The sequence below is a fragment of the Pongo pygmaeus genome, chromosome 7 (assembly GCF_028885625.2).
Source record: "Pongo pygmaeus isolate AG05252 chromosome 7, NHGRI_mPonPyg2-v2.0_pri, whole genome shotgun sequence".
Classification (NCBI taxonomy): Eukaryota; Metazoa; Chordata; class Mammalia; order Primates; family Hominidae; genus Pongo; species Pongo pygmaeus.
The window spans coordinates 103,572,570-103,860,927 of NC_072380.2; the positions used below are offsets into that span (position 1 = coordinate 103,572,570).

The 288,358-nt window shown below is 36.2% G+C and overlaps 1 protein-coding gene and 1 non-coding gene across 3 annotated transcripts; one reads left to right on the forward strand and one right to left on the reverse strand.

Annotated features, from left to right (window-relative positions):
* Positions 1-29,178: 29,178 nt before the first annotated feature.
* SLC26A7 (solute carrier family 26 member 7) lies at positions 29,179-182,133 on the forward strand. 2 transcript variants are annotated; one of them, XM_054499127.2, is made up of 19 exons: positions 29,201-29,295; positions 29,417-29,722; positions 69,236-69,346; positions 75,632-75,804; positions 103,240-103,404; positions 119,622-119,774; positions 123,455-123,537; positions 125,726-125,873; positions 128,263-128,376; positions 136,733-136,810; positions 137,824-137,919; positions 146,245-146,351; positions 147,363-147,429; positions 150,484-150,621; positions 153,709-153,757; positions 173,319-173,419; positions 177,776-177,830; positions 177,915-178,018; positions 179,042-182,133. In XM_054499127.2, the coding sequence occupies exons 2-19, from the start codon at positions 29,530-29,532 to the stop codon at positions 179,075-179,077; spliced, it is 1,971 nt and encodes a 656-aa protein (XP_054355102.2). In that variant the 5' UTR covers positions 29,201-29,295; positions 29,417-29,529; the 3' UTR covers positions 179,078-182,133. The 2 variants fall into 2 exon arrangements, with proteins under 2 accessions (XP_054355103.2, XP_054355102.2); XM_054499128.2 differs by lacking the exons at positions 136,733-136,810; positions 137,824-137,919 and having other exon boundaries at positions 29,179-29,295; positions 179,042-182,104.
* Positions 182,134-248,326: 66,193 nt separating this feature from the next.
* On the reverse strand, positions 248,327-248,431 carry LOC129043334 (small nucleolar RNA U13). The gene has a single exon (XR_008504425.1). It is a non-coding gene; the product is annotated as a small nucleolar RNA U13 (small nucleolar RNA).
* Positions 248,432-288,358: the final 39,927 nt, after the last annotated feature.

Here is a 288,358-nt window from a genome sequence, read left to right on the forward strand (position 1 = left end):
GGTAGTTATTATCAGGTTACCTTCCTAGCAAGGCCTTTTATGAGTTTAATTCAGGTTCTTTATGCATCAGAGTTGCCTCTGGCATAACTGAGAAGTGAAATCAATGGAGCACAGCAAAGAGATCCTCAAACCAGAGAGCAAAGTTCAGGCCCCACTGAGACAGAGACGGGGCCTCAAGGTAACTTTCTAAAGGCTCCATTAACCAAGAATGCATTTTAAACAAAAATAAAAAACCAAGTACAAATGAGCTCATCAAAAATGCGTTACAAGGGTAAAGTATGTATGCCTATTTTGAGGGAAAATTGCTCAGTAAATTGATTTTGATTAGGGAAATAATGTCTTATAACCTAAGCTGTTGAAAAAGTGTTTTTGTTTTTTTCTTTATTTCTTCTAAAAAAAAAAAAACTGGGATACATGTGCAGACCATGCAGGTTTGTTACATAGGTGTACGGGTGCCATGGTGGTTTGCTGCCCCTATTGACCCATCCTCTAAGTTCCCTCCCCTCATCCCCTACCCCCCAACAGGTTCTGGTGTGTAATGTTCCCCTCTCTGTGTCCATGTGTTCTCAACATTCAACTCCCACTTATGAGTGAGAACAGTGGTTTTTGGTTTTCTGTTCCCGTGCTGGTTTGCTGAGGATGATGGCTTCTAGCTTCACACAAGTGCCTGCAAAGGACATGACCTCATTCATTTTTTATGGCTGCATACTATTCCATGGTGTATATGTACCATATTTTCTTTATCCATTCTATCATTGATGGGCATTTTGGTTGGTTCCATGTCTTTGCTATTGTAAATAGTGCTGCAATAAACATACGTGTGCATGTGTCTTTACAGTAGAATGATTTATAATCCTTTGGGTATATACCCAGTAATGGGATTGCTGGGTCAAATGGTATTTCTGGTTCTAGATCTTTGAGGAATCGCCACACTGTCTTCCAGAATGGTTGAACTAATTTACACTCCCACCAACAGTGGAACGCTCACCAACAGTGTAAAAGCATTCCTATTTCTCCACAGCCTCACCAGCATCTATTGTTTCCTGACTTTTTACTAATCACCATTCTAAGTGGAGTGAGATTATCTCATTATTGTTTTGATTTGCATTTCTCTGATAATCAGTGATGTTGAGCTTTTCTTCATATGTTTGTTGGCCACATAAATGTCTTCTTTTGAGAAGCATCTGTTCATATCCTTTGCCTACTTTTTGATGGGGTTGTTGGTCTTTTTCTTGTAAATTTGTTTAAGTTCCTTGTAAATTCTGGATATTAGACCTTTGTCAGATGGGTCGATTGCAAAATTTTGGTCCCATTCTGTTGGTTGCCTGTTCAGTCTGATAATAGTTTCTTTTGGTGTGCTTCTAGAAGCTCTTTAGTTTAATTAGATCCTGTTTGTCAATTTTGCCTTTTGTTTCAATAGCTTATGCCATTTTGTCATGAAGTCTTTGCCCATGCCTATGTCCTGAATAGTATTGCCTAGGTTTTCTTCTAGGGTTTTATGGTTTTAGGTCTTACACTAAGTCTTTAATCCATCTTGAGTTAATTTTTGTATAAGGTGTAAGGAAGGGATCCGGTTTCAGTGTTCTGCATATGGCTAGCCAGTTCTCCTAGCACCATTTACTGAATAGGAGATCTTGCCCCATTGCTTGTTTTTTTCAGGTGTATTGAAGATCAGATGGTTGTAGATGTGTGGTATTATTTCTGAGGCCTCTATTCTGCTCCATTGGTCTATCTGTCTGTTTTGGTACCAGTACAATGCTGTTTTGTTTACTGTGGCCTTGTAGTATAGTTTGAAGTCGGGTAGCATGATGCCTGCAGCTTTGTTCTTTTTGCTTAGGATTGTCATGGCTGTACAGGGTCTTCTGTGATTCCATATGAAATTTAAAATAGTTTTTTTTTTATTTCATTGAAGAATGTCAATGGTAGTTTGATGGGAATAGCATCAAATCTATAAATTACTTTGGGCAGTATGGCCATTTTCATGATATTTATTCTTCCTATTCCTGAGGATGGAATGTTTTTCCATTTGTTTGTGTCCTCTCTTATTTCCTTGAGCAATGGTTTGTAGTTCTCCTTGAAGAGGCCTTTCATGTCCCTTGTAAGTTGTATTCCAAGGCATTTTATTTTCTTTGTAGCAATTGTGAATGGGAGTTCACTCATGATTTGGTTCTCTGCTTGTCTATTATTGGTGTATAGGAATGCTTGTGATTTTTGCGCATTGATTTTGTATCCTGAGACTGCTGAAGTTGCTTATCAGTTCAAGAAGTTGGGCTGAGATGATGGGATTTTCTAAATATAAAATCATGTCTTCTGCAAACAGAAACAACTTGACTTCCTCTCTTCCTATTTGAATATGCTTATTTTTTTCTGTTGCTTGATTGCCCTGACCAGAACTTCCAATACTATGTTGAATAGGAGGGGTGAGAGAAGGCATCCTTGTCTTGTACCAGTTTTCAAAGGGAATGCTTCCAGCTCTTGCCCATTCAATATGATACTTGCTGTGGATTTGTCTTATTATTTTTTAGATATGTTCCATCAATACCTAGTTTATTGAGAATTTTTAACATGAAGAATGTTGAATTTTATCAAAGGCCTTTTCTGCATATATTGAGATAGTCATGTGTTTTTTGTCATTGGTTCTGTTTATGTCATGGATTACATTTATTGATTTGTTATGTTGAACCAGCCTTGCGTCCCAGGGATGAAGCTGACTTGATCGTGGTAGATAAATTTTTTGATGTCCTATTGGATTCAGTTTGCCAGTATTTTACTGAGGATTTTCGCTTCGATGTTCATCAGTTTTCTTTTTTTGTTGTGTCTCTTCCCGGTTTTGGTATCAGGATGATACTGGCTTCATAAAATGAACGAGGAGTCCCTTTTTTTGAATTATTTGGAATAGTTTCAGAAGGAATGGTACCAGCTCCTTTGTATTTATGGTAGAATTCAGCTGTGAATCCATCTGGTTCTGGACTTTTTTTTGCCAGTAGACTATTAATTACTGCTTCAATTTCAGAACTTGTTATTGGTCTATTCAGGGATTCGACTTCTTTCTGGTTTAGTCTTAGTAGGGTGTATATGTTCAGGAATTTATCCATTTCTTCTAGATTTTCTAGTTTATTTGCATAGAAGTATTTATAGTATTCTCTGATGGTAGTTTGTATTTCTGTGGGGTCAGTGGTGATACCCCTTTATCATTTTTATTGTGTCTATTTGATTCTTCTCTCTCTTCTTCATTAGTCTAGCTAGCAGTCTATTTGTTTTTTTAATTTTTTCAAAAAACCAGCTCCTGGATTCGTTTATTTTTTGGAGAGTTTTTCGTGTCTCTAACTCCTTCAATTCTGCTCTGATCTTAGTTTTTTCTTGTCTTATGTTAGCTTTTGGATTAGTTTGCTCTTGCTTCTCTAGCTCTTTTAATTGTGATGTTAGGATGCTGATTTGAGTTCTTTCTAGCTTTCTGGTGTGGGCATTTAGTGTTATAAATTTCCCTCTTAACACTGCTTTAGCTGTGTCCCAGAGATTCTGGTACATTGTCTCCTCATTCTCATTGGTTTCAAAGAACTGATGGGCTTCTCTTTGTAAGGTGCCCTGAACTTTCTCTATGGCTGCCCTTAACAGTTTTTCCTTTGACCTTGGAGAATCTGATGATTATGTGTCTTTGGGTTAATCTTCTTATGGTGCATCCAGTGGTTTTCTCTGTATTTCCAGAATTTGCAAGTTGGCCTGTCTTGCTAGTTTGGGGAAATTCTCCTGGATAATATTCTGAAGTGTGTTTCCCAGCTTGTTTCTATTCTCCCTGTCTCCTTCTGGTACTCCAATCAATCATAGGTTCAGTCTTTTAAAGAAATCTCATATTTCTTGGAGGCTTTGTTCATTCTTTTTTATTCTTTTTTTCTCTATTCTTGCCTGCATGTCTTATTTCAGTAAGGTGGTCTTCAGACTCTGATATCTTTTCTTCTGCTTGGTTGATTTGGCTGTTGATACTTGTGTATGCTTTAAGAAGTTCTCGTGCTGTGTTTTTTTAGCTCCATCATGTTCCTCTCTAAACTGGTTATTCTAGTTAGTAATTACTCTAACCTTTTATCAAGGTTCTTAGCTTCTTTGCATTGGGTTAGAACATGCTTCTTTAGCTCATTGTTGTTTTTTATTACCCATCTTTTGAAGTCTACTTCTGTCAGTTCGTCCATCTGATCCTCCGTCTAGTTCTGTGCCCTTGATGGAGAGACGTTGCAATCATTTGAAGGAGAAGAGACACTCTGGCCTTTTGGGTTTTCAGCATTTTTTCATCAATTCTCATCTTCATGAGTTTGTCTAGTTTCAATCTTTGAGGCTGCTGACCCTTGGATGGGATTTTTTGTGGGGACTTATTGTTGTTGATGCTGTTGTTATCACTTTCTGCTTGTTTGTTTTCCTTCAATAGTCAGGACCCTCTTCTGTAGGGCTGCTGCAGTTGGCTGGGGGTTCACTTCAGGCCTTATTCATCTGATTTGCTCCCATGCCTGGAGATGTCACTCACGGAGGCTGGAGAGCAGCAAAGATGGGTGTCTCCTCCTTCTTCTGGAACCTCTGACCTCGAAAGGCCCCAACCTCTGATGCCAGTAGGATTGCTCCTGTATAGGGTGTCTGACAAACCCTGTTGGAGGTTCTCACCCAGTTGGGCGGCACAGGGAGCAGGACTAATTTAACAAAGCACTTTGTCCCTTGGTGGGGAGGGTGTGTTTTGCTGGGGGGAAACCCACTTCTCTAGGTTGCCTGGATTCCTCAGAACGACCAGGAGGAGAGGCTAAGTCTGCTGGTCCTTAGAGACTGCAGCCACCCCTCCCAAGGAGCTCAGGCCCAGGGAGATCTGAATTCTGTCCCTGAGCCTCTGGCTGGAGTTATTGGAGATCCTGCAGGGAAGCCCTACCCACTGAGGAAGGATGGGTTGGGGTTAGACCTGAAGAGGCACTCTGGCCACAGACTGACACAGCCAGTGTGTTGGGCTGTGGGGACAAGACTTGGGACCAAGCCATCCAGCCTCCCTGGCTCCAGCAGGGGAAAAAGCACAGTCTGGAGCTATAGAAATGGGTGCCGCCTTTCCCTTGCCTAGGGAGCTTAGCGTGTTAGGCAGTTGTGAGTCCCAGTGCTGGCTGCTGCCTCTTCCCCAAGGAGCTCAAATGGCTTAGACAGCAGGCAGTGGCAGCAGGTGCTGGTTGCTCCTCCTCCTGGGAGTTCGTTAGGCTTGAACAGATTCCAGCTGAGAGGCTATAAGAATCTGCGAGTTCTGGGGTTGGGATGCTAGGTCCCAGTGGCATGGGTTTGCAAGTGGGATCTTCTGATCTGTGGGTTGCACTGCACAGTTCCGTGGAAAAAGCACAGTTTCCCCAGCTGAGTAGCACGCTCACTCACTGCCTCCCTTCTCTGGTGGGAGGCGATTGCCCTTCCCTGTGTGGCTATCAGGTGGGCTGCAGCAGCACACTACTCTTCCTTCTCTCCGTGGGTCATGCCAGCCTTCTAGTCAATTTTGATGAGAGAACCTGGATACCTTGGTTGCTGGTGAAGGATCCACATGCTTATTATGTTTTTTTTTTTTTTTTTTTTGATGGGAGCTTCTGAACAATGCTGCTTCTAGTAAGCCATCTTGGCCCTGCCCCCTGGAAAAGTGTTTTTTTTTTTTTTTTTTTTTAACATTTTAACCTCATGATCTCAGCTACAATGTATGTGCTGTCTTGGCCTTGGGGAGAAAATTTTATCCATCCATCTATCTCAGGTGACACAAAAGAAAATGTTGGCTCCCTAACTTCTCCTTTCTACTCCTGTCCTTGTCATATCCAAGGTACTGCAACCTGGTTTCTGCTCCTCCATGTCATGGCAACTGGCGTTTCAGAGGTCATCAGTGACTTACTCCCAGTCCAGCTGCTCCTCCTCTGGCTGGTACTCCATGGAAGGTTGGGCTTAATTGGCTGTCTCCTGCCTCTTGGAACTACATGCCTGAGGTCCATTCCTTTTCCCCATCCCTTTAACAGAATCCTCTTCTATATTTCTCTCAAAACCATGTGTTGCAGAGGATTCTCTACTCAGTCTCATTTTCTTCTCTTTGAGTGCTTTTTCTTTATCAAATGAATCTCTACTCTCACCAGTTTCATTTAGCTTCATTTACCACACCTCGGTGGGTAGTGTCTAAATCTGTTTCTCCATTTTAACCTACGTTTCCAAGCTTCTCAATTTCAAGACATCTAAAATAGAACCTCAAATGACTTCCAGACATTTATTTTCTAACAGTGGTAGTCCTGAAAATAACCTAGACAACAAGGAACATGCAAAGAGATATTTTCTGAAGAAAAACTAATGAGAGTTTCTAATGTTATTTTGCAGATTTTAGAAGCTTTATCGAATAAAAAAATGGAGTCCAGCTTCATTTAAAATTTTCTCAGTAATCTCCACTAATAAATACATTAAGAATGAAAACAATGCTTTTTAACATGAAAGTCTTAAAAAAGCTAATATACATAATGGCTTCTTATGATTACCTCTTCTTCACAAATTGTTCTTTCCCCATTTATTCACTTATTAGATGAATATTAATGAGGGGCTACTACCTACCAGGCACTGTTCTAATGATATGGCATGAACAAAAGTGGCAGGGCCCTTGCTTTCATAAAACTTACTTTCTAATGTAGGGAGACAAACAATAAACAATGGGCTAACAATATAATGATAAGTACTTTGGTGAAGTAAAACGGGATCCAGAAGATAGAGAATTACGGGAATACTTTTTATAGAGGGCCTGAATCAGACAAGGTAGTATTTGATCAGAGATCTGAAGCAAGTGAATGAGTGAGTCCTATGGATATAATGGATAGGAACCAGTTGAATATTTGAAAAGCTAAAAGCTCAGCCTAAATGTGTGCTAAAAAAATTCATGACTCTGATGTCAGGAAATTTACTGTTACTGGTTGCATGGTCATATATCAAGTGTTACCATAGTAACCAGACTCTGGAAGAATGCATCTGCTTCTGCCCTGTGGGGTCAACTCATGTTCTGAATCACTGATAAATTAAATTAGAAACTTAATCAATCTCACTCCACATATACATGTATGTGTATGTGTATGAGAGTGTAGTTATCTTGTCAATCTATAATCCATCTGAAACTCTCTTTTTGGGATCTGAAACTGCAAAATATTTTTTAACAATTACAACCAACTTTCTTTTATTCTAATGAAGTTAAAGCAACTGGAGAAATAACTTCTTGTGAATTATCTAGCTTCAATTTTTCTCCTTTTTTGCCTCTTCTGTGGCTGCTCTTTGGAATTTTTGTTTTTCACTCACATTTGCCTCAGAGAATAAAAAAGAGAAACTCAAGTTTCATTTACTGTTTGTTGTAAACTCTTAACATCTATTTTGTGGGGGAGTAGCTTCAAACAAAAGAATATATATTATTTTAGGATTATTAATGAATTCTATTTATGTCCTCAGTTATTAAGAGTAATTCAAGTGTGGTCTCTGATTCTTTATATTTGTGTATCTTATTTGTAAATGCAGTCCAAATCGATTTTCTCCATTTACTTACTCAATATTACTAACAACTTTTCACAATGGTATTGGTTGAATTCAGTGGATAAAGAGTTGCTAAATCTAGCTAAAGTATTGATATTATTTTTCTATAATCAAAGCAATAAACCATTATGTATATTAGCTATTCTAGGACTTTTATATTAAAAAGCATTGTTTTCTTTCTTAACATATTTATTAATGGAGATTACCAAGAAAGTTTTTAATGAAGCTGGACTTAATTTTTTTATTTGATGAAGCTTCTCACATCTCCAGAATAACATTTGAAACTCTCATTGGTATTTCTTCATAAAATATCTCTGCATGTTCCTCGTTGTCTAAGTTATTTTCTAGACTGCAGCTATTAGAAAATAAGTGGCTGGAAGTCACTTGCTCTTGCTAAAGAACTGTTTTGCCTCGTGGCCTTGAGAATGTCCCTAGGCAGCTTAAGATGCAAATTTACTGCTGGTACTTTGGGAGCCTTCTGTAGGCCACAAGGCTCCAAATTGCATGAAGGCTCCTGATCTGAAGTTCAAAAGGGATCTGGAGACACATAGAGCAGCCATGGCACACCAGAATTAAAGAAGGGACTTTTAAAAGGTCCTTGTCTCATTAGAGTCAGTGCCCTGAGGGGCCAGAGAAATCACCTGAGGTGATGGGAGACATGTGCCTTGTTTCTAGATGCATGGTTGGAGTGAGTGAAGATGGTTAATACGGCAGCACAGTAGTAAACATAGGTGTTGGCGAGTGAGAAAATGAGCTACAAAAACTAAAAGAGCAAGGCTGCTTTAGAAGGTGGGATGGGGAAGGCAAAGGATCTATAATCATAGATTCAGGCCATCCACGGGCAGCTGAGAGTTCTGACACATTCAAAGGTAAGTGTTTGGGCCTTAAGAAGTGAGGTGGGACTTATTAATATCACTGCAGACTAAAAGGTGAGCAAGCTGGTCAGCATTAAGCCTGGATCATGAGTTTCAGGCAGAAAGCCTGGGGCAGGGGCTGCATGCGCCAGGAGCTTCACAATGGCCACTTTATGGGAAGTTACTGGCTTTTATTCTTGTAAGTAATTTGATACATATTTGGAGAGAGAGGAAGAAAGTGAGTGTACTGGAAAGTAGGGAGGCTGGATCATGGCCATCACTCCCTTAGTAAAATTAGAAAAAGCCTCCAGTCACTTTAATTATAACCAAAGCCTGTGATTTCTTTCTGGTGTGACTGAAGAAACCAGGGGTTTCTTGTGGTTTATTATTTTATCTTTCCAAATAGAGGACAAAAAAGTGTGTTTAAAATGTTTTAAAACTGACCAATTAAAATGCCTCATTCAAGTAAGTAACATTGGTTTGAAAAAGAAAGTACTACTTCAAAGAATAAAATATCCATATCTCACTAAAAGATTTTCATTTTATGTTTCTAAGTGCTCATCCAACAAATATTTATTGCTACTTCTCATAAGGAAGACATTATCCAAACTTAGGAGTGGACGGACAAAGCCTTAGAGAGCTTTTATCTGTCCCTAGCACAATGACCAGAAAGGGATTCCTTTAAAATGTCAGACCAAGCTCTTCCCTGCTCGAATCCTGCCAGTCTCTCTCTCCATATGCTGTTTCCTCTGTCTGGATCACTGTTCCCTCGGATGTTCTGGCTCATTTCCCCACAAGCTTTAGGAAGTCCTTCCCTGGCCACCCTATTTAAAATTATGATGCCCACCCCAACATGCACAAAGGCCTTTCCCTTATCTTTCTCCCTCATCACCTTCTATTTCACTCTACTATTTACTTACTCATTTATTTATTGCCTGTCTTCCTCCACTATAGTGTAAATTCCATGAGGGCAGGGCATGAATTTTTCCCTCTAAAATTTTATTATGAAAATTCTCAAACATACAGAAAAGTTGGAAGAACTTTGTGATGAACACCCATATACTCATCACCTAGATTCTAAAATTAACATTTACTATATTTGCCTTATTAAATATCTATTTATTCCTCTATTCAGTCATCAGTCTATCTTATTTTTATGCATTTTGACGTAAGTTGTAAACATCAGTATATTTCCCTTCTAGTATTTCAGTGTGCATATCACTAACTGAAGTTAAATACTTATCTTTTTATCTTTTTTACATGAACATTCTTATGCACAAATTTACAAGACTTTGGCAAATACATTCCCAAACCTTTATAAAGATATGGAGCATTGCCACCACCCCAAAAAATGTTCTCATGTCCCTTCCCTGTAAGGTTGCTGGATTTTACAAATAAAAATGTAGAATGCCCTGGTAAATATGAATGTTAGCAAACAATGGATACCCTTTTATATAGTAATGTCATAAATATTGCACAGGGCACATTTGTACTAAAAAATTCGTTTACCTGAAATTCAAAATTAATCTGGCAATGCTGCTTTCTGGTAAATTCTATGCTGCCCCTTCACCCCCGGCAAACAACCATTTTTCTGATATTTTTTTCCACCATACATTTTGCCTGTTGTAGAACTTCCTATAAAAGGAATCATACAATATGTATTCTTTTCTGCAAGGCTTTGTTTTCACTTAGTATAATGGTTTCAAGATTCATCCATATTGTTGCATATATCACGAATGCGTTCCTTTTTGTTACTGAATAGTATTCCATAACATAACTGTGATACACTTTGCTCATCCATTCTCCAATTTGGGCTTGTCCAATTTTTGTTTAATATGAGTAAGCTGCTATGAACCAAAGCATACATAGAAACATTTGTTAGCTGCCAGTTATGTTCTAGACAAAGTCCAAACTCCTTGACATCTCTCATAGGCACTTTGTGGTTTAGCTTTTCTTACCTCTTCTCTGGTCTCACCTCTTGCCACTCTTTCCTTAGGCTCACTTTCCTCCCAACTGTCTTCCTTTCAGTGCTCTGAAGCTCCCATGCTATTCCCACCTGGGGACTTCTCTATGCAATTCCCTCTAATTGGAAAACAGTTTCTCCCAGATGGTTCCTGGCACGTTTTGCTCCTATTCCTGTATTTACCACAGTGGGACCAGAAGCAAGTTTCCTCACTTCTCAGGGCCTCTATCAGTGACCTCTCTACCTGTAACATAAAAAATAGTCCCTTTTCAGGGGGTTATTATAAAGATTAAATGAATCAATTTATGAAAAGCACACAGCCTAGCATCACAGTATGTGTTCAGTCAATGTTTGTAATAGATGTCATGGAGGACCTTGAATTTCTAGAAGCTTATGCTTTATGTATACTCAATACTACAGAACAGGGAACGGCTAAAGGTGATGGCAACAGCATGGAAGATGAATTAAGAGGGTATAATCAAGCAAGGAGGAAAAAGACCAAATTGAGTTTATAAGACTAGTTTGCATGAGTACACTAAATGACAGCTGAGTTTATGGCAGTGGGAACTGAACATGAGATAGATTTAGAAGACCTTTATTTTAGAGATAGAATCAACTTACTATGCATCAAAGAGCAAAGTGGGTGGAGACATGAATAGCTGGAAACTTTCTATCTTATCTGAGTTTTATCTGGGTATTTGTAAGAATGTGGGTGCCAAGTAGCAAGGTAAGAGATTTGGAAAGGGGGCCTGGATATGGTGGAAAAGGATGAGTTTGATTTTATGATAGACGTGGGAAATTAAGGATGCTAACTGGACATTAGTGGAAATGCTCAGCAAGCCAATGGAAAGAAAAATGTAAGCAAAGGCATGGATTCTGATGAGGAATGAATTATATCCTTATATCATCAGATGACTATGATTTCATTGCTGTTCTACAAATTTAAGTCCTCTTTTAGACTAGTCTTATATGGGGTTTTAACAAGTGAACAATTAACTTATTTCCTTAGATGTTGTAGTCTCAGATAGCAAAGATACAGGGACATGTACAGAAGGCTCTTGTAATGGGGACAAGGCCAAAATCACATACGGGGAGCCTGTTGCAGTCAGAAGGCACACTCTTGGAAAGGGACCACTTAATAAGGTCTGGCTGTGTCAGCGATGAAATGCTTTTCTTTTCTTTTTCTTTCCTTTCTTTTCTTTTTCTTTTTCTTCTGAAGGATTAAGAGTCTGACACTTTGAATCACTGTGTTTCAATTTGCAGCTTCTGGTGGATTATTTTAAATCCTAAAACTGTAAGATAAAAAATGGAGCCAGTAGTTTCGGTTTCTGATCTCCAGGCAGGAGGCAAATACTGTATGACATAGGGAACTCTGTGTGTATGTGTATGTGCGTGTGTGTGTGTGTATGTGCACATGTGAGCATTGTCTTTTTTCCCTGTTTTGTTTCTTTACCACGGCTAGGCAGGAAATGGAGGTCAGAGAATTATCTGACATTACTACAATGGGTTTCCTTTGATATAATAAGAACTTCATAGTCATAGTGATGGGTCTTTGTGTCATTTTTTAGAAAAGTAGGTATATGAAATCTTCATCTATTATTTTGTATAATTTTGTTAGTGTGTAATATAACAAAAACTACCTAAGATTTTCAAGCTCACAAGTTCTTTTAGGACCAGAATGACTAATTAAGAAAAACAAAATGAATCTGAAATTAAGTTTTTCTCTGAATGTATTTTTAAAGTACATATGCAATAAATAAACGACTACTTTCCTGATAGAAATTTTCATGGAACTCAAGTCTTTCAATGTAAGCATTTTCAGATTTATTTCTAATCAAATACGTTTATTTCTAACCAAAATATGCTATTTTTATTTCCCATAATATAGGGTCTGTATTATGAATGAGAGTTCTAATACACTATGATTTTATAGCAATATTTAGAGAAACTCAGAGAATCTGTGATGAAAAGATATCAAGTATTTTACTGCTGATTCCACACTTCGCTTTCCATGAAAGGGATAGTTTATTGTTAAAAACAAAAAAAGTCCTTTTTCACTACAACATACTACGTTCCTTACAATATTAAGTATATTCCCTTTTATATTTTACCAGTAGATTTTCCAGGGCATGTGCCCCATAACCAGTTTTTTGGGTTAAACATGTCTTGCTGAATTTCAGAGGCATCTAAAAAAATCACATTGGTTTGATTTGGGGAAATCAGAGTGCCAGAATGCTTGAATAGGTGACAAGGAGTGGAGAGACCTAGTGATGATGTTTTCAGACATCCTAAATTGGCCTACTTCATGGAGTTAGTGTTTGTTGACAGAACATCCACAAGGCTCAAAGCATTGTGTAAAAGAATCAGGCACTGCCTATGCCTAACAGGCTTGTAATACACCTCTATGAAGCTTCAATCTAAACAAAATGTTGCTTTTACTGGGGGAAAAGCATTTACAGAATACAGATGACTGAATGAGTTGATCTCTTGGGGCTCCTGTGATTCCAATAAAGGCTATGCATTTTTGAAAGCTGGTGATTACTGACAAATTAAGACTTGACAATTCTAGCTAAGAATGTGCTTAATATTCCTCAAGAGAATTGAATTATATTGGGAATATTTCCAAGTTGGAGAAGAATGCCTTGGGTTTTAAAGATGCTTCCACAGTCCTGCTTGATTGTATTTAAATTGTGCTTTTAGATATCCTGTTGAGACCCTAATGAAAAAGAAACCATCAAACAGAGGATAATTTATTTCAGCCTAGTTAAGATTCATTGGATTGAGGCTTGCAATAATGCAAAACAGGACAAGTGCAGAAGAGGAGAAGAGGAAACATAAGGAGAAAAAGGAGAGAAGTAGGCCACTGAAGAGACAGCATGGAAGAACAGTAGACAGCTTTTCCCTTAGAAAATGTGGGAGAGGGGTGGGGCGCAGCGGCTCATGCCTGTAATCCCAGCATTTTGGGAGACTGAGGCAGGTGGATCACCTAAGGTCAGGAGTTTGAGACCAGCCTGACCAACATGGCGAAACGCAGTCTCTACTAAAAACTCAAAAATTAGCTGGGCATGGCGGCACACACCTGTAATCCTAGCTACTTGGGAGGCTGAGACAGGAGAATCACTTGAACCTGGGAGGCAGAGGTTGTAGTGAGTGGAGATTGTGCCACTGCACTCCAGCCTGGGCAACAGAGCGGGATTCTGTCTCAAAAAAAAAAAAAAAAAAAAAAAAGAAAGAAAATGTAGGAGAGGGGCGTGGAACCTGAAATCTCACCTTTTAGACAAATATGTTCTTGAAAGCTGAAAAAGTAAAGCAACTTGTCCCAAACTACACCTAAAACTCTCAGCTACCTCTGTTTTATTTCAATGTGTTTTATTTTCAGTCCACCTATGCTTTGGTCATAGAGTCCTCCAGAAAGCCAGAATTGCTACAACAATCTTTTGAATTTCCTTGTTGCTACAGACATGCTATTTTTAGACATGTGAATGAGTTACTGTCTTCCAGCCCCCAGAACAACCTTCCATTCTCTTTTACTGCCTTCACTCTGTCCTTGGGCTCTTCTATTCTCCAAAAATCTTAAGGCTGATATTCTAATCTGGGTTTCCAGAAACATCTGCTGATTCCAAATTGATCAGGGGCAGAGGTAGAAAACTGAAACAAGAATAGATTTAACACTGGTTTATGTGAATCTTGAAATCACTTTCCTAATCAACTTAGTTTAATTTCTTTTTCACTAGTATAATCCTCAATTCTCTGAAAGTTCTGTTATCTGTTTTTTTCATGCCCTTCAACGGATGACTACCATCTTTCTAGTGTGAAATGTTGGTTAGGAATACATTTTGGAGCTCACGAGTTCTATAACTTAATTGGCTTTAAGCAAGTCTATTGGACATATCACAAACTTTTCTATTTAATTCTGCTCAAAATGTTAAAGCTGTTATTTTTCAGGGTGGCCCACCAAACCCTTCATTAATTAGTGTGTGCATTAGGAAGCTCTTCTAGGTCTCTTAAGAAGTAGAGTAATTGCCTACCAGTTAGCCATTACTAAAGCAATGACACATAGTCATTGTTATTGCATTCATTAAAATTGGGTGGCCCTTCTGTTTTTTTTTTTAATAAAAGTGGGGCACAGAGACTTGGTAGTGAAAGACACCTGTCTTTGCCTTCTTTTCAGCTTCATAAAATACTTGCTCCATTCTCAAGTCCCATGAGGGAATTCAGAAATTAAATGTTGAAGTATGTGATGCTGTTAAATAAAACAGCCAAACCCAAATGAAAACCTTATATTTTTTTCAAATGGGAAAATTGAAAATAATCTTCTCATTCAATGAATAGGCTTGTCATTGTTGCGAAACAGTCATTGTTTCTTTCTCTTTCTCTCTCTCCTTCCTTTCTTCCTTCCTTCCCTCCTTCCTTTCTCTCTCTCTCTGTTTCTTTCTTTCTTTTTCTTTTTTTGAGGCAGGGTTTTCCTCTGTCATCCAGGCTGGAGTGCAGTGGTGTGATTGTGGCTCACTGCAACCTCTACCTCCTGGGCTCAAGTTATCCTCCCATCTCAGCCTCCTGACTAGCTGAGATTACAGGCATGAGCGACCATGCGAGGCTAATTTTTTAAAAAATTTTTGTAGAAAGTGGGTTTTGCCATGTTGCCCAGGTTGGCCTTGAACTCCTGGGCTCAAGCAATCCTTTCACCTCAGCTTCCCAAAGTGCTGGGATTACTGGCATGAGCCACCATGCCCAGCCCAAGTGCCTGAATTTCTGCAGGGTAGAAGTGTGTCTCAAATCTGGTCATTGAGGGCTTAGTCCCTAAAGTCCTAAAAATAAACAGCAAGAGAAAAAGGAGAACTAGAGGAGATGGAAAGAAATATTACTGGAGGTACATTCTCACTCATATTTAGGACTGACTTTAAAGAATCTGGCATGCAGTTTCCAATAAATTATCCATGTTCGTACTCATTTAGATCAAGACGAAAAGAGAAAAATCAGAATTCCCACCAGTCTAGGAACATTGTGGAACAGTGTAAGCTATGAAATATTTATGAGAGATTTTGGGTGAAGGGGAGTCTGGGGGAAGAGAAAACTGCAAAAGGTCTGGGAGCCACAGAAATATTTGGTAATTGAAAATTATTGTCTGGGGATTTTAAAAGTATACCTAAAAAGATTAGTTCTTTAAAAGGACTGATTTCAAACTGATGTTTAAAATATATGTATTTCTCACAAACTCAGGAAATACTTCCAACAATCATTGATTAATAACTCTTGAGCCATATCTGAGTTGATATATTACCAGTTTTAATGCCAAGTTTACTTAATTTAACCATCTTTTGACCATTAGGCCATGGGACTCTAGTTTGTGACTTCTATAATATACTCATATAACAAATAGATTAAATGGGGTCAGAGTAAAATCTCTCCTAAAAGCTACTTGAGATTCTTAACCTAATTTCTCTTGACATTTCTGGAAGTGAACAAAAGCTGCCCTATTCATTACTTTCTGAAAATTTTACTTACATTCATAACTTTATGAACTATAAATCTCTCATCTCTTCGAAAAGCCCTCAAGACAGAAGCTACGTAATGTATCTGGAACAGACACTGGTCCCCAATTAATGCAGATATAAAATTTGTAACCAAATCTTTATATCTTAATTTGTGTTTTGGGAAAATTTCTTTTCCAAAAGAAAAGCATAGATATTCTTAACTGCATGAAAAAGAAAATAGATACCTCTAACCTAAATAGAATGAAAAGCAATTTGAGGCTGGTAATTGAGAAAGTCTCAAGCTTCATATTTCCAGCTTTGCTCACTTATCCCTCCCCTTCTGCCAAAGTTTTCAGGGAATAATAGAGTTAGGAGAAGGTCTGGGAAGTCCAAAGTCCATCTGAGTAATTTCATAATTAAACCCTTCTGATATGTTTCTTGAATAAAGGTAGGTAAGGACAGCAGATACCCAATGCCCTCATGTTGTTGAGTGTGCATCATTTTAATGAGACAAAATGAGATGAGCTGATGTAATAGGTTACAGAAAATACTACCATCAACATTCATCACTGATATAAATTCAATAACTTCTGTGCAGCTAAAAACCTCACAAATTTTATCCAGGTGTTCTTAATTGTTCATTATTGACTTCATGGCCACTAGATGACACTGTTGCCTTAAGAGTTAGTGCAAGAAGAGCCATTAATGTTGTAAAAGTTATACAGGAAGCACTATTGTAATAAACATATCATTTATAGTTTAAATGTGAGTGTCTGATTTCCCAGTTCTGAAACTCAACTAATACTGATTGTCAATATTGTTACAAATAGTTCTGACATTACTATTTACTACATAAAATTTATATATGTGCAGAATAAAACAACCAACTACAGCCTCTACTCCCAGGGCCATTCATCACCACACCAATGTCTAATATTTATCAATTGCTTACTCTGTAACAACATTTGTGCTTTGTACTTTAGGTAAATTATTTCATTTAATCCTTCTGTCAACCGAACTTGCAGAAGATTACAAAGCTAAGAAGTGACAGAACTGGAATTCAAACCCCATTTGACTGTTACTACTACCCGCTATCATTGACAGATGTGCTCCCTGGTAACACAGCAAGCTGGTGGCCAGGGGTAGAACATACCCTGAACTCTGTTATAGTATTTCCAATCCAATTCCCTACACCAAAATCCACAGGATGCCCATTTAAATTTGTGTGTCTGATAAATTACTTTTTTACTGTATGTCTCATGCAAAACAGTGAATTTCAGATAAACAACAACGTCATTTATTTTTTGTGTAAGTATATTCCAAATATTGTGTGGGACATAGCTACACTATAATTTTTTCTTGGGTATCTGAAATTCAAATTCAACTAGATTTCCTATATTTTTATTTGCTAAATCTGGCAATGCTTAGCTATTACTCCAGTTAAGTTGGGGCAGTTTAACAAAAAACTCAATTTCTTTCCTCTCTATTTCAGATTCTCTCCTTTCTCGATACTTCTCCCTGAGAAATATATATTTGTCTTTTTAAAGGATGCTCCTGTCATCAGTGCCCTTTATCCCTTTAATTCTTACCTCTTTCCAGACTTGCTCCATCTGGCATCAGCATGCCTGCCTCATTTTCACTCTTTTTCTCTCTACCATGTCCTTTCCTCCCTATAAACATGATTAGAGATTTCTACCTTTAAAAACCTCAAGCTTTAACTGCACTCTATTTCATTATACTTCTTAAATGCATATCCCCTATTTCCTTATCACTCATTCACTCTTCAACTGCAATCTGGTTTCTGCACCCAACATTGTAATAAAGCTCCTCTTCCAAAGGTCACTCAGCAACTTTCTAATTGCTAAATTTCAGACTTTTCTAAGCCCTCATCTTTTTTTGTTTTCTCTGTATTTGATATTGTTCCATCTCTAATCCCATACTTCACTCTATTGGTATTATTTCCTAGGGTTTAATCGTCACCTTATTGTGGTGGATTCCAAGATTCCCATTCTCATCTCTCCTGTAATAGTGTTCATAGTATCACCATATATGTAGTCACATGCAAACATTTCTCTTTGACATTTTTGGACCCCCAAATTTTTGCTATATTATGTTGCTTTTACCACTGCTGTATTCTTGAATCTTTCCTTTTGATTTTCAATCTAATAACATTATAAACAAAAGTAAAAGGAGCCTGTAAAGGAATTAAAAATTCATAGGAGAGACATCATATTCCTTTTTTTTTCTATTTCACTTTCCTTACCTGATGATCATCCTGGGGCTGGCAGGAATAAAAGGCATATTCTTGGGTGGGATTCTTTATTTTTCTTCATTATGAATAAGTTGATGAGCTCTCTGCCTTCCACTGGTTGTCATTTGACAGTGCTCATGAGAGTGGAGGTGGGATATGAAAATAACTTTTTATTCTATAGCTAAAGTGGCTCATCAGGTTGAGAAATTGCTTTATTGATGTATATGATATAGCCACTTCTGTTACGTTCACTTTTTTGTGCATTATCTACACAGGATTTGATTAGAACATGGGGAAGATTATATACATATATATACATACACACATATATACACATATATACATATATACATATATACACACATATATATGCGTATATATACATATATACACATATATACACACATATATACATATATACACATATATACATATACATACATATATACACATATATATATACACACACATATAATTTGCCTTGTTAGTAATATCAAGAATACATTCAAAAAGGGCACTTTAGACCTTGAGCTCTTAAGTCTTTGGTCCTTGGTTTTAAAGACTCCAACAATCCCAGTTATGTTAAGTATCTTGAAGTATATCTCTCCCTAATTCTTGAGTCTTCCTTGGGTATGGAAGCTATGTCAAAAAATTCTGATCATCCTGCATAATTTTTAAAGCAACCTATTAAGACAGTGACTCCAAATAATAAGAACGTTTATAGGGTAGAAGAGGGTGGACGTATATATTTAATTAGATGGATATTTTATTTTAAATACCAGTTAGTAGAGAGACCATAAAAACAATTCCTTCTCTATGGACATTTACAAGGATTGATAGGCGTAAGTACTATGTGCTACTAAGCATATTTATTACTTCTTATTTTGGCCCTGGTTTTAAGTGCAATAAAATCTTGTTTTTATAGATTATATATACCCAGAGTCAATCTCTTAAAAATGATATATAGATGAGGCCGGGTGTGGTGGCTTATGCCTGTAATCCCAGCACTTCGGGAGGCCAAGACGGGCGGATCACGAGGTCTGGAGATCGAGACTATCCTGGCTAACACCATGAAACCCCGTCTCTACTAAAAATACAAAAAATTAGCCAGGCGTGGTGGCGGATGCCTGTAGTCCCAGCTACTCTTGAGGCTGAGGCAGGAGAATGGCGTGAACCTGTGAGGCGGAGCTCACAGTGAGCCGAGATCGCGATCACCCCACTGCACTCCAGCCTGGTCGACAGAGCGAGACTCCGTCTCAAAAAAAAAAAAAAAAAAAAAAAAAATATATATATATATATGTATATATATGTGTGTGTGTGTGTGTGTGTGTGTGTGTGTGTGAAAATATTTCTGCTAGCTCTCATAAGAAATTGCCTTAGATTAAAAATTCCTAGATCAGTAATGATAGATTCACACTATGTTGTGGTTACATCCACTAATGCCTACGGCAGGTATGGGTCTATGCAAAGTTTCTTACTGAACATAATGCTTCAGAATTCCTCTCCACTCTGCATTTCAGTATTTCAATTCAAGAACTAATTCATCTTTGTTGACATAGGATTGACACAGATGGATTTGAGTTGTTTTTCAAGGGGCTAAGTAGACAGGTTTGAAAGGGACTACAAACTGGGTAAGATTGTCCATCCCAGGAGAAAAGGAAAACATTTCATTCAAATTGAATAATGGTAGGAAGTAAGACATATATAGTATTATTCCTTTATGTTTTTAATGTATTAAGGCATATTAAAAACAACTGAAAACTACTGAAAGACTTAAACAATATCCAAATTATCTTAGCAACTAATGAAATTTATGGAAGCTAACAACTAACATCTATCAGCACCTCTCCTGTGTGCCAAGCATTGTCCTTGGTACTCTACTTATCTAAATTCTTCCCTCAAAGACCTTGAAAAGTTGGCATTGAGTTTTGGCTTTGGTGGGATTGAATTTCAGCTTTGCTTGCCAATGTTCTGGTTGGTTGTCTGCTTCCATATTACAACACTTCAAATATTTATTTTTTGTTATGCTCCTTTTGACATGAATAAAAAGTAAAGTTCCAAAAGGATTGGTTTATCTATTCTAGTATATGTATTTTACTGCTAGTAATATAGTGAATATGGTACACAATATCATCCCAATCTGTGTGCAATGTAAACTTTGAAACAACTAGAGTAAATTTCAATAGTGTTACTAATTAATGGGGAGAATGAGAACTCTGGAACCATTCCCTATGTGCTATTTCTTGAAGTGAAAGAAATGTGTTGTGGAAGGTCTAAAAAGTTTCTTAAAATTTTGCATTTTCAACAAACTAAAATGGCTTATAAACTTATTCTGCATCTTCCAATAAATGAGAAACTTATAATTATTCACTGTCCCTTTTCCTATTACAGTACTTTGACCTCCACTGTCTGAGTTATACTTGGACATTCAATTTGACTTCCTGAGACAAATAGGCTTGAGCACAGCAAATTTCTGAATATTATTATGTGCTGTTTGTGAACAAGTCATTAGTGGTAGCCCATATTTAAATTAGGTATTCAGTTGTGGAATGAAAACTAGCAAGTGAAAACAAGCACAAAAGAAAAATATATTCCCTGGCTTTAAGATCCTGGGAAAGCATGAATGCTCTAAATTCTTACTGGAAATTCAATTGATCCAGAAAACTAGACATCAGTAAGTGTTGTGGAAGTCAACACACAACAGTGTTGAGTGAGACCCTCAAAAGGTGAGTTTATTATAGGTCCAGGGCCATGTAAAATGGTGACCCAGAAGAGCCTCATTGGCACATAGAAAAAAATACTGTCCAATAAAAATGACATCATTAGCAATGATTCTTTGACACTTGGACCCTAATAATTCTGCTTCTAAGGAAACAATCAGAAATCTGAATAAAGATTTATTCTCAGAGATGTCTACCCTAGTGTTATCTGTAATAATAATAAAAATTGTAAGTAACCAGTTTCTACTTCTTGGGTAAGTGAGCTATGGTACATGTTTGTGAAGAAATATTGTACAGTCATTAAAAATGATATTCTCTAAGAGTTTTTGACGATATGACAAAGGCTTATGATATAAATCTCAGTGAAATAAAAAATTACATGTATAGTAATGCCTCAACTACGTAAAGAAAGATATTTCACATTAAAAAGCTAGAACAAACTATACCAAAATTTAAATCAACAGTGTGATTATGGAACATATTTTCTTTATCTTTTAAAACACTTTTCTATACTTTCTCAAATCATCTACTTTATAACAGTAATTTGATTATTTAATAATCAGAAAAATGAAGAAAAATATTGAGAAATATAAATAGCTTCTGAATTCTTATCAAAGTGTGTTGTGCATTTTGCTCTATTGATTCTTAACACAAAGAATACAAAGCCATGAAGCTTGACAGTAAAAGCAAATTTTTAAAGTCAACTTTAAAAGTTGAGTTTTAATTTCTAAATAATATACATGAGAGTTGTTTGATTATTTTTGAACTTTGCACACTTACTCATATTTCTATGGACACAATAATTGTCTTGAAAAACATTCTTTGTTGCAAGGAAGAGGGAACCCTAAAAATAATTATAAGCCCTCCATCTTAGAATAATCCCCTACTTTGCACATAAAAAGCTGCGTGACCGTATCTTAGAAATGCTATAAAAAGGATTTTCACATTGCTTGTGTCCTTTTAATTAGGAATGACCTTTTGGTACTATTTCAACTTTAAGAGATTTAATGAGGCTAACATTACAAGATAGAGGCTAGTTTTGAATTTTCCCTAGTTTTGAAATTTTCCCCTACATGTCAAACACTATTTGGCAGTGTTCAGTAAATATTTTTTGGACTTATCCTTTTGGAACAACATAGGCTGTATGGAGCATTTTAACCATTTTTCTTCTGAGTAACACAATATTTTTGAATATTCCATTTTTTTGTCTGCAATTATTATCCCTTCCAGGTGGGAACTCTCTATCCAGGGACAGAGTCTAATGAAGTTTTTAGACAAACTTCAATATCTTTTAATAGAAGTACTATATTGAAAAGTTACATGACTGCTGAAAACATAACATATTTGATTTCAGTAATTAGTTTGATATGAGCTCTCCATATCTTTTTGGACAGCATGAAAAAATTCCATTTGATTGTTCTCAAATAATGCCTACTAAGGAATAAATTTTGATATGAAGTACAGGGACTTGTAACTATGTCTGGCTTTTATTTTTCATGAATGATTTTAATAAAGGCTTATCTACAGCATTCTTAATCAATTTTTTAGTAATGCCGTGGAGTAAATTGTATTCCTCCGAAATTCATATGTTAAAGCCCTAGCCTCCAGTGTGATGGAATCTAGAGACAGGGCCTCTGGGAGGCAGTTAGGTTTGGATAAGGTCATGAGAGTAGGGTCATCATGGTGGCAATGACACCCTTATAAAGGAAGCACCAGAGAGCTTTCTTCCTGTTTCTCTCTGCCATGGGAGAATGCAGAGAAACAGTGGCCATCTGCAAGCCAGTAAGAGAGCCTTCACCAGGGAGCTGAATCAGGTGACACTTTGATCTGGAACTTCTCAGCCTCCAAAACTATGAATGATAAATTCTTGTTTAAGCCACCCAGTCTATAGTATTTTGTTATAACCACCTCAGCTGATTAGTACAGACAACAAAGTTTGGAGGAATAGCTAACATTATAAGTGAAAAGCATAATTATCAATATTGATAATAACAGAATCAGATTAAAAAGATTTTGATACAATGAACTAATTGGCTAGATTCAAGATATCAGACAAGGTTTAATAAAAATGTTGTGCTTAAATTTTTATAAAAACCTCCTACATAAAAAAATATAGAGAATATATCACTTAAACAGTGGTGGATTTGCAAAAAGTTAGAATTTAATTGTGTGGTAATGCTTTTAAAGCAGAACACAGCTAAAAATTGTGTTAAATTTTGGTATCACATTCTGAAGTGAAAATTGGCAAGCTGTAGCAGGTCATAGAGAGGGTGATCATAATGTTGGACAGTTTAAAAGCCATATTATGTAATAGATAGCTTCCATCTCTAGCCAGTTTTGAGTAATTGGGACTAGATTTACCCTCCTGCTTGAAACAAATAAAAATAACCTGATACAATATATAAAACGATGGTGTCAAGATTTTGGACATCAATCAGTAGAGGACTGATCTTGGAAAGATGGAAAATAAACAAAACAAGCATTAAGATTGTCCCGTCCCATCTTCTTTCATAAAAGTTTGCAACCCTGGTGCCGAAGAGTGGAGGTGGAGGATAACTCAGGAGGAGGCTGGCAGTCTTCATAGGTTGAAGAGAAGGAGCTGAGTCTGGAGACTCCAAAGCAGCTAGATTTCACATGGCAGAGTACCAGAGAGAGGAGAGACACACTGACTCAGAAATCTGCACATGCAGAATGTTCAACTAAGTAATGATCAGCACATGAATGGCAGGAACCCACCGACACTGGGGAATGATTAAAATGAGTAATCTTAGGAACTCACATAGTTTCCATGTTTTCATCACAGTTCATGTTTTCATTAGCCAGAGTAAAAAAAAAGTCTCACAATCCACAGACAAAGAAGTAGCAAGATGGTAGATTTAAACCCAACCACATACATAATTACATTAAGTGTAAATGGTCTAAATAAAGCACAGGTCATCACATTGGACTAAAACAGCAAGAGCCAACTGTATACCACTTAAAAGAAACCTGTATTAAATATAAAGACATAAATAAAAGTAAAAAGATGAAAAATATATCATATTATGAATAACTGAAGGAACTTAGTATGTGTAGTTGCAAAATGAGATACAAAAGAGAGACAGAATCATAATCTTCCAATATATACATATTTCCTTTAGCATAGAGGTTAATGTTTCTAGAAATAGGATTGCTAAAGCAAGTTACAGACACACAATTATGTAGTCCTTAGGGAGGTGAATTTCCTGCATGTGTATTGGGTAAATCTCTTTTTAAGCATCTTCAATTCTTCTTAAGCCATGATATGGCCATTGTTTATTTTACTTATTTTTTTATCAGTTGTTAGTCAGAAATGAGAAAAGGCTTTTATTAATCCTCAAATAATTATTTTTTACTGCTTTCTCCTTTGCCTTGCCTTTTCTTCTCTTCCTTTCTCCTCTTCCTTTTCTTCTTCTTTTCCTTTTTCTTCTTTCTCCTTTTCTTCTTCCTGTTTCTCCTTCTCCCCCTTTCCCTCTTTTCATTCTTTTTTTATGATTTCTTTGAAAATGTCTTATATTATTGTAAAATGTGTTTGAATATATAAGTGATTCTTTCCCTAGGCATTTTTTTTTCTTGCTGCTTTTTTGTGTTTGTTTGTTTTTGAGAGAGGATCTTGCTCTGTTGCTCATGCTGGAATGCAGTGGCATGATCACAGCTCATTGCAGCCCCGACCTCCTGAGTTCAAGTGATCCTCCTGCCTCAACCTCTTGAGTAGCTGGGACCACAAGCATGAGCCACCATGCCCAGATAAATTTTTCAATTATTATTATTATTATTTTGTAGAGATGAGGTCTCACTATGTTTCCTAGACTGGTCTCAAACTCCTGTGCTCAAGTTATCCTCCCACCCTGCCTCCCAAAGTGCTAGGATTATAGGTATGAGCCACTGCACCTGGCCCCTAGGCATTTGGTGACTTCACTTGATTTATATTCTTTTGGCCCCTATTATGTATCTAAATAGATCACAGAAAGAAAAAAACACACTAAAGAAACTATTGGAAAGTTCTATTTAATCCAAAGAAAGCAAAGTAAGACATGTTGGCAATCATTGTTGAGAACATAGAACTTTGCTCACTCTACTGTACTGGTTGGCCTATCATGAGAAAAATATTAATGGCACTGTTCAGGACTGTAATTAACTTATATATGTGTGTCCATATTTGAATTTAAGAGTATTTTTGAAATGAACAGCACCATAGAATATCAGAACTCTTTAGAGGGTTACACTAAATTAATTAGGCCTGAAGCTGAGGAACTAATTATGTGTTATGTGTCATTGGGATTGGGCTCTTAAGTAGCAGATTTTGCCTCAATAATTGGGGAAAAAAAAGTTCTAACAATCACAATGTTAGAAAATTGGAATAGGTTATTTTTCTAAGCCTTTTAATTTTAGAAATTGGAAGAATTAAAACAGAGGTTGGATTCAGGGATGTGCCTATATGAAACTTTGGGTAAATTAAAAAAAAAGTACTCTGTTTGGTAGACTTGATACGAATTACGCACTTTGTGTGGACGTATCCCCATGCCAGCTATGTGGCTTGGTGGGTAGAGTATGGCCTTCCTTAGTATCAGCCTTCGTTTTCCCTCTCAGATGGGAGCCTTTTACAGTGTCTTCTTAGAAATGCTGTAGATCAACTTCCTGAGGTAGGTATGAGTTTGGAGTTGATAACTTCCAATGTCTGATCTATACTTTTCATTGTAACCTCGATATAAATCAGTGTCTTAGGTGTCCCAATCTCCACAGAGACCACATTCAAAGAAGCCTCATGTCAAAACCAAAAGTATTGTGAGAGAATTTCACTCTTTACTAATGTCTCTCAGAAACCATTAAACGTGATTCAGTTTATAACCTGCACAGCATTTCTCAAAAGTCTGTTTCTTCACTTGAGCATGGCCAAACTCCCTCACACTACATAATTGCCCCAGAGATCCTCACATGCCATCCCTCTGCAAGTTCTCTCTGAAGCCCCAACCCATGAGGGTGTCTATCTATCCTTTGTCTCCTTTGTTTCTTCTGCATTTTCCCATCGGTTTTTCTTCTCTTCGTGCTCCAGATTTTGTAATATTAGAAAAAATAACTGTTTTGGAAAAAGAACTTTCCTTAGATTGTGAGAGAACTGGGAGAAGTTGAGCAAACAAAGATAAAATCTCATCTTATTTTTCTCCTAGAACCTTTATTCTCATTTTCTCTCCACCTGGTTATCTGATTCTTTAACAGCACAACCTGGAAACCAGGATGAGATAGACTAAATGATTTTTGGGTACTTTTGGATGAATATTTGTATGTTAATACTTACTGAGTGAATCCAATGTCTGCAGCTCCTTCTGCTAAATTCTAAAAAAGAAACAAAGCAATTTATGTGAATAATCCCTACTCAAAAGGAATGTACAATCTCATGAGTCAGACTTGATAAAAATCACATGAAATAGATTTAAAGGAGGAAAACCAATAAACAGTGAAAATGACTACAGCTCTATACACACAAATACACTGAGAATTACCTGAATGTTCATTACACAGCATAAACAAAACTGTGGAGAAACCAGGGAAAGTTTTGTGGAAGAGGTAAACAATGAGTAAATGTTTAGAAGATGTAAAATACCATGTAACTAGGGACATTAATATAGAAATAGACTAGTGAACCTGTAATCCTAGCTACTCCGGAGGCTGAAGCAGGAGAATTGCTTGAACCTGGGAGGTGGAGGTTGTAGTGAGCCGAGATTGTGCCATTGCACTGCAGCCTGGGAGTTAAGAGCGAGACTCTGTCTAAAAAAAAAAAAAAAAAGAAAGAACAGAAAAGTAATGGCCAGGAGATCATGAGTATACTTACCTGCTGCAACAGAGAGTCTCAGCAGGCTGAAATACTTTTGTTTTTCCCCGCAAAGGGAATGCCACTCTCCATCCTCTGAGCTCCTGTATGACTTATTGGGTGATTTGACTGTTATTTATCACATTCTGCCTTGAGTTAGTTATACATGTTTTGATTTTCTTCATTAAATAGTAACTCCTAGAATACAGAGGTACTATCTACTCCTTTTCCTTCCCTTTTCTGTAGCACTTCACACAGAGTCTAGCAAATTATCATTGTTTAATAAAAACTTGCTGACTTAGAGTTAATGAGAAGCTAGTGAGTAGAAGGTGGGTAGGGGAGCAGAGAAGGACTGCATTGCTTCCACTAATGAGTTTAAGTTTGATATTGGAGATAACTGAAATTCAGACATATCAGTGATGTAATCAAAATGAGATTTTACAAAAAATCTTTCTGTTAATCCATGTATGAAGTAGAAGATAACAATTTCATCTTTTTATTTGTATAGGTATTGTCCCAGATGTTTAGGAAGAGATGTTCCATATGGATCGTACATAGTGTTGAACTGTAAGTTACTTTTAGTCATTGAAACTTTTGAATGAATACACTTAGCCTTCTTGAATTTTGCAAGCTGTTCAAGTTACTCTGAGAATCTTATGTGTGTGAATAAATCTCTTCATAATGTTTTTTCTTTCTTTCTGGCATTGCTGATTATAAATAGGAGTGATCTATGCTCTGGTTTGGCATGTTTTAAATAATGTGTATGCACATGGAAATTGAAAAAAACATCTGGAATTGGAATTCCAGATTTAAGCTTCAAAAAAGATTTTTAGGAAAGATTTATTCTAATTTAAAGAAATTTTTAAATTGAGAGAATTCAGAACTATTTTGTTAATGTCTACCCTCTCTTGGTCTTGAAATGTTTTAGAACAATTGCTGGTGCTATATGATTTAGGTACTTCTATTTACCTTCAATTCATAAAACCTTGTTCATGTGACTTTTTTGTTACTGGAATTTAACACAAATTTAAAAATGATGGAAATTACACAAATGATAGATGTTGATTGGTGATTTCAGTTAAGCTTTCAATTATTTTTCTCATATTGCTAACATACATTAGAATTTATGACCTAGATAGGATTTTAAAAAAAATCTTGTGTTTATTTTTATTATAAAGGTAATACATAATCAGTGTATGTATAGCTTCTGAATTTCTTTGGGTATATAATAAATGGAGTATATAGAACAGAAGTAAAGATTGCTTTTTGTGAAGGAAAACCAATATAATGTTTCAAGCATGAATTTACAATTATTTGGTGAGTTCATCTCATACCAAGAGGATAGGATTAAAATGCTACAACATGGTCTCTAAATGGGGCTCTCTCTACAGGCCCCAAACCTGAACTATTGAATGGTTTAGACATTTAATATAATGTAAAAACAGTTGGACAAACAAAGCAGTTTCTATTTTGTAAGTATAAATAAAGTCCCCCCCACCCCGCTGCGTCTCTTTGTTGGATTTAAAAAGAAAGGTATTTTTGCACAGACACAAAGCTAGAGATGTCATCTTTAGAAGATGGAGAGCGACTCTTCACTTTAATTTAAAAACAACGGGAAAAAGTGCAGCAGGAGACCTTAGAGGTAGCTAAGGGATCCAAGTACTTTGTTATTATAAAGGCTTCCAGAAATCAGATTTATATTCTCCAAACAAATGGGCATTAAAAAGGACTCAGCAAACTGTATACATGGTATTCTTTTCCTTGGCTACACAATTTTAGTTAGTATATTGCCTCTTTGGTTTAATTCCAATGGCACAGTTCATAGATTTAAGTTTTTTTTTTCTTTTGGAGGCTAAGCAAAATGATCATAAAATAAAAATCTTTGACAGTCTGTTCTATTATAAAATGTAACACCGCTTCTTAAAAAGAGAACACCTACCCCCAAAAGTTATACAAAAAGAAGGCAGCACCATAAAAAAAGCTAAGGATACTTCAAACAATAGTTTGAACCATATGACATTCCTCAGTAAATTTCAGTTACAGTAGAATGAATTATAGGACTTAGAGAAACCATCAGAGAAAACTGAATGAACAGTTTCAGAGACAGGGAAGATCTCCTGTCACAATTATGTGCTCATTGTGAGATGAAATTTCAGTTTGTTTATGAGAACTAGTTACTCCTTTCCCAGACTGGGCAGTAGCTATCTGAATGTTTCTGTATGAATGAAAACCTCATCGGCCAGGGAATAAAAATGGTAAGGACCTTTAGCAATGCCCTGTTATGTTTCTGAATTTTGTAGAACTGGCAGTCATCTGATAATGTTGAAAATATATAGCTCTCAAAGAAATAGGGCTGGATTCTCTGAATATGTTTTTCACAACAGATCCCTCTGGCAGTTTTATGATTTTGCACAGCTTGTAGAGAGAGACTGGACTAGCTGGATATTTCCTGGTTTCATTAGCATAGCCCAGCCCACTTCCAACACACGCCCAGAACTACCTCATTAACCATTGGGATTGCAGCCAAAAACATAAGACTACAGTGAATATAAGGGGAATTACTGGCGAGAGAGCTGTAGACCAACTTAACACTGAACCCATTACTTTTTCAAGACCAGAAAAAAATATTACATGAACAGGAACTACTTCTCCTTCAGATAAGAATTCAAGGTTTTAATCTACAGTTTTTAAATCTAGAATAATTAGCTGTATCATAAAAAGACAGCTGCATATATTGAAGTGCTTCTGTTAATCTCTCTCTCTCTTTTTCATTTACTTATTTTCTGGGCAGCTTTGACATTGTAAACCACAGACGAATTGGAGCTTGGCATTGAAAGGAGGTGTTCTGCAATGATTTTTTTTCTTGTTTAGAGAAGTTTACTTCTACAAGAAGAAATCTGAAAAATGACAGGAGCAAAGAGGAAAAAGAAAAGCATGCTTTGGAGCAAGATGCATACCCCCCAGTGTGAAGACATTATACAGTGGTGTAGAAGGCGACTGCCCATTTTGGATTGGGCACCACATTACAATCTGAAAGAAAACTTGCTTCCAGACACTGTGTCTGGGATAATGTTGGCAGTTCAACAGGTGACCCAAGGTAATGTATTGCATTTGAGTTTCCTGTATTATGCAGAATAGATGTCACTTTGCTTCCTTGGAATGATAGTATGACCTAGAATAAACAATTTAGCTAAATAAATGGATATTAGCTGTGGGGAAACAAGCATATTGGATATCTTTGGAGAAGAGTTTTCCTAATTGTCTTTTTTCCTCTGTATTTTGATAACTATTAAGCATTGAATAAACTTTTGAATGACATTACATTTTTTCACTGTTAAAATTCACACTGTTTTAGAGTGAAAGATTAGTAATTATGGGAGAATGAGTTTTTATAACATGATCTTATTGATATGGTTTCCTACTTTCACTGAATCAAGCTATAAAATACTCCTGGCTTGAACACAATCGTTTTGGAACCTAATTAGCAGCACACAATTACCTGTTGTAGCCTTGAGAGTTGCTATAAACAAGGAACAAAGCTTTCTGTACATAAAGGAGGCTCTTTGCCAAGACTGGTATTTGCAAAGAGAATCCTGTGTGTCCTGAGAGCTTATGTTTTACTGTGTATGCTGATTTACTTCTGTATTACATTACCTACTACATCTATTTCTCAGTAAGAAATTTAAACTGGTGAGAAGTCTGATTTTAACTTTCCCCAAAACAGACTAAATGATATTCTGGATTTAGATAGGTGTTTCTACTGGCGAAAGCTACCGACCTAGTGTGCATGCGTGTGTATTTGTTTGCCTTACAGATATATCCATTGCAGTTCTTGGCTAATTCAAATAATTTCTACCTGTAGCAAGGAAAGGAACTAATTTCTGAACCTTGAGAATTTAGAGCAGTTTCCTTGGCATAGACACTGCAGGCTTATATTTCCTTGCAGTTTCACTACCTCCTTGGCTTTAACTATTATTTACACTGTTAAATTATAAGCACTCTTTTAATTAAATTATTCTGTAGCTGGAACAAACTGGTTTGTGTATTTGTGTTTTTAGTATGATTAGGAACATCTGCACTAGTGACTTTAAGATCCATAATACTGTCATACTTTATGGGATTCCATTTTACTGAATAGTCTTATATTTTTAATGACCATTTTGCCAATAGAAATGCATAGTAATCTTTCAGAAAAATGCAAAGTAAATAACAGCTTTGGGCATTTTTGGACTTGCTTTTATTCAGTTTTAAATTCCAAATGAAACACTACCAATGTACTTTGAAAACTTAGGTGATGATTTTTTTTTAACCAGATAGTTTCAGCATGTTATAAATTTATTTTGCTTTAATTTAATGTAAAATGGAAGAGAATTATGTTTTTAATAATAATTTCACCTTTTTGCCTTTGGAAAATATCGAGTTAATAAGGCAATGTGAGGATAAGATAAAGTTATCTATGGTGTATCATTAGCGATATTATTTATGTATAAGTTTCAGTAGTTAATTATATGGCTTTTACTTGGGTATAGATTTTGAGGGATTTTGTTTTCTGAGTCATGTATTTCACTGGTTATGAAGGGACACATTGGCCAGCCCCAAGACTGATGAGAAGCACAACACATACTCAGCCCTTGTGTCTTGGGAAGTTATGAATCTGGCTGCTGATTCTCTTGGAAGGCTACCAGTGAATGGATAAGGCTACACTACAAAAACTTAAATGTTTTTGTTTGTGAAATTTAAGACTAATTATTTTTAAAATGCCTATTCTTTTAAAAACAATTTTCTCAAACTTTTTCATGCTCATCTACTATGTACAGAGAGTTAAAAAGTGAAATGCCATAAGCTACTATTTGTTGTAAGAGGCAATGCCCTAAACCCTTACATATATTATCTCCCCCTATCCTAACAGAATCCCAAGACACAGCAGTCTCCTCTCCATTTTCCACAGGAGAAAATGGAGGGTTAGAAGAGTTAGAAATTTTCCCTGGATGTCATACCTGATAAGTAGTGGAGTCAGGACTTGATTCCAAAGCCAACACTCTTAACATTTTCACTTTATAGTCTACACTGCCAAAATAACAAGACTAAATAATAAGACTTTTCATAACACCAATGTTATTAGTAATAGAAGACATTTCCTAGGAAAGGTGTGACTATCCTTCCCTTCAAGTTACTTTTGCATTCAGGTTTCATCCCTGCAGTTTTTAGGTTCAAAGGCAAAGTGACAAGAAAAATAACTAGAGTGGGATACAGAGTAAGGAAGGCATTTAGATATCATTACCTCTTGTTTGTCTGAATACAATATTGGCAATTATTATCAGCTCGATTTTCTAAGGAAAATTAGAAGAAATAGGAATAATTTTTGTTCTTGCATCATAACGCAAACAATAGGATCAAGCACCTTTTTTTAGCTTTACCCATTTTTGAAGCAGCTTTTCAGTTACTCAGCATAGCTGAATTATATAAAATTGTCCAATTTAATGTTTCTTGACCTACAAAGATAGAATGTTTATGTTTCAATCTAGTAGTTGTTTTTTGTTCTTCTTTCTCAAGGAGTACATTTAAATTAAGGATAACGGAAATTCATTTGAGTGTTTTCTATATGTCAAATACCAAGAAGCTGTTTTAAATTATTTTAATAAAGTAAATCTTTACTTTATTAAAGATTTCCTAATTGTTAAATATAGATGCTTTTCTATTATCAGTAGCATTTTCTGTGTTGACTACAGTCTTTCTGAAATCCCTTATTCTCTTGGTTTTTAGACACCACTCTTGTTTTTCTCCTGCTACCTGTCTGTCCTTCTCTTCTTATGATTCTCTGCAGATTTTTTGCCTCCCACCAAACATTGGTGTCCTGGAGATTCAAACCCTGGCCTTCTCTAAAAGCATAAAAGATGCTAATCACCCCCTCCATGCTAATGAAACTTTCTTCTCAACTTGAGATCTACATATTTATTTATTAATTTTTAAAAACCAGCCAGATTATCATTAAAATGTGATGTATACACTGCAAGACTACCTTTTCCAGCTTTCTTTGAGGTTAGGTGTTGTCCTGTGATTATATTTTGGCCAAGGGAAAATGAGCAGAAGTATACTTCTTCCAGTCCTAGCCCGTAAAAGTCACTTATGATCCTCACGTCCCCTATATGCTGGCAGGTATTAGTGCCCAAGGCAAACTTGGAAGCTATGTATTGGAGGTAACATTGACTCTATCAGCAGCCTTGGTTCCTGAGTGACCTTGGAGATCCACATATTTAAGTATGCTAACCTAGAATGTTCTAAATGTACTTCAAACGCTGTGTCTTCTAAAACAAACTGAATGAAACCTCCTTTTGAACCAGAACTATAATAATAACAACAGTAATTTTTAGGCACAGATGCAAGCAGTATTGTAAGAACACTTGACATATGTGCAAAACTGAAGCTGGGAGAGGACAAACAACTTGCCTAAAGTCACACAGCAAATGAGTGGAAGAGGTAGGATTTGAACTCAGGTAATCTGGCTCCTGAGACTATGCCCTCACCTTTATACTAGATTTCTTCTCTTAGAAAGTCCTGCACATCATTCTCAACTCTTTCCTCTCTTTTGCCACCCTGCCCACTAGCATACGATCAGCTGCCAGGTTCTTTTGTTTCTATCCCCTATCATTTTAACCAAGTAGTCTTGTTTCATGGGCCCTGCAGCCACTGTAATTCTGTCTGAACTATTGAAGTCATCATTTTGTGGGTCTTCATTCCTTACTCTGTCTCCGCCTGTAGGCCATATTCCATACTGCAGCCAGAATAATCACAAAAATCTGAATGCATCGATCCTGTTCAGAATTGTTTAATGAACCTATATTTTCTCTAGAGTAAAAGTCCATTTCTTCAGCATGTCCTATTAGATCCTTAATAATCTGGGCCTCTTGATATAAAGCTCTACTCAAAGAGATTTCTCCTCTAAGAATCCCTCCCAATCTCCTGGGAAGATGTTTTTTTCCCTCTTACTCCCTTTGTACTTTTTACATATCTCTTTGATAGGCCTTAACATATTGTATTATAATATCTTGCTACAACTCTTTCCACACTAGTCTGTAAGCTCTGGAAACAAGACAATGTCTTAATCTATATATTCTTACCAGCTTGTGTATTGCTTGGCACATAAATGTTTGTTGGAAGAATTAAAACATTCTAGAAGTCACCAATTGTTCCATTGCAGCATGCTATCACTCTAGAGAGGAAACTGAATTTAAACTAATTCTTATGTTTTATTATATAAATAAATGTAATAAAGATACTGATAGTAAAAAAAATACATTAAAATACAAGTAATTGATTTTTTCCAACTTCTCTTACTTTCTTGAAGTTACAAATTTGCAGGCCTCCTGACAAATCTGGTAAAAGATATATTTTCTTTGTCCCAATGTTAATTTTTTCTTCAGCCAACAGTAACAAATATGAATAGTTTATATAAAAGTCCAGATGCCCAGCTTCTCTTGAAAAATCTAGGGAGACATTGTCATGCAGGGCCCACATCTCCATGCGGCAAAATCTGCAGGCCCTTAAGAGAGGCTCCTCGCTTTTGCCACAATCCCCACAATTCACAGGTTCACTGCCACCCTTCCTGCTGGCATGCCCATTACCTACCTAGCTCTATGAATGGCTAAATTTGTTTCCCCTGCCAAGACACTTTCTAACATATTTTGTTGAAATGCCTCAAATTTGCCCTTGAATAAAACCTTTATAGGGAGATGACATAATATTAGCTTCTTCACCTAGAACCACAGAATCTTCAGGTCTGTGAACCTAGACTCATACGTTTCAATATACTTCACTTCTTTATAATCATATGCATTGTCTGTTACTGATTTTTACAATGTGTTCTGGGAAAGAGTCCAGCAGCTTTACTAGACTGCCAAAGGGGTGGTTACCCCTCTTCAGAGTAAATAGATATAATACAGACATGTATAAAATAACATGTAGATGTATTAATTTCAAAGAAAGAAAGATAAAAGAAACTTCAGATCCTTCTTTTACTAAGTTCAAATATTTCCTAGAAACCACTTGTATTTTTTAAAAATATTTTTAACATTTGGCAGTTCTCATTAGTAACATCAGGTAAGAGCCTTTATATTTAGTATCTGCCATGATGTTCTTTAACTGATATCTTGAAGACCTTCACTGTCAAATATGTTTTATAGATAAGCAAACATTTGTAGAGAATGTCATTGACTTAAAACATGTCACCAACATGGATGGCAAGCTAAGCAGTATAAGACTCTGGTTTCTAAAGCATTTAGTGCACATTACAGCCTGAATGACCCTTTGGGGGAAAGAGTTTCTCTGTTTCCAAAATGAAAACTCAAGCATTGAGACAGAGTGGAGACCTGAAATGCATGACTTGCCATATAAGAACCTAATCCACTGGGGTGGAATATGAGAATGTTTGGCCTTGCATTCAAAGGGCTCACCTAGACTTTTTCTTCCCAAACCAGGCAACTTTTAGCTGCCATAGGGTTGCCTGATGTTCAAACCACAAGGCTTTGGGCTGCAAACAAAAGATGGATGTTCCTTATAATTATGCAGAATGTGTGGCATTACTGGCACCAAAACTTGTGTGTGGAAGCTGAGCTTCATCGCACTCCTGAGGGCAGCTTAGTGACATGCAGAACAATAAGTGAAAATTCCTGAGGCATACTGCATTGCACAGATTAAAGACTTGTCTGGGAATGTTTCCCTGCATGGTCTCAGCTTTGGCGATACAGAATCCTAGCATTAGCCACATACCTCTAACTTAGCTCCCTTAACCACTGTTATCTTCCTGCTAGTAACTTTTCTCCAGGAGCAACGGCATCCAAATATTCCTAAATGAGTCTAAAGTATATTTTTCTTACCCCATGAAAATATAGAAGAGCTGTGACACATTCCTGTCTTTTTCTTCTTTATTTCCCCTCATCCAATGACCCAGTCCCTCACTATAGCTCCAAGCTTCATTCGGTACTTTTGACTCCCTTTTTATTTTTCTTTAATGCAAAACAATGATGGTTTAGATATTAAAGGACCCTGTATTTATTTATGCACTTAGTATAATGCTCCCTATAACATTTAGAGCTGTCCATATGGAAGAACCATGACCTTTAATTTTAGAGTGTTGAAAACATGGCAAGGTTTGCAACAAAATACATTGGCAGTGAGTGTCAGGATGAGATATGTGGTCTATCGTCTGTTTTTACCTGCTGTGAACCATCCCTGCTCTTTTCAGTAACTGTATCTCAGATTAGTTTGGGCGAACAACCCCTGTTCCATATATAGTACAAATGATTTAGGTGAGGTTCTATTCCTGGCACAGTGGATGGTGTGATCAGGCTGATCAGGGGACTGAATGCCTCTAGACCAGGATTCTCAAACTGGAGGCCTATTGGAACCACCTTGGGGATTAAAAGAATGCTAATACAAGGGTTCCATATCTAGCAATGAAACCAGATTTTCTGGAAATTGTGCGCAGGCATTGAGGCATTGTCTTTCTTCTATTCTTTTAAAAAAAAAGTTGCAGTTTCTAATGTGAAACAGGTGAGAGCAGGATCTAGCCATAGTTATTGGACCAGGTGAAGGTTTGTGGGCCAAGATGTGATAATTAGCACAGTTCCATACACCTGGCCAGTGACTGATTCAAGAATAAGGTCTGACCTCTAGGCATAAGGATATGAGTTTACTATACAAGGGGCCAGCTATTTATTATTAAAATGGTAATGGCAATCTAAATGACCTGAGTAGTCAGTCTGGGTCTCAGTACATGTATGAGACCTTTTAGGAAGCCAAAACTTCCTTCGTGCTGAAACTGATGACAGTATAGATAATGTGCCTCTACAGTTTCCCAGGACCTCCACAGCCTGAAAATGAAGCCAATCCAGCAAAATGCATAGCAGAGAGAAACCGAGTCCTGATGACAACTACTATAGCCCTGACTCTTCATTTGCATGTGCAAACACTTTTTTGCTTTGTTTATGTAGATTTAGGTTGGGTATCTTCTAGTCACCTTAATGACACATTTGAGTGCTATTATAGTGTAAATATGTTACATAAATTATTTTGAATATTATGAAACCCAGAAAGATTGATATTATTCTACTGAAGAGCATCTCATGAAAATATGAGCTCTGAACATTAGGTGAATTGGCCCACTTCTAGGACTGCTAAGATGGATTAAAACCTAAAACTGCCCTGCTCCATTCCTCCTTCTTCACTGGTATCTGTTGCCCAGCTTGCTTCTAGCATGACAGACATAGCCTGGGTGGGACCGGGGCTGACTCTGAGCCTCTCTTCACATCTACCCCTCAGGCTGCCCCTTCCCATGATGACATATCACCTGCCTTGATAAAATAAAACCCTGGATTTCCCACCAGAAGAGAGCTTTGCTGGTGAGAAGCAATACAATGAGCTATTGCTCTTTCCCCTGAGGTTCTCCCACTGCCCCCTGCTACATAGAGTGGCTTAGGAGAGAGGGAGGGGAGACATGCTTTAATACTGGCCTGAGCATCCATGAATAATAGATTTTACCATGTAGCAGAGGCAACATATAGATGAAACATTTGAATGAAATTTTACTAAAGGCTAGAGAGCAATGAAAAGGGAAAATAACCAGGCTTACTGCTGTCCACTTGGTTTGATCCCTCTTGTCTCAGCTCTGTTTCCTCTATCAGGACAGATGCCATCTCTAACACTTACCACCCCCCAGCTCAGAGCACTACTGTGGACATTTAACCTCTCCCATTCTGAGTCCAAGAGGAAGGACTGCTTTGGGCTCTCCTAACCATTTTAACATTGGAGATATCTGCACAAAGGCAAGACTTGACTCCTATTCATAGCCATGAGCCTCAGACAGCATAGTTTCTTCTCATTTAACACCATTTCTCAAAATAAAAAAATTTAAAAAATACATTTTTTCCCCTTCATTCTTTGTGCTTGACTGTCTTTTCCTTCTGTAGTTTGTTTTTCATGAGCTAATCCATTTTATTTTTTATTTTAGGTTTGGAGGTACATGTGAAGTTTTGTTCCATAGATAAACACGTGTCATGGGGGTTTGTTGTACATATTACATCACCCAGTGTATTAGTCCATTCTCATGCTGCTATGAAGAAATACCTGAGACTGGGTAATTTATTTAGAAAAGAGGTTTGACTCAACAGTTCCACATGGCTGGGAGGCCTCAGGAAACTTACAATCATGGCGGAAGGTGCCTCTTCACAGGGTGGCAAGAGAGAGAACGAGTGCAAGCAGGGGAAATTCCAGACACCTATAAAACCATAAGATCTCATGAGACTCATTCATTATCATGAGAACAGCATGGGGGAAACTGCCCCCGTGATTCAATTACCTCCACTTGGTCTCCACTCCACGTGGGGATTATGGGCATTACAATTAAGGTGAGATTTTGGGGGGTCACAAAGCCAAGCTATATCACCCAGGTATTAAGCTAATCCATTTTCATGGCTTTACTTGCCACTGTTCTATTGGTTAATTGTAGGAATATATTTCCATCTTAACTCTTCCTTCCTAGCTCTAGATATAAATCGCCAGCTGCCTATTGGGCACAATCTCAATGTCTCCCAGGGACAAATTTTATAACTGAACACATCATTTTTCCTACCAAAAGTAGTCCTTATCCTCCATTCTTTCTTATAATGCAAGTCACCCCCCCATCTACACAGTTGTTCATGCCAGAAACCTGGGAGTGATCCTTCTTCCCCTGTCCCCTCAGCAACTATATTCAATTAACCAAGTTCTGTAAATTCTTCCCTCTTAATGTCTGTCTAATACACCTGATGCCCATTGTCCTCATGGCCACTTCCCTGATAATAGTAGATATAACCAACAATTGCTAAATGTTTAAAGTGTGCCATAAACTGTGCTAAGGGTTCATTGTCTATTATATCAATTAATCTTCATAACAACCCTAAGAGTTTGATACTGTTGTCTGTATTTAACAGATGAAGGAAAGTAGATTAATTTACTAAGGTAATCTAGTTAGCATTAAGGCAGATCTTTCTGACTCCTGAGCCTGTGCTTCTACCTTAAGAGCCACCAAAATTTATCCTGCTAGTTAGGATGTCTCTCACATACAGTGTTGTCCCTCTGTTCTCTATCTTAAACTGCAACAAAACTAAATTTTGAGTTAGGTAGTGGAAACCTTGTTCTTAAAATTCCTTCAGCAACACTGCAAATACCTTTTTACCTGCTCGTTCACTCTGTGTTGTTCCCTTGCTTCACATGTTCTCCTTGGCCTCTCTCACTTTCCTTACTGTCTTTTTTCTCATCCCTTTCTATTTCTAGCTCCTTCCTGAAACTCCAAATACTACCCCTGGGACTGAAACCACAGGTGTGCATTGATTGGCTTCTACAGCATTGGGAATCAATGTTTAAATACCAGAAGACTTAATTTTAAAATGGAAGGCTTTCCCTCCTTTCATTCAAATATAGTCATCTAACCACACAGGTTCCATATTCCCAAATGGCAACAATAGGCTGAAGTTGACTTTTGCCTGCACCCTTTATATGGACATGGACTTTCTAATTTGCCATACCCTTCCACACTCCCGTTCTTTTGTACACCATCACTACTTAACACCTGCTGTTTTATTCTGCTCAGCTCTAGAACAGATGTTCTCAAACTCAGCTCAAGGACAACATGACTGGCCAAAGTCATCAAAGCATTTAGAATAACAAGGTATTTAATATAAAAGTAAACAACACCTAGAAGGCAGTTATGGCTATAAATTGCCAACTTGCCTCTCATTGTACAGGATTAGACTTCTGAAAATGCTTTTCAAGGCCCTTCAATATCTGAATCTCACCTTTCCAGCCACACCTTTTTTATGTTCCCTTCAGCATCATATGCTCTGCCTATATTGGACTGCACTTAGTATTCTAAAGGATCATGCTTCTTTGCCTCAGGACATTTGCACATGGTATTTCCTCTAAAATGAATAATATTCCCCTGCCTTGTCCCTTTCACCTGATTATAAGCTACCATATTTCAGGAATGGGTTTAGTTCAGTAATTCTCAACCATGGCTACATATTAGAGTCTCTTGTGGCACTGAAAAGAATACTCATGTCCAATCTCCACCCTAGATTAATTAAATCAGAATCTCTGGATAATTTAGGGCAAATAATTTTATGTTCTGTGCCTTGGCTTACTCAACTAATGAAAAAATAAATAAAAATGAGCAGCCAGGGTTGAGAACTATAGGCTTTCAGAAAGCACTGTTGATACCTCTATTTTGTTTTTCCATGGTACTTATATCCTTAACTAACTTTATAGCATTTATTTTTGATTCATATTTGATTGAGCACTGTATTAGTCCATTTTAACACTGCTGTAAAGAAATACCTGAGACTGGGTAATTTATAAAGGAAAGAGGTTTAATTGACTCACAGTTCCATATGGCTGGGGAGGCCTCAGAAAACTTATAGTCATGGCAGAAGGTAAAACAAGCACCTTCTTCACAAGGCAGCAGGAAAGAGAAGAGAGCAGGGGAAACTGCTATTTATAAAACCATCATATCTTGTGAGAACTCACTCACTATCACGAGAACATCATGGGACAAACCACCACCGTGATCTAATCACCTCCCACCATATCCCTCCCTTGACACATGGCGATTATGGAGATTACAATTCGAGATGAGATTTAGGTAGGGACACAGAGCTAAACCATATCAATTGCCTAAGCCATACATTCCTTGAGGGCAGAGATTATTTACAGTCTAGGAAGACCAATCACCTTGGCTTTAGCACTGAAAGTTCTGAGTTGCAGGAAACCCTTTCAGCTTCTATCCCCAGTATTTGGCACAGTGTAAGTACTGAAATATTTGTTGACAGTGAACAATCATAATTGAGATAGATGGATGGGGTTTTCCTAGGCCCATGCTCCTTCTGGTGGCTCCTCTCTTCATTGGAACTTTGTCTCTTTCTGTTTCTATTATTTAAGCTCTTAGGTCTGTTGGACTTGGGGTTTCTTGATCATAGGGATTCTTTGTGTTCATGCTTGTGAGACCTCACCTGTGTAGCAAGTCACAGGAGGAAGGTATGATGTGATTGGCCTCAACCTCTCTAATGATTAGAAATACTGACCTTGGAGTAATAATGGTTGTCTGTGGACCAAAAGAATGTGTTTTTATAGAAATTTGTTTTCACACAATTATAGTTGTTGAATATATGTAAATTTACCCCGGAAGATTCACTTGTAATAACACTTAACCCTAATCCCGCTGATATTATAAACTAGACAGCTGGTTATACTGTGGTTTGCTAATAACTATTCTAAGACCACCACAAACCAGCTACCACAGGGAAATAACTTTCATCATTGCCCACACAATTTGGGTTGGATTTTTTATGTGTAATTCTTGGAAGTGCTTACCCCCACCTAATTATTTTGTTTTTAAGAATACTAATCCATCTTGCTAGGATTCTTTATTCATTTCTATTCAAAAAATATTTGAAAGAATACAGCCTTTTGCTATGTTCTTGGAAAGCGATAGAGGAGTATAAGACAACAATCCAGCCCACAAGGGGCTTATTATTTTTTCCGTCTTCAGAAATGCGTACAAAATTATATGAGAATATGATTTTGTTATTTTAACCTTGAATATATCATTCTGGTGTGGGTATTTACGGGTGGGAACATTTTCTTAATGAAAGTTTGTAGAGTATTGGTTTCAGCCACTTTTTGCCTTGAGTAGATTGTATGACCCAGGGAGTTGCCAAAGAATTCTGTGTTTTTATTTTGGAACATGAAGATTAGTACAATCCCATCTATATAACATAACATGAAATGACGATTTGGTGGTAAAAACTGGATCAACAAACTGGCAGTCTTAAAAAGCTATCAAGGTTTGATTCGCTACAGATCTATATTATATGATGTAGAATTTTAAGAAATCAGGTTCTGCTAATCACTCCTTCCCTGGAAAGGATCTCAAGGGAACTGTACACACAGGTAACATCTAGGGAAGGGCAACCATTGTCCCACTTAATCAGCTGAGTTAGTGTGCAAAGCATAGCTCTAGCAAAACTGGAGTGGAACAAAGCAGTTTCGACCTGATATCCAAGAGGAGTTTCTTTCTTTCTTTTAAAGCTAAGGTTTGGATGCACTTGTGGGGAAAAGAAAGGGAAACTTAGAGCTTACCTTGAGGCAGACCCCAGTCCTTTTATTAGCCAGTAGCATGGATTAGGAAATAGTAGAAGAGAGTAAAACATACCATCGGACATGAACTCCTCCTACCAGGAAATGTATCCTCTTCAGAGTGTTCAACTTTGACCCTTCCACTTAGCAGCACTCCTCTTGGAGGAGGTGGTAGACAGAAGAGGTATGAGAATTTCTGCTCTACAGCTTGAGCTGAGGTTGTGGCACTGTGCCTGGAGATGGCTGGATAGAATCAAGACATTGCCAAAGGTAGGATTTAGGTCCGGTTTGGGGATTTTAGCTAAGACATATAAACTCAGCCTGGTGAGGGTAAAGTTTAGCACTTGAATGTCAACCAGTAGGACTGGTTGACACAAAAAGTAAAACTGGGGAATCAAGTATCTGACGCTTAGGCAAAATGGAGAAACTAGTCAAGATTAGAACCTGGGGCCAAAGTTCTGGGTAGAAAGGAGTCTGAATTACAGTCTAGGAAGCCAACAGCAATGATAGATCTGTGTTTTCTAATTTTCTACCCAGCGTCTGAGCAGTCTTCAGATTTTGGTGGGTAAACCTGAGCCCATGGAAGACAGTGAGAAGATGCACCTGGCTGACAAGAGAAGTAAGGGAAGAAGGCATCAGCCAGTATCATGGAAGGTCATGTGCTGGTGTCCCCCGTCCTCGCATTAGAATATCAGGTTGGCCTCTTGGCCTCTTGTGGACTACTGTAGGCCCACAAGAATAGGAGTTATTTGACTTTTTTTTTTTCTCCTGAATATGGAGGGTCAAGTGATTACCACAATCTCAGCTTTTTATGCTCTTTAGTTTTGCAGAGGGAGTTTTATTGATATTGACTTTAAGAATTACTTCATTATTAAAAATTTATGGACTATAAAATGTTTAATATTTTGATAATGCACTCATAAATCTTGAAGGTTGTGGAATAAAGTGCTTAATTTCATAAATATTTTAACAATTGTTAATACAAAACCAATATTTCAGCATTTAATAAGTAAACAAACCATTATTTAGGATAATTCTAAATAATTGTTAATAATGTAACCATGTACCACTATGCATAAATCTTACCTTGTGTGCTGTGAATCTCTTTAACTTACAAACATTATCTGTATTAAAACCAATTCTATCTCAAGTTTTTTCAATTGCAACAAAGTGATCGATAGTAATTTTAGGACTACAATTTTACAGAAGGGAAATTGGCTCTGAAAGGTAATTCTCTGGTCCCAATTAGATTCATAATATATGCATCTCAGCTAAAAGTTATTTCAGTTCTGCAAGTCTCTGAAGTAAAAACTGAACTATAAAGGGACAACCATCAGGCAGATATGGATGATATTGGAAGGCAGATATTGCCTTCCAATATGTTATTTTACTTGGTCTTGCAGCGCGAAGCCCAATGCATCTGGCACTAACTAGCTGTCCTCTGGACCAGCCCTAGAGGTAGTAACATTTAGGAAAGCAGAGCAACATGGATTTGGATCTCAATTTCATCTCTTTTTGGCTGAGACCTTATACAAGTTATTTAACCTCTCTGAGCTTCAGTCTTCTACTGTTAAAAAAAATGGAATGATAATCCCTATCAATATGATTCTTTTATTCAACTAATATTTATTGAACAACTTCTTTGTGCTAATCACTTAACCAGTTACAAGAAATCAAGTGATAAATGATAAATCTGTTATAATGGTTTTTTTTTGTACTCATCATTTTTGCTGCTATTTATGACCATGCTGCCTTGACTTCATAGCCTTGGTTCTTTATATTAATCATAGATACAAGCACTTGCAACATTGTATCATTTAATTTAAAAAACTGAATAGAGGATTTCAGTTTACCTCTTATTTTAAAAGAAAATCCTTCTTGACTGAAAGCAACTATAAGTGCAAATTTCTCCCTTTACTATGGCATTTAAATCTTGAGGATGCCATCTTAAAAGGATGATAATTATATCCAAACCTATACAAATGCTGACATTTATTTAACTCTTTCTTTGTGCCTTCCCTGTGTTGGGCCATAAGCTCCCTTTCTTCTGAGCTTTGCCTGGAGTATTCTTTTAGTTCCCTTCTTTCCTTCCTATCACCTTTGCAAGGTTCCTCCTGTAAGACTTAAACAACACTACCCTAATCCTTCTGAAATGGGTGAAGTCTCTTATGTGATCCTGTAACTTCCAATACTTCTTTCTTTCTAAAAACTTCACATGTAAATATTTATTTACTCTGGGTTTTTCCTGTTAAACTCTGAGATCTGTAGGTGCAGGGATAATATCGTGTCTACTTCATTTATCACTTAATTTCTTGTAACTGGTTAAGTGATTAGCACAAAGGAGTTGTTCAATAAATATTAGTTGAATAAAAGAATCATATTGATAGGGATTATCATTCCATTTTTTTTTAACAGTAGAAGACTGAAGTTCAGAGAGGTTAAATAACTTGTATAAGGTCTCAGCCAAAAAGAGATGAAATTGAGATCCAAATCCATGTTGCACAGATGTATCCCTGGATAGACGATGGCCCTGCCAGCCTGACACTTCAAAACAAAATAGGAACTTCATGGGAACCTGCAGAATAGAAGCTAGGGAAAAAGAATAAACCCAGAAAATCAAAATGCTACTCAATCCACTCCTTATACCTGAGCCTCCTGGAAGGTCACCACACTAGATTTGCCTCCAATGTCTCCCCAGTCCTCCCCATGATGTTGTTTCTATTGTTGATAGCTCTGTATTACAGGTCACTTAACCTCCCAGACTAGCCCACTCTTGGATTCAGACACTTCCAAATTGCTTCTTTAAGAGTGTTTACTTTCATGGTTTCCCAAACCTCATTAAGTACTGTATATCTGTTCAGGAGGTTACTTGCCAAAAATTTTTTTTTTGTTTATAATTGACACATAATTGTACATGTTTATGCAGTATAGTGTGATGTTTTAATATATATAAACATTGAATAATGATCAAATCAATGTAGTTATCATGTCTATCACTTCAGATCTTCATCATTTCTTTGTGATAATAACTTTCAGAATCTTCTTTTCTAGCTAACTTGAAATATACAATACATTTTATTAACTGCATGCTACTATGTAATTGAACACCAAAATTTATTCTCCTATCTAACTGTAACTTTGTGCCCATTGACTAATTTCTCCCCACTCCCTCTCTCCCATCCCCTTCACAGCCTCTACTAACCACTATTTTACTCTCTACTTCTATGAGATAAACCTTTTTAGATTCCGCATGTAAGTGAGATTATGTGGTATTTGTCTTTCTGTGTCTGGCTTATTTTACTTAATGTAATGTCCTCCAGGTTCATCCATGTTTGTACAAATGACAGGATTTTATTATATTTTTATAGCTGAATAGAATTCCATGGTTTATACTGCAGTTTCTTTATTCATTTTTCTGTTGATAAATACTTAGATTGATTTCATCTCTTGGCTATTGTGGATAGTGCTACAATAAACATGGGAATGCAGATCTCTCTTCAACATACTGCTTTCAATTCCTTTGGATATATACCCAGTAGTGGAATTGGTGGATCATATGGTAGTTCTATTTTTAATTTTCTGAGGAAGCTCCATACAGTTTTCCATAATGGCTATGCTAATTTACTTTCCCACCAACAGTATATAAGAATTTCCCTCTTTCTGCATCCCCACTAGCATTTGTTATTGATTTATTTTCTGTCATTTTGATGATAGACATTCTAATTCAGGTGAGGTGCATCATTATGGTTTTGATTTACATTTCCCTGAAAATTGTTGAGTTGAGCATTTTGTCATATAGCTGCTGGCCATTTGTATGTCTTTGAAAAAATGTTTATTTAGGCTTTTTGCCTATTTCTTGATTGGATTATTTGGATTTTCTTTGTGGGGTGTGTGTGTGAGTGCCTTTCTAGTTTTTTTGGTTTTTGCTATTGAGTTGTTTGAGTTCCTTTTATATTCCGAATATTAACTTCTAGTTAGATGCATACTTTGCAAATTCTCCCATTCTGTAGGTTGTCTCTTCACTCTGTTGGTTGTTTCCTTTGCTATGCAGAAGCTTTTTAGTTTGATATAATCCCATTAATCTATTTTTGCTTTTGTTGCCTGTGCTTTTGAGATCCTATCCAAAAAATCCTTGCTCAGACCAATGTCCTGAAGCATTTTATTTATGATTTTTTTTAGTGGTTACATAATTTTGGGTATTATATTTAAGTCATTAATTCATTTTGAGTTGATTTTTGTATATCATGTTGTTTTGGTTAGTATGGCTCTGTAGTATATTTTGAAGTTAGGTAGTGTGATGCCTCCAGCTTTGTTCTTTTTGCTCAAGATTGCTTTGGCTATTCAAGGTCTTTTATTATTCCATACACATTTTAGGCTTTTTTTTTCTATTTATGTGAAGAATGTCATTGATATTTTGATAGGGATTACATTTAATCTGTAGATTTCTTTGGATAGTGTGGACATTTTAATGATATTAATTATTCCAATTTACGAACATGGGATGCCTTTTATTTTGGTCTTCTTCAATTTATTTAATCTATGTTCAATAGTTTTTATTGTAGAGATCTTTCCTATCCTTGGTTATATTTATTCCTAGGTATTTTATTTTATTTTTGTAGCCATTGTAAATGAGATTGCTTTCTTGAATTCTTTTTTGTATAATTCATTTGTAGCATATAAAATGCTTTTGATTTTTTTGATTGATGTATATTGATTTTGTATCCTGAAACTTCCCTGAATTTATTTATTAGTTCTAATAATTTTGTGGTGGAGACTTTAGGATTTTCTAGATATATGATCATGTCATGTGCAAATAGGGGCAATTTGACTCCCTCCTTTCCAATTTGAATGCCCTTTATTTCTTTCTCTTGCCTCATTGCTCTAGCTAGGACTATCAGTACTGTGTTGAATAAAAGTGAAAATGGGCATCCTTGTCTTGTTCCAGATTTTTGAGGAAAAGTTTTCAACTTTTGCCCATTCAGTATGATGTTAGTTGTGGGCCTGTGATATATGGCCTTTATTGTGTTGAGGTATATTTCTTCCATACCTAAATTGTTGAGAGTTTTTATCATGAAGCGATATTGAATTTTATCAAATACTTTTTCTGCATCTATTGAAATGATCATATGGATATTTTTCTTGATTCTCTTAATGTGATGTATTATGTCTACTGGTTGGTGTATCCTCAACCTTCCTTGCATCCCTGGGATGAATCCTAACTGATCATGGTGAATGATTTTTCTTTTTTTAGTGTGTTGTTGAATTCAGTTTACTAATATTTTGTTGAGGATTTTTCGTACTTAACTCTGTTAGGCATATTGCCATTCCCCCCCCTCTTTTTGTTGTTGTTGTTGTGTCTTTATCTTATTTTGGTCTCAGGGTAATGCTAGCCTCATAGAATGAGTTTGGCAGTATTCTCTCCTCTTCAACTGTTTTGGAAGACTTTGAGAAGAATTGACATTAATTTTTCTTTAAATGTTTGATAGAATTCAGCAGTGAAGCCATCAGATTCTTGGCTTTTCTTTGATGAGAAGAGTCTTTATTATTGCTTTAATTCCATTATTAATTATTGGTCTGTTCAGGTTTTCTATTTCTTCATGATTCAATCTTGGTAGGTCCTATGTGTTCGAACATTTATCCATTTCTTCCAGATTTCCCAATTCATTGGTCAATAGTTGTTCACAACAGTCTTTTATGACCTTTTGTATTTCTGTGGTATCAACTGTAATATCTCGTTTTTAATATCTGATTTTATTTGAGTTGTTTCTCTTTTCTGCTTGGTTAGTCTAGCTAAAGGTTTGTTAATTTTGTCTGTCTTTAAGAAATGCCCAACACTTTGTTTTCTTGATCTTTCACATTTAAAAAAATCTATTTTTTAAAAACATTTCTGTTCTGATCTTTGTTATTTCCTTTTACTAATTAGTGGGTTAGCTGTTTTTCTAGTTTGTTGAGGTATAGCATTAGGCTGTTTACTAGAGATCTTTTTACTTCCTGAATGTAGGGATTTATTGCTATAAACTTCTCTCTTAGAACAGCTTTTGCTGTATCCTACAGGTTTTGGTATGTTGTGCTTCCATTTTCGTTTGTGTCAAGGAATTTTTAATTACCTTTTAAATTTCTTCATTGATGCATTATTATTCAGGAGAATGTTGTTTAATTTCCATTTATTTCTACAGTTTCCAATATTCCTTCTGACACTGACTTCTATTTTTATTTCATTTAGGTCAGAAAAGATACTTGATATGATTTCATTTTTAAAATTTTATGAAGACTTGTTTTCTGAACTAATATATGGTCTTTCCTGGAGAATGTTCCATTTTCTGTTGAGAAGATCTGTCCATTGCTAAAAGTGAGGTGTTAAAGTCCCCTACTATTACTGTATTGCAACTGATCTCTCCATTTAGATATATTAATATTTGATTTATATATTTGGGTGCTCCAGTATTGGGTGTATATATATTTGAAACGGTTATATCCTCTTGGTATATTGACCCATTTATCATTGTATAATGTCCTTATTTGTCTTTTTTAAACCATTCTTGACATAATGCCCATTTTATTTAAAATAAGTATAGCTGCTCCTTCTTGGTTTTGGTTTCCATTTGTATAGAATCTTTTTCTATCTCTTCACTTTCAGTCTATGTGTGCCTTTAGAGATGAAGTGGGTTTTTTGTAGGCAGGATATAGTTGGACCTTATTTTATTTTAATTCATTCAGCCATATTCAAAGTGTCACTGATAGTGACACACTGTCTGTGTGTCTTTTCATTGAATAATTTAATCCATTTGCATTTAATGTTATTATTGATAGGTAAGGATTTACTACTGTCATTTTGTTTCTTGTTTCTGGTTGTTTTGTAGTTTCTTTTTTCCCTTTTTCCTCTCTTACTGTCTTCATTTGTGGTTAAGTGACTTTCTCTAGTAATATGTTCTGCTTCTGTGCTATTTATTTTTAGTGTATCCATTATAGATTTTTTTTGTGGTTATTATGAGGCTTACAAAAATTTTTATAGTTGTAACAGGCTATTTTAAACTGATACCAACTTAATCTTGATCACAAAACAAACAAAAAAACTAACAAAAACAAACTTTGTACTTTTATACCAATTCCTCCCATTTTGACTTTTTGATGTTTCAACTTACATATTTTATGTTGCCCATTTCTTAACCCATTGTTGTAGTCATTATTGTCTTTAATAGTTTTGTTTTTTAGTTTTCATACTAAAGATATAAGTGGTTTATACACCACAATTACAGTATTAGAGTATTCTAAAATTTTTTGTATGCTCAGTTTTACCAGTGAGTTTTATACTTTTTGATTTTTTTTGTTACATGTCAGCATACTTTTCTTGTAGCTTAAAGAACTTTCTTTAGCATTTTATGCAAGGCAGGTTTGGTACTGATGAATTTCCTCAGATCTTGTTTATGTGGTAGTCTTGATCTCTCCTTCACATTTGAAGGTTACCTTCGCTTAGTACATATATTGGTGTGGTATTCTTGGACATAGTATTCTTGGATAACAGTTTTTTTTTGTTTTGTTTTGTTTTCCCTTAGAACTTTGAATATACCATTCTACTGTCTCCTGCCTTGTAGGGTTTCTGCTAATAAATCTTTTGAAAGCCAGATTGAGACTCTGTTCAATGTGATATATTTCTTTTGCTGCTGCTTTGAATATTCTTTATTTGTCTTTGGTTTTTGCTAATTTGACCATAATTCGTCTTGGGAATTTTCTCTTTGGGTTGAATTTTATTGGTTACTTCCAAGGTTCATGTTCCTGGATGCTGCCATCTTTCTCCTGATTTGAGAAATTTTCAGCCATTAATTTCTTAAATATGCCTTCCAGTCCTTTTTCTCTCTTTTTTAAGTGTTCCTAGTAAGTGGAGATTAGTTCACTTAATGGTGTCCCATTTTTCTTTTTCTCTTTTGATTGGGTAATTTCATATGTTCTGTGTTTGAGCTCACTTAGTCTTTCCTCTGTTTCATCAAATCTACTGTGGAAGCTTTGTACTGGGATTTTCAGCTTAGTTATTGTATGTTTTATTTCAAGGATTTCTCTTTTTTTAATTGTTTATATTTATTTGCCAAATTTCTCATTTTCTTCCTGGATTGTTTTCTAAATTTAATTTTTTATACTTTTTTTGTGATTTTCTAAATTTTCAAAAAAGTATTATTCTGAATTCTTTGTCAGCCATTTCATAGATTGTCAATTCTTCTTGGTCCATTATTGGAGCTCTGTTGGTTTCTTTTTGTGGTCTCATATTTCCATGAGTTTTCGCAATCCCTGTGTCTTTACATTGATTCCTGCACTTTTGAGAAGATAACCACTTCTTCCAGCTTTTGGAGGTACTCTTTGGTGGTACTAGACCTTTACTACTTAATATTGGAACTTAATCTCAGGCCTGATATTCCTTTCCATTCTGGGGAGAACTTGTAGTAAGCACCAGAACTTAAATGCTGCACCCAAACTAAATCACTGCTTGCTATTGTTTCCTGGTCTGGGGAAAATTTACTGTGATCATTGGAACTTAAACACTGCACTAGAACCAAAACACAGAGCTGCAGTGCTTTCCAGGCCTGGTAAAGACTTAAAGGAGCACCAGCACTTAATTGCCAAGGTTTTAGTTGTTTCCAGGAGAGGGGACAGCTCCACTGGAGCACCAGAGATTTGTGATAAATCCAGCCAGGGTTTCAGGCCTCAGGTGGTTATTTTTTAAAGCTCTCAATGAACACATACTCTTGCCACCCACCAATCTCTGGCAGCCATTGACCGTATGAAATAGGTAAACTGAATACTTCAGATGTCTCTCTAAGGGATATCTCTTACAGAGGAAGTTACTAGGAACATTCTGAGAAATTCAAATTTCTATGAATTGAGTTCTTTTCCTTGGTCAAATAAATTGTTCTTTTCGCTAGTTTTTAGGACTTTTACCCTTAAGATCCCCCTGAATTTGCCAGCATCATCTTAACTTGGTAGTACATTAAAGTAGGACTGTATTACTGGTTATCCAAGAGGTTTCTAAAGTACCAAGGATCTTGGTAAGGTTTCTGCTAACCAGCACCACTGTCTGTAAGTGCCATCAAGAAGAAAATCTGATAATGGCTCTTCTCTGTCAAGATCTGAACCACTCAATTCTGCTGTAGTCATAAGGACTGGTTCCCCTGTCCACTATAACTAAGGTATTATAATTTATCTTGCTTTATACTACTAGCTTTACCTGTTCTTGCATGTGTACTTCTCGTCTTTAAGATAATGCCCAAATATTATTTTCTCACTGCAGCCTAGCCCAACCATTCCATTTCACATTTCCTCCCTTCCATGCTCTCCAAACTTTCCTTATGTCTTTTATTCTGCTCTGATTTTTCTTTTTTATGGCACTAAATAATTTATATATTTTATGTCAATTATTTATTGTTGTATGCTGCATATTCTCTTGTATACACCATGAAAGCAGGGATTGTAGCCTATTTTTTAAAAAGATTTATCCTAAGTGGCTAGAGCAGTGCTGGAAAATAGTAGATAATTCTACTAATGCTTGTTAAATGAAGAAATATTATTTTAGCTGCTTCTTACTAAGCTCAGACAACTTGGAGACCACCATTTTCTTACATACTTTCTTCATCCGAACGCAAAGTTAGAGATAAAGAACCGAAGTATGTGGGGAGGAAAATTCTTGTCCTCTGCTGCTTCCAGGCTCGGGGGTGGTCTAGAGAAATCTTTTTTTTTTTGAGACGGAGTCTCGCTCTGTCGCCCAGGCTGGAGTGCAGTGGTGCGATTTCGGCTCACTGGAAGCTCCGCCTCCCGGGTTCACCCCGTTCTCCTTCCTCAGCCTCCCGAGTAGCTGGGACTACAGGCGCACGCCGCCACGCCCGGCTAATTTTTTGTATTTTTAGTAGAGACGGGGTTTCACTGTGTTAGCCAGGATGGTCTCGATCTCCTGACCTTGTGATCCGCCTGCCTCGGCCTCTCAAAGTGTTGGGATTACAGGCGTGAGCCGCAGCGCCCGGCCGAGAAATCTTACAGAAAGTTAGTCCTTCACAAAAACACTGAAACATGCCAGGGGATAATTCCTGTTTACCTTTACCTAGTTATGGGTGTTCATGGGGAAAGAGTGTCAGGATCTACAAGAAGTTTTTGTGCTTAGTACTTCCTAAAAAACTAGCCTTTAACACTGTTGTGTTGTTACTGGCCTCTGTAATGAATTTCTTAGTTTCATTCTATGTCTCGGGTTGTTCACAGTTCTCTTGATGATGACTGCTTGGCGTTGCTTACCCTTTCATCTACCTGATAGTCAGGACCCTCCTTTTGTCTTTGATCCTTTGCTTCTCTCCTCATATTATCTGTTACTTTAGGTGAATATATAATTTTCAGAATCCTTTCTGTGTTCACCTGGGCTTCATGGAAGAGACCCTGGTACTTTGCTTGATATACAATAGTTTACTGATAAATGGAAGTAATTCTTAGTATAATATTCCTTAATAATAGATGTTTGCAATCTAAATGGACCCCTGGACACAAAAGCAACCAATTAAAATCATTTTGGTAGATACTGCAAATGAAGAACATATAGCATGAACTAACATCATTAAAAGCATGATCAACTCTTCCTGGAATGGGGATGAAGTTGTTAGTCAGCAAAAGTTTTAAGAGAAAATTATGTTTTTACCTAATCTTGAAGGCTACATAAAAGTTTACTAGATACCACTGACGAAGGGCACTATAGACAAAGGAAAAACGTATGCAATGACAAGAAGAATGAAAGTTTGTTTAAATACTTTCTAATAATATAATTTGGTGAGAATTGAAACTGGAGAATTTAACATAGTCTAGGTCATAAAAGGCTTGTATGACACAGAAAAAGAGTTTGGGTTGATTTTAGAAGGCGATGGAGAGCCATTGGTGGATCTTATGGAGGGCTATGGAGGGACATGTGTTTTACAATAATTTCTGTGGCAGCAGCTTACATTACATGCTTGGAAGAGGCAAGAGGCTACTTAGGAGAGACTGGATAGGAGAAATTATCTCTGGAAAATAAAGCATTGCTATCTGAACAGACAAAGGCAGAAATAGTGGCAGTAGGAATAGAAAAGAGGGAAAAATTCCATCCATATTAAGTGGAATAGATAAGTTTAGATCAGTGTTTTGTGTCATATAAGGGTAAAAAAAAAGAGACTATTTTGATGACTTCCAGGTTTCTTAATTGGGTGACTGGATGGGTGGTGATGCCATTTTCTGAGATAGAGCATAAATAAACAAAACAACCAGTGTTTGTTTTTGTTTTGTTTCTAATGTATTGTTTTGTTGTTATGGAGGGGTTGGTGGTGAGAGGGACCAAAATAAACAATTTCCATCTTGTATTTGTTATGTAAGTGCCTACAGGACCTCTTGTTATCCATTTGGGTCTAGGCCTTAGAAAGGATATCATAAAGATGTATATATTGTGGTCATGGTATGGGATTGGATCAGATAATTAATGGATAGTTTGTAGAATAGAAAGAGAAATGAGGATGGAAGCAACCTTGGGAATGCTGACATTTAAGAGTGGTGAGAGCTAGAAGAGCGAGGTGAGAAGATATGGTCTATGAATATCAGGGTGCTCTGGGAGCCAAGTGCTGAAATAGTTTAAACAAAGGCATTGACAGGGCCAAATGTAGCAAACTTAAAATGTATATATGAGACATACAGTTCTCAGGACAGAAAAAATTAATGATTAGAAACTCAGAGTGAAATTTAATAAGAATATAACACTGAAAAATATGCTTAGTGACAAAATCAGATACAACCAAATAACTTAGTGACTTTTCAGGAAGGTAGGCAACTTGGAAAGGCCATTCATTTGTGAAAGTTTGTTCATCCTTCAACCCCCACTTCAAGTCTTATCTTCCGATAACACTTTTTTTGTGATTATGTTTCTCATAATTTTTCTACTTTCTCTGAATTTTGGTTACATTAATTATCATATAAATTGCACATATAATTGTTGAATGTTGGATGAAACTTTGTGTTAGTTGAGGACCTTGTAATTCATATCTTATGTCCCTTTGTATCTCTCATGGAATTTAATATGGATTTGGAGACACCATAAGAGCTTTATAAATAATTAAGAACTGTCAGGAAGACCTCAGTTTTGAACTTTGGATGTATCACTTGAACAAGTTGTTCAGCTGCTCTAAGATTTAGTATTCCAGTATGTAAAATAGGGACAATAATACCTAGTACACAGAGTTGCTTTGAAAAACAAATGAGAGAATATAAGGTGCTCAGGGCAGAATCTAGTATAAAGGAAATGTTCAATAAATGCTATTATTGTAACCTTATTATTATCATCTATTCTCCACTAGAACATAAACTAGGATATGACATTTATAAATATCAACTCCACAAAGACAAAGATTTTTATCTGGATTTGTCTTAGTCTATTTTGTGCTGCTATAATAAAATGCTGAGACTGGATAAATTGTAATGGACAGAAATTTATTGGCTCATAGTTCTGAAGGCTGGGAAGTCCAAGTCTGAACAGCTGTCATCTGGCAAGGGCCTTCTTTCTGTCTTATAACATAGTGGTAGACAGAGAGAGAGAGAGAAGCAGAGAGAAAGAGAATGAGAAAGAGAGAGAGGAAGAAAGAGAGATAGAGAGCACCAAGGAATGCAAGAATGTGTGCAAGAGAGGGTGACCTCACTCCCTCAATAATGGCATTAGTCCATTCACAAGAGTGGAGCCCTCATAACTTAATTCTTAAAGGTCTCACCTCTTAATACTCTTATACTGACAACTAAATTTCAACATGAATTTGGAAGAAGCAAACATTCAAACCATAGCAGAGTTGTTAATTGATATATCTCCAGTGCCTGGCACATAGATAGGTGAATTAAGCATACAAAGTGCTTAATTCTAGACACTTCTAGAATTTTTTATATTTCTAGATTTTAGCTTTGCTACCTGAAGGTAAGAAGATAAGGAGGTGGAAAACATTAGCTTTGCAAGAAATCTTTCAAAAACAATTAGGTTAGACAAATTCTAGACATCTTTTTTAAGGGCAGTCTCTTACCTCACATTTTCCAAGGATGGGTACTTTGAAATTTACTTCCATATATCACTGATATCAATTATTGGATAGATACCATTTAACATCTGCAGGTACTCTATGCATAAATGCGCATATATTCTGTCTCTCTTCCACTTCTCTTATCTCCCTCACCCTCATCTATCTGGTTAAAAAACAGAAACAGAAAAAGAAAACAAACAAATCCAAAACAGCATAGGAAAAGATACCATATAGCTTAATTAACATTTTAGACTCACTCTCTATATGTAGAATATATATAGAATATATAATTGTAATATGTAACAACATAGAATATAGAATTTTGGGCCTCTGGGCATGTAGCCAGCACTTACACAATAACTGGGTAAAAGATTATTTATTTATTTTTTTGAGACAGTGTCTTGCTTCGTTGCCCAGGTTGGAGTGCAGAGGCATGTTCACAGTTCACTGCAGCCTTGACCTCCCAGTCTCAAATGATCCTCCCACTTCCGTCTTCTGAGTAGCTGGGACTACAGGCATACATCTTTCACAGATTTTTTTCTTTTAAAGTTTTTGTGGAGACAGGGTCTCATTGTATGGCTCAGGCTGGTCTTGAAACCGTGGGCTCAAGTGATCCACCCTCCTTGGTCTCTCAAGAGCTGGGACTATGGTTATGAGCCACCATGCCTGGCCTAAAAGAATATTTTAATGACATTTTGTATCCTTACATGATACATGTGGATCCATGATCATTCTCTTTTAGCTTATTGTGCATAAACTTTGGGGGAATTGCTGGGGAATGGCACTGTGCAAAGAGAAACATCATTACTGCTTTGGTATGATATCGGATGTCCAAGCCACTTCCTCCTCTAAGGGTAAATTGTGTGAGAAGGGAGTGCTGGCCTGGACCATGACTGTATGCACTGGTCTGACCAGACAACGCCTCTCAGTCTTGCTTAGAGTCAGGGATTAGTGTTGTGTGCCTTTTCCCTTGCTTGGTATTTCCACATTTTCATGTGGGCCTTAATGTTTGCTATTGCACACTTATCCTCTTGAAGCCGGTGAGCTAACTAATCCTCTCTGAAAATAACTGGATTATCTTTAAGTAGTAAATTAACCCTTTCAGAGCATGATGGCTGTATATAATCAATTTTTGAATTAATTAAACAATCACAATCTGAAAAGTGATATCATCCCACATGCATGGTGTGATGTTTACTTACATAGTTCTGTCACTTTATGGCCAAGGGATTACTTCTTTTTTTTCCTAAAATTTTGAATATAGCTAAGTAACATCTCTTCTACTAAAATATCAAAAGATAGAAATCATAAAAAGAAAGACATGCCATTTATTAGTGATCTTGAAAAAATAATTCATAGAATTTCAAAATCTAGTTTAAGAAAACAAATTCACTACTAACTTGCATTTGTATATTATTTTATTATTACTATTATCTTGCATTCATTTGACTTTTTTTACTTTTCAAAGAAGTCATTGATTTTTAGTGTGGTGCTATGAGCCTCATTTTTGTTTATAAATCCTGGATTCCATTAAATATAACTACAATGAAAATTTTAGCAGATACTAGGAGTAGGAGATGGTGTTCATCAAAATTCTTCTCCAAATCAAGCCCCCTTGTAGCCAAGATTATTTTTTCCTTCTGTGCTGAACTGGACCTGAACCGACCATTCTCATTTCCTTCCTCTAGTAATTCGGCTTTATGGGGGTTAGAAACTATGTTGGGACTCTCATCAGGATTCACACTTGACTGTCCCTCTTTCTACTTGGGTTAAAATTTGCTGAAGCAGAAAAAATTCTTTGGCCAACAATCTCGGACAAAGCCGTAAGTTGCTGATTTTTTTAAATGCACTTCATCTTATCATCTGCTTCCTTCCATATCACAGAAACTTTTGGTTTTATTCCATTTAACATTGAGACCCAGAAAACCAGAAACCACTGTTGCTGTCACTTTCTCTTCCTAACCTGGGGGTCTCAGAGTCTGAAGTAAAAATGTTAAGAAGAAACAAAGAAATGGTATATTTCATGTATATTTGCGTTTCAACACACATGCATGCCTCTGGTTCCTGTCATCCTTAGAATTCTTGACATGGCATCAAGTCCTTTCTCAATGAGCCCTCTTTTCCCTTGCTTTCCTTCGAATACTGAGATGTGTGTCCTTCTCCCTGGCTTGAACTTCCAGTGATTTCTTCATTGCCAGCCTTTACTAATGCATCCTCAGGAACCCCTCTTTCTTTGGGAATAAACTGCATACTTTCAAAATGTTCACAAAATATTCTCTCTACCTGTTTGCCTTTCTTAAAACCTGGCTCTCTCATACAAAGGCATTATCTCCTGAACATCTCTCTCAAGTGGAGGCTAATCATTCTCCCACTGCCTTTGGTAATTCGTGCATAAAACTGCTATTTGCATGCTCATTATCTGCCCTGTTCAATACTGCATCCCCATTTGCACATGCTCCTTTCAAAGTCAATATTTTTTCATGCTCATATATTTTTGTAAAATTTTAAAAGAAAGATATTTTAACATAAATTGAGAACAACGTCTCTTCCCAACTCAACCTCATTTGGGTCACACATCTTATGTCCAGTGGCATCAAAGTGGATGCAATATGTTTACAATCTGGCTAAGAAAAAGTTGCCACAAAATACTGACATTGATGGACATAAAATAGAACTCATAATATGGCCCTATAACCAGAACATTGTCAATAACCTTGTTAATGTCTGCAATTCAAATATTTATGTTTCTGTATAAGAAAACTTAAAATTCCCTAAAACTTTACAGCTATCAAGAATTTTAATGGAGGCTTTTTCAATTTTACAGTTTAAACTTCACATATTATTAACTTGGTACAAAGCTAAAATAAAATATTTTAATGTATCAATATTAAAAAACAAACTTAAATAAACAATGCTATCTTAGGCTTATTCCCCCCCAAATTAGTGACTGAGTCAGGATTTATGTGCTACTACCATATATCATTAGGGAATGTAAACCAAGAGGGCAGGAGCTAGAGACTAGGAGGTAGAGATGAGAGGATGCTTGTTACAGAGCGGACTACCTTCAAGAGTGGCTGACTGCCATATCATTGGGACCATGCCCCCTGCAAAGCTATCAATGTCACTTCTAGACCATCTTTCAGTGGCAGGGGGAGGGGGGAAGTGGAAATATTTATTCTCTAGCTCACTCTCTTATTGGTCAAAGTTTTATTCCTTGGGTGCTCCTCTGAGTTGGCATGTATGAGTCTGGGCATTAACAGAATCCCAGAGCAGGTGTCAACAGGGAAGCCCCACGGCTCTAGAAAAAAAAAAGGACCTGTCAAATTGCATCACAGGAAGTCAGACAGAGCTCTTGCAGAGCGACAAGAGACAGGTGAGGCCAAGAACATCTGAATTGATACATAAGAGATATCTGACATACAAGAGGAAAGCCAAAATTATCTTTCTATTCTCTGTATAGAAAATATTATACAAATCATTGTCATATGTAGTAGTGTTCAAAGACTATACAGCCTAAAATCATAATATATAGAAGTATATACTATATATGTATACAGAGGTATCATAGAGTAAAAGTATTATAGAAGTATATCATGAAATTAATGCAAAGACGTTATTTTTTTCTGGATCATGGAATTTGTCAGCTTCTTACAATTTATAATTTGGTGTGATTTCCCATTCTAAATAAATATTTGCCTTTTTTTAATTAACAAAAATTATATATGCTTATGAAGTACAACATGATGTTTTGATATATGTATGCATTATGAAATGGCTAAATCAAGCTAATTAACATATGCATTACCTCACACTTTTTTTGTTGTAAGAACACTTAAAATCTATTCTTTTAGCTATTTTCAAGTGTGCAATATATTGTTATTAACTATAGTCATCATAGTGTAAAATAGGTCTTTTGAACTTATTTGTCCTAACTGAAATTTTTTGCCTTTTGACCAACATATCTCCAATTCTCCTCCAAATCCCAACCCCCCTCAGCTTCTGGTAACTATCATTTCACTCTTTCTATTAGTTAAGCTTCTTTAGATTCCCTACGCAAGTAAGATTAGGTAGTAATTGTCTTTCTGTGCCTAGCTTATTTCATTTAATATGTCCTTCAAATTCATCTACAGTGTCACAAATGATAGGATCCCCTTATTTTAAGACTGAACAGTATTTCATTGTGTGTGTGTATATATATATATATATATATATATATCTATATCTCACATTTAAAAAAATCCATTTATCCTTTGATGGACACTTAGGTTGATTCCCTATCTCAGCTATTGTGAATAGTGCTGCAATGAATGTGGGAGTGCAGGTATCTTTTTGATATACTGATTTCATTTTCTTTGGATATATGCCCAGTAGTAGAATTGCTGAATCATATAGAAGTTCTATTTTTAATTTTTTGAGGAACCTCCGTACTGTTTTCCGTAATGACTATACTAATTTACATGACCACCAACAGTATACGTGGCTTTCCTTTTCTTCATATCCTCATCAACACTTATCTTTTGTCTTTTTCGTAATAGTCATTCTAACTGAGGTGAGGCTATATCACATTGTGGTTTTAATTTGTATTTCCCTAATGATTAGTGTTGTTGTGTATTTTATTTTATTTTATTTTTTTTGAGACGGAGTCTTGCTGTTGCCCAGGCTGGACTGCAGTGGCGTGGTCTCGGCTCACTGCAAGCTCTGCCTCCCGGGTTCACACCATTTTCCTGCCTCAGCCTCCCTAGTAGCTGGGACTACAGGCGTCCACCACTACGCCCGGCTATTTTTTTGTATTTTTGGTAGAGACAGAGTTTCACCGTGTTAGCCAGGATGGTCTCCATCTCCTGACCTCGTGTCCGCCCACCTCGGCCTCCCAAAGTGCTGGAATTACAGGTGTGAGCCACCGCGCCTGGCCGTGTGTTTTTTATTTTAATATACCTATTGGTCTTTTGTATGTCTTCTCCTGAGAAACTTCTATTCATGTCCTTTGCCAATTTAAAAAAATCAGATTACTTATTTTCTTGCTCTTGAGTTGTTTGAGTTCCTTACATATTTTGGATATTAACTTCTCATTGGATGTATGGTTGGCAAATATTTTATCCCCATTCTGTAGGTTGTCTCTTCACTCTTTTCCTTTGCTGTGCAGAAGCTTTTTAGTTTGATGTAATCTCATTAGTCTATTTTTTCTTTTGTTGCCTATGATTTTTGGCATCATATAAAAAATAAATTAGTGCCCAGACCAATGTCATGGAGCTTTTCTACAATATTTTCTTCCAGTTGTTTTATAGTTTCACCTTTTATGTGGAAGGTAACTAATTCTATGTGCAATTTTATCTTTCCTGTGGGAAGCCTCCCAACATATGTAAGATTTAGGACTTGCAAAACCTGCATCTGCCCCTTGGCTCAAGTTTCCCGTATCTCAAAACTTGTAAGAAAACAAACTCAACTTTTCTTGATCTCATGTCCCCATTTAGCACCAAGCCTTTCTCTCCTCTTCTGAATGGTACTTTTCAAAGATGAATTCATATTGTCTGCCTCTTCTCCTTCCACCAAGATCCATTTGCTCCTCCTTGTTCCCCACATCCTCTATCCCCCAGGAAGCACTCTTTCCAAGGCCACCAGTGGTCTCTCTCTTGTCAAAGTCAAAAGGACATTTCTATTATTTGCCAGGAGTGCCATTTCAGTGGAATTACCACAGATTCTTGGCCATGGCTTCCTTTATGCTCTTTCCCCCTACTTTTTTTTCTCTGCATCTGGCAATTCTCATTGGTTTATTTTTCCTTCTTTTCATCTGATCAGTCTCTTCACATGACTAATTCAGTACTTTGGATCCAGTCAGCCACCTTTGGCCCTGTGGTGTATTCCAAAAGAAAGTGTTCTGTGCTCAAACCTCAGGCAGTGAAACTGATTAGTTTTTAAAATATGTATGTGTAACACCTGTTTATATATGATGAGCTATATTTCTTTGGGAAATTCTGTCCCTTTCTTCACTGCCACAACCTGGATATCTGTGGTAGTTTCCTAACTGCTCTTTCTGTCAATCTTGTTTTTCTTCCGTGTAACTTCTGTAGTTATCACCTAAAAGTAAACCTCATCACAATTTCTCCCATTAGAAACAAATTTCCTAATGGCTTCCTTAAAATTCAGGATAATGTTCATATTGCTTTAAAAAGTCTTAATCAAAAATATTTAAATTGCATAGGTTTTATGAACTCATTGTACAAAGTGATAAAGATTCAAAGATAGATTAAAAAAAACACCAGTAGCCCTCTCTTTGGATTTTTACATAGGAGTATCATACAAAACATAAGTCTGAGACTTGTTTTTCATGTGTAACCACGTAAAATGGACATGTCTCCCAGTTAATGGGTGTAGTTCTTAGTCTCTTAAAGAGCTGTATAATATTCCATAGTACAATTGTGCAGAAGTGTGTCTAATGATCTTTATATTGATACAGGCATTGAAATTACAGTCGGCCCTCCATATCCATAAGCATCAAAGCCCCGGAATATGGAGGGCTGGCTATACTATGCCATTTTCTACAAATGACTTGAAAATCTGCAGATTTTGGTATCCCGGTGTGTCCTGGAACCAATTGCCAGCAAATACAAAAGTCTGCCTGTATTTTCATGTTCAACCAGTACATAAAGTATTTTAAATTCACAATATTAGGTATGTATTCTTATAGGACGTGAAACAGTTTCCCAAGCCACTGGATCAAGGTATATATGTATGTGGAGGTGTTTCTTACCCACATCTTTTCTTTCTTCTTCTGGTACCTTGGAGAATCATCTCCCTCCCACTCTCGGGCCATTGGTTCCTATAAGCCAACATTATCTGCCATGAGGGATAGGAAGTGACTCTGGCCTAAATAGAGACTGCATCTCTCTGGCCACAATGATAGTAGTATTTTGCTTTTCAGAATATTAAGCATACCTTTTCAGCTGTTTATTGATGTTTTACATTGGAAAGTTGTACATCTTTTGTTGGTATTCGCTAGCTGATATCTCTTTGGGAGTTCTTATTTTTTTAGTCACACTTATTGAGGTAAAACTTGCACATGATTACTTTTTTTAGCTTCTCAGCTATCTGAGGCCATCATTTTTCATTCAGGTGTACTCACTGTTAGATTCAGTTTGATCTCCTCCATTTGGTTATTTTGAGAACCAAAATAGAACTAACTACTTAAGTTAGTTCTAATCAGGGTATGTGTTCTCTCAGCACCTACATCAACCTGGCAATTAGGCTCTCTCAAGCAGTTATGAACGAGAAGCTGTTCAAGGGAAGGCAGATTCTGTCTTTGTGGGCAGGGGCCAATCAGCTGAGGTTTGAGAAGACATTTCTAGGATTGAGTAGAAGGCTTCTCTGACTACGGAATTTCTACGTGTTGCTGCAGTTCTTCTCTAGAGCCACAGGATGGAACGACCCCTCCCAGGCGACAGCAAGCCGATGAGACAGCAGTTCTCTGAGGAAACTTCTATGCTTCTGCTGGCCAAAATCCTCCTCCTTTCTCCCTAATCAATGGCAAAATCCTAGTTTTTGCTCAGCTTGAGGAGGTGCAAGCTCTTTTCTCTGTCATTAGGTCTGTTGGATTTCCTCTGGCACCAAAGAGAATGCAGCTAAGCACTTGTGATTGTGGCATCAGCTTTGACTTCAGATGCTCCTTTCTGGCCCTGCCAACTCTAACCTGACTGTTATATTACAACACAGAGGAAGTTGAGGGAAACAGAAGGTCTTGTAGGTTCCAGATCCTGTCACCCTGAATCTCAGGTAAGTTCTTATGACTTAATACTGAAGACTCTTTACCATCTAATTTCATCACCTGGCACTTTGTCACATGCGTCCCTTTTGCTGAGCATACCAAATGGCTTTATATCCCAGGTGAGCTGAGCAAACATTTTCAGAACGCTGTGCCTTTGAACACATTTCTTCTACCTAAATTTATCTCCTCCTCAGGCATCTACTCTTCATGCTTTTTTGTTCATCTGTTACTCCTCATTCAGCACTCAGCATAAGCATTGCTCCTTTTTGTAAGACTAATTGGGATCCAGTCATTCATTCCCCTTTTATTGTTTAGTTATTTTTAGTAGCAAAAAATTTAAAAAAATCATTCATGTTTCCATGAAACCATATAAATGTGAGCTAAAAACATTCTAGAACTTTTGTGTAAGGAAAACTCAACTTTAGGAAGAAGGATATCTGACTCAAGATTTTTATCTTTCCACTCTCCTAGTGTTAAGGGATTCAAGATATTTCCACCACCTTTTTCAGAGTCAGAGAATATATGAGATAAACTTAAAAATACAGAAAGAGAAGGGGAGAAGTCCAGGAGGGGAGAGAGGGAGGAAGCGAAAGATGGGGAAGGGAGAGAGGGATAGGGAGAAGGAGAACAGAATTTGTACGACACCCTCACGTTTCCTGAGGTAGCTATTCCTATTTTCTAATTGTTACCGAGAAAAGTGCCTCAGGTTCACTTTCTTTCCCATTCGTCTTGTTCTAAAAGATGCCCTTTCATTTTCATTGAAAAGGCTACTCATCAGGACCTTAACTGGGTGATCAAAGAATGTAGCACAGGATTGAATCTTTCATTTCTTTTCTTTCGGTCTTCTTGTTGATATTTTCTCCAAATTCATAACTCTTACTCTTTCTCTTATGGAAATTATTGGTACTTAGCCTTTATTCTTCGGGATGAGAACTTTAAAGTGCTTCTCTCCTTAGCCATTCTAGGCTTCAGTTTTTAAATGCAAGCAAAAATAACCCTGAAGTTCAATATTCACGACATCACTCTGCCATCTCCATTCCCACCTCTCAGGTATTTATAAGAAATACTTAAGCTTTTGTCATTGGCTGGCTTTTATTCATATGAAATATCTTTACTGAGGGGGTGTTATTTGGATAATACTATAAATTATCGAGTGGTAAGACTTATTAGGACAATAATTTTGGCTTTGCTTTTAAAATAAATTTCTCAAATCCTAGAGTTCCTTTTCTACCATTGCCAAATGCAGTAATCCAACTGTGAGCCCAATATTTAGAACTAACTGAAAAGCATTGCTTGGTTTGGGTTTGGCAACTTAAAAAAAATGAATACAGTACTTTAACATGATTTTGAGAAATATATGTATATATGTATATAGATAGATACATATAGATAGAAACTAGCCAAACTAAAAGTTTTCCATTTTTGTAGAAGATATTTAGTTTTCTATTTTTGTAGAAGATAGCGGAAATTTATAATTGTTTTTCTGAGTGATAGTTTCTCTTTCATTGGTCACAAATAAGGTGGGTTAGATCATCTGGGAAGAGGCACTGTGTTCTTATTCCCCAAAAATGTGGTGAATACCCTAACAGCAACTCTGGTTAGAAGCAGGCTGGGAGTAGAGGCCAGGAGCCTTTAGGGTTTTACTTGAGCTAGTCAGCCTAGTCAGTCATCTTGATATTTTGCAAATATTTTCTTTCTTGTGCACCAGAAATTGGAGAGACTAATGAGACAATCAAATTGTGTTTCTTTTTGTGGAAACTTAATTCTACAAAGCTTTAAAAGACTAACCACGGTTCCAAATATGATTGGCCTATCTTTATTCACATTTGTTTTTAGACATTAAACAGACTTCATCTCCTTAAAGTTATAGATATTGAGTCCTGAGAATATTGCCTTGAGAATCCTGTGAACACAATTTCTAGTGTTGGTACCACGTATAGCAGAGATTGGATGCAACTTTAACTCTTACATCTGAGTATTAAGCAAGCAGTTCCTTAAAAGACTATCTTTACATTCAGCAACATAACCTCATAACCTTCTTTAGAAACTAAATTTCATTGGTGCTACTTTTATGATTCCTAATACAAAATTTAAATGATATTATAGAGATTCAGAGATTATGAATTAGAAGTACAAAGATTGTAATATTATTTAATATTTGTTAAGCACAAGTGATTTGATCCTGTGCAGAAAGTGAGGTTGAACTCTCCAGCATCAAATGACCTCTTACTTTCTGTCTCCCTCTAAAAATTGTCACCTGAATTAGTTGTGTAGGGTGACCATAATAAAGTACCACAAACAGGGTGGCTTACACCACAGGAACTTATTCTTGAGGCTAGAAGCCCAAAATTAAGGTGACAGGTTGGTTTCTTCCAAAGGCCATGAGGGGAGAATCTGTTCCATACTTCTTCTCTAGCTTCTGGTGGTTTGCTGGCAAGCTTTGACATTCTTTTGCATCTGTGAAAAGCACCTCAATCTTCACATGATGTTCACACGCCTTCATTTTCACGTGGTGTTCACACGACTTCCTTGTCACGTGGTGTTCACAAGCCTTCATCATCATGTGGCATTCACACGCTTTCATCTTCACATGGCATTCACATGACTTCATTGTCACATGGTGTTCACATGCCTTCATTGTCATGTGGCATTCACATGCCTTCATCTTCATGTGGCATTCACATACCTTCATCATCACATGTGTTTTCACATGCCTTCATCTTCACATGGCGTTCACATGCCTTCATTGTCACGTGATGTTCTTCCTGTGTGCTTCCATGTCTCTTCACATGGTCTTCTCTTATAAGGACACCAGTCATGTTGCATTAGGGTCCTACCCTATTCCACGATCAGCTCATCTTAACTACTTATGTAAGATATGACCTTTTTCTAAATAAGATCACATTCTGAGGTACTGAGGGTTAGAAGTTCAACATATAAATTTTAGGGGAACACAATTCAACCCATAACAGCACTCAGAGGTGCTTTATGAAGATGATAGACATTTCTGGGGCAGTAAATTCTACTGTAATAGCTGCTCCTTTGAGTTGTGTTAGCTGTAGTTTTCTGGGTCATATTTGAAGTTCCATAACGAACGGCTATAGTCTATAAAATATTGTTGGTCTTGTATTCATATCTGAGGGGAACAAAACTAGTGCTTCTAAGTCCTAGCTGTCTGATCTTACAATAAAAAGGTAAGGCTGCTAGGCCAACAAAACATAGAGTATCTAACAGAGGGGTTTTCTATGTGTAATTGTAGCACCAATTTCTAACTTCGGATACATTACTCAATTTCTAAACTCCATATGTGTGTCTTTGGTTTTCTGAATACTTGCTATAATGTCATGTAAATCTAAATAAACTAATTGGAAACTGAAATAAAAATCTGAATCTTAATATATAAATCTTCTCTGTGATAAATAGTTCACTTTCTCATCACTAGTGATTGAGTCACTTTCTAGTGATCTCAGCCAAAAGATTATAAGAGGAGCAGGCCAGAGATTGAGCTACTTACCTGCTTTCATGGCCCTTCTTGGTCTGGGGTCAGGCACTGTGCCTAGGGAAGCCGACTGGCACAGCGTGGGTTGGAGGGACAAGGCATACTGGTGACAAATGTTCAGTTTCACACTAAGGGCTTCTCGAAAGGTTGGTAGCGTTCACAAACCCTGATACTACTGGTGATTTTGATATGGGAATCTAGAATCTCTTCTCGTATAACCATTATCATACTTACAAAGCATGTTTTCTTAAAAATTACATGTTTCAAAGTCTTCTCGTGACCATTCTTTTGTGGCTGTATCAGCCTTACATTACCATTAAATAATTGTCCTTCTAAAAATAATCAGCCATCTAAAGATTTCATCCATCCTCTCAGCCATCCTCTTTTGAGACCCATTAGCCGAACACTGTGTCTATTCCTTGATACTTTTGTTTTTGTTGCTTTTGCTCTTATCTAAATTAGATTAAGTTACATAAGTATCTGTCAGCATTTGCAATATTTTTTCCCCAAAATAATAGCATTAGAGAGTTGTAATTTTGCCCTTATTTGAATTGAAAGCCATGTTTTATTACAGAGAAAGTAGAGATAATTCTGCTAATTTGTTAGCGACTTATTAAGATATTCACTATTTTGGGGGAACTTAACATATTTTAGCTTGTGTGAATGTGTGTGTATGTGTGTGCACATGTGCATGTATGAGAGAGACTATGTAACCAGTTTATATTATGAACCAGAATAATAAATGAATCAGAAAAAGGAAACTTTATCCAGCTGTCTCTCCTTTTATTGAGGTACGTGTGTGGGGGCTGGTCTTGGGCCTTGTAGTTCTTATTTGTGGAAAGGATACTTGATGTTTTACAGTACTGTATATCTGAATTAGTTCATTCCTCCTGTGTTTTGGCCATTGTTCATTGCCACATTAACAGAGAAATGGCTTTCCATTGAGGGCGAATGATATTGTTGTTTAAAGTAAAAGTTCAATATCAGTGTAATATGAGATAAAGGAAATGTCTACATGATTTCTGGTCTTGGAGGTTGTTCTAGTAGAATCTCCTGACATGATATTTTGTATTTAATTTACAAGTCTAGAGACCGTTGAAAAATTAAATATATTTTACTTGATTATTCCCACTTTAATTTGATAGGAACATGAGATCTGGGAAAATCCAGTTTTTAAACTAGGTTTGTTATAGATTTTATTTGGGATAAACACAGAGAGAGATGACTGTTATTGTAATAAGGCAGACAGATAAGCAGAAGGTAGCTATTCACGCTATTCACATGGTAAGATAAGAGGATCCAGCTGCTTCCAGCTTTATGTTACATTTGCCTGTTGCAAGCAGAGCAGCCAAATGGGTCTACCTCTGAACAATTTTGATCCTGTCAGTATTGACCACATTTATCAGAATGTTGTGTCCATATGATTAATCCAGGAGCTTTTGCTAAATATGCCTTTCTTCCCCACCACTAATTTAGTCAATCTGTGTGATCTTACAAAGTGTGGGCTACATTTTTTTCTTACTCAGGGACACTCTGCATTTCTGTCTCTTAATAGTTAACGTTTATCAGGTAACTTATTCTGAAAAGTGGATGAGAAAAAGTTGTTTTCTAGCTTTTCACATGGCTGATGTAAACAGTATATTTTACAAAGTTGCTTACACTAAAAATGCCAAAAGGCACTTCTTGGTAGAGGTGGGGAAATATTTAGCCTGCCAATACTAACAAAGCTTCAAGACCTGCCCCTTAACACCATTCTTTCTACCTCTCACCATGCCTTTATGAAATTCTAGAACAGCCTCTGCCACTGACTCTTCTATAATCACTTTTATAGTATTTTCACCAGACTGTAGGGATACATTACCAGCAAACAAGCAACCCAGATGGTTTTTAAAAAGAAGAAAGGAGTGGTCATTGGTTAACTTTTCATGTATTTTAAATGCAGCAAAAGTGGCTTCTACTGCTTGAAAAATATCTGAAAGAAAACTACAGAGCTTATTAAGAAGGGAATTTCATTTAATTTAAAAATGGTAAAAGCTCAACAGTAAAAATTATTGATATTAGAATCAGACAGCCAGGCTTTATAGTGTGAATAATTACCCGGCCTCATATTCAGAGACTCCAGAATCTAATGCCTCCTCCATTCTCAGGTCTCTTTGTAACATGTAAAGTCCTTTATGCCCAATTTAATTGAAACATTTGAATGAATTTGTCATTCCAAGGACCATCCACAATCAAGATAATTTTATGAACCCTTACTCGTAGATATTTTGGTCATGTTTAAACCACCAGTGGTCATTTAGACATGTCTAAGAAAATTTTCTATGTGCATGTATCATACCAACTATGTAGGCAGTAGTCTTTGTTTTTTTTTTTTTTCTTTCTTTTATTATTATTATTATTATTATTATACTTTAGGTTTTATGGTACATGTGCGCAATGTGCAGGTAAGTTACATATGTATACATGTGCCATGCTGGTGCAAGGAATAAAAATTAACAGTTACGAATTATTTCTTACTCCTTGAATAAGAAAAATTGATTTCTTTTTCCACTCTAAGACACTGTACCTGAAATATAAGCCAAGGTCCAGTTAGTTGGGAAGCACATGGGTTTATTCATCAGCCCTACCACTGTGACACACAGTCTCAGGCTGGCTGTGCAGCTGGTCAACCAGCCAGTGTTGAGTATGCGTCCTTTTCGTCCAGCCCTAGTTCCCATTCCATTTCAGGCTTCTCATCTGTCAGGGGTAAAGCTTCTAGTCTCACCTATCTTACAGATGCTATTGTGCACATAAACTTATACATGTGAAATGCTTCTAAAATTTTAGTGTGCCTGGAGATATTTTACAATGTTACTGTCCAACCTACCATTCAACAGGAAGACTCTCTGAACCACTGTTTTTTTGTAGACATCTCTGCAATCAAAGGAAAAAGCATTAGTCCAAAAATAATGGTTTTTGGAATTATAAAAATGAACTAAAGAGTGAATTTTCTTTTATTTAGGGCAATAATGCTAGACTCTTGTTGAGCAAGTAGAATAAAGTATGATTCGTTTTGTCTATAAGTAAACCAATACTATTCTATTGTGTAACAGACTGTGTCTTGGGGTTATAAGGTGGTTTTAATTACCCTAGTCTTCTTCACAGGATTGGCCTTTGCTGTTCTCTCATCTGTGCACCCAGTGTTTGGTTTATATGGGTCTCTGTTTCCTGCCATAATTTACGCCATATTTGGAATGGGACGTCATGTTGCCACAGGTAATAATTCCTATGTTTATGCTTCTAATGTTACTCGCAAAAGAGACTTAGTGATTATTACTGATTACATCTCCTTAGCAGTGTTAATGTCACTGCTGAAAACCACAGCAAATATTAGAGGAAGATATTTACTTTCCATGCATCAGATAGTCAATATACACTGTGGTTTATTGCTATATTACTGTATAGCCAAGGTAATTGCTAAGGATTCTTTGCATTTTTGAGTTGCAAAGATTCTACGAAAGAAGGGAAATGGGGCGTGGTAGTACACGCCTGTAGTCCCAGCTACTCGGGAGACTGAGGCAGGAGAATCGCTTGAACCCGGGAGGTGGAGGTTGCAATAAGCTGAGATTGCACCACTGCACTCCAGCCTGAGTGACAGAGCGAGACTCTGTCTCAAGAAAAAAAAAAAAAAAAAAAAAAAGAATGGAAATGTTCTGAATTTACAATGAAATGAGAGAAAGCACGAAAGCACTTGGGAGATAAGACTACATAAAATATAGCTACTCAAAAAACAGTGAAAAATATTTTACATGTATTTGATATGTGGACTAAATGATAATCTTTTAGGTTTATTCTAGGCTAGTTTATACAATGCTTTTTACTTGGTGTAACTCTTACCTTACCTACTTCTATATTACCAAAGAAAATATGAGGGGTGATTTGGTATTAGATAAACCTGGGTACCTACCTTATTTGTTGTTTGCTATTTACATGGTCTTAGGCAAAATTTTAAGCTCCATTGCTGCTTTCTTGATAGCAAAATTATCTTCCAAATTCTGATGATTATAGTGAGAACTAGAAAATTGATATACAGTGCCTAATGTAGTACTTGCTACATAGTAAGATTTAATAAAGTTAGCTATTATTATTACAAAAATGGTATCTTAGTCTTAACTATTAAGGAAATAATAAAATAATTTTAACTAAAAAATCTATAGAGACATTTCTATTTATTTGGGGATTATATGATCTCAGCCTCTAAGTAATAATATTTTGTGACTATTTCTTCAATGGTCACTTTGCATTATTGATTGTATCAGTTTTCTGTTGCTGCTGTAACAAATTACCATAAGTTTGGTGCTTAAAACAAGATAAAGGTATTATTCTACAGTTCTGGAGCTCAGAAGTCTGAAATGATATTCACAGGGCTAAAACTAAGGTGTCAGCAGGGCTGTGTTTCTTTCTTGGGGGCTCTAGGGGCAATCCATTTTCTTGACTTTTCTAGTCTCTAGAGGCTTCCTGCATTCTTTGACTCATGGGTCTTTCAACCATGCGATATGTAAACATGCAGTATTGCATCTTCAAATTCTCTTTGACTCTGATCTTTTGCCTCCATTTTCCATGTTTAAAGAACACTTGTGATTACATTGGGCACACCTGGCTAATCTAGGCTGCTCGTCTTATTTTAAGATCAGCTGCTTAGCAACTTTAATTTCATCTGCAATGTTAATTCTCTCTTACTATATAGCATAACATACTCACAGGTTCTGGGGATTAGGATGTGAACATATTTGAGAGGTCATAATTCTGCCTACCACATTGATACATATATTTTCTGTTAACATAACATTTTATTTATGTAGATTTAGCTTTTTAAGTCAATTAATTTTGTTATGCGGGAAGAACAACACTTATCAATCACTTACAACGTTTCTGCCTAAAGTGTGGCTCATGAACCAGCAGGTTCAGCATTATGTAGGAGCTTGTTAAAAGTGCAAAGCCTTTATTTCTATCTCAGGCCTACTGAATTAGAGTCAGCATTTTCATAAGATCTCTGTTTTTATTTAATCTGTAGGTAATATAGTATATATATGTATTTATATGTTTATGCATATTTGTGTATGTATATATATTTAAGTTTGAGAACCATGGATGTTCTATTTATTAGGTACTTTATTAAGAGCTTTACATATGTTATTTTATTTTGTTCTAGCATAAGACTTTTAAATAGACATTATTACCTTTACATCGCAGGTGAAAAGAAAACACTAAAATTCAGAAAGTTTCTGTGAGAGCACAGATTAAAAGTCACAGGTGCATGGATTGCAACCCAGGTGCAACCAAATCTAAAGCACAAGCTTCTAACTTTACAACTCACTGTTCAAGAATAAGCTTTTCTTTTGTATTGATGCAAAAAAGAGAAAAGCACAATAATTAATTATAAATTAGTAAAGCCTATTTTTTCAATTATCTTGCTTCCTAATTTCCTAACGATTTCTTTTCATTTTTCAAAACATTTAAATATATCCTTAGCAATAAAAAAGTTGTTTTAATACTAACCTCTAAAAGCATTTTCTCTGTTAAACCCAAGATAAAAGAAAAAGGCAAAACAAGTTTGTCCAATACACCGTAATTGCTTTAAGAAAACAAAAATACACAATTTGAACATACTTAAATATATACTTACACAAAATGTTTGATGTCCTAAGGAATCACTGTAAATATTTTACGGATATTTAACTGAATTACTTTAAAATTACCATTTACATAAGACTCTATATTTAACAAATTATTAACAGCTATCAGAATCTTATAGTCTACTTGATAAATAATATGCATTTCAAAATACACATAATTTACGGCCTTAACTGTAGTCATTCAACATTAAAGCCGGAGACTAATTCTGATTTCCCTTCTGTTAAGTCGAATGGGCTACCACACAATTAATGCTAGAGACATTTTATTTCTGCATTTGTACTTCACCAAAGACAGTCAGCTGGGCCTTCCTATTTGTTTTTTATCCCAGTATTTAGGATTCTTTGGGTCAGTAAAAAATAAATGATAGGCTGGGCTCGGTGGCTCACACCTGTAATCCCAGCACTTTGGGAGGCCGAGGCGGGCAGATCACAAGGTCAGGAAATCAAGACCATCCTGGCTAACACGGTGAAACCCCGTCTCTAGTAAAAATACAAAAAATTAGCTGGACGTGGTGGTGGGCACCTGTAGTCCCAGCTACTCGGGAGGCTGAGGCAGGGAGAATGGCGTCCAGGAGGCAGAGCTTGCAGTGAGCTGAGATGGCGCCACTGCACTCCAGCCTGGGTGAGAGTGCGAGACTCTGTCTCAAAAAAAAAAAAAAAAAAAGATAATTTTCTCTTATTTTCCAACATATATATGTCAGGGAAAATAGACTAATTATGTTTTGACCTTCCTTTAATCTTGGACATAGGGACTGAGTGTCACCAATAAGTTCCTGCAATTAATATACAGAACATACTTCTCTTTTAAATAATTTAATTTTGATGCATATGCATCCCACTTCCACAGTATTATTAAGATATTGATGTTACTTTCATGAAGAAAAATTACTTTATTTGGGATTTTGCCTTCAATTTAGGTGGCTGGAATGCAATGCTGACTTACTAAATACAATAATAAATTATGTTAGAGGCATCTTTAAAAGTAAACAATTCATAAAATCAGAGTATAAAGACATGAAACATGCTGTTTTGCTCAACAATGTGAACTTTCTTATTTTAATTTAAAATAGTTTTTTTTTTTAAAAAGGAATAAATCAGTTGATTACTTTTTGTGGCTTGCAAAGAACATATATTGGAATAAATACACAACAGTAAAAAACCTGGGTATTAATCCAGTGGAAACAGCATTGTTGTAGAGAACCAATATGAGACAATTTGTAGGATAATCTTAATTTTTCTCTAAATTAGGGACATTTATTTAAAGAGCAAAGTTTAACAATTTAGACAGGATATTGTGAAGACTAAGGCACTTTTCAGAAGAAAAATAAACAATTATTTACTGATGGATTACAATGTGATAGGACTTGAGAAAGTGTTTTTTTAAAATATGAAATCTCATTTATTCTCTATCAAAATTTTGTAATAGATATTTTATCATCATTTTACAAATAAGGAAACTGAGAGAGGTTAGGTAACTTGACCAAGATCAGAGGTTCATATTAAGTAGAACTGGGATTTGAACTTGGGTCTATTTAACTCTAGGGCTCATATTCACTTCCTATGAGACCCTGTGACCCACAGTACTGTTGAGTTATCAGGTAGAAGTAGTGGTATATAAGGGTACCACTAATAGGCTGAAAGCCTAACCAGGGTAAAACGTTGAGCAAATGAGGCAAAGATAGAGAATTCATAGGGAGGAGACAAAGACAAAAAAGAGACCTATAAATAGATAATATAGAATGTCATCCACAACAGCCACACATATTCACTGCAGTCCCACTTCTCTTGATTGGCCTTCACTATCTCAGAAACAGCAAAGCATTATCCTTGCTAAAGAGGCAGTACTCCCATGTCCACAGTGGCGTGGTGGATATGCCTGTACCCACAGCTGGCAAGTCCTCTCTCTGGAGGTGTTCTTGAAATATGACTCACATGCAGGTGAAGCTTCCTTTTGTTCCCCTAACAAAGCCTTTTAGATGGCTTTCTCTTTTACTGTTCGATTCCCTCCCATCTTCCTCCAAATCCCAGGAAAAACAGGCCTAAAATAAAAAATTAACTCATCTATATGTTTTTAAAAAATTCTGTAGTCAATTTGTTCAGTGGCTTTTGTACAAAACATTTTGCTCTGTGCTCTAGGAGATTTAAACACCAAAAGACAAACTCCTTTACTCTCAGAAGTATCTGATTTGATCTCCCAAGCATCCTGTTGTAATATACCCTTGGAAATATGTCCTATCAAGACCAGATTCTATGGTGAATATTCTCTACTTGGTATTTCCCATCCTGGGTGCTAGAATCTCATTTCTAATAATCAGTTATATTACATTAGTTTCTTGATGTACTCTTAATTTAGTACTTTATGATAAGGACAGTGGTCACGATTTATTGATGATTTATTGAGAATGACTTATCTCACTAAAAGAATGTTATTCAATCTGCTGTCTGTATTTATGTACCACCAATTCTATGGAACAGAGAAAAACATACAATGATAGACCATAACAGAGCATTCTGACTTTAGTCTTATTAATAATTATATGAATAGCTACCATTTATCAGGTGTTAACTACATGTCATCTTCTATGATATGTGCTATATTACATTATTGAAGCCTCATAACAATCCCCGTTGGGTGAGGAATGCTGTTTATAGACAAAAATATTGAGGTGACAGTTCTGGGATTTTAGGCCAGGTTTTTTGGAGGCTATAATCATCATGTTTTTCTGAATCCATAGCATGTACTGCCTTTCCTATCTAGTAAGACCAAGGATTGGCTGTGTTGAATTTCCATTGAGACCTGTTTCTGTTTGACTCATGTCTCTCTTGCCTTATGCTGCTTAGTGCATGGTTTGTGTTGGGTTGTCTCATGTTGAAAAGGCCGTTTTCATGAAGTCTCACTTATGACCAGAAGCAAAGTAAGATCTTCAAGTAATTTGAGTAAATGTTTGCACAATGCTGCAGTTTGTTTCTATAACCCACATTTGCCAACCCCTCTTTGAGAGAATCAGCATTTCCATGTTCACCTGGCTGCATTCTCAGGCATGCAGTGCCAAGATGAGAGGCTTCAGAACTCTTGACAGGAAGAGGGAGACACACTGAAAATGGTCCCACAAATGTGCAAGGCCATGGCAATTCTTGGAAAATAACACCAAGCCTTATCTAACAACAGTAGACAGAAATGGTATGTTTAATTATTTTATGGGCCACAATATGTTGTTATACAATAATAAAAATATACTCTGCTATGAGACCACAGAGGGTGGAAAGATTAAGCCTAGTCAGGAGGATCTGGGATGGATCCTTATTAGATATGGGATTTGAGCCAGACCTTGAAAAACAAATAGGATTTGCACAGGTAGTATGAAGAAGCAAGCATTTCCGGGAAATAGCTGAATTTACTGAGGTCTTCATACCTATCATCTCATTTATACTCGCCTTAAAACCTGAAATGTAGGCATTATTACTCCCATTTTATGGATGAGACCATTTATATCCAGTGTAATGTGCTTTAGGTCACATTATTGGTAAATTGAGTGGTTGAATTTAAATCCAGGCCGTAATATTATTTCCTGTACCAGGACATTCTTTATGCCAGTCTGCAGAGGGGTGGGAAAATGTCTGATCCAGGAGGGAATAGCAAATAGATGAGTGGCTGTACGTTGAATGAATAAGCATATATGGAGGTAAGTTTCCATTTCATCCATGGAGCGAGGTGAAGAGTGGAGGAGCAAGGGCACAGAGGAGGGGACAGTGTTTCTAACAGATCTGTTTGGTTTCACGATGTAGCTTCGACAGAATCCCAAATTTTTATTGAGCCTTTAAATCGAATTACTAATAGAAGATTCCCCACACCACTTGGTTTCAGGCACCTTTGCCTTGACATCCTTAATATCAGCCAACGCCGTGGAACGGATTGTCCCTCAGAACATGCAGAATCTCACCACACAGAGTAACACAAGCGTGCTGGGCTTATCCGACTTTGAAATGCAGAGGATCCGTGTTGCTGCAGCAGTTTCCTTCTTGGGAGGTGTGATTCAGGTAAGTGATACTGACACTTGAGCAGAAAGAAAGGGACACAGCGGCATAGGGAAGGCAGCTGGTGTTTTATTTTTATTCTTCTTCATGAATTTGTCTTTACAGGTGGATAAAGGCCTGATGTGTTTGATCATTATGGAAATGCTGTTTAGAGTCATTACTCTATAAATACTGGTTGAATGAATGAACTAGAATCAATAAATTGAAGTTACACAGAAACAGTTTTTGGTCTTTTAAGAAAGAACCTTCTAAAAAATGTTTCAGAAAATGGAATGAGCTTCCTTGTAAGGCAATGAGGCAATCCCTGTGTCCACACAGTGACTAGGTCGTCACTGTAAGGGAATGTTATAGGAAAAATTCCTGCAATAGGAAGGAGATGTGACCAGATCTCTAGTGTCCTTCCCAGTTTTCAGATTGTATGATGTTATTTTTTACATCAGTAACAAATGGTGCTTAGTTTATGCCATAGGTTTGCTGATCTGAGGTCACTGGACTCAGATCTGTACCACCAGCATCGTGTTGCTGCCAAGATTGCTACAGTCTTTTTCTTCAAAATATCAGAATATGTAATTTGATGTTTCTAATCAGTCGTCAAAATTAGAAAGCTCAGAGGTGACTATAAAATAAATGTAGACAGGCACTGAATATTACACATGGAATTGCCTGTTTGGTAGCCATTTTTGCTTACTCTCTCATGGTCAACTGACTTATGTGTGCATAAACTTCTTGGGTGGCTGTGTTTTGGGTTGGGAGGCTCTATTTTACACTGTAACATTATTTACAAGGTCAAAGATCTTGTAAACACCAAGAAGGGCGAAAAATACTTGATGATTTGCTGGAATTAGATGGTAAGAGAAAACATGTGACCTAAAAGAAAAGAAGCATTAAAATTCTTAGAGTTACATTGCCTTCTAGCTATGTGAAAAGGCCGAAAGAATTAAGGATGTAAAATGAAATGAGAATAAGAACTCATGTCTTCATAGTGCTTGAAAGAAATAGACCATTTGAGGGGCAGCTCATTTGCTTAGGAGACTGACCAGACAGGTGGACCAATCAGTATTTTCTATGGCTTGTATCTGAGCTATCATAAAATAAAAATTAGTTGCCTGGGTACCCTATAACTTTCGGTTTATTTTTCCAACCATGGATGATGTCAGCCTATTCTGAGGCTTGCACAGATAGGCTTAGTGGCTTTTCCTCCTTGCCTGGCCTGTATGAGGCTCTCTGAGATCTGTCATATATCCCCATCTCAGAAATAATCAGCCCTGTGAACTGATAGATCAAACATGGATATATTGCCTTGGATTTGGCATAGGTTTTCCTTAATTTCTATTCATCTAAAATAAAAAATCTTTGTATTAACATTGCAAAGATAATATTGTGTCTGTTTTCTGTCCCATTGTTTTTCATTCATATTTCTTTTTGAATTCATGTTTTTTACTGTAGTTGGATATTCTCTTACTCTACAAAGCATGAAACAAGTAGTTTTAGGTTATTTAATAGTATAGTATTAGTTTTAGGTATGTATTAGTATAGTAAAAATCTAAGAGTATACATAGTTAGTGGTAAAACCTGGCAACCTTCTGCTTAGTCTCATTTTACCATCTTCTGAAAGTTTGAAACAATCATCAGGTATTCTGTTATTATCTAGTATATTTGGATTATGACTTAAAATGATAACATGTAAAAGTCAAAGCCAGGATTCTACCAACGTAAAAAATATATGTCTCATTTCCCCGAACGAAACTCCCTAGAATTATAAGAGCAAAGCAGAATATTATTAAAGATAATAAAAATAATTTTGTTTTCATGGCCTTTTATTACATGTAAAATCTGATTCAGAGAGTTGCATATTTTCTCTTATAACTTCATCAAACATCTGCTTTTCTTCCTCTTTAGCTCTGATCTTGAATATGTGACTTACGTTTTAGCCAATTTTTAAGCAGATGGCTGGACTTTATTTGACCTCCAAATTCTTCTTTCCATTGTCAACTAGAAACTTCAAGAGTTCTGCATCTTTAGGATTTAGCTGCTCAGTCATTTTTCCTTTTATTCCTTCAGATTTGAAATCCACTGAATCCAAGTATCTGGTTTCTACAAACATATGAAGTGTGTGTTTGTCTAGTTTTATTTATTTATTTGTGTATTGTTTTGCTCTTGCTTGCATATTATTTAGTTTCGGGTTGATTTTTTTCCCTCTGAAGATCCAGCTGACAGAATTATTTAGGTTAATAAGATTGTATTGTTAAAGTCTCTGAAACAATCATGTCTGATCTGATTCACAGTTAGAAATGCTCTCACCTGCAAGGAACAGAGAACCCTCCTATCGGAGGCTTACACCATAAAGATATTTATTCCTTCTTGTATTACAGGAAGTCATAGAAGTAAGTTCTGGAGGGGCTTTGGTGTCTGGCAACACATTCAATTGATGAACTAATCAGCTTTCTGTTATTACATAATAAGGGCTCCATGACTTATTAGGTGTGTTTTCTTTTTGCCTTCTCTTCTTGTAACTGATAAGTAAGTTTCTCCCACTAAAGTGTAGCTTGTATTTGTCTAAATGTTCCCTACACACAACTCTTTCTCCACTTCACTTGACTTATATTTTCTAACGTTATTTTAATGATTCTAGTATGTCTATCTCTTCAAATTTAACTTATGCATTTTTTAGAAGAAAGTATAGCATAGAACAATAAATTTCTGATTTTAGTTTGCTCTTTGCCTTTTTTTGCTTTTCCTCCAATGTTTTGTATGTCTATAATATTTTAGTTTGTTTTCTATGTAAGACATCACTTAGAGAACAAAGTTCTTGAGGGTATTAATACGATCTTAAAGCATGTTAAAGTCATCATTGTACCTAGCATAGAACTCTACATGGTAGATTCTCAGAAAACTTGTTGAATTAAAAAATGAATTATCTATTCAGGAATTTGAAAACCAAGAAGCATAATGCTAGGTAATAATGATTTTAAAATATAAACTGAGTCTGATGTTTGTTAATTTTAATTATTATTATAGCAAGATGGGACTGTAAAAAAAAGGCACACTCAGAACTGTCACTTCCCTTCCCTAATGCTGCTATGTATGTATATATCTGGATTTTCATTTTGTTAGGAACATCTCTTCAAGATGAATTCCTAGAATGAGATTACTGGGTCAAAAGGTAAATTCAAAACAAAAACAAATGTAGTTTTGTTAGACATTGTTAAATTCCCTTCTGAAGGGGTTGTGTCAGTTTACATTCCCACAGCAGTGTATGAGAGTGCCTCAGCCTTACCAACAGAATGTGTTCTCAGCCTTTTGAACTTTAGCCAAGCAGGTGAAAAGTAGTATTCAAGGTAATTTCAGTTTCTTTAATTATGAGTGATGTTCAACATCTTTTCATATGTTTAAGATCATTTTGTGCTAATTTTGTGAATTGTCTATTTATATTTATCTCATTTTTCCATCAGAGTTTTAGATTTTTTTCTCTTCAAATTTTAAGAGTTCTTTATATATTATGGATATTAGCCCTTTTTCTGTGATAGATGTTGCAAGTATTTCCTTCCAATTTTGCAGTTGTACTTTGACTTTATTTTACTATGCAAATTAAAAAAATTATGTTGTCAAATTTATCAGTCATTTATTTTACTGCCCATTATTTTGAGTCAGTGTTAGCTTTTTTCAACACTGAGTTTATGGAGGAAATCACCCATATTTTTTTTCTTTTTTTTTTATTTTAAAATGACTATATTTATCAATAGTAGAAATGTTTTTTCCACACAAAAATATGTAATATGTGATGATTATATTTTTAGATGAATGATATAATTGAATATACTTTTTCAAACTCCTGATTTTATGTTTTGTGATTTAGTCATTTGAAAGTTGGCTTCTAGGTTTTCTTTATTTTGATTTATTTATTTATTTATTTATTTATTTATTTATTTATTTATATTATTATTGTTATTATACTTTAGGTTTTATAGTACATGTGTGCAATGTGCAGGTAAGTTACATATGTATACATGTGCCATGCTGGTGTGCTGCACCCACTAACTCGTCATCTAGCATTAGGTATATCTCCCAATGCTATCCCTCCCCCCTCCCCCCACCCCACAACAGTCCCCGAAGTGTGATGTTCCCCTTCCTGTGTCCATGTGTTCTCATTGTTCAATTCCCACCTATGAGTGAGAATATGCGGTGTTTGGTTTTTTGTTCTTGCGATAGTTTACTGAGAATGATGATTTCCAATTTCATCCATGTCCCTACAAAGGACACGAACTCATCATTTTTTATGGCTGCATAGTATTCCATGGTGTATATGTGCCACATTTTCTTAATCCAGTCTATCATTGTTGGACATTTGGGTTGGTTCCAAGTCTTTGCTATTGTGAATAATGCCACAATAAACATACGTGTGCATGTGTCTTTATAGCAGCATGATTTATAGTCCTTTGGGTATATACCCAGTAATGGGATGGCTGGGTCGAATGGAATTTCTAGTTCTAGATCTCTGAGGAATCGCCACACTGACTTCCACAAGGGTTGAACCAGTTTACAGTCCCACCAACTGTGTAAAAGTGTTCCTATTTCTCCACATCCTCTCCAGCACCTGTTGTTTCCTGAGTTTTTAATGATTGCCATTCTAACTGGTGTGAGATGGTATCTCATTGTGGTTTTGATCTGCATTTCTCTGATGGCCAGTGATGGTGAGCATTTTTTCATGTGTTTTTTGGCTGCATAAATGCCTTCTTTTGAGAAGTGTCTGTTCATGTCCTTCGCCCACTTTTTGATGGGGTTGTTTGTTTTTTTCTTGTAAATTTGTTTGAGTTCATTGTAGATTCTGGATATTAGCCCTTTGTCAGATTAGTAGATTGCAAAAACTTTCTCCCATTTTGTAGGTTGCCTGTTCACTCTGATGGTAGTTTCTTTTGCTGTGCAGAAGCTCTTTAGTTTAGTTAGATCCCATTTGTCAATTTTGGCTTTTGTTGCCATTGCTTTTGGTGTTTTAGACATGAAGTCCTTGCCCATGCCTATGTCCTGAATGGTAATGCCTAGGTTTTCTTCTAGGGTTTTTATGGTTTTAGGTCTAACATTTAAGTCTTTAATCCATCTTGAATTAATTTTTGTATAAGGTGTAAGGAAGGGATCCAGTTTCAGCTTTCTCCATATGGCTAGCCAGTTTTCCCAGCACCATTTATTAAATAGGGAATCCTTTCCCCATTGCTTGTTTTTCTCAGGTTTGTCAAAGATCAGATAGTTGTAGATATGTGGCATTATTTCTGACGGCTCTGTTCTGTTCCATTGATCTATGTCTCTGTTTTGGTACCAGTACCATGCTGTTTTGGTTACTGTAGCCTTGTAGTATAGTTTGAAGTCAGGTAGTGTGATGCCTCCAGCTTTGTTCTTTTGGCTTAGGATTGACTTGGCGATGCAGGCTCTTTCTTGGTTCCATATGAACTTTAAAGTAGTTTTTTCCAATTCTGTGAAGAAAGTCATTGGTAGCTTGATGGGAATGGCATTGAATCTGTAAATTACCTTGGGAAGGATGGCCATTTTCATGATATTGATTCTTCCTACCCATGAGCATGGAATGTTCTTCCATTTGTTTGTATCCTCTTTTATTTCATTGAGCAGTGGTTTGTAGTTCTCCTTGAAGAGGTCCTTCACATCCCTTGTAAGTTGGATTCCTAGGTATTTGATTCTCTTTGAAGCTATTGTGAATGGGAGTTCACTGATGATTTGGCTCTCTGTTTGTCTGTTATTGATGTATAAGAATGCTTGTGATTTTTGTACATTGATTTTGTATCCTGAGACTTTGCTGAAGTTGCTTATCAGCTTAAGGAGATTTTGGGCTGAGACAATGGGGTTTTCTAGATATACTATCATGTCATCTGCAAACAGGGACAATTTAACTTCCTCTTTTCCTAACTGAATACCCTTTATTTCCTTCTCCTGCCTAATTGCGCTGGCCAGAACTTCCAACACTATGTTGAATAGAAGTGGTGAGAGAGGGCCTGCCTGTCTTATGCCAGTTTTCAAAGGGAATGCTTCCAGTTTTTGCCCATTCAGTATGATATTGGCTGTGGGTTTGTCATAGATAGTTCTTATTATTTTGAGATACATCCCATCAATACCTAATTTATTGAGAGTTTTTAGCATGAAGGGTTGTTGAATTTTGTCAAAGGCCTTTTCTGCATCTATTGAGATAATCATGTGGTTTTTGTCTTTGGTTCTGTTTATATGCTGGATTAGATTTATTGATTTGTGTATATTGAACCAGACTTGCATCCCAGGGATGAAGCCCACTTGATCATGGTGGATAAGCTTTTTGATGTGCTGCTGGATTCTGTTTGCCAGTATTTTATTGAGCATTTTTGCATCAATGTTCATCAAGGATATTGGTCTAAAATTCTCTTTTTTTGTTGTGTCTCTGCCCATCTTTGGTATCAGGATGATGCTGGTCTCATAAAATGAGTTAGGGAGGATTACCTCTTTTTCTATTGATTGGAATAGTTTCAGAAGGAATGGTACCAGTTCCTCCTTGTACCTCTGGTAGAATTCGGCTGTGAACCCATCTGGTCCTGGACTTTTTTTGGTTAGTAAGCTATTGATTATTGCCACAATTTCAGCTCCTGTTATTGGTCTATTCAGAGGTTCAACTTCTTCCTGGTTTAGTCTTGGGAGGGTGTATGTGTTGAGGAATTTATCCATTTCTTCTAGATTTTCTAGTTTATTTGCGTAGAGGTGTTTCTAGTATTCTCTGATGGTAGTTTGTATTTCTGTGGGATCGGTGGTGATATCCCCTTTATCATTTTTTATTGCATCTATTTGATTCTTCTCTCTTTTTTTCTTTATTAATCTTGCTAGCGGTGTATCAATTTTGTTGATCCTTTCAAAAAACCAGCTCCTGGATTCATTAATTTTTTGAAGGGTTTTTTGTGTCTCTATTTCCTTCAGTTCTGCTCTGATTTTAGTTATTTCTTGCCTTCTGCTAGCTTTTGAATGTGTTTGCTCTTGCTTTTCTAGTTCTTTTAATTGTGATGTTAGGGTGTCAATTTTGGATCTTTCCTGCTTTCTCTTGTGGGCATTTAGTGCTATAAATTTCCCTCTACACACTGCTTTGAATGCATCCCAGAGATTCTGGTATGTTGTGTCTTGGTTCTCGTTGGTTTCAAAGAACATCTTTATTTCTGCCTTCATTTCGTTATGTACCCAGTAGTCATTCAGGAGCAGGTTGTTCAGTTTCCATGTAGTTGAGCGGTTTTGAGTGAGATTCTTAATCCTGAGTTCTAGCTTGATTGCACTGTGATCTGAGAGATAGTCTGTTATAATTTCTGTTCTTTTACATTTATTGAGGAGAGCTTTACTTCCAAGTATGTGGTCAATTTTGGAATAGGTGTGGTGTGGTGCTGAAAAAAATGTATATTCTGTTGATTTGGGGTGGAGAGTTCTGTAGATGTCTATTAGGTCCGCTTGGTGCAGAGCTGAGTTCAATTCCTGGGTATCCTTGTTGACTTTCTGTCTCGTTGATCTGTCTAATGTTGACAGTGGGGTGTTAAAGTCTCCCATTATTAATGTGTGGGAGTCTAAGTCTCTTTGTAGGTCACTCAGGACTTGCTTTATGAATCTGGGTGCTCCTGTATTGGGTGCATATATATTTAGGATAGTTAGCTCTTCTTGTTGAATTAATCCCTTTACCATTATGTAATGGCCTTCTTTGTCTCTTTTGATCTTTGTTGGTTTAAAGTCTGTTTTATCAGAGACTAGGATTGCAACCCCTGCCTTTTTTTGTTTTCCATTTGCTTGGTAGATCTTCCTCCATCCTTTTATTTTGAGCCTATGTGTGTCTCTGCACGTGAGATGGGTTTCCTGAATACAGCACACTGATGGGTCTTGAGTCTTTATCCAATTTGCCAGTCTGTGTCTTTTAATTGGAGCATTTAGTCCTGTTATGTGTGAATTTGATCCTGTCATTATGATGTTAGCTGCTTATTTTGCTCGTTAGTTGATGCAGTTTCTTCCTAGTCTCGATGGTCTTTACATTTTGGCATGATTTTGCAGTGGCTGGTACCGGTTGTGCCTTTCCATGTTTAGCACTTCCTTCAGGAGCTCTTTTAGGGCAGGCCTGGTGGTGACAAAATCTCTCAGCATTTGCTTGTCTGTAAAGTATTTTATTTCTCCTTCACTTATGAAGCTTAGTTTGGCTGGATATGAAATTCTGGGTTGAAAATTCTTTTCTTTAAGAATGTTGAATATTGGCCCCCACTCTCTTCTGGCTTGTAGGGTTTCTGCCGAGAGATCCGCTGTTAGTCTGAAGGGCTTCCCTTTGAGGGTAACCCAACCTTTCTCTCTGGCTGCCCTTAACATTTTTTCCTTCATTTCAACTTTGGTGAATCTGACAATTATGTGTTTTGGAGTTGCTCTTCTCGAGGAGTATCTTTGTGGCATTCTCTGTATTTCCTGAATCTGAATGCTGGCCTGCCTTGCTAGATTGGGGAAGTTCTCCTGGATAATATCCTGCAGAGTGTTTTCCAACTTGTTTCCATTCTTCCCGTCACTTTCAGGTACACCAATCAGACGTAGATTTGGTCTTTTCACATAGTCTCACATTTCTTGGAGGCTTTGCTCGTTTCTTTTTATTCTTTTTTCTCTAAACTTCCCTTCTCGCTTCATTTCATTCATTTCATCTTCCAGGGCTGATACCCTTTCTTCCATTTGATCGCATCGGCTCCTGAGGCTTCTGCATTCTTCACAGAGTTCTCGAGCCTTGGTTTTCAGCTCCATCAGCTCCTTTAAGCCCTTCTCTGTATTGGTTATTCTAGTTATACATTCTTCTAAATTTTTTTCGAAGTTTTCAACTTCTTTGCCTTTGGTTTGAATATCCTCCCGTAGCTCGGAGTAATTTGATCGTCTGAAGCCTTCTTCTCTCAGCTCGTCAAAGTCATTCTCCGTCCAGCTTTGTTCCGTTGCTGGTGAGGAACTGCGTTCCTTTGGAGGAGGAGAGGTGCTCTGCTTTTTAGAGTTTCCAGTTTTTCTGCTCTGTTTTTTCCCCATCTTTGTGGTTTTATCTACTTTTGGTCTTTGATGATGGTGATGTACAGATGGGTTTTTGGTGTGGATGTCCTTTCTGTTAGTTTTCCTTCTAACAGACAGGACCCTCAGCTGCAGGTCTGTTGGAGTACCTGGCCGGCCGTGTGAGGTGTCCGTTTGTCCCTGCTGGGGGGTGCCTCCCAGTTAGGCTGCTTGGGGGTCAGGGGTCAGGGACCCACTTGAGGAGGCAGTCTGCCCATTCTCAGATCTCCAGCTGCATGCTGGGAGAACCACTGCTCTCCTCAAAGCTGTCAGACAGGGACATTTAAGTCTGCAGAGGTTACTGCTGTCTTTTTGTTTGTCTGTGCCCTGCCCCCAGAGGTGGAGCCTACAGAGGCAGGCAGGCCTCCTTGAGCTGTGGTGGGCTCCACCCAGTTCAAGCTTCCTGGCTGCTTTGTTTACCTAAGCGAGCCTGGGCAATGGCGGGCGCCCCTCCCCCAGCCTCGCTGCCGTCTTGCTGTTTGATCTCAGACTGCTGTGCTAGCAATCAGCGAAACTCCGTGGGCGTAGGACCCTCTGAGCCAGGTGCGGGCTATAATCTCCTGGGGCACCATTTCCTAAGCCCGTCGGAAAAGCACAGTATTCGGGTGGGAGTGGCCCGATTTTCCAGGTGCCGTCTGTCACCCCTGGAAAGGGAACTCCCTGACCCCTTGCGCTTCCCGAGTGAGGCAATGCCTCGCCCCTGCTTCGGCTGGCGCACGGTGCACTCACCCACTGACCTGCGCCCACTGTCTGGCACTCCCTAGTGAGATGAACACGGTACCTCAGATGGAAATGCAGAAATCACCCGTCTTCTGCGTCGCTCACGCTGGGAGCTGTAGACCGGAGCTGTTCCTATTTGGCCATCTTGGCTCCTCCACCCATATTTTTTTTCTAGACTTCCATGATTTAAGTTCTTTTTTTTCTTATTATATATAGATTCCTGATCATTGTGGAGTTTATGCTTGTGAATGGTGTGTGATACGGATGTAATTTTATTTTTTTCTAAGTTGCTGCCTACTTGTGCCAACAACATTAAAAAGCCCATCTTTACCTCTATAACTTAAAATGCCACCATTATCATTTCCATATGTACTTATATCAATTTTGGGACTTTCTTTGCTATTCTACTGCCTTTAACTCTATTCTTGTGAAAGTAGCACCCTGTTTTACAGAGACTTTATAGAATGGTTTAATGTAGGGTAGGACTAGTCAACCTTTGTATTTTTAATTTTTGTGTGTCTTCTTGGCTATTCTTGCATGTTTGTTTTCCTTATGAATTTCAGCACCAACTTGCATTGGAGGAAAAGCAAAAAAAGGCAAAGAGCAAACTAAAATCAGAAATTTATTGTTCTATGCTATACTTTCTTCTAAAAAATGCGTAAGTTAAAATTAAAGAGATAGACATGCTAGAATCATTAAAATAATGTTAAAAAATATAAGTCAAGTAAAGAAGTGGAGAAAGAGTTGTGTGTGGGGAACATTAGACAAATACAAGCTACACTTCAGGGGGAGAAACTTACTTGTATAAAAAGAAACTTGCTGATACTTTTATTGGGATTGTGTTAAACTGACATCTTTATGATGTTGATTTGTCCTGTCCAAGAACAGAGGATGCCTTTCATTTTGTACAAATCTAATTTTGTGTTTTTCAGAGTGTTTTAAAATTTTCCTCCTACAGGTTTTGCACATTTTTGTCAAGTTTATTCCCAAGGATTTAATCTTCTTTGTTGCTATTATAAGTGGAGTTTTCTTTACCATTATGTCCTCTGGCTGGCTATTGTTCGTGTCTTTGAAAGCTATTGATTTTTGTATCTTAATTTTGTATCTTGATATCTTACTGAATTCTTTTAGTATTTGAATTAGTTTTATTGTTCATTAATTTGCTAGAATTTTTAAGAGATATTTTTACTTCTTTACAAAATCATATGACTGGTGATTTCTCTAATCCAATTGCTTTGGGTTTTGCAACCTCTATTATAACATTAGGTAATTGTGAAAATAGTGGGCATTCTTGCCCTTTCATAAGCTTACTTATAATGCCATTAACATCTCCACAAATTATAATGCAGTCCTCACTAATAAAGTTTATATGTTTTGTCATGTTAAGAAATTATAAATTGTGTCCTATTTTTGTGTTTTTAATAGAAACTAGAAAAAATGTTGAATATTGCTGAAGCTTTTTCAGCATCTATAGAAATAATCTTACTTTTATTCTCTCAAAACTATCATTTATTATGTTATTAGATTCCCTAATATTGAACCAACTTTAAATTGCAAGAATAAATTCCAGTTGGTCACGGTCTATTTTGTTCTTAATGTGGTGCTGGATTCTGTTGATTAATTTTCTTCTTTAGTATTTTGCATCATTTTTCTTTAGTTGTACTGGATTGTAGTTTTCTTTCTTGTGCTGTCTTTATCAGGTCTAAGTCTCAATGTTTTACTTTCTTCTTAACGTCCTTTCTCAATGCTTTTCAGCATGTACAGCACTTTTGGAGCATCTAGTACTGGAGGTTTTGTAGAATTCCTCTTTAAAATAATGTTGCCTGGTGCTCTTTTGTAAGATAATTTCTTGATGATCCTCTCCAGTTTCTTCTACAAAAATTGGTCAATTTAAGCAGCCTAGCTCTAAAACAACCAGAATTGGAAATCTTTATCTTCTTGTAAAATTATATTTTTATCTATATTTTCAAATTATTTACATGTAGGTCTTTAGTCTGTTGTCATTAAAAAAATTTATTGTTTCAATGTTTTACCCTTTGATATTTTCTATTTTTATATTTGTGCTTTTTCCTTTGTTCTTGATCCAGGCAGCTAGTGGTTTTTCTATTTTTGTTACTTTTTTAAGAAAACCAGGATTTTGAAATAGTAGGTCTACTTTTTTCCTATTTCTATCTCTGCTTTTATCTTTATTATTTCCTTCAATTTACCATTATTTTATTGTTTGGTTGTTGCTCTTCTTCTATTTTTTCCATCTAGGAATTCAATTTACTTGGTATTTTTTTTTCATTTTTATTGATAAAAGTACTTAGTGCTATGAATTTTCCTACGCTAATTGTTTTAAATGTATTCTGTTGATTTTTATATATACTGTGTTTTGCTTCGATATTTTTTAGGAATAAAAATTCTGTGATTTCAGTTTGTATTTCCTCCTTTACCCAAAAATTAAGAGAATAGTTTTTAATTTTAGGTGGGTGAGTCTTTTTGCTTTTCAGTTTTGTCAATAATTTCTAGTGTTATTTCATTGCAGTCAGGGAGTATTGTTTATAATAGTTTATGTTACCTAATTTACTAATATTTTCCTTCTAACCTAATGTATAATCATTTTTTTGTGAATGTTTCATGAGCACTTGAGAAAAAATATATAGCCCTGATTATCAGAGTGTAAAGATCAGTATATAGCTATTAGGTTCTTCCCTGTTGATTATGATTATACACTTTTTTGCCTTTTTGATTTTTCTTGCACTGACTGAGAAAGGTGTGTTCATTACTGTAGCCTGCCTTAACTAGAATAATGGTATTGTAGTGGTTTAATTATCTTTTAGGTAAGCTATATATGTTTGTGTCATAAACATAAGACCATCCAATGTCTCTCACTCATTGGCCTTCAGACAAAATAAATAATTTCTGTCTCTCTTCTCTGTTACCATTTGATTTATATTGCTAGTATAAACAAAGTGCACTTATACAACCATAATAATGTAATGTGATAGTTTCTGTGTTGTACATTAGAATACGGGCCTTTTAAAAACAGCATTATTGAGATATAATTGCCATGAAATAAATTCTACATATTTAGAATGTACAATTTGATCTTTTGACAGATGTATATATTCATGAACCCATCATCAAGACAATAAAAATATCTGTAATTTCACAAAATTTTTTCTTGACCGTTGTAATCCCACTCCGTTAGCTACCCTCCTCACCCACTGATCTGCTTTTTGTCACTATGAGTTAGTTTGCATTTTCTAGAATTTTATAAAAATGAATGTGCTGTCCCATCCCCTTCTCTCTCTGTTTTTTTTTTTTTTGGTCTGGTTTCTTTCACTCAGCAAAACTTTATTGCTGTTTATATTATAGATTTATTGCCGTGGTTTTATAACAGTAGGAACTCTTGTGATTAGAACTCATGGAGTTTCTGACAGTTGATAATGCAGTGACTGAATTGACTGGTGTGATAATCTTATTGTTTCCAGTTCTACCATCTATTTCTAAGGCACATTGTCTCATAAGAAAGTCTTTTAGTGGAATTGATGCAGTTTTGTACTATTAGTATTACTTTACACAAGGAAAAGAAAATTTTTCTAGCTAAAAACAGTAAAAACAGTAGCATCCAAGAAAGGAATTGCTTGCACACTCACAGTAATGAAATGATAATTTCAAGGCAAGGTGGAAACTTTTAAAATGCCAGTATCAATAAGCATTTCTACTGGGGACACAAACACATAATAAAAGCCAATGCACTTTAAAAACCATTGTTATCTTCTCCCTGTAGCTTTTATTATTCCCTGTGATGGGCAATTTGCATATTTGTTTTTCCAAGAGCTGAGAGGGGTCTGGGATTGTCCCTTGCCCATTCACCTCAGGAATTTTCCCAAGCTCTACTTTTCTGAAGAAGCCATAGGACAAGATTTCTGCCATGGGGAAATCTAGTTTATCTTTTTGATCTTTCTTGCACTGAGAAAGGTGTGTTCATTACTGTAGGCTGCCTTCACTAGAATAATGCCATCGTAGTGGTTTGAGTATCTTTTAGTTAAGTTATATATATTTGTGTCATAAACATATATTCAACAATTATAAAAGTGTGGGGTGACACAAAGTGTGGTGTTTAGTGACAAAGCCTTGTATTATGATACTAGTGCATTCGGAGACACATGGTCTTATGTCTTCAAGGATGATAAAAAGACAACTGTAACCTAAATAGGAGATTCTTCAATTACTTTTGGTGTTGTGCTAAACATTTTCTTGCGTGTTTTAAATAAGAGGATCAGGAGTATAGAAGGGACACAAGATATAAAACTAGTTTATACTGCCTATTCAACACATCATACTTACTCTTCTCAGAAACATCATCAACTTCATTCTTTTGTAATGCAGGAGGAGGACAATCTGAAATCTCTTTTGATAATGGTTCACTGTTTTACAACCATTACAGCAGAAAGTCATTACTCTGTTTAATCTAAATCTTTCCATCTGTGTTTGTACCTGGCGAAGCTAAGAAGTAATAAACTTAATCAAGTTAGAATTATAACATTCTTAAAATTATAAAAAACTTTCCTTATGTACAAAAATAATTATATTTATTAGCCTAGTATTTGACAAGCTCTGTTCTAAGCTTACTACATGTATTCATATATTCAATCCTCATTGACATTTTAGGAAAAATTATTTAGGAATAATTCCCTATTATGCAGATAAAGATACTGAAGATAAACTGACTGATATAGTTTGGCTCTGTGTTGCCACCCAAATCTCATGTTGGATTATTATAATCCCCAATATTAGGAGAGGAAACTGGTGGGAAGTGATTGGATCATGGGGGTGGATTATTCCCTTGTTGTTCCTGTTGTGAGTTCCCATGAGATTTGGTTGTTTAAAAGTGTGTGGCACTTCCTCCTTCTTTCTCTCTCTCTCCTGCCACCATGTGAAGACATGCTTGCTTCCCCTTTGCCCTTTTGCCATGATTGTCAGTTTCCTGAGGCATCCTCAGCCATACTACCTATACAGCCTGTGGAACTGTGAATCAACTAAACTTCTTTTCTTTATAATTACCCAGTCTCAGGTAGTTCTTTATAGCAATGTGAGAACAGACTAATAGAGTGACTTATTTAGAATCTTGTAATTAGGAATTAACACAGTAGGAGTCAGACTCCAGTATACACTTTCTTAACTGCTGCTATGCAGCTTTCTAAACTAGTGTTGACAAAGGAAGCAAGGAAACTTAATCCATCTACTTCTAGGGCCAGGCATTGTTCTAGCTCTTTCCCATATTTTACCTCATTAATAATAGTGGCAGCCTGTGTACCGGGCATGTGTCATGTGGCAGGACAATGTTCTTGGCTCCACAACAGTGTGCCTGTCATTCTCTAGGCATGCCAGGCCCCTTCTCATGCCGCTTGTATGACTCCTCTGTGTCTTTCAAGGTTCAGCTCAAACATAATCATCTGAGAGAAGCCTTCCCTGGATCTCTGGACATGCTTATATGTGATTCCTCTTAGTGTTCCTGTAAGACATTGCTCATGTCCTACCTCATAGGGCTTCTCAATCTACCAGGAAATATTTTTTACACATTTCCCTCCTTTTCTAGACTGTGAGTCTCTATAGAACAGAGACTATTTGTCTCTATAATTCCAACAGCTGGTACTTAATAAATGTGAGTTGATTAAATTGAAGAGGAAAAAGGTCAGTTAAATGTTAGTGGCATCACTATGTTAAATAACCAAAATTAAATTGATTTTTTTTTCATCCTTCACCAGAAGATAGGCAATGTGTCTGTATCTGTTTAAATTGTAAAACAGTTCTGGATAAACAAATAGTAATGAATTTATACTTCTCTAATTTGCTCATGGTTATTTTGTTAGATCCATCTAGCTCAAGCGTGGAGACCTAGTCAATAAAATCTCCCACTTTTCTTATGAATACTCCCACACCTGATGAAAAACAAAAACACAACTACTCTACAACTCCTTACACTTGTGTCTTTTAATAATATCATGCTTCTAATCATCCGACTTTATGACTATTGTTTTATTGAGCTCATATTTCTTAGACAAATATGAAATCAGAGGAGTCAAACTGTCCATCCCTAGCAGTTCTGACTTTCATAATATCTAGCATCAGAGGCTAGTTTTTTCTTGAAGTGTCTGAGAACTGAAAAGATTATGGTGCCCCCTTCAACCATGTAATTCCAAATAAAGATGATTCTAAATTCCAGTGAATTTCTGATATATTACACAAAATTTAGATAGACATTTCCTGAACATATGATTAGTTTGTCTGTGGAGTAACGTGTACTTGGCTCATCTCTCTGCTCTCCATTCCTGCTCTGTCTAGTTTAGGTGACTCTTTCCTTTTTCCTTTACTATTCCTGTTATACCAACACTTTAAATGGCCATTCTATCATGAGACCAATCCTACCAAAGCACAGCCCTTATGTTTGAGCCAGTGTGCAGCATAGCTCTTGGCAAGATCAGATGTTTAATGAATGTATGGAAAAGTGATGTCACTCACTCCTGCAAAACTCCCTTTTCACTACTTTTACAGTGGACTATATTCTGACTTCAAAATGTCTTGCTTTATTTTCTGTTACTCACTTTTGGCTAGTTTTGTTACTTCCAGACTTGCTCTGAACATATCCCATGCTGTCCTGTTTGATCCTCATACTCTTCCCTCTTTTTTGAATGCTTTCTAATGGTTTTCCTCCTTAAGTGTCAAGTTAACAATTTTAACCCTATCCAGCAATACTCCCTTCTCCCTGTGAAATCCAGTGGCACAAATTCTATTTCTCTCTTTTATATGTGTGGTTTATATCTTTGTCTTGGTGTGGTTATTTGCACACATGCCATACTTCTAAAACCCAGCTGTTTGGTGCTTTTCTTAGAGTCCTTCTTTTTCCCTGTGCTGATGTATGCAGGATTCGGGAACTCTTCATGAATACCACACACTTTGGCGAGAAATTTAGATTTACCTGAAGATTCTGTGGAGCAGGTGGAGGGGATTTTCTTTTCTTTTTTTCATTTTTAATAACTTTCACTTTAGGATGATTTTAGATTTGCAGAAAAGCACAAAAATAGTACCCAGAGTTGACATATACCTCACACAGTTTCCCCTGTTACTAGCATCTTACATTAGGATGGTATATTTGTCACAATTAATGAACCAGATTGATATTTTGTTATTAACTAAAGTCTATATGTTGTATCCAGATTTCCTTATTTTTTTTTTTGAGACAGAGTCTCACTCTGTTGCTCAGGCTGGAGTACAGTGATACAATCATAACTCACAGTAACCTGGAACTCCAGGGCTCAAGTTATCCTTTCACTTCAGTCTCATGGGCAGCTAAGACTATAGGCACCTGCCACGCTAATTTTTAAAACGCTAGGCCAATTTTTAAATTTTGTTTTTGTAGAAATGGGGTCTCACTATGTTGCCTAGGCTGTTCTCAAACTCCTGGCCTCAAGCCATCCTTTCATCTTGGCCTTCCAAAGCACTGGGATTATAAGCCACCATGCCTGGCTGTTAATTATTACCTAATGTCCTTTTTTTGTGTTCCAGGATCCCATCCAGGATACCACATTACATTTAGTTGTCCTGTCTTTCTTCAGTTTCCTTATTACTGAACATTGCTGAGACTTTTTAAATTTTTAATTATCTTGACACTTTTGAGGAGTACTGGTCAGGTAGTCTACAGAATGCCCCTCAATCGGGATATGTTTGATATTTTTACCATGATTAGATTGGCATTATATGTTTTTAGGAGGAAGAAGTGTGTGTGTGTGTGTGTGTGTGTGTCTACATATAATTGTGATAAAATACACATAACATAAAATTTACCATCTTAACCATTTTTCAGTGTGTAGTTCAGTAGCATTGAATACATTCATAATGCTGAGCAGCCATCACCATCATCCGTCTATGCAACTCTTTTCATCTTGTAAAACTGAAACTCTATACTCATTAAACAAGTGACAGTCTCACCACATCATAAACTATAACAACACTTATCATTGTTGATGTTAACTTGATCACCTGGCTGAGGTAGTACTTGTCAGTTACTCTATTTTCTCCCTTTCCATGCTGTATTCTGTGGAAATAAGTCATTATGAATAGCCCACACTTAAGGAGTGGAGGTTATGTCAAGTGGCGAGTTAATGAGTGGATATTGTCTGCATAAATTACTGGCATTCTGAACATATTTGCCTATTCTCCCCTATTTATTTATTTAGTCAATCATTTATATTAGTATGGACTCTAGGATATTTGTTCTATTCTTTGGTTATAATCCAATACTACTTTATTTATTTTGCTCTTCAAATTGTCCTGGCTTTGGACATTGGGAGCTCTTTCAGTTGGCTCTGTGTCTGTCTTTGACACCCTTATTTGTTTATTTACTTGTTTAACACTTCCTTCCTTTCTGGCACTACAAGATAATCCAGGTTCATATTTTATATGCCCTGCTCAGTCCTAGAATCAGCCATTTCTCTAAGGATCTCTGGTTTGTTTTATTAGAGAAAGTTGTTAGACTTTAAGATTTAGACGGCAGGTATGCTTATTGCTACTGGGGTGTTGTTGCTTGTAAGGCTTTTTATCTGACAGAGCAAGGGAATATTTTTATGTATGTTAAACATTATATAATTATGTTTAATTATACAGCAAATCTTATAAGGCAAGTCTGTGCAGAATTCCAGTAATTTTGCCTCTTAATACACATGCTTGAGCCCACTGCCCAACTCTTGAGATCATACTAAAATATACGTTATGTATATTAATTATATTATGTATAATTTATATGTATGTAATCATATCTATATATATTTATATATCCATCTATGCCTATATTAAGTTAAACATGAGCATATACTTAGGTCTTCAACCCTAATGCATTACCACAATTATCATTCTAGCTTTCTGGCCTTGTTTGTCTGAAACCTCCCCCTCCAGCAGTGAGAACCTGGCTCCTACCACTCACCATCCATTTGTTTAAGTTAGCAATTCCAGTATATATAATATATAATAATGTATTGCAATATAATACATATTGCAATTCCTGTATATTTGCCAGCGGTGGATCTGTGTGGGTACAGGTCTGCAGCAACCTCAATTCTTGCCTTTTCAGAAGAAAGAATTCAACTGAGGTGCATAAGGCAAAAGGAGAGACCAAGGCAAGTTTTAGAGCATGAACGAAAAGAAAATAAAGTACACTTGGGAGGGGGTCAAGCGGGCCAATTGAGAGACCAAGTGCACTATTTGACCTTTTGACTTGGGGTTTTATATGCTGGCATGCTTCTGGGGTCTTGCATTCCCTCTCCCCTGATTCTTCCCTTGAGGTGGGCTGTCTGCATGTACGGTGGCCTGCTAGCACTTGGTTAGGAGGGGAGCATGTGCAGTGTGTTTACTGGAGTCATATGCATGCTCACTTGAGGTGTTTTTCCCTACCCACTCGAATGTCCCTGGGAGGTCATAAGCCAGTTAAACTCTGCCATTTTGCCTCTGAATATGCATGGTTGGGCCCACTTGCTCAACTCTTAAGATATTAGCGAGAAGCTGCTGATCACCAGTGTCAGGTGCTTCTATCTGTTGGGGGACTTCCTTTCCCTGGTTCTGGCTGGGACCAATTATTATTTTAGAGAAACAGTTTAACAACTGCCTGACCATCACTTGATGGTCGCTTGACATTCTAGGTTGGGGCGGAAGAGGGCCCTCTACTGCCCTGCTCATGTCTGACTAGCTACCTACTATAACATTTCCCCCAACAAGCGTCAAAGACCCCAATTTTTTTGGAGAAAACGGAGAAAAGTCCAGTGGCTCTGTGGGTCTTGGCCTTTTGCTAGCTGTCAAGGCAGGTTGGCTCCGTTGGTTGGTAAAAGTGGTATCCTGCCAAGTCCAAGGGGGACAGGGACAGGACTTTTCCTCTCTTGTGTCCCACTGATGGGCAGTTTATGGATCCCCTGTAGAAGGATGATTTGGCAGGATGGTATCCCTCACTGAGGATCTGGAGCTTGATGGCCTGAAAGCAAGAGGAGACAAATCGGGTTACTAGATTTAGAAGGATGTTAAAACGAAATAAGGGGGTGAGGACAGCTTCCCAATAAGATCTCAAGAGTTGAGTGAGTGGGCTCAAGAACGCGTATTAAGGGGCAAAATGGCAGAGTTTAACTTGTATATGACTTTCCAGGAAAATTCAACTGGGAAGGGAAGAACGCCTCAAGTGAGGTTGCATATGACTCCAGTAAACACACCACACATGTTCCCCTCCCAAGTGCTAGCAGGCCAGAGTGCATGCAGACAGCCCACTCCAAGGGAGGAATCACGGGAGAGGGAACACAAGACCCCAGAAGCATGCCGACATATAAAACCCCAAGTCAAAAAGTCAAACAGTGCACTTGGTCTCTCAAGTTGCCTGCTTGGCCCCTTCTAAGTGTAATTTACTTTTTTTTTTCCATTCCTGCTCTAAAGCTTTCTAATAAACTTTCAATCCTGCTGTAAAACTTGTCTCAGTCTCTCCTTCTGTCTTATGCCCCTCAGTTGAATTCTTTCTTCTGAGGAGGCAAGAGTTGAGGTTGCTGCAGAGCTATACCCATGTGGATTTGCTGCAACAGTGGTTTCAGAATTATTAACCCCTATCCCCATGGGAAACAACTTCAGCAGTTATAGTGTTTCTTTTTGCCTTTAGTCTTCCAGACTCTAGTCATTTTCAAAATTATTTATGTTAGCACATTCTTTTGCCACCCACTTCAGTGAGGTTGTTGCATCCATTTAGCTCGTCTGAAAAGACTACATATTGTATGATTCCATTTAAATAACCTTCTGTAAAAGGCAGAACTTATAAAGTCTATAGAGACAGTAAAAAGCACAATCATTGTCAATTAGATTCTTTATCATGTTCTACATTCCATTCTGAGAACTCCTGACCTCCTAAATGATTAGTTATATATATACTTATATATATATACACACACACACACATATACATATATATAATGTGGAAAAATATACAAGCACACAATTTACCATCTTAGCCATTTTTAAGTATATAATTCAGCAGTATTAAATACATTTACAATGTTATGTAACCACCAACCACCTCCACCATTTGTAAACCAAGTAGTATCTGAGACAGTTCTCAATCAATTTATAAGTTTATTTTGCCAAGGTTAAGGACATGCCCAGCAGAAACGAACATGGCATCACAAAAAAATGGTCTATGGTCTGTGCTTTTCTCCAAAGGATTCTGTGGGCTTCAATATTTAAAGGGGAAAAGCAGGCTGGAGGAGGAAGAGGGAGGATGTGGTAATCCACATGTAGCAAGGGAATAGGAGCAGGTAGGGGAATTATTAACTATGTATTCCTCTTGCCCTCAGTATATCAGCACTTTACATAAGATAAGGTAAACATAGAGTGGCTACCTGTGGAGATATTTCACCTTTATCTGTAGCTATCTGCTTAGGAACAAAAGGAAAGGCAGTTTCTTGCATGACTCAGTTTTCAGCTTATTTCTTTTCCTTTTGGCTTATTGTATTGAGGTCCCAAGTTTTTATTTTTCTTTCACACATATGTCTCCATAACTTTTTTCAGCTTGTAAAACTGAAACTCTATACTCATTAGATAATAACTCCCATTCCTCACTTCCTCTAGCCCTTGGAAATGATCATTCTACTTTATGTCTCTGTGATTTTGACTACTCTAACTATTTCATGTCAGTGGAATCATACAGTATTTGCCATTTTGAGACTGGCTTATTTCATTTAGCATAATGTCCTCAAGGTTCATCCATGTTGTTACATTTTTGGAATTTCCTTCCTTTATAAGGTTCAATAATATTTTATTGTATTTATATGCTACATTTTGTTTATCCATTCATCCATTGATGGACACTTGGGTATCCATTGTAGCTACTCTGAATAATAATGCTATAAATATCAGTGTCAACGTATGTCTTTGAGATCTTGCTTTCAACGTTTATTTGCATGTATACCCCAAAATGGAATTGTTGGACCATATGGTAATTCTGTTTTTAATATTTTGAGGAAACACCATACTGCTTTTTGTAGTGGCTATACCATTTTACATTCCCAGCAACAGAGCACAAGTGTTGCAATTCCTACATATGCTTGCCAAAACTTATTTTCTGTGTGTGTGTGTGTATGTATGTGTGTCTGTGTGTGTGTGTGTGTGTGTGTGATAGTAGTCATCCTAACAGATGTGAGGTGCTCTCTCACTGGAGTTTTGATTTGCATTTTCTTAATGATAAGTGATGTTGAACATCTTTTCATGTGTTTGTTGGACATTTGTATACCTTCTTTGGAGAGATGTCTATACACATCCTTTGCCCGTTTTTGAATCTGATATTTGTTTTTGTTGAGTTTTAGGAGTTCTCTATATATTCTGGATATTAACATGTATCAGATATATGATTTGCAAATGTTTTCTCCCATTTTGTGGGTTTCTTTTTTATTCTATTGATAGTGTCTTTAGATGCACAGATTTTTAAAGTTTTCATGAAGCCCAATTTGTTTAGTTTTTGGTGCCCATGCTTTTCATGTCATATTAAAAATAGCACTGCCTAATCTGATGTTATGATGCTTTTGCTCCATGTTTTCTTCTAAGAGTTTTATAGTTTCAGGTCTCATATTTAGATCTTTGAACCATTTTGATTAATTTTTGTGTATGGTGTTAGGTAAGGGTCCAACTTCATTCATTTGCATGTGGATATACAATTTTCCCTGCACCATTTGTTGAAAAGACTGTCCTTTCGTTCATTGAATGGTATTGTACACTTGCCAAAAATCATGTGACCATGTATGCATGGGTTTATTTCTGGGCTATTTTATCTATTGGTCTATATATCTTTTTATGCCAGTACCACACTGCTTTGATTACTATAGCTTTTTAATAAGTTTTGAAATCAGGAAGTATGAATCCTTCAGCTTTGTTCTTCTCAAGACCTCTGGTCACATAGAGGTTTTTTTCTCCCCTATCTCTGAACAGCACTAAATTGTTTTCCTAATGTTATTAGCAATTTAACTCTTTCCCCCAAATCTGAATACATTACTCAGCATACAACACAGGGCTCTTTTACATTTTAGGCCCCACCCAAACAGCTTTTCAGACTTGACCATCCAGTCACCTATATCATTCTTCATGGTCTTGGTTAACAGTCCCCTTTCCCAACGTCATCATTTCACATCCCTTTACACAATCTTTTAGGGTGTGAACTGTATCTTTAGCTTTGTAATCTGCAACAGTGCTGTGCCTAACTCTTAGTAGATATTCAATAAATACTAATTGAGTGGACCAATAAGTGGTTTGGTATAATGTAAAAGCCAGATAGCAGACTAACCAACATAAGCTAAAATACGTTCTATATTCTATCCACTTGGCTAATATAACTGTTTCCTATGTACTCTTTGTTATTTTTAAATATTTGAAGGCTACTTGCAAAAAAAAGTCCTGAAATCTGAGATACATTCAATTAATGTGGAACACATGGTGTTTATAGAAGCATTATCAAATAGTATCATGCTAGTGAGTCTTGATCATGTATGTCAGAGGATTTCAGTATTAGCCCAGAACATCAGCATTACTACAAACAGCTGAACTATATTGTATGAAATTAATTTCCTCATGAAATATTGCATGGCCAGGATTTTGGGAGTTGGCTAGCTAGATTAGAAATGTTATCATCCATATTATTGGTAAAAGGAGATGATGTGGCTGTTTATTAAGTAATTAGCTTTAAAAATCCTTGACATTGATATCAAATTTAAATACTGGGTCTCCAAGCACAATATTCTAGGAGAGCCCCATTTCACATACTTCAGTTTGAAGATAAACATGGTTCAATCTGTGGGCCCCTCTTCCAAAGCCTGTGTTGCTTGTGTACTTGCTACCTTTGAGCTGTGTACACCAGCATCTGTATGCCAGATTCCTAATGTCAGTGTGAATTAGCTGCTAAAATTTGAGTGGTGGGAAAAGAGGGAGTTCTTAAATCTCCCCTCCCCATCCTCCGCTAGTTCCCCTTCCTTTCCTACTTCTCTTCTTCCTCTTCCCTCTTAACACGTCTGCCATTGTCTTGGGTTTTGAAGAAGTTTGTCATTCAGAAGACAGAAATTTCTCCTCAGTTAAACATCATATGCTTTTAATCATCCTTCATATGCCCAGTGGTTTGTATCAGAAATTAGGTCTTTAAGGAACTTGACCTTTCACAGTCAAGAACTCTCCATGTTAAAGATTCATCTTTTGGTAGGAGGATTTTTTTTGAAAGTATAATAATGTATACAAGTAGAATGTTACAATAATATTTTGAGTCTTTAGATATTTTAAAAGAGGATAATTCATCTTTTCTCATTTGTGTTGCAAGGTAGCTTCCCATGTTTTTTAATACTTGAAATGGTTGAATTCTTTTTATATCTTGAACTTCTTCTGGACTCTTTTGTTTGTAACTTTTAAATTGTGGAAATGACAAAGAAGCTGCTACTAGAAGATGGTGGTTTAGCTTGAAGTGGTATGGTAGGTGATCACTTAAGGTTAGGTAACCTTTTTTTCCCAGGCAGGGCACATCATTTAACCCTCTCAGTAGGCACTGAAATTTAGGAAACAAGTGGAAAACAGAAGGTAAAATGATGATGGTCTATACAAGGCCTCAAGATTACTTGGCATACTGATGCAAACTTTCCAACATTCCAAGGATGCATAAATTCCATGTATGCACACTGGTTTTGCCACTTCAGAGATTTGGATTACTTGTATTCTACATTTAGCCGAAATGAAAATTCAACTCTGGTTTTCATCGTACCTCAATAATATGCTAATTTGATCCTCATGGCCTGTAAGAGTTAATGTCATAAGTTGGAACTAACTTACTAGTAGAGAAATACATGGGAATAATTGGTTCAATGTTTTTCATAGCTGATTGTGTTTTCAGGATGAAAACCAACTGGCTGTCACAAATCAAGAGCTGCCAAAAAAAAAAAAATCACCATGTTCCACTTGTGCCCACACAATTGATTGCTTGGGTATTTCCTTCAGAACATCTCTCTTTGACAAATACAGTCACTAAAAAAATGTTAGTAGCAGAAGCTGCTGCTTTGGCATCCTGAGTTGGCTGTAACAGATTGCCTGATTTCCACATTGGCACCCCATATTCTTTTCTTTATTATGTATTGACTAAAAGGTGGCTGCTAAACTGCAAACAATTTAAATACATTTCCTTCTTCATTACATTCTTTTAAGTTTTACAGAGTTAGAAAATGTAGTGTGACCCCTTCTACATTTTCGAAACTGGTGACTGGTTTTCCATACTAGGTAAATATGTATGATACCCCCTGTTGTTCCTGCTACATCATAGGTTAAACATTTTACAGGTTTCGAAGCCCTTGCAAACTCACCTTACACAACTCTACAAAATAAGGCAAATATCACTCTAATAATTTATAGATGATAATGAGGCTTGGAGAATTTCAGTAGGTTTTCTATCATTACAAACCTAGAACCTGGGTCAGAATATAGGTTCAAATTTTCAGATTTGAGCCCATGAAAATCCACTGTAATTCAGGCTCAGAGCATTATTGCTTTTGGCCAAGGGGTTATTGTATTATGATCGGAGTAAAGAAATAATATGTTTTGCAATTTATGCTCTAGTGGTACCAGATATCACCTTATATTTCTCATTTTCATCACTGTGACCTCTTGATAAAGGAGATCTCATTGTTATCCTTCCCTCCAATTTCTTTAAGAGTTAATCTCATTTTCCAACAATAATTTTTTTTTATTTGTATTTTTTGAGACAGGGTCTCACTCTGTTGCCCAGGCTGGCATGCAGTAGTGTGACTACAGCTTACTGCAACCTCTACCTCCTGGGCTCAGGCCATCCTTCCACCTCAGCCTCCTGAGTAACTGGGACTACAGGAACTTGCTGCCACACTCAACACTAAGTTTTTTTTTTTTTTTTTTAGGAGACATGGTTTCACATGTTGCCCAGGCTTCTCTCAAATTCCTGGACTCAAGTGATCCTCCTGACTCGACCTCCCAAAGTGCTGGGATTACAGAAATGAGCCACTGCACTGGGCTTGCCAACAAGAATTTTAAGACTTGGCCTAAATATGATAATGAACACATTAAGAAGTTATATCAGCATGACCTCTTTTGTTTCCATTTTCTAGTGCTTATACTTGTGAATGTAATTCAGCATTACTTTCAAAATAGTAAATTTTACTTTTTGCAGTTTCTGTGACTGGGTTTACACAGTTGCATTATGCCAAAGTGTGGGCCATCTTCTGAAAGCTCTCTGGCAAAGGAAGAACACTGGTCATTGAAGTATCAGGAGTTAGAAGAGGCCAGGTGTGGTGGCTCACATCTGTAATCCCAGCACTTTGGGAGGCCAGAGCAGGAGGATTGTTTGAGCCCAAGATTTTGAAACTAGCTTGGGCAACACAGTGAGACCCTGTCTCTAAAAAAAAAAAAAAAAAAAAGCCAGGCATTTGTCTGTATTCACAGCTATTCAGGAGGCTAAAATGGGAGGATCACTTGAGCCTGGTGGGTGGAGGTTGCAGTGAGACATGGTCATGCCACTGTACTCCAGCCTGGGTGACAGAGTGAGACCTTATCTAAAAAAAAAAGAAAAAAACGAAAAAGGAAAAAAGAGAAGAGTTTTGCTGCTTCCTGTCATTCCTGTCACCTTTTGCCCAGCAGAGTTCAATGCACAGCTTCTACATAGAGGTGATGATTCTGCCTGGTCATGAAATGGTTTTGAGATGGAGGATGATGCTATGAAAAGTAAGGAATGTTGAAGGACAATGATTTTTATACTGATTTATGGGCTTCTCAAGACATATGTCTTTACCCTATCTGTCTTTTGTGGTGCCACATATACAAATAAGTCCTAATGTATTCTTATTAAATATTAGCCCTTAATAATTATGCCTAGTGTTCCACTATTGGAATGCTAAGCTTGTGGGAATTATTTATATCCTACTGCTCAAGGTCATCGCCAAGGTCTGATTTTTCACAAAATAAATTTACAACCTCTGGCATAAACGGGTTACTACTTGACCGAGTATCTGGTCAAAGAGTATGTTCCCATTTCTCAGAACCTGGGAGAATCTTGAGGAATGGCTTTCTTTCTTCAATGGTTTTGAAGTTTTATGCCTACTGGGTATAAGGTACTGAATCATGTCTTTTCCTTTTTAAAATTTTAAATTACAGATATAGCAATGCAAATTCAATTTTTCATCCATGTAGACCCATATATTAAACTGATTTGAGTGTATTTCCCTTTTTTGAAACATGTAGGATTAGGAAAAAAGTCTAAATTCAGAAAAAATATTGTGTTAATTTCAATTGAGATACTCACATTGTACCTAATAACGTTTTCTAGAACTTAAAGTATAATAAAAAATATATATATAAAATAAAAATAAAAATAAACAAAATAAAAAAATAAAATTAAATTAAAAAAAAGAGAAACCTTTGAAACCTCTTAGAACCTAACAATGTACTCAGGGAAACCCAAGATACTCTATATATACAATGTAAGAAACTTGTTACATGTCAGTTCTCTATGATTCTATCAAATGAAAATGAGAATATGTCAAATATTAACGCCTCTGGGAACTTTGGGGAGTTTCATCTGAAGTTCATCTCACTTCTCCCTTCTCCTCTTAGGTGGCCATGTTTGTGCTGCAACTGGGCAGTGCCACATTTGTGGTCACAGAGCCTGTGATCAGCGCAATGACAACTGGGGCTGCCACCCATGTGGTGACTTCACAAGTCAAATATCTCTTGGGAATGAAAATGCCATATATATCCGGACCACTTGGATTCTTTTATGTGAGTTTTTCATATGTTTTCATACATATCTTTTGAATATGCAGGTTTCACAAATCAGAATTTGATTAATCACAGTACTGAGATTTTTCTGTATTAAAGCAACTTGGGTTTAAATAAAATCTTATAGGATATTTTGAGTGTGACTTAAGGTATGAAACTAATTTAGTGAGTAATTTCTACTAATTTTGGAAATGATTCCTTGTAATGAACAATGGAATATGAGCTAATTTGGGGGCATAATTAGAAAAAAAAAACCTGAATTTTTTGTGAGCCAGGTATTGTTGCCAGCTTCTAATGGAAGTCATCCACTGGGATTATGGCCCAGTTTAACAATAGTGCACTCCCCCACATTCCTTCAGTATTACAAATCCCGGTATGGATTAAATCAGAGGCCTGGTCGAAATTGGTGGCTGAAGCCTCAGTAGCAGACAATCAGCTATTCAAAACCACCTGAACCCGAGAAAGAGCGTAGCACCTGGCCATTTGCAACATATTTTTCTAACAACACTCCTTTGTTCTTGGGTTTGTTTTTGAAGTGGACCTAAAATCTGTAACCACTCAAGAACTCACATCCTATTAGAGGTTTATTTTTTAAAAACTCTTGTTAATGAATTTGCTGACAACCAAACTTTGTTTTGTTTAACTTTATGCATTGCTGTATACTAAATAACATTAATTTTTTGTTTCATAATGAGAGTATTGTCATTCTTAATTTTCTTAAATATTAATGGCTGGAAGTAGCTCAATGAATGGAGTATGGTAGTTTATCTATCTGTTATTGAGGTGGTTTCTGGCATTTCTGTATTATACATGGCCCCGTGAGGATCCTCTTTATTTGCATATTATTCTCTGCACCAAACAAACATTGATTGTTTCAGTAGGATAAGTTCCTATGATAGAATTATTAGATCAAAGGGGTATAAATTTCAATCTGAAAAGATGTATCTATTAATATTTTACTCTGACCTTATCATTGTCAACTCTAGTTATGGCTATTTTTTAAGTGACCATTTGATATGTGAAAAAAATGGTATCACTTGTCTAAGTGTGTTTCTCTGATTAGTTGGTAAAGTAGTTAATAAAAAGCAATTGGCAACACGGAGCTGGAAGCTGGATCTGAATTTCCATTTCTTAGATAATTTCCTGCTCAATGATTCATTCATTGTAAGAATGATTAACACTAAAACAAGAACACTGGAACTGGGCCTGGAAGCAACATAATTCCAAGCTCCAGCTCAAACAAAAGCAGACCAAAGTAGCTGTAAGCTGTCAGGTGACTGGTTGAAAGTTTAAGACTTTCAGTGACAGCAGGTCTAGACAACAGAACCAAAGCAGTGATAGTTTCTGTCTTGACCTCTCACCTGGAAATGGCCTGGCCTGCTTGTCGGCACATGTGCAGTTTAAGGAAATGACTGTCCATTACCACTCGGCCTCTTGAATCATATCTGCATACACAAACGATCATCTTTCTTTTTTCTAGTTGTGTTAAAGAAGCAGGGCAGCCTGCTGTGAGAATGACATTGGTCTTTCAGCTTGTTTCTCTAGTGGCAATGTGTATAAACTTCTATTAAACACTTCTGTTAAAGGGTTTTGTGTGTGATTTTGTTTTTCATTTTGTTTTTTTGAGGGAAACTGCAAGCTACTTTACCCTAGTCTTGTAGATCAACACTGTGGGACTTTTTGGAGGTGTTTCTTTTTTTTCTTGAGACAAGTCTCACTTGTCACCAGGCTGGAGTGCAGTGGCACGATCTTGGCTCACTGCAACTTCCGCCTCCTGGGTTCAAGTGATTCTCCTGCCTCAGCCTCCTGAGTAGCTGGGACTACCGGTGCGTGCCACCATGCCCAGCTAATTTTTGTATTTTTAGTAGAGACGGAGTTTCACCATGTTGGCCAGGTGGAGGTCTTTCTTACAAACTTTACAGTGAAACGGAATCAGATTTGGGAATGTTTTTAGACTGCTGGCTTTAAATTCACATTACTCAGTTGATGGAAATTGCTATGCTTTGTGTTGACGGAAAATGAAAAAAAATAGTTGCTCTTTCTTTTCAATTATCACAGAGTCCTGTACTGTGAGGCTGTTAGGTGGGAATGGTGCTTTGGTTCTTTGCCATGGTTTCAAATGGATGTTGATACTGCAATGCCAAACATTCTGGTGATCTGAGTGTTAGATTAAGAAATAAATCTTACATCATTCACAGGTTGCAGTGGGATATTGGGAAGTGTGCTTTTGGGTACTTAGGCTGAGAGAATCTGATGATGGCTACACTTGCCACTGGATCATTTAAGTGTTATATAAAGAAGCAGAGCTGAACTCAGCAAGGATGTAGAGCAGAAGACATCATACAGTCCTTGGCTAGCATGTCAAAGAACCCACAGCAGAATGAATTGACACATTTGCGGGACTTTTCACTCTTTGACGTGTATCCTGCCTCTGAGTTTTCACAATTGTTATATCCTTTTAGAAAGCAATTCAGGCTGATGAGAGATAAAGCACATGTTACTGATATTCTTGGAACATAAATTGGATATCTAGAATATTTAAGACTCTTGCACAATGAGCCAGTCATGATTCCTAATAGTCTCAGGTGGGCTACTCATTTTTGTCAAAAGAATCCAGTTTTAGCCAATCAAAATGTCCACTGATTAATTAATTATTCTTAGGATGAGTTCTGTAGATTGGGGTCTATTTATTCTGCCACTGTGTGGTTTCTACAGTGCCTTCCTCGCAGGGGATGTCTGATTCTGTGCTATTCAGAGAATCTCATTCCCTAGTTGAGTTGGATGATTATGAACAGCTAATATTTCCATCTCTTTGGTTGCTCTGGGGTGGCATGTGTCCTTGCCACAATGAAATATTTTTAGGGAGCAATTTGAATCAGATACATGTAGGGGTTTCTGCTCAGTTCTTCCCTCTTAGATGATAGATAACAGACTTCTCATAGGCTTGAGGGATAGACATGGCATAATGCCTTCCCCTTTTCTACTTCTGGCATGAGGAAAACACGCCCCGACTCCAGCGAAGCTCAGGTGGTTGGGCCACTGTTTCTCTTCTAGCTGAAAGTTGTTAAAGAGTTTCCTCAGGGGAAGAGTTCTTCCCGAGTGTGAAACATTACTAAGGCTTTCCCCTAGAACTTTGAATGCCCTTTGAGAATTTCTAGGGTCCACATATTCAAAGGGAGCCTCCAGAATAACTGTCATGACCCTACTATATCGCTAAGAAGAGTGGGTATAATTAGGCCTAACTTATCCTTTTATTTAGCCTTCCTAAATTCCTTCACAGATAACTCTTTACTTTTTAAATTTGTTCTTAGAGTTCTATCTCGATTCATATACTTCTGATTAAACTATCTTTCTTTTAGTATTATGGCTAGTTCTTAGTAAACTTTAAAGATTACATCAATTTTCAGGTATATATTGGGAAAAAATTATTTTTTTTCCTCTGAGGTAACTTTTAGCTCTTGTTAGTTACTGTAACTTGAGCTAATGACTGAGTGTCTTTGATTTCCAGTTGTCTTGTCTGTTTTGTGCACTGATGATAATCATACTTCTTGGAATTCATTTCCAAAATGAAAAGCATGGAACATAGGTGTTCATTAAGTGGAAGCCATTATCTTTCTTACTAGTAGTGAATAGTTCAATGTAACAAATTATGCATTTTTTTAAGCGTCACTTAAGTAATAGATACTAATGCTTTTCCTCTATAGAGGACTCTTAATCAGATTTTTAAAAAGACTAAATAACAAAACAAACTTATGTGTATTTAATGACTTAAAAATGGCTTGAAAATTTATAAAACCTTTAGAAACAAATATATCTTCTGTTAGTGCGGGTTGATCATTACAATTAAAAAAGCTATGTTTTTTAGTTTATTTTTATTTATAAATGTTTTCAACAGTTCAGCTCAAATCTCCCTCGGCAGTTATAAACCCATTTAATAAATTATAAACAGTGTTGCAATATGTTTTAAAATAAGCAGAAGCAATAATGTTATAAGGGTCACTTCTGTCTTGGGATCCTGGCTCAGAAGTTAAATTGTTCTATTCTTGGTTTCCTTTAAATTCAAATATTTGACCAGTAAGTTGGTTCCTCACACAGATAAGAAGAAAAAGTTTAATTCTTATTTACAAAAAATTTTTTAAATTGAGGAATGATGAAGTATCTTTTTATCAGAAAGGATGTTTTCCCTCAAAAGGCACAATAAAAATTACAAAAAAAAAAAAAATTCCTAGTTCTTATTAGCACATGTGGGTTTCTTTGAGATGGTGCCAGTGTCTCAGCCTGCAGCAGCCTATGATAAATTTGGCAAGGATACTTTCATTGGCATGGCTTAATATGAGCACTGCTTTAAATAATTATGTATGGTTATATATATTAAACCCAAAAGCAAAAGGCGAGCTTGGCAATATATTCAGCCATCTTTCTTGGAAGTTTTTATTTTCTGCCCTAAAAATGGGTAGTTTCACAACTGGAAAACCGTTTAATTCCCACCCCCCATCCCTGAAGTACAAGCAAAGTACTTTTCTAGTTTGGACTGCAAAGACTGCACAGGGGAACCAAGAATGTTAGTAAAATGGGATAGAAATGTCAGAAGGAAGTCAGAGCCAATGAAACATTTTCTTTTATAGGGAATGAGATCACAATTAAATATGTATAAGTGGGGTTTATACGTGGAGAACAAATCTACTTTGTAGACCTAGGCCCTGTGGGATTTCTGAATCAAGAACATGCTTTGATGGTTTATGAAAGCTCACAGTTTCTCTGCAGATATTGTGACATCTCTATTGTGAATTGCAGGAATGTTCAGTATACCCTGAAAAATGGACAGAATAAATTAAAGGGGAGAGAAAAAGAATGTTCATCTGTAACTTGATTCAATCAGTGATGCAGGGGATAGAAGATGTGGCAGGTTTAATTTGGATATGAAACAAGTGTATGGAAATTTGTAGCCAAGGTTACTTTAGGATTCTAAATCAGAGAGCAAATATTTTTGCAACTCAACCATCATAGGCCAAACTCTCTCCATCCCTCACAATTCACTGAAAAATGCATCAACACAAAATCCAGCGCTCAAGTAATTCAAATTAAACTAATTTACCAAACAAGAGATGGCTGGATGCCACCTGGACCTTGGAATGCTTGGTTGTATGTTTGGTCCAAGTGACTTTTGTATACTTATGATGTCTTTAGCTATTTAACATACCATACTTCCCTTAGACCGCATTTGTTCTGAGACTTATTTTATCCCTTGAAGTAATAGCAAATGGATTTATTCCAAGTGTATCATATAGTTATTGATTAGAAATTGGGGTATAATGATGTAAAAAACTACCAGAATATTGGTTTTCCCTCTTTCTTTTGGGATTTTTTTGTACTGATAAAAATACAGCCTGTGGTTAATATCCAACTTAATCTTTCTCTTTCTCTTCTTTCTTATCTTTTTTTTTTTTTTGAGACATAGTCTCACTCTGCCACTGAGGCTGGAGTGCAGTGGTGCCATCTTGGCTCACTGCAACCTCCATCTCCCGGGTTCAAGGGTTCAAGCAATTCTCTTGCCTCAGCCTCTGGAGTAGTTGGGATTGCAGATGTGCATAACCACACCTGGGTAATTTTTGTATTTTTAGTAGAGCTGGTGTTTTGCCTTATCAGCCAGGCTGGTCTTGAACTCCTGTCATCATGTGATCTGCCCACCTTGGCCTCCCAAAGTGCTGGGATTACAGGCATGAGCCACTGCACTCAGCCTATATTTTTCTTGTTTTTGTATTTATGTTCACTGCTGTAGAGGCAGGTGGGATTTGAGGGGATTGCTCTTATCAATACCTATTCTAAAATGTTTAATGATGTATAATGATATAGGCAAGTTGACAAGAGACATCAAATTCTTATGAATAGAGAGAACTTGTGCTAACATCAAGTTCTAAAGGATCAGAGTTGGCTTTAGGTGTCCCTGAGCAGGAATTTAGATCTGCTTGGAGGTAGGATTCAAATGCAATGAGCTTGAAAGCAAGTTGGGGTGGGGAGAGGGCATGCCTGGGCAATCATGACTCATGTTTAAAAGTTCCAAGGATGTGAAAGCTGCCTTAATTGTCCAACAGAATAATCAGAATAATCTGGGGGGATTTTACAAGCTACACATGAGTAGGAAGAGATCAACATGCATCCTTGATTAAAGAACCACTAGAACAGATTTACTCAACAAATTGACCACCTCACAGGCATTAAGGGTACAGTTGAACAATAACATTTTTGTTGCCATGGAATTTAATTGAAACACTGAGGAGGGATGCAAAGTATGGAGAGAGGAGACAAACAAATTGGCAAATAAAGTAATCTCAGATAGTGTTAATGAAGGAAACAAGCTGGTGTGATTGAAGGTGGGTAATGTGGTCAAGTGACAGGGGTGGGTCTGCTTAGATAAGATGGCCTGGGAAACCTTTTCTGAGGACATGGCTTTTGAATGGAGGCTAGAAAGATGAGAGAGACCCAGCCATAGAATGATTTGAGTTAAGAGTATTCTATGAAGAAAGAGCAGCAAATGCTAATTCCCTAAGGTAGATATAAGCTTGGCATGTTGGAAAGACAGAATGGGTTTGCTTCTAAGATTCTTTCCAGTGGAATTTCAGAAATTTTGTGATTCTATTTCATTAACTCCTGAGGTTTGGCTACAAGACCAGACCCTACTCTTGTTTTATATGTGTAGCTGGCAGAATATAGGTTTAATAGTGAGACAAGACGAAGAACTACATGCCAGCTCCATTGTTCAATTTCTGTGTGGCCTTCAGCAATTTAGCTAACCTCGCCAAGTCTTATTTTCCTCATGTGTTAAATGGAAATAATAATGGTCACCTTGAATTAATTAAGACATTAAATGAATCACTGTGTATAAGGTGGCCAGCATAGAGCCTGAAAGTGTTAATTCCCCTACTCTTCTAGGAAGTGACTAAGTTTAAACAGTTTCCCCATTCTTTCTTCCTGAGTCCCCCCTGCACCACCCCCATATGCCTATGATAGGGAAAATATGAAAATTCCTCTCCCTTCAGGAACGGAGTGTGAAGGCACTGTATAGATACTGGTAGGCTTTCACCAAATATGCTTATGTTAAGAAAAGGCCATGATCTGTGTACTAACAGCTTTCAGAATCAAGTTGGAAGGCATATTGCTTCCCTTGTACTAACATGACTCTGCTGCTGATGTTGAAGGCACAAGACTGGAGGGTGAGAAGAGCTTGTATGCCTGAGAAGCAGCCAGGTGCCATTGAATACCACCACTAAAACCCCAAATCTAAGACTTCATGCTCCATAATAGTCTCTTCAAAGAGGTAGCATCTTCCCTCCATAACCCAAGGGAAAAGGAACCAGCAGGGAGATTTGGAAAAATTCTTTGCTGGACTGAAAAAATCATGAGAGAGTCATTGGTAAAATGTGCATGTGTTTGTCTAGGGTTGAGGGGACCTGTGTCAAAATCCTGATTTTCTCATTCACAAGCCAAGTCACCTGGGGCAGGACACTAATCTTTGGAGCCTTGGTTTCTATTTCTACAGAGCAAGTGTGTGGAACTGGTTGATTTCTGAGGTTTTTTTCTGGTGCTGACAAGTGTCTTCTGAACATTTCCTTTGATAGGCATTTTAGTTGTAATCCTCACTGCAGATATCAACTATGCCTGATTGATCTTTGGTAGATGCTCATTCAGTTGGCCATCTCTCTTAATGGTACTGATTACTTGGTAATTACTATTGAAAAGGTTCTGTTTTGTTTCTTTTTGTGTTTTAGAATACTTCTATCTCAGCTAACATGAAAAGAGGGGAATTTGCTAGGGTCTATCTGTGATTCTAAGAACAAAAGCTTGGCATCCCCTCTGCCCTCTCTATTAGCTTCCTAGGGCTGCCACAATAAACTATCATAGACGAGGTGGCTTAAACAACATAAATTTAATTTCTCCCAGTTCTGGAGGCTGGAGATTCACAATCCCTGTGCTGACAGGACTGGTTTCTTTTGAGGCCTCCCCGCTTGGCTTGCATACGGCCTCCCTCTTGCTGCTTCCTCACATGGTGGAACCCCTGTGCATGCACAGCCCCTGTGTCTCTGTGTCCTGATTCTTAGGAGGACGCCAATCATATTGGATTAGGGCCCACCCTAATGGCTTCCTTTTAACTTAATTACTTCTTTAGAGACCCTGTCTCCAAATACAGTCACATTCTGAAGTACTGGGGGTTAGGATTTGAACATATGAATATTGAGGGAACACAAGTCAGCCCGTAATACTTTCTTTGAGTTGTCTCAGAAGTGAGCAGCATTAGATTTGGTGCTGGTGTCTTATGGCTACTATAACCTGTTACCACAAATCTGGTGATTTAACAAAACAAATTTATTCCCACATTTCTGGAAGACACTTCAAAATCAAGGTCTCTTCTGGTCCATGCTCCCTCTGCAGGTTCTAGGGGAGAAACCATCCTTGCCTTTTCAGCTTCTGCTGGCTGCTAGCATTCCTTGGCTTGTGGCTGCATCACGCCAACTTCTGCCTCTGTCTTCACATGGCCTTCCCTGCTGTTTGTTCTTCTCTCCTGTCTCTTACAAGAATACTGATCATGGGATTTAGGGCCCACCCAGGTAATTTTAGGTGATCTCATCTTGTGATCGATCCTTTACTTAATTACATCTGCAAAGACCTTATTTTTCCATATAACGTCACAGTCACAGGCACTGGAGTTTAGAATGTAGACTTTTTTTTGGTTGGGGGGGGCGATAGGGGACTACAATTCATTCACTACAGTAACCCAACCATGTATGGTGAGGAGGTTTTATGTTTTTGCTTGTTTTTTTTTGTTTGTTTGTTTTAAAATTAGAATGTGACTGAAGTTATCCATGTGATGCAATCAGTAAATATAATTAATATAATTTCAAAGCTATTTCAGGGCGGTGACTACCAATGAGTGCTCTGTGTTTTGAGATGAGGCTTCTGATAGAAGTACCATCTAAATGGATAGATTATTAATAAATTTTATTCAACATAGGACTTTAAAGTAGATACAATGAGTAAAATAGTTTATTCGGTGGTGCTACTGTTGTCTTATTTTAATATATACTCTTTGAGACATAGAAAACAGTCTATATTTTTAGACACCTATCTATATACTGATTATGCCAAATGCACTTTCAAACCAAAGTTTGCACATGTGGTAGCTGGCATATATGGATGTTACCATTGTTTCTGGAGATAGTTCTGGTTTTGTGGTTGATGACTGACTCAAAATAATATATTGGGAATTAAGAATTGTAGATTGAAGATTAGTAGTTTATACCTACTATTAAAGTAGTGTGCTGATAGATTTATTACAGTGTGCTAATTTTACTAATGCTCTGTTGTTTCTCTAGTCAAACACTAACTTATTTATCACAGATCTTTAGTTCCAAGATAGTGCAGGAATGATAAAAAATGCTACTAAAGGGTTATGTGTTGTTTTTAGCATAGAAATATTTATTCAAATAATATTCGTGGTCCCTTTATGGATAATTCAAAAATGTATTCATCATTACTAGTGAAGAATTATTATCAATAATATCATTATGTTCTAAAAATGTTTAAATCATTTTTTCTCATGTATATTTTACTACAGCAAAACCTAAACCACCAGAATTCAGAGGAAAGTAATGTTTTGATTAATAAAATTTTCTGGTTAATAAAGTATTGAGCAGAAAGTTTATTTAATTTTTAATACTTGTTAATATTTTCTAAACATGTAAGATCTTTCTATTTGTATTATGAAATTTAACAGAGTGGATAAACTTTGGATTTTTCTTCCTGCATAGGTATTTCTTTACAGTGCCTTGTTTAGAAATTCATGACAGTTGTGCAATTAGAATTCAATAGCTATGGTCCCAGAGTGACCTTTATTTATCTTTTCTTAACTAAATATAAACATTTTCATCCTTGATGTTGCTTCATTTTTATAAAATTAAAATTTGACTATATCAAAGATGGATTACTTAAAATTACTGCAATGGTAGCTTTAATATTTGGCTCAATACCTTGCACATAATATAACCTCAATAAACAAGTTGAATAAATGAATACTTGATAACTGCAAATCCCCGTAATATGATATAGCCCAAGTATTGGTAGTGAGAAGAGTCTGGATCCTTTCTCTTCTTGTTATTCTACTTATTCAAGGTAAAATCTATGCCTACTTACAGACTTATTGTTACTATTACTATGCTAGACCCAAGTATTCATTCATTCAACAAAATTTATTGAGTATCTACTTTTTTCCCAGACACCATTCTAGAAGTTGAGAATCCATCAGTGAAAATAAAAGCTTATAAAGAAAGGCAAATTAGGCAAAAACACATTATATAAATATATTGTATATGTGTGTGTATGTGTGTGTGTAAATGTCTATGAAGTACTTTAAAAAAAAGCCTCACCTCTAAAGGAAATAATGAGAAGCAATACATGTGCTGTGGATAGGTGATTTACCTCAAGATGGATTGTTTATGCATATTGATATTTTTCATTTTATATCTTTATAATAAATGGTAAATTTAAACAACCAATATTACAGTCTCAAAGTGAGCTGAACTCTCAGTACGTAATGAACTAATATTACAGTTTTATTAAATTGACTAGGCAGTTCTGGTTAGATAGCTTACTTATTTATCCATACAGATATAAATATTATCTTTGCTTCTCTGAGATCTGGGGAGAAAATGCTGATCCTCAATAGGAATTTTTATCTACTGGAGCTTAGTGCATGATAGTGTATTCAGATGACTGGATTTATACCAGAAATTAGAAATTTAATGTGTGCTTAGGATGTCTGGAACTCTATCAAATGAACATATGTAAATATGTGTGTGTGCATGTGTGCATGTCTATCCTTAGCCCCATTCCTATCTCTTTTTCCATATGCCACCCATCTATCATGAGCCTGTTTTAGCTTGTGAGTCTCTCTGTGGGTCCACATGACAGTCATTAGAATGACACTCCTCACCAGCCTCCTTTCCTATTGTGTTCTTCATGCTGGTTGTAATGAGCTATCCACCCCCGTGTTCTTCTGGAGCATCTTGTGAGATATGCCTTGCTTGATGAGCTGTAGTTTAATCCAGACAGACAATAAAAACCCTGGGGGGTTTTCTCATTCCATTCATTCTGGGGTGGTCATTTTTATTACTGCAAACACATGTTCTCAAAATGCACACTACAGCAAATTTGGTATGGCTTGGAAGTTTTGCATATTTCTACTCTTTCTTATACAGACATTGTCATGGCATACTTTTAATACCATATAGAACAGCAGAAAAGATATTCTCTAAATGCTTTAAAATACTTGGATATTTGTCTTCTTCCTGACAAATCATCTAAATAATATTCTCAATTTTATCCTCAGATCATGAAAAATCATCAGAAAGCATTTGGACAATTTGTTATTTTACATCGTCTCTATCCCCATTCCCTGTAGAATATTTCTCACTGAGTAGCATTTTGGATTTTTATCCTGGGATTGATTGAGTAGTGGGTAACTTTAAGAAATGAACCCTGTTCCTTCTATAGAAATCCTGTGAACAGTTATCATCCACAACATAGAGACAGAGAGGAAAAATGTCATCTGCGTCTAAGATAATGATGACATTGTAGCACCTACTTTTCTTTTCAAGTAGCATGGAATAAAATAGAATTATGTGAAAAAGATAATAAGTAAAGCAACCTAACCCCTAATATGTTTATTAATGTATCTGATTACATAACTAGTGGGTTTTTTGTTATTGTCATTTTAACTGTATGGATAAAAGGGGGTCTGGATAGCCTGCATTATGCTAATTCTTTTCACCCAGTGAGGCTCCACTTAATTGAGTACAATTTCTTTGCTCAAAAGATTTAACATGTTAATGATAAAATTCAATATGCAGAATTCAGGCTCAACCTGATGCACTGCCTTTATACCAGGTGCATTTGATCCTTGGGCCAGATGGGCTGAGTCCTTTGATAAGGAAATCTACTAAGCAGAATTTTATGATATTCTAAGAAATACAGTCCATATAAATTCTTTTGATCCATTGTCTATATAATGTTTTGACTCAATATTTTGAGTTGTGGTCAAATTATATTTAAGATGCTAAATAGAAAGGACAAAGAACACAAAAAGTTAGGCTACTATAAGAATAGCCTGTGTGCCAGAATAAAACTAATCTTTATTACCTGAAACTAGACTTGAGCAATCCGCTGTGGACAAATAGAAATGAAGTTATAAAAACTGGATTCAGCATGTTCAAGAGAAGGAGAAGTTAAAAGACATTTTGGAAATAAACATATAAGGACAATTCAAAACCCTAAAGTTATCAAAGTGATATATTTTCATAAGAGACAACATGGAAGATACAAATAAGCTCTTATGCAGAGCTGTTAACATTCCAGTTACATTCATACATATATAGAAGCGTGAAACTTTATTTCATCAAAAGTAATATCTATATTAGCTTTCTAGGGCTTTCAAAACAAATATCACAGACTGGGTGGTTTAAACAACAGAACTTTATTTCTGACAGTCCTGGAGACTGTAATCAAGAAGTCTAGATCAAGGTGATGGCAATTTTGGTCTCTTCTTAAGGCCTCTTTCCTTGGCTTGCAGATGGTGGCCTTCTCCTTGTGTCCTAACATGGTATTTCTTCTGTACAAGGTGCATGTCTGTGTTCTAACCTCTTCTCAGTCATTTTGGATTAGGGCCCACCCATATGACCTCATTTTACCTTAATCACCTCTTTAAAGGCCCTATCTCCAGTATAGTCACATTCTGAGGCACTGGGGGTTAGGACTTCAACATATGAACTCGGAGGGGGCCACATAACTGAGCCCATAACAATGTCAAACCATACGCATTTATTTGAAACTTTTCTTTTCCGACTTAGCATTATAACAGGAAGGTCTTTCCATGTCAATAAATATACATATTTATTGTCTACAATAATGAATTTAATGGATGTAGACTATTATATGTATACATGTAACCTGGAGAATTCAACCAGTTCTCTTTTATTTTACTCTTTAAATGGATTCCATTTTCAATGCTGTTTTAAACAATGTTCCAGTGAATATCTTTGTAACAAGGACTTTTCACATGAGCTTAATTATGTTCCTAGCTTAATGTTTTGAAGTAGAATTGCTAAGGCAAACAATAGAGCAGTTCAAAAGTGTTTATTTTTTCAACTTTATTGAGATATAATTGCCACATAAAAATTGTATATATTCAAAATGTACAATGTGATGTTTTGATATATATATATACATTGTGAAATGATTCCCAAACTCAAGCTAATTAACATATCTATTGCCTTCAAAGGTTTTCCATACATTTTATCAGATCACCAAAGGATTGCAACAATTTATACTCACAAGGGCATGTAAAAGAGTTCCCATTACTTCCCCCAGATTACATTATTTAAATTATTTTTTAAGCATCATTAATAATTTGATAAAAGAAAGAATGCTTTCTTATAGTTTGAATTTACATCTTTTTGATTACTAGTGTGATTGAGCTCTTTGTTCATATGTTTATTGACCATTTGTATTTCTTTTGTTATCTGTTTATGTCCTCTGCTAATTTTAAAATATTTATTTTCTATGACTTCAGGTTTTATATTTAACCTCTTTTAATCTAGAATTTATTTTGTTCTGCTTAGTTTTTGTTCAAACATGATATATTGGATAATCTTTAATATTGGATAATGCAACTGTTATATTTCTGGGTTTTTACTCTTTTAAAATTTTTCATATATATACACACACACACACATATATATCTAAAATATGTTTTTAAGTTAGAGACCCTATCTCTCTCTATATATTCAATATATATTTAATTAATATCTAATTATATATATTATATATTATATATAATATTTATATATAAATTATATATATAAATTATAATATATATAATTTATATAATTATATAATTATATATATTTATATAATTATATATTATATATAATTTATATATTATATATTATATATAATTATATAATATATAATTTATATATAATTTATATATTATATATTATATAATATATAAATTTATAATTATATATAAAATTAATTATGTAATAAATTAAAAATATATTACATTTAATTATTCAATATATATTTAATTAAATATATATTTAATTAAATATATATTCAATATATATTTAATTAATATATAATATATATTCAATATATATTTAATTAATATATAATATATATTCAATATATATTTAATTGATATATAATATATATTCAATATACATTTAATTGATATATAATATATATTCAATATATATTTAATTAATATATAATATAGAGTCAATATATATTTAATTAATGTATAATATATATCAATATATATTAAATATATATTGAATGTATATTTAATTAATATATTCAATATATATATATGTTTAATACACACACACGCACACACACATATTTAAGCTAGAGACAGGATCTCCTTCTGTTGCCCAGGCTGGAGTGTAGTGGTGCAATCATAGCTCACTGTAACCTAGAACTCCTGGGCTTAAGGGATTTCCCCCTGCCAGCAGTCTCTTGGGTAGCTAGGACTGCAGGTGCATGCCACCATACCCAGCTAATTTTTTAAATTTTTCATAGGGAAAGAGTCTTGCTATATGGCCCAGGCTGGTTTCAAACTGCTGGCTTCAAGCGATCCTTCTGCCTCAGCTTCCCACAGTTCTGGGTGGTGAGCCACTGCACTCAGCTTTTTCTTATATATTTTATTATTAGTATCATGTTTTGACTTATTATAAATATACTTTTATGTTTGTTAGTATAAACCCGTAAATATTTTCTTCCAACATTTTCTAATATATTCTGTGCATTTAATATTCTGTATGAATTTGAGAACCACTATGTTAAATTTCCAGACAACAAAATGCCAGGTGAGTTTCCTTATATCAAACATTCATGTAGAGGATGGATTGCATTTGGCTGGTTATTATATTTCAGCACCTAATTTAGGGTTCTTTAAAATCTCACGCTATCTTTTTTGTGCTAGTAGACTTAGATGCTTACATAACTATCAACAACATTCTAAGTTGTTGAACAAAGTGTTATTGGCACTTAATTGAAACATAGCCTTTGATTTTAAAAAGGGCTTTGATGTTGTTCTTTTGGTTGACTTTACTCTTACATTGATCCTACCTTTTCTGCCACATCAGATTATCCCAAATTACCAAGATTGAGTGTTTGATATTAATGTATTATACTTTCTTCCTAGTTTCAGGCAAATTCTTTGATGTAGGTATAACTTCAAGCAGGGCTGCACACTTTTAAAGACAAATAGTTGTACTGATTTCTTGACCATACTTTTCAGGAAGTCATGCACCCCTCCCCTCACATTTTATGCTCTAAGTTTTACAAATATGCCTTTTAGGCAGAATATTTTCCATCAGGTTTCTTCCTCTTAACCCCTCTATCATCTATAACCTGGCCAATTCCCATTTATCTTCTTTGAGAAGGACCCACCCCACCACCACTCAAAACTCTAAGTCATATACTTCAGGTACCCTTTCCATGTCCATAGCACTGTTTGCATTAATTTATTGTTTTACTTAGCAATTCCTACACTAGACCATGAGCTCTGTGAATACTGAAGCAACGTCTAAGTTTTTTACTATGTAGACCTCGCAATGGACATGGTGCTTGGTATAAAGTAAGTGACAATAAACAAGTAAGTTAATGCCGAATGACTGAGAACATGTTAATATTTTACATGAAGTCAAATATCTGATGTCAGTTAAATGCCAGCTCTTAACTCTTTTGTGTGTGATCTATCTGTGTTCTTGTTTGCTTCTGGGGCTTGAGGAGGGCCCCAAAGTTGGGGAACCCATGGTCCCCTGACTGCTGTTAATGACAAATCTGCATATAAATAATGAGTTAACCATCTCTGCCCATCAGAGTGTCAGGGACGAAGCCAGAAGGGTCATTCTCTTTAGCAGTGTTCTTATGTAGGAAGGTGCAAACCCTGAGTTTGATGAAAGAATCAAGGGTACAGAAATTTTGTAGATGTAAATAAATATATAGCATTAGCACTGACTACCCTCTTACCTATATTTTTCTTCTCCCTAGCCATTAAGATAGTTTTATAAAACATCATTGAGTTTATTGGGGCCATATTTTCATGTTGGTATATTATAGGTGACCCTGAATTTTGTTTGTATTTTTTCTCATTACTGTAGATTTATGCATATGTTTTTGAAAACATCAAGTCTGTGCGACTGGAAGCATTGCTTTTATCCTTGCTGAGCATTGTGGTCCTTGTTCTTGTTAAAGAGCTGAATGAACAGTTTAAAAGGAAAATTAAAGTTGTTCTTCCTGTAGATTTAGTTTTGGTAAGTATAAAATCAACATTTAGCTTTTTGCCATGCAAAGCTTTCCAGTTCTTGGGGAGATCTGCAGATGCTTACTATATTGTCTATAGTAACCCTCAGCTACTCCTGTCTCTCATTAAAGCAGGGCTAATTTGTGTGGCTATACATTAATGTAAGAACAGGAAACATTTTGAGTCAATAATTTAAAAAAGAAGACACACATGTTTTCAATTTATACAACGTTTCTCATATGCTTATAATTCTTTATATAAATAAGAGAACATATAGCTTAAGATCTTAAATAAGAGGAGGTACTTTTAAGGGTGAGACTCAAAATGTCTCTGGCATGATCTTCTGTAAATTAATAAAATATGGTATCATTTCCTATTTATATGGCACCTATAAGATATGTATAGAAATATTATCAATTGATAAATGTTCATTCCTGATTGAAAGGTTCTGTTACTTACCTAATTTTGCTTCATTGAAAGGATGCTTATGATTTTCATTGGCCAAAGTTGGTTCTCTAAAATATTTTTTTGTTGTACCTGGAAAAGCAATACATTACATTTTGCTCCTAAGGCTTGTGGCATTAGAAAATATGTTTTGAAATTTCAAGAACCTCTAATGGGAACTCTTAACTATACAAAGCATTAAGTTGAAAATAAAATCTTAACATATAACCACAGTCTACTAATTTACTATCAATTGGCTTTAGTCTTTCAATGATCTTTGAGTTATACATGTATATGATAAATGTTGTCTAAATAACTTCATCTATTAAAATATTCCTTCTAATTGTTGAAATTATGTAGGTTTATGTACAATTATAAGGCTAGCACATTGGAAATTGACTATGAAGGCTATGACTCATTTCTATACAAATAATAAGAAAGGCTTCTTTCCATAACTAGGCCATGTATGATCCTATACTCTTGATAATTTGAGATCTATATAACATATGTGATTTATATAATATGTATGTGTGTATATTTCAAATAAGCCATAAAAATACAGAGTACTATGATTATTAGTTTTCACAGCAACAACTGTGAAACATACCATCTTATCTCGAAGTCCTGTAGATATCAAGAAATGCTTATTATATCTTGGGAAGCTATATTGCATGTTTCATAAAACCAAAAATTGAAAATAGCCTTAGGGATGAAGGCTGTTGAGCTGGTAGTAAACCGGTTGCTTATTCTCTGCAAAACCAGTTACGATTATTCTTACAATAAGATTAAAGGTATTCTTTTTACGTGTTATCCCTAACATTTCTAAGACCCAAGGAAAAAGTACCAATGCAAGCCCAAATACTTATAAGTTATAGATCAAAATGTTAAATATAACAGATTCTGTTTTCTTACGTTGACAAATATCCCTTAGTGATGACTTTGAAAGCCGAGTTAGAACAGAGAATTTTCCTAGTCGTTTATGTTCTGCCAGTATGTGGCAGCGTGGGGAGACCCAGCCTCTTGCTCTGCTCCCTCTCTTCACTTTCCAGCTCTATCCCACCTGCCAGGGGATTCATATGTATATGTGTGGACACCTCTGTCCTCACGTCCAGGCTCCAAACACATTGCCACTCCATCACCACTACGACTGTCTCTTTGCCAACTTTCTTGAGCCACCCTGGGAGGATGGACTTCTAGAAGGTGCCCTGCAAGCAGGCAGAAGGACATTTGGACAGGAAATGTTAGATTCTTAAGTATCCAGAGTGTGGTTCATAAAGAAGGGTACAGGTTTGAGTTGGGCACAAACCCCCTACTCTCACAGAGCTCCCTTCTTGTGGGGAAGTCTACAGTTGGAAGAAGCCAGATTAGAACCCTCTGAAGCAGGGGTCCTCAACCTCTGGGCCATGGACTGGTACCAGTTCATGGTCTGTTAGGAACCTGGCCACACAGCAGAAGGTGAGCATTATTGCCTGAGCTCTGCCTCCTGTCAGATCAGTGGCAGCATTAGATTCTCATAGGAACACGAACCCTGTTGTGAACTGCACATGCGAGAAATCTAGGTTGCGTGCTTCTTATGATAATCTAGTGCCTGATAGTCTGAGGTGGAACAGCTTCATCATCCCCAAACCATCTCCCCACTCCTCCCCCAACCCTGTTCGTGAAAAAATTGTCTTCCACAAAACTGATCCCCGGTACCAAAAAGATTTGAGACTGCTGCTCTAAAGCACTAGTCACACCTGGGGTGCAATCCCCTCTTGCCCAGGTCTAAGGGCAGTACTGGCCTTATACACGCATATTGAATTAATATTGAAGAAGGACCAATTACTCAACTGATAAGGAAAGTTTAATTTTGGTAAAGAAATACAGCAAGGAGGTAAAACACTGAAAGGCTAATTCAGTGAGTTAGAGCACTTAATTTTAATATTAACTGTGTATCAAATACCCTGTATACTTCCATTTTCAATAAGAATCCAGTCTCTAGTAGCTATGGCATATTTTCTTTATAGCTCTCAATATTTTCTGACCTAGTATAGATGTTTCATGATGATTATGAACAATTATAATTTATTAATTGGCGTAGGAGTTTTTAAGTATGTTAACATGTCTGATTCTAACTTAATAGCCTGAATCTTAGAAAATGCTACTATCGTAATACAATATTTATAAATTTTAACAATATCACCTTTATGGTTTTGTTCCTTTTTATCTTTTTCTTTAAGTCTTCAGGTGTTTTGCTTTTTAAGCCTATTTGATGTTTTATAAAACCTCTGCAAATTCCGCTAAATATCATCACAGAGAACAGAACAACAGGAATAGGGGAAAAAAACCTATAAAATTATATTATTGTGCATTGATTATTAGATATTCCTTATTTTGCTAGTTTGAATTTGTTATACTTTTTTTTCTGGCCGTGTATATTTTAAATTTGTACTTTAAGTGGATAATTGATGTGTCTCTTTTACAAGATGAATTACTCCAAACTGATACCATAATCATGTGAAATTTTTAATATCTATTAAAATTATCAGAAAAATGAAAATCGATGGAAAACGGAATGCAGTGGCTGGTGAACTGGGCTCTGATATGTATGTTAAAGAAGATTATGGGTATAGGCAGGGAACATGTAACCTTGCTTAGCATATGTCAGTAACAGAAGGATAGGGTATCTGAAACTCCATAGGGGTCATTTTAAAAGCATTGAGCCCAGCAGGCTGTAAAGTAGCATGTTTCACTACAAGAAATAGTAAAAGCTAAAAATTTAAAAATATTCAAGGAGACTGTAAATCATCATTGATTACTAACATGGATTAGGAATGTCGATGCAATATCTCAAACTCTTGAAAGGCTGCTGTCATGGAGAGAAAATATGCTGTCTTACGAAGCATCCCTTCGTATCACGGGAGGCAAGCATTTAGGTTGGATTGTGCTGTCTTCATGCACACACACACTCCTGTATCCTGTAGTTTTTCCCCTTCAAAATTGGACATAATTGGGTTGACAACGGTAGGATATTAGAAAAGCCATGTGATTGGGATGTCATCTAATTTGGAGACTGTCAGTGCTCTCAAAACTGAGTGACTTTTTGACTTTTAATATTTTATTTATTTTTGAAAGTCTGTGCAACTGCTAGATTATTCTTGATGTTTATGGGACATGAGAACAATGTTTACTTTTAAAAATTGTTTTAAGGTGTTTGAGAGGTCAGTAATGTATATATTTTTTCTTTTTTCAAATGGAACCACACAGATTATTGCTGCATCATTTGCTTGTTATTGCACCAATATGGAAAACACATATGGATTAGAAGTAGTTGGTGATATTCCACAAGGGTAATGTAGTCCTTTTTAAAAAAATATTATTTGTTTGTTTGTTTATTTTTGATGGAGAAAGGGACAGGGAGTGAGTGGGTTTGGATATTTCATTTCTTAATTCTAATTAATTTCTATTACAAAATGATATAAATACACGCTTCATGTGTAGAGAAAGAGTAACTTCCTAGACTTCACCTCTTACTAAGGATGTTGATAATTGCTTTATAGAGCATTGCTTCAGGTAAAAGGTTTGGGAAATATTTGCAGATATATTATTAACAAAATAGAGGTCATTGACTTTGCAAATGAGAGTTATGATCTGGGATTTAGCCCTATCTCTTCCCCACCACACATATTCTATGACTATTTTCATTTCACTTAAATCATAGTAGAAGTAGACAAGCATAATCTGAAATAGCAAACCCTAGGCATGGGTATTATATTATAATGAGAGAGTGGAAGTGGAGAAGAAGGCATTGTTCCCTAGCTGGCCTATAGCCTTCCTCTGGCCACTAAGAAGGAGTTTAACAAAAGAGATGTTCACCCTAAAATGAGCAAAAGGTCGTACCACATATGGGCTGAAAGAAAATAAAAATATATGAGGGAAGGAGGACAGTGTCTTATGGGTTATTCACTTTGAATGGGCTGCATTACATGTACACTGATAATTATAAATTTGGGGCAAAGTTACAATTGTTGAATCCTATAAATTTTTATCTTCCAATCCCAAATTTTTGTTTCTAATTACATGAAAATGGAGAAACAGTAGAAAAATTCTCAGGAGTTAAAAAGGGAATGTTAAAAATCCTATCTCTAGCACATAGATATAGGCTAATGCTGATTATATGAATCAGATTGAATTTTCTCAAGGATTTCTGCTTCTCTACATTTGAAAGTCAGTTTATTATTCCTTTTATGCCAATTTGTTGTTATTAGTAATTAGGCTCACTCAGTCTTCATGAAACAAAGTTCTTTTACTTTGAAATGGTTTTGTATAGCATAATAACCTGTAATGATACAAATCAATTTGTCTTAATGGTAAACTTAAGTAAGTGGGTTAAAAAAAAAAGTCACGCCTCTCCTCTATCACCTCTAATTCTCGTTTGTTTTGAGTGACCTTTCCAGACCCATCCACTAAAGGAATTATAACAAGAACATGGCTTTGAACAGAAATGGAGCTGAGATTGCATTCCAGCTCTGCCATTCACCTTGTGATGTTAGATAAATTACCTAACCTTTCTCAAAATGTTTTCTCCTCCATACAGTGGGTGTAATGACGCTTGGTTTGGAGGTTGTTGGGAGAATTAAATAAAATAGCTATTATGAAAGGGCCAAGCATTCTACTTACATACTGGGTTTTAAAAATCAACATGAATTCTCTTCCTGTTTTCTTCTACTGCCTGAGGGATTTATTTATTTATTTATTTATTTATTTATTTATTTATTTATTTGTTTGTTTGTTTATTTATTTACTTTTTGGGTAGGTCTCCCAAAGAATCATCAGGGATAAATAAATAATGACACTTTGGCTCAAGTGGTTTTCAAAAGACAATTAAACAAAGGCTGGGTATTATTTGAGAGAAATATTTTGAACAGTTCTTTGAAATGGAAAAACAACTATGGTCCTATATTTTGAAGCAGAGGGTTAGTTAGATGGAGCCTTTATACATATTTTTCTTAATGGATGTAAGGCACAGTTAAGTGTACTGTGAAAGGATTGAGTTAAAAACATAATGAAGATAATGAACTCAATGGCAAATTTAGGGATTAACTCAAGAATTGTAGCTCACAGTAAACCAGTGTTTTCATACAGCACTGTTGTATTCAGAGGAGGAAATATAGTCTTCAACACCAGCCAAATAAATATTTGGAAAGGTTCGAATGAAAGAATGCTCCAGATTTGCTTTTGTTCTGATACAGGAAATTTCTGTCAAGTCAGAGTTTCTGTGGTGTAATCTGAATTCCCTGGGTGTAAATGCCAGTTAAATGCATGGAGCTGTCCCTGTGGTGTTCCTTGTAATTTTGCTTTTCTGCTAAATAATGTTGAAAACGAAGGGCTTCTAAGGGCAAGGCTGCTTGGTTTTCTCATGGGTATTTCACTTAGTCTATGTAAACTTCAGAGTCATTGCCACAATTAAATTCATTGCAAGTTGTTACAGAAATTACATGAAGTTTGATGACTTCAATATGGTCCTTCTTTCCACAGAATTCCCTCACCTAGAGCTCCCCCGATGAACATCCTCTCTGCGGTGATCACTGAAGCTTTCGGAGTGGCACTTGTAGGCTATGTGGCCTCACTGGCTCTTGCTCAAGGATCTGCCAAAAAATTCAAATATTCAATTGATGACAACCAGGTGGCGTGTGCCCCCAGTCCCTCTCCACTCCAGTTGTATCATTGCACTGTGCACTCCCAGATCCTAAAAATGTTGAACTTATGAAAAATAAAACTTTCCTAACTGTATAGCAAGAGTGGGTTGAACAAAACAAAAGAAAAATATCGAAATCATTCATAGGAAGCTAAAAACCTGACATTTATGGTTCATAATACCTTTTATTTTGGTTAAAATAAAAGGCATCATGATGTTCTTTTTGATTTGTTTTTAGGACAGAATCCAAACAGATTTATTATTGCATGCTAATGTTTAATAATTATGGATTTCTAAGTACAAATAACATTAGTATTACTCTTAGTAAAAAAACTAAAGAATGTGAGGGTCTATTCTTAGAATACCAAGGGATGTAGATTATACTGATCATATTTCTGAAAATACTCTTGCATATGTCCTGTTTCAAGTCCTGTCATGGTCCTACAGAGCTGTGCTGGTCTGCAGAGAAGTTGCAGTGTGGTGGTTTATGAATATCGAACTACCTGTGTGCAAATCTCATTCTCACACTATGTGACCTTAATCTTCTCTGTGCACCAATTTTCTCATCTTCACAAAAGTAGATTTATTCATTCCACAGATATATGTTGAACCCTAATACATAGCAGGCACTGGTCTAGGTACAAGGGATACAGTGGTGAGCAATGCAGACCATGTCTTTCTTTTACTTGAAACTTCCCAGTTGCTTCTGGTCACACTCAGAATAAGAGCCTCTCTCATGGCTTACAAGGCTCTACATAACCTGCTAATACCCTTTTCCTCTTTGGTCTCATACCCTTTTATACTCTGTGCTAACACCACCACCTTGCTTCTTCTTGAACTCATTAGTCATGCTTCTGGCTACGGATATTTGCACTTGCTGTTCCCTTTTCTGGGAATTCTTTTCTCTCCAATACCTGCTTAGCGCCTCCATTTATTTATTTATTTATTTTAATTTTTGTTTTCTAGAGACAAGGCTCACTCTGTTGATGAGGCTGGAGTGAGTGGCATGATCATGGCTCACTGTGGCCTCAACCTCCTGGGCTCAAGCCATCCTCCCGCCTTAGCCTCCCCAGTAGCTGAGACTTCAGGCATGCACCACCATGCCTGGCTACTTTTTTTTTCATTTTTTAAACATGGGGGTCTCGCTGTGTTGCTCAGGCTGGTCTCAAACTCCTGGCTTCAAGAGGTCCCCTGCCTCTGCCTCCCAAAGTGCTGGGATTACAGACATGAGCCACCGTGCTCAGCCAGCTTCTTTATTCAAATACTCCTTTCTCAGGGAGGCCTTCTTAGGTAATCTAAAATCTTAGACTCGAGATTTGCCCATGCTTTCCTCTATTTTGCTTTCTGTATTTATCTTGTTTATTGCCAGCATTTGCTTTCCACCACCACAGCTCTATAAGGGCAGGGATATTTGTTGTGCTTACTAGCAACAGCAGACGCAAAAATACCGTTAAGGGGAATTTGCAATAATCGAAGTGAGATTTGATGACTTGGACCATGATGTACTGATGGATGAGATGGAGGTATATGGATTCTGGATTGGATATGGGTGCCATTTGGGAAAAGAAGGAGCAGAAAAATCAAGAATAACCCTAAAGCTTTCAATCTAAGCAATTGGAACTTCAAATAGGGAAGAACATGGAAGAACCAGGTTGGGTGGTAGAAAGCTGTAGCCCAATTTAGGAAGTTGGAGATATCTGTTAGCCATCCAAAAGGAGATGCTGAGTAGCAGATTGGGTGTACAGTCTGACATTCAGAAGAATGGTCCAAGTTGCAGATAAAAATTTTAGAGTTGTCAATGTGTATTTGAGTAGCTTATATGTAGATAGAGAAGAGAAGCAGTCCTCCAGTATTTGCAGTTGGTTAGATGGGAAAGAACCACAAAAGGCATTAAAATGTGATGGCCAAGGAGGTAGGAGGAAATCAGGGACATCCTAGAAGCCAAGTGAAGGAGACTTTAGGGAGGAAGAAATGAGCAACTATGCCAAATGCCTCTTTTAGGCAAGGGAAGCCAAGAATGAATCATTGGTTTAGCATTGTGAAGGTCATTTGTGCAATGATGAGAAGAAAAACCTGACTGAGGTGACTTAAAGATGGAGGAGAAATTGATGACAGAGAGCATTAAAAAAAAAAAATAGTATTTCCCTATAAGGTTGTTCTGAGGATTAAATGAGTAAAGTGCTTGAGAACAATTTCTTGCTCATTGTAAGTGCTTAATAAATGTTAGCTATTTGTATTGTAATTTTTAAATCCCAACTGGTGGGGAAAACAAAATCTGAATACAAATAAGCCTCATTATGTGACAAATTGTACTTGCGGTCTCTAAAAGTCGATTGTGATTAAGATATTACATATTCTCTCATTATGAATCTTGCAGGAATTTTTGGCCCATGGCCTCAGCAATATAGTTTCTTCATTTTTCTTCTGCATACCAAGTGCTGCTGCCATGGGAAGGACGGCCGGCCTGTACAGCACAGGAGCGAAGACACAGGTAATGAATTGTTCCTCAGGGACAAAGCACTGCTGGGCCTTCACTCCCGTTCTAGGAGAGTGGGAAGAGCTAGCTTTTCTTTAAAGCCCTGAAACTATTTTCACTTATTTAATTTTTTTTCTAAATTGTTTCAAGAAAGTCCTTCTCTCTCTCATCTCTTTCCTATAAATGACACTTACGAAAGCTGAGGATTCAACAAGGAAACTAAAAAATTCTGTACAAATTGAAGCTTTATGGTTAGCAACCTTTGAGGCCAAAGCTCCCTCTAGTGGTGCCTCTCTCTTTCTTTCTAATCTAAATGGTCAACATGACGTTTTCCCATTTTTGTTAACTTCCTTTAAATAAATAAAATCGATTACATGAAAAAGAAATCAATCTTTGACACTGAAATTTCTATATATAGATATGTACAAGTATATAAATGTATAATAAGATATCTGCACATATTTTAGGTTAAACAATTATATTTTTTAGGAACTCAAATCAATTTGACATGTATTGAGGGCCTGTGATATACCAGGCATTCTGCTGGGTACTGGTAAGATGATGATGATGATGATGATGATGTTGATGTGACAATCATAGTGATGAAGATGTTGCTATTGATGATGATGGTGGTGGTGGTGGAAAAGATATTGAGTTGTGTGCCAGGCATTGGCTGTCATACTTTTGTTATAAATGAACTTGTTTAATCTTATGAAAAATTAAACCTTTGATGGTCTAGGCAACCTTAAGAAGGAGGTGTAATTATTATCCTCAGTTTCTACATGAGAAAGTTGAGGGAAAGAAGGTTAAAGTAACTTACCCAGGTCAGAGAGGTAGTAAATGGCAGAGCCGGGATTGGAACCCAGATAGATTTACTTCAAAACTTGGATACACAAGAAAAATCATGTGTATCTTAGTATAAAAAATTAACATTAACAGCTAACCATTATTAAAACAATTTATGTTTAAGATAGGAATCAAATGAGAACTTTTAAAACACTATTTGTGCTAATTCAAACATTCATTGAGAGTCTTCCTTATTAAATACTATTTTAGGTTGTAGAATAATTGAGTTTGAAAAGTATGTGGTTCTTGACCTTGTGGGCAAGTGATCAACAGATATTAAAATTTAACATAAAACTAACTAATCAAATTCATATCAATGTATCATGGAGTACATGAAAGGAAGCAGTAACCAATTCTGAATGTATTGTAATTTGACAAATAATTGCCATAGCTCATAAGCTAAGAAGTAAAATCCTCCTCCAGCCTTGGTTTATATGGCACAAGTAATCTGATGGATTTTTACACAGCTTGGATTTTCAAGTGTAGGGTCATCTTCTGTAGTGGCGTAAACATTTTTGCAAACTGTACTCTCAAATCTTTGTGATCTAAATTTGAAGGTTTAATGTACAGTGAACTTAAATATTATTCCCTACTCTGATGACTCTTCTATCTGTAAAATCCTAGGATCCTATAGCAGTTTTTTTTTTTTTTTTTTTTTTTTTGGCAGAGTCTTGCTCTGTTGCCCAGGCTGGAGTGCAGTGGCACCACTACAGCTCACTGTAGCCTCAAACTTGTGGGCTGAAGTATCCTTTCACCTCAGTATCCAGAGTAGCTGGAATAACAGACATGTACCACCACACCTTGCTATTTTTTTTTTTCAAATTTTAGTACAGATAAGGGTCTTGCTTTGTTGATCAGGCTTATTTTGAACTCCTGGCTTTGAGAAATCCTGCAACCTCTGACTCCCAGTGTTGGGATTACAGGTGTGAGCTATTGTGCCAGCTGGATTCTATAGTAGTTTCTTCCTGGTTTCTTACCAGAATGAATGTATTAGGTTTCTCTCTTCATTGTCAGGCTCAATAAACATAGTGAGTGGTTCGGCGTTGGGCTCCAGAGCCTGGGCTTGTACCCTGGCTTCACCACTAGTGAAGTGACTTTGCACAAGTAACTTGACCTCTCTGGCATAAGTAGACTTGCCTATTAAAGTAGAATTATTACAACAACTAAAGGAGTTAATAATGCTTATTTAGCACAATGCTTGAGCACTAAATGTCCTTAAAATGTTAACAATGATCATTGATTTTATTATTACTATTGTTATTTAGAAAATAATTAAATATGTTTAGGATCTTTTTTTAACATTTAATGTTAAAACATCCTGGTATGGTCAAGATGCAATGAGACAGTTTTCTAGTCCAAGTTGCCCACTGTGCGGCAGGATCTTGAGCAAGTTAACATACTCATTTATCACATGGGCAGAAAAGGTTGAAATAGAATCTTCGAAGTGTTTCCACTTTCAATGTGTTCCATAACTGGGGTTTCCTTAGGCATTTCCCTGCTTTTCTAATTACTATTTTAGTAATAATCAGTCTATCTGATTCATCTTTGTAACCTTTAATATCGAGTGTCTGAAAGAGAATAATTGAGAAAGCTTATACTTATTTTAAATTTGGGATTTTTTTTTTCACTTGAGTTGGGTGTACAGATGTTTGATTAATATGGTTGGGATAAAGCAGCGCCCCTTCCCTTCTCTGTTCTGGAGGCCACACATTTGAATGACTAGAACAACAGAACGTTTCTAAGGACTTTTTATTTAATAGGAATTTTTTTTTCTGCATGGTATTCTATTCATCAGCCTTCAAAAGAAATGAAAGAAATCTGTCAAAACACCATTCCAGGAAAACAAAGCTCAGTGGCAGAATATTTTCATGCTCCTCTGCTTATTGAGATGGTCACTAATCTTTTCAACAACTCCCATTAAATTGCACAGGGGAAGAATCTGATTTAATGTGCATACTCAAATTGAGGATGCTTTCCCATGGTAGTCATTTCAGACCTTTAACGTTGCAAGTGTTAAGTTTATTTGGGTAAAACTGATAACTGACATGGTTCCGAGAAAGCACTATGTAAACCAAGCCTTAAAAGTTTTGTTCTAAATAGGCTATTTATGAAAGCAACTTTCTATGTGACATGACTTCACAAAATAACCCCTTAAATGGCTCTGATTCTCTTAGGGACTAGATTTATACCCCATAAATTGATGTAGATGACAAACAATCTTCATTTTTTAGGCTAATGACAACCAATCAAAGAATCAGTGATAATCATCTTACACTTGTTAATGAATTTACCAACTGACTTTTATTCAGAAACATTTCTGGTATTTCTGCAGAAATGGTATTTCTGTGGAAAGTTATCTTTACAAAATGCAAATGTGGTCATGTTATTTTTGCTTAAAGTCCTTAAAAGGCTTTGCATGGGTCTTAGAATTCAGACATTTCTGCTGTCTACCAGGCGCTGAGTGCCTCCTGGCACAGCCTCCTCTTGGCCTGTTCTCCACCTCATTCTCAGACCTAGTCCTCCAGCCCTTGTGGGTTCCAGTGTCTGTTCCCTTTGTCTTTGAGGCTGCCTTTGCCTTCCTGTCTATGTGAATTCCTCCCATCCTTCGTATCTCACTGCCACTTCTGGGTCTGTCATTTTCCTCTTTGTCAGTGTCCTTAGTGCTATTTGACATTAAATGTTCATTAGTGTGATTATATGATAGATGTCACCCTTCTATCCTTGACTTAAAGCTACTGGAGAACACAAAACCTTGTCTGGTTTGGTTCAGTGTATCCTCAGTGGCTAGCCCAGGACCTGGCATGTGGTAGGTGTTAGGTAACTACTACAGAAAAGAATGAATGAGAAATGAGAGCTTCCAATAACTATAAAAGAAAATGACCAGTTTTGCTGACATTAGAAGAGACTGGTCAGGCTGGACAGTTTTTTAAAATTACTGCTTAATATCACACATTTACAGAAAATCCCATTTAAAACCAGGCTTAGGATCATGCACTTCAGAGAAGCACTATTGAACAGAAACATAATATGAGCTACACAGATAATTTAAATTTTCTAGTAGCCACATTTTTAGAAGTAGAATAAATTGACAATTTTAATTTTATATTTTAATTTGCCTAATGGAGTCAAAATATTATAATTTTAACGTTAATATTTCAAAGTTAATAATTTAAAAGTTATTAATGATATTTTAACATTATTTTCTTCTTGGTACAAGGCTTCAAAATCTGGTATTCTAGATTTCAGCATACCTTAATATGAACTAGTCACATTTCAAGTCCTCAAAAGCCATATGTGGCTGTTTTGACAGTGAATTTGGGACAATTTTATGTAGAAGTGAGTTGATGGTAAAGACTTTCAGTGCTTTAGAAAATGAAACCAAATGTTTGGATTGGAACAACAAGAGTTACTGATCATTTACCACCAAGTGCCACGGTCATCAGACACATTTCTATCTTCCATATGAAGAAACCCTTTTTACAGCGACCCCCTTTAGATGTGACACCCAAAGCATGCATATCTAAGAAAGGCCTTTAGGGGAATAAGAAATTTGTGGCACAACTTAGACAAATAGCACAAAAAAATTACATTTCTTCCTTTTCTCCTTCCCTGTAAAGAACAGTAAATATGAGAGGGAGCTCAGTGTCCCTTGGCTTTCTTCTCTGCATGCTTCTCTTCACTTTCAACAGAGGAGATCTCCTGGTGCTCTGCAGGGAGCTCGGGAGGTATAACCAGGAGGGATGAGAGACTGCGTCTGCTGCACAGGCAGCTCAGCCACAACTGAAAACAACAGCTGGCATGTTTTTCTGCAACACTGAGATTGTCTCTGCGTTCTAATTTGCCAAACTGTATTCCTTTATTCTTTCAAAATTTGGCTAATTGCTTTCATCTCCTTTAAAACCTTCTTAATCTAGCTTTAGTTATCTAATGTCATCTCTCTCTTTTTTTCTTTCTGCCCTTTCCCATCTCTTTTGCCATTTCACTACTTTCCACAAGACTGCACATGCAGTGAGTTCAAGAACTACTTATGCCTTCTTTGACAACTACTTAGGAAGTAAATGACTGGTTTCTCCCTCTACTCCCAACCAAATATATAGGTATGGATAATAAAAATGCATGCATGGTCATCTTTGTAACTAACATAGAGTATATAAAATAATTGTTTGAGAACATAACAAGAATAAAATATAGATTATTTCATTATCTTTTATGCAGAATTAACTCTTAAATATCAGTAGTTATGATTTTGAAGCAAAAATATATTTGGACATTTAGTTTGTATGATATGGAAAGAAGGAGTTAAAGAGTAGAATCCTAGCCAGTGTTTGCCCAGTGGGTAATTGTGTGAACGCTTTACTAATTGCAATAGAAGCCAGCCTGAAACTTATTAAGAAGGAGCTAGTTTTGTTTTGTTTTCTGAGATTAAAAAAGGAACAAGCTCATCTCTTTTGTTCTGGTTTTAACTTGTTTTTCAAATTTTTCTCAAGGTAGGTCAGAGAAAGGCAAGAAAATATTACCTCAAATGCAAAATAAAATATACGAAGAAAGTAAATGATACTTAAAATATAGCTTAAATGGGTTGTTATAGAATCCTGAAATTAGAGAATTCTATTTTATACACTGCAAATATTTGATCTTAATTTGAGCTCTTTTTGAATTTACTGAGTTGGCCAATTATGGAATGATGGCTTTCATTGCATAATCTCAAAGATTTTTTACAAATCCAAATTTCAGTGTCCTGGCTTCTTCTTTATGAAGAGAATGAATACCAGTATTTTGAGAGCTTTGAGGGCAGATACTATAATATTATTAATTTCCATGACTGGGGAGTATATACACTGGACAGAGCTGCTAAGAGTTTCTTGTCTGATTAGATGAACTTATCTTTTGACCAAGGGCATCAACAATGATAAGGCAAGTGCATTAAGGGAGCTAACATAACCCATTTGCTTATGGTCTATTTCATTGCATGACTTACCATTTAAGATAAACAAATAGTCTTTTTCACCCATAGTTTGTCACCCTTTACCAGATAAGATCCATTTAACTCTTGACTTATTTTGACTACAAGATTGAAATTGTAGTTCAATTGTTGTTGATGAACATACAAAGCACCATGTAAATAAAATATAAATTAAATATTATTTAGAGTAAAGCCCAAATGTAGTTGTGATTTACTGTTTTTAAATAGAATTATTTAGTTAGGTTGTAATTTCTATAACAGCTTTAGTGTACTATAATAAATTTGGGAACCTTAAAATATATTTGGCGTTTTTGGATCCCAATTCAGGACATATTTTATATTACCTTCGTGCTTTCTAACTCCCTAGCTCTATGACCTTGGCATAGTCACTTTGCCTCTCTGTGTCTCAGATCCTTCCAAGTAATTGCAACTGCATGTGTCCAAAGTTCATTCCAGCTCCTAAGATTTAGGGTTTTGGTTTCAGGTACATTGTAAAGATATGAGTGAAGAGTCCCACAAAAAGGGTACATGCCATTGTCTTTTGTCTTAAAATAAACCTTAGCTGTTGGTATTTTTTTCTTTTCATGTAAACATGGATTTACTGAATCACTGACTGAGCTCTCTGACTGGATCCTGTGAGCTGCACTCTGACACCTACCTTGTTGCAGTCTAGTAGAATGTCAGGCGTCATATTTTATTGTTTAAAAATTCTTATGTAAAATCACCAATTACTCCTAGATGATCAGGGTAGTGACAATTTGGTGTACTATAACTTTTTTTATGGGCAATCATTAGTTCCCCTACTGATTTAATTCCCAAGTAAGAATTGTTTTTCCCCTTTGTATGCTGACGAGTGTTTGTGATGAGTTACACAAACTATGGAAGGGAGAACACACTCCCTCAGCCTCTACCAACAGGGAAAGGCCTTGAATGACTGCTTGCTTAGCAGAATAATTATAGCTAATGCCACTCCACTCTCCCTCTTCCCATATACACACCTTTTAATAGTACCAGGTTAGGACAAGTGTTGTTGCTGGACTTACCCTGGGTGTGGACATATGCATGTAAGCAATTGTTAGAGATCTCTTCCCAGGTTTCTTTTTTTTAATTTTATTAAAAATAAGGTTTATGGAGGTATAATTTAGATATAGTAAAATTTATTCTTTTAAGGTATACGGTTCACTTTTTTTGAAAAAAAAATTGTTGTATAACAAGTAAAATCAAGATATATAATATTTCTATCACCCTAAAAAGTTTTCTCATACTCTTTTGTAGTCAATTCTTTGCCTCCACCTCCAGCCTCTAGCATTCTATAATTTATCTTTTTTTCGGAAAGTCATATATATGAAATCTTATAGTATGTGGCCTTTTGTGTTTAGGTTCTTTCATTAGTTTAATGATTTTGAATTTCATCCATTTTTTTAAATTTCTGAGTTGTATTTTATTGTATGGATGTACCACAATTTATTCACCAATTGGTTGATATTTTAGTTATTTATGAGTTTGGCATTTATGAATAAAGGTTCTATAAATACATATTTAGGTTTCATGTGGACATATGTTTCATTTCTCTTAGCCAGTCCTGAGTCATAAGGTAAGTGTATGTGTAACTTTGTAAGACACTGCCAAACTGTTTCAGAGTAGCTCTACCATATTGCATTCCCACCAGCAATGCCTGAGAATTCCAGTTGCTCTGAGTTTTTGCCAACCTTTGATATTGATTGTTTGTTTATATATTTATTTTTAATTTAAGCCATTCTACTAGGTCCAAATTCCCTTTGATATCTCCATAATGATGTTCTAGGCATCTTCATGGCCCTGTGAAAGACCTCTTTTCTCTTGTTAGGAAGGCAGTTTGGCCAAATGTTTTATTAGGTCCTGAACATTTGCTTCTGTGAAATCAAGTTCTCCATCAAGTGGAACATGGCTATAGGAGTCAGGTGAATAGAACTGCCTTTTGTCAGCAGGCTGGTTGGTTAGAACATGATACTAATGGCTTTTCAGGTTTAGTAAAATTAAGTCTGTTCCACTGCCAGAGATCACTCCCACATCCCATATAACTACTTCACAACTTGAGCCTTTACTAACAAAGAAATCCAAAGAAGAAGGTAAAAGCTTCAGTGGAAATTATCAGCACAGAAAAATCTTAAGCCACATATTCAGTTATTGCCCAAACAACCTCCTACAAAATAAGGAGGGGAGTCAGGCTAAACAACAACAGGCTAAAGAACTTTTAATTGAAATGTCACTTTCACTATTAAACAAAAAAGCCATCACTGTGATGTGTGATAAAAGTTGACGGTGTCCTATTTCTTTGTGTGAAATTGCTTTTCTCTCATCACTGACTTAATTTGATTGCACCAGTTTGTCAGCTGTCACATTTGGCTTCCCTCAGTTGCAAAATATAGATAATGACAGTCTAAGCAATTTAACAGTTATGTGTCAACATTTTGTTTCTTCTAATCAAGATAAACTAAGAATTATCCCCTCACCCCATAACTTTGACATAATAAAAAAGTTCAAGGCTTTCTTTTTCCTTTTTGTCTGTCTTGTATTTTGCAGGTGGCTTGTCTAATATCTTGCATTTTCATCCTTATAGTCATCTATGCAATAGGACCTTTGCTTTACTGGCTGCCCATGGTACGGTAGTGCTTTTTCACTATCTACTTTTTAATTTAACTTTTCATGAGAATCATTGTATATAAAACTTCTTGGAAGTATAACCTCAACAATCCTAAATCTAGAAACCATGTTACAGAAGTAAAGTTTGAATGGGGGAGGTGTGGAAAGCTACCACATTTGAGGCAGGCGTGGGAGGGGGTACCGTGGCTGTTTGTTTTACGTTTTTGGCTCTCACATAAGAATGGCATTGTGGAACTAGATTCATTCTGTGCTCATCTGGAGGGTGAAAGTAGGCATATTCTGTTATAAGAAGTATAAATTTTACTAAAACTTTGACTGTTAGAAAAACATATGTGCTGGGGCAAGGAAATAGGAAACAAAATACAGCTTCCTGCTGTTGATATATCTGTTACACAAAGTGATTCAGAACATCAGTGCCAGTGCTTCACCTTCTTCTTCATAAGCCTGAGGCACCAAAGGAATGCAAAACACTGAGCTTATGAGAGCCAGTCTCCATCCTTTGTTATTCTAATTTTTCATGTGTGTGGTGAGAATAAACCATTTCCATGGTAGGATCTTCCAATAATCAAGTTCGCTTTTCAAGAGTGTTATAAATATCTTCAGGTGAAATCAGATAATTGACATTTAAGGCAATTATAAGAAAATATATGATATACATATTTAATTTCATGCAACAAAGACATTTCAAACAAATGACCATGAATACGTATAGTTAAGAGGGCATTTAGCTTCATGATGTTCACCCTTACCATTTACTTATTTTCTTTTTGCTCTTGTTGTTTAGAATCGTACAAATATTACCTTATGAATTTCTAGAATATATATTATATTCCTAAAGTATAATAATAGGTTAGTTTTAAACAAAATAAATATTGCTTTTGTCTTCTAATTGGTGATTGCTTTTCTCTATTAAGTATTTTAAAAACAAAACAATAAAAATATGTTAGCCCTTTTAAATTTAAGTTAAAATTTTTATGTTGCTTCTTCCTCAACTTACATTTTATTTCTAGTGTGTCCTTGCAAGCATTATTGTTGTGGGACTGAAGGGAATGCTAATACAGTTCCGAGATTTAAAAAAATATTGGAATGTGCATAAAATCGATTGGGTAAGTAGAAATTTGACCTAAAACAATCCCTTTTTAGCTTAAGCTTATGTTACCAAATATGCACTAATACTTTTATTTGCAGAAAATAGATATAGTCATTTGAGACTTGTACACTTTACAAACTACCATTTATTTTTTCCAAAATCTTAATAAAAGCATTAAAATATAAATTGTCTTCATATGAAACAGAAATAGAGTTTGGTCAAATTTTGATGAATGTGTAGTTTGAGAACTTTTAAAGAAATGCTAATAATTTCAGTGGATTTGGGATGCCCAATTTACAATATGAATTAATTTTGGAAGTAAGACTTACCAGGGAAATAGACAGTAATAGAAATATGACAATTTATAACCTTTATGAAAAACTATCATTAATCACTAAGAATGCATGCTGTGTGCATATAGGGTGAACCTCTTAATGGTGACCACTGTCATTCTAAATACAAAAGGTCTCATGAATTGCCTTTTAAATGGGTTACATTAAGAGGACCATGCTTGAAACAGATTAAAATATACTGAACCATGATAAAGTGTGATTTCTACTAACATAAATAGCACACTGATTCTAGAGAAACCTATCTATGCAAGAGCAATCCAGAATTCTCTCCCTCTCCAATATGGGAGAAGTACTTCATGAGTACCCTCTGTTTAGCTCTATTATGACAGTCACCATATTGGAATATAATTATTAATATGAAATACACATTTTCTCTTCTTCAGATCATTTTCTCTGAGAGGTTTTGGGATATTATTTATGCTGGTGCCTACTTTTGTAATATTCCTCCTGGGGCTCAATATTACTGAGCTCCTACCAAAGTATAATGCTGGGCACCACGAGGAATGTGCAGATGAAAAAAAACAGTCTCTCCAGTCTCTCCAGACAGTTATTTGTGAAGGAAGTGGACATAGAAACACTAAATTATTATGCAAGACAGGATACAACATGACCTGGAAGGAAAAGTAAGAGCTTAGTTTTGGGGAAAATAGAGGCAGAAGCATTTAATTTGGACTGATTAACATGAAAGACTCTCACAGAAGAGCTGAAATATGAACTGAGACTTGAAGGAACAGTATTGTGTAGGCAGAACAAAAGGCCAAAATTAACCATGACCTTTTAAAGGTGATATATGTTAGGTGGCTCATGAAAACAAAGAAATGAAAAGATGCAAACTTACTCAACAAGCTACTTGATAACCCTATGGTTAAGTTATTTCTAAGGAACTCATTGAGCATATAGGAGGCAGCATGTTACCATATTGGAAAGGGTAGAGAAGGTGTCAAGTAAGGTTTCTACTAGGAAGTGATTTCTAAGTTGAGAATTGAAGAATGAATAGGCATTGCCTAGAGAAGAAAGAAAGAGAACCTCATATGCAAAGATACAGAGATGAGTGTGAACATGTCTGTCTCTGAAAAAATCAAGGTATTTGGCATGGGTAGAACATATAACGTGAGGATGGGAGTAATGACAGATGATGTTGGAAAAGTTAATGGGTTGGATTGGGCAAGGCAACTCATGTTTTACAAAGATGATTTGATTTAATTATGAAGGCAGTGAAACATCACTCAAAGGTGAAATAAGAATAAAATGTATGTATTAGAAAGGTCACTTGAGTAGTTTGAGGAAGATGGATCAAACTGGTGAAGTATACAGCAAGTGGAGCACTGCTTTAGCCCTTCAGGCATATAAATGAGGAAGGCCTAGACCAAGGCTGAGACCATGAAGTACAAGAAAGAATCAGATGAAAAATATTAAAGAGATTGTATTTGTTAGTCCTCACCACCGGTTCATTATATAATGTGGATCAGTTGGAATGACTTCTGAGTTTCTATTTGGGAGCATCAGTGGAGGAAGTTTATATCATTCACTGAGTTATAGGATATAGAAAATTCTATTGTTTAGATGCATTTAGTGGTTACCTTTAGTCTTTTTGAAAAAAAAAAAAAGGATTCTCATACCCAAGTTATTTATTTCATCTCTTTGTTTTCTGTACATCACCAAGTAGTTTTCCAAGAACTCATGTGTTTTCTATTCCTTGAGCTATTTCATGGTGACAATATCTGCTCGTTTTCATACTAGAAGGAAGTTTTTGACTGAGTGTAAAATGCTTTCTCTCAGGTCTTTTAAAACCTAACATTATCTTTAGGCATTGAGGGATAAAGTAGAGAAATCACAGGTCAACATAATTTTTTTGTTGTTATTTTAAGTAAGCTTGTTTTTCTAAAGGGATGCTCAATGAAGTTTCTTCTTACTCATGAAGTCTGGTACTATTATCAGAATATCACTGTGGTTGAGCACTCAGTCTCAAATTTCTGAGCATGACATAATCTTTTGATCTCATAATCAGGAATTATTTACAAATTTTTTCTTCTAATGTATCTTTGAATATTTTTTCAAATCTGTGTTCTGCTCTCTTCTTAGTGAATTTTCTGTTTGTTTTTACTTTGTTTTTCTTCATATCTATATATTTTCCCATGATTATTTTGTTTTTCTGTGTAAGTGATTTCTTTGGACTAGACACATATCTCTGATTATGTATTTCTATTTGTGATTATCTTACTTTTTAATTTTAAACATGGCTTTTATTTTCATTCGTTTTCTTTCCTGAATTATTCTAGCCTGCTTGCTTTTTATTTCCTTCTGTTTTTCATTGATCAGTCCTTCTTTGAATTTTTATATTTAAGGTTTTTTTTTTCCTGAGATTATATTGCCTATTATGTATCCAAATCTATCTTTTGCCTCTTATTCATTATTTTCTTTCTTTATTTTCCTCATTTCCATGAATAGTGCCCTTGATGATTTATTTAGAATTGTAATGCATTTTTTAGGGGACCTATTTGCTGGAAAATAGGGAGAGCAGGAGGTTGGAAATGAGGTAGAGCAGCCCGCAGTTCTTATTTAGATCATGGAAGCAAAGCCTCAGAAATCACAGGTTCACTGGTGATCTCATGCTGTTGTCATCTCTCTATTCTTCATCTTGTTTTACTTCCTGCAGTTACCTTTACTTAGGAAGTCACATTGTAGGTGATACAAATGGCCTTTCACTCTGCGGTCCTCTGGTATCAAATAAATCTCTATGAGTACATTTCCTTTTTCTCTGGTAGCCCATCTTTGACCTTAGAACTTAGAAGCTGTTGCCCCTAAAAGCTCTTACCAGATTATTGTATAGAATTTTCAGGATTCTGGCATTTATGCAAAAATCTATACTTGATTGAGCTCTGAGGATAAGTTTGTTGGCTTCTGGTGTCCTCCTTGATTATCATCCAAATTTCACAGTATTTGGCAAGTCTGTATCATATTTTGTAGTTAGAAGTTTTGACCATGTTCTGGCTTCATTGATGCTGATTTTTTCCCTTCTATGTTCACATTTTATATTGTTTTGGGCAGATTTTAATAGAGAAGGGTTGAGTAAAAATGCCTTTAATATGATCTCTAAATCTGATATCCAAATCTATACTTAGAACATTAATTCTACTATTTAACAAATGGTGCTGGGAAAACTGGCTAGCCATAGGTAGAAAGCTGAAACTGGATCCCTTCCTTACACCATACACAAAAATTAATTCAAGATGGATTAAAGACTTAAATGTTAGACCTAAAACCATAAAAACCCTAGAAGAAAACCTAGGCAATACCATTCAGGACATAGGCATGGGCAAGGACTTCACGTCTAAAACACCAAAAGCAATGGCAACAAAAGCCAAAATTGACAAATGGGATCTAACTAAACTAAAGAGCTTCTGCACAGCAAAAGAAACTAACATCAGAGTGAACAGGCAACCTACAGAATGGGAGAAAACTTTTGCAATCTGCTCATCTGACAAAGGGCTAATATCCAGAATCTACAATGAACTCAAACAAATTTACAAGAAAAAAACAAACAACCCCATCAAAAAGTGGGCAAGGATATGAACAGACACTTCTCAAAAGAAGACATTTATGCAGCCAACAGACACATGAAAAAATGTTCATCATCACTGGCCATCAGAGAAATACAAATCAAAACCACAATGAGATATAATCTCACACCAGTTAGAATGGTGATCATTAAAAAGTCAGGAAACAACAGGTGCTGGAGAGGATGTGGAGAAATAGGAACACTTTTACACTGTTGGTGGGACTGTAAACTAGTTCAACCCTTGTGGAAGACAGTGTGGCGATTCCTCAGGGATCTAGAACTAGAAATACCATTTGACCCAGCCATCCCATTACTGGGTATATACCCAAAGGAATATAAACCATGCTGCTATAAAGACACATGCACACGTATGTTTTTTTCTTTTTTTTTTTTTTTTGAGGCATAGTCTCACTCTGTCCCCCAGGCTGGAGTGCACTGGCGCGATCTCGGCTTACTGCAAGCTCTGCCTCCCGGATTCATGCCATTCTCCTGCCTCAGCCTCCAGAGTAGCTGGGACTACAGGTGCCCGCCACCACGCCTGGCTAATTTTTTTTTGTATTTTTAGTAGAGACGGGGTTTCACAGTGTTAGACAGGATGGTATCGATCTCCTGACGTCGTGATCCACCCGTCTCGGCGTCCCAAAGTGCTGGAATTACAGGCGTGAGCCACCGCACCTGGCCGCACACGTATGTTTATTGCTGCACTACTCACAATAGCAAAGACTTGGAACCAACCCAAATGTCCAACAATGATAGACTGGATTAAGAATATGTGGCACATACACACCATGGAATACTATGCAGCCATAAAAAAATGATGAGTTCATGTCCTTCGTAGGGACATGGATGAAGCTGGAAACCATCATTCTCAGCAAACTATCACAAGGACAAAAAAACAAACACCACGTGTTCTCACTCATAGGTGGGCATTGAACAATGAGAACACTTGGACACAGGAAGGGGAACATCAACACCGGGGCCTGTTGTGGGGTGGGGGGAGGGGGGAGGGATAGTATTAGGAGATATACCTAATGTAAATAATGAGTTAATGGGTGCAGCACACCAACATGGCACATGTTTACATATGTAACAAACCTGCACGTTGTGCACATGTACCCTAGAACTTAAAGTATAATAAAAAAAAGTATATAAAAAAAGAACATTAATTCTAGCAGCAGTATGGCAAACGGTTTACAATGCAGATAACAAAAGCAGACAGTTAAGTAGGACACTGTCAAAAGAGTTGAGGAAAGGAACAGTGTGAACTAAGATATCATTAATAATTTGAGAAAAGGATATGGCTTGAGATTTTTTTCTTAACAATTTATAGAACTTGTGAAATGATTGGACAAGTAGATTAAAGAGGAGAGAAGGTAAAATATGATTCCATAGCTTCTGATTATAGTGTATTGAAGGATATTAGTGTTATAACTGAAGGAGAACATTGGAGGAAGGACAGATTCTGGGGTGAAGTTAATGAGTTTGCATTTAGTCATGTTAAGTTTGAAGGTGTTTGATAGCTGAAAAATTGCTTAAGAGCTTAGAATTTGTAGTCTCCTACTTAGACGTGATAGTTGAATACTTGGAGTAAGTAGGCAATATGGTGTGTGCAAAGATATGGTGTGAGAAAGGTGACACGGGTATAGCAGGTGTATGATGATTCAGTTGGACACTGGGTTTAGCTTGAAAACAGCCTTCCGTGGTTGGAGTGGATAGATATCTTTTAGCTGCTAAGGGATTCAACAGTGAAAAGCCATGGATTATTGGGTTATTGGACACAGCATTCAAAGGATTATTGGACTATTGGGCACAGCATTAAAAGTATGAATACTGCACAGACTTTTGTGGATATAGGCTATATACCCAATACATATAATGTCTAGATTACTAAATAGATGGACTGTGCCTAGAATATCATCTATTGGAAGTAAAATTATCCAAGATATGTGTGTTTGTGTGCGTGTGTGTGTGCGTGTGTGTGTGTAAACTAATTTGAAGGTTTAAAGTTTAAAATATCATGTACATAGTCATCACATGGAAAATTAGAAACTGTTGCACCTCTTTACATCTATTAACAGTTTAATATTGATTCTATTTTGAGTTGTTGGTCAAAACCCTCTTTGAAGTAATGAGAAAATAGGGGTCCAAATGGAGGCTCAACTCATTGGCTTATCTGAGTTTGAATAGCTGAACATTGGATACAGATTTCAGATCTATAAAAATTTAATAATAGGGATCTGCCACAAAAACAGATAGTACAACAGATAGGCTAGGGGGAAATGAGGTATTTAGTAGCTGTTAAACTGTGCTTTATGCTGATGTATTTTCTACAAGGACAAAGGATTGTGTCCCTTACTTAAAGTTAACACTGGGGTTAGGTTGTGTTTGGAGTATGTGAGTGTCAAATAGGGAAGAGAGCAAGTAGGAACACATAACAAAAAATAAAAAATAGGGGCCCAAGAGCCAACTAATTCTTGATAACTGTGACAACTAGCATTTGGGTCTTTAACAGGAATTATTACAGAATGCTGTTGGGATTTATTCTAACCAATGGAATTATTTACTGGTCTATGTTATTAATTTCCATTTGATATTTTTTCAAAGCTGTAAATGTAGCCCCAGGAAATAAGTAAGCATTTGGAAAGCCCAACTTATAATAGATGATGTTGTGGGAGAGTAAATATGCTTTAAAAATAGAACCAGATAGTACCAAAATTTCTGGTTGCTCTGATGAATTCTGGCCTCCAGGGTCTATGGTTTTTTAAGTGGCAGGGACCAGGATCCTTAGTTCCCTATGCCATATTGAATCATGGAAGATGGCCCAGAGGAATTAGACTTATAAAGCTTTTGGTGAGGTATTATTCTGCCACACTCAGGCAGATTCAGTTAGGATTTGCGAATGAGTGAGACTCAGAGTCATCATGGGAAGCTAAAATAATAGTCAAAAACTTGCAGCCTTGTTTTGTATATGATTAAGTATAGCATAATACACCAGGAAGAAAAAAAACACACACTATATAAACAGAAGACTCAAATGACTGACTGTGTGTTCACCTGAATAAAGAAAAACCATCTCAGCTGGGAATGATCTCATAATAAGTAATAACCTAGCATTACATTTGTAGATGATGGATCTTAACATGAGATTCATTTAAATTGTATTCTCTCTTTTACTCCAGAATGTGTTTGTCCTACATCAAAAGGAATTTTAAGGATAAAATTCCCTCCATTTGCTTCCAAGGGCTCAGCTTTTCCAAACAGTCTGTTAAGAATCACTCAAACTCAGTGTAGATAAATAATCCAGACAAAGGAGAAGTATTTAAAAAAAAAAACAACAACGAAAAAAGAGCCCTTTAGAAATATTTATTTCAGAATTGTCTGAAAAACAGTTGCACTCCTTCCCTCCCCAAGATTCTATGCTATTTTTAGAATACAGAAACGTTTCTAACTTTCTCATTTGTGTATGGAATTGAAATATGTTTTCAAAGATGTTTTAAAGTGATAATATAGCTATTAGGACAGAAATAAATAAATGTAGAATTGCAGTCAGAGGCAAAGTGCTGCAAGTTTTGGGAGGACACGAGAGAGGTTAAAAATGTTGTTAGTTTACTGTTTGATAAATGCAGGATTTAGTGTTAAGAAAATATAACCAGGATTTCACAAATTATTTTGCTTTTAAAGATATTTTTTCAGCACTAAGCTTAGAAATGCCAACTATAATACTGTATCTTGTTGCAAATTATAATTTTAAGTGGTGAACAAAACTGCAATAACTTTGGTATTCCAACTAAAAGAGAATTAGAATTTCATGTAATCTTTTGAAATGTTCCCAAAAACTAAGTTGGCCCTGATATTTTAGCTTTCATAATGAATGGCCCCTTACAAATAAAATTATAATGATCTTCATAGTGATTGATCTAAAAGTGGCATTGGCAGTGTTGTTTGACTCAGTCATTTTAAAATGAGGCTTTCTGAGGCTTATGTATTAATTAACAACCTTAGTTATTTTTACAGCAATCCTAGAAGACAGAATATTGTTGGGAATGACCAAAAATCTGTACACAATTGCTTGTAATAATATTACATTAAATGAGAAAGCAGTGGGAAATCATGGCATGCTTTTGAACCATACACATCAACCAACTATTTACAGATCTTAAATACAGTGTTTGTTGGGGATTGAACTAAGGGTTGGCAGTGTCTGGAAATAAAAGAAGAAAGTTTTCCCCACCTTTGCTGCTGAGAGTCTGATGGAGCAGGATTTGTTTCTGTATTTTTGAGCTTCTGTTTACCACTTGTTAAATAATATTTTCTTGCTGAGAGATTTGGTCACAAGAGTGTTAAGAATACGATTGTGAGGAACTTAGCAATAATGAGAAGAAGTGAATTCCAAAGGATTCACAACTTCTGTTTCTTGTTTCTCTTTCAGGGCATATGGGTCAGTACATATGTATTTACAATATGCTTTGCTGCCAATGTGGGACTGCTGTTTGGTGTTGTTTGTACCATAGCTGTAGTGATAGGACGCTTCCCAAGGTAGGATCCTATCTAAATGCTCTGTTTATTCTGACACAGCAGCAAAATATATGATTACTTGCCATATGGTACTTGCTAGTTACTTTTATTTCTCTGTAACATATAGTACTACAATCTCATGTTTTTCTTGCTGTCAGAGAACTAGGGACAAACAGATGAAATATTTTATCTGCATATGATATTTAACGATGTTGATCTTAATGAAGATAGCTTATCAACATTATAAAATAGAATATATAAACTCTTTTAAAATAAGTAAACCTCTTAGCCTTATACTGCATCATAGAGAGATTTCTTTAAATTAAGTGAAGAGAGTTAGTAGCTAATGATCACAAACCATTTCACAATATAATTATTTAGAAAATTAAATAACTTCAGAAAATTTTATTTTTCAGAAGTCAGATTAATCTATTTTCTAGATAATTTATTGAGAAACACACTGTCTCTTTTTGTCATTTTACTGAAAATTTATAAATTGTTTCCCTAGTCTGACCAATTCTTTTTCTGCTTTACAAAGTATTCTTGTGGGAATAATGTTTCTATTTACTTCACATCCGTCTTTCCCTTAAAGCTATTTGTGAAATAATGTATTCTAAAAAATGTTGTTTTATCTATATAGAGTCTTTCTTTATAGAATTTGTATATTCGAATTCAATACTATCCAGTCCTACCTTGCCATTGATTCTTTCTTTTCTTGCTTTTCATTAAAACAATATTTTATCAATACTGCATAATCTCTTGCCTTCTCTCTTTTAAAATTCTTCTTTACTAATCCACATCTAGTAGCTTGGAGAGATGGAGCTCTATTTATATGCCTCTGTTGTTAGCCTCTATCCCCGAATATCCCAGAGATATATAAATTTACTAATGTCCTCTTATGAACAAATGAGTTATAGGATATAAATCATTTCAGTCACATTCTAGTTATTAAATGACTACTTTTGGTTTCTTCATTGTTTATATAACGATTAGGAAATGACTTCTTTTATTTTCTATCTGCCTTAATTTTAGAACAATGACTGTAAGTATAAAAAACATGAAAGAAATGGAATTTAAAGTGAAGACAGAAATGGACAGTGTAAGTTTAGTTTTATTTTTCCTTTATGCAATTGTTAATCATTTTGTGGGTGAGATAATTTTAAGATATCACAAAAATTAGATAAATTATGATAGTTAAAAATATAACTTTTTAATTAGTATAAACTTCCAGTGGTACATATGTGATCACAATATATGTGGCAAACGACATGCAACAAATCAATAGAACAAAAGAAAATCTCTTTGGATTCAGCATTCAGACAAAAGCATAGCATGGTACGTAGAACTACAGTTCACTGTAGAATCACGGCATTTGAACACCTCTTTTCCATTACTGAGTTGCATAAAGTAATCAAACTAAACTGATAGTCTATTCTGAATTAAATCATGGAGGAAGATAGGAAATAGGAAAGGGAGTGAAGCAAATTTGGTTCATGGTATTGTTTTTTTTTTTTTTTTTTCCTAACTCAGTCAATGAGACTGTATGTTAGCAGAGGGTAATTCAGTCCAATGGCTACAGAATGCCAATAGAATTGGTTTCTTACACAGTGGGTACCTTTTTAAGGACACAACTTGTATAAACAGTCTTGCTCTGTTCATGCTTAGGAAAGCCAATTGATTATGTCTGAATTGTAGTTTGTTGTTCTAAGGGATGACTATAACAGTTTAAAGTGAGGGGAAAAATGTTGACTTGAAATATTTTTGCCAATTAAAGAAAATTGCCCTCATTTTGAACCTGCTTTGTAAATGTTTGGCTAACCTTTTTCCGTTTATTTTCCACATACACTTGTTTCAGTATCTCATAATTCCCCTAAGGACAGAGTAAACTGGCCTCCCACCAGAAGGACCAGAGTCAGGGTATCTCCAAATAGACTGGAAGTAGGAAGTAGCATCAGGAACCCTCTGCGGCACCCAAGGGAATGGCTTATGTTTTTAGTACTATGGAAAGATTTGTTTCACAGAATGCTATTTGGGTTCAGAGCCTTCCAGGGTGTTCTAGGCTCAAGTTTTCCACCAATTTTGCCTTTCTTTTCTTTCCTTATTTTTTCCATGGGAATTTAGTGCTTGTGCAAAGCCCCAGACTGACTTTTGGGCCCCCAAAGTCCCCTGTGTATCCACACCACAAGTACACATGTATTAGCCCTGACCTCCTTAGCTTTGAGACTGAATTTGGCTTTGGATTTGACTATTTTCAGCTTAAAAATCACTGTTTAATAAATTCTGTCTAATCCTTAACTTCTTCTTGGGCTAAACATGTAGAGAAGTGAATGAGAGGATTTGCAGGAAGATGAAAATGCTAGAAATTTCTCCACATCTTTAAGTCTTGATTGGTTTCTGTCTATTCACTGACCTGAATAATAACTGTTTCACATGGAGATTTTAATTTTACTGTAATATTACATCTCTCTAATTATTCAATGTTTTGTATAAAAAATAAGAGGGAAAAAACTAAGATAAAGCAAGATTTGAATATAAGTTCTTAGGTGGAATTTTCAGCTAAATTAAAATAATCGGTCATTTATCTTTTCCATTTATGCACTCTTCCACCTCTTCTTCATGTGAAATGACCCTTCCTGATTTGAGAGATCTCTTCCCACTCAGTGAATTCAATCCCACTGATAATTTCTTTTCCAGAACAATTTGAATCTCTGTTCTTTAACAAATACATTTTTTTTTCATATTAACTTAAAACAACACATTGGCACAATTATGTGGTGCAGGATTGTCCAATCTTTTGGCTTCCCTGGGCCACACTGGGAGAAGAATTGTCTTGGACCACACATAAAATACCCTAACACTAATGATAGTTGATAAGCTAAACAAAAATTGCAAAAAAGTCTCATAATGTTTTAAGAAAGTTTATGAATTTGTGTTGGGCTGCATTCAAAGCCATCCTAGGTGGCATGTGGCTCACACAGGCCATGGGTTGGACAAGTTTGACCTAGTGTGATTAGAGGGTCAGGCTAAGCTTTGGTGCTTTGGGATGACTAATATGACAGGCTTAAGAGTTCATTATTATTTTTTGTTTCTAAGAGGTTTACTCTTGTCCGAACATTAGTTTGGCAACTTAAGGTTTGTTTGTTCTCTTATTTGTTGCAAATCTCCTCACTTTGCAAAGTTCAATCAGTTTTGTAACTATAGGAACTTTTTGAGATTTTCTAGTTTAAACATTTATCTCATTTTTGGAAATGAGGGATCTGAGAGAAGTTAAATGAATTCTCCAAATTAGCATACTTAATATTTTCTTTCTTTCATACTTCTATCCTCTGTCTGTATGCATCGCTATTCTTTGCATCTCCTCTTCTATGGAAGTAAAGCCTGAAAGAATATTGCTTTACTTAGTTGGTAAGGAGTTGTCATTTTGTAGAATTTACCCTCCTCTCTATTTCTAGGTCAGCCACTTGCCCCAAAGGTCATAGAGAAGACTGTTTTAGTTGCACATCACAAAGTGATGGGAAAATGGCCAAAGCAACATGTTTTGTGTCAAAAGTTTTCCTTCTTCCTTTCTACATCGCTCACTACATTCTGGCAATCCAGTTCCTAGGCCTGCCCAAAGTGAAATTATATTCCTAATACTACCTCTAGGTCTCTGTCTTCAAATTAGGACTGTTAATCACTTGTAAAGTTATATTTCAGCTGAAGGAAAGCTATGTCATTATGAGGTAAATGACTCATGGTTGACCCTTTAAAACACATTTTCATTAAAAAAAATACTGATGGTTAAGTAAATTAATTTTTAATTGATAGATTGAATGAAAGATATACTTTCGAAAGGATAGGACTTCCTGGAAATCTTGGGATAGTCTAGACTGCTGCCTCCTGAAAAACCAGCTAGGAGGAATAAGGGCCACTTTCTGAAAAGCTGCCAACCTTTCTTGCCATTATTAGTGTTTCTTAGTAAGCAGGAAGTATCTATTTCCCCTAAGGAAGTGTGATAGTACATTAAGGCCTCTAAATACATTTTAGTAATAAAAATGTTAATTGAGAGATTGCTCATAAAATTGAGTGACATTTAGATCTGATTGTTTATTGGCTATAATTCTCTATTATTTAATTCAGAGTTCTGAATCTGTTTCTTTTTCTCCTCCAAAAGGAAACCCTGCAGCAGGTGAAAATTATCTCAATAAACAACCCGCTTGTTTTCCTGAATGCAAAAAAATTTTATACTGATTTAATGAACATAATCCAAAAGGAAAATGCCTGTAATCAGCCACTTGATGATATCAGCAAGGTAGGATCAATGGTTTGATTAGAATGTCATACTACATGTAGCCTTATATCATGACAATAAAACATGTATCAAGTAAATAATAATACATTACACAAGTATTTTGAGACCTCTCCCTTCAGCAAAACCTATGATTATTTGATTCTTTTAGTTAATTTTTAGGTAATCACTCTCTTGTTCATTCTTCATTTATTCAGCATATATTTAATGGACATGTGTCGCAGCTACTATAGCACTAAAAAGAATAAATAAGACAAATGATCTAATTTAATGGATCTCTTAACCAACCTCTAAAGGATTTTTTTTTTTTTTTTTTTTGAGATGGAGTCTCACTCTGTCACCCAGGCTGGAGTGCAGTGGTGCCATCTCGGCTCACTGCAAGATCCACCTCCCGGGTTCACGCCATTCTTCTGCCTCAGCCTCCTGAGTAGCTGGGACCACAGGTACTCGCCACCACGCTCGGCTAATTTTTTTGTATTTTTAGTGGAGACGGGGTTTCACGGTGTTAGCCAGGATGGTCTCAACCTCCTGACCTCGTGATCCACCCACCTCGGCCTTCCAAAGTGCTGGGATTACAGGCGTGAGCCACTGCACCCGGCTGAAAGGAACTTTTTTTTTAAACCGAAAAAAGGCATTAGATCTAACTCTAAACGTGATAGAATATGATAAATGACTTTAGAGACGCATAAACTGTTGCAATCATTTTAATACTGTTATTATAACATTCCAGAATTCTTTATCTCCACTTATACTGTCAATTAACAGTGATATTGAATCAAATGTGCATCAATATGAGTTAATATAAATAAGCTATCTGTTATCATTTGAATCCTTAAGCCCTCTATAATGTTAGGAGTGTGGACTTTGAGGCCAAGCTGCCTGGGTATGCCACTAACTAGCTATGGAATTTTGAGTTGTTGAATCTTTGTTCTTCAGTTTTCTCACATGTAATTGAGATGCTTAAATGAGTTAATAAAGGCAAAGCACTTAGAATAGTGTTTGGCCTACTCAACACTATAACATCTTAGTTAGCATTATTAGTTTGGTTGACTACTGTCTCCATGAAGCTTTCCTTTACTCCTCTAGATCACAAGGATCTCTTCTTTTTCTTGTGTCCTCGAGCTACTTATCCCCCAGTCATTTAGGTACATAGAAGATCTTGACCCTCCCATTTCTGATGTCTTAGGAGCTGCCCTGAAACACATTCCTGTCCCTTACGGCTTCACACTTCTGCCTTTGGGCCTTACCCTAATTTGTACCATAGAAGCCTTATATACAGGATCAGATACGTAATTTACAGGGGCCCAGTGCAAAATGAAAATGTGAGGTCTCCTGTTCAACAATTATTAAGGATTTCAAGATGGTGACAGAATATCGTTAAACCAGATGGGAGACCCTTCTAAGAGTGGGCCCCTTTTGTGAGGAAAACTATAGAGGTAAAGTGCCCTTCTCATCACACTGTATCAAGGGTACCTACAATCAACATGATTTATCAACATGTTTACTCTACCTTGATCACCTGGATAAGGGAGTGTTTGCCAGGTTTCTACACTGTATAGTGATTCCCTTCTCTCTATTCTGTGCTCTCCGGAAGAAAGTCACTGTGTGCAGCCCACACTTAAGAAGCGTGGAATTATGATCCACCACCTTAAGGGTCGAATATCTACATAAATTATTTTGAAATTCTTTTGCAAGGGAGATTTCAGATGAGGTTTTTTTTTTGTTTTTTTCTGTTTTTTTTTTTGAGACGGAATCTCGTACTGTGGCCTAGGCTGGAGTGCAGTGGCCCGATCTTGGCTCACTGCAAGCTCCGCCTCCCGGGTTCACGCCATTCTCCTGCCTCAACCTCCTGAGTAGCTGGGACTACAGGCACCCGCCACCAGGCCTGGCTAATTGTTTTTTGTGTTTTTAGTAGAGACGGTGTTTCACCGTGTTAGCCAGGATGGTCTCTATCTCTTGACCTCGTGATCCGCCCGCCTCGGCCTCCCAAAGTGCTGGGATTATAGGCGTAAGCCACCGCGCCCAGCCCAGATGAAGTATTTTTAAGAGGAGGGAAAGGAAACTCAAGTTCACTGAATATCTCTCAGGGGCCAGTCCCTTTAATCAGGCTAACTTAATCATCACCAGCCCTGAGATGTAAGTGGCATTACCTGAATGTTACATAAAAAGGGAGGTAGAAATAGAGAGAGATAACATAACCAGATGGAAATTGTATAGCTGATGACTGTAAGAGTCAGGCTTAAAATACATAAGCTGTACCACTGGCTATAAAGAAGAGAAAACACAGGTTCTCTAGTCAGCCTTTAAGATAAAAACTGATCTCGTGAGAGAAGCAGTGTAATATAGTGGTTGGGAACAAGAGGCTTGGAATTGGAAGGGCATGAACTTTGGTTTTAACCCATGCTCTTACTAGTTTTGTGACTTTGGTGAAGTTATTTAACCTTTGTAATCTTTGACTCTCTCATATAAAAAATACAATTTGTAACTTCATATGCTTGTTCTGAGGATTAAATGGTTAGTGTGAAGTCTTTGGCATACAGTGAGGAGTGAAGAAATATCAACTGCTATTATCATGATTAACAAAAATAGCAATAATACATTATTTGAGAAGTAGATAGCAGATGATCTCCTTAGAGGCATCAATTATTGTCAGACAAGATTAACTGTAGGATACAGAGCTGTTTTTTTTTAATCCAGCATTTTCATGTAGTGGTAGTATATATGATCAGTGGTTCTCCCTCTTAAAATGCAATGTTAATAAAGATGATTTCTGATTGAATATGCTACTTAAAAAATGTGCAAATGTTTAATTTCTAATCCAAAATCAAAGCAAACTTAGTCTTGCAGGAAATATTCTAAAGAAGACAGTCTGACTGATAACATAAATTATTTAATGAATTGCTATATACTTAGAATTAGTTATTATTTCATAGTTTGTTTTATACATTATTCTGAAAAGAATGCTAGTGAAAAACAATTTTGGAGATGAGTTTTTTTGTTATTCTTTATAAGTAAAAGAATTATGTGATTTTTTCAGACAGAAGTAAAATTTTATAACATTTTTCTTCTTTACGTTTGTTTTTATTTTAGTGCGAACAAAACACGTTGCTCAATTCCCTATCCAATGGCAACTGCAATGGTGAGTTAGCTTTCAGGAAAAAGAAAATCTAAGTGTTCACCTTGAATATAGACCAGAGAATAAAATCTTCTTCCCCTTCTCCTCCTCATCTGCCTTCCTCTTCTGTTCTTCTTCCTTTTTTTCTCCTAATTTTCCTCTTCCCTCTACTCTCCTCCTCCCTTCTACTGGCTTTAGCTTAAGCTTATGTTACCAAATAAGCACTAATTCTTTTATCTGCAGAAAATAGATTTAACCATTTGGCTCCTTCTCCCTTCTCTTTCTTTCTCCCACCTCCTCTCCCTTTCTCCCACCTCCTCTCCTGTCTTCTCCCTCTCTCCTTCACTTCTAGTCTTCTTTCTCTTCCTCCTCTCTCTTCTTCTTTCCTCCTTTTTTTCTATTTTCTCTTTCTCCTTTCTCTCTTCTTTTCTTCCTTTTTCTCTTTACTTCTTCCTCCTCCTTGTTCTTTCTTCAATCTCCTCCTCCCATTTTCTTTCTTTTCTTCTTCCCTCCTCTCTCCTTTTCCCTCTCCTTCTTCTTCCTCCTCTCCCACCTCTTTTCCTTTTCTCTCCACTTTCCTCTCCTTCTTCTTTTCATTTACTTAAACATTTGAACCACAAATTGAAATTCATGACATTAGTGTAGTTTTAATATGGATGAGGATTTATCATGAAATATATCTTTGAATACATTTTGGATCTCCACCCAAAACAAACCAGCGATTTAAAGCTATTACATGTTCAGATTTACCTGAAAAATCAGGTGACAATAACAAATATTTTGATGGTGGATGCTTGTTAAATTACCAGGTCAATGTTCTCTAGAAGTTTAATTATCTTTCTTTGCAAACTCATCAATTGATGTGACCGTTGTCTCAGTATAGAGAAAATTAAAACATATACAAGAAAATATGAATGAGAAGTGTTGTGATATTATAACTAAATGATAACAAAAGTGTTGAAACAAATTTGTATATTTATCTTTTAATTTGATATTTACTAAGATTAAAGCATCAGTGTAGTTAAATTATTCATAATTGTGACTTTTGTTTAATATAAAAGGTTATACAAAAATCTCTTATTTTTTGTGTCATGTAATATTTGCTTAGCCAATTTCTTCTAAGTAGATGGAGATAAAAGTGATTTTTATTGGAAATCTTTGACAGATATCTAGTTGTATTACTTTTTATTTTGAATTTTTGGAAATAATTTTAGTTACAAATGTGTTAGATTTTTAAAAATGTTACTAATGGAATGACATCTATTACTTTAAACATATGCTTCAAAATAACTATGTTCTTTTTAGCATGGAGCTAAAGAAATAATATGATTTTTAAAAGAATGAAATAGCATTATACATTTTTCTGTTATTAGATCACAAGTTTGAAGAAATAGGTCGATGCTGAAAATTCAGGGTGAAAACTGGATTTTTTAACTTCTCTTTTTCTTATTAATAAGGGGAAGTCAATTATGGATGTATTTTTTAAATTTACTTTAAATAATTTTTATTTTATTATAGATTCAGGGGAGACGTGCAGGTTGATTACATTGGTATATTGAAAATAGTACCCAATAGGTAGTTTTTCAACTTTCTCCTCATCTCCTACCCTCCCTACTTTTGGAGTTCCCAGTGTCTATTATTTCCATTTATATGTCCATGTGTACTTATTGCTTAGCTCCCACTTATAAGTGAGAACATGTGGTATTTGGTTTTCTATTTCTGAATTAATTCACTTAAAATAATGACCTCCAGCTCCATCCATGTTGCTGAAAAAGACATAATTTCATTCTTTTCTATGGCTGTGTAATATTCCATATTCCTCATATGGAATATGTGGAATTCCAAAATATGGAATATGTGGAATTCCAAAATATAGTACATTTTCTTTATCCAGTCCACTTAGGTTGATTCTATGACTTTTCTATTGTGAATACTACTGTGATAAACATAAGACTGCAGGAGTTTCTTTGATGAAATGATTTATTTTCCTTTGGGTAGATACCCAGTAGTGGGATTGCTAGGTTGAATGGTAGTTCTATTTTTAGTTCTTTGAGAAATCTCCATACTGTTTTCCATGGTGGAGGGCAAGGTTTGAACTAATTTACATTCCCACCCACAGTGTGTAAGCATTTCCTTTTCTCCATATACTTACCAACATCTGTTAGTTTTTGACTTTCTAATAATAGCCTTTCTGACTGGTGTGAGATGGTATCTCATTTGATTTTGATTTGCATTTCTCTGATGATTAATGATGTTGAGCATTTTTCATGTTTGTTGGTCGCATGTATGTCTTCTTTTGAGAAGTGTCTGTTCATGTCCTTTGCTCACTTTTTAGTGGGGTTGTTTTCTTTTTCTCATTGGAGTTCAAATTCCTTATAGATTCTAAATATTAGTCCTTTGTTGGATGCATGGTTTGTACATATCTTTTCCCATTCTCTAGGCTGTCTGCTTAATCTGTTGGTTGTTTCTTTTGCTGTGTAGAAGGCCTCTAGTTTAACTAAGCCCCATTTGTCTACTTTTGTTTTTGTTGCATTTGCTTTGAGATCATAGTCATAAATCTTTTGCTTACACCAATGTCCAGAAGAGTTTTTCCCAGGTTTTCTTCTAGAATTTTTATAGTTTCAGGTCTTATATTTAAGTCGTTAATCCATCTTGAGTTAATTTTTGTATATGATGGAAGTAAGGGTGTAGTTTCATTTGCCTGCATGTGGCTAGCCAGTTTTCCCAGCACCATTTTTGAATAAGAAATCCTTTCTTCATTTTTAATATTTGTTAATATCATTGAGGATCAATTGGTTATAGGTATGTGGATTTATTTCTGGATTCTCTATTCTGTTCCATTGATCTAGTATCTGTTTTTGTACCAGTACCATGCTTTTTTGGTTACTATAGCCTTGTAGTATAGTTTGAAGTTGGATAATGTGAAGCTTCCAGCTTTATTCTTTTTCCTTTAGGATTGCTTTGCCTATTTTAGCTCTATTTTGGTTCCATATGAAGTTTTGAATTATTTTTTCTATTTCTGTGAAAAATGATATAATGTGTTAGGAATTGTATTGGATCTGTAGATTGTTTTGAGTGGTAGTAATTTTAATGACATGGATTCTTCATTTCCATGACCATGGGATGTTTTTCCATTTGTTTGTGTCATCTGCAATTTCTTTCATCAGTGTTTTGTAGTTCTACCCGTAGAGGCCTTTCACGTCCTTGTGTAAATGTATTCCTAGGTAATTTACTTTTTTGTGGCAGTTGTAAATAGGATTGAGTTCTTGATTTGGTCTTTCAGCTTCAGCTTTGTTGGTGTACATAAATGCAACAGATTTTGTGCATTAATTTTGTATCCTGAAACTTTACTGAGTCATTCATTAGTTCCAGAAACCTTTTGGTAGAGTCTTCAGAGTTTTCTAGGTATAGAATTGTATCATTTGTGAAGACAGATAGTTTGACTTCTTCTCTTCCTATTTGGATATTTTTTCTTTCTTTCTCCTGCCTGATTTCTCTGGCTGGCACTTCCAGTACTATGTTGAATAGGAGTGGTGAGAGTGGGCATCCTTGTCTTGTTCCAGTTCTTAAGGAGAATACTATCAGTCTTTGCCATTCAATATGATTTTGGAGATGGTTTGTTGTAGATTGCTTTTATTATTTTGATGTATGTTCCTTTGATACCTAATTTGTTGAGGGTTTGTGTCGTGCAGGGATGTTGGATTTTATTGAATACTTTTTCTGAATTTCTTAAGATAATCACGTGGCTTTTGTTTTTAATTCTGTTTACGTGGTGAACCACATTTATTGATTTACAAATGTTGAACCATCCTTGTGTCCCTGGAATAAAACCCACTTGATCATAATAAATTTTTGTTTTTGATGTGCTGCTGCATTCACTTTGCTAGTATTTTGTTGAAAATTTTTGTGTCTTTGTTTATCAGGTATATTGGCCTTTAGTACTACTTTTTTATTGTGTCCTTACCAGATTTTGGCATCAGGATGACACTGGTTTCAAAGAATGAGTTAGAGAGGACTCTCTCTTCCTCAGTTTTTTGGAATAGTTTCAATGAGCTTGGCACCAGCTCTTCATTGTATGTCTGGTAGAATTTGCCTGTGAATCCATCTGGTCGGGGACTTCTTTTTGGTTGGTAGATTTTTTTTATTACTGAATAAATCTCATAATTCTTTATTGGTCTGATTAGGATTTCAATGTCTTCCTGGTTCAATCTTGGGAGGTTGTATGTTTCCAGGAATTTATCCATTTCCTCTTTGTTTTCTAGTTTGTGTGCATAGAGATGGTCACAGTAGTCTCTGAAGATCTTCTGGACTTCTGTGCTATCAGTTGTGATGTCACCTTTACCATTTCTCATTGTGCTTATTTGAACCTTCTCTCTTTTTTTTCTGTTGGTTTATCTAGCTAATAGTCTATTAATTTTGTTTAGCCTTTCAAAGAACCATTGTTTCATTTCTCCTTGGTATTTTTTTGTCTCAATTTCCTTTAGTTGTACTCTCATTTTTGTTATTTCTTTTCATCTCTTAGCTTTGGGTTTGATTTGTTCTTATTTGTCTAGTTCCTTTGGGTATGATGTCAGGTTGTTAACTTGAGATCTTCCTGTCTTTCTGATGTAGATACTTAATGCTATAAACTTACCTCTTAACACTGTTTTTTTTTGCTGTATCTTTGAGGTTTGTTATGTTGTATCTCTATACTGATTTGTTTCAAAAATACTTTTGATTTCTACCTCAATTTCATTGTTTACTCAAAAGCCATTCAGGAGCAAGTTGCTTAATTTCCATGTAATTGTGTGATTTTGAGAGTTCCTCTTAGTATTGATTTACACTTTTATCCCACTGTATTCCAAAAAGATGCTTGATACGATTTGATTTTTTTTTTGGAATTTATTTAGATTTGCTTTATGATCAAGCATGCGGTCAATTTTACAGAATGTTCCATTTGCAGATGAGAAAAATGTATATTCTGTGCTTGTTATGTGAAATGTTCTGTAGCTGTCTATTAGGTCTATCCAGTCAAGAATCCAATTTAAATCCAGAGTTCCTGTGTTAGTTTTCTGCCTCAGTGATCTTTCTAGTGCTGCCAGTGTGATATTGAAGTCCCCCAGTATTATCGTTTGGCCACTGTCCCTTTTCTTATGTCTAGTATTATTCATTTTATAAATCTGGGTGCTTCAGTGTTTGATGCATATATATTTAGGGGTGGTTAAATCTTGTTGAATTGAAACCTTTATCATTATATAAGGCCCTTCTTTGTCTTTCTTTTTTTTTTGCCATTGTTGGTTTAAAGTCTGTTTTATTTGATACAAGAATAGAAACTCCTGTTCTTTTATGTCTTTCAGTTGTGAGATAGATCTTTCTCCACCCCCTTACTTTGAGCCTGTGAGTGTTATTACACAAAAAATGAGGCTATGGAGGCAGCAGATGGTTGGGTCTTTAAAAAAAAAATCCATTTTGCCAAGCCATATCTTTTAAGTGGAGCATTTATGCCTTTTAAATTCAAGGTTAATATTGATATGTGAGGTTTTGTTCCTGTCATAGTGTTGTTACCTAGTTGCTTTGTAGTCTCAAATGTGTAACTGCTTTATAAAATCTGTGAACTTTGTACGCAATATGCTTTCATGGTAGCAAGTATTGTCCTTTCATTTTCATGTTTAGAACTCTTTCGAACATTTCTTGTAGGGCTGCTCTGGTTGTCCTTAGCATTTCCTTGTCTGAGAAAGACTATTTCTCCTTCTTTTATGAAGCTTAGTTTGATAGAATATAAAATTCTTGGCTGGCGGTTTTTTTTTTTTCTTCAAGAAGGCTAAAAGCAGACCCCCAAACTCTTCTAGCTTGTAATATTTTTGCTGAGAAGTCTACTGTTAGTGTAATGGGATTTCCTTTATAGGTAATTTAGCCCTTTTCTCTAGCTGCCTTTAAGTTTTTTTTTTTTTTTCTTCATGTTGGCCTTGGGTAGTCTGATGACTTTGCTTCAGTGATGTCTTCTTCTACAGTATCTCACATGTGTTTTCTTAATTTCTTGTATCTGGATAATTACCTCACCTGCAAGATAAAAGACATTTCTCTGAATTATTTGCTAAAATATGTTTTTCAAATTGCTTACTTTTTCTTCTTCTCTCTCAGATATGCCTATAAGTTATAGATTTAGTTGTATTACATAATTTCAAATTTCTTAAAGGCTTTTTTTGATTTTTAAAATATCTTTTTCTTTATTTTTCTGTCTGGGTTAATTTGAAAGACTAGTCTTCAAGGTCTAAAATTATTCTTTTTTTCTAGTATATTATTAAAGCTTTCAAATGTGTTTTGAAATTCCTTTAGCGAGTTGTTTAATTCTAGGTGTTCTATTTGGCTTTTATAAAAATATAGCTATCTTTCAAATCTTTGAATTGTTTTCTGGTTTCTTTGTGCGGGTTTTCAACTTTCTTCTGGATCTCACTGAGTTTCTTTGGAATCCACATTTTGAATTCCTTATCTGCCATTTCCGACTTTTCCTTTTGGTTAGAATCAATTGCTAGAAAGTTAGTTTGATCCTTTGGAGGTGTCAAGACACTCTGTCTTTTTGTACTGCAGTAGTTCTTTCACTGATTCCTTCTCATCTGAAGGAGCTCTTGCTTATTTTTGAATTTTATATAATTTGGATGGGACTTTTACATTTTTCACTCTTTTTTCCCTTGAGGGTATACTGCAGTGTATGTTATTTACAATTCTTTGGCTTCATTTCTGGGTGCTTTCAGGGCAAGGTTCTGCATGAGTTCCTTGGTAGTGGACAGCTTCTGTGCACTGGCTTTCTCAGATGCTGCCTGTTGTAGTGATATATCGAATGTAAGAGCCAAAACAGTATCTTCTGCAGGGCTGAGGGTGCAGAGATCTCAGGTAGCTTTTCTCCTGCACTATCACTATGTCCTTCTGGCAGCAAGTTTTTATTTTGTGGGGCAGTTCAGGCTCCAGTCCAGTAGGTGGTATTTAAGAGTAAGAGCTGGCTCACTGCCCAGAAGTCTGATGAGTGGAAGCACTCAGTCTCACGGGAGGATGGCAAGGGGAGATCATGTTGGGCTGTGAGTAGGTCTCCAGGGAAGGGGCAGTGGGGTGAGCACCAGATTCTCAAGCTGAGCTGGCAGGAATGCAGTTTACCTCCCTATCGCACCCCTGCCTCAGGACTCATGACCTTCAGTTTATATAGACTTTGTCCTTTGGCTTATGGCTGCAAAGTGGCTGCAGACTGTGGATGAAGCCCTCTGTCCACTCCCACTAAAACAACTCAGGGCAGAGCCACCTTCCCCAGTCCAGAGCAGACAACTCTGTAGCTTATGTCCTCCATTGCAGGGCTGCTGCTCTTCTGTATAGGAGGGAGAAGTTGGTCCCTGCTCATTGTGCAATCCAAGCAGGGAGGGTTCACTTTCAATGGTGGTGGAGCTGCCATGAAAAGCACTTTCTCCAAGTGCTTTGCTTCACACATACCAGCCCCCAGCAGGGAGAACCTCTTCTGAGTCTGCAATAGCAGATGAGGGGAGTGGGACATGATCACCTCTCCATGTCTATTCCTGGCTGCTGGTGCTGCTCCCTTTCAGTGATTGGTACCACATCTATGTTTCCTTTGTCCCAAGGGGGGCTTTGGTGAGCTGAGTGCCCACCCATAGAAGTGGCTGAAAGTTAGATCTCCAGAGGTCTGAAAGCTCCCCTGGGACCCATTGGTCCTCTGCACCTGCCAAAGTCAGAGCGGGTTGTAGGAGATGTTTGCAGGCAATCTGGTGGTGCAGTGACTCAAGGACAGAGAATCTTCTGGCAGGGCAGAAGTCCACAATAGGTGCAGAATTAGTATGGTGCCATCTTAGCTTAGATCTGAGGAGAGTGAGGGCACACATGTGTGAGCTGGTCACCTGGTTCTTTGACCCTGAGAAGTTCTCAAGTTGCTACCAACAGCATTGCACAGTCACAAGAGCAGAGGGACTCCCTAAGAGTTTGGTGGTCTGCAGATTGTCACAGGGGTGAGGGGAACAGAAAAGCACCCCCACCTATGTTTTCCGTGAACTCTGAGTTCCTCGGCTGCCAGTCTCTCAGACATTGCTGCTTTTTTTGTGTGTGCAACCCTGCTTCTTCCATTAGGATTTCCGACAGGTCCTCGCTCTCTTCCCTCAGTATTCCATTTAGGACATGCCCGTTCACCAACAACTTTGACCTAGTTTTTGAAGAGAACTGGTATCTGATGTCTCCCTAGTCAGCTATCTTGAAAAAAACGAATTACAAATATTTTTAGAAAGCAGGAATGGCATGGTTACTGCCTTATTTCTCAAGTCTTCACTATTTTTCTTTTCCCATTGACTGTCTCTTTCATTTAACATTATTTCCCAAAGAATTTGGTATTTGTTACTATTATGGCTTTATCACTAGGCACAAAAACTTAATAGATGGTCAATTAATGAATAAATGGAAAAAAGGGAGCAAACAAGGGAGGGAGAGCAGGAAAAATGAAGGCAGAAACACTGAGGTCCAAATCATTACCTAAACACTTGTTAGGATTATATAGGGTCATATGGTATATAATATTAACATCACTCCTTGGTAAGAGAGAAAAAGAAACAAGAAAGAAATGAAATATATAATTATATTATAATGTATAATTTTATATTTATATAAATAACATATATTATATATAATATAAAGTATATATAAATATATAATTATATAATTTTATATGTATTTATATATTAAATTGGTATATTTATTAGGTGTATATATATGTTGTAATAAATGTGAGAATGATTCAGAAGCATTTTGCTAAAGGTCTGGGAAAAGGGGAAACTATTCTGAAGAACTTAATTAGGACTATCATCTTTGGCTGAATATCTGGTTGGACGCTAAACTTGGGCTGTTGTCTTCTCTCTTAGATACCAGCTAGGAGAGCCCCAAGTTTCACTGTCTGTCTCATGACCATACACTGGGTCATTATACAAGTTTCAACACATTTCAAATAATGAAAATTATACTGGCAGGTTTCTGTCCAAAATTCAGTTAAGTTGGAAATATTTAACAGAAAGAAATTTACAACAAAAATATAACCCCAAAACTACCATATATTTGGAAATATGTAACAATTAAAAGGAAAAGAGGAAAACTTGTATCATTCACACATGAAATAATTGTATATTTAAAATATAAAAATAATACACTATATTTGAATTAAGTTAAAAGTTTCCTGTAATTCATAATCAATATAAAATCAATTGGTTTCAATATACTAGCATCAAAGAGAAAATACATAAAAGCTACCATTTACAGTATCTTTAAAAAAATATCAAATCTTAGAAGTGAATTTAAATAAAAATGTATAGACCTACACAGGATGAAGGTGTACAACTTTATTATGAGACATTAAAAATACCTGTAGCAAGTAAATATTTATAAATAAATGGAGGGAAACACAATGCCTGTTGATTAGAATACTTGATATCAAAAAGCATAATTTCTAAAACTGATTTATAGATTTATATTTAATATCAAGTAAAGTTACAATAGAATATTTTAATGGCTTTTACAAGCTTATTTAAATTTTTAAATAAAAATGCAAATGGCCAAGAATAGTCAACACTTGAAAAATATGAACAAATGAAGGGTATGTCCTCTTAGCATCAAGATGTATTATAAAGCTCTAATAATCACTGCAGTGTAGTATTGGATCAGAAATAAATAGGTCAATATGACAGAGTAGAGAGCTCAGAGGGGGAAAACCCTCACATGTATTGCAGTTTTATTTATGACAAAAATGGCACTATAGAGCAATGGGAAAGGACAGTCTTGATGATAAATAATGCAGAGACAATTATGTATCTATATGAATGAAATTAGGCCCCTAATCCACACCGTACCACACATATGTATGAGGTAGATCAATCTTAATATAGTAGACAAAATGTAAACTTAGAAGAGCATATAGGAAAATATCTTAAAAGACCTTGGAATAAGTAAATTTCCTTAAAACAAGAAATATAAAGCATTAAGCATAAAGAAAATGATTATTAAACTTCACTATATTATTTTTAAGAACTTTTGTTTACCAGAAGGCACTATATAAAACATGAAAAAATAAGTCAGAGTGGAAGAAGATAGATGTAACTTATAAAATGCAGAAAGGACTGCTTTCTACTACAAATGAACGAGTAAAAAAAGGCAGACAACTCAATAGAAAAATAAGCAAAAAACATGAACAGGCATTTCACATAAAGGGACATTTTCTAAGTTACCAAAATATATACATATAGGAATATGCTTGACTTCACTATTATTATTCACAGCTATTATTGGGGAAATGCAAATTAAATAACTCTATATATATTGGTCAAAATGGAAAAATCTGACAATACCAAGGATTGGTGAGGATACAGGGCAACAAGAAGTCTCCTACAATGTTGGTGGTAGTATAAACTCTTACAAGTTGAGTATCACTCATCTGAAATGTTTATGACTGGAAGTGTTTTATATTTTGAATTTCTTTGGATTTTGGAATATTTATTTATGCATTATAAGGTATCTTGGGAATGGGACCCAACTCTGAACACGAAATTAATTTATGTTTTATATACACCCTATACACATAGTCTGAAGGTAATTTTATACAATATTTTAAATAATTTTGGGCATAAAACAAAGTTTGTGTGCATTTAACCATCAGAAAACAAATGATGTGGACAATCATCTCTGGTTGTTTGTCATTACAATCACTCCTGACTGAATTTATATGCTACTAATAAGCAATCATTTTCTTACATTTATCCACATGTAAGTACTGAACAGTAACAATTATGACATACCATTAAGATAGTAAAATGGTGTGTTCAAGGTAACTTATGATGTCATGTTGACATTCAGAAAGTTTTGGATTTTGGAGCATTTCGGATTTTGCATTTTCCGATTACCGTCTGTGCATCCACCTTGGAAAACGGTTTGGCAATGTATTATAAAATTGAAGATACACATATCCTGTGATCAGCAATTCTGCTCTTAGTTGTACACCCTGAAGAAATGATAATTTATGTGCAGCAAAGTACACAAACAAGAATATTCACAACAATATTGTTTGTAACTGTCCAAACCTGGAAATAGGTGTTCAACTAAAGCAGCAGGTACGTATAAATTGTGACATATTTATACAACTGAGTTTTTACTTAATATATTTGTTATATGTTATACTCACATAATAATGAAAATTATATACATCTTATAAACAATGTTGGGGAAAAAAGCAAGACAAATGGAAACATGTAGTAGGGTTCTAATTTCATTCATATAAACTTAGATGAATAAAAAAGCTGAATTATATTAATTTTTGCACTTCTAAGACAATTAAAAAAAGAATCTGTTAATATTTGTATCTGGAGGAGTTACAAGATTTTTCATAAAATTGTTTATTAATCCCCCAAAACTGGAAATAAGCAAAACACCCATTAGCAGTACAATGGACAAATAATATGTAGAATGTTTTTGTAAGAGGATAAAATACATATTATAATATCAATTGAGTTACAGCATATAATATGTTATAAATCAATATACAACATAATAAAATAGAGTATAAATATATGAATGAACTGCATGGACCCACATTAACATGGATGCATCTCAGATGTCAGCTTTTCTGGTCTTTTCTAGTTTATTGTGGCAAATTTACTTTTACCTATGTTGTGCTCTCAGAGAACACTTATGTAATACTAGAATAATACTTATTTAACTTCTTGAGTGCCTTGCTCTCTTTCTGAACTGAAAAATTTTTAAGGGAGTTTCTTATTTCTGCATCCTGACCAGGCCCACTTTGCACAGAACAGTAGCTGATGGGCATGATCACCTTTGCTGGGTCCTCGTGAAACTCTTTGGTACCCAGTGGCCCTTCGATACTTGTCAGACATAGTTTATCAGAATACTTCTGACATCCTCCTTCTCTCCCCTCCAAAGGTTCCTCGGTCCTCTTATCTGTCTCTCTTGTTGAAGTAATGCCCTGCTGTACTCTCCTATGCTTTAAATGCTGAGGTTATGTGCACTGTGCTTATTTTTTATTCCACATCTTAATTTAATCCCTAAAACCTCCAACTTTGTTTCATTACCTTTACATTTTTACTTCTGTGACTCTGATTCTGTCCTTAATTATGTTAGAAATGAATTAGTATTATCTTCATATTGTTTTTTATCTTATGCTATGAGATAGCCTTTGTTGTATTCTATAGATAGAAAATACCCAGTGTGTATGTGCATACCAGACACAGTAATAGATCAGGGCATTTTTTTCCTATGAGCCAAAGTAGCCTCAGAATCCTCTCAACATGTTGTTGTAAGAAGCTACTACAAATGGAGTTGACTTGCAGCTGAGATCTAATTGCCATTCCAGCTTTATTTCATTCTGTGACATAATGACAGATTAATGTTAAATCACTTCTACTTTAAAAAATCCCTCCTGTTCTTAATAAATTATAATGGTTTCCTTCTGAGGATCAAGTACTACTCCCTAGCGTGGCACCTAAAAGGCTTCCTTATCCTTTCAAATTGCTTTGCTTCTTACCACACATTATACAAGCTCTCCATCCCAGCCAGACAAATCCATTTATGGCTCCAACATCTAACTTAATCATCTCTGGGTCTAAGCCTCTATTTGGATTCTCATAACTAGAACCATCTCCCTTTTCTTCCAATCCAAATTTTATACTTTTTCTGAGGTTTAATAGAGAAGTAAAATATATTGAAGGGACACACTTCTTTTCAATCTTGTTAGGGAGAAAAAAGTCAACTAGATCTATATAGAAGAATTCTCAGTCAAGTAAAGACTGGGATTCAGTATCTTCACCTATAAAGTGGAATTCATAGTAATAGTGAAACAGAGAAATTACCACATGCTTTAATCAATCACATATTGCCTATATGGTTATAGAGTCATTTTATTTATGCATATTTTCATCCTAACTAGATTTTAAGGTAAATAATGCATTTTTAATTTCCATTGTATTATCCTTCATTGTCCAATGAACAAAATATTTGTATAGCAATTCACAGGGCATTATTCTCAATAACTAAAATAGGTAATAGGCAAACGCTCTACTCTTCATTTTAAAATAATTAAAATAATTACCAGAACACTATTCATTTTACTGATGAAGTTGAGGCCCATATGGGAGACTTAACTTGCTCTGGATCATGCAGCTAGTTAGGGGTAGTAGAGGCAGGACTTAAGTCCCTGTTGAAAGTAGGCTGTATACATGAAAGGGGATACTTAAAATTGAGATTCAAGAGGATTGGTCTAAATGCAGCCTGCATGGAAGGAAGCAAGAATGATAGGGCGATAATAATCTAGAGAAGAGGGGTGAAGGGGTGAAGGTTCTATCTTCCTCTTCTTTGGTCACCAGGTTATGAAAATGGAGACGAAGGACTCAAAAGAGATTTCAGCAGTGTAATGAACACCAGCTGGAACTGTTTGGAAGTTGGAGTAAGGGAGAGAAGGATACAAGTGATGATTCTGAAACTTTGAAACTCTCAAACTGGGAATAATAGGGAAGCCAGAAAAACAGCTAAAAGGAAAAGTGAGTTTAGGTAGGACAATGGTAAAATTAAGCTAAATGAAGTCATCCAGGAGACATCAAGTGGGTTTTGGGGACTACAGAATAGATCTAGAAGTGATTAAAGGAAGAAAAGACATAAACTGAGTAAGGGAATGGGCAAGAAGGAAGGATTTAAAAATAGCCCTCTCCCCTAAAAATCGTTTCAGAAGGAAAAGATTTGTAGTTGAGCACATGATAGAATAATCAAAATATATGAAGCAGGGTTACATCAATTATGAAATGGAAATCATGCTATTTCTCTTAGTAAAAATAAAAATTTCTCAATTTTTAGAGACATCTTCCATTACCACTTTTAGTAGTTTGAGTCTCCAAAACACTTCAGTCAGTTTATGTCAATATGAAGAGGCACTCTATTGAGGTCTTTCTTAGCATTATGACTTGCTGGGTCTACCTCCACTGCCTAGTCATCTACTTAACTTCCAATCATTATCAAGTCTCAGCTCACACATCACATTCTTCCATTCACTCCTGCATTAATTCATGCTCTTGTTCACTCAGTTAATCTTTCTTGTACATATTGAACATCTAATAAATCCTGGGCACAACAATGAATGCTGGATATTCAAGGATGAAGAAAGTAGACATGAATTCTGCCATCATAGACCTTGAAACCTAAACAAGTTCCCACCCTTATTACTCATTTCCCAAATAAACAATGCAGGTGTATTAGTTTCCTATTGCTGCTGTAATAAATTGCCACGAGTTTAGTGGCTGAAAACAGCACAGATTTGTTATTTTACAGTTCTAGATGACAGAAGTCACTGAAATTAGTCTGGAGATAAAATCAAGTTTTGGCAGGGCTGCATTCCTTCTAGAGGGTCTAGAGGAGAACTCATTTCCTTGTCCTTTCCAACTTTCAGAGGCCATCTGTATTCCTTGGGTCATGGCCCTGTCCTCCATTTGCAAGCTGCCAGTGTGACATTGTCAAATCTCTCCTCTCATCTTCGAATCTCAGAAGAGATGTGGTCTGTTCCATCACCACATCTTCTCTGACCTCGAACCTCCTGTCTCCTTGTATAACACTGGGCCTACCTGAAAAATCTAGGATAACCTGCCCATCTCAACATCCTTAAATTAATCAAATCTAGAAAGTCCCTTTTGCCATGTAAGCAACATATTCGCAGTTTCTGGAGATTAAAATGTGTACATCTTTAAGGGGCATTATTCTGTCCATCACACAAGGTATCCTTCATCTCCATAGCATTTCCTGCACATCTCCAGCCCTCATCACACTTTAATTTACTAGATCAACTGACTAGTTTCCCTACCTGATTGTGAGTCTGTTGAGGGCAGTGATCACTGTCTTCCTTGTTCATCATTGTACTTACATTTTCTAGGACAGTGCTTACAGTAGGTACTCAATACATCTATATTAGCTGACTGCTGGGAGGAAGGAAGGAAAGAAGGAAGGAAGGAAGGAAAGAAGGAAAGAAATGTTCAATAATATGTGCACATGTTTTCCAAAGGCAATGTTGTGGTTTGTCTTAAATATTTATCTTCTTATTTTCTTGAGAAATTGGAGATATAAATCTGCTTTTCAATAGTTAATTGATATCAACAGAAAATACTTTCTTTTAAAAAATTATGAGTTACTCACAGACTGTCAAGAATCTTTGAAGTATATAAAAAGCACTCTTAAATTATGCAACTATGAATATTTTTTAATTAAAGAAGTTAAGGAATATTCCAGAGGAGAGAGCTGGCTTCCACAGTCTGGAGTTAATTGCCCACCCACACCTGATGGTTAATTTCTTTCTGAAATGTTGTTTTTGTGTAGATAAAACCCATCATTTACCACATTCCACATGGGTATAGATTAGTTGTCTCCTTTGCACATGCTCCAAGCTTACCTCATTTTGCTTAAGGCAGGATATTAGCTGTGCATTCACTTTACTCTTTTCTAGGATTATGTGATTTTTATTGCTCTGGTTGATTTACTTAGGAGTTTAGAACACAAGGTTATAGCCATAAAATTAGTGCAATGGCAGAACTGAAAGGATACTGTGTAAAAGAAAACTTCACTTATTTTTGGAAAAATGTTAGAAATGTCCATTGTATTTAAATTTTCATTTGGGTGAATTGGTAACTTTATCATTAAGACTGTGTTTTTTCATTTAGAAGAAAATCATGAATTGCCTCTCTTAAAATAGCTTACTTAAATTATTATCCACAACTACAAGGCATGAGCCTGTTGTTTTGCTTACTTTATTTTTATTTTTGGATGGCCTGAAAATATACAAATATTTCAGTTAAAGGGATAGCACAGAGGAAGTTGGATAAAAAAATAAAGACGAAGCAAACATGGCATGAACACACTCTCAGACAATGGAAGGGACATTTTAAAATCACTGTTGATAAAGCCCCAAACACTTTCAGAGTTAATAATCTACCATCATGTACATTATGAGATAATTACAAGAAAATAAAGGAAATTGCAAGTACAATTTAGAAGTGAAATATGGTAGGATAGAAAAGGAACAAAAACTTGTTTAAGAATTTTCAATACCTTTTAATCACCATTTTCTAGTCAATTAAATGCAGTTATCAATCTCTCTAAGTAACATATACACAGATTGTTTTTCACTGTAATATTTTTTTAAGTTCAGAATGACAAATAAGTTTTTGATCAGCTAGTAGTGGCTTCCTGAAGCACTGAATTGATGGAAATTGTAAGGTCTTATTTGACCTCAGTGGAAAAAATATCAAAATTCATTAGCCATGTTTGTCGTGGCTGTGGATGGGGATGATTGAACTCATGTCAGACAGTTATAGATAATAATTTATGGAGCATCTTCCAGGAAAAGCAACGCATTGAAATATTTTCCAAATAAAACAACTGCTAATATTCTTTCAGATTACAGTTTCTTTCTAGCAAGCCTGTCTTATAGACATTACTATTATGTTTGGTAGTAAATAAATAATAAGGCTTAAATATCTTAGAAAAATTCATAATCTATTAATTCTTAATATTTAAGTTAAATATGAATGCTAATTTTTTCTATGGAAATTTTTGAACAAATAATTTTAGATTGCAGATTATTTTGAAATATGTACTATTTTATAAAGGAGGTATCATTTGATAAGAACAAGGCTGTATAAGTGGATAAAAAAGGACAAAATTTGACATCAATTTGTGTCATCATTATTTTAAGAAGTATTGTCAAATATGTCAGTGGTTTAAGTCTTTCATTTAATCAAAGCCATTGGATTTTTAAAACTTACTGATGATTTTCTTTATATTTAATAAGAGCACCCACCTTTAAGCAGTGATATGCTGGTGAATAACAAATGATTCTTAGAGTGGGGATATAAGGTCGGATTGTGGAGAAGTTCTGATCTGTAGCATTTGCCAATTTCCATGGTGTAAATATTTCTACTATCACTGATTTTAAGCTACCAACATGCTGTCATGAAGCATGGAAGATATATACACGACTGACTTTCAAGAACTGTCATCATCTGGCCCCAAATCATTACTGACTTTAAAGAAAATAAAATATAAATTTTATTTTCTAAAAAAGTTTGAAAAAGTCAGCATAAGAAATCTTCAAATATTAAGCTCCAATATACATTGTAAACATGATTAGTCTTACTAATTTTTAAATCTTACTTTGTAAGAAAACATCTAACTCCATTATATATATTTTACCTATGTATATTATATAAATTTTTTGTTTTCTTAGAAAGTTTACCTAATATTTAATTGTTAGAGATTTTTATACTGTGAAAATTTAATAGAACGTTTCCAAAAATGTATTTATGACCAGTCAACGTTCCACTGTTGATTAGAACAAGTACTCTCTGCTTAGAGTATTTTTCTATTTCCTGCAATCTTAATACTTTCCTATCTCTGATAATAAGCCAGGGCATATTATACCTGAAAATATAAATAAAAGCTTCTGCATTAGTAGAGATAAATCTTATGTTTAATCAGGCAAATAATGAATGATAATGATTACAGTTGAGTGGTCAGAAGATGAGCTATGTTGTGGCTATTTTCAATTTTGCTTGAGGTTCTAGTTTACCATTTCAGGCCTATGGAAACATAGCCTGAATGTCCACTAACCACTTAGCCCCCCTTGCCCTGGGAGAAACAGCAGAACAGAAGGCACTACTGGAGTACCTGGCATATAGTTGGTCCTCATTAAATGGTTGGATGGGAGCAGAGGGAGTTTGAGATCTTAAGCTGTCATTAGTGTTTGATTAAGGCTGTCCACGTGGTTAGCATACATGTCTACATTACTTCTCCTTTTTGGAATCTGATATATCCTGCAAGGCTGCTTTTTGCATTAAGGCTTCCCTGATTACTCCAAAGAGACTACTCTGTTTTGTAAATTCACATTTGTATTCATTTTATCATTTTAATCATGTCATTTATATACCATTGCTATCCTTGACACTCAGAAGTATTATAAGCTCCTAAAGAAAGGAATAAGACCTCACTCATATTTGTTATCACCCACTCCTTAAAAAAATTACTCCTTAAAAGTTACTGATTATTTAGTGTTATTATCCACTCCTTCTTGAACATAGTACAAACATAACATAGTTATTATTCAGTTAATAGCATTTATTTATATTTATTGGATTAATTATTTATATTAATATATTTATATTTTAATTGTAATTGTAATTTATAATTACAATTACAAATGTAATTAATGTATATACTAATTATTTAATTAAATATAATTTAATTTATAATTGGATTATAAATAATCCAAAAAATTATTTATATTTATTGGATTAATAAATATAAATATAGATCTAAAGATGAAACTGAAAACCAAGTCTTATACCTGACTACCACTTTTCAAATACATAGAAATTACTTTGTAGCATTTCTCCTTTTCCTAACAGTTACTGTCATATATAAATTTTCAGTGTTCATTTTTTATTTTACTGCTTTTTTTTAATCTGTAAGCAGGATTTTTTTTTTTGAGACGGAGTCTCGCTCTGTTGCCCAGGCTGGAGTGCAGTGGCGCGATCTCGGCTCACTGAAAGCTCCGCCTCCCGGGTTCACGCCATTCTCCTGCCTCAGCCTCCCAAGAGGGATTTTTTTTTAGTTGCACTATTTCCCTCATATTTTCTCCCAACTTGAGAAACAACCACAGTCCCACTTTTATGTAGCCACTATACAGAAAAACCTTGAACATTTAAATTAAGAATTTATTTTTTCAGAGAATTTCATAATAATTAACGAATTTGAATTTAAGTGATAGACTTTGCCTACAGTGGTGGGGGAATCAACATATGTGATCTGCTCTGAGAGCCACATTACTCCTCGGAGGGACCCCAAATGTGGCCTGTCACTGTTAAGAAATAGGTCATATCATGTGAGGAAATCATGGCCCTAAGAATATCAATCAAAAAGAGGTCATGAACTCCTAAGTAAAATCTTGTTGTTTTCATCACGTAGATTCAGAGGCCGATTTACTATGAACCGAATGAAGCTTAATTTTCAGGGCCTGTCATACAGATCCCTTCCAAGGCTGTGGGACAAGCCCTAGCAATGGAGTTTTTTTTTTAGTGTGATTCCAAAATTGTATACGCTTCAGGCACCACAAAACGGGGCTCTACTCTGGGCATGCCTATTAAGGAAACATTGTGATATTGTGGAAAAGGTACTATTCAGAATGTCTAGAGACTTTGCTTCTGTCTGTGTTTAGCACTAACTTGCCAGATATCCTTTAAAAATTATTTAAACTTTTAAACTGAACCTCAGTTTGTCCATGTATGAAATGATACTGGTAATTAACCTATTTTGTCTTCTTCTTTGAGTCATGTCATAATCACCTGAAATTGCATTCCAGTAATACAAAATCAGAGAGTTCAGGAATAATTAATAATTTACTGGAAAATGTAAAAATTAGAAGTGTTTAGAATTACTGTTGTTAAACATGAGGCCACTGTTACCCTCCCACCAATCAACAAAGTCAGCAGCAGAAACCTCTTAAAATTCTCCCTAACTCAAGTCTCTGTTTCTCCTACAGAAGAAACTTCACAGTCCTGCCCTAATGAGAAGTGTTCTTTAATCCTGGATTGCAGTGGATTTACCTTTTTTGACTATTCTGGAGTCTCCATGCTTGTTGAGGTATTTATGGAACTTGTGTTTAGAACTGTTTCTTCCCTTTTGTTCAGTAACAGGGGTTTTCACCACCTTCTCTCCATAGTCTTGAGCCTGCTTGTTGCAATACTCATCTCACCCCATTATTTACAAAGGACGTAGAACTTTGCCTACCATCACTGTAGATTTGTTTTCAGGAGATCCTATTCAGCTTCTAGTTGTATGTATGTGTGAGGGTCAGGGATAAGAATATTTGCATGGGGTAGTCAGAGAGAACAGTACATAGACTTGAGATACAGTGGGCATAGGATCTCCTAGGCAGTCAGTTTACAAGGATTCTAGGAAGGAGAAAAGCCCATTCTAAAGCACAGGCTGCATAAGCAAGTGCCTTGATGATGGCAGGAGGTTTTCTCCTACATCACGGTTGGGTAGAGTTTGGCCTAATACCATTTCTGGTCTCACAAGTAGTGCCCAATGCAGGGGCTTTTCTCTGTTCTCTCAGGCAATGGTGCCTCTTTCTCTACCCTATGATCTCCATGTGGTTTCCATGATCCGGGTATGCAAAAAACTAACACTCCACTTATGGCTTTAAAACTGACATAGCTTCCAAACCTCATTTCCACAGATGGAAGAACACCTAATTTTGCCAATTCACAGAAAACTCAGACACTTCTAAGATTTTTTTACCTCCCCCCCCTTTTTTTTTTTTTTTTGAGACGCAGTCTGGCTCTGTTGCCCAGGGTGGAGTGCAGTGGCGCGATCTCGGCTCACTGCAGACTCTGCCTCCCGGGTTCACGCCATTCTCCTGCCTCAGCCTCCCGAGTAGCTGGGACTACAGGCGCCTGCCACCACGCCTGGCTACTTTTTTTGTATTTTTAGTAGAGAAGGGGTTTCACCGTGCTATCCAGGATGGTCTCCATCTCCTGACCTCGTGATCCGCCCACTTTGGCCTCCCAAAGTGCTGGGATTACAGGCGTGAACCTCCTTCTTTTTTTGGTAAATACCAAGTCAACAGGGAATTCACCTTCTTTCTTATTTCTTTTTGTTCTTTCCCTCAATACCCTGAATTGGTGGTGGTGGGACGTCTTGAGGGTGGGGCAGCATCTGTTCCTTGGTTTCCCCAGTCCTCTGCCAGCTTCTGAGCCTGTGAATCGGCTCACTTCATCTTCACGTGTTTACTTCCCAGAGGTTTTCTTACTCAGACCACCTAGAGCCTCCCTGGGTGGCTTGACATTAAACCAAATACTTAATTTAAATCTTATGGAAATTTCTGGAGTTCTTTCCTCACCCTTTGATCTCTCCCTGAGCTCTGGTTGTGTCTGTGCAGCTCAGGGAAGCTGCCACATTTTTATTAGTTCCCCCTCATCATACCAGGGCCCAGAAACTGCTTTGCGGCAGAAAGCTGCCATGGTCGGAGGGCTCACCCCATTTGTCCACCTTTCTCAGGAAACTCAGCCACCCTGTGCTGCCCTGCCTGGTGCCGATTGTCTAAACACCGTTGTTGTATATTTTTGTCCAGTTGTGTACTTCTTTGTGGAGGAGGGGATAGTCTTGTATTAGTTACACAGCATGGTCAGAAAGTGGAAACCAGACATTGACTTTTAAAGGGTTCAGATCAGTATCCTTGAAAAGGTCTCATGTTGTGGACTGGGATTGTTTTCTTGTGGTGTAGCATACCTTGTGTCTCTATTCATTTATATCTTAAATTTACTTTGAAATGTCCAGCCTTTCAAACTCAGGATAGTACAAAGGTCAACATTAGTGTTGCTTTCCTATGAAGATATGGGTGGGAGTGTGTGGAGGGGAATTGCTTAGTATGTGGAAGTCACAGCATAGTCCCAGCTGCATCACACTAGCTAAGGTGCGGGGGACATCATCTCACTTCTCTGGATCTCAGTTTATTCATTTTGTAAAAATAAGGCGGCGATTTTGTTTCAGAATTGGCAGATATTTCGAAAATAAATTGTTTAAAACAATTGAAGTTTAAGTATCAGAGGCCTGAAATCTAGTGGCTACTTTTAGCAAGTCGCCCTTTCTCCCCACGTAATATGTTTTTATTTTCTTGTGGTTCACTATAAAACCTTTGCACAGTTGGACTTAGGATTCAACCTGAATACTTCATGTTTTCTTCTAGCTGAACCTAAATTGTAAACACATGGTTCCTCTTCACAGGAGGGCCTCTTGTATTCGGCATTTTTATTTACTCTATGTTCCTAAAGTCTACGAGAGTCTCTTATAATTGTGTGTTTAAGGCTCTTCTGGGGTGCTCATTGAAAATGCAGTCTTCTGCGTTCTGGTTCTGATCTAGGAGCTTCATTTTAAACACCCATAGGTGATTCTGATGCAGGGGGCTTAAGGATCCTATTTTGAGAAACACTAGGATTTTTTTTTTTTTTTTTTAACTGGGAAAGGCCAATATGGTTTTTTTTTTTTTGTTCAATTCCATTTTAAATTGGTTTCTGAAATTATTAGCTTCCTTCTCTAGATATTACAAACAGGACTTAGGGTTAATAAAGAAAGAAGGAGAAATGGTTACCTACTCCCACTGAGTTTAGGATCCACGGCTGACAATTCAGAGAAATTCAAACAATTTTGGCACTGGGCATGTTGAAAAAAGACTTATTTTTCGTCGTTCATCTTAGTGGTTTTAAAGATCTGTACACTGGAATGACAGGATCTATCAACTGATGCAATTTATTTTTAAATTGGCATAAAATGACATTCCCTCAGCCAGGTGTGTTTTATCTATATATACAAAACCAGCAGTTTTGTGTCAGTTTGCCCTTTTAAATTTCCTTATTATTCCTATTTTCTTTATTTCATTATGGTTACAGTAACAGCGTGATCTATGTTAAGAACATAGACTTTAAAGATAGACTAAGCCTGGTTCAAAATATCATCCATGTACTAGTTCTGTGATCTGGACTTAAGTGTTTACTTGCTTTTCTGTAAACTGGAAGTGGAAATACCCACTTCATCAAGTTGTTGTGAGGCTTAAAAATGATGTATTGCATATAAATCACCTAAGAAAGTGTCTAGCAGTTAGGAAGAACTCAATAATGCTAGTTTCTGTTATTTTTTCTCATTTTAAAAATATCATTTCTTAAAGTGTAAATAATATCATTGCATATTATTTCTTAGTTCCAGCCACCCTGGAAGAAGGTTCAGAGTAAACAGCCACAAGGACTCTTCAGCCCTGCATGGCTTCATGCTTTCTAACAACACTCCTTACATTGTTTTCTTAGTTGCTTTAGCATAAGAAACGTTCTCTTGGGAGTTGTAGGTTGAAGGAAGTAGGCTGATTTCTCTTTATTCTTTTACTTGGGACATTGAGGAAGTCAGTGAACTGGAGATTATATTTATCAGCATCAACAAACCACCCATAGCAATGTGTTTATGTTTCACTGAGCTTAAGAAAAAGTCAAACACTGGGAGGTCACCTTGAAGTAATCATTTTAACTTGCAAAAATGGGAGCCACTTATTCAATGGCAAAGATGCAGTCCATGTTTTTTTGCTGTTTTCTCATTTATGCTTAATAATATGTCTCCCATTATTTCACAATTCTTCTCACATAGAAAGAACTTCTTACTGCTGGAAGAATATGAATGAAATTTTGAATGTACAATGCACACTATTAGAATATATTGTAAATGCACCTTTCTATATATTTTATGTGTAAGATACATCACAATTATATAACAAAATCCATCGTCTGGTAACTAAAACGCCTAAATTTACTTTTACAGAAGTCCATAGACTGACTTTGATTTGGGTGAATTTAAGATCAGAGCCTTTAATAAGTTGTTTCTGCTTGAGATTTTCTAGGACTTAAAAGAGGCAAAACTCTTAAAAGAGGCCAAACAAATGAGTTAGGATCTCTCATCTTGCATTCCTTTTAAAATAGAAGTTGGGTAATCAAACTTGGCTTGGATTATAGTGAGGTTCTCAATTTAACATTCATGCACCGGGTCTGTAGAGCCCGTGAATATGTCCAAATTACTGTAAAATATTAAAGCAAGCAGTAGGTCAGCAGCTTTCTTCACTTTCACAAATGGGTCCTTGTCTTCTATTAAAAGAGGTTGAGAACAATTTTATATCATTCTTATAGGGCAGCAAAGGCACTGTTTTTACTTTTATTAAATGATGTGGAAAAGGTAAGCAGTCAAATTTAGTTTCAGTAAAGGTAGATGCCCTGCTGTATTAATCTTAGTCTTTTAGACGTTTGCCAGATTATGCCTGACTGTGTAACAATGCCTCCCTCTGGTGGTTTGACTTCATAAACATCGGCTTTAAAGAAAGTTTGATTTCTTCTGAAGCCCATCTTATTTTCACCTGCTGGCTATTCTGAATTAATTGTGGGTATCCTATTTTAATTCTTCCAGGTTTACATGGACTGTAAAGGCAGAAGCGTGGATGTATTGTTAGCCCATTGTACAGGTAAGAGAATGTCCCTGACTAACGTTGAATGTGATTTTTCTGTACTTCCACATGTATTCTTATATCACTTGTGCTTTCTTGTAGCTTCCTTGATAAAAGCAATGACATATTATGGAAACCTAGACTCAGAGAAACCAATTTTTTTTGAATCGGTATCTGCTGCAATAAGTCATATCCATTCAAATAAGGTGAGTTGATTAAGTTGGCCTGAAGGAGTTATAAGAATATTCAGAATATAGAATAGAAGCTTTGCATCTTTTATATTAGCTTATTACTCCATTGGCATCTAAAATGTGTTAGCACCTCCACCCCACCCTACCTCAGACTTTCTATTACAGGTAAAAGAATGTTTCCATTCTTTTTTTAGGCCAGTTATAAACTTTTGTTTGATAACTTGGATCTTCCAACAATGCCACTGCTCTGAGGATTGGGTGGTTGCCTATCAATTGCAAACTGCTTACTTGTACAACAAATGCTTCTTCCAGGATCTACTGTCCTGGGGATTTGAATCCACTTTTCTCAAATATAAAAACTCTAAATATGGCCTTATAAGTTTTTTCTGCTCTGATATCTTGCCTCTAAGCTTATATTGCCATCTTTGGAAATACTATTTGCAGAGTCTAGTGCTCACATGATCTGAAGTGTCAAAGTTATCTTACAAATGCTGGGCTTATGGTTTAGTTTTACAATTGTTCTTAGAGCTTTTATTTCCTGCAATTTTTCCTTGAGTTTTGAATTGTTTTGCCTTTCCTCATCCCTAGAATAACATTTGGTGCCTCGCAGAGTCATCCCTATTGTATACAATCAGAACAGTTTGTATTTACAAAATAATAATAACACTATTATTATTATACCTAACATATATTGAGTGCTCTCATTATATTCCAGGAATATTCTAAAAGCTTTACTATGTTGTTTAACTGAATTTTCCATGACCTTATGAGGTAGGTATGATAATTTAACCCATTTTTAGAAACAAGGAAACTGATCAGGGAAATTACACCATCTGTAAGTGGTAGAGCTGGTTGCAGAGTCAGCAGTTTGACTTTGGACCTGGGGCTTTGAACTGCTCTACTCTGATGCCTCAGAAAAGGTTCATTTTCTTTGGCTTAGCTGGACAGCTTGCTTCAGTTACTACTGTTCTTTTACTTTGGTACCAATTTAAGAGTTGAGTAAATAGCACGTACTTATTTCTTTCTCTTGTATTTCAGAATTTGAGCAAACTCAGCGACCACAGTGAAGTCTGAGACCCTTTTGTCGCAGTACAGCTCTTGTCTTTACCAACTGCCTGAAGAGGCCATATGCTGGTATTTTGCACAACTTTTTGGTTGTTTAGATCCTACAGATGACCTCTGCTACAATAAGTACGATGTGACTTAGTAACTGCATAGCAGTCGGAAACAACTGCCAACTTTTTTTTCTCATTTTTGTTAGTAAGAAGATTCACTTAGTTATTTTATGTAAAAATCAGTATGTGTTTAGTTTTAGTGTACTGAAGGGTAAACATGGTTTTATTTTATTTTACCATATTATTTTGTGTTGTTTTATTTCTATTGTGCTGTAAGTTGATGTTTAAAATTGAGAAATACTTTTGTCATAGGCAATTTGGAACATTTATAAGCCATTTGTAAAATTTTAAGATAATCTGTAACTAATACATAAAAACAACTTAGCAAATGTGCCATTTTCACACAACTTCTCTCTGTATAGGCCTCTGAAATATCAATAAGGCTAAATATTACTTTACACAGTAAGATGTGAAATTCACAAAAAGTAAACCAAACAAAACAAATGAAAAACTGGAAATAATTCGTTTCCATATCTTTCCATACATCCATTCCTGAAGTATTCAGGAATGTTTTCATAATCGAAAGAAACGGGTATCCCAATAAAACCAAGTTCTTGACATAGGTCTGTTTTGCTGTGAATATTGGAAATGCTTAGGATCTTCAGACCCAATAGCTCTAATTTTAACATTTCTACCCAATAAGAGGCTCTGTTTTCCACTGAAGTTTTGTTGAAGAAAGAGAATAGGAAAATTACACATTTTATAATTTTTAGATGAGAAAATACCACTAGCAGAATAGCTTTGTGCTATTCCAGTATAAGATGAACTGTAATAATTTTTGACTTCCCTATTTCAGAGATAGTCAATATAATATGTTTATCTATATCCATATGGATGGATAGGTAGGTAGATCTTCATAGATTTTTTTTTTCTTTTGTTAGAGGAGAGCTTGATGTGATTATCTGCAAACCCACCAAACCAACAGGATAATTAACAAATAAACGCCATAGGCTAGGCTGAACTGTATGTTATTGTTTTCATGCTTATACATATATTTTCAATCACATACAAGTACATAGAATTTCACCTTTTAATTTAGCAAATTGATTTACCTAGGAAAAAATTATCACCTTCAAAGATAGGCATAGACACATAATTATGCTTAAGCTTTTAACAGCATTTTAACCGCTCTAAAAATTACCAGAGTAAGTAAAAGCTAGGTACTTTAAAGTGAGTTTGAGAAACAAGTTGAAACTAAAATTAAAATACCAGCCATTTAGGTGCTTTCTCTGGCATCTATAAAAGTAAATTCTAGTGCCTGCCAAGTGATGGATTATAATGGTCTCTAGCAAATGTGTGGTAAACATTCATATGGCCGTTAATTTTAACATTAAATCGTAGGTAGGGCAATGTAGTAAAATGAAAGAGAATTAAGAAAGGTTTCAAATTCTTATAACATATCCAGCCATTTCAATTTTGATTGAAATGAACTATAAAGAATAGTGTTTATCCCTATGGTAGCCTCAGTCTCTGTATCACTAACTTGGATTGAAATGAGTGAGGCCAACTCACATTCCCATCAAACACTCTTCCATGGAAAAGCAGAAGTAATAATTGGAGGTAAAGTTTCCTTAGAGAAAATAATTTTATTCTGCTTTGTCCAATTAAATTATTCCAATGGTGGATGGTAATATTCACCATCTCTAATTCATTGGTCACTGGCAGATAAGCATGAGTTAAGGAAAGTCAAAAAAGAAAATATATTTTGCTGTGTATAAATTGATATTTTGCTATGCAACTCCAATAATTGAATTTGTATAATGCAGGCACTTTCTAATTTATTAGAGATTATGGATCAGTTCTGACATTAAAATCATAGTTAATTGATGGATGGTTTTTATAGTTTGTTGATAAAGTGGACACAGTATTGTCTGAGCAGTTATATTTTAATGGATTTCAGTGTTTATAGTAGAAGTTTAGTGGATAAAACTTTAAGTCCAATAACTTGGGGGTCAAATGCTAATGTTGTATTCAGTGTAAAGGAAGATCAAACCATGTACCTTATGAAGACCTTTGTTTTAAGACTTCCACACACCAAGGCTACAATGACTGTTAATCTGGAGGAAGTCTCTGGTATTGAGTTCTGAGAGCTTAATAACTAAACATGAGTTTAGACACACAAGATTCTAAAATGCAAATGTTTACTTCGAAGCAGGCATTGACAACACAAAAACTGTGCAGTGGTCTTGATGCTGGATTGTTTCTAGAGTCACGATGAATTATTTTTATGAGATTACCTTATTTTTATATATGACAAACTACTTCTATAATACTTATTATGGTAAAATAAAATTGGAAAAAATTAAAACTGACCTATAAGAGTGTTAAGGACCTAATAGAGTGACATATATAAATTAAGCATAAAATATGTAACCAGGAAAAGACTGTTAACATTACATTTATGCAAATTAAATGCCCTTAAATTTCACCATTTGTCTTTCATTTTAAAGGTTATTTGCTCCCGATTATGATTCAAGTGTTATAAGATTTAGCTTGAACTACTTTGCAGTAATTTATTTGACAGATCTCTATTCTATAAATGTGTAATGTAATGAAGAAAGAGATCTTTCTTTTTTAATGAAAACATTAATGTGTTAATACCCTGTATGGATAATGCTTGACATTTAATGGTTGCCAAAATATATTAGTATATTGTTGAATATACATTATGCCTTAGAAATGCACATTCTGTATTTTGTGGGATGATAATCTAATTCAATATAGAATATGCTATTTGGCAATGAGTTTGTGGACAGATTTCAAATAGGGAGTTAAGTGGTACTTTCACAATCCAAAGATTTTTAGTTAAAAATCATGTAGTCTAATATGCTGCAGTTATTTTTTATATTTTTCAACGCATTTAATTATCTTTTTTATAATTCTTTGTACTAACTCAGCATGTAACAACCAATTTACATGGAAATAAATCGAAATATGATAACTATTATGCTTAAATGGATTTGCGTCTATTATTTCATAGTATTTACTCTCCTGCAAAGCAAATAATACATACTGTTTCTTGGAATGACCACAGAGTATTATGTGTTGAATATTCCTGGAAGTATCCATTATTCTTGGTAATTTGTTCTTACAAAATCTCAACCTAGGACCGTAAGATAATGTGCCTTAATTTATGGTCTGCTATAAGAATACTTTTTGCTACAAAACTACATTTAGACATACTCTTTTACCAGATTTACATCCTTTGCATTCCAATTTTAATTAATATATACATTTTAATTTTTTATTTGCTTTGGCTCTTCATTATATACTGTTGTTTGTCTTTCCTGACTTCCTAGGCTGAATTCAATGTTCTTCAGTCTATTAAAGGCTACTTTTCCAAAGACAAGAAGCAAAGGAAGTCTTCTAGGTGTTAGAGATATGGCAGATAATAAAACAGAAAAAGAATAAAAGCCCTCACAAACTTTGTTCTGACAAGGGAAGACAAAATAGAATACATTTAAAATGCATTTATTGTAAGTTAGATGATAATATGTGCCAAAATGAAAATACATTAAGGAAAGATGACAGGAAGTATGGCAGAGGATAAAGTGTTGCCTTCCTACATAGGGTGGCAGTAAGGTGATAAATGGTAGTGTCTTAGTTCTGGCTGCTATAACAGAATACCAGACTACAGCGCTTAAACAGTCAAAAGTTACTTCTCAGTTCTGGAGTCTGAGGAGTCCAAGTTGAAGGTTCTAGTCAATTTGGTTTCTGGTGGGGGCTCTCTTCTTGGGTTGTAGATGGCCACCTTCAAACTATGTCCTCATATGGATGAGAGAGAAAGAGTGAGAGAGAGAGAGCACTCTTTTTATAAGGACACTAATCTTATTGGATCAGAACCCATCCTTATGATGTTGTTTAACCTTAATTACCTTCTTATAGGTCCTGTGTTCAAATACAGTCACTTTGAGGGTGAGGGATTAAATTTTGGGGAAACACAATTCAGTCCACAACATTCTAGCCTTCACCAAGTTCATGTCCTTATCATATGCAAAATACTTTCATTACATCTTAAGAGCCCCAAAGGTCCTGACTCATTCCAGCATCCACCCACAAGTCTAAAGTTCAAAGTTTCATAAAATATCATCTAAATCATACATTGATGAGAATAGAAACAAGATTAACTCTTATGCAAAATTCCTCTCCAATTGCGAACCTATGAAGCCAGACAAGCTATAGGCTTCCAAAATACAATGGTGGCATTGTCATAGAAATGATATACCCATTCCAAACAGGAGAAATAAGAAAGAAGGAAGTAGTGACAGATCTCAAGCAAGTCCAAAACCTACCAAGGAAAATTCCATCAGACTCAGAAACAAAAACAATTCCTTTTGCTTTGATCCCCTACCTCTTTGACCCTCTGGGGTAGCAGTCCTGCCTCCAGAGTTCCGCAGGGTGGTTCCACCCGATCGCTTTGCAGGGTCTTCCCACCCCTAGAACTTCAATTTGAGGCTGTCTGCCCTATTAAAATTGAGGCAATGTTCCCACCCTTTGAAACCAAGGAGGCAGCATGGATGATCTCTGAGTTGCTTGTGGTGTCGTTCTTTCTTTTCTTGAAGAACAGCACATGTTACAGCTGATTAGCTCTGTGGTGTTGTGCTGTAGAACCTAAAAAATCTGATTGCTCTCCTTCATTTTGTTCCATCTCTGTCCCTTCTGTTCAAACTGGCAGTGGTTTGCTGACATAATTTTATCTCTACTTCTGGCTCCTGCTGAGGTGGCTAATCAGATTCATGGTTCATAACCACACTAATCTACTTATTAAATGGTTGTTTAGCTACACCCTTAGTGTTCTCTTCAGAACAAGAGTTCTCATTTTATGCAATATGAACAGACTGATAATTTACCACATCTTCAACTTCTTGTTACTTTCTGCTTAATAACTCCTTGTTCAATTCCCCTTTCCCCTCATATTTTACTAAAAGCAGTCAGGAACAACCAAGTCACTCCTTCAATGTTTTGCCTAGAAATATCCTCAGCTAAACATCCAGTTTTATCACTTGTGTTCCTACATTCCAAAAAAACACTAGAACATGGTTCAGCCAAGTTCTTGACCACTTTACAAGGGTCGCCTTTCCTCCAGTTTCCAATAACATGTTCCTCATTTCTATCTGAGACCTCAGCAGAATGGCCTGTTATGACCATATTTCTACTAACCCTCCACTTAGGATTACTTATTTATTCTCCAAGAAGATGGAGGCTTTCTCTTTCCTTTTCTTTTTGAGTCCTCACTACAATCGCTTTTAAGTTCATGACAGTCCTTTCACAGCAATCCAGGCTTTTTCTAGCATGCCCCTCAAAACGCTTCTTCCACATTTTTAGGTATTTGTTACAGTAGTACCTCACTTCTCAGTACCAAAATCTGTATTAGTCTATTTGGGCTGTTACAACAAAATACCATAGACTGGAGGCTTAAACAACAGGAGTGTACTTCTCTCAGTTTCAGAGGCTAGAAATCCAAGACCAAGGTGCTGGCCAATTTGGTTTCTAATGAAGGCTCTCTTCCTGGCTAGTAGAAGGATGCCTTCTCTCTGGGTCCTCAGGGAGGAGAGAGAAAGAAAGAGCAAGCTCTCTGCTGTCTCTTTTTATACAAACACTAATTTTATGAGATTGGAGCCTGACACTTATGGCCTTATTTAACTTTGATTACCTCCTTATAAGTCCCATCTCCAAATATAGTGACATTGGAGATTAGGGCTTCAATATATGAATTGTGCAGGGACACAATTCAGGCAAAAGCAGGGAGTTATGTATTTCCTAGACTTTTAACAATTTTCTCTTTTTTTTCAATCTGAAAACCAGCCTTACTAGAATTGTATTTTCATTTACTGTATGTCATGCTTTTGTATTAAAAACATAATAATTGATCATGGTCTGGTTAAAACATTCTGCTGCTAGAGACAATAGGTTAGCATAGACATAACTAGCAATACCTGGCTCCTCAGATGAGGCTGTGGCCATGAAACAGTGATGTGTTCAGGAATGGGTTTGCAACATGCCAATGGTGATTCAGAAGCTGAGGCATATGATATTCTGATGATGGTTCCCAATGATTAGCTATCTCATTAAAGAAGATAGAATTGAATTAGCTAGGCTAGTTTTCTCTAAGTTATCATACTGTTTTAACAAAAATAACAGCATAGACTTGCTTAATTTCACCAGTTGTCTCAGAGATAGGCACAGAGCACAGTCTTACTGATAACTTTGCGCTTTGAGTTTTTGCTTTCTTTTGTTTTGCTTTTTTTTTTTTTTGAAGAAGAATGCTGAGTTACTCCAAGTTGATTAAGTTGTTGGAAACAATCTCTTTTAAAGTACTTACTATTCAAAAATCCTTACTTTTTTTTTTTAAATTGATTCAGCAACAGGATTTTTTTTTTTCTAGACAGGGTTTCTTTCTGTTACCCAGGATGGAGTGCATGCAGTAGTGTGATCTCAGCTCACTACAACCTCCACCTCCTGAGTTCAAGCAATTCTCCCACCTCAGCCTCCCATGTAGCTGGGACTACAGGCGTGTGCCACCACACTTGGCAAATTTTTGTATTTTTTAGTAGAGATGAGGTTTACCCATGTTGGCCAGGCTGCTCTTGAGCTCCTGACATCAGGTGATAAGCCTGCCTTGACCTCTCAGTGTCCTGGGATTACAGATGTGAGCTACTGCACCTGGTCAGAAATTGATTTTGATCAAACTTAATGCCTTTCTCTTCTATATAATAAAGACTATTCCCTATAGTAAGTGTAGGAAGTTTTTCAGAATTTTTTTTTATTTGGAGCCTCTTGTTTGAAAGAGTCATTTAGAAATTGGCTCATTAATAAGTCCTATTAGTATCCATAAATTACAAGAACTGTTGTTACATTAAAAAATAAAATACTTTGATAATGAAGTAAATAAAAATAAAACTAGAAATCTATCTTTATTTCCTTTACTGCTAGAGCTACTTTTTAAAATCTTCTTGGTTTTGAAGCAATTTATGGACTCATAAGGCTAGAAAAGTGAGGAAATACAGAACCTCTTTTGGACTAGCATGTGTCTTCCAGATCAACTTTCATATTTAACGCCTCTCTTTCTATACTTCCTTTCACCTTGATTTATATCTTACAGGCTTCTCAAGCTTCCATGCTCCCTATTTTCTTAAATTTGTAGTTAGGGACCTATTGTTTAAATAGGGGTGCCTTTATTTATGCTAACAAAGCCTGAGAGAGAGGAGGAAAGGGAGAGAAGTGAACACAATTTCTGGGCACTGAATGGATTTTGTGGGGAGAAATAAAGACTGAAGATAAGGCCAGGTTTACAAAAGATATTTCAGGAGAAAGTTGGTGGGCATGATTGACGCTGTGGTGGTATGATTTCAGGAGTATCTAAATGTCACCTAAGTCCAAATATCTACTTCACAGTCTTCCAAGAGGCTTGAAGTTCTCATCATTAGTCATTCACTTGGGCTGGAGTAAATAGTATATGAAAGGAAAAACACATGGAAGCCATTGTAACACATTGTGTTAGCCTTATGAAGAACTAGTTCATCTAAAAAGCTTATAAGACATTGTCCCCAAAGACCTGAAATAAAAAAGCATACAATAAATTTTGATGAAGAAGGATGGTGAAGAATATTTTGGGTGCTGCAGAGGACAGGGTTTGGGGTGGTAGCATGATGCTGGGAGGCAAGATGGATGGTGAGGGAGAATGGGTGGGGGAGGGGAGGCAGGCTGAGTGACAGGCCTCAGGCATTTTTGGATGACCGGTTCTTCCCTTGTCCCCAACCCCCGGTGACACAGACATGGCAGAACTGGGTTTCATAAGGCCAAACACAATTCTTCCCACACTGCAACTCTTTCTGGGGCTTGGATCTATGCCTTTTGCTTTGGCTCGGGAATTCAAATTTGAGAATAACAGTGTGATTGCCCCAAATGAGATTGACATCTAATTTCTGTCTCATGGAAACCTTTTGTTTTTCCAATTGTCTCTCTTCACCTAGCCAGTGAAAACATTGAAGTAGTAAGAGTCTAGCTTAAGAGAGTAGAGGTTTAATCAATTAAAATCAATCAAATGATATTGCTAGAGTCCTCCTGAATCTTGTTTGAAATGTGAACCTTATAATATCTACACCAGAACTGTCATGAGTGTTTGTTTGCTAAATGCAAACAGATTCCAACGGCCTACACAAGACCTAGTGAATCAGGATTTATTTGAGGTGGGCTTGGGAATATGTATCTTAAAATGATAATCCCTTTAGTTTTTGACCCTAAAGTTTAGGATCACAGTCACAAAGACTTTCTTTAGTCTGGTATTTAAAAGAAGCCCTGTACTATAATTCTTAGGTACTTATGTTTTCATCACTTCATCTGTTTCAGCTTGTGCATCAGTCATAATGTATTGTGGCTGTATAGTATCCCTATAGTGTTATTCTTAGGTAACAAAAACTGGGTACATAGTTATGTCACATTGCAAAGGACAAAGTCAAATTGACCAAAGCCTTTGCTCAATATGATTATGTCAGGCCAGAAAGTATCTGAAACATATTATCCCTATTCATATATTCTTGGGTGACTTATAATAGTTTTCCTAAGACTGGAAGTTGGGATGTAATATCCCTTATCATGCAAAATTTAAATCTTCTCCTTGTTTCACAAATTTATACTTTTCCAACACATATTGATGTAGTCATATAAGAAAATGCTCCCATCCTCCAAGTTGCCTCTCATACACATCCACTAAAAATACATCGTAAAAGAAAAGGAGATATTTCCCTTCCAGCCTAAGGCTATATGGGTAATTATTTTCTTTCAACACCTTCATTGAAATTCCCTGTGTAATGCTACCAGAGTGAATTATAGTTAAACCTTTTATTCTGCACATATGGAGCTGGAATAAAGAGATGGTGCCAGCAATATTACTCAGCTACTTTCAGTTTGGGGATTGAGGCTGATGTAAACTATCATAACTAGAGGGAAAATGATATTCAATTATGAATCACTGCCAGATGTGTGAATGTATGTCTTCAAGTTTCATTTTCTGGAATATGCTTACTGTAGTTTATTTCTTATCCACTTTTAAAGTGATTCTCATTTCATGGATAATAGATTTAGTGGCATTAAATGTTCATAACAACCAAAAATTAATAAAATATATATTTGGACTCCATCTCACAATCCAAAACAGAAATCAGAAACTGATCTAAAGTGTATGTTAGGTAACAATGTTCTGTAGCCCGAGTTGCAGAGGAGCTGTGTGGGGCACTTCACTGTGCATCTCATACCACACTTGCCCAGAGCACCAGCAATGTGAAGGAAACAGAGAGAATAAAGGAAAATAGGACACAACAATTGTTAGAAAAATTACTAGCAGCCTGAGTAAAAATGGGGGAGAATTTGATATTTCTCTTCTTGAGACTCAGGATTCCAACTCTTGTGGTATATACAGACTCAATTGTTTGGTATCCAGATGAGGTGGCTGGAAGGTAATCCCATTTCTGCAGTTTGGTGTTCCTGAAAACTCCTTCTCTCTATCCTAGAGTGAACCTTTAGTGCTGTCAATGCTTTCACTTCTATGTGCTTAGTAACTTTACCATTTCCACTTTCCAGTATTCCAAGCTGCAACTACATCTGTAATCTCCCTTCTAAATCCTGTTCCTAAGGGCCTTCCACAGATTACCTTGCCTCTATCTTCAGGAAGCCATTATGCATTTTCTTCCTCAACTTTCTGTTCATTGCCTGGTAACCTAAAGATATATACATCAAAATCCATATGTACTTGTATTTTTTGAAACAATTGGTGGAGCTGTCCTTTTTCTCTAATCAAGGTCAAATCTGCTACTCTGAGTTTCTCTTAACCTTGTTTGTTAATTTAGTTTCACTTGTGTTAAAAAAAAAACAACCAAAAACTTCCACTGTGTTTTCCCAAGCACATCTCTATCAGTTAATTTTCCAAGTGTCTTTGATCTCTTTTACTAGACTGGATGTAACTATAGTATATTTAAAAAATAAGTTATTTCTCCTCTCTCTTAAAACAAAAATCTTCATTTGGCCATGCTTCCTTTTCTGCCCTTTATCTCTGATTTTCTTCAGTCACCCGGGAATAATTTCAATTCCAATGTGCTGAAAGAGTAGACATTTGCTGTCTCTACTTGCTCATCTCTGGCTTTTGCAGTCTAAACTTTGCCTCTACTACACTTTTAAAGGGTTCTGCACAGATAGTCATTCACTTCAAATTTCCAAAGTCAGTGGCTCCTCTTTTCAGTCCTCTTCTTATTAATTTTGTTTGCTTTTATACTCTTGACCACTCTTTTTCATAAAATAATACTCCTTTGGCTTCTAGAAATCAGTTATGTATCAAAAAAAACTGAACATCTATTATGAGCCAGGCACCATGCTGGTTGATACAGGCACAAGATTGAATAATTATTTGCCCTTAAGGATTTTAGATACCTGTGGGCAAAACAGGAAAAAAGAAAAAAAAAGAACTATAATCCCACATATTATGTGCTCACAGTTTAAGATGCCATTCAAGCTACTGTCTGTGATCACCTATTTTGTGGTCACTTTTTAGAGATGAGACAGGTACCTCCACCCAAAGTTTGGTTTGAGACTGATGATGCCATAAAGGCACGAAGAGGGTATGGAAATGTTCATTAACTTACATAATTTGGCCTTCTGATAAGAGCAGGGCAGGCTGCTTAAGCTAGTCTAAAAGTTACTTGAAAAACAAACAAAAGAGACTAGCTTAAACTTCTTATGGTGGTTAAGGGATGAAGCTTGAAGGAAAGTCCCTGAAGTGTTTTGAACTTCCTTGCACCAAAGGAAAAAGCTTTCTTATCAGCTTGCTCAAATGTGGGGCAGAAAGGAAAGAGAGAGGTGTGAAGCTTAAATGTTGTCAGGAGTAGTCAAACTTCAAAAAATGGAGTCATATTCTTTATTGAAATTGACTCAGTTAATGTTAGATGCACACATATGTTTTGCTAACATATTATTCTTTCTTCTAATGTTATATATTCACCATATTTTATCATAATTATTCACTTATATACTTCTAAACGTACTGGCAATCTAGTAATCATTGGTGTGTTCCTGGCCCTTTAAATGTTACGTTTATTATGTATTTGTTGAAGGGATGAATGAAATGATCAATTAATCAAAATAAAAAATATTTAACGATATCAAAAACCTAGAAATCAACTAAAGAAAAGAGGTTAGCATTTTTAAGAGACCTAGAAGGTGAGTGTGATTGGAACAGCAGGGAACAGTCAAAGGCTTGAGGCAAATCTGAAGAGTTAAATAGAACTTGACTATGAAAAAGCTACTGCCCCTATTGATCGCTTCAAACCGCCAGTTTTAAGTCACAATTACACTGCAGTTACCTAACTTGACTCCTAGAGAACTAATCTCTGCTTTCAGATAAAGTAAGCAGGCATTTCTAAGATGCCATCTGAAGGGTCATGAGAAGCTTCGATTCTCCAAATCTGTTGTCAATTTGTGACAGCTCTCAAAATTTCTACTGATAAAACTCTCTTTCATAGTTAAAGCATTAATTCAATATGTCATCAGTAAGGACAGTATAATATGATAAAGGAAAATAAAGCTATTAACTCATCATCGCAATTTACCATACGTTATTGCTTATCAAGAACCCAGACTTGGGTAAATGAGACTTATGGAAAAGTAGACTTGGATTAACAGAACAGTGGCTTTTATTACAGTCAATTAATATACTGTGTTAATTATCCATTTCTTCTTAACAAACTACTCTAAAACTTATTCATCATTTCTCATGATTTTGAGGTTTACTGGATTCTGCTGGTCTTCCTGGGCTCATGTTGCTGCACTCAGCTGCTGAGTTAGCTGGGATCTGGGCTCATCTGGGACAGCAGAGATGATTGAGTCCCCTTTGTCTATGTGGTCTTTTTTGGGGGGGACTTCCTCAAAAGCCTGGAAGCCACAGAATTGTGAGAGAATGAAGGTGAAGTTGCAAGGCCTCTTGGGGCCTAAGCTCAAAAACTTAAGGATGTCACTTTCACCACATTTCTTCCACCACAGGCCAGCCCAGTTTCAAGGGGGTAGAGAATTAGATTCCACCTTTGTGTGGGAGAAGCAGCAAAGCCACTTTGCAAAGGCACAGACATAAGCTTCCATTAAACGACCTTCTAGAGTTCTCTACCTTTGGTTACACAAATTATTAACATTCCTTCAATATGTAAAGTATGCTTATCCCATCCAGGACCTTCAAAGTTTCATCCCAATTACAGCACCAGGTTTTAAGTCTAGGACCTCATGATCAGCATCTGGTTGGGTATGGATGAGGCTCCTCAGATGTAGCTTCTCTTGATGATGAGATATGTGAACTGGAAACATGTATTAGTTAATTCTCCCATTGTTGTAAAGAACTACCTGAACCACCTGTTGAACTACCGTCAACATACCTTCGTGAGACAAGGACAGAATCACCACAGTAGACACTCCCTTTAAAATATTAAGAATAGAGCAATGAGCACACCCAGCTCCTGGATTTTGGTTTCTAACACTATTACCCAAGAGAAGGAAGCAGGACTCCTTGGAGAAAAAGATGATTCTAGGGCTGGAGCAGTCTAACCATAAAAAAAAAAAAAAATCAAGAAAACCCAGGTTGAGAGATAAATACCTTTAATGTGTCCCAAATGCCTGGCAGATACACCTCAAAACCATCAAGGTTATCAAATGCAAACAAAATTAAAAAAGACTAAAATATTGTCACAGACTGGAGGAGGCTAAGAGACATGATGACTAAAGGTATTGTGGTATTCTACAGGGTATCCTGAAACAGAAAAAAAAATTAGAGAAAATGTAGTGAAATTGAAATAAACTGTAGGGTTTGGTTTTTTGTAAGGTATCAATGTTAGTTCTTTAGTCGTGACAAATGCTTCATGATTATGTAAAATGTTAATAGAGAAACTAGATGAAGAGTCTATGTAAGGGAACTCTCTGTATTATCTTTGCAGCTTTTCTGTAAATATAAAACTACCCTAAAATAATAATAAATTAAAAAAAAGAATAAAAAGAGAAGCAGTCTCAATTTTGTAGCAATTCTGAAAAACAGTAGGGCACATGTCACCCATTGCCCCTTTTCTGTGGGCAAGAGAAGTTATTTGGTTAAAGCCCAGTTCTACAACCTGGGAGTGATTCTTGAATCCATTGTTACTGGATCTTGTAACAAATAACAGATCTTGGATCTGGCTACACTGTCTGGTCTTTTGGTTCTGTTCTCTAAAGACGTCTTCACTTTTTGATCAGAAATAGCTGGTTTTTGCAGCTGTGCCTCAGCCTGCTTCCTTTCATAGAAAGTTCAGACTCAGAGGCCTTTTTTTCCCCATTTCTCTTTCTTTGACCCAAAGAGGCAGTGCCTGTCAGAACCATTCTCTGAAAATTGTTGCAAATTTTACTGAAGTTGATGCCATGCCCCAAAGTGGCATCCATAATTCTTTTTAGGACTGTTCTGTGTCTACTTTGGGCATATAAAACTGCTGTTAGCCAACACACTTTTGATTCTTAGAAGTTCTTTTGACTCTAAGAGTGGTGAGATCAAAAGCCTACTAGCCAGACACCACTTTTAAGTCTTTCTCAGATTTTAAAGGGTTTTATAACAACATAGTTAAATAGCTACTTATGATAAATGATCTTTCCTAAGATCATTTCTTACACTGGGAATATTCTACAGGATGGACATGTGAATGAATTTTATCTTTCAGCACAGCAATTTCTAGCTCTTCTATATTTCTTCTAAATCCTGCTTTCAAACTGAACAGTTCTCTCTTCAGCTCATCTCTCTCCTCTCAACTTAGCAGATGCAGCTTCAAAAGCACTTTCAACACGGCCTGGCACTCTCCTTACAGATCCACACATTCATTTTCCGTATTTCAAATTGCTGCAGGCTATATTTTCTCTGTTGTTCTGCCACCATATAACTGAGTTTCTTTTCTTTTCTTTTCTATTTTGTTTTTTTTTCTTGAGATGGAGTCTCACTCTGTCTCCCAGGCTGGAGTGTCGCGATCTCGGCTCACTGCAAGCTCCACCTCCCGGGTTCACTCCTTTCTCCTGCCTCAGCCTCTCGAGTAGCTGGGACTACAGGCGCCCACCACCACGCCCGGCTAATTTTTTGTATTTTTTTAGTAGAGACGGGGTTTCATCGTGTTAGCCAGAATAGTCTCGATCTCCTGACCTGGTGATCCGCCTGCCTCGGCCTCCCAAAGTGCTGGGATTACAGGCGTAAGCCACTGTGCCCGGCTATAACTGAGTTGCTTTTCTAGTTGTCTCCAATAGCACTTCTTCACTGCTCTTCCAGCCTCTGCTTGCCGCCCAATAGCAAAACTAATGCCACATTGTTTCTAGTTTTTATGTCAGCTCCCCACACCAATACCAGTTTCTGTATCACTTATCTATGGCTATGTAATAAATCACCCCAAAACTTAGTAGCTTTAAAATTGGCAATGTATTATCTTTCAGAATTCTGTAGTTTGGCTGACTTGATCTTCCGTAATCTCACTCGTGCACATGCTTGTAGCTACATGCAGCTGAAGGATTGGCTAGAGATGGGCTCAGCTGTGATGGTGAAGGTTGCTGGAAGTTTCTTTCCATGTGACCTTTTATCTTAGGTTTTTCACCATAAGAGAGAAATGGAGAAGCTGGAAAGCATTTTGAGGCCCACTCTCTGGCACTGATGAATGCCATTTCTGCCACATTCTGTTGATCAAACCGAGTTACACACCAGCCCAATTATTTAAGGGGACACAGGGATGGACTTCTCTGGATGGGAAGAATTGCAAAGTTGCAGTTAAAGGAACATGCTTATTAGAATGGGAGGAGTTTGTGGCTATTAACCTATTACAGAGGATATAGGTTTCCACGGTTAGGAGGAAAAATTCTTTTAGTTTGGAGCAGGTTTAGCTCTAAGTAAAAGTCCCTCTCTTTACTGCCCCAGAAAAAAAACGACTTAAACAAGATGGGTCTTTATTTCTCCTTCATGAAAGTATCTGGTCCAGAGCAGCAGCTCTTCCCTGAGAAAGTCACATGGCTTGCTCCCAAACTTCAGTTAAATTTCTTCTGTCACTCAGCTAGAGAACACTTAATAGACAATCTTATATCCAGAATCATATCCAGACTCTCTATCCATTTTCCTGATGCTTTCTTAATGGTTATTCAATGTGATATTATTAATGACATAATCATTCTATATATCTCTATCTAATCTATCTACCTACCTCTCCATTCATTATCTATCTATCACCTCTGTATATCATTTATCTTTCCTATCAAAATGCAAATTCTATGAAGGCAGATCCGCTATGTGCAATGCTTTATTGTCAGTTCCTAAAATAGCCATTCCTGGAACATAGCAGTTTGTCCTTCATGCCTCTTGAATGGATGAAAGCTATAAATATAGATAAAGTCTTCATATACAGCTATATCTCAGCAACCCAAACATCAACTTCTTATTTCAGCCATTTGCAGCCCCTGACTTCAATTCAGAGTTGAGTGAAGCAGGTGCTGACACAAAACTGGAGGGAGGAAAGTGTAAGTGAAGGAGCTTGCTCACTGCCCGGAAGTGTCTTTTTCTGCCTTCTTTCTCTACCTGATAACTTCCACTTCCCAATCTATGACCTAAACAATTAGTTGTCTCTGCCCTATCTCACAGATTTCTTAGCAAAATTATTTGTCCAGGATATCTATACTGCATCCCACTCCTTTTATGATACTTAATTAAAAGATATATTAAGGAAAAACAATTTAAAAAAGGGAAACAGCTTATTCAAGGCATTGTTAAATTAGCAATTTAATTTGACCAGAGACAATTCTCTCCTTCACCTTAACCAACTCCAAGAGAAGGCAAAATAAATAGTGAAAGTCATAAGTAATTGAAAATATAACAAAATGAACATATTTCTAGGTTATTAGGTATGTGATTGATACATTTTATGCAAAATATGTAAAATATTTAAAAGTAAAATATAATAAATTATCATTCTTGGTTATTTACTGTGTGTCAGCACTATTTTAAGTGCTTTACAAGTTGTATAATTTTATGCTTAAAGCCACTAAATAGGTAGAAAGTATAACTCTTAGTTTGTCTTAAACATTGCTTAAGATGTCCAAGCATCTAGGCACACTTTTTTTTAACATTGCAGGAAAATCCACATTTTCTTTTCTATATGTATCTCTATATATACCTACCTATTCTATAGGCAAAATAGTTGAATGTATAAACAATTTTACTAAAGCAAAATAGTGTGTGCTTTTTCCCATCCATATAACTAGTTTATATCTGAGGCCAATTACTAAAAGTCATGATTTGTAAGGCTAGAAATAATTGGTTTTCAAAGCACAATGGCAAATATAGAGAGAAAAATCTTGAATCATCAGAGGAGACAATAATCTGTTTAAGAATTTCTTCTTCACACTTTTCCCATAGCAATGAAATTAGAACCGGGTGAGATTTTTATTCCCTAAGCTTGTGTACAGTGAGAGCTCTATATCTACGGGGAGGGCTTTGCCTTTTCTTTTCTTAATCTACTTGGCTGTAAATTGCAGAGCTGCTAAACTGAAGGTAGCTGATAGATGCTTGAGAAAAGTAGTACTGAAGCTGCACAAAAGGATGTGCATTGGCCAAGATCATGATAGATTCCTTAAAAACTAGTCCCAAGAAGTCCATATCAAACTGATATTAAGAATCTATTAAGGGCCAGGCACGGTGGCTCATGCATGTAATCCCAGCACTTTGGGAGGGTGAGGCTGGCAGAGCCCTTGAGGTCTGGAGTTTGAGACCAGCCTGGCCAACATGGTGAAACCTCGTCTCTACTAAAAATATAAAAATTAGCCAGGAGTGATGGCACAGGCCTGTAGTCCCAGCTACTCAGGAGACTTAGGCAGAAGAATCACTTTAACCAAGGAGGCAGAGGTTGCAGTGAGCTGGTATTGAGCCATTGCACTCCAGCCTGGGCAACAGAGTGAGACTCTGTCTCAAAAAAAATTAAATAAATAAATAAATAAATATCGGATCTGTAAAGTGGCAGTATAATGGTTATAATCACAGCTCTGAAGTCCTACTAAATTGGTTTTGGATCTTACCTTAGGCATTTCCTACCTGTATGGCTAAGAGCCCACTGACCTCAGAAAACTCATGGGAGGGTTATTTGTTAAATAAGAGAATTGACGCAAGGCACTTAGCGCATTCTTTTGTTTAATACATATTTATTGAGTACCTACTACTTTTCTATGTGCTTAGTATAGATAACTGAATGAAAAGGAACTGGAAACTGACATTTGATGTTTTAATATAGAGATGGAGAGACAAAACAAGGTAAATAGACATGCAAATAAATGCTTACAAATTGAGAAAGTGCCCTGAAGAAATAAGCAAGGTACCACCATGGTAGAGAATAACATAGCCAATAGGAGGGTACAGGAGGGATTGGGTGAGACAGTTGGAAACTTACTCTGGGTAAGCTGCTCAGGAAGGCTTCTTGGAGCAGGAAGTTTAAAAGTGAGACACTATGGATAAGAGGAAGACACCCAAACAGAAAAGCCATGTTAGGGTAGAGGAAGCAGGCATGAGAGGACTCCAAGAGAGGAAATTTCATGCACAAAATTTCAGAAGCAGGAAAGAACTCAGGTGTTCAAATGCTGAAAGGACCACAGCATGGCTTGGGGACAGTGAGTACTACAGGGGGACAGAAGGGTGAGAACAGGGCTTGGTACAGAGGAAACATTTACAAAAGGCAGCGGCTTTTGTTCTTGTTATTTATATGAGGAAGAAATGAGATGAGGTAATATGTAAAAAATTTAATATAGTGCTTGAAACATAGTAGATGCCAACCAATAGTATCTCCTATTATTTTTATTGTTATTTTAGCAGTGCTAGTGGCACTGCTATTTTTTGAAAAGCAGATCACACTTCAGGTGCCTCCTGTTAGTGCTCTGTTCCATCTTTGTTTCTGTCACAGTCTTCATGACTCTCCCTGTTGCTTTTATTCTTACTTTCAGAGCACAAATATTCAGCTGTTGTATTCTCTAGATATTCCACCCATGACTAGTGGTTCATCTGGAATACTTGTATCTTGAATATACTTACTTCATTTACTTCAAAGCTTTTTGATCCTTTTGTTTATTAAAACATTTTTTAAAAGAGAAATGTTTAAACAAAATAATTTAAAAATTGGGTCAGTTCACTAAAATACTCCACATTTGGTATCAAGAGCAATAATTTTTACTGCAATTATCTAGAAAAACATCAGAGTCTTGCCCTAGTGAGTGGGGTCTGGGAACCACCACCACAAATGTGTCTGCCCCTCTCCAGCCACTGGGAGGCGTTACTCTCCCCAAATGATCATGAATGATTGATTTGAGATTCTGGACTCTTCAGAGCTTCTTCAGAAGTGAACAAAAGACAGTCATGCTCTGAGCCTTGGTGGCATTTAGTCAGCTCTTTAATGTGATTCTAATGATTTGTGTGTGAGAGAGAATTAACAGTAAATTCATTATGAAAACCCATTTACCACAGGGTTGACACCAGCAAAACCCTGAGGCAGCTCAGGGAATTCTGGGACACAACATCTGTTTCAGTGAACATAACTCAGACATTCCAAATTGGTGCTCACTCATTGGTGTTTAATAGCTTCTTGCACAGTTCCTTTTCTCCTCGGGACATACACATTCAGACACAGAAAACCATAAAGGCCAAATGTCTTCTTTAATCCTCCCAGGCTTAGCTAGCTAAAAGGAAACTGTCAAAAGCCATAGCAACTGCCTATGTGAAAAGAAAGCAGAAATAATAATAATAATAAGAGCGGGAACGAATAGAAATAAAGCTAATTTGCTGATTTAATTCATTCAAGAGTCTCTTTTTCTCTCTTTTACTGCTTTTGTGTGAGATTTTCATGTATATTTCAAGTAGTATGTATAATTCTAACATACCTACTTTGTTATGATTTACTGTTAATAACTTAGCTGAAGTGCAAATGGCCTCACATGCTAATTGGGTGTGCTTCCTGTGACATATGCAAACTGACTTAGAAAGTAACATATGCTGTTATTACTCATAATAGATCAGCTTTGTCTGAAATATTTGTGCCCAAAATTACCATTTGGCATCTCTTCAAATTCAAATCCACCTTCTGCCCTGAGATGGAATTCAAGGATTTGTTTTCTGTTTTATATATTTTGGAGAGGCTGCTTTCACTGCTACAATAAGGAGTGTTCAGTGTTTACATTAAAATGACTATTTATGGGGGTTTAATATGTTGCTTGTTGCAAATCACATCCGACGGAAACTTGGCAAAGTGGCACAGAGATGTGGGACCACATTCAAGTATATTTAACATCGTATCAAGCAGTTAATCTTTTGAAAATCTATGGTGTTAAATGGTATTTAGCATAATCCTACAAACTCTTTTTAATTTTTTGCTTTGTAGAAGTTTAAAATGATGTTATCTTGTACCTTTGCAGAAACAAACAAACAAACAAAACTATATATTCTGGTTGTCAACAACTTACTAAGTCTCAGGTGATGGGAGAACTGAAAATCAACCTACTCATTTTAGAACTGCTAATACTTTGTAGGTTGTTACTAGATTTTTGTATTTTTGTGTTATCTCTTAGCATGTCCTCCTGTGGCTAAGTAGAAGATGGAGGCGGGAATATCTGGAAAAAAATATATGTAGATGCTAAAGAGTAACATGACACCTCAAAGGAAATGCTTGGTTTGTATCATATAATTTTATTCCAGTTTGAAATATTGCACTAAATTGTAAAAGCTTATTAGCTAGGTAATTCTGGATAGGTGGGAAGGGAAGAAGTAGTTTCTTCACCATTTTGGAAACTTCAATTTGTAAAGTGGAATGTTGTAGATTTTGGAGAGAATTCAGGTCATTGACTCAGAATCAGAATCAGAGTATGTGAATAACAGCATCTTCAGCTACTGTTTAACTTCAAAGGAAGATTATTTTTCTTCATTGACATTAACCTTGTTAGGGGAAGCAGCTGGACATGGGCCCTGAGCATCCCTGCATGTTCTTGCCATGTGTGTAAACTGCAAGCTGTATTCATCTCCTGATAGTGTGCAATCTTCATAGTCACAAAGACCCCTAAGCAAGTCAGGGTTACCACAGCGTCACTGCAATGTAACTGCTCACTGCCTAGTGAAGAGGGACTGGTTTGTTTGCTGTTAATTCACTAACTACTGGACCCTTGGCTCAGGGTTCCTCAGCTGCAGTACAACCCACTGTATATGTGGCATCCATCTGGGCCCATGGGATTTGGAGACAGGAATCTGGACCACTGTGCTGATGTCCCTGCTGTTGGCTGCACTATGAGTAATAAACTGTCTTGTCTACTTTGGGCATTTATACAACGGTTGTAACTTATTTCTTCTCTTCCTCTATGAGGTTGAAGTTGTTCCCTGACAAATATATTTGGAAAGATCCTCCAAAAAGTTAACTTTTATCCTAATTATTTAAAAACTGTATATTGGCAAACAAATATAATACACAATAGAAGGTATTTTACATAGATAACAGTATAGACACTATCTTTACTTGTAAAAAATCATTGTCTAAATCTTATTTGAGCAAGTTAAAAATATCTTCCAGTTACTGGCAAGTATTAAACACATTTTTTTCTTTTATTGTCTCAATAGCCTTATGAGGTCAGTATTATCACGCCATTTTTACACATGAATAAAGTTACATTGAGCTGGTTCAATAATCTGCCCACGTCAGATGACTTTTGAACCAAGATCTGTCTGATTCCCAGTCCAGTGCTTTCAATGTCTAAATTCAGCCACCTTAAGACCAATGACTGCTTTAAATATCTTATGATTGACTTTATTTCCTGATATAAATTTTGTGTACTAAAACATTTATTCTTGGAAGTATAGTCTTCTCTCCTGAGGTATGACTCCTTTACCCTTTTCATTCCACCACATTATCTTTCTGAAGTCATCAGTCACACATTTGGGATAAAAATCAGGATTTTAAGTCATAACTTGAACATAGCTTGAATGTTGTGAGACTTGTGCTCTATCTAATAAATAAGATGTTTCAAGTAAACTTGATTGTTCCTACCAGTGAATAACCAGATAACTCCAGAAAAGGTTGAAATTATTTCAAATAAACTGATTCATGGTGTCTTTGATTGCTTCACTTTTTTATACAATAGAATGTAGTTTGTCACAATCCCTGACGCTGTAGATAAATGAGTAGAATCTAGGCTAAATGAAGAACCAGATGGCCTGAGATGGATGAAATGCAGTAGTCCTGTTGAGCCTATTTGATATGTTATGTTTAGAGTTTTTGAGTTCTAACACTGCTGGCTGGCTTGACAACAATAAAATCACTACAGTAAATAAAGAAAACCAGGTGGTTCTACAAAATCATTCTGATTAAATTCATGAAACTTTACTTACCACCAAATCTTCTAAATATATGCAAATGACGAATATGTGATTGAACATCTATTGGGGCTCTGTTATATTTAGGCTACAAATTTACAGAAAAAAAACCCAGATACTAAAATGTACTGTGGGAAAAAGCAGTGGTGGATTCCTCTGAACCAATAAGGATATTTTCAGATTGGTTTTGGAGAATCTCTAATTTCTGTGCTGAAAACAGGAAAGTTCTGAGCATTTCAATTACAAGTTACTGCCTAAAATAGGAAGTAGGAGTTTTAATGATATGAGATAAATTCTGACTGTGCACACAATGGTACCCCAGGCCAGCCTGGTTGATTGAATTTACTGAGCTCAGTAAGTGAATACTTTCCCTTACAATTTGAGTAAGGGAAAAGCAGGTCTAGGCTCTTTGAGACCCGGAGCTTAGACTATTGAGAACACCCTCTTTAAGTCAGAAAGAGATTATGAGATTATGAAATTATGTAGCAAAATAAATATTTAGAATGAAGAAAAAAGTTAAATAAATTATATTTCAAAAAGCTGACAAGTATCACAAATGCCCCCAAATTGAGAAAAATAATTATTTTTAATTAATTAACTTCTGGATTCACTTCCATACTATTTTTAGAACATGTTTTTTTTTTTTTCCCTGCATACTCTTTGTTCACTTCTTCATATAACAATTATATAACATTTGTTAAAAGGAAAATTAAAAAAAAATGATTTCCTTTAGCATGGCTGTATAAATTTGTATTTTTTATTGGTAATTTTGAAAATCTTTTAGATTCCTAATTTGGCATTTGTAATATCATATGAACACTTAAGATGCTTGTCAAAATTGTGAAAACCTCCATTAAAATTTCTTCCATGTATTAGCTTGGCTATTTCAGAGCATTTCAAGTTTTCCTGTGCAATGACTGCTCTTCAACAGTCTTTGAATTGACAAATGGTATTAACCAGTTTGTCAATGTCTTTGGTGTAGTAATTGAGTATTTTATCATCATTGTCTCTATTCATGTTTGTCAAATTAACAGGTAATTTAAATCTTTTTTTCCAGTATTTTAATGTGACTTGCTCTTTTTCATAAATGGGATTCTCAAACAAACCAAATACCTACTCATGATTTCCATTTCGAAATAATCTTTTTGTATAAGGAATTACTGCTTTTGATAGTATGTAAGTTTTTGTTTTGCTACAATTTATTTCTCATTGAAGAATAATTTCTTCTTGATTTCCTTGCCTATATTTTTGACTCCATTAACTTTTATCTGTTTTAAAAATTTGATTAATATATAAATCTTGAAAGAGATGAAATATAAAGCCAAATAAGCTATGTATAATTTCTATTTGTTTTATTGAAACTTTCCGAAACACCCTTCCAAATTTTACATAATTTGGCACATTTTCAACTTAGCCTCCTTCGCCAGATCCCAAAAGATAGCCAGACCTTTGCTAAAGCCAAGCACTGAAGATGAAGCATGATGGAAGAGTAGTAGGTCTAGAAAGAGACACCAGTCTTAATTGACTGAGGTTAAAATGTCTTACTTTTATAAATCTTAAAAAAAGAAATGTTCTGTCATGTGAACACATTGTTGAAATCTTTCTCTGGGACTTTGAAAAGACTCAGGTAGGTGAGGGACTCTGAAGCTTAAGCTTTCATTGTTTTCTGGAAAAAGCTCTGCTGCCAACCAGATGACACATTGATCCTTGAGCACCACCAGGAGCAGGTGAGCTCTGAAGCTGTAGATGGCATCCATGGCAAAGCATTCCAGAAACGTTTCCTTGCAGGGTACAAAACAAGGGGCTAGGAAAGGTAAGGTGGGCCATTTCATCATGAACTGATTCAAATGTGAAGGCTGACAAGAGTGACAACTAGCACTCCTCTGAATATTGCATTCTCTTCTGTTCATTACTGAAGAAACAAATCAACAGTGCAAAGAAATAAAAAAGGAAGTAAATGGATGTTGCTTCCCAATACGTCTCTATTTTCTTACTGAGGCAGCCTAAAGTTCATTTCTGAAAGTAGTCTCAAAATTGTACAACTCTTGAGATTGGAGGGCTATAAGCCTCTAATCTTTCCTGGGTTACACCAGGGAGGGCCATTGCTACACTGGGACTGCTCCACTTCTGGCCATGTTGTACCACAAAGAGAGAAGGGGCCAGAGATAAGGCTTCTGACATGGAAAAGAGTGGCCAACACTCCTGGTTTTTGTGAGAATAAGAGGTTTCCCAGGATGCATGTCTCAGTTAAAAACTGTCAGATACCCAGGAGAACTGGGTTGATAGTTTACCCTAAATCAGACAGGCCAATTTCCTAAATGGAGACCTATATCACAATATTTCCTATAGGTGAGAATATAGACTTTGGGTAAGCTAAACTGAGTTTCTAGTCATAGACCATGAGCAAATGGCTTAATCTTTCTGAGTCTCATTTTTCTCATTTGTAAACTAGAGATGACAATGCTCATATCATATAATTTCTGTAAGGAATAAATTACCTGCTAAATTTAAAGATCCAAGTATGTAGTCTGATATGTAACAGGAGTTCAAAACTGATGGATCTCATCAATATTATTCACATCATCATCCTTCAAGGAGTTAGAGCTGTTGGGTGGAGTCAGCTGTGGTTTCCAGGTGATAGTGATATTTTCAGCCAGGTAAACTACAGCAACAGGGCTCATAGAGTCTGTCCTAATAAAAGTAGGGTCTTTGAGAATGTCTTGGAATATTGTGGAACAGTATTCAGTCTTGAACTAGGGAACTGGTAAGAACCAGGAAGATTAGACAAGAACCAGGCAGATTAGGCAAGTCCCAGCCAAATGAGTCGGTTTCAGGGTAGCAGATCTGGCCCATTAGGGAATTAGAGCCACAATCAGAAAGCTGAAGCAGGTTGGAATCTTAGGTTCATTTCCTTGGGCAACGAAAGCTTTTCTATACCTGTCCTGTAGATAAATTTGTTTACGGAAATTAGTACTAATGTTGAATTCTTAGCACTGAGCCTGGCTCCTGGTAGACACTGAATAAGTAAGTATTTCACAATTGCTTTTGGTAGAAGGGTGATACAGATGACCTACCCTCAGCCTAGTGTGCCACTTCTAAAACCCCTGACAAGTGAATCAATAACCCAAGTGTCTTAATATGAGACCTGCAGGGATCACAGTCAGCCAGTTGCACGAGTTCATCTATTCTCTATTGCCAATCTGACTGCTAAAATTTCTGAGTTCAGATATGTCCCTAAAGTAGAAACCTGGGATGAAGAGTCTAAATTCCAGTAATCAGTTGAACTATAAGACCCTAGTGGGAGTGGCAGCTAGAGCATTCATAAGCTCTAGACCTCAGTATGTGAGAGGGCATAAAGCAAGAACAGTGGTAGGTGACACTGCAGGGACAGCTCAGCTATAAGCCGCTCTAGGAGAGAAGTGATGGTTCCTGTTTCTATATCCCATCAGTGACAATTCCATCACAAGTGGCCAATAGCTGTTTGCTGCTGCTGCTGCTGTTGCTATAAGCTGAAAGGTTAGCAATAATCTTTAAGAAGCTGGGGACTGAACAGGACCTAACTTCTTTTGGATCGTTGGCTTCATGTAATAGTTGGGGATAGTAAATACTCAGGGCTCCACAAGATTTATTTAGAGAAGGGGTAAAGTCTTTGTTTCAATTGTGGAAACTATTCTGGGATCTGGAAGAGCATCATGCGCCATAGTGGTTTGCTGCACCTATCAACCCATCACCTAGGTATTAAGTCCCACATGGATTAGCTATTTATCCTCCCTTCCCCTGCCCCCTAACAGGCCCCAGTGTGTGTTGTTCCCCTCCCTGTGTCTATGTCTTCTCATTGTTAACCTGTTAATTTATAAGCTTCAAGAGGATAGGAACAATTTCGGGCTTGTTTTCTGTATCCATAGCCCTACCTCAAATATCTAGCTAGCACAGTGACTAGCTTGAAGAAGAGGTCAATAAATTTTGGTTCAATGGTTGAACAAATAAATTAATGAACAAGTGAGAACCCTGGGCTTCACATGCCCTAGGAGATCTTAGGTATTGTATCTCCATCCCGGAATCTGCTAAATAACTGGAATATCAGAAAATTGAGTAAAATTGAGTAAAAACACCAAATTTTAGAAATTAGAAGGATATCAATCACATCCTAGTTCAAGAGGCAGACAGTATTTCTTATTTGCCACACTTAATTATTTGATCCAATGAAACATATTGTCTAAAGCTACTGCACAGATTTGGAGCTAAGGAGTGCCTTCACTTGAAATTCTTTTGTCTGATCCTATGAAGCCCTGTGTTCCTTGCAAGAAAAAAGAAATAACTGGTGTTTTGATGTATGTAAGAGAGCAGGATAGGTCCTATATTGTGCTTTTAGTGGTTTAAGTTTAAAATATAACAAACTCACCCACTGTCTTGCAACTTTTTTCCAAAATGGTTACATTCTTAAATTTTTCTTTTCTTTTCTTTTTTTTTTTTTTTTTTTGAGACGGTTTCTCACTCTGTCACCCAGGCTGGAGTGCAGTGGCTCAATCTCGGCTCACTGCAAGCTCCGCCTCCCGGGTTCACGCCATTCTCCTGCCTCAGCCTCCCGAGTAGCTGGAACTACAGGCGCCCTCCACTACGCCCGGCTGATTTTTTTTTTTTTTTGTATTTTTAGTAGAGAGGGGGTTTCACCGTGGTCTCGAACTCCTGACCTCGTGATCCGCCCGCCTCGGCCTCCCAAAGTGCTGGGATTACAGGCGTGAGCCACCGCGCCCGGCCTAAATGTTAAGAGTGAATAAGAGCTCTATACAACTTTGCTGTCTTTTATGAAGGCTTCTAAAGGAATATAACAGTTAACCCGTAGAGAAACACACAAACGTTGTATATTAATTTAAGCTTTATGCTTTATTGTGGACCACCTTTGGCACATTATGTAGCAAATCTCTTGCCAAAAATTCTCATGGAGAGAATGAGTACAATCCACAAAATTCTTTTGGAGGAAACAAACAAGCAAACAAACAAACAAAAAACCCCAAAACGAAACAATCAGTAAAGAAACATCCTAAGGCATAACATGCAAAAGCACTTTTCACTAATCAAAGAATCATTGCAGAGTTGGCTGACAATGCTGTAATAAATGACCTTCATTGCTGCTCAGAAACAATATGCTATGTGAATACAGCACATTCTACATTATCTAAAACTCAGAATTGAGGATTGAGGCTGTTTTTAGTTCAGCAAGGGAATGAAGGATGACTTTTCACTTAATTCCCATGCCCTGGAACATGCCCCTAGCGAAATTGTTGACCTTTCTCTGTTTACATTCATAAAACAGAAACTCTAGCCTGTTTAATAAGGATGCAAAAAGAATTAGCTTGAACTTGTGATTAATTCAGCTGCACCAACTTAGTTTGCATACACTAACTAAAACAGAGAAATTTAGATAGTCTAATATATATACTTCATTCAACCAAGTTGACCAAGGTCTCTAAAATATGTGTGCATTTGAAATTTTTTTCTAAAGAGTTGGAAAATGCATTCATAATCCTAGTTAACACTAGTTTTGTATTAAAAATGTAAAAATTGAGTATATTAAATAGATTTTATCACCATAAAGCCACTGTTTTCTATTGTTACTTTTAAAAGTTAAATTAAAAATTCTCTTGCCTATGGTCATGATACCTAAGGAAGCTCACTCAATAAGTGGGTTATTATTTTAGCTACTCAAAAATGTAACTTGATATTACTCTGAAATATATTGAAAATTCAAGGTAGTATTTGGGAGGACATATTTTGAACAAACAATTAGTAATCAATATTATTTGTGATGGAGGAAAACGATAAGAGTGAGCTATTTTATTGTCTGGAAATCAGTCAATCCCCACAATATTCAATCTTAGGTAAACATCTTTTCCTCATATGCCTAATCCATCAATTCATCACTCTCTCCAACAACCTATGGGGGATTAGAGTCAATAGCACTTCAAGAGGGTGTCATCATAGCCTACAATAATAGCTATAACCATCTTCTGCTCCAGTGCGTTCCCTCTCAGAGGAATGTAGCAAGGCAACAGTATCTATATTAGTCTATTCTTATGCTGCTATGAAGAAATACCAGAGACTGGGTAACACATAAAGGAAAGAGGTTTCATTGACTCACAGTAGTGCACGGCTAGTGAAGTCTCAGGAAACTAACAATTTTGGCGGAAGACACCTCTTTACAGGGCGGCAGGACAAAGAATGAAAATCCAGCTAAGGGGGAAGCCCTTTATAAAACCATCAGATCTCATGAGAACTTACTCACTATCACGAAAACAGTATGGGGGGAACTGCCCCCGTGATTCAATTACCTTCCACCAGGTTCCTCCCATGGAGATTATGGGAACCACAATTCAAGATGAGATTGGGTGGGGACACAGCCAAATCGTACCAATATCAAAGCCTAAGTTATTGTGAGAATTGTCTTCATAGAGTAAGCAAGATGCTAGGAGAATGTTTCAAGACAATAAAAAGATTAATAATTATTTATACCTCAGTTCATTATACTCTTTCGGTTCAAATAATTCCTCCTTCAAAGAAGTTCCAAATCTTCCAAATATAATTCATGTTGTCTAATTGGACTATAGGATGATCATTTAAAGGTGATGACTGACCACTCATTCACTCATTCGTCCATTTCATAAACATTGACTGAGAGGTAACTAAGTTAGCTAAAGGAAAGACAGACACTCTTAAGGAGCTCACAGGTCACTGCAAAGAGAGAGTTTCCCAAAGCAGTAAATTGATAGGGAAACTATTGTCTGGATTTTGGGTTTGTAAATCTAGGAGTTCCATTTGTCAGTGTATCCCAAGATAGTGTGATGCAGGAAGACAAACTCATGAGATAATACATTAACCAGAATGCTAATATGGGGGGGGCACAGTTACTCATGCTTGTAATCTCAGCAGTTTGGGAGGCCGAGGCTGGTGGATCACCTGAGGTTGGGAGTTGGAGAGTAGCCTGGCCCACATGATGAAACCCTGGCTCTACTAAAAATACAAAATTAGCAAGGCATGGTGGCAGGCACCTGTAATCCCAGCTATTCAGGAGGCTGAGGCAGGAAAATCGCTTGAACCTGGGAGGTGGAGGTTGCAGTGAGCTGAGATCGTGCCACTGCACTCCAGCCTGGGCGACAGAGTGAGACTCTGTCTCAAAAAAAAGAAAATGCTAACATACTGTATTAGTTAATTTATAATGAGAAAGCTAACAAACAGGGAGATTAGGAGTTTCACCTTTTGGTTAGTGCATTCTCTTTTATAATAGCATAACCTATATGTAATGTCAAATTATATTCAGAATGGTGCACAGGGAGCAAAGAATCTGAAAAAGTGGAAGCCAATATTTTTGAGGACTGTTTTGACCTTTTTGTCTTACACTATAAAATTCTATACAGAGACCTATAATTTTTAGTCTCATAAAAGCAGGTCTCATTCTCCTGGACAATGTTAGGAGACTACAAAGTTCTTGTTCTGTCACTATCATTTCTATAGGTTATGTTATTGTACTACAATGATACAATCAAAACAGTGTGGTACTGGCATAAAGTCAGATATATAGACCAATGAAATAAAATAAATAGTCCAGAAATAAACCCTTGTATATATGGTGAAATGATTGTTGAAAAAAGATTGTAAGGCTACACAATGGGGAAAAAATGATCTCATCCATCAACGGTGTTGGGCAAACTAGATAGCCCCATGCAAAAGAATGGATTCAAATCCCTATCTACCCCATATACAAAAATTAACTGAAAATGAATTAAATACCTAAATACAGGACTTGAAACTATACAACTCCTAGAAAAATACATAAAGGAAATACTTTTATGATATTGCTCTAGGAAATAATTTCTTAGAGATGACACCAAAAGCATAGAGGATAAAGTAAAAAATAGATAAACTGAACTATATCAAATTTTAAAACTTCTGCACAGCAAAGGAAATAATCAACACAGTAAAATGGCAACCTATGAAATGAGAGAAAATATTTGCAAACCATATATCTGATAAGGGATTAACAACCGGAATATATAAAGAACTCCCACAAGTCAACAATAAACAGACAGTCTGATTGAAAAATGACAAATGGCTGGGCGTGGTGGCTCATGCCTGTAATCCCAGCACTTTGGTTGGCCGAGGTGGGCCGATCACCCGAGGTCAGGAGTTCGAGACCAGCTTGGTCAACATGGTGAAACCCTGTCTCTACTTAAAATACAAAAAATTATCTGGGCGTGGTGGTATGCACCTGTAATCCCAGCTACTAGGGAGGCTGAGGCAGGAGAATCACTTGAACACAGGAGGTGGAGGTTGCAGTGAGCCGAGATCGTGCCATTGCACTCCAGCCTCTGGTCAAGAGTGAGACTTAATCTCAAAAAAAAAAGTAAAGAAAAATGGACAAATGACAAATGGACTTGAATAGACATTTCTTAAAAGAAGATATATAAAAGGCCAAAAAGCATATGAAAATATGACCAGCATCTCTAATCATTAGGGAAGTGCAAATCAAGTCCACAATAAGATATCAACTAATAGTTGTTACGATAGACGCTATTTAAAAAAAAAAACAAAAATGAAAAATAATAAGTGTTAGTGAAGATGTAGAGAAAATTGAATCCTTGTGTACTATTGGTGGAAATGTGTAATAAAATGGTGAAGTTGCTGTGGAAAACAGTGTGGTGATTGCTGAAAAATTAAAAACAGAATTACTATATGATCCAGAAATTCCACTTTTGAGAATATATCCAAAATAATCAAAAACAGGATCTCATACAGATATTTGTACACCCGTGTTCATGGCAGCATTATTCACAGTAGCCAAGAAGCAACCTAGATGGTAGCAACCTAAATGTTCATCAACAGGTAAAGGATAAAAAAATGTGATATATATATCATGTTATGTCACATATGTATCTCACATTTATAACATATATCACATACATATATCACAACACCCCATGTAATACTATTCAGCTTTAAAAAAGAAGGAAATCCTGGCCAGGCCCGGTGGCTCACACCTGTAATCCCAGCACTTTGGGAGGCCGAGGTGGGCGGATCACAAGGTCAGGAGATCGAGACTGTCCTGGCTAACATGGTGAAACCCTGTCTGTACTAAAAATACAAAACGTAGCCGGGCGTGGTGGTGGGTGCCTGTAGTCCCAGCTACTTGGAAGGCTGAGACAGGAGAATGGCGTAAAGCAGGAGGCGGAGCTTGCAGTGAACCGAGATCACACCACTGTACTCTAGCCTGAGCGACAGAGCAAGACTCCGTCTCAAAAAAAAAAGAAGGAAATCCTTTATATTGCTACAACTTGGATAAACCTTGAAGACATTATGCTAAGTGCAATAAGCCAATAACAAAAAGACAAATACTACATAATTCCACTTATATGAGGGACTGCAACCCAAGTCCATTCTTGTTTCCTCTGACCTTGATGATAAAGGTATTATGCAGAAGCTGGAGTCCTTCATTATGGAGGAAAATATCCATGCCTGGTCCAAAAGTCAGGATTTAACACTATTTTACCATACTTGAAAATGATAAATATACGTGTATAAGTCTAGCCAACTAGATTGGGATCAAATAATTGTAAATTGTGCATTTTAATCCCAATAACAATATTCTTGTATTTTTAGCACATCTGAAGATATTTTTTGGCATAATAATACAATACAGTGCTAAATTTAATGGAAGTATAATAGAAGATCTTCTTCATTGACTGCAGGGAAACTGGAACTCAAACAGCACTTGATCTCATCAGTAGTCCCACCACATCGCTTCTCTAATCTTTTCAGGTTTTCAACCAAGAAAAAGGGCTAAGTCCATCTGATTTTAATCCTATAGGCAAAGATGTTTATCTGAGTCATTGAACTCTGATTCTTTCCTATATGAAAGCTGAAAATCTTTGGGGGAAATCCTTTACAAAACATAATGTTGAATGGAGATGTTTTGATTTTCCTTATCTCCAACTGCAATTTCTCAAAGAAGAGCTGTAACAGAGCTGACTCTTTTAAACTAGACACCACAGCTCAGAGGAGGTAGCCTTTTTCTTTCTCTCTTATTGCCTTTCCCTCTTCCTCTTCCCTCTTCTGATGTATGTAAAATGCTACTAAGCTAAAAAGAGTTAACTGAGCACAACTTCTTCCTAACTTGATATTCTTGCCTTTGGCCAACCATTTCTATTTTTCACTTTCAGTAAGCTCAAAAGGGGTAGATGAGGAATAGTGAGACAAATTTAAGAACATTTCTGGAGAAACTTAGAACAGATTTCTTTTTGTCTTTAATATTTTTCAGCAGTGATAGAACCAAATAAGAAAGAAAGAGATAGCAGTAGTAATTTGGTTTTGGTGCTGGTTATGGGGCACTGGAGGGAACAAAAAACCCTCTCAAAATATTACACTTGCAAGTTACACAAATTGGATTTAAGTTTTATGAGAGAAAAAAAAGTTCCAAAGAATTTGTAAACAAAAAAAGAAGTCTTATTTTGGTATTAACCCTTCTAAAGCTATTGTTTGATGCACTAACTTTTCCTCAGAGGTGCTTACTGAGATTTGCACATTGCAGGCATTCAATAATTATGGGTTAAATTATTTTTGATTCAGGACAGGAATTGCATCAATTTTATATGAACAAATCATTTTTAATTGAATGTTAATCACAAAACAATAAGTGATGCAGCAATAATTATTTTATGATTATCTACTGAGCACCTTCAATTTGCCTGCCATTGAAATATACATATATTACTAGGTATTTCTCTGAGATAAGAGAACTTTCCAGACGGCTCAATTAATTTCTTAGAAACCAAATAAATCAGCTATTTGATCAGCAGACACCTGTTATCAATACTCTAAAATTTGATAAAAAAAGATGTTTATTGGTGGTAGTATTTATCTTTGTAAAATATACACATACAAAATAAGATAAACACATGAAAAGGTTCTAAAATTTTCACTAAAATCTTCACTGTTTAGACAGAAATATTTTGTTTGCTGCAGTAGTGAGAAGGAAATTAGACAATGTAGTATTTTCTATATTATGTTTCTTCCTATAAGTAAATTCAGAAACTTTGCTTTCTTAATATAAATTATTAACCTCAACTGGCAAATCCTCTTTTTTAGGATATTATAATGATGGATAAGATCTATATGAGTTTAGGGTTTTAAAATATTTAAAATGAACTGAGCCAGATGCAGTGACTCACACCTGTAATCCCAGTACCTTGGGAGGCCGAGGGTGAATGGATCACCTGAGTTCAGGAGTTCAAGACCAACCTGGCCAACAGGGTGAAACCCCGTCTACTAAAAATACAAAAATAAAAAATACATGGTGGCACACACCTGTAGTCTCGGGAGGGTGAGGCCAATCACTTGAACCCAGGAGGTGAAGGTTGCAGTGAACCGAGATCATGCCATTACACTCCAGGCTGGGTAACAAAGTGAGACTCTGTCTCAAAAAATAAATAAATAAAAAGTAAAATAAAATAAAATGAACTGAAAAAACTGGACAGATCCTAAGTGACAAGAGCAAGTCAGTTTCTATTAATTTCAGATCTAGGTGGTTCAGATGAGGCACAACATGACCAGTAAGCTAGCAACCTACCACTTTTTGAAAGTTGGACAATTTAATACTGGCAAAGACTCAAAAAATGCTTGAAGTATGTAGTCTATGCGTTTGAAGAAGCTTTTGTTTTGTCTATCTAATCAAATCTTCTTAAACTTTAATTAAGAGAGAATATGAGAGGGATAGAATGTGGATCACACATCATGTTGTTACATTGTAAGTTGGAATCATAGGAGCAGCCAAGACATTTATTGAAATTTAGTTTCAAAGCAGTCTACATTGATGTTCTATTATAACAATTTCGTTTCTAATGTATCAAATGATGGATGAAGATGAAGTTATCTGGTCTGATGGATGTGATACTAGGCAAAGGTGTAGTGCTCTGTGCTTCCTTATTTAATAATTGAGCTTACACTTTTCCCCCAGAGAACAACTATATACTACATTTTCAAATAATTTACTATCTTTAAAATTTCCATTCAGTTCGCAAGACAATCATTACTCCTTTAGTATCAAATAAGAATATCATAAGATTGATCATAAAAGAATTGTTAGAATTTGGTCAGCAATTTGCCTTTGATGATAGTGCTGTGGAGTGTTCTTAAAAGTACATAGGGATCTGTTATAGACCAAGTTGTATTCTTCTGCCCAAATTCATGTGCTGAAGCCCTAACTCTCAATGTATTTGGAGATAGGGCCTTTAAGGAGGTAAGGTTAAATGAGGGTATAAGGCAAGGATGCTATTCAATAGGACAGACATCTCTATAAGAAGAGGAGCAATACCAGGAGTGTGCACGCATAGAGGACAGGTCATGTAAGCAAACAACACAAAGGCAGCCCTCTGCAAGCCATAAGAAAGTCCTCACCAGAAACCAAGTCTCCTGACATCTTGATCTTGGACTTCCAGCCTCCAGAACAATGAGAAAATACATTTCTGTTGTTGAAGGTTCCCAGTATGTGGTATTCTGTTATGGTAGCCTTAATAGACGAATACAGGATCTTGTAGGATATCAACTTCAGAGTGTTACCTAAATCTTCAACACTTCTTAGTCCCACTAAGTGACTAGTTATGGACCTATCACAAGCTTGTTTATCAAGATGCTTCTTGAACTTGGGTTTTACATATTTAAAAAAATGGATAGTTTAAATATTTTCAGTGCTGTCTTTGAGTTAGCAAGTTCTATGCTTGTTACCTACTTTAAAATGTGTGTATGTTTTTTTTGGAGACGGAATCTCACTCTGTTGCCCAGGCTGGAGTGCAGTGGTGCAATCTCGGCTCACTGCAAGCTCTGCCTCCCGGGTTCACGCCATTCTCCTGTCTCAGCCTCCCAAGAAGCTGGGACCACAGGTGCCCGCCACCATGCCTGGCTAATTTTTTGTATTTTTAGTAGAGATGGGGTTTCACCATGTTAGCCAGCATGGTCTCGATCTCCTGACCTCGTGATCCGCCTGCTAAAGTGCTGGTATTACAGGCGTGAGCCACCGCACCCAGTCTAAAATGTGTTTTATTGTAATAAAATATACATAACATAAAATTTACAATTTTAATCATTTTTAAGTGTACAGTTCTGTGGTATTAAATACATTGACAATATGTGCAACTATCACCACCAGACATCTCCAGAATGTTTTCATTTTCCTTAAGTGAAACTCTATACCCATTAAATAACTCCTCATTCTCTGTTCACTCAAACACTGGTGACCACCTGATATGGTCTGGCTCTACGTCTCCATCCAAATCTCATGTTGAATTGTAATCTTCAGTATTAGAGAGGGGACTGGTGAGAGATGATTAAATCATGGGGGCAGACTTCCCCCTTGCTGTTCTTGTGGTAGAGTTTTCATGAGATCTTGTTGTTTGAAAGCATGTAGCACCTCTCTCTTTGCTCCCTGTCTCTCCTTCTGGCCATGTGAATATGTGCCTGCTTCCCTTAATGCCTTCTGCCATGATTGTAAGTTTCCTGAGGCCTCTCTAGCCATGCCTCCTGCACAGCCTAAAGAATTGTGAGTCAATTACACCTCTTTTCTTCATAAATCACTCAGTCTCAGGTAGTTCTTTATAGCATTACAAGAATGGACTAATACATCACACTTCTGTGTTCTGTCTCTATGAATTTGACTACTGTAGATACTGATACAAGTGGAATTATACAATATTTATCCTTTTGTGACTGGCTTATTTCACTTAGCTTAATGTCTTCCGGTTCCATCTATCAGGGGCTATATTTAGAATACTTACAATTGACATTATGTGGACACCATGTTTTGAACCCTATAGTTACTTTATACGGAGGTCTAGGGTAGGGGTTTCAAGGTAAGTTCTAGGTCCACAAGACGAGAAGGCACTAAGAGGCTAGAGGAAAAGGCTATTTACCAGGTACTTAGGTACTTATAGACAATTTTATTATTTTTAAAACTAATATGGTCATACTAGTGATACCACATAAATATCAATTCCCTTCTTGTGCATCATGACTTTTTCAACAGTCACACAAAATTTTATGTGTGCCTGTTTTAAATATATTTACCTATAGGAAAAAACTAATGAATTTTTGAATGGAGTGAATTTCTCTTCGTTTACCATGAAAGGCTGGTCATGTTTAATGAATATAATAGTAATATTTTTAAATTGCTTGCTAGAATGACCATCAAATTTCAGCTAGATTTGCAATCATTTGCCATGACAGCTTATTTGGTCACATGATATTTTCTCTTTTGAAAAGCAGTTATCTATCCTTAAAAGTTAATAACCTCTAGACTGGATATGCATCACAATTTTATTTATTTATTTATTTGAGAAGTAGTTTCGCTTTTGTTGCCCTAATCTTATTTGTCATATGTCTCTAGCCAATGGTTTTCTCTTGATGATGTACTTTGTTCTCATGAATTCACCAATTTGTAATATTAGTCTACATGTGATCATTATATATTTTAATAATAGCTTTATTGAGATAAAATTCATATGTCATAAAATTGCCTTTTTAAAGTATACAATACAGAGGTCTTTGATATATTCATAGTTATGCAATCATCATCACTGTTTAATTTTAGTTGGTTTTATCACCCCCAATACCCAATAGCAATCACTCTCTATTGCCTAGTGCCTAGAGTCACTATCCTACTTTCTGTCAGTATGGATTCACCTATTCTAGACATTTTATATAGATGGAAACATATAGTATGTCTTTTCAAACTAGCTTCTTCACTTATCTGAAACTTTTTATGGTTCATTTATATTGTTGCACGTATTAAGACTTCATTATGTTTTATTGCCAAGTAATATTCTATTGTATGAACATACTATATTTCATTTATTCTTTCCTGTTGATATACAGTTGGATTATTTCCACTTTTGGGCTATTAAGCACAATGCTGCTATGGACATGCATATGCAATTTTGTGTGGACATACGTTTTTATTTCTTTTAGGTACATGGCTAGAAGTGAAATTGTTGGGTTATGGGAAGGATTTTTTTATTTCTTCAAATTTACCCAACTTTGTGTATGATTAATATAAATGTCAGTTATTTTCAGAGTGTATACATGTGCCTTTACACTTATATATGTATAGATACATAATCTATGAGTGTGTATTTATATATACAATTTCACATTTTTATGAAAGTGAATACTTAAATTACTGAAATAAATATTTAGACATCCCCTGTACCCACAACAATGTCATCTATGGATTATGCTAGAATCTTGGATCCTGAAACACTAACTTGAACATCTATGGATTCAACCTACTTTTATGCTTTATCATGGTAACTTCATGAGCCTATTGGCTACCGTAGTTAAAGTCATCATCTCTAAAGGGCTGTTAATAGGCTGGAGTCAATTAAATAAATACTGAATGTAAAGAATCCAGGATGTGCCTAGGAAACCTTAAGCTTTGAATACATGGCATATACCCTTATTCTTCAGTATATTTCAGCCTAATTCCTGAGTTTCTTCCTTTGCTATGAAATTTTGTATAAATTGGAAAACCAGCAGTTGGTATTCAGTTTAAATGGAATAATCATCAAAGGCATTTTGTTGAATTAGCTTTTAAAGCACTTATTTCTAATTCATATTATGCCCGATGTGTAAAGAGGCAATAAAGACAAAAAATAACTTTACGTCGGTTGTAAACTTTATTCCAAAGATAAATTGCTATCATTATCACTAATAACATCTCTCTATATAAATTTGATTCCTTAAATTTTGAGAATATCAGAATGTCCTTCTGTGTGCATAAATTATACCACCCCTCAAAATGCAGCTCTAATAGTACTCTTCAAAATTGAAACAATCTTTTAAAATGTATTTTAGAGCAAAGCTAAAAAGCACCTATCCTTCTTAAAAATATCTAAATCCTATCTGACTTTTAAATCATTCTCAAAATACACATTAAAAACCTCTCTTCCTTGCAATGAGTTATTCCTGTTACTGTTCCTCTTCAGAGAATCATGGTAAAACAAACAAAAACCTTTAAATATTCATCTAACCTTTCCAGTGGTTCCTGTGCAGTTTAATCAAATACCACTATTTTGTAGTTAGTGTGTCTCTCCCCGTCCATGCTCAGATGGGTGTTCTGAAGTAGTTTAAGTAACTTCCAAATATACCATGATTCACACTTGATATTCTTTTGGGTCTTACAAGTAAAGCCAACAAACAGTGCAAATGAAATGTCAAATAGCAGGATGGGGTCACTGGTCAACACTTGTAACTCCTACAGTATAGGGAGATAAACTTTATGAAAACACAGAAAGTACCTGTAGAATGCTAAAAAAAAGTCAATGCCATGAGCTAAGGCTTGGAGAAGCTGAGCTCGACCAGAAAGTTATTTTGTCTACATTTATCCTGTAACTTCTTTTGTTAATTTCCCAGTGGCATTGCCATGAAAGAAAAGGCTGTACTCTGAAAGCCATTGGAGGATGCAACTTCTGAGAATGAGCATGGGGGTTCTGGTATTGCAGAAATCAGTGGGAGATGTTAAATTCTTCTGCAGAAGACTCTATCCTTAAAACTTAAAAATTGTGAAAAATTTCAGGTATATACTGAAATGCATCCCTAGTTTCTGCCGATACAACAAATAATGGAGGGTGGCAAAAGAGGGAGGAGGACTTGGAATAGAGTTTACTCAAGAGTTATTCAGTGATTAGTACAGAATTTGATGAATTCAGAAGGAGACCAAGGCAAGCTCAGGATAGATGAATTCTATCAGCCACTCCTACTGGAGGGTTTCATCACTGCCAGAGTGAGTTGGGACTAGGATTCTGGCACTAAATCCAGAACCACTCTGTTAGATTTGTACGTGATTTTAAAGCAGTGGAGTTCACATTATGTCTCTACTACAATAGCAAAGTATAAGCTACTAAGTTTCATGGTGCCTTAGCATTCTTTACATTTTGTGTAAAATGGAGCTGATGACATTGCTTCATCAGAAAAGTTATGTCATCAAGGTATTTGATTCCATCAGTTTCTACACATATCCCTGCAATGCTAGAATTCTTACAATCATCCTTGATAATTGCTTGCTCCAACTATTGCAAATGACAGGGCATAGTATTTTCTCTCTGAGCAGCATCATTGAGGGGTTAGGAAAAGAAATTATACAGGATATCCTGGCACTTAGTTGAAAGAAAACAAGACAAGAATAACACTTCATGGTGTCAGAATTACCTTAGACTTTATGTAAAGCACATAGAACCATATTGACACAAAATAAGAATTTACTAAATGTTAGTGATCATATTTACCCCTTCCTGTTTTTTAAGTTTTATTTTTAATTAAAACATAATTGTGTATCTTTGTGGATACAGTGTAATATTTTGATAAATGTATACATTGTGTAATGATCAAATCAGAATATTCAGCAGATTATATTTGTTCACGTCTAATTTTAATTACTATTTAAGAAACAACATAAATTTACTAAATGATATGTTCATTCTTAACAAATGCAAATCGTGCTGTCTTTGTGAAGTTCTGATACCAAAGTCCACTTCAGGTATTATCAGGGAGCATTATTTCAGTTGCTGGCTTCAAGCAGATGATTGTCCTTGATATTATTGTGCTTCCAGCGCTGGCCAGGTAAGCAGTGTCCCTTACAGATCATAGCAGCGTTAAACACATTCTCTTCCTGGTTGAGTTGCACTTTATGTCAGCAAAGCCACTGGGATTGGGATTCGAGTTCATTGCCTTGGCATGGCGGTTTTGCCATGCATGTTTCTCTTTATGGCCCTCAATTTAACTTTCAATCTCCATATAACATTCGTGTTGAAAAATTCTTTTTATGACTTCTAGAATATTGTAAGATTACGGGCTTTGCATTCTCCAGCAAGCAACATTTCACTCACGCATACTAGGCTTTCATTTCTTCTAGGATTGACTATTTTAATTTGTTCCTGGTGGCATTCCAGATTGTTTGCTAAACTGGCTGCAGATGGTTTTGAATGTGGCTGCTGCCAGCATTGTTACTAAGACGTGGTCTATAGATCATATTTCTCCTATCTTACAGTCTTTATGTTGGCTGCCTCTTGGACAGCATAGGGCTTTTAAGAATCCTTTTAATGACCTATAGAACTATCAATGGCCCTAATTCTGTTTACTTTTCTGATTTTTAAACATTTTTAAACTTTAACACAGACTCTTCACTTATCCAATATGATGTTGTCATGTAGAGCATAACTGGTAGAGTGGGTTGGTAACTGAGTTATCATTCAGACTGGTTTCAGCCTGTCCCAGGCTTCAAAAACCAGAATAATTTGAAGAGTGCACAGACAGCAGAAGTTTTGTGGTGAATAATTTTAGATATATTTAAGGATTAATAATTTTACTTAATTATCACCTTACCTTCTTGAGATGCCTTTGGTTATTTTTAAAGTGTTTTTTTTTTTCTTATCTTCTTTCAAAAAATGTAAAAATAAAAAAAGAATGCAATGGCCCCTCAAATGTGTATTTAACTTGTGAGGTTTAGAGCAATCACTGAATAAAAGTGCTAGAAGGAGATACAGCTCTGTGTAATGACCTTGGTTGTTTTGAGAAATTTTTTAAAAAGTAACCTGCTTATCTTGAGGACATACAAACTGTAAAGCCACAAAACGCAGTGAGTCATTTTTGGTGCACTATATGACTCTGTAGTTGGGATCATCAATTTTTTTTTTCTAGGTATGAGAGGAAGAAGAGGATGTAACTAGTCCTCTGTCCCACCTAAATTATCACAGCTAGGAGGCAGGATTTGTTTGTGTTTTCTTGCATTGTTTCTTTCCTATCTCTTCATAATTTCTCATATAAAATTAGCTGGAAATTAAATGGAAAAAATTTTTTTACATATATATAGTTGTGTTTTTCTTTTGGGGGGTACGGTTTGGTAAATAAATATTTTCTTCCAAGTTTGGGAAGCAGTTGAGAAATAAGATGTAGGAAATAGAGAGCTAGAGGTCAAGTACAAGCTTTATTTAGAAAAATGTGATTGAAGAACATGGCTATAGATCTGCAATCAAATAAACCTGATAATGCTTTCTCTCTCTCTAAACCTAGACTTTGGAACAGCCCATATAAAGGAGGGTTTTGTCTTCAGAGCAGTCACACCTAGAATACCGCTTCACATTGGATCAAAGCCAAGAAGAAAGAAAACAATCCTCTCATCCTCTATGATTTCAGCTTTTTAGAAAATTAGTTTGAAAGAGTTTTTGTAGGAATGGTGTGTTAGATTATTTGGCTTACTGCCTCTTGCTAAAAATGGTAAGATATAGTGGAATGAGCACATATATATGGGAGACTGCCATAACAAATATTAAATATTTTGGAAAAGTTAAAACCTAAAGAAATAAGCAGAATAAACAGACTATCAGAGCACTAAAATTGTTTTTTTGTTAGTTTATTTCATGGTGAGGGTAAACGTGACACACTCTTGGACCTCTTGGAACAAGAAAAACAGAAGTTAAAACCCAAGATTTTGTGTTTCATAAAAGATTTTCTTGGCCGGGCGCGGTGGCTCATGCCTGTAATCCCAGCACTTTGGGAGACCAAGGCGGGCAGATCACGAGGTCAGGAGATCAAGACCATCCTGGCCAACATGGTGAAACCCCGTCTCTACTAAAAATACAAACAAATTAGCTGGGCGTGGTGGCGTGCACCTGTAGTCCCAGCTACTCAGGAGGCTGAGGCAGGAGAATTGCTTGAATCCGGGAGGTGAAGGTTGCAGTCAGCCAAGATCATGCCACTGCACTCCAGCCTGGCAACAGAGCAAGACTCTGTCAAAAAAAAAAAAAAATTGTCTATAGTTTAAAGACTTCCTCTCACATTCAAGTAGGACCTAAAAAGTCTCACTCTGAGGAGGTGAGGGTAACCTATAACTAAAGCTATTGTTGTTTATCTCACCAAACATGAAAAATATACCTTGAGGGGCAGTGAAGTAGGAAAATAGAAAGAAAAAAGAGAAAATATCTAAAAAAGTGTGACAGGAGACCAATATTTCCCTTTAGTTTTGTCCCCAGGTTTGAGATGTTTCCCAGCTGGTAGTGGCATCAGATGCCTCTGGTATGGGGCATATTTGTCCTGGGCTTTAGGAAGTTTCTATGCAATAAAAAAAAAAAAAATGCCTACCATTCTGCCAAATGTAAAAATGCATAAACAAGGCACTATGAGTGAGAAGCAGAAGAGGTAATAGCAGCAGAAACAGATTTCACATATTAGAATTATTTAAATATTATAAAATATCTGTGACTTCTATATTGAAAGAAAAGAAGATGTCTGCTTCTGATTATGAAAGGTTAACCTCTACAGGACTTCCCCTACCTTTGTAAATAACTAGAAAACTAGAAAAAAGTAAAAAATAACTTTTCTTAGATGTTGAAAAACATCAGTGCCAGCTGATGTGCTCTGAGTGAATGGAAACAAAGATAGTAAGCCATGCGATCACAACAGCTGTATGTCTCGTGGCAGTTTTCGAATTGCTACAGAGTTTGGAAGCCCAAACAGAGCTCAGAAATTTTACCAACATGAAGAGTCAAATAATTTTCAAGAAAATTCTGCAACAGAACTTCTGCATGGAAGAAAGAGCTATGCAAGAAACAGCTGTGGAAATCTACATAATGATTTCCTTGAAGCTTTGTCTTAATATCCATCTTTACAAGCATAGGGTAAAACCCAAAGACTGCGCAAATAACAATGATCATAAAAAGAACAATTACTAGGGAAGAGTAAATTGACCAATATTAAGAGTTCACAAAGGCTGGAAATCATTTGTGTTGCCAGTAGATGGAAGAGACCATGTTGAGTATATTAAGTGGAGACTGTGAAAGGGTCACATGTTAGTAGCAGGACTAAACTTAGGTTAGAGTAAAAGCCAATCTACTCAGGCCCTACAAAATCCTAAAACAAGCCCTGTAAAAGATCAAGCTTATTCACAAGTGCTCTAATTGCCTGCCAGAATAGCTCACAACTCTAAAGTAATACAGTAAAATCCAGTTTCAATTATGTAAAATTTATGCTGTTTAGAATGTAATAAAAGTTACCAAACATGCAAGGAAGCAGAAAATAATACTCCTACTAACTAGGAGAAAAAGCAGTTAATAGAAACAGACCCTGAAATGACAGAAGTGATGAAATTAGCAGACAAGGATTTTAAAAGAGCTCTTATAAATATGCTCAATGTGCTCCAGAATTTGAAGGAAAGTAGTAAGAAGGTACCAAAGCCAAATATATTTACAAGACAATTGGAAATCTAATTCTGAATAGTTGGTGATAGTAAATAGTTTTATAATTTAATTCATGATAATATTATTGTAATTATTTTTGAAGAAATTATTTATTTCAGAAAATTACATTAAAATATTTATAGATAAAATGATACATAATAGGAATTGCTTCTACTTTTACGGGTATGGGAGAAGTTAGATGAGATATAAATGAAGCAAGATTGGCTATGAGGAGATAATTATTTAAGCTGTGTGAGTTTTGAGTGTATTCAATTACTGTATCTGCTTGTGTGTAAGTAGTTAAAGAAAACTCGATGGAAATGTTTTTCAGCAGAAAGGATGAAGAAACTGAGAATGAATAAACTGGTAAATTGGCCATAATTTAAACAACACCTGGAGAGACAAGTAGATGAAAAACAGAGTGAGAAAGGTGAGAGGACACTATAGGACTTTAGCAATATTTGAATAGAGCCCCAGTAGGAGGGGCAGAGGTAATATTCAAAAACATAATGGCCAAGAAACTTCCAGAAGTGAGAAATTCTTCAATTTACAGAATCAAGTTACCCAGAAGATTCCAACTATAATAAAATTTAAAAATCCATAGCTAGCCATAACATAACAAAATTATGGCAAACCAAAAAGAGGAAATACCTTTAAAAACTTGAAGAGACCAAACCCAAATTCTGCTTGAAGTGCTGAAAACTGTAAGTTTTACTCAACTGTAAAAGTGGGAGAAGTTTCTGTAAGTAGAATGATATTTTTAATTTTCCAGGAAGAAATTGTCCACTTAGAATTTCACACCCACCAAAAATATTTTTCAAAGGTAAGAGTAAAATAAAGATATTTTCAAAGCAATAAATCTGAAAAAAATTATTAGTTGAAGTCTCTCACTGAAGGATATTTTAAAGGTGCTTAAGAAGAATGATAGTGATCCCAGATGGAAGTCGTGAAATGCAAAAGGGAATTAAGGGGGAAAAAGGGTAATAGTGTGAGCAAATATAAATAAACATTGATTATATAAGATACTTATAATAATATCTAATAGAGTCAAAAATTATTGAATCGAAATATATGAAAAAATATCAAAAATATCAATCAAGAAGGATAAATATTCTCAGGCCCTTGTGTTATCTGAGAGGACAGTAAATGTTTTGATTAATTTAGTTTTATATGAATGTTGTAAGTGCTAGGATAACCACTAAAAGAACACAGCCAGATGGAACAGAGGAAAATCCTAAAAATATCAAGCAACACAAAAGTAAGCCATAAAGAAGAGAAACAATATTGGCCGAGCAGTACAAATGGACGATAGATTTAAACCTGAACATAACAGTATTTATACAAATAATAATAACATAAAGGTTAAATTAAAATATAAATATTTTCTGAATTAATTTTAAAAATTCCAATCACACTATTTAAAAGAGAAACATCTAAAACCTAAGGATATGGAAAAGTTGAAAAAGTGGAAATAGGAAATATATAGTAGGAAATTATTAACCAACTGAAATATTTTGTAGGTATAACAATAGACAAATTAGATTTTAGGCAGTGACATTAAGGGAGGTAAAAAGGATTACTTCATATGAATAAGGAAAATATACCAATTTAAATCTTAAATTGCACTTAACATTGCTTTGAATATATAAAACAAAAATTGCCCATTCACTGAACCATAAAAGCTCAAAAATTTTAAAGAATTGCCATCATACAGGGACTATTATCTGATAAAAGGCAAATAAAAGCTAAAAGTCAGTATAAAAAGCAGAACTAGAAAATTGTTAAGTATTTGGACATTAACTGTTGTGAGTTAAAAAGAAATGAAAATGAAAGTAATATTTTTGACTGAATGAGAGCAAAATATTACATATAGAAAATGCATGATGGAACTACAGTTGTACTTACAGAGCAGTTTATAGACTTAAATACCTATATTAGAAAATAAGAAAGGTTAAAAATAACAAAATAAACATCTATCTTAGCAGTTAGAAAAGGACAACAAAAGAAATCCAAGCAAAGTAGAAGAAAGGATGCAGTATTCATATTTATATCACCAGAGATTAGTGATATAAAAATGTACAATGGTACAATGGTACAATGGTAAAGATTAACAAAACCAAGAGTTGGTTCTTTGTAAAAACTTACACAAATTATGAATATCTGGCCATTCTAAAACACTTATAAGTCAGTATTCCATCAGGGGACAGAAGCTATATTGCTAATTTTAAGAGATTATTAGCTAGTAGCAGGGAATAGTCTACCAAGGGAGGTAAACTGTAACCAACCTGGAAATAGCAGATATAGGGGCAGCTTTGAGCTGAGAGAAAGTACCCAAAGAAGGAAGAACCTTGGAAGAGGGACCCTGGCAAGGATGAGCTTCACGTCTCATGGAGAGGGCGTGACTGTGGCCTGCTGCCTGCGAAGAGAATTTGCTAAATGCCACAGGCTAGACCTGGGGAACAGGAAATCAACTTCTGGGGGTGCCACCAAAACTCACTAGGAAGCTGCCTGCTGGGTGCATTGAAACACCCTGGAAAACCATCCACTGAGGTGCTGCTGAAATCACTGAAGGGTGTGTCACTGGGAGTTTCTGATGCTGCTGGCTGCTGTGAACCACAGGAGTGAGAAGAAAACTCACTGGAACCAGAAAGAAAAGCCCCTTCTTACAGCTTTCTTCTAGTGCTCTCTACTGACCTAGTTTAACATTGTGCTAGCTGACAAAGGAGAAATATGTACAAGGTCTAGCTCCAGTACTATAGAGGTAGGGTGATGAAGGATAAGAGATCAGTAACTGGCACACATGAAATAGTATATGATAATATAAGTATACAAATTGTAGGTGCCAGTAATATCTTTCAAATATAATGTTAACTTAAAGGAGAAAAATCACAGAAGAATGAATATACTATGACTCTGTTTTATACCAAGTTGAAAAAAATGGCAGTGAATTTATAAAGTATAGTAAGAACATAATTGCCATAAAGTCACTGTCATATTCCAGAGAGGGAGGAAAAACACTGTGAGCAGTTAAAGACACTTGGTGTGTTTCAGGTGGGGCCTGATTGTGCCACCTGAAATTCTCTTTCTTGGTCTGTGTAGTGGGTATAATATGTGTACTTTATCACAATGTGCTAAATTTTACTTGTATGTTTAATAATGTTATTAATATAGATACACCAGTTTCCTGTGTTTGTCTGGAATATCTTTTTCTAGTTTTTACTTTCAACCATCTAGAGTATTTAGATGTGTCATATCTCTGTCTAGAGAGCTCAGGGGATTTACCAAAGTGGTGACTGAAGAAAGAATAGTTTTCACATGATATGGTGGTTTGACTGTGTCCCCACCCAAATCTCATCTTGAATTGTAGTTTCCATAATCCCCATGTGTGGTGGAAAGGACCCGGTGGGGGGTAACTGAATCATGAGGGCTGTTTCCCCCATGCTATTCTCGTGATAGTGAGTGAGTTCTCACAAGATCTGATGGTTTTATAAGGGGCTTCTCTCTTTGCTCGGCACCCATTCTTCTCTTTCCTGCTGCCATGTGAAGAAGGATGTGTTTGCTTTTCCTTCCGCCTTGAATGTAAGTTTCCTGAGGCCTCCTTTGCCCTGCAGAACTGTGAGTCAATTAAACCTCTTTTCGTTACAAGTTGTCCAGTCTCAGGCAGTTCTTCATAGCAGCATGATAATGGACTAATATACCAGAAAAAACACTAACTCCTTATTCTGAAATGTTATATTTTGAACATATGAATCTTTGACTGTTAGTGCTACAGCCTGTGAAGTTTAAATTTCTTGTTGTATCAATAAATAAAATGGAACTCAGAGAGGTAAATTATTAGATCAAAGTTACATGACTACCTGTGGCTAAAGGCTGGACTTCTACAAGGTCTTCTGGCTTTCAGTTCAGTGCTATTTCCATTACCCTGTGATCCCTGTGATGTTTTACCTATTGCATACCTTCAAAGAGTGCATCACAACATCAAATGGAGTCTAAATGGGGTAAACATGTTGACCTTATATAGTCCTATATATAATTTATGTCCTAAAGAGGCCCATTTTAACATGCTACAGAGAAGCAGGCTACTTTAATCACTTTTGAAGATTGTAGTCGAGCAACAAGAAACATGCATATATTAATTTCATCTAACTAAGCTAACTTAGTGAAGCGAAGGTTATTTTCTACTCATTTGATCCTTCCCTCTTTAGTAACTAACGTGATATAGTATCTGTAGGAGTTTCCTTACTTCATGTCTATAAAGAAGCATGGATGTAGTGTGTAAGACCTAATGAGTACATTTCTACAAGGCCTTTCATTTTCTTCAACCTGAGAATTGGTTCCACTCTTTAGATAAGTAGTTTTGTTCAAAATGATACTATATATTCTTTCACCAACCCCCTGAACCACATTTTACTCAATGTAGTTCTGACTTGGCTTAAGATTGTATATCTCCTTTATCTCTATGGAACACTTTATAGCTGCCTATTCTAATGGGTTCTTTTGCTTGAGAGTATCAAAAAAAATCACAGCCAATTTGAACTAAATATTAATTATTGTCTCATGAAACTTAGAACTCCAGGAAGGAAGCCAACTTCAGGTGTAGCTCATCCTGGAAATCAGACATTATTATTAGGGTACTCGCTCACTGTTCTACTTGTCCCTATTTGACCTCATTCTGCAGGTGAACTCTCATGATGTGCCAGTCAAGATGGCTTCTCTCAGCCCAGACACATATTTTTTGGAGTCCCTGTTAGCTCCCATGAAAAGCTTTAGAAAATACTCTAATTGGCTTTAGCAGAATCATGTGACCATATTGGAAATGGCCGGCATTGGGTAATATTTTCTATCTCTTGTGTGTAGAGGAAGGTATGGTAGTTTGAATGAAAGCCTGTTGGGATTATAAGGAATCAGAGACCTTATTCTCCAAAGGAAAAACAGGGTGCTTTAAAGGCAAAGAAGAGGAATCAAGGAACATATTGCTATGACTAAAATCATAGCTTTCATAGTCCATTTATAAGGTCAAAATTACTGTTCTGGAAATCATTTGTTTATTGTAGTGCAGCTCATATATCATATATTCTATACACGCACAAAGAATAATGTTAAAAATGTCATTTGGAAGGAAGCATGCTTAGAAAACCTATATATTCTTTGACTTACAAGATGTTTTAGTATTTCATTTAAATATTAAAAAACTTGGTCTCCAAAGGTGTTCTTAAACATTTCTGATGAAAATATAAATTGATATAACATTTCTAGAAAATATTTTTCCATTGTGTAACCAAAAGACTTAAAAGCCTTCTTGAGATTTGACCTAAGTATTTAACTGCTTCAAGGTAATTATCCTAAAGAAATAATAAGGAACGAAGATAAAGATCACGTAGAAGAATGTAAGTTATAGGGGTATTCAAACTAATGAAAGTTAGAGGCAGGGCACAGTGGCTCATGCCTGTAATCCCAGCACTTTGGGAGGCCGAGGCAGGTGGATCACCTGAAGTCAGGAGTTTGAGACCAGCCTGGACAACATGGAAACCCAGTCTCTACTAAAAATACAAAAATTAGCCATGCTTGGTGGCATGCTCCTGTAGTCCCAGCTGCTCAGGAGGCTGAGGCAGCAGAATTGCTTGAACCTGGGAGGTGGAGGTTGCAGTGAGCTGAGATGGTGCCACTGCACTCCAGCCTGGGTGACAGAGTGAGACTCCGTCTCAAAAAAAAAAAAAAAAAAACAGAAAAGAAAATTAGGAACAGATTAAATGTCCTAATCTAGAAGAATGGTTTAAAAAATGATGGCATGTCCAAATAATGGTATCTTATACAACAATATAAAATGGTTTTGAATCTAGTTTCTTTTTTCTCAGAAAAAAAAAACTGGATTCAAAAGCATATACTTATAATAGTTCATATTTCACGTTTGTAAATGGTTATATTTATACAGTTACACAAAAGTATGATGTTTTTCTGGGGAAAGAGATTATATGTAGTTCTGCATTATGTTTATATTGCTCTAATCTAAATTGATGATCTATTGTTATACAATTTTTAGAAAAGTCTTAGTCTACTGAAAAGTATGTCCTAGTTAACTTTAGTGATTGTATTCGTCATGATCAATTAAGAGTTCTAGGTGCCTTGCCAATAGCTGTGCTGCTGTGACAATATAATTCCTTCCCATAGAGCTCAGTGCAAAGTAGAGCTGCTTAGAAAAGCTCCATCACCTCTGAGTACTTAAGTGTGTTTGTCAACAAGCACGGTGTAAGCTGCTTTGATACCTGGAAGGAGAGGGTAGAATCAAAGTGACTAAAAAAGGAGTCTGCCTTTATTATTCCCAAAGGGTACTAAAAGATATAAGCTTCTTGAGGGCAGGGTTGGTGTCTGCTGTGCCCATCAGATTGTCTGTTGCATGGGGGATGTTCACTAAGTAGGCATCAAATGCATCATTTTCTCACTCACAGAAAGTAACAACTTAAGTAACAATACCAGATAGCTGTGAAAACATCTCCTCACTCACTACTTCTATCTTTGAAATATTTAAATGTTGGCACCTCTGAAGAGATGCTTGTCAGTTGGCATTTATGGAGACAAGTGTCATGCAATATGAGGTCTACAGCTTCTCCAGGTGACTCTCACCCTTTCTGACAGGATATGCTATGAGAAGATTGTCATTCAAACAGCCCAGAAACAAGAACTGAACCAAACTCCGCATATTCTCACTCATAGGTGGGAATTGAACAATGAGAACACATGGACACAGGAAGGGGAACATCACACTCTGGGGACTGTTGTGGGGTGGTGGGGTGGGGGGAGGGGGGAGGGATAGCATTGGGAGATATACCTAATGCTAGATGATGAGTTAGTGGGTGCAGCGCACCAGCATGGCACATGTATACATGTGTAACTAACCTGCACATTGCGCACGTGTACCCTAAAACCTAAAGTATAATAATAATAAATTAAAAAAAAAAGAACTAAACAGCACTAACATCAAACAAAAGCAGCCCCTGGATTTTCTGACAAACCAGAAATAATTTTCCAGATGCAGGCAGCATACTCAAGTTGGCATTTGTAAGTTCTGACATTTAGCAATAAATATTGGGAGGGAACCATGTCTGTAGTCTTGGGGGTGGCTGAACCTTAGTTATTTGATTTATAGTGTTCCAAATCAGAACAGAAATCCCTTCCTTGTTTCAAGTACATGCTGGATTCTTGGCAATATGTATAGACCAAATGGAGCTTACCTAAACCTGCTTTCCATTGACTTCTACCCTCATATTTTCTTCTACGAAGCAATTGAAAATGACGAAAGGCAGCAAATAAAACCTGTGGCCAGGAGATAGCTCTGCAGTTGTTTGGCAAAGGTTAGGCACACTGAGTGAATAACAAAAGGAAAACAACCTAGGAATCCACAGATCGAAAAGATTTAAATACATTTGTTACAGCAAGTACCCAAATACCTACTAAAGAAATTACCGTGCAGGAGTGCATGCCGTAGGGATATTTTGTGTATATGACAAATAAGGAAAATGTCCCTAAATCCTTCTTGGACTAAAGCCCAATACCCATTCTCTGTATTTAACAGATTCTCAGAAGGCATGGCAGAGTTGAGCTGTCTCAGCCATTGTGTGCCAGGGAAGCATCACCTAGAGGTTTGGAAGAAAATTGAGAGTGGGATCATTTGAAATCAACAGGGTACAAAGTAAGCAGAGTAGCATAGCTCCCAGCAGCACACTACTCGTTGCATGACCCACATTTAAACAGCAGCTCCCTGCTGAAGTCGGGCCATAAAGTGATGCCTGAAGGAATCCTGAACAGGATGGGGAGGAAAGGTGGGAAAGAGATTAATACGCAGTGTCTGGAGTTAATAAACTTCATTTCCTCCTAAGGCTCATGGCCATGGGGTAGAGAGAAGAAGGCTGAAGGCAAAGGCAGGTGTTCCTGGGCAGGTAAGAATCATGGGTGAGGGAGAATGCATCATGCTTCTCCTGTAGGAATGCTGATTCCTGAAGGGAACTCCTGAGGACATCTGATGGACACTGGAGTCCTTGTGGCATTGTTCATGCAGGGGATGCTAACACGATGACAGACAAGCAGGCAGAATGGGGAAAAGTGAGCAAGTAACTATGCTCACCAGTGTTAACGAGTTGTTTTTGCTTTGCTTTGAAACTCAGTCATCTTTGAAAGGTTCCCACCTTCAAAAAGCTGAGTAGTTTCTTTACAGCAGTGGTTCTCAAACTTATCTGTCCATGACAATCACCTGGAAGGCTTAGTAAAGCACAAACTTCCAGGGCTCTGTATTTAAAGTTTCTGATTAAATATTTCTGGGGTAGGACTTGAAAATTTGCATTTCTATTAGGTTCAAAGGTGATGCTGATGGTGCTGGTTTGGGCAATGAAACTGAAAACCACTGCTTCTAGCACACAGGGACCTGGGAAGTGTTTATAAATAACTTTGATTCAGTAAAGATCTTTCTGTCTCAGCTTCCTAAAGTATCAATTTCATTAAAATACTAATAGAAAAAAATAAGTAGACAGTAAGCATATTAATGTTTAGTAATTCCTTGGAGTATGACAACTGGCAGCTTTGCCTGTCACATATTTTGTTCTTTGGTTTCATTTGCCCATGGGGAATATGAACTTAGATATTCTGCTTGTCTCCCCTTTCTATTGTAACCATCTCCCTACTGCTAACTGAAATAGCAGCACCAGGTTTTAGAAGCCTATGGCTGTTATGTCAAGACCCTAACCCTCCCTGTAGCACCACTGCTATGCCACTGGGGCAGCAAGGCAAATTCAAAGCCAACGACTGGCAAAGATGATATATTTCTCTGGAGACTCTAATGCATTTTTTGCACAACCAGCTTAATTAAGAATCCGTGGCAATATATTAAGCACAAGTTTATGGATCTCAATATGCCAATCAAACATAATGAGATAAATGCAAATGTCAAAGCACAGACTCTTTGCCTAGGAATATCAGAAGGCTTAAAGCTGTACCCTCAGTCAGTTGTCAGAAAGCAATGGGAATGGCTGGGCCTGAGGAGGGCAGGGTTTGCCCACTGCAATTTAAAAATCCATGGCATGACCTCCAGGACTGAGCTCTCACATATCCAGGGTTGAAAATAAGACTAAAGGCCAGGTGCTGTGGCTCATGCCTATGACTCAGCACTTTGGCAGGCTGAGGTGGGCAGATCGCCAGAGGTCAGGAGTTCTAGACCAGCCTGGCCAACATGGTGAAACCTTGTCTCCACTAAAAATACAAAAATTAGCTGGGCATGGTGGCGGGTGCCTGTAATCCCAGCTACTTGGGAGGCTGAGGCAGGAGAATCGCTTGAACCCAGAAGGTGGAGGTTGCAGTGAGCAGAGATCGTGCCATTGGACTTCAGCCTGGGCGACAAGAGTGACTCTGTCTCAAAAAAAAAAAAAAAAAAAAGAAAGAAAGGGAAAAAAGGCTAAAAATGGTTAGTTTACAGCCTCACATTAAGATGATGATGATGATAAATCTCAAGACGCTGACCTACTTCTGAAGAATGAAGAATAGGGCTAGAAGTCAGCAACCAACACCCACATTTGCATCCCAGGTCTGTCACTATAAGACAAGCAAAATGACATCCTTTTGGATATCTAGTGAAGTAGGAAGGCTGATAACTGCTTGTTTTATCATAATGCATATCAGTAAAGAAAGTAATGGATTTAATTATATTATTTTATCTTCTGAATGACTAGGTTAAAAAATGGTTAAAATAGAGGACTGTCATCTGTTTGGTGTATCTGGCTCAGGGCCAGATTTGATGAACTTATAACGGTTGAACAACCTGCAACATAAAGCTGGCTAACAGATGGTTGTTAACTTGAAACGTGTGTTCTGGTGGCTGAAGGGATCGGCCTTGCTAGGATTGGTGTTTTTTGCTATTTTTATTCAATAACAAATTGAAAGCATAGTTATCAAATTTATGAGTGACACAAATTTGGAGGAGACAGCTAATATCTTCTGTGAATAAATTAACAGTGAAATATATTTTCTTTTCAACTTGGTAATAAAGTGACTTTAATAAAACATACTTTAACAGAGAAAAATGTAAGGTCCTTCACCAAGACAAAAAATGACCCAGGAAGCAAATCCTACCAATAGGATAGGTGACTTAAACGTTATATGCATGGAAAAGACTTGCTTTTAATATTAAGCGTTTATGAGATTTAGCTTCTAAGAAAGTCAACGTGATTTTTTGTTGCCTTTAATGAATTATACAGAGTGATTGAAGTGATAGTTTGCTGTAAATTAGCCAGATTATATCCTGAGCATCATCCTTATTTCTGGACAACACTCTTTTGAGTACAGAGAAAAGCAACCAGGTGGGGGAAGGGAAAGATTCCACATGAAGCATGGTTGAATGAACTGAAAGACTTTAGCCCTTATACATGAAAACTAAAAGGACAATTAGAGCTCTGATTTAAATTACTTAAAACTATAGTCATGGTGAAGAGAAACTATTATTTATTTTTGTATGTAGAACCCTGGAGAATATAATTAGGACCAGAACTTAGGGAGGCAAATTTTAGGTCAGCATAAGAAAGAAATTCTTTCTTTTAAAAAATGCTTACCAAAATGATACATTGGTTATAGAGGCAAAAAATGCTGCCAAGCATGTAATTAAAAACTACAGTTATCTTCTCCCTCTCCACCCTAATCCTTGCTCCCTGAAGGCAACCTCTAGGGAGTTATTTTACGTACTTTCCTGGTACTCCCTCTATTTTCCAAATGTCGTGCATATACTACTTTAAAAAATTAAATCTAATGACTTCTATAGAAAATGAGATTTTGATTCTCTACTATTCTCCCTTCTCCTTGTCCATTCTCTCAATTTAGTTAAATAACTGTTTCTGCTTAAATCAATAACCAGGATGTACTTTATGTAAATAGTTTACGATTGAGACATATAAAGTATTATGAGTATATTTTCTTTCTTTTTTTTTTTTTGAGATGGAGTCTCGCTCTGTCACCCAGGCTGGAGTGCAGTGGCACGATCTCGGCTCACTGCAAGCTCCGTTTCACGGGTTCACGCCATTCTCCTGCCTCAGCCTCCCGAGTAGCTGGGACTACAGGCACCTGCCACCACGCCCGGCTAATTTTTTAAATATTTTTAGTAGAGATGGGGTTTCACCATGTTAGCCAAGATGGTCTCAATCTCCTGACCTCGTGATCCACCTGCCTTGGCCTCCCAAAGTGCTAGGATTACAGGCGTGAGCCACCGCGCCCGGCCAACTATATTTTCTTATAGAATGATTTGTCTTCCTTAGACTTAATAACAGTTTTTTGTTTGTTTTTTTCCTTACATAATTTGTGTTATTTCATCCGCAAACTCTCTAGGAGAGCTGCATAACTCAAATCAATACAATAAAATGCACTGGTCCATCTCTTAGCACTATTTTTTCCCAGCAAAATTCTCTCTGAAGTCCTCAGCTCAGTGGCTTCCATCTTGATGTAGCTGTGGTCCGTCTGATTCCCTTTACTTCTTTTTTGACTTTTACAGTATCCTTTTTCTTGTTTTATTCCTCTATTTGGTGGAACATTTTTTCTGCAGTAGTTTCTTCAGAATAAATGTATGAGAACTAAATTTGTCAAATGGGCATCTATTCTTCTTTAAGTTTGATTGATAATATCCCTGGGCTTGGAATTCTAGATTTGAAATTACATTACTTCTAAATTTTGAAGACATTGATTTATGCTATTGTTTTCCAACTTTCAGGATCTTTGTTAAGAAGCCTAAGCCCTTACATTCATGCTGCTTTTTTCCCCCCTTCTGAGAAGATTTCAGTAACTTCTCTTTTTTTCTTGTTAGTCTGAAATTTCTCAATGATTTTCACTGGTGTAGAACTTTTTCGTTCATTTTGCAAGGCACTTGGGAAACTCTTGGTTTTCAGTTCTTAGAAAGTCTTTCATCTTCTTTTTTTTTTTTTGAGATGGAGTCTCACACTGTTGCCTGGGCTGGAGTGCAATGGCGTGATCTCGGCTCACTGCAAGCTCCGCCTCCCGGATTCAAGTGATTCTCCTGCCTCAGCCTCCCAAGTAGCTGGGATTACAGGTGCACAACACCACACCTCGCTAATTTTTTGTATTTTTAGTAGACGGGGTTTCACTATGTTGGCCAGGGTGGTATCGAATTCCTAACCTCGTGATCCACCCACCTAGGCCTCCCAAAGTGCTGGGATTACAGGCGTGAGCCACCATGCCCGGCCCTTTCATCTTCTTTATTAGTTTTTTGAAAGCAAATTTTGCCCTTCTGTTTTGTTTTTTGTTCTCTTTCTAGAATTCCTATTAGTCAAATGTTGTACCTTCTCAATCTTCTAATTTTCTCATATTGTCTTTCATATTCTCTTTCTTTTTATTTTGTTCTATGTTTTGGAGAGTGCCACAAATGTGTCTTTTAATCAGTCTATCAGAGTTTTCATTTTCATTACTGCAGTTTGAATTCCAAGGGCCTCTTTTTTGTTTTCTGAAAGTTCTGTTCTTATAACATCCTGCTCTTTATTTTATGAATACAGAATTTTTACTCCTTTAAATAATTAATGTTAATATTCTCTACACTATGTGTCCCTTTCAAGTTCCTTTTATTCTCCATGCATTGATTTGGACTGTCTTTCATATTAGAGAGTTTCTTACAAAAAATGCTGGAATATCCTTTCATATTCTTGAGTGAGTGTGTTAGATTTGGTTTTCTGGGAAATAGAGTTTGTGCAGCAAGTTTACTGGGAATTCCCTTGAAATCAACACCTAAGGGGGAAAGTGTTGAGAAACTGAACGGGAATATGGTTGCAACCAGTTCACAGACAATCACGTGGAAAGCACTGGGGTTTGGACGTCTCCTCACAGATGTACAAATTAAGCAAATGGGCTAGACTTATATATCCCATACCTGTAAGTCATTAGATTTTGGCTATTTCCAGGGAAGGGGTGTGATCTTATGAGAGCCATCTCTCTTCACCTGCGAGCAATTCTCTAAGACGGAATCAGCTATAATCCATAAGCCACTAACACTCACACAGTTGACAATAACACCTCAGTCCTGAAGAGGACTCAGGGTGATACACTACATACAGTATCTTCTTTAGCAAGGCACTAAAATGCTGTCATGCAGATGAGGTTAGGCAAATGGTAGATCTCACTACAAAGTTATTTCAGGAGAGGGAATATTATGAGACAGCCTCAAATGTCAGTATCAGAGGTATTTCTCTTGGGCTGGTAAATTTCCACAGATGAAATTGGGGAAGGAGGTAGATAGTGGCCAGTGTACTAGAAGGCCATTCAAGGAGCTCAGTATTCACTGTACAGACCTTGGCTTAGTCCCCTTGTTTTCCAAAGGTGCTTCACCTCCACCATCCACTGTGTCTTGTGTCTGAGTGTCCACAATCTTCAAGACTTAATATCTTTAGAAAGTAAACCAATGCACTTCTGCCTGGGTGGGAAGAACAGCTTCCTGGCTTCGTGGGGTGAGGCAGGGAATCTGTGTGTCAGACTCTTCTTATATATCCCTTAATAAATTCTCCCACATTCAGACTGACATTACAGATGTACCTGAGCTTTTCCATGGTTAGTCTTTCCCCCAGCAGGCTTAAATTTCAAGTTTCTCTATTCCTCCAAATCAGCTTCCAAAGTTTCATTGACATTCTTGGTAGATGTTTAGCAATTTTTACTCATTTTACCTGGATTTTGGAAATGAAGAGAGGAGATAAATGAATTGTTCAATCTTCCACGTTTGACTTTAAATTCCAGTAATTACCTTCTAAAAAGCAAAATGTGCTGTCTGCGCTATCTCAAGAGGTGATGAATTCTCAATCACTGGAGGTGTTTGAGCAGAGAACAAACGATCACTCAAGGGATATGTTGACAAGATTCCTGTGTCACATTGGAATTAGGAGCTAATTTTATCCAATCTTGAGTGTCAATGGTTCCATATTTTGTAGGAGAAAGGGCTTTATGTCCATGAGAGAAAAATGTTCCATGGAAGTCAGAACAGAAGTCCATCTAGTACAACTTCCTCATTTTGTAGATGGGCTTAATACTCAAGGCCTTTTTTGACTTAGCTTCCATTTACTACTTTCGTTGCAAACTCATGACATTACCCCAACACACCCTTGGATTCAGCTATACAGAATTTCTGGCAGTTTCCCAAATGTGTGATGGTATTTCATGCCTCCTTGTGTTTCCACATGCTGCTCACACCTAGAGAGCTCTTTTCCTTTTTTTGTCAAAACAGCTCCTACTCGTCCTTCAAAAACTTAACCCAAGCATATCATCCTACACAAAAACTTCCCTCAGTGCCTGCTCCATGTCTTATTTAGTTGCTTCATTTCCATGTGTTCTCCACTACAATGTAAGTGCCTTGAATAGAGGAAATATTCATATGCACTTCTAGGGCTAGCGCAGAACTTAGTGAATAATAACAGCTCAATAAATCATGGTTGAATGAATGCATGAGTGATGAATGAATAAGAAAACTGAGTCTGAGAAATTTTAAGTGATTTAACCAAAGATACAGAGTTGATCATTGACAGAGTTAGGTGGAAACATAAGAAGGGCTTTCAAATTTCCTCTAACTTGTTCCTTTAACCACAAAATCTCACATAATTTTCATTTTCTTTTTTTTTAAATTATACTTTAAGCTCTGGGATACATGCGCAGAACGTGCAGTTTTGCTACATAGGTATACATGTGACATGGTGGTTTGCTGCACCCATCAACCCATCATCTACATTAGGTATTTCTCCTAATGTTATCCCTCTCCTAGGCTCCCAGCCCCTGACAGGCCCCAGTGTGTGATGTTTCCCTCCCTATATCCATGTGTTTTCATTGTTCAACTCCCACTTCTGAGAGAGAACATGTGATGTTTGGCTTTCTGTTCTTGTGATAGTTTGCTGAGAATGATGGTTTCCAGCTTCATCCATGTCCCTGCAAAGGACATGAACTAATCCTTTTTTATGGCTGCATAGTATTCCATGGTGTATATGTGCCACATTTTCTTTATCCAGTCTATTATTGATGGACATTTGGGTTGGTTCCAAATCTTTGCTATTGTGAATAGTGCCTCAATAAACATACATGTGCATGTTTCTTTATAGTAGAATGATTTATAATCCTTTGGGTATATACCTGGTAATGGGATTGCTGGGTCAAATGGTATTTCTAGTTCTAGATCCTTGAGGAATCGCCACACAGTCTTCCACAATGGTGGAACTAATTTACACTCCCACCAACAGCGTAAAAGCGTTCCTATTTCTTCACATTCTCTCCAGCATCTGTTGTTTCCTGACTTTTTAATGATCTTCATTCTAACTGGCGTGAGATGGTATCTCATTGTGGTTTTGATTTGCACATCTTTAATGACCAGTGATGATGAGCATTTTTTCATATTTCTGTTGGCTGCATAAATATCTTCTTCTGAGAAATACCTGTTCATATCCTTTGCTCACTTTTTGATGGGGTTGTTTTTTTCTTGTACATTTGTTTAAGTTCTTTGTAGATTCTGGATATTAGCCCTTTGTCAGGTGGATAGATTGCAAACATTTTCTCCCATTCTGTAAAAACCTCACATAATTTTCTACCCACATATTCAGGTATGAGATGACCTGTCTCTTTTCTTCCTCCTTTTCCTTTTTTTCTCTGTTTTAATCTACTTCATTCAAAATGTATTAAGTATCCTCTTTTTGGTAAGTTTGGAAATACAAACACAAATTTCATTTCTCTGGCTCTAACTCCATTTCTCTGTTACAGATCTCTAGTCTTTCTCAAAGCTGTATCTATTATTTCTAGAGTGTCTCACATTTACTCAAGATTAAGTCCTTTTCATTACTACTTTTTATCTCCCATTTATGTCATCTCACCTCTTCCCTCCTTCAGGAAGACCCCATGCTTGGGCCTCTCTTGCCTTTAAAGCCATTCTGTCACTTGTTACTATCCTGATAAGGGTTTGCATGAGAATCTTGATGTCTGTGACAAACCTGTTGTTCCTTATTGTTTCTCCTTGGTTTTTGTTATATATCATTGTATTAGTTCTAAAATAAAGATTTCTTTGAACCCCATTATCTTGTGGAGTTTTAAAATATGACTGATCATGCACCCTCATTCTCAGAATTCACATAAGTCATATAAGTCTATACGATTTGAACTAGGGGCAAACTCAAGTGGCAGAGACCTACCCGCCTCAGGCTTTGTTACTGGGCAAATTTGTCAGTGAAATTTTCTTTTTCTCTTAGGATGGGTTATTTCCTAAGAAACTTTTCAATCCCTTACACAAATAAGCTCAAGCTGGGCCTGTTCTTCCAGTCGGCTAGAAATACCCAACCATGTCTGAATCCCAGCAGTGAACATAATTTAGACTCAAGCTGTGATCGTATCTATATAAGAAGAAAAAATGAATTACATACTCCAGTTGAGTATATGTATTCATAAATGGATAAGCAAGACAAATTGATCAGGGGCCATTGAATAAGCAAATGCTCTGATAATCTGTTCTGAGTTATTCATAATTTAGGAGTCAAACTTAGATCAACTTTCCCACCTATACCCCTTAAGAGTATTTGGATGACTAGGTCAAAAGTGCTGTTTGTTTTTATGTTATTTTATTATAAATAACACAATACCAAGAGCTAACATTTATATGATTTTGCCTTGCACCAGACAGTGCTCTAAGGGCCTTACATGCATTGACACATTTAATCCTCATAATAAAATCACATGAGGTAAGAGAAAATTTTGGCACCATTTTATAAATGATGAAACTGACTTACAGAGAAATTAAATCACTTGCCCAAGATCAGTTAGTGAGTGACTGAGCCAGGATTTGAACCACATTTTGAATTGACTCTAGACCCCAAGCTCTCAACTGCTGTGTGGTTCTGACCTTTCTTACTAATATAAAACAATGCCCTCCAAGAAACTGTGACACAGCAATAAAGTTCACAATATGTGACACAGAGAGGAAGTAACACAACCATATCTAAAACAAATAAGTGATTTTTTTAGTCACTCTGCTAAAATGCTTTACTTACGTTTTTCAATTAATACAACAACTCTATTTCAATTCTGTCCCTGAGATGAAACTAAGTCACTTGTCCTGTTTTACCCAGCTGGGGAAACCAAGATTCTAGCTCAGATCTGTGAGAATGCAAACCTAAGATCAGAACTGCTTCTCAAGACTGCCTTCCATGTAATCTAGGAGAGACCCTTGGCTTTATTTGATTTAGCATTTGCAGTTCACATTAATTTCGCATAATCCACATTCCAGGATATATAGTACAATTAGTAATCTTAGAACATTAATACTGGCTGCTGTGCAGGCTCCAGGCCAGCCCACCATTCAGCACTGTACTTTATGGCCACTTTGTGAGTCACTATTCATATTTGTATATAATTTAACTTAAAAAATAATATGCTATACAGGTATTTGAAAATTTGAAATTCATGAGGATCTGAGGCAAATCTTGAACATTATAAAATGAAGTTGTACTTTCCTCCATGATGTCTGACCCCACAGGTTTATATACATCTATGTATAAACATATCTATATTTACTTCTGTGTATAGCATATGGCTTGCTACATTCAGGTTGCATTGTTTAAATGGCTAGAATGGTAAAAAGACTGAAATCCTGTAATCAGTTTTTGCTTCATTTTGTTTTGCTTTTTTCTAGATTTAATGCTCTGGACATTCACTGAAAAATCTCAATTAAATATTTTTTTAATAGATTTAGGGGGTAAAAGTGCAGTTTTGGTACATGGATATATTGTGTAGTGCAGAAATCTGGGCTTTTAGTGTAACCATCACCCAAATAGTGTACATTGTACTCATGAGGTAATTTCTCATCCATCACTCATTAGTCTAAAAAGGGAAAAAATATTAGTATTAGTACCATAAAGTAACATCGTGATATATAACATATGCTAGTTTTACAAAAGTTCATTTGTTCTCTAAGGAGAAAATATGTATTTCACTTATTTTGAGGAATAAAAATGTTAATGACTAGACTTTAGGATAAAATTAGATGATTCCACAAGATGTCACTATTTCCCTTTCAGTGGAAATGGTTTGCCATCAAATTGTATCTAAGATATTTTAAATAGATAGAAATAAAGTAAATAATTTCGTTTTGTATGGGTCAGTCAACCAGAATAACATATTATCTACAAAGAGACATTCTAATATACAACCCAACCCTACATGTCAATTTAGATACTGGTGCAGTGTAGCCATCTTAGCAAAAAGCCTGACATGTACGGTATTGATACATACTTTAAAGAGCAGGATCCAAGTACAGTTCAATGGTATGCTTAGCTCCAAAGAAAAATGTGGGTAAAAGTAATTTTCCTATTAAAAAGTAAGGGTTTCAATTATAGTCTGCAAAGCCTCACAACTACCTTATCACTTGCTTCTTTATTCCTAGAATCATTGAACCTTCACAGCTTTATTGACCCAAGTATAGAAGATTAAGTTCTGAAAACACCGGAGAATGGATTTAGAGGAATTTACTGTTCCCCGTCCATTTCAATAACTAGATCAAATATGGAAGGATCAATTTGATTTTGCATAGAATAAGTATGAGGGCTAATTTTACCTCAAACCACTTTCATTCTCATGTCGTGTTCTATTTTCCTGTCTTAATCTATTCAGGCTGTATACAAGGTCCCACAGCCTGGGTGGCTTAAACAACAGAAATTTATTTCTCACAGTTCTGGAGGCTGGGAAGTCCAAGATCAGGGTGCTGGCAGATTTGACATCTGGTGGGAGCCCCCTTTTGGCTTGCAGGTGGCCGTGTTCTCAGTGTATGGCAGGGAGCAGACAGAGAGAGAGAGAGATCCTATTCAGAGGCTCCACCTTCAAGATCTCTCAAAGGCCCCATCTCCAAACACTATCATATTAGGAATCAGGCTTCAACATATAAAGTTTGTAGGGGCACAAATATTCAGTCCACAGCGCTGTCTAGACTACCTTAGCCATAAATCCTTGAGAGAAAATAAACGGAATGGTATAATAAAACACAAAATAGAACATTTAGAATAACTTTACATTTTTCAGAAGCCCATATTCTTTCTACCAGACATGTTTGAAGACTTCTGTTAACTCAATAAAAATGCAATTTGGTAACCTGATGTGAAAGGATGACATAGATTAATTCATCCAGCAAAAACTTGTTGAGCTTTGTTATAATTCCATTGTTTTGATAGGGAGTGAAGACATGAACACATGAAAGATAAGGTACCAGTCCTCAAGGAGTTTCCAGTCTAATGAGGGAGAAAGACAAACAAGGAAGTGTAATATACTCTCAGGGCAATGGCAGATGTATTCATAGGCTGTAAGTGCAATAGGCTCACAGTGAAAGTGAGGGTCTGCAGCTCATGTTCAAGAAGCCCTAGTTGCTCATGAGTTACTAGTTTTACTCATGACAGTTCACCTAACATTAGAATAAACCACCTAATGAAGGGCATACTTTAAATAGATAGACTATAAGGCACATACATATATGTTTGCACATCTAAGATATTTATTTCAAAATAATGTTTTATTCAAGCAGAAATGAGGATATCATTCTTTTTAGAGGTTTTTCTAATAAATTCTTAGGCTTAAACCTTCCATCTCAGATTGAGATTGGAAACACAGGACTTTATGTTCTCTACCCTAAGTAATCTATTTATTTCAATAACATAAATCTGAATGTTTCATTAGAGAAACAAATTGTGAGCAAAGACAGTATGTTGAGGCTTCTTGTCCTTTGTAGATGCCTAATAGGTCTTAATATAGAGTGTTTTATAAAACAGAATTATTGGTCATCTCACTGAACTTGCATCTCTACTGGATAATTGCATAGACTGATTAACATTTTAATCAAAAGAAATGACAATTTTTCTCTTCAGAAAGTAAAAAGTGTTTTAATTTTTGGCTAAGGAGAGGACCTTGTTGTTGTTGTTGTTGTTTTTGACACAGAGTCTCGCTCTGTCCCTCAGGCTGGAGTACAGTGGTGTGAGCTCAGCTCACTGCAACCTCCGCCTCCCAGGTTCAAATGATTCTCTTGCTTCAGCCTCCCAAGTAGCTGGGGCCACAGGCATGCGCCACCATGCCCAGCTAGTTTTGTATTTTTAGTAGAGACGGGGTTTCACCACATTGGTCAGGCTTGTCTGGAACTGCTGACCTCGTGATCCACCTGCCTCGGCCTCTCAAAGTGCTGGGATTACACAGAGAGGACGGTTTTTATTTTAAAGTTTGGCATAGTTGATATACACAGATTAGAGTTCTCCTTTAAATCTTTGATAGTTTCAAAACTGATAGACAATATCAGAAGTCTTCTGGCTTAGTTATAAAAAGAATAAATAAAGAGGAGCAGGAAGCAAGAGGAAGCCAAATTTTCAACTCTAGATACTGGTAATATTAATTATGGGATGTACATAGAACGGAGTAGTATGCTATTGTTAAAAATTATTTTGTGTAATATTAGTTAATAAAATAAGTATATGTATGGTATGCTTTACATGAAAAATCACACTATAAAGCTAATTATTATATGATTCAAATTTGTGTTTTAGAAACCCTATGTACTGTTTTGCTAATCTGTACTTCTTTAATTTTGTAGAAGTAATTTATCATATATTTGAAATAAGAAAAAAGTAGTAGAACTGGTGTTTGTGTGTCTTCTCTTTTTTCTTTTTAAGATATAACTACTCTTTAGTCTGCTTTATTTTTCATTCTGTCATTATTTCAAAGGGAGACACTCTATCCTAGAGCCTTTGTATATAGTTATCTCGTGAATACCGTAAAAGTATTTAGTAGTCATTTTATTTCAGTGATAACAATTGTTAATTACGTTTCTAAGGGAAGGAAAAATGCCTGAGGCCTCAATTCACTGAATTATCAAGTACTTACATTTTCGAGGAATAAATGCCGAGATTGCATGCACGTTTTATTTTTCATACTAATGTTTGTCCCAAAACCTCCAGCACAGTAAAAATCCATTCCCTGTAGGTGCTTCTCAAAAGCTTCTAATGCTACTTAAACCCTAAACTGCCTCCTCCTGGCCTTCTTTTCTCTACGTCTCTGTCACTTATTCTTACTAAAAGCTACACTCTCTCTGACTGTGACTTTGATATTAATTGAAGTCCATTGTGTCTCCTTCTGGAGGGTATAGGACCTCCTGTAAAGTGTTTGAGCCTACCTTGTCAACAGTGGTGGCTGTCACACTTCTCTGATAAGCTTAATCTCACATCTCACGATTATAGAAGAGTAGCAGAGTACAAAGGCAGCCAAAATATATGGTACATGATTAATAAGAAAAATATTACCAGCAATGCAACTTCCATGTGAAAAACTCACATGCTCACACACCACTCAACTAAGAAACACAGTTCATTTGATGCAATACTGGTGAAGATTGGACAATGTCCAAAATTAATCCATATTTTTTTTCCTGGCTCTCATTCTTCAAATTTCAGAAGGCAGTTATAATTTTCTTTGAACGATTTTTAAGATTTTATTATTTTGACTGTAACTTAAATTCTCTGCCCTAGTATAGTGAACCTCACTTTGGGTCTCTATGTATTGGCCCAGCCATTGTTTTATGAACTGTGATTGTGAAGGGGCCATCTATTTTCTGACATGACCCCAGTATACACTCTCTCCACTGAATATCACTTGAAGCCACAGCCCTGGGTACCCTGTGGGTCACCAATGCTACCATGATTGGTTTCAAATATGAATATACAACAGTCATGACTTTTATAATACAAAATTAATTTATAAAAGCTCTAAATTTGATTTCAGTCTTCCAAATCTATAGCTAATTTTTATCATGTTTGAACACAATGGAAATTGTCCTTACTCAGTGTGATCATATTTGCTTTCCACCATTTTTCTTGCTTTGTGGATTTCTACGTACATTCTTGTTTCTCTGTTCATGTGTTTTTGTTCTGTTTTCTTATTTTGTTTTATATTGGAACATCTAAATATTTGGGCATGGATTCAGAACTATTTCACATGGAATGAATACTTCAGGTTTGGAACGTCCATTCCTCCAGCAAAGATTTTCTGAATTGCTCTTCTCCTTTTCGGTGTGTTTTTCACACATGAATTGAGATCTTTCCCAATCTAATCACACAGAACTTTTTATCAGTTTCTGGAATGTGATATGGTCTCCTCATTTCTTGCCAACCTGTTCCCTCAGCCTGAAAATTTTTCCCTACTTCTCACTTGGCCTAACTCCTACTCTTAAGTTTTAATGTTGGTTCCTTTGTTAAAGCTGTCTCTCCCCATTCCTCTCTCTCTCCAAGTCCCTCCAAAAATACACAACATAGACTTAGAAACTTCCAGAAAGAGTTTCTGTATATCTGGGCCAGTTTGGCTGATCCTGTTTAGGAACCTAGACTCCTTCTCCTCTGGCTGGTGGGGCTGGAGGTGACCTCCCAAAGGTGGAGATGGGTGCAGGAAGGAGGTCTTTCCAGCATCCTTCCTCCTCCTCCATGCAGTACCCACAAGGAAGCCCCTTCTCAGCCAGAAAAAAAGATGATTGCAAGAAAGATACTTTGAAGGTGGCCTAGTCAGAAAATCAGAGTAAAATGAAGGATATTTGTAAAGAAACAAAAGTAAAAGGAGATATTTTAAGCCAATGGCTTGGAGAACAGAAAAGAAGGGGTGTTTCAGAAAGAGGAATGAATGATATGATGAGTGCACTGGGGAAGGAATCCAAAAGTAATTTTGAAACAGCTGTAATTGCCAGTTAAGAGACGTTCTTGTTGTATTTCTTTTTTTTTTTTTTTTTTTTTTTGAGACGGAGTCTCGCTCTGTCGCCCAGGCTGGAGTGCAGTGGCGTGAGCTCAGCTCACTGCAAGTTCCGCCTCCCGGGTTCCCGCCATTCTCCTGCCTCAGCCTCCTGAGTAGCTGAGATTACAGGCATGCAACACCACAGCTAATTTGTTTCTTTACAAATATGCCTTCATTTTAAAATATTCTAATGAATTACTGTTCTCCTTAGTGAACTTCCTCCCGAAGCTCTTTGTTATCCTTGTTCCAAGTCCTGGTGTTCCCCAGGCCTGTGGCAAGGACATCCCTGCAAAAATTCTGTTCCAAGAATGCCCTGTTGGTGGTCTCAGTTGTTGCAGTTATTACTTCCTTAATCCTGTGCCTTCCTCTCTCTGGGTTTAATCATTAGCAACAAAACGTTGTTGCAGTTCACCCTCAAGTAGCTTCCTAAGAAAGAATACATAGGTAAAATATCTATGCTTGTCTGTAAATGCTTTTCGTGTGTGTGTGTGTGTGTGTGTGTGTGTGTGTGTTTGTGTGTGTGTGAGTGTGTGTGTGTGTGTGTGAGAGAGAGAGAGAGAGTCTCACTCTGTCGCCCAGGCTGGAGTGCAGTGCCACAATCTCGGCTCACTGCTACCTTTGGCTTCTGGGTTTAAGCAATTATCCTGCCTCAGCCTCCCAAGTAGCTGGAATTACAGGCATGCGCCACCACAGCCAGCTATTTTTTTTATTTTTTTGTAGTTTTAGTAGAGACAGGGTTTCTCCATGTTGGCCAGGCTGGTCTTGAACTCCTGACCTCAGGTGATCTGCCTCAGCCTCCCAAAGTGCTGGAATTACAGGCGTGAGCCACTGCACCCTGTTCGTAAATGTTTTTAGTCCTGCTGTCTGCTGATTAATGGTCTGGCTAGGCATATAATTCTAGGTTAAAATTTACTTCCTCTCCAAAATTTGAGAATATTCTTTATGAGCTTCTAGCATTGAAACTTGCTGTTAAAATGCGATATGTCATATGCCTCTCCATTCCTTTGTAAGGTGATGTTTATTTTCTCTGAAATTTTAGTTACTCCTCCTTACCCCTCTTGTGAAATTTCACAAAAAAATATGCCTTGGCGAGATTCCCTTTCCATGGGTTGCACTGGGCACTTGATGAGCCATTTCAATCAGTAGCATAATGTACATGCACTCTGGGAAATGTTCTTGTATGAGTGCTTTTATGGTGAATTACATTTAATATTTAAGAGTGAGGGTTCTAGAGTTCTGAAGCATTTACATTAGGTAGTTTAAAAATCTTTTTCTGCTACTCAAGTTCTTATCTAAAAATTAGTATAATAATATAACCTACTTCATAGAGGTTCTCTGGATTAAATAAAAGAGGATGTGTAAAGCCCTTAGAATAATGATAGTCATCCATTTTTTATTTTAGACTTGAGTTTGAACATAGCGGATTGGGTTTTGTATGGAAGATATTATAGTTCACCAAAGAGAGATTAAGCATGACAAATCAAAGAGAAATATAATACATAATAGGGAATTTGGCTAAGGAAATGAGGAAAATGTTGCAGTTTTTAATTTCCCGGGCTTTGTTTCAAAGCACAATGGATGAGTTAACCAATATTCACTGAGTGGAGGAAGCCTAGACTTCCAAATCCAGGCTCTTTTAGCAAACAATTTTATATGGACTAGTAAGGAAAAAAGAGGTTTCATGTACTTCTGTTTATATGAAGTCACATTTATCTAGCTGCCATTTACCGCCTTGCCTTTCATGCTCATTGCAGCTGGATAGGAACATTTCCAGGTAGTCTCATGAAACTTTTCTATGAAAGTCTCTTTTGATGCTTGGCCAAAGGGGAACCCTCACTTTACATAAGGATTTCACACATCTTTTAGCAATGCCTAAGGAAGAGAACATAAAATCCATCACTCAGGGACATCATTTGGATTTGTGACTCTCTCTGGAGGCCAGTGTGCCCATAAAACAATGAATGGATCTAATCCATTCAAACGTGGAGTTTTTCATTTATGACAGATGTAATATTGATAATATCCTTCATTTAATAAGTCATCCAAGTATAATTCAATGCAAGTTCCTAGTATAAATTACCAGCCATATTCATCTTGCTTGACTGTTTTATAACACCAAAGAGGAGCGAGCACAATTGCATAAAAATTCCATGTTGAAATTCGAAAGGAGAGCTGCTTCTGCAGCAGGCCCAGTTATTCCCCCTTTGAGAAGGGGCACAAATCTGGACTCTGCCAGAAAGCCAGCTCATGTAAGCTCAGTTCAGTCTGACTGTGAGTGATTTGTGGCCAGACAGGTAACAGTGAGGAAAGGAAGGAATTCCTTTGAAAAAACTCTATTGACTCTGTCCTCTTTCCTTTATCGCTACACAGCTCTTTCCCACTGTTTTCCCTGGTAATGGATTTCTGCCTAAGTCACTGTGATTTAGAACATAGACAGCAATGTCTGGCCTTTTTAGAGCATGCAGATGCCTGTGGACTAACATGACCTAAGAATAGCAAGCAGAACCTCGCAAGAAATGAAATGCTAAATGAAGTGAATATTTTGATGAGAGTGTCAAATGTAGCCATACATGTGGTATGCAGTTATTAGATGATATAGAAGTAGGTAGAAAAAATCCACGTGAAATGCAGGGTTAGACCCAGTGTCCTTGTTTCCATTTCTCTTTAGCCATCACAAACTGGCTCCATGTTACTAGTAGAACTGCCTCCTCCATAGTCACCACGGCATAGTAATGACCAAATTATTTTTTTCACCATTCTAGCTTGATCTTTCTGTTGCATTTGACCTGAGTCATCAAATCCATCTTCTTTAAATTTGTGTTTCTAAGATACAGTATATTTTAAAACCTGCTACGTCTGAATCCTCTATTTCTGAGTGTCCTGGTTCTGCCTGATTAGCCCCTTTTGTCTGTGTAGAATCTAATTATGGATATGGGTGCTCAGGGCCTTGTTTTTGCCTCATACTCTTTTCCACCACATTGTTGCAACATGAGACATGATCAATGTCTTTTTCAAACCATCCATGATCATTTCTGTATGAGTGATTTAAAAATTCATATGTCTACCCCTACTTTGGAAGTATTTGACTCTTCTGCTTTCTTTAGGCCTCATATGAAGTTACCCGCTGAATCATGTTTGTTATGCCTCCAAAATATCTTCAGGAAGGCAGAATGATGGGAGACATCATTGTTGAGAGAATGAGCTTGGTAGTTACCTGAACCTTGGCTTTACTCCCAGACCTGGCCCTTGGTAGTTGTGTCTTAAGGCAAAGCTGCCAAACCAGCCTGTTAAGCCCTCCAAGGGCTGTTGTGAGGATTAAATTTGATATCTGTAAATCACTTATTATAATTCTTAGCCCAGAATATATCATCTATAACTTGTTCTCCTGGGTGATATACAATATGAAAGTTATCCTGTGTGATATGCTATATTCAGAAACTCAACATACTCTAAATGTATACATCTAAAATAGAATGTATGATATTTCCCTAGAACTGGCACCCTCACTCAAGTCTCTGTTTTAGTTAGTGGTATCACCTCCCTCCATTTCCTCACCTGAAATCTCAGTGCATGTGGCTTTCCCTCACGTCAGTACTCCATATGGAATGCTTTTCATAGCCACCTCCTTTTCTTCAGGGCTGCTTTCCAAGCCCACTCTGACATCACCTGAATTATTCCTTTTTGTTTTTTTTCATGTCAGATAGGTAATGTGCCGACGTCGTAACAAGGTTTGAGGAAGGCACAACTCATACATGTGCGTGACAACCCATTCATCACACTTATTAACTGGAAAAAAGATCACTACTCCATTTTTTGCTTTTTCATTTTCCCACAAGGGTGCCAGGTTACCCTCCAGCTACCCAATGTTGACCTCTGAACTTGGAATTAATTTTCCAGAGAATAAAGGTGTTTAACAAAATGAACTCTTTTTAAATTTCATTTTTAAAAAGTTTTAATTTCCATAGGTTTTGGGGGAACAGGTGGTAGTCGGTTACATGAGTAGGTTTTTGAGTGGTGATTTGTAACATCTTGGTGTACCCATCACCCAAGCAGTATACAATGAACCCCATTTGTAGCCTTTTATCCCTCATCCCCTTCCCACCATTTCTGCCCTCCGAGTCTTCAAAGTCCATTGTATCATTCTTATGCCTTTGCATCCTTTTAGCTTAGCTCCAACCTGTGAGTGAGAACATATGATATTTGGTTGTCCATTCCTGAGTTACTTCACTTAGAATAATAGTCTCTAATCCCATCCAGGTTGCCGTGAATGCTGTTAATTCATCCCTTTTTATGGCTGAGTAGTATTTCATTATATATATATATAATTATACATACATACATATGTGTGTGTGTGTATATATATATATATATGCACACCACAACTATATAGCTACATATATATCACAGTTTCTTTATCCACTCATTGATTGATGGACATTTGGGTGATAAAATGATCTCTATGTGACATTTTAACTCAAAAGTTTTATGATTCTTATTTCTTTTAGGCGTTCACATTACTACTTTTGCCAAAAATCTTAAAGTCCAGCTTTAAAGACATTTCCTAATTTAACTACATTTTTTTGAGCAATTGTGCCTTCCCTCCCTTGGTCCTCACTGTCACCCAGCCATGCCAATGTCTTCTGCCACATGCTTGCTCCATTGTTCATACACTTTCCTCATTGTTAATTAGCTCCTTTCTCTTCTTGCTGCCCATTCTTTAGGAATCTGACAGGGGAAATTATAAGTAAGAATGAGTGTGATACACAAAGATGAGAAAATAAAATAAGGTAACATTGGGCTAGGTCAATGTGTGATAGATGAAGGTGAGAAAATAAAATAAAGTAACATTGAGCTAGGTCTTTTCCTATGGTCTCTGAGGCTTCCTTTCTAACGAATGAGGCCTTCTTGTTCTTATGAAAGGCATTATGACTGCTGGCAGCCCTCTGTTTACATCCTTCAAGGTGTTAAACCCCATGGAGAACCCTAACTGACTCCAATTGGTTCATGAGACTTATTGTTCCTGTTGGAAGAATTGTCCAGTCCACTTTGAATGACTAGGCCTAGTCAATGTGTTTTCCAGTTGGTGGTAGGCAGTGGGTTTTGTGGCTATAACCAAAGTGAAAACAGTGTGTTACCAGAAGTGGGAAGGGCTGTTGCACTAACCAAAACAATTGATATTCACTATAGTCTCTATAGGTTCAGTTGACATAATATGTCCCCCCAGTATGTTAACATTTACATAAATATACTCATTCATTGTTTCAATGACTATAATATGGTCTTGTCTACCTGAGGCAAATGTCCAGCTACTCAGGATTGCAGCAGACACAGGTGGATGTCTAGTAAATATCTACACCCCCACCCACCTTTTATAAAGCAGAGTATCTGCTAAGATGCTGCTGCTCAGACACTGCAATTCCCACCATGAGATTAGCTCCTGTAAATGGAATATTAATAGAGGTGTTCCACTCCCAAGCCAAGTTGATTAAGAAGCAGATGTGCCTTCTCTATTTTTGCTTTTCCTTTCCCTCGGTTGGAAGCAAAAGTCATGGAACCTTTAGGTGCTGGCAGCACTACACCCTGAGTCATCATGTGGAATGTTATGTGGCAAACATTCTCACTGAATTGTTGTGTAAAGAAAAAATTATGCTATATTATTAAGTCACCAGTATTTGGGTATTCATCTGCTGACAGCAGCTAGTGTTAACCTAATGAAACTGGAAAAATCCACATAACGGGTATCACTCAGAGAAAAGAAAAAAGTGATTGTATTAAATTGACAATAGCAATGATCTTCTTCCTCAATGCACAATAGAAACTTCCTGAAGGCAGAGACTTTCCCTGTTCTTTTCAATGTTGTATCCCAAATATCAGAACAGCTACTGGCACATAGTAGGTGGTCAGTAAATATTTGTTGATTATTGATGTAGTAGTTTTTTTAAATTGCTGCATGACAAATTACTACAATCATAGTGGCTTAAGCAACACACATTAATTATTTTACAGTTTCCGTGGGTCAGGAGTCTGAGAATGGCTGCTATAGCTTGGTCCTTTGCTCAGGATCTCACAAAGCTGTAATCAAGGTATCAGCTGCAGCTGGTGTCTCATCTGAGGCTCAATGACCTCTGCCAAACTCATGTTGGCAGTATTAATTTTCTCAGAGCAGTAGAATCTGTGGTAGCTTACTTTTTCAAAGCCTGTGGGAAAGAGAGTTCCTTACCTCTAGACCCTCTTTTCTATGGGATTTTTACTAGATGAGCTGGTTTAGGTTAGGCTCACCAAGTAAACATCTTTTTAATTAACTTACAGAAAACTGATTATGGAGCTTAATTATGTCTGAAAAGCCATTGTATTCTTGTCATAAAATGTAAGCTAATCAAAGTAGTGACTATTCTAACATCTTTTCCATGTTTTTAGAATATGGAACTTAGAAGCAAGTTCTAGGTTCTGCCCATATTTAAAGGAGGTTATTATACAAGGGTTTTACTAATTGTGAGTTATTTTAGAATTCTGCCTACCTCAAAGGACAAAATATTTTGAATATATGCTTATACTTTAAAATATGGATATAGAACGTTATTTTATTTTATTTATTTATTTTTGAGACAGAATCTTGCTCTGTTACCCAGGCTGGAGTGACATTATCTCGGCTCATTGCAAACTCTGCCTCCTGGGTTCAAGGGATTCTCCTGCCTCAGCCTCCTGAGTAGCTGGGATTACAGGCATGCAACACCACAGCTAATTTCTTGTATTTTTAGTAGAGATGGAGTTTCACCATGTTGGCCAGGCTGGTCTTGAAATCCTGACCTCAAGTTGATTCACTTGCTGTAGCCTCCGAAAGTGCTGAGATTACAGGTGTGAGCCACTGTACCCAGCCTAGAACATTATTATAAAATAGAGATGATGACTACTTGTAAGCTTGGTATAATAAAAATCCAATATTTTTAAATGTTTAAATTTAGCAAATGATTTTAAGAAATTAGTAAAATTATGAACAAGTGATAAATATTCTACTATCTTACATTTTTATGAACCTAGAGTAAACATTATAACATATTTACATAGAAACATATTCATACTACTGTAAGAATATTCTAATAAGATACATTTTTACTAAATTATAATTAAAAATTCATGTTCAGAGATAGTCTTCTATAGATACCAGTATCCCAAGTATTTCTAATAGTAGTAGTAGTAATAATAAAAAGAATAATGGAAACAAAGTATTCTATTGATGTTTGATATTAATATAGCAGATATAGTAATTATTATATTTGCTGTGTTGCTGTTAAAACTGGAGAATCTGCCATTTAAAAATTTACTGGAACTTCATTTCTGATTTCTAGGGTGGAATTTTCTCTTCTCCTCTTTGTAGTGATCCCCCACTATACTCTGAGAATGTCTGCGTTTGTGGGCTTTTATTCAGACTTAGAGAAAAGCACCAACATTTTCTTCTTGAGAAAGTGTTAAACTCCAGAAAGTAACCCACGTGCAGACACTTGAGATGGAGATAATAAATGCTGTCCTTGGTCATTTCGTTTTGATTAAGATTGCCTTTGTTAGCATTATTGTTTCTTCATTTGTGCTTAGGGAATGTCTATGTTTGTGAGTTTTTCCATGCAAGCATGTATTCATAAAATTCTGAAAACAGAAATGAAGCTTTGTTGCCTATCTTGGTTCCTCAACAACATGGAAGCTTTCCAATGCTTAACATGCTACACTATGGGAAAAACACAGGTAATTTTGTATTTTGGGATCGTCCTGAAAGGAGCCTAGGGTGAGACCAATGCCTGTGGGTAGGGGGTGGAGTTCTCCCTAAGAAGAATTCATGATCCCCATGAAGCAAGCTGGGGAGAGGTCAATTAAGGGCAGAAACTTGATTGGAAATCAGTCAAGATTGGGGACTCCTGGGGGAGTCAGGAGGAAGGAAAAGCTGTTTCTTTTCTTTCTGACCTCAGGGAGTTGTCTAGACTGCAGGAGAAGATGTATACTGTACTTAGGAAGCTCTCCTTGCCTCTTTGCCAGAAGGTAAGCTGGACTCTATAAAATGGAGGAGACAAGGAATGGCAGGAAGGTTGATTTTCACCACAGTGAGGCAGGTCAAGATCTAAACATGAAAAGGTGTCAGGAGATGACTGACATGTGGCTTGGGACTTTGGATTCTAAACGCCACCACAACCAATTTCAAGTTTTCTGTGTGATACAGTTCCCATCCCTGGTTTCTTTTAGTGAAGTCTTATTAAGCATTACACAGTGCAGTTGTGCTTTAGAGAGTTGAGGGATGAGCTTACCATTACACTTGCAGTAAAGCTTTTATAGGGGAGAACCACCCGCACCCTGAGACATACATGAAATGAAGCTCAACTCACAATTGGGGGGCATGGTCCAGCAACAGATGTGGGGTATTCCAAGTGACCGGTGAGTTCCAAAATATAACTTGAGAGCATGTAACAAATGGTATCAGGATTCCCAGAGGTACTGGGATAAGGAAACCTCATAAAAGAGTGCCTGTACAAAAGTACATTTGTAACAGAAAAAGTAAAAAGGAAGTGCTACTTTATTTCAAAGTCTTCTGAGGCCTGGAGCATATGCATTAAAACAGTTTTCCTTTGTTCAGCTTTTCTTGTTCTTTATCCAGTTCCTGACAAAGCAAATGTGTTAAATTTCCTACCTGTAGATAGAAACATTTACAGTTTTATCTTTCCAGTAAAGGCCTTGATTACACTTGAGTAAAAGGCAATAGAACAAGAGGAAGAACAGTGATGTTACAGCCTACAAAGAATAATAATAACTTAAAATTGGAAATACTTATTTTTATAAATTAATTTCTCAACATATGTTAATACATTATGTGTGTTAATTTAATGTATAAAACAAATCCAGCTGTACTTACGAATACCTATCAGAATCCTAAACAGTTTGAAAATACCTAATATAGTAAAACTATCACAATATCAACTAAAAATTTCTATTTAATTAAAAATTATTATGAAGATACACATATGTTCACAAGCATAAATTTATTTGATTTGGGATTGTGTACATCTACCTTAGATTGAGATAACTTTTGAAAATATTTAATATGAGAAAAGTAATCTAAATAGCAGGCAGAAGAGGTTTATTTCATACCATCCATTCCTTTCTTCCTTCCCTAAAAGATTCTTTGATATCTCCTCCAAGAAAAAAATCAGAAGGAACCTAGAAAAACTTGTCATGCAGTTTAAAGAATGGCTGTGAGGCCAGCCAAAACAAAGAGTGGAGAAGAAAATGCTTGAATGTAGGGATGTAATGAAAATGATCTGGCTGGTCATAGAAATTGCAGGAGGGATTCTCTCATGAGATGGGAGGTGAAGGATTTCATTTCTAAGCTTCTTTTCAGCACTTAAGATTCTATGAATTTGACACTCTTGTCCACCATTACTTGCTGAATTACACTGGAGTAGGTTTGTTTGTTTAGTTATTAATGTGACTGCCATCTTTGCTTAGCACCCTTCATTCCTTGTGCATTTTTAAACCTTTCTTTTACTTGACCAAACGCAAATATATGTACTTAGATTCTGCCTACACATCAGTAACATTCAAAAGAAAATAAATACTTAATCATGCAGGTGCTTTATCCAACATGACACTAAACATTTGCAAAAAGGTGGGATTCCAAACATTCATATTTTAGGGGACACTGAGTTGTAGCTATACTGAATATGTGAAAGCACATGGCAGCCCTGTGATTCATTTAATCTTTGAGGATATGAATAACAACAACAAAGAAGTCGGTAATCTGGGCTGCCAACTTCTTGTTTAGTTTTTACTTTCTATGGCTTACAAAAATATTTCTTTTATTTCATTTGACCTCATCATAGAAGGATAAAATTGGTATTAATAATCTCATTTTATAGACAGGAGAATTGAGGCTTAGGTGATTAAAGCAGCTAGCCCAAGGTGACCTAAGTAGTTAATGATGAAGGAGAATTGGTTAATGAGGAAGCAGAGACTTGAATTCAAGTCTTCTGACTTCAGAATTTATTTTCCTTTAGCATCAGATACTGGCTTTACTTTTCTGGAAAATAGGTTTTAGAGTTTATACCTTAATTATTTTATTTTATATTTTATTGATTTTATTTTATTATTTTATTTTATTTTATTTTATCTTGAGATGTAGTCTCACTCTGTTGCCAAGCTGGAGTTCAGTGGCACGATCTCGGCTCACTGCAACCTCTGACCCCCTGGTTCAAGCGATTCTCCTGCCTCAGCCTCCTGAGTAGCTGGGATTACAGGCACGTGGCACAACATCCAGCTAATTTTTGTATTTTTAGTAGAGACGGGGTTTCACCATGTTGACCAGCATGGTCTCTATCTCCTGACCTCGTGATCCGCCCACCTTGGCCTTCTAAAGTGCTGGGATTACAGGCGTGAGCCACTGAGCCCAGCCTATGCCTTAATGTTTTTACACCTCATTGGAAACGGTTCGAATCAGAATTATCAAATGCAAGGAAAACAGTTATGGTATAACTAGAATATAGCAGAATATAATATATGATTGCTTAGTTTTATATTATTTCTGTAGCTTTAAATAAAGGAAAAATGCTTAATGGTGTCCTTTTCTGATTAAAAAAAAAGTTTTCTGTTTCCTTCTCTGAATCAATTTACCATGCTTTCAGTATCACAACAGTTTTCAGTTGAGCTTTTATTTGTAAAGGTAGAAGCTTCTTGAGACAATTTCTTTTTGTGGTCGATAAAGCATTTTCCCCTCCTCCTCAACAGACTACCACTGGACCTGACAGTGGTAAAAACTGTCTCCCTGTGCCAGAGAGTCCTCTGTAGCTTCTATGAAGAGGCAAGGTGCCTTTTGGCAGAGACGAAGTATATGTCATCTTCCTCCCCATCTTTTGTTAGGCTAAATTTGAGGGACTAGTATATAGATGTTTTCCAAAATATTGATTAATATGGTTTTCTATGTTAAAAAATAAATTGAATCAGTTGTTTAGCATCAAGTGTACAAAAGAAATTATGTTAATTTTTTTCCCCACATGTCAGTTGGCTGTCATTGTAAATATGTCGGCACCGTATAGACATTAACATCGTCCACATGATGCCAAAGTGATGTGTTGACAAAAGGAAAATGCAAAAAAACTACTTATATAATGTTTTATAGGTACAACTGTATTTTTCCTGATGTTATGTATTTTTTTCTAAAGCAGTATAATTATATGATGTTTTATAATTTCTTATGGATATAAAATTTGGGATATTTTTCTTGATTTTAGAAGGAGTCAGAATTATTAAGAGTCTATTTACTCATTTAGGTAGCTAATCTAAAAATTGACTTCATATTAAAGACTGACTTAAAATACAAATTTTCTATAAAATTATGCTGGCCATAGTAAATTAAATAAAAATTAAGACAATAAGTAAAATATACATATATAAAACATCTATGATCATAGAATGATAGAATGAATTAACAGTAGAATTTTGGCTCAGACTATTTTTATTCATGAATAAAATAAGAAATATAGTTAAATAATAGGGAAAACAATATAATTAGATATTTCTTTAGGAGTCACTAGAATATATAAACACAAAGATGAATCACTTAGCATATACTTAGTGCAGTTATAGGGGCTGTGAGGGACACCCTGCTTTGGTTGAGGAAAATGTAATATTAATTAAAGAATGTTGAAAATATACAACAGAATTCAAGTGCTAAAATACATTCTATAATTGCTTTAGGGGTACCAAGGAATAAAAGATTGATGAAGGCTGTGTTAAAGAAGTGGTGTTCCAGCTGAGCCTGAAAGCGAAGGTCAAGTTTGAATTGATAGAGGTGAGAAAGGAAGACATTCCAGATGAGAAGAGCAACATGAGGAAAATCCTAAGGGTGAAAGTAAGCAGGGTGAGCATTTCCACATGGTATGTGAAAATATAATACTGAGTGCCTTTATTTTAGACATGGTTCTAGAAAATATCTTGAATTTTCCATCTCCTTTCTGATTTTGCAGACCTTGGCTTTATTGAAGTGTTGGAACAGTACTAGTAATAATGTTTATTAGACAATAATGCAAAGAAGAATGATATCTCAGTAATCCCCCTGTCATATTATTTGTGTAATCTGCACTTACAGTCCTCACTGGCAACATATATTAATAAACAACCAGCCTTAAATGCTGTTCTCCAAATCCATTACTTAAATAGTGCTTTACAAGTAATATGTTGAAGAGACTATCGTCTTGAGATTCAAAATAATGATGTAATTCAGCTAGATTTTGAGGCAGAGGTGGAGAAAGAAGGGCTGTGCAAAATAGCATGATGAACGCTGGTCTTCCTATTGGGCACTTTTAAGCTTTTCTCTAGGTTTCTTGAGACAAAGCCTTTTTTTTTTTTTTTTTACAACTAATGGGCAACTCCAAACCCCTGTATATTTATGAAACAACTAATGAGCAACCCCAAACCCCTATATGTTAATGCTGTATGTGTGGGTATGACAAGAGACATTTTATCTGCATGCTGATAAAATGATATGGTTAGGCTTTGCAGCCCCCACCTAAATCTCATCTTGAATTGTAATCCCCAGGTGTTGAGGGAGAGACTTGGTGGGAAATGATAGGATCATGGCGGCAGCTTTCCCGTTACTGTTCTCATGATAGTGAGTTCTCACGAGATCTGATGGTTTTATAAGCATCTGGCATTCCCCCTGCTTGCACGTCTCTCTTGCCTGCTGCCATGTTAATACGTACCTGCTTCCCTTTCTGCCGTGACTGTAAGTTTCGTGAGGCCTCCCCAGCTATGTGGAACTGTGAGTCAATTGTACCCCTTTCCTTTATAAATTACCCAGCCTCGGGCAGTTCTTTATAGCAGTGTGAAAACAAATACATAACATTACAGGCATTCAGAGCTTTATAATCAAAGGAAAAAAGTAGGGAAGAAGTAGAAATAACTAAATAGAGAATGATTTATCAGGAGAATAGAGTGAGATCTGCTGGAAAATTCCTTCAAAAACAGGACAATAGGTGAGAATATTTTTTGGTAGTTCACAAAGCAACCTTTCACTTTTAATAGTTATATGTTGAATATACATTAGTATACTACAAAGTGAGTGGTGTGTGTGTGTGTGTGTGTAATAAGCACAAGAAAACCACAAAATAGTGTAGTTTTTACAATGTGGTTCCCAAACAGTAACAGTATCACCTGGAAGCTTAGAAATGCAAATCGTCAAGCACCACCGCAGATAGACTGAATCAGAAACTTTGCAGGTGAAGCCCAGCAATCCTTCCAGGTGATTCTAATGTGTACTAAAGTTTGAGAACCACTAATTTGATGAATATATAATTGCTTAGGGTAAGGCTAAATTTAAAATCTATTTAAATTTAATTTAAAAATAAATTTTGGTATATGTCGTAGTTTAAAAAGATAAATATAATGAAAGTAGTATTTGAGTTACTGAAGTTAAAAATAGTGCTCTCCTTTGTAGTACTGTAAAAACTGGCTTGGCAGAAATTACAGTGAAGAACAAATAAGAAAATGACGAAAAATAATGAAAGAAAGAAGGAAGGAAATAGGGTATAATGTCAACTAACATGTATCAGTAAGAAGCATGTGGGAGATCCTTTATCAAAATATTCAGTAAGTCGTTTGTTGGGACTATCTTGTCTAATGTTGAATATCTGAACCTCATTATTACAAATAGTCCAGTTAAAGATAGCAGGGCAGAAAAATCCTTGACTTTATGTCCCAAGCACAGAAGCACTTCCCAGATGTCCTGAATTAATGGACATTTTGTTTGTTAAAACACCAAATGTCTAAAAGCAAATTAGAGTCATTTGGGTAAAAAAAATAAAAACTCCATCCTTAATTTTCTTTCTATTTGGCAGTAATCCAGTTTGAATTTTTCTCGTGCCACTATCTATAATCAAGGAATTTGTGTAAACTTCAGGGGATTATATTATCTTTCACAGAGAATGCCCAAGATAGGTTATTTCAGCCTCCAGTGTGAAGCAAATGTGAAATTCTGAGTTTTTTTCTAGACTTAGATTTAATAATCTAATACCTGAATTGATTTTATCATGCAAGTGCCTATTGGTAAATTTAATAAATCATAATCTTTAATGATGTAATTTCTGGACATAGAGCATATTAACTCTAAAGAAATAAATGTCTATCAGGCATTGAAAAAGAATCTTAGTTTAGGCTTTGTCTCTAGTTTATACTAGTTCTGGATTTAATTATATATTTTAAATATTCAGCATCTACTTTAAATTCCAGTAGCTAATCATATTATTCAGTGGCTATAAAATCCACTTTTGTTGGATCTTTATTATTCAAGTATTCTACTACATGCAATAAGAAATAAACAATATACATACTAGAAATATCAGAAGAGAGTAGCAAGCATTAGCAATCCTTCACTTGGGAAGAGGCAAGAGTTCAGAAAGAGACTTTATGTCATGAGTAGGGCTTGAGAAAAGCTGAAGGTGGAGCAGGAACATCAAGTCACCAAATAAAACCTTCAGTACTCCACATGTCACACTAAGCACAAGGAAACTGTGGTCCATCATTGGAGAAATTTGAGGTTGGTAGTGCACTGAAATAACTACAGCAACTACAAAACTCTCATCCATTTCAATTATTGGTGAGACTGACTCAACTACTAACACTAACAGTCTTAGATAAGAAAAGATATATCAATTTCAGGGTACAAATAATAGTATCTCAGTCTTTACTGTTTCTTGACACACAATGTTTGATGTTTATTCATATCTACTTGCATTCCTGTTTTTGTTTTTTCCTGGTGTTTATGTCAGACAAAAAAAAAAAATGACCCATTGGCAAGAAAACAAAGTAGTCAGTAGAAATGGAAATAGAGATATCCCAGACGTTGAAAATTTTCAGCAGTCTTTGAAATAACTATGATTAATATTTTTAAAATCCAGCAAAAATGTAGACAAAATATTAACAGAATTTCAGTAGAAGGCTGGGAAGTATAAAAAAGTAGTAAATTGAAAATGCTTAACAGAAACAAATAATTCCTTTGATGCACTTATCTGTAAACTAGACAGAGAAGAGGAAAGAATCAATGAACTTGAAGATAAGTCATTTGAAATAATTCAACTCGAAACGCAAGTAGGAAAAAGGAGAAGAAAACAGAATTAAATATCCAGGAATGTGGGACACTATCAAACTCTACAAAACACCTAGACTTGGCATCCCAGAATGAGAACAGGGAATAGTGAGAACCCAACAATTCATGTAGAGTTACAGGCCAAGAATTCACCAAAATTTACTGAAGTCAACAAGCAACAGTTCCAAAAATCTCAAAGAACCCCTAGCAGGCTAAATATACCTAGGCACATCATAATCAAACTGCTTAGAAACAAAAATAAAGAAAAAAATCTTGAAAATACCCAAAGAAAAAAGAAAAATATAGAGAAGAACAAAGTTAATAATGGCAGTAGACTTTTCATCAGAAAGCTAGTAAGAAAAACAAGAAAAGAGAAAAACAATGAAGTGACATGTCAACTAGGTAAAGAAATGAAACAAAACAGCGTGTCAACCAATAATTCTATACCCAACTAAGTCCCTTTTAAAAATAAGTAAAAAATATGTATCTTTTCACATTAAAAACAAAATAGAGAATTTATCACCAGCTTACCTGCACCACAAGCTATGTTATTTAAGTCTTATAGACAGAAATATTATGAGGTCAATTGGAAATCTGTGTCTTCGGAAAGGAATGGATATGCCCCAGAAATGGTAAAAATGTAGATAAATATATAAAAGATTATTTTCCCTTACTTTTGACCTTTTTAAAAGATAAATGACACTTTATAACAAAAAGAATAGTAAAATATTGTGAGGTTAATAACCTATGTAAAAGCAAAATATATGACAGTAGTACAAATAATAGGAAGGAAGAAATAGAAGTATACTGTTGTAAGGGTCTTGTGTTGTGTAAAAAGTGGTATGCTATTATGTGAAGGTAAGCTATGATAAGTTAACAAAGCATATTGTAAAATGCAGAGCAACAATTGAAAAAAATAAAGATATGTAGCTAATAAGCTGATAGTGGAGATAAAATGAAATTATTAAAGTGCTCAATTCAAAATATGGCAGAAAAAGAGCAAGAATGAAACGAAGAACAGATGGAATACTAGATAAGAAATGGCAAGATTTAATCCCAACCATATTGTGGATTTAAGCCCAACCCTATCAAAAAGTATATTTGATATAAATGGTCTAAATACTACAATTTACATGTAGAAATGGCCAAATTGGATTTAAAAAGGCTCAAATATATACTATTTATAAGAAAATTATTTTAATATAATGAAATAGGCCAAAAGTAAAAGGATGGAAAATATATACCATGAAACACTAATCCAAAGAAAAATGGATATTAACAGAGATAAAGAAAGAAATTGCATGGTGAAAAAAGGTCCATTAATCGGGAAAGCATAACAATTCTAACAATCCTAAAGGTAAAATTTGAATCACCTAATAATGGTACTTCAAAATACATAGAGCAGAAAAATGATAGAACTGCAAGGACAAATGGACAAATGCACAATTATAGTTTGAGATTTTCAACACTCTTCTCTCAATAATAGAATAAATAGGCAAAAAATATTTAAACCTACAGTTAATATTGTACTTTTACTTAATAGTAAAAACCTATATGACCATATCTAGTCAACATTGTTAGAGGTCATAGTCACTTCAGTAAGTCAAGAGAATGCATACTGATTGTATAGAAATACTGTGAGCTCTTCACTTACTGATGATATGATTGTTAATATAAAAAAACCCAAATGGAAATTTATAAAAACCTAACACTAATAAGTGTAAGCTACCAAGGCCATAAAATTTAAAGTTAATATTTTAATACTCAATTGATTTATTTATATACTAGTGATAAATAATTTAAAATGGAAATTTAAAAAGAATACTTTATCCAACAGCATCAAAAAATATGAAATTCTTCTCATCACTTCAATGAAATATATGCAAGAGATGCGCTTTGAAAATTATTAAACATTTCTGAAATATCTAAAGTAACAGAACTATATAATGTATTTATTGATTGACTCAATATTGTTAAAATATTACTTCCCAGATTGATCTGCAGATCTAATGCATTTTCATTCAAATTCAAATCAGGACTACTTTGGGGAATTGACAAGTTTATTCTTAAATTCGTATGAAAACATCAAGAATTTAGAATAGCCTATACAATTTAGAAAAAGAGAAAAAATATCTGGGCACTTACACTGCCTGAGTTATCAGTGAGTTAGCAGTTAGCTTTACTTGGTACAAATCTACGTTAATAAAGACAATGTGGTATTGACATAAGAACAATCATATAGATCAATGGAACAGAATAGACTACAGAAATAGACTCACATGTGTTAATTACGTTCAAATTAACTTGATAAAATAATTCAATGGGAAAAGAATAGTCTATTCAACAAACAGTGTTGGCATAATTTGATATCTATATAAAATATAAACTTTCACAATTAAAAAAATTAACGTTATGAATGATAGATCTAAACATAAGAACCAAAGCTGTAAAACTTCTAGGGGAAGACAAGAGAAGCTCTTTGTGACTCTGCTAGCCAGTGATTTCTTGGTATCAAGGACCATTTGTCACATCTTTGTAGGATAGAACCCTGTAGAGTGACTGATACATAGTAATATTGAAGAGAAACATACTCAGTATATAAACACATTTTCAGAAAGTTTTGAAAGCTGATTCGAGTAGTATGAACCCTCAATTATGCTGGCCTCTTGCCTAGAACCTTCATAAACTTTTGCATGTTGGAAGCATAGGCCCCTAATTTGATTTTGGAAATTCAGAATTTCTATATTCATTTGACAATTGGGACACTCTCTAACAAAATATTACTCTATTTGAATGACATGTATTTCTATGGCTTCTTGAGCTCTCCAAATTTCCAGGAATGTTTTTCTAAGTCATCCTTGACTTCATAATGGAAAATACTGGCATATCACCTAGGTCATGTTTTGGATGTGGACATGGACTTGTGTATGAGAGTCATTAGGTGGGTTCCAGGCCTTCTGTGGGAATCATGCGATTTACAGATCCTGCTCTTGCTCCTTTTTCTTTCTTTTATTTCTCCCATTCATTTACTTGCTTCTACCTTGTTTTGATCACCTTCCTATTTTATAAGGATAAGAAGAAAGACAAGGTGTGAAATATGAGAAGGGAAATGAAAGAGAAGAGAATAATTAAATGCAAGATAATAAAACATGTAGATACATAGAATTCTGGAAACAGAATGATAAATCTTTCAAGGAAGAGCGAAATCCAAATAAAATTGTTAAAAGCTCCATCTGTGAACATACAAGCTAGCCAGAGGGTGGGGTTGAAGTTGGAAGTATTTGGGTTTTTAAAGTCTTCCTATCCATGAAATAATGTACAAAGTAAACTAAAATATTTTATTAGACATTGTTAAATGTCATTGAAAGTCATTTTCTAGGAAAATGTTTTTTCCTCCAAACAACTTTGTAGGTAATAAAATTTCAATCTAAAATCTAGAAAAGACTTCACAAGTTCTAAAGATTTTCATAGAACCTCAGCCATCTTTAGTTCTCCCTATTGAGGATGTTGCACATTTTTGGAATTGATTCAGAGAACAGTTAAGCACCATCTGTGTGCCATTTACAGTAGGAAAAAAAGTATCTTTAAACTATTTATATTCTGAGACTTTTTTATTCTTGTTGGACAAAGTAGAATCAGTTCTGGTTTCAGGAAGCAACTTGGCATAACTCAACTTAAAAGAATGAAAAACTGATATAAAAGCCTTGCTGAAGATGATATCATAATAAACACATGTGCTTATTATAAGAAATTAATGCATAAAATTGCAGGTTATCTGGCAAAGTTGTAGGAATCTTATTAATAGGCTTGGAGTGATCGTTAACCTATGGGTGATCAACAGAAACTAATTCATAGGCTTCTTCTATATGACATGAAATACTTGTTTTCAAATGGTTATAATGATTCAAAGACATGACATGTCAGGCAGTAATCACATAATCACATAATCCATTAAGCAAAATAGTTCAAAGTTGGCATACAGTCTCAACTATAAATTATAGTTATTCAAATATTTTATAGTTACATTTTAATGTGAGAGGTACTTTTTAAAATTAAAAATATTAGAAGCAACTTACTTTTTTTTTTCCTTTTTTTTTGAGAAAGAGTCTCACTCTGTTGTCCAGGCTGGAGTGCAGTGGCACGATCTCAACTTACTGCAACCTCCACCTCCCGGGTTAAGCGAGTCTCCTGACTCAGCCTCCCGAGTAGCTGGGATTACAGGCTCCCGCTACCATGCCTGGCTAATTTTTGTATTCTTAGTAGAGACAGGGTTTCGCCATGTTGGACAGGCTGGTCTCGAACTCCTGACCTCAGGTGATCCGCCCTCCTTGGCCTCCCAGAGTGCTGGGATTACAGGCATGAGCCACTGCGCCCGGCCTAGAAACAACTTACTTTTTAAATAAGACACAAACTATGATAACTATACACAGACATAGATGGACTGTTTAATCAAGAAACGTGTATAAAAAGAAAATATGATATATTTAATATCTATAACATTATTCAGTAGTAAATAGAAATATAGCAATTCAATTACTTGTTTCAATTATTTTTATTTATACACAGCTCATGTAAAACCTAAAATTTTCCCTTTCAGTTTTCTAGTTCTCCAGTGACTTGCATTTAATGGATGGCTTGCATTTCATGAATGGATACATAAGTGGCTATATTTTTTCTGTTTTAGCATTTATTTATCCTCACTATTAGATTACCGTCATCCTTGACAATTCAAGAATATATGCAGTGCATAATACCATACACTTTCATTGAATCCCAGAGCCTTGTCAATGGTTAGGATTCTATAACACAAACACTGTGTCTGCCACTTTGTGCTGAGTGTTGGATGCACAATCTAAACCTTAGAAGAAGCTCAAGCTTTTTTCATTCCTTGAAGCAATGTGCTGACTGGGTCATGGCTAAGGAGACCTAGGATCTAGACCCAGACCTAGTTCTGGAGTTGCATCTTTACGTGGTAAGAACAAGAAGAAGCCTTTGTCTCCATATGAAATGGAATTTTGGTACTCTTAACTCCTTGATTTTATTTTTATATTTGGAGTATTTTATCTTTAATATATCTGATGTGGCATAATGGGCTTTAGTAAAAAACAGAAAAAAAAACCAAGGGGAAGAAGAAATTGTCCTGGGCAGGGTACATTTTTCTTGTTTGGAAACAATATGTCCTTATATATCATATAAAGTCCTGCCTACTTTCTAATGGCCAAGTATTCCATATATAAGTTTGCAATACAATGTATTAATAGTAGTGATAAATATATGCCATTTTCTTAGACTTATCCTTTGTACCCATCTGTTCAGGACCTAGTTTGTGTGACTGGTCAAGTATTCAGGTTGTCAGGACTTTGAATCTTACTCTACCTTGAAGACATATCTGATCCTGAGATTTCTTTTGGTCTCCTCATATGGTTCCTTTCACTAGGACTGCAAATTCCTTGAACACTTTCATGTTTCTTGTAGGTTATGTGTAGTAGGTGCTAGAACACTTAAGACAGCAGAAACTGATCCCAAATCTGTGCATTATGTGTCTAAGATAATGACTGACTTCGTGGTCATCTTTATCATATCAATAAATCCAATTTCACCAGTTGTGTTAAAGTGAAGATACAACATTAAGAAAAAAAAGAAGAGGATCTTAAATCCTGTTATCCCAATGCTTTAAAGTAGACTTGAGAGCAAGCAAAGGTTAGGTAAAAGGAAGAGAATAGAGAAGGGAAGGGAAAGACAGGCATTTAAGAGCAGTCCTGAGATATCTTAAATGTAATAAAAATGATTTTCCTTAATGGTATTCTTAGGATATAATATTTTTCTGGAGCAGGGAGAAATACCTGTACCTTTTCTTTCTTCTCATCTAATAGAAATCCTACTCTATGATTGTAGTTTCCTCCAGTTAGAAATTCTTCACTCGTTCTTATTGATTTTTTTTTAATTCTTAAAGATCATAATCTAGGGCTGATATGATACATTCAAACAAATTTTCCCTTATCTTCCTTTGGACATTTAAAGTATTTGTTTATAATTATTATTAATTATAAAATTGTTTTGTATTCTCATGGTTCATGTTCATGAATTAACCTATATTCTTTTTTACAGTTTGGAAATGATCTTATTTATATTCCCAACTTGCTTAGTGTCTAGGACTAGTAAGTGCTCAATAAAGTCTGATTACTGGATTTATGAATAAATGGAGAAATGAATGACTGAATGAATCTCAACATATACTTTGGTGTAAATAAGTTCATATCAAAGTGTAAATGACACTTGATCACTTTGTGTTATGTCTTGAAAGTTGTAGTTTGGGAGGGTAGATAGAAAACAAGCCATTGGAGTATCTGAAGATGAAAGAGGATGAATCTAAGCATAAAAACATACCCTAAAAGGGAGTCTTTAAGCGAATGTATAGGAAGCTGCTGAAGATGGCATATGTTAATCCTTGCTTTAGAGTCAAGAACTGATTCTTATTTATCTTATTATTTCCAGTATTTAACACAGTGCCTTGCATAGATAATTAAAGAATGTTTGTTGATTAATTACAGCTGATACGTATTGAGTATATGCCCAAATCTGTGCCAAGTGCTTTATACAGTCTCTGCTTTATACCTTACATTGATAATATAAGGTTTTATTATGAATATTGATATTATTAATATTCATAATAAAATAATATTGTATTTATTTTATGAATGTGGAAACAGAGACTTAGAGAGTTTATAATATTATTAATATTCATAATAAAATGACATTATTGTCTTTATTTTATGAATGAGGAATCAGAGGCTTAGAAAATTTTGGAAATTATGCTGAGGCCACACAGCAAGTTTTGAGACCAAAATTTAAATCCAGAGGTCTTATCTATCCTAAGAATCTAAACTCATAACTTCGAGGATTTCATAATGTGTCTTTCAGTTTATCTTTATTTAAGTAAGTAAAATCTCCAAATATAAAACAGTACTTAGATCCTACAGAGTCATATTATATTATCCTAGTCTATAAGTGGGCAATAGGTGATGAAAACATGCTTAAATGTGTTAGAGAAGACATGCTTAAATGTTTTAGAGAAATCAGAAGTCATTCATTAGGACAGAAAGCACATTTTGTTCAATTACAGTCATGCTATTCTATCTACATAACCTGTTTCTCTCAGGAGGATGAAGATTTAGGACACATTGGAAATTTGCTTTTTAAATGGCTTCTGAGAGCTTTCTATATCAAATACAAATATATATGTATGTCCATTCTCTATAGCAATTCTCTAAGTGTTGTCCAGAGACAGAGAGGGTCCCTGAAATTATTTATTTAAATCCAAAGTAAAAATAGTAATATTGGAATGCCAAGAGAATTCCAATGGGGAAATTTTTTTTTAACAAATGGTGCTGGGACAACTGGATATTCACATGCTAAATAAGGAAAGTATACCTCTACCTCATGCTATATACAAAGTTAATGCAAAATGGATTAAATACCTAAATTTATTTATTTTAGCTGAAAGCTAAAACTCTATACTTCTTAGATAAAGCCTGGTATAAATTTTTATAACCTGTAATTAGGTAATGGTTTTTTAGATATGACACTAAAGTGATAAAAAATAAATAGGTAAGTTCGACATCATCATAGTTAAAACCTTCTGGGCTTCAAAAGACATCATAAAGAAAGTGAAAAGATAATCCACGGTATGGGAGAAAATTTTTTACAAGTCTTATATCTGAAAGGGGACTTGTATCTAGAATATACAGTTGACCCTTGAGCAACACAGATTTAAACTGTGCGGGCCTACTTATGTGTGGATTTTTTCAATAAACGTTACACTGAGTGTGCCTGCTTCCTCTGCCACTCCTGAAACAGCCAGACCAACCCATCCTTTTCCCCCTCCTCAGCCTACTCAATGTGAAGATGACAAGGATGAAGACCTGTATGATAATCCACTTTCACCTAATGAATAGTAAGTATATTTTCTTTTTCTTATTTTTAAATATTTTTGCTTCTCTAGTTTATATTAAGCTGTATATATACAATATATAATACATTTAACATACAAAATGTGTGTTAACTGTTTATGTAATTAGTAAGGCCTCCAGTCAATAATAGGCTATTAGTAGTTAAGTTTTTGAAGAGTTAAAAGCTATATGAGAATTTTTGACTGTGCAGGGAGTCGGCACCACAACCTCTGTTCTTCAGGGGTCAACTATATAAAGAACTAATAAAACTCAATAATAAAATTATAAATAATGCATTTAACAAATGGGCAAATGATCCGAATAGATAGTTCTCCAAAGATACACAAATAACCAGTAAGTACATAAAAAGATGTTCATCATTAAACATCAGGAAAATACAAGTCAAAATCACAATGAGTTGTAATTTCACATCTACTAGGATAGCTATGATTAAAAAAAACCAATAATAACAAGTATTGTCAAAGTTGTGGAGAAGTCAGTACTTTCATACACTGCTCGTTGGAATGTAAAATGGTGTCACTGCTGTGGAAAATAGTGTGGTAACTTCTAAAGTAGTTATATGACCCAGAAATGCCACTCTTAGGTATGTGCCCAAGAGAAAAACATATGTCCACACAAAATTTATGTAAGAATGTTTATATTAACATTATTTATGGAAAGAAAATGTGGAAACAGTCCAGATGTCCTTCAAATGATGAATAGGTAAATAAAATATGGCATAGCCATACAATGGAATATGAGTCATCAAAAGAAATGAATGACTGATATATGCCACGCCTGGCCAACATAGCTGTTTTTCAAGAAAACGCATTATTCAAACTGACAAGGGAGTGGTTTATTATTGTAGAGTATGGGTGAATAAAAGCTATATCAACAATGAGCTACATACAAAATTGGTATGCATATGTTGGGCAAAGTCTGTGGTTGAATTCTACACTGGTGTCAATGAGGTTGGGCAAAAAACAACTAGTAGTAAAAGAAGAACTATGTAGAATGTAAATTTAAAAACAATCAGATATTACAGTGGGTTGGGAGACATTCACAATTTGATGATCTGAAATAGACCTCCTTGAGTAATTGGGACATGCAGGAGAGACCTCAGAAAGCCACACCTTAGGAGTAGAACGGAACTAAATCTAGAATAAAAGTTACTGTAAACCTGCCCTAGCAATCCTCAGAATGATCATTTAAAAAACTTTCTTCTAGAATAAAGCGTTCTTTTATAAAAGACAACAAAATTTATACAACCAACAATACCATATTACAATTCTCATCATCCAATCAAAAGTTACATGTAAAGAAGTAGGGCAGGCAGGCATGGTGGCTCACGCCTGTAATCCCAGCACTTTGGGAGGCCGAGGTGGGCGGATCACAAGGTCAGGAGATCAAGACCATCCTGGCTAACATGGTGAAACTCCGTCTCTACTAAAAATATAAAAAATTAGCCAGGCGTGGTGGCATGTACCTGTAGTCCCAGCTACTCGGGAGGGTGAGGCAGGAGAATCTCTTGAACCCGGGAGGTAGAGGTTGCAGTGAGCCAAGCTTGTGCCACTGCACTCCAGCCTGGGCAACAAAGCAAGACTGTCTCAAAAAGAAGAAAAAAAAAGTAGGGCAATAAACTTATAGTCAGTAGATACATTGGTCAGCAGAATTGAACTCAGAAATGGTATAAATTAAGGGCCAACAATATTTTGTTATATAAAAGGCCATAATGTAAATATTTTAGGCTTTGAAGGTTGCCTGTGGTCTTTGTCATATGTTTTTCTCTGTTTTGTTTTGCTGTGTATTTGTATGTGTGTGTGCATTTAACACTACTTTAAAATATGCAAACCATTCTTAACTCATGGATTGTACCAAAAAAGTTCCATGGACGGTAGTTTCTGAGCTGTTACATACTGATAGAATGAAAAGGAATTTAAATTAATATAAATATGTTTAAGAATTTAAAAGACAATATGAATATAATTAGAAGAAAAAAATAAAACCTATTTATAAAAGAAGCAAATGGAACTTCTTGAGATGAAAAATAGAATATCTGAAACAAAAAAGTCACTAAATGAGTTTTAAGTGCGTGATAGATACCATAGAAGAAAATGTTTCGTGACAATGAATCAGAGCACTAGAACCTAAAAAAAAAGTGATTTAAAAAATGAACAGAGATTCAGTGACTTGTTGGACATTAATAAACTCTCTAGCACACATGTAATTGAAGTCCTTAATGGTGAGGAAGGTAGGGCATAACATAATAGTGAATAAATGAGGTTGAAAATTTCTTAAATTTGGTGATATACATACATCTACAGGTTCAAAAATCTCAGTGAAACCTAAACTGAATATAAATAAATGAAACCACATCTAGATGTATCATAGTCTAACTACTAAAACCCAGTAATGAAGTGAAAGTCTTCAGAGGAAAATGATATATTACATACAAGGTAACAAATTTAATTGACTTCTCATTATGTATAATGCAAACCAAAAGGCGATGGGATGATATTCTTAGAGTTGAGAAAAAAGTTAATCTAGAATCTATATCTAGCAAAAGTATCCTTCAAAAATGAAAGTTAAATGAGACCTTTTTAGAATAACAAAAGCTGAGAGAATTTGTCACTGGGAACTTGCACTGAAAGATATGTTCAAGAAAGTTCTTCAGGCTTAAGGAAAAGGATGTTGGATAGAAATATTTGCACAAGGGAAAGAAGAGTTTCTTTAATAGTAAATTTGTGAATAAATATAAAAACTTATTTCTCATTAAAATTGTATTGAACTATATTTGATTAAAGAAAAAATAGTAACAATGTATAATGGGGTATATAATATGTGGAAGTAAAATTACTATTTATTTTTTCAGTGGAATTAAGTAATCTAGGTTTTAAAGAGAATATACGCTTTCTTCTTCTACTTTTATTTTAGGTTCCAGGGATACACGTGCAGGTTTCTTACATGGGATACATTGCGTGTCGCTGAGGGTTGGTGTACAATGATCCCATCACCCAGGTAATGAGCATGATACCTAATAGGTATCTTCCGACCTACACCCCCTTTCAAGCAGTCTCCAGTGTCTATTGTTCCCATCTTTGTGTCCATGTGTATTCAGTGTTTAGCTCCCATGTATAAGTGAGAACAGGCAGTATTTGGTTTACTATTCCTCTGTTACTTCACTTAGGATAATGTCCCCCCAGCTGCATCCATGTTGCTGCAAAAGACATAATTTCATTTTTAATGGCCGTGTAGTGTTCCATGGTGTATATGTACCACATTTTCTTTATCCAGTCCTCCACTGATGGACATTGAGGTTGATTCCATGTATTTGCTATTGTGAATAGTGCTACAGTGAACATACAAGTGCATGTGCCTTTTTGATGAAATGATTTGTTTTCCTTTGGGTGTATACCCAATAGTGGGATTGCAGAGTCAAATGGTAGTTCTGTTTTAAGTTCTTTGAGAAATTTCCACACTGTCCTTCACAGCAGCTGAACTAATATAAATTCCCACCAGCAGTGCATAAGTCTTCCCTTTTCACTGCAACCTTGCCAGCATCTGTTGTTTTCTTTACTTTTTAATAATAGTCATTCTGACTGGAGTTAGATTATATTTCATTGTGGTTTTGATTTGCATTTCTCTAATGATTAATGATGATGAGCATTTTTCATATATTTGTTGGATGCATGTATGTAGAAGTAAAATTATTGACAAGAATAGCACAAAGGACAGGAAGGCAGAAATTGAAGTATAATGTTTTGATGTTTGTACGTTGTACATAAATCTGTGGCATGCCAAAGAAATGATTCCAGAAAAGGGTATCTAAATAAAAATATCTAAAGGATATTATTATTTGGAAGTATTCTATATGAAGATTTTCTTAGTTCCTCTATTGTCAGAAGTAGGTACTGTAAAAAAATCTGGGTCATGTGCCACTCACTATTTGCCAAAGATGAATTAAGTTTGATTCTGAAATATATATATGGGGGAAAAACCCAAGTGTATTGTTATTCTTGTGATGGATAACACTAAGAAGATACACTGTGTTTGATTAAAACATACCTGGGGAATAATTGGTGCTAAATATGGATACTTGACAAACAGTAATATAATATTTGAATCCTGAAAACGAAGTCAAAGTTTGCTTTTTCCCACACGAAAGAAAAGAGAATAAAATTTTATCAAGGGGATGAATGCCAGGAAGGTGTCATCAACAAGTGAGAAGAGTATCTGTAACAAAGAATATCCAGGGGCAGGAGACTTCTAGGAGAGTTTCCTTGAATTTCTGCACCAGAAAATCCCAAATATGTTATGGAATCTTTTTTTCCGTGTGTGTAATAATATAGGATTCTTCACGTACTTTTATCCCTTTGACCTTCTGGATGGATTTGGGAAATTCTTGCAAGCAAGTCAAAGTGGGATTTCACAGAATGCGTATTCCGCAAGGACATGTCTGTGTATTTGCCTTATTCACTTGTAATAAGTGATACAATTTGCCTTAAGTGAAGTGCACAAGGGGATGTTGAAACTTTTAATTCAAGAACCATAACATTGGATGAGAATCAATGTCTGTTCAGTCTTAATTAATGCTCACACAAATAAGACATTTCTTAAAAATTACAGGAGCAAGATATTTATGTAATATATAGAAGTCTGAAGCTTAAATAGTGCTACTAAATAATCTGGCTAGTTAATGAAGATTTAAGAGTTATTATAATATTATTCAAAAGCAAGTAGTAATATGTATATATGGCTATATTCGTAGACCAGAAAATTAAACAGATTTTCTGAGAGGCATTCTGTGAGAATAATTTTACCAGCAAAGGAGTTAATAGTTTGAAGAAATGAAATTCAGCACCAGCAAATAAATGGCAAGAGACTCCATGGTTGTCTCTTTGCCAAAGTAGCAGGCTTGTTTTTAAGCTTATATAACCATTTATATTTTAAGCAGGTTTCTGAGAAATTGAAAGACAGCTTGGAAAGCTGGTGCTTTTTTGTTCAAAACAGACAAACTTTTAAAATTACTTTTTAACATGAAGCCAGTAGAACAGATTCCCTAGTTGAAGTATAACAAATTCATTGACTCTTAAATGTTGTTAAAGGACCTAGTATTTACTGCCCTAGTAATTGAAGATTCTCAGAGAATACAAGTCTCTGTTGCCAAGGGGAATACATGATGGTGGCTGGAGAGAGACAATAAACAAAAAAGGCTCTGTCATGTTAGTGCTCTGAAGTACTAATAGGTGAAATAATCACAGTAAAGAGATATGGACAGAGAATGGATGGGGTGAGCTATTTAGTTAGAGTGGTCAAGGGAGGTCTCTCTTTTAAGGTTGTATTTGAACATAAACTTGAATGAAGTGATGCAGAGATCCAGTGATATTTATCTTATAGATGCATAGATACATCGATTTAGGTATAGATAATTCTCCAGGTAGGAGATATAGCAATTGCAAAGGCCTTAGAGTGGAAGAGTACCTGGTGCATTCAAAAAACAGCAAGAAAGACAACACAGCAATGCCCCAGGGCAGGGTGTAATCGGGTGGTAGGAGATAGGTCCAGAGAAAGGAAAAGGGGCCAGAACATGTAGGCAGCTGTAAGCACTAACAAAAACTTTGGAATTTATTCTGAGTAAGATGGAATGATCTGGGAAATGTTTGAGCTGCAAAGTGATAATCTGAGCTTTGTTGTGGGAAATAGACGGTAGTAAGGTAAGCAAGAAGGATAATTGCAGATAACTTCAATATCCAGGCAAAAACCAATTTCAGCTTGGACTAGGGGCTGATATTGGTGAAAAATGGTTAGATTCTCAAAGTATTTTGAAGTAAAAACCAATGTGATTTGTTAATAGATCAAATCTGGGGTGTGAAAGAAGGGGAGGTAACAAGGAAGACTTAAAGACTTTTGGCTTAAACTGTTGGAAGAATGGAATTCTATTTATTGATACAGGGCAAATAAGGGAAAAACAAGAATAAAGGGAGAAGAATCAAGAGTTTAGTTTTTCAAAGTTAATTTTGACATGTCTTTTAGGCATTCAAGAATTGGTGTCAAAAACAGAATTGGATATGAGTAGACAGTGGATATATTTCAAGGAGAAGTAACAGTGGATTTTGAACCTGAAAGTTATTAGCATAAAGATGACATTTAAAACCATGGGAAGACTTTGTTGGTATATAGAGAAAAGAAATGATCCCATAACTGGGTTCTAAAATGTCCTGTTGTTTACAGATTGGAAATCTGAGATGGAGATAGGAAAGAATGCTGTGAATAAGTGAGAAAAGGATGAGAACCTAGAGTTATGATCAAGAGAAAGTTGTGGTTGAAGCAGAATGGAGTGATAAGCTATGCCAAATGCTACTGATTATTAACTACTCATTGGCAGATGGTTACTCAGATACAGTCGCTATTCATTGCCTCTTTTCTTTGCTGATTCATCATGAGAGCCTCTTGCTATGTATCAGGACTTCCCTCCTGGGTGGCAATACCAATTGGTCAAAAGAGTCAGTTATCCAACATTTAAAGGTCCCAGGAGGTGAAATCTGAATTACATAATGAGTTCTACTTCTATACACAAAACAGTGTATTTTGTGATACTTCCTCCTTTTTTATAACAAACTCCTATCCTCTCAAAGAATGAGTCATTATAGAAGAAAAAAGGAACATTGTGGAAAATTAAAGTATCCAAAAATATGTTAAAAATTCCACTTGGGAAGACCTTGCTGCTTTATCATTAGTCCAATGCTCTTCAAAAATTAACCCAGAGGGGAGTTCAGTTACTCTACTCATGAACTTGAACATAACATTCAGACATTCTACTCATGAACTTGAACTTAGATTTTAGGGAAGTAAGTGTTATTGAATTAAAAGTGTGCCTTTAAATATATAGACTCTCCTTGTCTACGATGTGTATCTATTTTTTCCGCTAATAATCAAGAAATTATTGTGTATTTGAGTAAACATAATCCATGTTTGACCTAGTCTGGTCATCATTTTAACCTTTTGTGTTCATAAATATAATAGATAAATGCTGTCTTTTAAAATAACATCAAACTTATGTACTTCAGTATAATGTATTTGAACATTATAACACGATCATTAAAACATGGCTTTCTATAATGACATAGAACCTGTTTTAACACACTGTAGTTAAATTTCTGTATCATTGGTATAAAGCTTACAAAATAACATAAAAAGTTTTGATGACAGAAAATATCTAATATTAAACTAAACCCAAGTGCTGTCAGCTCTCTGTATCTTTGGGTGCCACATCTGTAGATTCCATCAACCTCAGATAAAAATATTTAGACAAAAAATTGCATCTGTACTGAACATGTGCAACTTTTTTCTTGACATTATTCCCTAAACAATACAGTATAACTATTTACATAGCATTTACATTGTATTAGTTATTATAAGTAATTTAGAGATGATTTAAAGTATGCAGAAAGATGTGTGTCAATTATATGCAAATACTATGCCACTTTAGCTCAGAGACTTGATATCTGTGGATTTTGGTATACTTGGAGAGTCCTGGAACTAATCCCTATGGATAGTGAGGGACAACTGTAATTGAGATTCTTTATAAGCTTAAAATAAAACTTACAATGAAAAATCAAGAAAGAGAGCTCAGATAAAAAGAATGTCTTTGCTCACAGAGAAACTACAAAGCAAGAAAGGCTGTTTCCATTGAGTCTTCTTTTCTCCAGAAAGTATACAGACGGTAACTGGTATATAAGTTGGATTTGGGGCTGCAATAGCATACATGAGACTCAGCCAGGGACAGCCCTTTTAAAACCTCAGGCAAAGAAAAATTACAGGCTACTGTTTTCCTAAGGCAAAGAAAAATTATAGGCTAGTGTGACTCTGGGTCCCACTAATGGATTCTCTACGGGGTCTTAGCAAAGTGTGTATGGGAAGGCAGAGCATGAACTGGTTTCCCACAGTAATTTGATGCCACAAGCAATTCTGTTCTAATGGAGTTATAATAGACTCTTTACTTCAAACAAACATTGATGTTAGTGGACATTAATTTTCATGGTGTTTTCCTCTGAGAAAGGAGTGATTTTGTTCAGGACAATAAGACACTGTTTCAATTTGTGAGATGAAAATTTTCAAAGAGAGAGAAAAAGAAGAGTCTATGCTTTTATGCTTTATCTGAGATTTGTCTCAACTCTTTTCTGCTTTGTCCTCTGGCCATATCAATATTATGATTTATTGCAGAGTAATTGATGGCTTTGCCAAATGGTGGTACACTGTAGTCTTTACAATGCATTGTGGTCTTTATGATGTTTGCAATGAAATTAAAAAGAATGCAAACCACTATTTTTTAGTATATCTCCTGAAATTCCATATCCCTTCAAAAGTGTACTATGTAAAGTACAAATCAGTCTGTACTTTGCTGTCCTTTAAAAATCTTTAGTAGCTTTCCTTTATCAACATAGTAGGATCCAAACCCTTTAGTATGGCAGACAAGTCCTTTCTTCATCTGGCCTTTCTATGTGAAACGTCTCGCAGTTTAACTGATCTCTGTGTTATTTCTTGCCTGTGTGTTTTTGTTAATTCTGTATCCTGTGCCTAGAATTACTTTCCCTTTTTCTCTTCCTCCAGTTGCCTGTCTTACCTATAGAAACAGCCTTTACTCCTCTAGGAAGCCTTCCTGCCATCATCCACGTTATGCAATGTGTGTCTCCTGTGTTCTCACTATGGCATATATCTGTTAGTGTACTTGCTACATTAAATTATCACTAATTCTATTTTTTCTCTGTCCCCCAAAATACTGTGGTCTCCTTAAAAGCAGGAAATGTTAACCATTAATTCTTTGTCAAGAGCAATGGCTAGCTAAAAAGTGAGCAATCACAAAATAAATGTTTGTCAGGTGAATGAATGAATGAACCAATGGTTAGTATTAGACACTACCAGTTCTAATAGGTTTAATGCTCTTTTCTTTTTTCATCCAGCCTCTCCCAAACACCTTAAAACAAATACATCTTGAAGGATGTACCATGCATTCCGTTATGATTTAGTTTGGAAGGAGTTTGGTGTACTATAACAACTGAAGGTATTAGTGTGCCTGGAGAGAAAGCATATTTGAAGCAGAGTTGTAATTATAACAAAGGAAGAGTCCTAGCTCATGATTTATTGCCTGAAAATTTCCAATGTGAGTACAATTAGTGCACTCTTAGAATGGCTCCAAATGATGAAGGATTTAATTACATGAGGAGCTCTACCTCCAGTGCTAGAGATATAGACATAAATTTGTGTTTCTATTTAATTTACTTGAAAGAGTTTTGATTTTAGACACAAATTTAAATTTAAATGAATATAACTGGAAGCTATAGTTAAAGTCCATTATTCCTGAGAATTCAATGATTTGAGATAAAAATGTTTACATTTGTTGAATTCAGAGGAATAGCCTAGTTCTCATACTAAACAGCAAACCCACTTTTTCTTTCTCTTCAGGCAGCTGTCTCAGAGGGATTTTCATACAACCTTCCAATCCATTTCTTTACTTTTAATGAGTAAAATATCCTAGGTGTTGTAAAATCGGGAAGAATTGTATTTATATTATTTGTTTTACTTATAGAAATTTGTGTACATTCATTATTTATTATAATTTAATATGTTTTAATTCTGACAAATAAGAACTTGTAAATATTCAGATAGTTTCTTTATTAGTTTAAATTTTTGTTGAGAAAAATTCATATAAATTTACCATTTTAATCATTTTCAATATACAATTCAGTGATTTTTTTGTATATTTGCAATGTTGTGCAATCAACACCACTATCTAATTTCAGAACATTTTCATCACCCCAGAAGACACCTCATATTCACTGAGGAGTTATACTCCAGTCTCCTTTCTTTCAGGGCCCTGGCAACAAGCTACTATTTGTCTCAATGAATTTGAGTATTATGGCATTTTATATAAAAGGTATCATATAATTTGTGACTTTTTCACTCCGTGACTGGCTTCTTTCACTTAGTGTAATTGGCTATTATGAATAATTGTGATAAGACCATTCATCTACATGATTTTATATGGCCATACCTTTTATTTCTCCTTGATATATACCTAGAAGAAAAATCACATAGGAACTCATTGTTTCACTTTTAAGTAACTACCAAATGTTTTTCTACAGTGGCTTCGACATTTTACATTCCTACCAGTAATGTATGAGGCTTCCAGTTTCTTGATATCCTTGCCAACACCTGTTATTTTCTGATTTAAAAAAAATTATAGCCATCCTAGTGGGTAAGAAGTGGTATCCCATTATGTTTATAATTTCGATTTTGCTGACTAATGTTCTTGACTAGTGTTGTCGAGCATCTTTTTTTATTATTATAATTTAAGTTCTGGGATACATGTGTAGAATGTACAGGTTACATAGCTATACATGTGCCATGGTGGTTTGCTGCACCCATCAACCCATCATATAGGTTTTTAGCCCCACATGCGTTAGGTATTTGTCCTAATGATCTCCCTCCCCTTGCTCCCAAAACCCGGTGGGCCAGTGTGTGATGTTCCCCTCCCTGTGTCCATGTGTTCTCATTGTTCAACTCCCACTTATGAGTGAGAAGATGTGGTGTTTAGTTTTCTTTTCCTGTGTTAGTTTGCTGAGAATGATGGTTTCCAGCTTCATCCATGTCCCTGCAAAGGACATTAACTCATTCTTTTTATGGCTGTGTAGTATTCCATGGTGTATATGTGCCACATTTTCTTTATCCGGTCTATCTTTGATAGGCATTTGGGTTGGTTCCAAGTCTTTGCTATTGTAAATAGTGCTGCAATAAACATATGTGTGCATGTGTCTTCATAGTAGAATGATTTATAATCCTTTGGGTATGTCCCCAGTAATGGGATTGCTGAGTCAAATGGTATTTCTGGTTCTAGATCCTTGAGGAATAACAACACTGTCTTCCACAATGGTTGAACGAATATATACTCCCACCAACAGTGTAAAAGAGTTCCTATTTATCCACATCCTCTCAGGCATCTGTTGTTTCCTGACTTTTTTTTTTTTTTTTTTTTTTTTGAGACAAGTCTCGCTCTGTCACCCAGGCTGGAGTGCAATGGTGTGATCTCGGCTCACTGCAAGTTCTGCCTCCTGGGTTCACACCATTCTCCTGCCTCAGCCTCCCGAGTAGCTGGGACTACAGGCACCTGCCACCATGCCAGGCTAATTTTTTGTATTTTTAGTAGAGATGGGGTTTCACTGTGTTAGCCAGGATGGTCTTGATCTCCTGACCTCGTGATCTACCCACCGCAGCCTCCCAAAGTGTTGGGATTACAGCCATGAGCCTCTGCGCCCAGCCATTTCCTGACTTTTTAATGATCGCCATTCTAATTGGCATGAGACGGTATCTCATTGTAGTTTTGATTTGCATTTCTCTACTGATCAGAGATGATGAGCTTTTTTTCATACTTTTGTTGGCCACATAAATGTCTTCTTTTGAGAAGTGTCTGTTCACATAATTCACCCACATTTTGATGGGGTTGTTTGGTTTTATCTTGTAAATTTGTTTAAGTACCTTGTAGATTCTGGATATTAGACCTTTCTCAGATAGATAGATTGCAAAAATTTTCTCCCATTCTGTAGGTTTCCTGTTCACTCTGATGATAGTTTCTTTTGCTGTGCAGAAGCTCTTTAGTTTAATTAGATCCCATTTGTCAATTTTGGCAAAATTGCTTTTGGTGTTTTAGTCATGAAGCCTTTGCCCATGCCTATGTCCTGAATGGTATTGCCTAGGTTTTCTCCTAGGGTTTTTAATAATTTTAGGTTTTACATTTAAGTTTTTAATCCATCTTGAGTTAATTTTTGCATAAGGTGTAACGAAGGGGTCCAGTTTCAGTTTTCTGCATATGGGAATCCAGTTTTACCAGCACCATTTATCAAATAGGGAATCCTTTCCCCATTGATTGTTTTTGTCAGGTTTGTCAAAGATCAGATGGCTGTGGATGTGTGGTGTTATTTCTGAGGCTTCTGTTCTGTTCCATTGGTCTATGTATCTGTTTTGGTACCAGTACCATGCTGTTTTGGTTACTGTAGCCTTGTACTATAGTTTGAAGTCAGGTAGCGTGATGCCTCCAGCTTTGTTCTGTTTGCTTAGGATTGTCTTGGCTATACGGGCTCTTTTTTGGTTACATATGAAATTTAAAGTAGTTTTTTCAAATTCTCTGAAGAAAGTCAATGGTAGATTGATGGCAATAGCATTGAATCTATAAATTACTTTGGGCAGTATGGCCATTTTCATGATATTGATTCTTCCTATCCATGAACATGGAATGTTTTTCCATTTGTTGGTGTCCTCTTTTGTTTTGTTGAGTAGTGGTTTGTAGTTCTCCTTGAAGAGGTCCTTCACTTCCCTTGTAAGTTGCATTCCTAGCTATTTTATTCCTTTGTAGCAATTGTGAATAGGAGTTCACTCATTATTTGGCTCGCTGTTAGTCTGTTATTGGTGTATAAGAATGCTTGTGATTTTTGCACATTGATTTTGTATCCTGAGACTTTGCTGAAGGAATTTTGGGGCTGAGACGACGGGGTTTTCTAAATATACAATCATGTCATCTGCAAACAGGGACAATCTGACTTCCTCTGTTCCTATTTGAAAACCCTTTATTTCATTCTCTTGCATGATTTCGCTGGCCAGTACTTGCAATACTATGTTGAATAGGAGTGGTGAGAGAGTGCATCCTTGTCTTGTGCTGGTTTTCCAGCTTTTGCCCATTCAGTATGACATTGGCTATGAGTTTGTCATAAATAGAGCTCTTATTATTTTGAGATATATTCCATCAATACCTAGTTTTTGAGTGTTTTTAGCATGAAGAGGTGTCGAATTTTATCGAAGGCCTTTTCTGCATCTATTGAGATAATCATTTTTTTTATTCATTCTGTTTATGTGATAGATTACCTTTATTGACTTTTGTATGTTGACCCAGCCTTGCATCCCAGGGATGAAGCCTAGTTGATTGTGGTGGATAAGCTTTTTGATGTGCTGCTGGATTCAGTTTGCCAGTATTTTATTAAGGATTTTTGCACCAGTGTTCATCAGGGATGTTGGTGTGAATTTTTTTTGTTGTTGTGTCTCTGCCAGGTTTTGGTATCAGGATGATGCTGACCTCATAAAATGAGTTAGGGAGGAGTCCCTCTTTTTCTATCATTTGGATTGGTTTCAGTAGGAATGGTACCAGCTCCTCTTTGTACCTCTGATAGAATTTGGCTGTGAATCCATCTGGTCCTGGGCTTTTTTTTGTTTGTTTGTTTGGTAGGCTATTAATTACTGCCTCAATTTCAGAACTTGTTATTCGTCTATTCAGGGATTTGACTTCTTCCTGGTTTAGGCTTGGGAGGGTGTATGTGTCCAGGAATTTATCCGTTTCTTCTAGACTTTCTAGTTTATTTGCTTAGAGGTGTTTACAGTATTATCTGATAGTAATTTGTATTTCTGTGGGATCAGTGGTGAGATCCTCTTTATCATTTTTTATTGTGTCTATTTGATTCTTCTGTCTTTTCTTCTTTATTAGTCTGGCTAGCAGTCTACCTATTTTGTTAATCTTTTTAAAAAACCAGCTCCTGGATTCATTGATTTTTTGAAGAGTTTTTTGTGTGTCTACCTCCTTTAGTTCTGCTCTGATCTTAGTTATTTCCTGTCTTCTGCTAGCTTTTGATTTTGTTTGCTCTTGCTTCTCTAGTTCTTTTAATTGTGATGTTAAGGTGTAGATTTTAGATCTTTCCCACTTTATGAAGTGGGCATTTAGTACTATAAATTTCCCTCTAAACACTGCTTTAGCTGTGTTTCAGAGTTTCTGGTATGTTGTTTCTTTGTTCTCGTTGGTTTCAAAGAACTTATTTATTTCTGCCTTAATTTCGTATTTACCCAGTAGTCATTCCGGAGCAGGTTGTTCAATTTCCATGTAGGTGTGTGGTGTTGAGTGAGTTTCTTAATCCTGAGATCTAATTTGATTGAACTGTGGTCTGAGAGACTGTTTGTTGTGATTATCTTTCTTTTGCATTTGCTGAGGAGTGTTTTACTTCCAATTATGTGGTTGATTTTAGATTAAGTGTTATGTGGTGCTGAGAAGAATGTATATTCTATTGATTTTGGGTGGGGAGTTCTGTACATGTGTATTAGGTCCTCTTGGTCTAGAGCTGAATTCAAGTCCTGAATATCCTTGTTAATTTTCTGTCTTGTTGATCTTTCTATTATTGACAGTGGGGTGTTAAAGTCTCCCACTATTATTGTGTGGGAGTCTAAGTCTCTTTGTAGGTCTCTAAGAACTTGCTTTATGAATCTAGGTGCTCCTGTATTGGGTGCATATATATTTAGGATAGTTAGCTCTTTTGTTGCATTGCCCCTTTACCATTATGTAATGCCCTTCTTTGTCTTTTTTGATCCTTGTTGATTTAAAGTCTGTTTTATCAGAGACTAGAATTGCAACTCCTGCTTTTCTTTGCTGTCCATTTGCTTGGTAAATATTCTTCCATCCCTTTATTTTGAGCCTATGTGTGTCTTTGCACATGAGATGGGTCTCCTGAATACAGCACACTGATGGGTCTTGACTCTATCCAATTTGCCAGTCTGTGTCTTTTAATTGGGGCATTTAGCCTATTTACATTTATATTGTTATGTGTGATTTTGATCCCGTCATCATGATGCTAGGTGGCTATTTTGCACATTAGTTAATGTAGTTTCTTCATAGTGTAGTTGGTCATTATATTTTGATATGTTTTTGCAGTGGCTGGTACCAGTTTTTCTTTTCCATAATTAGTGCATCTTCAGGAGTTCTTGTAAGACAGGCCTGGTGGTGACAAAATCCCTCAGCATTTGCTTGTCTGGAAAGGATTTTATTTCTCCTTCACTTATGAAGCTAACTTTGGTTGGATATGAAGTTCTGGGTTGAAAATTATTTTCTTTAAAAATGTTGAATATTGGCCCCTACACTCTTCTGGCTTGTAGGGTTTGTGCAGAGAGATCCACTGTTAGTCTGATTTGCTTTCCTTTGTAGGTTACCTAACCTTTCTCTCTGGCTGCCTTTAACATTTTTTCCTTCATTTCAACCTTGGAGAATCTGATGATTATGTATCTTTGAGTTGCTCTTCTCATGGAGTATCTGAGTGGTGTTCTCTGTATTTCCTGAGTTTGAATGTTGGCCTGTCTTGCTAGGTTGGGCAAGTTCTCCTGGATAATATCTTGAAGTGTGTTTTCCAACTTGCTTCTGTTCTCCCCATCACTTTCAGGTACACCAATAAATCATAGGCTTGGTCTTTTCACATAGCCCCATATTTCTTGGAGGCTTTGTTTGTTCCTTTTCCTTCTTTTTTTTTTTTCCTAATCTTGTCTTCACACTTTATTTTATTAAGTTGATCTTCAATCTCTGATATCCTTTCTTCCACTTGATCAATTCTGCTGTTGATACCTGTGTATGCTTCATGAAGTTCTCTTGCTTTGTTTTTCAGCTCCATCAGGTCATTTTTGTTTTTCTCTAAACTGGTTATTCTAGTAACAGATCTTGTAACCTTTTATCAAGATTTTTAGCTTCTTTGCATTGGGTTGCAACATGCTCCTTTAGCTCAGAGGAGTTTGTTATTACCCACTTTCTGAAGCCTGCTTCTGTCAATTCATCAAAGTTATTCTAGATCCTGTTTTTTGCCCTTGCTGGAGAGGAGCAGCGATCATTTGGATGAGGAGAGGCATTCTGGTTTTTAGAATTTTCAGCATTTTTGTGCTGGTTTTTCCTCATCTTCGTGGATTTATCTACCTTTGATATTTGATGCTGATGACCTTTGGATGGGGTTTTTGTGTGGGCATCCTTTTTGTTCATGTTGGTGTTATTGCTTTCTGTTTGATAGTTTTCCTTCTAACAGTCAGGCTGCTCTTCTGCAGGTCTGCTGGGGTTTGCTAGAGGTCCACTCCAGACCCTGTTTGCCTGGGTGTCACTAGTGGAGGCTGAAAAATAGCAAAGATTCCTGACTGCTCTTTCCTCTGGAAGCTTTGTCCCAGAGGGGCACCCACCTGATGCCTGTTGGAGCTCTCCTGGATGAGGTGTCTGTCAACCCATGTTGGGAGGTGTCTCCCAGTCAAGAGGCATGGGGGTCAGGGACTCACTTGAGGAGGCAGTCTGTCCCTTAGCAGAGCTTGAGCACTGTGCTGGGAGATCTGCTAGTGTCTTCAGAGCTGGCAGGCTGGGACATTTAAGTCTATTGAAGTTGTGCCCACTACCATCCATGTCCCCAGGTGCTCTGTCCCAGGTGCAAAAACTGTGGGAAAAGCATAATTATCTGGGCCAGATAGCACAGTTCCTCACAGCTTCCCTTGGCTAGGGGAGGGAGGTCTCTGGCCTCTTGCACTTCCTGGGTGAGGCAAAACACTGCCCTGCTTCTGCTTGCCTTCCATGGGCTGCACCCACTCTAACCAGTCCCGATGAGATGAACAGGTTACCTCAGCTGGAAATACAGAAATCACCCACTTTCTGTGTTGATCTCATTTGGAGCTGCAGACTAGATCTGTTCCTATATGACCATCTTGCCAGATCCATTGAGCATCTTTTCATGTGCTTACTCACCATTTGTGTAGCTTCTTTGAAGAAATGGCTATTCAACTCTTGTCCATTTTGAAATGTATTCTTTATTGCTGCTCTTGTTGAGTTGTTAAAGTTATTTTTTCTGAACAGGTGTTGTAAAACTGAAAATAATTTTATTATATTATTTGTTTTATTATACAAATATTTTTATTAGATACATGACTGATAAAATTATCAGTTGGATAATTTGAGATATATGATTTGCAAATATTTTTTCCCATTTTGGTGGCTGTATTTTTATTTTTTTTTAAAGTAAAGTGAATGCAAGTTTATTTAGAAAGTAAATGAATAAAAAAATGCCTACTCCATAGACAGAGCAACTCCAGGGGCTGCTGGCTGTTCCTTTTTATGATTATTTCTTGATTATACACTAAACAAGGGGTGGATTATTCATGTCTCCCCTTTTTAGCCCACATAGGGTAACTTCCTGACATTGTCATGGCATTTGTAAACTGTCATGGCACTGGTGGAAGTGTAGTAGTGAGGACGACCAGAGGTTACTCTCATTGCCATCTTGGTTTTGGTGGGTTTTAGCTGGCTTCTATACTGCAACCTGTATTATCAGCAAGGTCTTTATGACCTTTATTTTTTGACTACCTTCTCTTTCTCCCTGTGACTTAGAATGCCTAACCATCTGGGAATGCAGCTGAGTAGGTCTCAGCCTTATTCTACCCAGCCTCTATTCGAGGTGGAGCTGCTCTGGTTCAGATGCTTCTGACAAATCCCAACCTCCGTTTTATAAGGAATCCTTAATCTTACTGGTTATAGAGGGATGAAGATTCATCTTCTGTAACTTATTCATGTTGGATAAATGAGATTATATTCCTGCCTAACTATTAGGGTTTCTTGTATTCAGGGGAGAGAGGAGCTCAGTCAGAAAACGTCAGTACACTGAGAGCCATTCATAACTCCAAGTTCCACAAAAGGTGATACCTGGAAGATTAATAAGTGTTCAGTTTAAGAAAACATTTAGTAAGCTTATTCTGCATTCCTACACAAAGTACAACAGCAATATATTCCACAAGAGTAAAGCAAAATAAGTAAAATTATCCCAAGTAATCTAAATAAGAAGGCTTTCCATGAACTGGGTAACTGCTGGAACCAAGCCAATATGGGGTTGCTAGTTGGTTCCAGCTTGTGCCCAGAATTAGGATATTGACCCCAATTTTTACATTACCCATTCCTCTTGTTTCTTCTGAGCAGCAGTCAGAGATCGGTCGTTGGTTCACGGGAATAAAAAAGGTTAGCCTAAATGCAGAAAAAAACTTAAACACAGCTGATGAGACTAGCATCTAATAACAAGTATAGCATAGTTCTTGAAACATAATTTTTCTCTCTCCAGTTTCTCATTTTTACTAAAAACAAATCATGGTAGGACCAATTTGCTTTATTATATCTGGCCTAATTATTTGTCTAAAGTGCAGTAAGAATCATTATTTTTCACATAAGCTCTTTTCAAATTGGCTTTGATGGAACTCTGTTCCATAGAAAGAATCTCAGATAAGACTTTTTTTAAAAAAGCAAAGCCCAGCCATCAGTTTGTACCCTCAAATACCTATCAGTTGGGTAAATTCCTCTCATCTTGCGATCCCAAGATAGCTTGGGCTCCTGGGCCTGTCAGAATGTAACATTCTCTGTTTACCACAGATCAAGAACCTTGTACAAGAACTGTGTACACAAGGTACGAAGCCAGTTTTCCCGAAGGGCTTTTATTGGCTTTGTAAGTCAAATTTGATTCCTTAGGGGAAGGCATATCATTCTAGTCAAAGCCTTGGTAAAATAACCAGTTTCTCCAATTATGTCCTGTTGCAAAAGTAAACAGATTCTTTTTTTTCAGGGGAGGGGGTTGGAACAGAGTCTTACTCTGCCACCCAGGCTGGAGTGCAGTGGCACGATCTCGGCTCACCGCAACCTCCGCCACCTGGGTTCAAGTGATTCTTCTGCCTCAGCCTCCTGAGTAGCTGGGATTACAGGTGTGCACCACCACACCAGCTAATTTTTGTATTTTTCATGGAGATGGGGTTTCACCATGTTGGTTGGCCTGGTATCAAACTGCTGACCTGGTGATCCACCTTCCTTGGCCTGCCAAAGTGCTAGGATTACAGGCGTGAGCCACCATATTGGCCAGAAAACAGATTCTAATTGCACTTATGCAAATAACTATATTGCCACAAGTTAAGACTCACAAACAGTTTCCAAATTCTGGAGAAACCTTTTAAAACCCTTTACAGTTTTTGTTAAAGAGTTTCATTCCAATTTTTTATTCCAGTGTTCAGTTTACAGAAAACTGAATAATGCCCCTTTTACTTTAACCAATATGTTCACAGACAGAATTTCTTTTACAATTAATTTTTCACAAACCTTCCATAACTTGCTTAAACCTTCAGCTTTTTTCAAACTTAAAACAATCCTTTAACTTTTGATCCAGGCAAAAAAAAAAAAAAAAAAACACATTTCCATGCCTTCTTATAATCTTTCACCAAAAACACATTTCACTGTCTTTATATACCTTGCATGTAAAATGATTTCTTCAGTAGTGTCAATTATATGTTACACTGTTAACTTTTAGTGACTTTTACTTTTGGTTAAAACCTTGGTAAGTAAGAGATTTTAATTATGTACTAGGTGTGGCTCCTAGGACCGAGACAGAAGTTCCAATAAAGTCTGATTCTTTCCAGTGTAGCTAGAGGTTATAGCTAACTCCAGGTGTCATAAGCCTTACCTAGCTGTAAAGCAAGGCAAGTTGTACAGTTAATTTATAGTGGCATTTTATGAAACATTTAGGAGGCCTATTAACTTTTACATTGTGCAACATTTCCTGCATAAATTTCCTTTCATGAATTCCTTAATGACTTACGCAGACCATCTATGACACACTTGGACTTTCTGACTTGTCCTAAACATCCCTCTTTTTAAATAACCAGTTGTTTTACTTTAGGACAAGAATTTACCATATAGGATCTTTTCTTATATAAAATCTCTTTTCTTTATAACCTTCTTTGCATAGCTGGCAGCATGGCTAATTCCACATGTCCCCAGGCCTTATCTAGAATCTATTGCTAATAATTTTTAAAAGCCAAAGAAGCAGTTTATGATCTTAAAGTATTAAGCAAACCTATTAGCTGACCTGCATAATTTAGATGAAATGTTTATATTTTTGAAGATATTTTTATTTTACCAATAATTTTCAAAACTATTTTTATTTCCCAAAGTTTACTAAAGTCACATGAACTAAAAGGCATTATACTTTTTACTTTTCTGACAAAATATTTGATTTAAGCTCTTATTTTTTAAGCCAATTAGTTAGAGCACTTTTATGTTATACACACAACACGTAAGTACATAGAAAGACAGATGATAAAGGACTTATTCCCTAAGCCAGGAATTGAACCCTAAATGTGAATCACCATTGTGATGGAAGAGGCCAAGAGAAAGTACTGCCATATGGTTACAAGGTCAAGCTCCGAAGGACATGAATGACCAGTTTGCTGGGCTATCCTGAACAGTGGGCTTATGGGGTCCTAGGCCCATGCTCAATCCTAAGATACCCCTCTTTATAAGAGAACATTGCAGAAAGACACAAAACATAACAGATTCACTGCAATTTAATGTTAGTCTCACAAGCCCTTTTTCCAATTAATCAAAACTTTATAGAGGAGATAAACAGTGATTTCTGCCATTTATTCAACCGATTTGCACAAAGAGGGAGAGAGCGAGAGGGGCCAGAAGTCTGAGTGGTAAGAAATTCTTAGCCTTTTGTGGGCATGCCAGGCTTCTGGGTTCCCTTTCCCTGAGCAGCTGTAGTGACCCAGCTGGCTGCACTACAGCCCTGGGGGCCAAGCCACAACACAAAGGAAAATTACCATTTTCTGTTTAGGCCAGAGCAAAACATGTGTGACAAAACCTAGACATTAGCCACTCTGCTTAGCAACCAATATCAAATTGGCAAGGCTCAAACTTGCCCCCAGTTGGGCCTCATCATTGTTAATCCAAACTCTGACCAGGAATTTCACCTTGTGGTTTCTGGGCAAGATGCTCACACTGAGTAACAGAAAAGGTAGAAAAAAGAAAAGGAGAAAA

What these genes read in the sequence shown, in the direction of transcription:
- SLC26A7 (XM_054499127.2), top strand. Translation starts at nt 29,530, where the DNA reads ATGACAGGAGCAAAGAGGAAAAAGAAAAGCATGCTTTGGAGCAAGATG. An exon ending in GACCACTTGGATTCTTTTAT is followed by an intron (nt 103,405 to 119,621) that starts GTGAGTTTTTCA and finishes TCATTACTGTAG; the next exon opens with ATTTATGCATATGTTTTTGA. An exon ending in GTCATATCCATTCAAATAAG is followed by an intron (nt 178,019 to 179,041) that starts GTGAGTTGATTA and finishes CTTGTATTTCAG; the next exon opens with AATTTGAGCAAACTCAGCGA.